The following is a 288358-nucleotide window of genomic DNA, read 5'->3' as shown; positions in this document are numbered from 1 at the left end:
TTCTCCGAACACGAAGCTTCGTGGCCAGATCGGCAGAACAAGCAACTTAGTTTTGCTGGTCTTCAGTTCGAGTCTCGAAACTGACAATTTTTTAAATATATTTTTCTTTTCTTTTTTCAAAAAATTTATTTTAGGTTTTTTTTCTATTATTCCCACACTTACTATCAACTATTCCAAATCTTATACTTCTAAAATAAAATTTAATGTCAAAATATTTCTATATTCAAGAGAAATTTTAGGAGTCAAATTCACGCACATGCGCAGAATTCATCCCTATTCAAAGCATTGTGCTTTTAAACCAGATAGACACCATGTTGAATCTTTTAGCGGATATTCATAATGAGAGTCTTACACCATTCAGACGCTCAACGAAAACGACGCTTCGTGGAAAGATCGGCAGAACAAGCAACTTAGTTTTGCTGGTCTTCAGTTCGAGTCTCAAAACTGAGAATTTTTTTAAAATATTTTTTCTTCTTTTTTTTGAAAATTATTTTAGGTATTTTTATCTATTATTCCCACACTTACTATCAACTATTCCAAATCTTATACTTCTAAAATAAAATTTAATGTCAAAATATTTCTATATTCAAGAGAAATATTAGGAGTCAAGTTCACGCACATGCGCAGAATTCATCCCTATTCAAAGCATTGACCTTTTGGACCAGATTGACACCATGTTAATTCTTTTAGCAGATATTCATAATGAGAGTCTTAGACCATTCAGACGATCGCCGAACACGAAGCTTCGTGGCCAGATCGGCAGAACAAGCAACTTAGTTTTGCTGGTCTTCAGTTCGAGTCTCGAAACTGACAATTTTTTTAAATATATTTTTCTTTTCTTTTTTCAAAAAATTTATTTTAGGTATTGATATCTATTATTCCCACACTTACTATCAACTATTCCAAATCTTATACTTCTAAAATAAAATTTAATGTCAAAACATTTCTATATTTATCAGAAATTTTAGGAGTCAAGTTCACGCACATGCGCAGAATTCATCCCTATTCAATGCATTGTCCTTTTGGACCAGATTGACACCATGTTAAATGTTTTAGCGGATATTCATAATGAGAGTCTTAGACCATTCAGACGTTCTCCGAACACGAAGCTTCGTGGCCAGATCGGCAGAACAAGCAACTTAGTTTTGCTGGTCTTCAGTTCGAGTCTCGAAACTGACAATTTTTTAAATATATTTTTCTTTTCTTTTTTTAAAAAATTTATTTTAGGTATTTTTATCTATTATTCCCACACTTACTATCAACTATTCCAAATCTTATACTTCTAAAATAAAATTTAATGTCAAAATATTTCTATATTCAAGAGAAATTTTAGGAGTCAAGTTCACGCACATGCGCAGAATTCATCCCTATTCAAAGCATTGTCCTTTTGGACCAGATTGACACCATGTTAAATGTTTTAGCGGATATTCATAATGAGAGTCTTAGACCATTCAGACGTTCTCCGAACACGAAGCTTCGTGGCCAGATCGGCAGAACAAGCAACTTAGTTTTGCTGGTCTTCAGTTCGAGTCTCGAAACTGACAATTTTTTAAATATATTTTTCTTTTCTTTTTTCAAAAAATTTATTTTAGGTTTTTTTTCTATTATTCCCACACTTACTATCAACTATTCCAAATCTTATACTTCTAAAATAAAATTTAATGTCAAAATATTTCTATATTCAAGAGAAATTTTAGGAGTCAAATTCACGCACATGCGCAGAATTCATCCCTATTCAAAGCATTGTGCTTTTAAACCAGATAGACACCATGTTGAATCTTTTAGCGGATATTCATAATGAGAGTCTTACACCATTCAGACGCTCAACGAAAACGACGCTTCGTGGCCAGATCGGCAGAACAAGCAACTTAGTTTTGCTGGTCTTCAGTTCGAGTCTCGAAACTGAGAATTTTTTAAAAAATATTTTTTCTTCTTTTTTTAAAATTATTTTAGGTATTTTTATCTATTATTCCCACACTTACTATCCACTATTCCAAATCTTATACTTCTAAAATAAAATTTAATGTCAAAATATTTCTATATTCAAGAGAAATTTTAGGAGTCAAGTTCACGCACATGCGCAGAATTCATCCCTATTCAAAGAATTGTTTTTTTAGACCAGATTGACACCATGTTAAATCTTTTAGCGGATATTCATAATGAGAGTCTTAGACCATTCAGACGCTCTCCGAAGACGAAGCTTCGTGGCCAGATCGGCAGAACAAGCAACTTAGTTTTGCTGGTCTTCAGTTCGAGTCTCGAAACTGACAATTTTTTAAATATATTTTTCTTTTCTTTTTTCAAAAAATTTATTTTAGGTATTGATATCTATTATTCCCACACTTACTATCAACTATTCCAAATCTTATACTTCTAAAATAAAATTTAATGTCAAAACATTTCTATATTTATCAGAAATTTTAGAAGTCAAGTTCACGCACATGCGCAGAATTCATCCCTATTCAAAGCATTGTGCTTTTAGACCAGATTGACACCATGTTAAATCTTTTAGCGGATATTCATAATGAGAGTCTTAGACCATTCAGACGCTCTCCGAGCACGAAGCTTCGTGGCCAGATCGGCAGAACAAGCAACTTAGTTTTGCTGGTCTTCAGTTCGAGTCTCGAAACTGACAATTTTTTAAATATATTTTTCTTTTCTTTTTTAAAAAAATTTATTTTAGGTATTTTTATCTATTATTCCCACACTTACTATCAACTATTCCAAATCTTATACTTCTAAAATAAAATTTAATGTCAAAATATTTCTATATTTATCAGAAATTTTAGGAGTCAAGTTCACGCACATGCGCAGAATTCATCCCTATTCAAAGCATTGTGCTTTTAGACCAGATAGACACCATGTTGAATCTTTTAGCGGATATTCATAATGAGAGTCTTACACCATTCAGACGCTCAACGAAAACGACGCTTCGTGGAAAGATCGGCAGAACAAGCAACTTAGTTTTGCTGGTCTTCAGTTCGAGTCTCAAAACTGAGAATTTTTTAAAAATATTTTTTCTTCTTTTTTTTGAAAATTATTTTAGGTATTTTTATCTATTATTCCCACACTTACTATCAACTATTCCAAATCTTATACTTCTAAAATAAAATTTAATGTCAAAATATTTCTATACTCAAGAGAAATTTTAGGAGTCAAGTTCACGCACATGCGCAGAATTCATCCCTATTCAAAGCATTGACCTTTTGGACCAGATTGACACCATGTTAAATCTTTTAGCGGATATTCATAATGACAGTCTTAGACCATTCAGACGTTCTCCCAACACGAAGCTTTCTGGCCAGATCGGCAGAACAAGCAACTTAGTTTTACTGGTCTTCAGTTCGAGTCTCGAAACTGACAATTTTTTAAATACATTTTTCTTTTCTTTTTTCAAAAAATTTATTTTAGGTATTTTTATCTATTATTCCCACACTTACTATCAACTATTCCAAATCTTATACCTCTAAAATAAAATTTAATGTCAAAATATTTCTATATTCAAGAGAAATTTTAGGAGTCAAGTTCACGCACATGCGCAGAATTCATCCCTATTCAAAGCATTGACCTTTTGGACCAGATTGACACCATGTTAAATCTTTTAGCGGATATTCATAATGAGAGTCTTAGACCATTCAGACGATCGCCGAACACGAAGCTTCGTGGCCAGATCGGCAGAACAAGCAACTTAGTTTTGCTGGTCTTCAGTTCGAGTCTCGAAACTGACAATTTTTTAAATATATTTTTCTTTTCTTTTTTCAAAAAATTTATTTTAGGTATTGATATCTATTATTCCCACACTTACTATCAACTATTCCAAATCTTATACTTCTAAAATAAAATTTAATGTCAAAACATTTCTATATTTATCAGAAATTTTAGAAGTCAAGTTCACGCACATGCGCAGAATTCATCCCTATTCAAAGCATTGTGCTTTTAGACCAGATTGACACCATGTTAAATCTTTTAGCGGATATTCATAATGAGAGTCTTAGACCATTCAGACGCGCTCCGAGCACGAAGCTTCGTGGCCAGATCGGCAGAACAAGCAACTTAGTTTTGCTGGTCTTCAGTTCGAGTCTCGAAACTGACAATTTTTTAAATATATTTTTCTTTTCTTTTTTAAAAAAATTTATTTTAGGTATTTTTATCTATTATTCCCACACTTACTATCAACTATTCCAAATCTTATACTTCTAAAATAAAATTTAATGTCAAAATATTTCTATATTCAAGAGAAATTTTAGGAGTCAAGTTCACGCACATGCGCAGAATTCATCCCTATTCAAAGCATTGTCCTTTTAGTCCAGATTGACACTATGTTAAATCTTTTAGCGGATATTCATAATGACAGTCTTAGACCATTCAGACGTTCTCCCAACACGAAGCTTTCTGGCCAGATCGGCAGAACAAGCAACTTAGTTTTACTGGTCTTCAGTTCGAGTCTCGAAACTGACAATTTTTTAAATACATTTTTCTTTTCTTTTTTCAAAAAATTTATTTTAGGTATTTTTATCTATTATTCCCACACTTACTATCAACTATTCCAAATCTTATACCTCTAAAATAAAATTTAATGTCAAAATATTTCTATATTCAAGAGAAATTTTAGGAGTCAAGTTCACGCACATGCGCAGAATTCATCCCTATTCAAAGCATTGACCTTTTGGACCAGATTGACACCATGTTAAATCTTTTAGCGGATATTCATAATGAGAGTCTTAGACCATTCAGACGATCGCCGAACACGAAGCTTCGTGGCCAGATCGGCAGAACAAGCAACTTAGTTTTGCTGGTCTTCAGTTCGAGTCTCGAAACTGACAATTTTTTAAATATATTTTTCTTTTCTTTTTTCAAAAAATTTATTTTAGGTATTGATATCTATTATTCCCACACTTACTATCAACTATTCCAAATCTTATACTTCTAAAATAAAATTTAATGTCAAAACATTTCTATATTTATCAGAAATTTTAGAAGTCAAGTTCACGCACATGCGCAGAATTCATCCCTATTCAAAGCATTGTGCTTTTAGACCAGATTGACACCATGTTAAATCTTTTAGCGGATATTCATAATGAGAGTCTTAGACCATTCAGACGCGCTCCGAGCACGAAGCTTCGTGGCCAGATCGGCAGAACAAGCAACTTAGTTTTGCTGGTCTTCAGTTCGAGTCTCGAAACTGACAATTTTTTAAATATATTTTTCTTTTCTTTTTTAAAAAAATTTATTTTAGGTATTTTTATCTATTATTCCCACACTTACTATCAACTATTCCAAATCTTATACTTCTAAAATAAAATTTAATGTCAAAATATTTCTATATTCAAGAGAAATTTTAGGAGTCAAGTTCACGCACATGCGCAGAATTCATCCCTATTCAAAGCATTGTCCTTTTGGACCAGATTGACACCATGTTAAATGTTTTAGCGGATATTCATAATGAGAGTCTTAGACCATTCAGACGTTCTCCGAACACGAAGCTTCGTGGCCAGATCGGCAGAACAAGCAACTTAATTTTGCTGGTCTTCAGTTCGAGTCTCGAAACTGACAATTTTTTAAATATATTTTTCTTTTCTTTTTTCAAAAAATTTATTTTAGGTTTTTTTTTTCTATTATTCCCACACTTACTATCAACTATTCCAAATCTTATACTTCTAAAATAAAATTTAATGTCAAAATATTTCTATATTTATCAGAACTTTTAGGAGTCAAATTCACGCACATGCGCAGAGTTCATCCCTATTCAAAGCATTGTGCTTTTAGACCAGATAGACACCATGTTGAATCTTTTAGCGGATATTCATAATGAGAGTCTTACACCATTCAGACGCTCAACGAAAACGACGCTTCGTGGAAAGATCGGCAGAACAAGCAACTTAGTTTTGCTGGTCTTCAGTTCGAGTCTCAAAACTGAGAATTTTTTTAAAATATTTTTTCTTCTTTTTTTTGAAAATTATTTTAGGTATTTTTATCTATTATTCCCACACTTACTATCAACTATTCCAAATCTTATACTTCTAAAATAAAATTTAATGTCAAAATATTTCTATATTCAAGAGAAATTTTAGGAGTCAAGTTCACGCACATGCGCAGAATTCATCCCTATTCAAAGCATTGACCTTTTGGACCAGATTGACACCATGTTAAATCTTTTAGCGGATATTCATAATGAGAGTCTTAGACCATTCAGACGATCGCCGAACACGAAGCTTCGTGGCCAGATCGGCAGAACAAGCAACTTAGTTTTGCTGGTCTTCAGTTCGAGTCTCGAAACTGACAATTTTTTAAATATATTTTTCTTTTCTTTTTTAAAAAAATTTATTTTAGGTATTTTTATCTATTATTCCCACACTTACTATCAACTATTCCAAATCTTATACTTCTAAAATAAAATTTAATGTCAAAACATTTCTATATTTATCAGAAATTTTAGAAGTCAAGTTCACGCACATGCGCAGAATTCATCCCTATTCAAAGCATTGTGCTTTTAGACCAGATTGACACCATGTTAAATCTTTTAGCGGATATTCATAATGAGAGTCTTAGACCATTCAGACGCGCTCCGAGCACGAAGCTTCGTGGCCAGATCGGCAGAACAAGCAACTTAGTTTTGCTGGTCTTCAGTTCGAGTCTCGAAACTGACAATTTTTTAAATATATTTTTCTTTTCTTTTTTAAAAAAATTTATTTTAGGTATTTTTATCTATTATTCCCACACTTACTATCAACTATTCCAAATCTTATACTTCTAAAATAAAATTTAATGTCAAAATATTTCTATATTCAAGAGAAATTTTAGGAGTCAAGTTCACGCACATGCGCAGAATTCATCCCTATTCAAAGCATTGTCCTTTTGGACCAGATTGACACCATGTTAAATGTTTTAGCGGATATTCATAATGAGAGTCTTAGACCATTCAGACGTTCTCCGAACACGAAGCTTCGTGGCCAGATCGGCAGAACAAGCAACTTAATTTTGCTGGTCTTCAGTTCGAGTCTCGAAACTGACAATTTTTTAAATATATTTTTCTTTTCTTTTTTCAAAAAATTTATTTTAGGTTTTTTTTTTCTATTATTCCCACACTTACTATCAACTATTCCAAATCTTATACTTCTAAAATAAAATTTAATGTCAAAATATTTCTATATTTATCAGAACTTTTAGGAGTCAAATTCACGCACATGCGCAGAATTCATCCCTATTCAAAGCATTGTGCTTTTAGACCAGATAGACACCATGTTGAATCTTTTAGCGGATATTCATAATGAGAGTCTTACACCATTCAGACGCTCAACGAAAACGACGCTTCGTGGAAAGATCGGCAGAACAAGCAACTTAGTTTTGCTGGTCTTCAGTTCGAGTCTCAAAACTGAGAATTTTTTTAAAATATTTTTTCTTCTTTTTTTTGAAAATTATTTTAGGTATTTTTATCTATTATTCCCACACTTACTATCAACTATTCCAAATCTTATACTTCTAAAATAAAATTTAATGTCAAAATATTTCTATATTCAAGAGAAATTTTAGGAGTCAAGTTCACGCACATGCGCAGAATTCATCCCTATTCAAAGCATTGACCTTTTGGACCAGATTGACACCATGTTAAATCTTTTAGCGGATATTCATAATGAGAGTCTTAGACCATTCAGACGATCGCCGAACACGAAGCTTCGTGGCCAGATCGGCAGAACAAGCAACTTAGTTTTGCTGGTCTTCAGTTCGAGTCTCGAAACTGACAATTTTTTAAATATATTTTTCTTTTCTTTTTTAAAAAAATTTATTTTAGGTATTTTTATCTATTATTCCCACACTTACTATCAACTATTCCAAATCTTATACTTCTAAAATAAAATTTAATGTCAAAATATTTCTATATTCAAGAGAAATTTTAGGAGTCAAGTTCACGCACATGCGCAGAATTCATCCCTATTCAAAGCATTGTCCTTTTGGACCAGATTGACACCATGTTAAATGTTTTAGCGGATATTCATAATGAGAGTCTTAGACCATTCAGACGTTCTCCGAACACGAAGCTTCGTGGCCAGATCGGCAGAACAAGCAACTTAGTTTTGCTGGTCTTCAGTTCGAGTCTCGAAACTGACAATTTTTTAAATATATTTTTCTTTTCTTTTTTCAAAAAATTTATTTTAGGTTTTTTTTCTATTATTCCCACACTTACTATCAACTATTCCAAATCTTATACTTCTAAAATAAAATTTAATGTCAAAATATTTCTATATTCAAGAGAAATTTTAGGAGTCAAATTCACGCACATGCGCAGAATTCATCCCTATTCAAAGCATTGTGCTTTTAAACCAGATAGACACCATGTTGAATCTTTTAGCGGATATTCATAATGAGAGTCTTACACCATTCAGACGCTCAACGAAAACGACGCTTCGTGGAAAGATCGGCAGAACAAGCAACTTAGTTTTGCTGGTCTTCAGTTCGAGTCTCAAAACTGAGAATTTTTTTAAAATATTTTTTCTTCTTTTTTTTGAAAATTATTTTAGGTATTTTTATCTATTATTCCCACACTTACTATCAACTATTCCAAATCTTATACTTCTAAAATAAAATTTAATGTCAAAATATTTCTATATTCAAGAGAAATTTTAGGAGTCAAGTTCACGCACATGCGCAGAATTCATCCCTATTCAAAGCATTGACCTTTTGGACCAGATTGACACCATGTTAATTCTTTTAGCAGATATTCATAATGAGAGTCTTAGACCATTCAGACGATCGCCGAACACGAAGCTTCGTGGCCAGATCGGCAGAACAAGCAACTTAGTTTTGCTGGTCTTCAGTTCGAGTCTCGAAACTGACAATTTTTTTAAATATATTTTTCTTTTCTTTTTTCAAAAAATTTATTTTAGGTATTGATATCTATTATTCCCACACTTACTATCAACTATTCCAAATCTTATACTTCTAAAATAAAATTTAATGTCAAAACATTTCTATATTTATCAGAAATTTTAGGAGTCAAGTTCACGCACATGCGCAGAATTCATCCCTATTCAAAGCATTGTCCTTTTGGACCAGATTGACACCATGTTAAATGTTTTAGCGGATATTCATAATGAGAGTCTTAGACCATTCAGACGTTCTCCGAACACGAAGCTTCGTGGCCAGATCGGCAGAACAAGCAACTTAGTTTTGCTGGTCTTCAGTTCGAGTCTCGAAACTGACAATTTTTTAAATATATTTTTCTTTTCTTTTTTCAAAAAATTTATTTTAGGTTTTTTTTTTCTATTATTCCCACACTTACTATCAACTATTCCAAATCTTATACTTCTAAAATAAAATTTAATGTCAAAACATTTCTATATTTATCAGAAATTTTAGAAGTCAAGTTCACGCACATGCGCAGAATTCATCCCTATTCAAAGCATTGTGCTTTTAGACCAGATTGACACCATGTTAAATCTTTTAGCGGATATTCATAATGAGAGTCTTAGACCATTCAGACGCTCTCCGAGCACGAAGCTTCGTGGCCAGATCGGCAGAACAAGCAACTTAGTTTTGCTGGTCTTCAGTTCGAGTCTCGAAACTGACAATTTTTTAAATATATTTTTCTTTTCTTTTTAAAAAAAAATTTATTTTAGGTATTTTTATCTATTATTCCCACACTTACTATCAACTATTCCAAATCTTATACTTCTAAAATAAAATTTAATGTCAAAATATTTCTATATTCAAGAGAAATTTTAGGAGTCAAGTTCACGCACATGCGCAGAATTCATCCCTGTTCAAAGCATTGTCCTTTTGGACCAGATTGACACCATGTTAAATGTTTTAGCGGATATTCATAATGAGAGTCTTAGACCATTCAGACGTTCTCCGAACACGAAGCTTCGTGGCCAGATCGGCAGAACAAGCAACTTAGTTTTGCTGGTCTTCAGTTCGAGTCTCGAAACTGACAATTTTTTAAATATATTTTTCTTTTCTTTTTTCAAAAAATTTATTTTAGGTTTTTTTTTTCTATTATTCCCACACTTACTATCAACTATTCCAAATCTTATACTTCTAAAATAAAATTTAATGTCAAAATATTTCTATATTTATCAGAAATTTTAGGAGTCAAGTTCACGCACATGCGCAGAATTCATCCCTATTCAAAGCATTGTCCTTTTGGACCAGATTGACACCATGTTAAATCTTTTAGCGGATATTCATAATGAGAGTTTTAGACCATTCAGACGTTCTCCGAACACGAAGCTTCGTGGCCAGATCGGCAGAACAAGCAACTTAGTTTTGCTGGTCTTCAGTTCGATTCTCGAAACTGACGATTTTTTAAATATATTTTTCTTTTCTTTTTTCAAAAAATTTATTTTAGGTTTTTTTTCTATTATTCCCACACTTACTATCAACTATTCCAAATCTTATACTTCTAAAATAAAATTTAATGTCAAAATATTTCTATATTCAAGAGAATTTTTAGGAGTCAAATTCACGCACATGCGCAGAATTCATCCCTATTCAAAGCATTGTGCTTTTAGACCAGATAGACACCATGTTGAATCTTTTAGCGGATATTCATAATGAGAGTCTTACACCATTCAGACGCTCAACGAAAACGACGCTTCGTGGAAAGATCGGCAGAACAAGCAACTTAGTTTTGCTGGTCTTCAGTTCGAGTCTCAAAACTGAGAATTTTTTTAAAATATTTTTTCTTCTTTTTTTTTGAAAATTATTTTAGGTATTTTTATCTATTATTCCCACACTTACTATCAACTATTCCAAATCTTATACTTCTAAAATAAAATTTAATGTCAAAATATTTCTATACTCAAGAGAAATTTTAGGAGTCAAGTTCACGCACATGCGCAGAATTCATCCCTATTCAAAGCATTGACCTTTTGGACCAGATTGACACCATGTTAAATCTTTTAGCGGATATTCATAATGAGAGTCTTAGACCATTCAGACGATCGCCGAACACGAAGCTTCGTGGCCAGATCGGCAGAACAAGCAACTTAGTTTTGCTGGTCTTCAGTTCGAGTCTCGAAACTGACAATTTTTTAAATATATTTTTCTTTTCTTTTTTCAAAAAATTTATTTTAGGTATTGATATCTATTATTCCCACACTTACTATCAACTATTCCAAATCTTATACTTCTAAAATAAAATTTAATGTCAAAACATTTCTATATTTATCAGAAATTTTAGGAGTCAAGTTCACGCACATGCGCAGAATTCATCCCTATTCAAAGCATTGTGCTTTTTGACCAGATTGACACAATGTTAAATCTTTTAGCGGATATTCATAATGAGAGTCTTAGACCATTCAGACGCTCTCCGAACACGAAGCTTCGTGGCCAGATCGGCAGAACAAGCAACTTAGTTTTGCTGGTCTTCAGTTCGAGTCTCGAAACTGACAATTTTTTAAATATATTTTTCTTTTCTTTTTTCAAAAATTTTATTTTAGGTATTGATATCTATTATTCCCACACTTACTATCAACTATTCCAAATCTTATACTTCTAAAATAAAATTTAATGTCAAAACATTTCTATATTTATCAGAAATTTTAGAAGTCAAGTTCACGCACATGCGCAGAATTCATCCCTATTCAAAGCATTGTCCTTTTGGACCAGATTGACACCATGTTAAATGTTTTAGCGGATATTCATAATGAGAGTCTTAGACCATTCAGACGTTCTCCGAACACGAAGCTTCGTGGCCAGATCGGCAGAACAAGCAACTTAGTTTTGCTGGTCTTCAGTTCGAGTCTCGAAACTGACAATTTTTTAAATATATTTTTCTTTTCTTTTTTCAAAAAATTTATTTTAGGTTTTTTTTTCTATTATTCCCACACTTACTATCAACTATTCCAAATCTTATACTTCTAAAATAAAATTTAATGTCAAAATATTTCTATATTCAAGAGAAATTTTAGGAGTCAAGTTCACGCACATGCGCAGAATTCATCCCTATTCAAAGCATTGTCCTTTTGGACCAGATTGACACCATGTTAAATCTTTTAGCGGATATTCCAAATGAGAGTTTTAGACCATTCAGACGTTCTCCGAACACGAAGCTTCGTGGCCAGATCGGCAGAACAAGCAACTTAGTTTTGCTGGTCTTCAGTTCGAGTCTCAAAACTGAGAATTTTTTAAAAATATTTTTTCTTCTTTTTTTTGAAATATATTTTAGGTATTTTTATCTATTATTCCCACACTTACTATCAACTATTCCAAATCTTATACTTCTAAAATAAAATTTAATGTCAAAATATTTCTATACTCAAGAGAAATTTTAGGAGTCAAGTTCACGCACATGCGCAGAATTCATCCCTATTCAAAGCATTGTCCTTTTAGTCCAGATTGACACTATGTTAAATCTTTTAGCGGATATTCATAATGACAGTCTTAGACCATTCAGACGTTCTCCCAACACGAAGCTTTCTGGCCAGATCGGCAGAACAAGCAACTTAGTTTTACTGGTCTTCAGTTCGAGTCTCGAAACTGACAATTTTTTAAATACATTTTTCTTTTTTTTTTCAAAAAATTTATTTTAGGTTTTTTTATCTATTATTCCCACACTTACTATCAACTATTCCAAATCTTATACTTCTAAAATAAAATTTAATGTCAAAATATTTCTATATTCAAGAGAAATTTTAGGAGTCAAGTTCACGCACATGCACAGAATTCATCCCTATTCAAAGCATTGTCCTTTTAGTCCAGATTGACACCATGTTAAATCTTTTAGCGGATATTCATAATGACAGTCTTAGGCCATTCAGACGTTCTCCCAACACGAAGCTTTCTGGCCAGATCGGCAGAACAAGCAACTTAGTTTTACTGGTCTTCAGTTCGAGTCTCGAAACTGACAATTTTTTAAATACATTTTTCTTTTCTTTTTTCAAAAAATTTATTTTAGTTATTTTTATCTATTATTCCCACACTTACTATCAACTATTCCAAATCTTATACTTCTAAAATAAAATTTAATGTCAAAATATTTCTATATTCAAGAGAAATTTTAGGAGTCAAGTTCACGCACATGCGCAGAATTCATCCCTATTCAAAGCATTGTCCTTTTAGTCCAGATTGACACCATGTTAAATGTTTTAGCGGATATTCATAATGAGAGTCTTAGACCATTCAGACGTTCTCCGAACACGAAGCTTCGTGGCCAGATCGGCAGAACAAGCAACTTAGTTTTGCTGGTCTTCAGTTCGATTCTCGAAACTGACAATTTTTTAAATACATTTTTCTTTTCTTTTTTTCAAAAAATTTATTTTAGTTATTTTTATCTATTATTCCCACACTTACTATCAACTATTCCATATCTTATACTTCTAAAATAAAATTTAATGTCAAAATATTTCTATATTCAAGAGAAATTTTAGGAGTCAAGTTCACGCACATGCGCAGAATTCATCCCTATTCAAAGCATTGTCCTTTTAGTCCAGATTGACACCATGTTAAATGTTTTAGCGGATATTCATAATGAGAGTCTTAGACCATTCAGACGTTCTCCGAGCACGAAGCTTCGTGGCCAGATCGGCAGAACAAGCAACTTAGTTTTACTGGTCTTCAGTTCGAGTCTCGAAACTGACAATTTTTTAAATATATTTTTCTTTTCTTTTTTCAAAAAATTTATTTTAGGTTTTTTTTCTATTATTCCCACACTTACTATCAACTATTCCAAATCTTATACTTCTAAAATAAAATTTAATGTCAAAATATTTCTATATTCAAGAGAAATTTTAGGAGTCAAGTTCACGCACATGCGCAGAATTCATCCCTATTCAAAGCATTGTCCTTTTAGTCCAGATTGACACCATGTTAAATGTTTTAGCGGATATTCATAATGAGAGTCTTAGACCATTCAGACGTTCTCCGAACACGAAGCTTCGTGGCCAGATCGGCAGAACAAGCAACTTAGTTTTGCTGGTCTTCAGTTCGATTCTCGAAACTGACAATTTTTTAAATACATTTTTCTTTTCTTTTTTTCAAAAAATTTATTTTAGTTATTTTTATCTATTATTCCCACACTTACTATCAACTATTCCATATCTTATACTTCTAAAATAAAATTTAATGTCAAAATATTTCTATATTCAAGAGAAATTTTAGGAGTCAAGTTCACGCACATGCGCAGAATTCATCCCTATTCAAAGCATTGTCCTTTTAGTCCAGATTGACACCATGTTAAATGTTTTAGCGGATATTCATAATGAGAGTCTTAGACCATTCAGACGTTCTCCGAGCACGAAGCTTCGTGGCCAGATCGGCAGAACAAGCAACTTAGTTTTACTGGTCTTCAGTTCGAGTCTCGAAACTGACAATTTTTTAAATACATTTTTCTTTTCTTTTTTCAAAAAATTTATTTTAGTTATTTTTATCTATTATTCCCACACTTACTATCAACTATTCCAAATCTTATACTTCTAAAATAAAATTTAATGTCAAAATATTTCTATATTCAAGAGAAATTTTAGGAGTCAAGTTCACGCACATGCGCAGAATTCATCCCTATTCAAAGCATTGTCCTTTTAGTCCAGATTGACACCATGTTAAATGTTTTAGCGGATATTCATAATGAGAGTCTTAGACCATTCAGACGTTCTCCGAACACGAAGCTTCGTGGCCAGATCGGCAGAACAAGCAACTTAGTTTTGCTGGTCTTCAGTTCGATTCTCGAAACTGACAATTTTTTAAATACATTTTTCTTTTCTTTTTTTCAAAAAATTTATTTTAGTTATTTTTATCTATTATTCCCACACTTACTATCAACTATTCCATATCTTATACTTCTAAAATAAAATTTAATGTCAAAATATTTCTATATTCAAGAGAAATTTTAGGAGTCAAGTTCACGCACATGCGCAGAATTCATCCCTATTCAAAGCATTGTCCTTTTAGTCCAGATTGACACCATGTTAAATGTTTTAGCGGATATTCATAATGAGAGTCTTAGACCATTCAGACGTTCTCCGAGCACGAAGCTTCGTGGCCAGATCGGCAGAACAAGCAACTTAGTTTTACTGGTCTTCAGTTCGAGTCTCGAAACTGACAATTTTTTAAATACATTTTTCTTTTCTTTTTTCAAAAAATTTATTTTAGTTATTTTTATCTATTATTCCCACACTTACTATCAACTATTCCATATCTTATACTTCTAAAATAAAATTTAATGTCAAAATATTTCTATATTCAAGAGAAATTTTAGGAGTTAAGTTCACGCACATGCGCAGAATTCATCCCTATTCAAAGCATTGTCCTTTTAGTCCAGATTGACACCATGTTAAATGTTTTAGCGGATATTCATAATGAGAGTCTTAGACCATTCAGACGTTCTCCGAACACGAAGCTTCGTGGCCAGATCGGCAGAACAAGCAACTTAGTTTTACTGGTCTTCAGTTCGAGTCTCGAAACTGACAATTTTTTAAATACATTTTTCTTTTCTTTTTTCAAAAAATTTATTTTAGTTATTTTTATCTATTATTCCCACACTTACTATCAACTATTCCATATCTTATACTTCTAAAATGAAATTTAATGTCAAAATATTTCTATATGCAAGAGAAATTTTAGGAGTCAAGTTCACGCACATGCGCAGAATTCATCCCTATTCAAAGCATTGTCCTTTTGGACCAGATTGACACCATGTTAAATGTTTTAGCGGATATTCATAATGAGAGTCTTAGACCATTCAGACGTTCTCCGAACACGAAGCTTCGTGGCCAGATCGGCAGAACAAGCAACTTAGTTTTGCTGGTCTTCAGTTCGAGTCTCGAAACTGACAATTTTTTAAATATATTTTTCTTTTCTTTTTTCAAAAAATTTATTTTAGGATTTTTTTCTATTATTCCCACACTTACTATCAACTATTCCAAATCTTATACTTCTAAAATAAAATTTAATGTCAAAATATTTCTATATTCAAGAGAAATTTTAGGAGTCAAGTTCACGCACATGCGCAGAATTCATCCCTATTCAAAGCATTGACCTTTTGGACCAGATTGACACCATGTTAAATCTTTTAGCGGATATTCATAATGAGAGTCTTAGACCATTCAGACGTTCTCCGAACACGAAGCTTCGTGGCCAGATCGGCAGAACAAGCAACTTAGTTTTGCTGGTCTTCAGTTCGAGTCTCGAAACTGAGAATTTTTAAAAAATATTTTTTCTTCTTTTTTTTTTTTTGAAAATTATTTTAGGTATTTTTATCTATTATTCCCACACTTACTACCAACTGTTCCAAATCTTATACTTCTAAAATAAAATTTAATGTCAAAATATTTCTATATTCAAGAGAAATTTTAGGAGTCAAGTTCACGCACATGCGCAGAATTCATCGCTATTCAAAGCATTGTCCTTTTGGACCAGATTGACACCATGTTAAATGTTTTAGCGGATATTCATAATGAGAGTTTTAGACCATTCAGACGTTCTCCGAACACGAATCTTCGTGGCCAGATCGGCAGAACAAGCAACTTAGTTTTGCTGGTCTTCAGTTCGAGTCTCGAAACTGACGATTTTTTAAATATATTTTTCTTTTCTTTTTTCAAAAAATTTATTTTAGGTTTTTTTTCTATTATTCCCACACTTACTATCAACTATTCCAAATCTTATACTTCTAAAATAAAATTTAATGTCAAAATATTTCTATATTCAAGAGAAATTTTAGGAGTCAAATTCACGCACATGCGCAGAATTCATCCCTATTCAAAGCATTGTCCTTTTAGTCCAGATTGACACCATGTTAAATATTTTAGCGGATATTCATAATGACAGTCTTAGACCATTCAGACGTTCTCCCAACACGAAGCTTTCTGGCCAGATCGGCAGAACAAGCAACTTAGTTTTACTGGTCTTCAGTTCGAGTCTCGAAACCGACAATTTTTTAAATACATTTTTCTTTTCTTTTTTCAAAAAATTTATTTTAGTTATTTTTATCTATTATTCCCACACTTACTATCAACTATTCCAAATCTTATACTTCTAAAATAAAATTTAATGTCAAAATATTTCTATATTCAAGAGAAATTTTAGGAGTCAAATTCACGCACATGCGCAGAATTCTCCCTATTCAAAGCATTGTGCTTTTAGACCAGATAGACACCATGTTAAATATTTTAGCGGATATTCATAATGACAGTCTTAGACCATTCAGACGTTCTCCCAACACGACGCATTCTGGTTAGATCGGCAGAACAAGCAACTTAGTTTTACTGGTCTTCAGTTCGAGTCTCGAAACTGACAATTTTTTAAATACATTTTTCTTTTCTTTTTTCAAAAAATTTATTTTAGTTTTTTTTATCTATTATTCCCACACTTACTATCAACTATTCCATATCTTATACTTCTAAAATGAAATTTAATGTCAAAATATTTCTATATGCAAGAGAAATTTTAGGAGTCAAGTTCACGCACATGCGCAGAATTCATCCCTATTCAAAGCATTGTCCTTTTGGACCAGATTGACACCATGTTAAATGTTTTAGCGGATATTCATAATGAGAGTCTTAGACCATTCAGACGTTCTCCGAACACGAAGCTTCGTGGCCAGATCGGCAGAACAAGCAACTTAGTTTTGCTGGTCTTCAGTTCGAGTCTCGAAACTGACAATTTTTTAAATATATTTTTCTTTTCTTTTTTCAAAAAATTTATTTTAGGATTTTTTTCTATTATTCCCACACTTACTATCAACTATTCCAAATCTTATACTTCTAAAATAAAATTTAATGTCAAAATATTTCTATATTCAAGAGAAATTTTAGGAGTCAAGTTCACGCACATGCGCAGAATTCATCCCTATTCAAAGCATTGACCTTTTGGACCAGATTGACACCATGTTAAATCTTTTAGCGGATATTCATAATGAGAGTCTTAGACCATTCAGACGTTCTCCGAACACGAAGCTTCGTGGCCAGATCGGCAGAACAAGCAACTTAGTTTTGCTGGTCTTCAGTTCGAGTCTCGAAACTGAGAATTTTTAAAAAATATTTTTTCTTCTTTTTTTTTTTTTGAAAATTATTTTAGGTATTTTTATCTATTATTCCCACACTTACTACCAACTGTTCCAAATCTTATACTTCTAAAATAAAATTTAATGTCAAAATATTTCTATATTCAAGAGAAATTTTAGGAGTCAAGTTCACGCACATGCGCAGAATTCATCGCTATTCAAAGCATTGTCCTTTTGGACCAGATTGACACCATGTTAAATGTTTTAGCGGATATTCATAATGAGAGTTTTAGACCATTCAGACGTTCTCCGAACACGAATCTTCGTGGCCAGATCGGCAGAACAAGCAACTTAGTTTTGCTGGTCTTCAGTTCGAGTCTCGAAACTGACGATTTTTTAAATATATTTTTCTTTTCTTTTTTCAAAAAATTTATTTTAGGTTTTTTTTCTATTATTCCCACACTTACTATCAACTATTCCAAATCTTATACTTCTAAAATAAAATTTAATGTCAAAATATTTCTATATTCAAGAGAAATTTTAGGAGTCAAATTCACGCACATGCGCAGAATTCATCCCTATTCAAAGCATTGTCCTTTTAGTCCAGATTGACACCATGTTAAATATTTTAGCGGATATTCATAATGACAGTCTTAGACCATTCAGACGTTCTCCCAACACGAAGCTTTCTGGCCAGATCGGCAGAACAAGCAACTTAGTTTTACTGGTCTTCAGTTCGAGTCTCGAAACCGACAATTTTTTAAATACATTTTTCTTTTCTTTTTTCAAAAAATTTATTTTAGTTATTTTTATCTATTATTCCCACACTTACTATCAACTATTCCAAATCTTATACTTCTAAAATAAAATTTAATGTCAAAATATTTCTATATTCAAGAGAAATTTTAGGAGTCAAATTCACGCACATGCGCAGAATTCTCCCTATTCAAAGCATTGTGCTTTTAGACCAGATAGACACCATGTTAAATATTTTAGCGGATATTCATAATGACAGTCTTAGACCATTCAGACGTTCTCCCAACACGACGCATTCTGGTTAGATCGGCAGAACAAGCAACTTAGTTTTACTGGTCTTCAGTTCGAGTCTCGAAACTGACAATTTTTTAAATACATTTTTCTTTTCTTTTTTCAAAAAATTTATTTTAGTTATTTTTATCTATTATTCCCACACTTACTATCAACTATTCCAAATCTTATACTTCTAAAATAAAATTTAATGTCAAAATATTTCTATATTCAAGAGAAATTTTAGGAGTCAAATTCACGCACATGCGCAGAATTCATCCCTATTCAAAGCATTGTCCTTTTAGTCCAGATTGACACCATGTTAAATATTTTAGCGGATATTCATAATGAGAGTTTTAGACCATTCAGACGTTCTCTGAACACGAAGCTTCGTGGCCAGATCGGCAGAACAAGCAACTTAGTTTTGCTGGTCTTCAGTTCGAGTCTCGAAACTGACGATTTTTTAAATACATTTTTCTTTTCTTTTTTCAAAAAATTTATTTTAGTTATTTTTATCTATTATTCCCACACTTACTATCAACTATTCCAAATCTTATACTTCTAAAATAAAATTTAATGTCAAAATATTTCTATATTCAAGAGAAATTTTAGGAGTCAAATTCACGCACATGCGCAGAATTCATCCCTATTCAAAGCATTGTCCTTTTAGTCCAGATTGACACCATGTTAAATGTTTTAGCGGATATTCATAATGAGAGTTTTAGACCATTCAGACGTTCTCCGAACACGAAGCTTCGTGGCCAGATCGGCAGAACAAGCAACTTAGTTTTGCTGGTCTTCAGTTCGAGTCTCGAAACTGACGATTTTTTAAATATATTTTTCTTTTCTTTTTTCAAAAAATTTATTTTAGGTTTTTTTTTCTATTATTCCCACACTTACTATCAACTATTCCAAATCTTATACTTCTAAAATAAAATTTAATGTCAAAATATTTCTATATTCAAGAGAAATTTTAGGAGTCAAATTCACGCACATGCGCAGAATTCATCCCTATTCAAAGCATTGTGCTTTTAGACCAGATAGACACCATGTTAAATATTTTAGCGGATATTCATAATGACAGTCTTAGACCATTCAGACGTTCTCCCAACACGACGCTTTCTGGTTAGATCGGCAGAACAAGCAACTTAGTTTTACTGGTCTTCAGTTCGAGTCTCGAAACTGACAATTTTTTAAATACATTTTTCTTTTCTTTTTTCAAAAAATTTATTTTAGTTATTTTTATCTATTATTCCCACACTTACTATCAACTATTCCAAATCTTATACTTCTAAAATAAAATTTAATGTCAAAATATTTCTATATTCAAGAGAAATTTTAGGAGTCAAATTCGCGCACATGCGCAGAATTCATCCCTATTCAAAGCATTGTCCTTTTAGTCCAGATTGACACCATGTTAAATATTTTAGCGGATATTCATAATGACAGTCTTAGACCATTCAGACGTTCTCCCAACACGAAGCTTTCTGGCCAGATCGGCAGAACAAGAAACTTAGTTTTACTGGTCTTCAGTTCGAGTCTCGAAACTGACAATTTTTTAAATACATTTTTCTTTTCTTTTTTCAAAAAATTTATTTTAGTTATTTTTATCTATTATTCCCACACTTACTATCAACTATTCCAAATCTTATACTTCTAAAATAAAATTTAATGTCAAAATATTTCTATATTCAAGAGAAATTTTAGGAGTCAAATTCACGCACATGCGCAGAATTCATCCCTATTCAAAGCATTGTGCTTTTAGACCAGATAGACACCATGTTAAATATTTTAGCGGATATTCATAATGACAGTCTTAGACCATTCAGACGTTCTCCCAACACGACGCTTTCTGGTTAGATCGGCAGAACAAGCAACTTAGTTTTACTGGTCTTCAGTTCGAGTCTCGAAACTGACAATTTTTTAAATACATTTTTCTTTTCTTTTTTCAAAAAATTTATTTTAGTTATTTTTATCTATTATTCCCACACTTACTATCAACTATTCCAAATCTTATACTTCTAAAATAAAATTTAATGTCAAAATATTTCTATATTCAAGAGAAATTTTAGGAGTCAAATTCGCGCACATGCGCAGAATTCATCCCTATTCAAAGCATTGTCCTTTTAGTCCAGATTGACACCATGTTAAATATTTTAGCGGATATTCATAATGACAGTCTTAGACCATTCAGACGTTCTCCCAACACGAAGCTTTCTGGCCAGATCGGCAGAACAAGAAACTTAGTTTTACTGGTCTTCAGTTCGAGTCTCGAAACTGACAATTTTTTAAATACATTTTTCTTTTCTTTTTTCAAAAAATTTATTTTAGTTATTTTTATCTATTATTCCCACACTTACTATCAACTATTCCAAATCTTATACTTCTAAAATAAAATTTAATGTCAAAATATTTCTATATTCAAGAGAAATTTTAGGAGTCAAATTCACGCACATGCGCAGAATTCATCCCTATTCAAAGCATTGTCCTTTTAGTCCAGATTGACACCATGTTAAATATTTTAGCGGATATTCATAATGACAGTCTTAGACCATTCAGACGTTCTCCGAACACGAAGCTTCGTGGCCAGATCGGCAGAACAAGCAACTTAGTTTTAGTGGTCTTCAGTTCGAGTCTCGAAACTGACTATTTTTTAAATACATTTTTCTTTTCTTTTTTCAAAAAATTTATTTTAGTTATTTTTATCTATTATTCCCACACTTACTATCAACTATTCCAAATCTTATACTTCTAAAATAAAATTTAATGTCAAAATATTTCTATATTCAAGAGAAATTTTAGGAGTCAAATTCACGCACATGCGCAGAATTCATCCCTATTCAAAGCATTGTCCTTTTAGTCCAGATTGACACCATGTTAAATATTTTAGCGGATATTCATAATGACAGTCTTAGACCATTCAGACGTTCTCCCAACACGAAGCTTTCTGGCCAGATCGGCAGAACAAGCAACTTAGTTTTACTGGTCTTCAGTTCGAGTCTCGAAACTGACAATTTTTTAAATACATTTTTCTTTTCTTTTTTCAAAAAATTTATTTTAGTTATTTTTATCTATTATTCCCACACTTACTATCAACTATTCCAAATCTTATACTTCTAAAATAAAATTTAATGTCAAAATATTTCTATATTCAAGAGAAATTTTAGGAGTCAAATTCACGCACATGCGCAGAATTCATCCCTATTCAAAGCATTGTCCTTTTAGTCCAGATTGACACCATGTTAAATATTTTCGCGGATATTCATAATGACAGTCTTAGACCATGCAGACGTTCTCCCAACACGAAGCTTTCTGGCCAGATCGGCAGAACAAGCAACTTAGTTTTACTGGTCTTCAGTTCGAGTCTCGAAACTGACAATTTTTTAAATACATTTTTCTTTTCTTTTTTCAAAAAATTTATTTTAGTTATTGTTATCTATTATTCCCACACTTACTATCAACTATTCCAAATCTTATACTTCTAAAATAAAATTTAATGTCAAAATATTTCTATATTCAAGAGAAATTTTAGGTGTCAAATTCACGCACATGCGCAGAATTCATCCCTATTCAAAGCATTGTGCTTTTAGACCAGATAGACACCATGTTAAATATTTTAGCGGATATTCATAATGACAGTCTTAGACCATTCAGACGTTCTCCCAACACGACGCTTTCTGGTTAGATCGGCAGAACAAGCAACTTAGTTTTACTGGTCTTCAGTTCGAGTCTCGAAACTGACAATTTTTTAAATACATTTTTCTTTTCTTTTTTCAAAAAATTTATTTTAGTTATTTTTATCTATTATTCCCACACTTACTATCAACTATTCCAAATCTTATACTTCTAAAATAAAATTTAATGTCAAAATATTTCTATATTCAAGAGAAATTTTAGGAGTCAAATTCACGCACATGCGCAGAATTCATCCCTATTCAAAGCATTGTCCTTTTAGTCCAGATTGACACCATGTTAAATATTTTAGCGGATATTCATAATGAGAGTTTTAGACCATTCAGACGTTCTCCGAACACGAAGCTTCGTGGCCAGATCGGCAGAACAAGCAACTTAGTTTTGCTGGTCTTCAGTTCGAGTCTCGAAACTGACGATTTTTTAAATACATTTTTCTTTTCTTTTTTCAAAAAATTTATTTTAGTTATTTTTATCTATTATTCCCACACTTACTATCAACTATTCCAAATCTTATACTTCTAAAATAAAATTTAATGTCAAAATATTTCTATATTCAAGAGAAATTTTAGGAGTCAAATTCACGCACATGCGCAGAATTCATCCCTATTCAAAGCATTGTCCTTTTAGTCCAGATTGACACCATGTTAAATGTTTTAGCGGATATTCATAATGAGAGTTTTAGACCATTCAGACGTTCTCCGAACACGAAGCTTCGTGGCCAGATCGGCAGAACAAGCAACTTAGTTTTGCTGGTCTTCAGTTCGAGTCTCGAAACTGACGATTTTTTAAATATATTTTTCTTTTCTTTTTTCAAAAAATTTATTTTAGGTTTTTTTTTTCTATTATTCCCACACTTACTATCAACTATTCCAAATCTTATACTTCTAAAATAAAATTTAATGTCAAAATATTTCTATATTCAAGAGAAATTTTAGGAGTCAAATTCACGCACATGCGCAGAATTCATCCCTATTCAAAGCATTGTGCTTTTAGACCAGATAGACACCATGTTAAATATTTTAGCGGATATTCATAATGACAGTCTTAGACCATTCAGACGTTCTCCCAACACGACGCTTTCTGGTTAGATCGGCAGAACAAGCAACTTAGTTTTGCTGGTCTTCAGTTCGAGTCTCGAAACTGACGATTTTTTAAATATATTTTTCTTTTCTTTTTTCAAAAAATTTATTTTAGGTTTTTTTTTCTATTATTCCCACACTTACTATCAACTATTCCAAATCTTATACTTCTAAAATAAAATTTAATGTCAAAATATTTCTATATTCAAGAGAAATTTTAGGAGTCAAATTCACGCACATGCGCAGAATTCATCCCTATTCAAAGCATTGTGCTTTTAGACCAGATAGACACCATGTTAAATATTTTAGCGGATATTCATAATGACAGTCTTAGACCATTCAGACGTTCTCCCAACACGACGCTTTCTGGTTAGATCGGCAGAACAAGCAACTTAGTTTTGCTGGTCTTCAGTTCGAGTCTCGAAACTGACGATTTTTTAAATATATTTTTCTTTTCTTTTTTCAAAAAATTTATTTTAGGTTTTTTTTTCTATTATTCCCACACTTACTATCAACTATTCCAAATCTTATACTTCTAAAATAAAATTTAATGCCAAATATTTCTATATTCAAGAGAAATTTTAGGAGTCAAATTCACGCACATGCGCAGAATTCATCCCTATTCAAAGCATTGTCCTTTTAGTCCAGATTGACACCATGTTAAATGTTTTAGCGGATATTCATAATGAGAGTTTTAGACCATTCAGACGTTCTCCGAACACGAAGCTTCGTGGCCAGATCGGCAGAACAAGCAACTTAGTTTTGCTGGTCTTCAGTTCGAGTCTCGAAACTGACGATTTTTTAAATATATTTTTCTTTTCTTTTTTCAAAAAATTTATTTTAGGTTTTTTTTTCTATTATTCCCACACTTACTATCAACTATTCCAAATCTTATACTTCTAAAATAAAATTTAATGCCAAATATTTCTATATTCAAGAGAAATTTTAGGAGTCAAATTCACGCACATGCGCAGAATTCATCCCTATTCAAAGCATTGTGCTTTTAGACCAGATAGACACCATGTTAAATATTTTAGCGGATATTCATAATGACAGTCTTAGACCATTCAGACGTTCTCCCAACACGACGCTTTCTGGTTAGATCGGCAGAACAAGCAACTTAGTTTTACTGGTCTTCAGTTCGAGTCTCGAAACTGACAATTTTTTAAATACATTTTTCTTTTCTTTTTTCAAAAAATTTATTTTAGTTATTTTTATCTATTATTCCCACACTTACTATCAACTATTCCAAATCTTATACTTCTAAAATAAAATTTAATGTCAAAATATTTCTATATTCAAGAAAAATTTTAGGAGTCAAATTCACGCACATGCGCAGAATTCATCCCTATTCAAAGCATTGTCCTTTTAGTCCAGATTGACACCATGTTAAATATTTTAGCGGATATTCATAATGACAGTCTTAGACCATTCAGACGTTCTCCCAACACGAAGCTTTCTGGCCAGATCGGCAGAACAAGCAACTTAGTTTTACTGGTCTTCAGTTCGAGTCTCGAAACTGACAATTTTTTAAATACATTTTTCTTTTCTTTTTTCAAAAAATTTATTTTAGTTATTTTTATCTATTATTCCCACACTTACTATCAACTATTCCAAATCTTATACTTCTAAAATAAAATTTAATGTCAAAATATTTCTATATTCAAGAGAAATTTTAGGAGTCAAGTTCACGCACATGCGCAGAATTCATCCCTATTCAAAGCATTGTCCTTTTAGTCCAGATTGACACCATGTTAAATATTTTAGCGGATATTCATAATGACAGTCTTAAACCATTCAGACGTTCTCCCAACACGAAGCTTTCTGGTTAGATCGGCAGAACAAGCAACTTAGTTTTACTGGTCTTCAGTTCGAGTCTCGAAACTGACAATTTTTTAAATACATTTTTCTTTTCTTTTTTCAAAAAATTTATTTTAGGTATTTTTATCTATTATTCCCACACTTACTATCAACTATTCCAAATCTTATACTTTTAAAATAAAATTTAATGTCAAAATATTTCTATATTCAAGAGAAATTTTAGGAGTCAAGTTCACGCACATGCGCAGAATTCATCCCTATTCAAAGCATTCTCCTTTTGGACCAGATTGACACCATGTTAAATGTTTTAGCGGATATTCATAATGAGAGTTTTAGACCATTCAGACGTTCTCCGAACACGAAGCTTCGTGGCCAGATCGGCAGAACAAGCAACTTAGTTTTGCTGGTCTTCAGTTCGAGTCTCGAAACTGACAATTTTTTAAATATATTTTTCTTTTCTTTTTTCAAAAAATTTATTTTAGGTTTTTTTTTTCTATTATTCCCACACTTACTATCAACTATTCCAAATCTTATACTTCTAAAATAAAATTTAATGTCAAAATATTTCTATATTCAAGAGAAATTTTAGGAGTCAAGTTCACGCACATGCGCAGAATTCATCCCTATTCAAAGCATTGTCCTTTTAGTCCAGATTGACACCATGTTAAATATTTTAGCGGATATTCATAATGACAGTCTTAGACCATTCAGACGTTCTCCCAACACGAAGCTTTCTGGCCAGATCGGCAGAACAAGCAACTTAGTTTTACTGGTCTTCAGTTCGAGTCTCGAAACTGACAATTTTTTAAATACATTTTTCTTTTCTTTTTTCAAAAAATTTATTTTAGTTATTTTTATCTATTATTCCCACACTTACTATCAACTATTCCAAATCTTATACTTCTAAAATAAAATTTAATGTCAAAATATTTCTATATTCAAGAGAAATTTTAGGAGTCAAGTTCACGCACATGCGCAGAATTCATCCCTATTCAAAGCATTGACCTTTTGGACCAGATTGACACCATGTTAAATCTTTTAGCGGATATTCATAATGAGAGTCTTAGACCATTCAGACGATCGCCGAACACGAAGCTTCGTGGCCAGATCGGCAGAACAAGCAACTTAGTTTTGCTGGTCTTCAGTTCGAGTCTCGAAACTGACAATTTTTTAAATATATTTTTCTTTTCTTTTTAAAAAAAATTTATTTTAGGTTTTTTTTTCTATTATTCCCACACTTACTATCAACTATTCCAAATCTTATACTTCTAAAATAAAATTTAATGTCAAAATATTTCTATATTCAAGAGAAATTTTAGGAGTCAAGTTCACGCACATGCGCAGAATTCATCCCTATTCAAAGCATTGTGCTTTTAGACCAGATAGACACCATGTTAAATATTTTAGCGGATATTCATAATGACAGTCTTAGACCATTCAGACGTTCTCCCAACACGACGCTTTCTGGTTAGATCGGCAGAACAAGCAACTTAGTTTTACTGGTCTTCAGTTCGAGTCTCGAAACTGACAATTTTTTAAATACATTTTTCTTTTCTTTTTTCAAAAAATTTATTTTAGTTATTTTTATCTATTATTCCCACACTTACTATCAACTATTCCAAATCTTATACTTCTAAAATAAAATTTAATGTCAAAATATTTCTATATTCAAGAGAAATTTTAGGAGTCAAATTCACGCACATGCGCAGAATTCATCCCTATTCAAAGCATTGTCCTTTTAGTCCAGATTGACACCATGTTAAATATTTTAGCGGATATTCATAATGACAGTCTTAGACCTTTCAGACGTTCTCCCAACACGAAGCTTTCTGGCCAGATCGGCAGAACAAGCAACTTAGTTTTACTGGTCTTCAGTTCGAGTCTCGAAACTGACAATTTTTTAAATACATTTTTCTTTTCTTTTTTCAAAAAATTTATTTTAGTTATTTTTATCTATTATTCCCACACTTACTATCAACTATTCCAAATCTTATACTTCTAAAATAAAATTTAATGTCAAAATATTTCTATATTCAAGAGAAATTTTAGGAGTCAAGTTCACGCACATGCGCAGAATTCATCCCTATTCAAAGCATTGTCCTTTTAGACCAGATTGACACCATGTTAAATATTTTAGCGGATATTCATAATGACAGTCTTAAACCATTCAGACGTTCTCCCAACACGAAGCTTTCTGGTTAGATCGGCAGAACAAGCAACTTAGTTTTACTGGTCTTCAGTTCGAGTCTCGAAACTGACAATTTTTTAAATACATTTTTCTTTTCTTTTTTCAAAAAATTTATTTTAGGTATTTTTATCTATTATTCCCACACTTACTATCAACTATTCCAAATCTTATACTTCTAAAATAAAATTTAATGTCAAAATATTTCTATATTCAAGAGAAATTTTAGGAGTCAAGTTCACGCACATGCGCAGAATTCATCCCTATTCAAAGCATTCTCCTTTTGGACCAGATTGACACCCTGTTAAATGTTTTAGCGGATATTCATAATGAGAGTTTTAGACCATTCAGACGTTCTCCGAACACGAAGCTTCGTGGCCAGATCGGCAGAACAAGCAACTTAGTTTTGCTGGTCTTCAGTTCGAGTCTCGAAACTGACAATTTTTTAAATATATTTTTCTTTTCTTTTTTCAAAAAATTTATTTTAGGTTTTTTTTTCTATTATTCCCACACTTACTATCAACTATTCCAAATCTTATACTTCTAAAATAAAATTTAATGTCAAAATATTTCTATATTCAAGAGAAATTTTAGGAGTCAAGTTCACGCACATGCGCAGAATTCATCCCTATTCAAAGCATTGTCCTTTTAGTCCAGATTGACACCATGTTAAATATTTTAGCGGATATTCATAATGACAGTCTTAGACCATTCAGACGTTCTCCCAACACGAAGCTTTCTGGCCAGATCGGCAGAACAAGCAACTTAGTTTTACTGGTCTTCAGTTCGAGTCTCGAAACTGACAATTTTTTAAATACATTTTTCTTTTCTTTTTTCAAAAAATTTATTTTAGTTATTTTTATCTATTATTCCCACACTTACTATCAACTATTCCAAATCCTATACTTCTAAAATAAAATTTAATGTCAAAATATTTCTATATTCAAGAGAAATTTTAGGAGTCAAGTTCACGCACATGCGCAGAATTCATCCCTATTCAAAGCATTGTCCTTTTAGACCAGATTGACACCATGTTAAATATTTTAGCGGATATTCATAATGACAGTCTTAAACCATTCAGACGTTCTCCCAACACGAAGCTTTCTGGTTAGATCGGCAGAACAAGCAACTTAGTTTTACTGGTCTTCAGTTCGAGTCTCGAAACTGACAATTTTTTAAATACATTTTTCTTTTCTTTTTTCAAAAAATTTATTTTAGGTATTTTTATCTATTATTCCCACACTTACTATCAACTATTCCAAATCTTATACTTCTAAAATAAAATTTAATGTCAAAATATTTCTATATTCAAGAGAAATTTTAGGAGTCAAGTTCACGCACATGCGCAGAATTCATCCCTATTCAAAGCATTCTCCTTTTGGACCAGATTGACACCCTGTTAAATGTTTTAGCGGATATTCATAATGAGAGTTTTAGACCATTCAGACGTTCTCCGAACACGAAGCTTCGTGGCCAGATCGGCAGAACAAGCAACTTAGTTTTGCTGGTCTTCAGTTCGAGTCTCGAAACTGACAATTTTTTAAATATATTTTTCTTTTCTTTTTTCAAAAAATTTATTTTAGGTTTTTTTTTCTATTATTCCCACACTTACTATCAACTATTCCAAATCTTATACTTCTAAAATAAAATTTAATGTCAAAATATTTCTATATTCAAGAGAAATTTTAGGAGTCAAGTTCACGCACATGCGCAGAATTCATCCCTATTCAAAGCATTGTCCTTTTAGTCCAGATTGACACCATGTTAAATATTTTAGCGGATATTCATAATGACAGTCTTAGACCATTCAGACGTTCTCCCAACACGAAGCTTTCTGGTTAGATCGGCAGAACAAGCAACTTAGTTTTACTGGTCTTCAGTTCGAGTCTCGAAACTGACAATTTTTTAAATACATTTTTCTTTTCTTTTTTCAAAAAATTTATTTTAGGTATTTTTATCTATTATTCCCACACTTACTATCAACTATTCCAAATCTTATACTTCTAAAATAAAATTTAATGTCAAAATATTTCTATATTCAAGAGAAATTTTAGGAGTCAAGTTCACGCACATGCGCAGAATTCATCCCTATTCAAAGCATTCTCCTTTTGGACCAGATTGACACCCTGTTAAATGTTTTAGCGGATATTCATAATGAGAGTTTTAGACCATTCAGACGTTCTCCGAACACGAAGCTTCGTGGCCAGATCGGCAGAACAAGCAACTTAGTTTTGCTGGTCTTCAGTTCGAGTCTCGAAACTGACAATTTTTTAAATATATTTTTCTTTTCTTTTTTCAAAAAATTTATTTTAGGTTTTTTTTTCTATTATTCCCACACTTACTATCAACTATTCCAAATCTTATACTTCTAAAATAAAATTTAATGTCAAAATATTTCTATATTCAAGAGAAATTTTAGGAGTCAAGTTCACGCACATGCGCAGAATTCATCCCTATTCAAAGCATTGTCCTTTTAGTCCAGATTGACACCATGTTAAATATTTTAGCGGATATTCATAATGACAGTCTTAGACCATTCAGACGTTCTCCCAACACGAAGCTTTCTGGCCAGATCGGCAGAACAAGCAACTTAGTTTTACTGGTCTTCAGTTCGAGTCTCGAAACTGACAATTTTTTAAATACATTTTTCTTTTCTTTTTTCAAAAAATTTATTTTAGTTATTTTTATCTATTATTCCCACACTTACTATCAACTATTCCAAATCTTATACTTCTAAAATAAAATTTAATGTCAAAATATTTCTATATTCAAGAGAAATTTTAGGAGTCAAGTTCACGCACATGCGCAGAATTCATCCCTATTCAAAGCATTGACCTTTTGGACCAGATTGACACCATGTTAAATCTTTTAGCGGATATTCATAATGAGAGTCTTAGACCATTCAGACGTTCTCCGAACACGAAGCTTCGTGGCCAGATCGGCAGAACAAGCAACTTAGTTTTGCTGGTCTTCAGTTCGAGTCTCGAAACTGACAATTTTTTAAATATATTTTTCTTTTCTTTTTTCAAAAAATTTATTTTAGGTTTTTTTTTCTATTATTCCCACACTTACTATCAACTATTCCAAATCTTATACTTCTAAAATAAAATTTAATGTCAAAATATTTCTATATTCAAGAGAAATTTTAGGAGTCAAGTTCACGCACATGCGCAGAATTCATCGCTATTCAAAGCATTGTACTTTTGGACCAGATTGACACCATGTTAAATGTTTTAGCGGATATTCATAATGAGAGTTTTAGACCATTCAGACGTTCTCCGAACACGAAGCTTCGTGGCCAGATCGGCAGAACAAGCAACTTAGTTTTGCTGGTCTTCAGTTCGAGTCTCGAAACTGACGATTTTTTAAATATATTTTTCTTTTCTTTTTTCAAAAAATTTATTTTAGGTTTTTTTTTCTATTATTCCCACACTTACTATCAACTATTCCAAATCTTATACTTCTAAAATAAAATTTAATGTCAAAATATTTCTATATTCAAGAGAAATTTTAGGAGTCCAGTTCACGCACATGCGCAGAATTCATCCCTATTCAAAGCATTGACCTTTTGGACCAGATTGACACCATGTTAAATCTTTTAGCGGATATTCATAATGAGAGTCTTAGACCATTCAGACGATCGCCGAACACGAAGCTTCGTGGCCAGATCGGCAGAACAAGCAATTTAGTTTTGCTGGTCTTCAGTTTGATTCTCGAAACTGAGAATTTTTTAAAAATATTTTTTCTTCTTTTTTTTTTTGAAAATTATTTTAGGTATTTTTATCTATTATTCCCACACTTACTACCAACTGTTCCAAATCTTATACTTCTAAAATAAAATTTAATGTCAAAATATTTCTATATTCAAGAGAAATTTTAGGAGTCAAGTTCACGCACATGCGCAGAATTCATCGCTATTCAAAGCATTGTCCTTTTGGACCAGATTGACACCATGTTAAATGTTTTAGCGGATATTCATAATGAGAGTTTTAGACCATTCAGACGTTCTCCGAACACGAAGCTTCGTGGCCAGATCGGCAGAACAAGCAACTTAGTTTTGCTGGTCTTCAGTTCGAGTCTCGAAACTGACGATTTTTTAAATATATTTTTCTTTTCTTTTTTCAAAAAATTTATTTTAGGTTTTTTTTTCTATTATTCCCACACTTACTATCAACTATTCCAAATCTTATACTTCTAAAATAAAATTTAATGTCAAAATATTTCTATATTCAAGAGAAATTTTAGGAGTCAAATTCACGCACATGCGCAGAATTCATCCCTATTCAAAGCATTGTGCTTTTAGACCAGATAGACACCATGTTAAATATTTTAGCGGATATTCATAATGACAGTTTTAGACCATTCAGACGTTCTCCCAACACGACGCTTTCTGGCCAGATCGGCAGAACAAGCAACTTAGTTTTACTGGTCTTCAGTTCGAGTCTCGAAACTGACAATTTTTTAAATACATTTTTCTTTTCTTTTTTCAAAAAATTTATTTTAGTTATTTTTATCTATTATTCCCACACTTACTATCAACTATTCCAAATCTTATACTTCTAAAATAAAATTTAATGTCAAAATATTTCTATATTCAAGAGAAATTTTAGGAGTCAAGTTCACGCACATGCGCAGAATTCATCCCTATTCAAAGCATTGTCCTTTTGGACCAGATTGACACCATGTTAAATGTTTTAGCGGATATTCATAATGAGAGTTTTAGACCATTCAGACGTTCTCCGAACACGAAGCTTCGTGGCCAGATCGGCAGAACAAGCAACTTAGTTTTGCTGGTCTTCAGTTCGAGTCTCGAAACTGACGATTTTTTAAATATATTTTTCTTTTCTTTTTTCAAAAAATTTATTTTAGGTTTTTTTTTCTATTATTCCCACACTTACTATCAACTATTCCAAATCTTATACTTCTAAAATAAAATTTAATGTCAAAATATTTCTATATTCAAGAGAAATTTTAGGAGTCCAGTTCACGCACATGCGCAGAATTCATCCCTATTCAAAGCATTGACCTTTTGGACCAGATTGACACCATGTTAAATCTTTTAGCGGATATTCATAATGAGAGTCTTAGACCATTCAGACGATCGCCGAACACGAAGCTTCGTGGCCAGATCGGCAGAACAAGCAACTTAGTTTTGCTGGTCTTCAGTTTGATTCTCGAAACTGAGAATTTTTTAAAAATATTTTTTCTTCTTTTTTTTTTTGAAAATTATTTTAGGTATTTTTATCTATTATTCCCACACTTACTACCAACTGTTCCAAATCTTATACTTCTAAAATAAAATTTAATGTCAAAATATTTCTATATTCAAGAGAAATTTTAGGAGTCAAGTTCACGCACATGCGCAGAATTCATCGCTATTCAAAGCATTGTCCTTTTGGACCAGATTGACACCATGTTAAATGTTTTAGCGGATATTCATAATGAGAGTTTTAGACCATTCAGACGTTCTCCGAACACGAAGCTTCGTGGCCAGATCGGCAGAACAAGCAACTTAGTTTTGCTGGTCTTCAGTTCGAGTCTCGAAACTGACGATTTTTTAAATATATTTTTCTTTTCTTTTTTCAAAAAATTTATTTTAGGTTTTTTTTTCTATTATTCCCACACTTACTATCAACTATTCCAAATCTTATACTTCTAAAATAAAATTTAATGTCAAAATATTTCTATATTCAAGAGAAATTTTAGGAGTCAAATTCACGCACATGCGCAGAATTCATCCCTATTCAAAGCATTGTGCTTTTAGACCAGATAGACACCATGTTAAATATTTTAGCGGATATTCATAATGACAGTTTTAGACCATTCAGACGTTCTCCCAACACGACGCTTTCTGGCCAGATCGGCAGAACAAGCAACTTAGTTTTACTGGTCTTCAGTTCGAGTCTCGAAACTGACAATTTTTTAAATACATTTTTCTTTTCTTTTTTCAAAAAATTTATTTTAGTTATTTTTATCTATTATTCCCACACTTACTATCAACTATTCCAAATCTTATACTTCTAAAATAAAATTTAATGTCAAAATATTTCTATATTCAAGAGAAATTTTAGGAGTCAAGTTCACGCACATGCGCAGAATTCATCCCTATTCAAAGCATTGTCCTTTTGGACCAGATTGACACCATGTTAAATGTTTTAGCGGATATTCATAATGAGAGTCTTAGACCATTCAGACGTTCTCCGAACACGAAGCTTCGTGGCCAGATCGGCAGAACAAGCAACTTAGTTTTGCTGGTTTTCAGTTCGAGTCTCGAAACTGACAATTTTTTAAATATATTTTTCTTTTCTTTTTTCAAAAAATTTATTTTAGGTTTTTTTTTCTATTATTCCCACACTTACTATCAACTATTCCAAATCTTATACTTCTAAAATAAAATTTAATGTCAAAATATTTCTATATTCAAGAAAAATTTTAGGAGTCAAGTTCACGCACATGCGCAGAATTCATCCCTATTCAAAGCATTGTCCTTTTAGTCCAGATTGACACCATGTTAAATATTTTAGCGGATATTCATAATGACAGTCTTAGACCATTCAGACGTTCTCCCAACACGAAGCTTTCTGGTTAGATCGGCAGAACAAGCAACTTAGTTTTACTGGTCTTCAGTTCGAGTCTCGAAACTGACAATTTTTTAAATACATTTTTCTTTTCTTTTTTCAAAAAATTTATTTTAGTTATTTTTATCTATTATTCCCACACTTACTATCAACTATTCCAAATCTTATACTTCTAAAATAAAATTTAATGTCAAAATATTTCTATATTCAAGAGAAATTTTAGGAGTCAAGTTCACGCACATGCGCAGAATTCATCCCTATTCAAAGCATTGACCTTTTGGACCAGATTGACACCATGTTAAATCTTTTAGCGGATATTCATAATGAGAGTCTTAGACCATTCAGACGATCGCCGAACACGAAGCTTCGTGGCCAGATCGGCAGAACAAGCAACTTAGTTTTGCTGGTCTTCAGTTCGAGTCTCGAAACTGAGAATTTTTTAAAAATATTTTTTCTTCTTTTTTTTTTTGAAAATTATTTTAGGTATTTTTATCTATTATTCCCACACTTACTACCAACTGTTCCAAATCTTATACTTCTAAAATAAAATTTAATGTCAAAATATTTCTATATTCAAGAGAAATTTTAGGAGTCAAGTTCACGCACATGCGCAGAATTCATCGCTATTCAAAGCATTGTCCTTTTGGACCAGATTGACACCATGTTAAATGTTTTAGCGGATATTCATAATGAGAGTTTTAGACCATTCAGACGTTCTCCGAACACGAAGCTTCGTGGCCAGATCGGCAGAACAAGCAACTTAGTTTTGCTGGTCTTCAGTTCGAGTCTCGAAACTGACGATTTTTTAAATATATTTTTCTTTTCTTTTTTCAAAAAATTTATTTTAGGTTTTTTTTTCTATTATTCCCACACTTACTATCAACTATTCCAAATCTTATACTTCTAAAATAAAATTTAATGTCAAAATATTTCTATATTCAAGAGAAATTTTAGGAGTCAAATTCACGCACATGCGCAGAATTCATCCCTATTCAAAGCATTGTGCTTTTAGACCAGATAGACACCATGTTAAATATTTTAGCGGATATTCATAATGACAGTCTTAGACCATTCAGACGTTCTCCCAACACGACGCTTTCTGGCCAGATCGGCAGAACAAGCAACTTAGTTTTACTGGTCTTCAGTTCGAGTCTCGAAACTGACAATTTTTTAAATACATTTTTCTTTTCTTTTTTCAAAAAATTTATTTTAGTTATTTTTATCTATTATTCCCACACTTACTATCAACTATTCCAAATCTTATACTTCTAAAATAATATTTAATGTCAAAATATTTCTATATTCAAGAGAAATTTTAGGAGTCAAGTTCACGCACATGCGCAGAATTCATCCCTATTCAAAGCATTGTCCTTTTGGACCAGATTGACACCATGTTAAATGTTTTAGCGGATATTCATAATGAGAGTCTTAGACCATTCAGACGTTCTCCGAACACGAAGCTTCGTGGCCAGATCGGCAGAACAAGCACCTTAGTTTTGCTGGTCTTCAGTTCGAGTCTCGAAACTGACAATTTTTTAAATATATTTTTCTTTTCTTTTTTCAAAAAATTTATTTTAGGTTTTTTTTTCTATTATTCCCACACTTACTATCAACTATTCCAAATCTTATACTTCTAAAATAAAATTTAATGTCAAAATATTTCTATATTCAAGAGAAATTTTAGGAGTCAAGTTCACGCACATGCGCAGAATTCATCCCTATTCAAAGCATTGTCCTTTTAGTCCAGATTGACACCATGTTAAATATTTTAGCGGATATTCATAATGACAGTCTTAGACCATTCAGACGTACTCCCAACACGAAGCTTTCTGGTTAGATCGGCAGAACAAGCAACTTAGTTTTACTGGTCTTCAGTTCGAGTCTCGAAACTGACAATTTTTTAAATATATTTTTCTTTTCTTTTTTCAAAAAATTTATTTTAGGTTTTTTTTTCTATTATTCCCACACTTACTATCAACTATTCCAAATCTTATACTTCTAAAATAAAATTTAATGTCAAAATATTTCTATATTCAAGAGAAATTTTAGGAGTCAAGTTCACGCACATGCGCAGAATTCATCCCTATTCAAAGCATTGACCTTTTGGACCAGATTGACACCATGTTAAATCTTTTAGCGGATATTCATAATGAGAGTCTTAGACCATTCAGACGATCGCCGAACACGAAGCTTCGTGGCCAGATCGGCAGAACAAGCAACTTAGTTTTGCTGGTCTTCAGTTCGAGTCTCGAAACTGAGAATTTTTTAAAAATATTTTTTCTTCTTTTTTTTTTTGAAAATTATTTTAGGTATTTTTATCTATTATTCCCACACTTACTACCAACTGTTCCAAATCTTATACTTCTAAAATAAAATTTAATGTCAAAATATTTCTATATTCAAGAGAAATTTTAGGAGTCAAGTTCACGCACATGCGCAGAATTCATCGCTATTCAAAGCATTGTCCTTTTGGACCAGATTGACACCATGTTAAATGTTTTAGCGGATATTCATAATGAGAGTTTTAGACCATTCAGACGTTCTCCGAACACGAAGCTTCGTGGCCAGATCGGCAGAACAAGCAACTTAGTTTTGCTGGTCTTCAGTTCGAGTCTCGAAACTGACGATTTTTTAAATATATTTTTCTTTTCTTTTTTCAAAAAATTTATTTTAGGTTTTTTTTTCTATTATTCCCACACTTACTATCAACTATTCCAAATCTTATACTTCTAAAATAAAATTTAATGTCAAAATATTTCTATATTCAAGAGAAATTTTAGGAGTCAAATTCACGCACATGCGCAGAATTCATCCCTATTCAAAGCATTGTGCTTTTAGACCAGATAGACACCATGTTAAATATTTTAGCGGATATTCATAATGACAGTCTTAGACCATTCAGACGTTCTCCCAACACGACGCTTTCTGGCCAGATCGGCAGAACAAGCAACTTAGTTTTACTGGTCTTCAGTTCGAGTCTCGAAACTGACAATTTTTTAAATACATTTTTCTTTTCTTTTTTCAAAAAATTTATTTTAGTTATTTTTATCTATTATTCCCACACTTACTATCAACTATTCCAAATCTTATACTTCTAAAATAATATTTAATGTCAAAATATTTCTATATTCAAGAGAAATTTTAGGAGTCAAGTTCACGCACATGCGCAGAATTCATCCCTATTCAAAGCATTGTCCTTTTGGACCAGATTGACACCATGTTAAATGTTTTAGCGGATATTCATAATGAGAGTCTTAGACCATTCAGACGTTCTCCGAACACGAAGCTTCGTGGCCAGATCGGCAGAACAAGCAACTTAGTTTTGCTGGTCTTCAGTTCGAGTCTCGAAACTGACAATTTTTTAAATATATTTTTCTTTTCTTTTTTCAAAAAATTTATTTTAGGTTTTTTTTTCTATTATTCCCACACTTACTATCAACTATTCCAAATCTTATACTTCTAAAATAAAATTTAATGTCAAAATATTTCTATATTCAAGAGAAATTTTAGGAGTCAAGTTCACGCACATGCGCAGAATTCATCCCTATTCAAAGCATTGTCCTTTTAGTCCAGATTGACACCATGTTAAATATTTTAGCGGATATTCATAATGACAGTCTTAGACCATTCAGACGTACTCCCAACACGAAGCTTTCTGGTTAGATCGGCAGAACAAGCAACTTAGTTTTACTGGTCTTCAGTTCGAGTCTCGAAACTGACAATTTTTTAAATACATTTTTCTTTTCTTTTTTCAAAAAATTTATTTTAGGTATTTTTATCTATTATTCCCACACTTACTATCAACTATTCCAAATCTTATACTTCTAAAATAAAATTTAATGTCAAAATATTTCTATATTCAAGAGAAATTTTAGGAGTCAAGTTCACGCACATGCGCAGAATTCATCCCTATTCAAAGCATTGTCCTTTTGGACCAGATTGACACCATGTTAAATGTTTTAGCGGATATTCATAATGAGAGTTTTAGACCATTCAGACATTCTCCGAACACGAAGCTTCGTGGCCAGATCGGCAGAACAAGCAACTTAGTTTTGCTGGTCTTCAGTTCGAGTCTCGAAACTGAGAATTTTTTAAAAATATTTTTTCTTCTTTTTTTGTTTGAAAATTTTTTTAGGTATTTTTATCTATTATTCCCACACTTACTACCAACTATTCCAAATCTTATACTTCTAAAATAAAATTTAATGTCAAAATATTTCTATATTCAAGAGAAATTTTAGGAGTCAATTTCACGAACATGCGCAGAATTCATACCTATTCAAAGCATTGTCCTTTTGGACCAGATTGACACCATGTTAGATCTTTTAGCGGATATTCATAATGAGAGTCTTAGACCATTCAGACGCTCTCCGAACACGAAGCTTCGTGGCGAGATCAGCAGAAAAAGCAACTTAGTTTTGCTGGTCTGCAGTTCTAGTCTAGAAACTGAGAATTTTTTAAGAATATTTTTCTTCTTTTTTTTGAAAATTATTTTAGGTATTTTTATCTATTATTCCCACACTTACTATCAACTATTCCAAATCTTATACTTCTAAAATAAAATTTAATGTCAAAATATTTTTATATTCAAGAGAAATTTTAGGAGTCAAGTTCACGCAAATGCTCAGAATTCATCCCTATTCAAAGCATTGTGCTTTTAGACCAAAATGACACCATGTTAAATCTTTCAGCGGTTATTCATAATAAGAGTCTTAGACCATTCAGACGCTCTCCGAACACGAAGCTGCGTGGCCAGATCGGCAGAACAACAACTTAGATTTCCTGGTCTTCAGTTCGAGTCTCGAAACTGACAATTTTTTAAATATATTTTTCTTTTCTTTTTTCAAAAAATTTATTTTAGGTATTTTTATCTATTATTCCCACACTTACTATCAACTATTCCAAATCTTATACTTCTAAAATAAAATTTAATGTCAAAATATTTCTATATTCAAGAGAAATTTTAGGAGTAAAGTTCACGCACATGCGCAGAATTCATCCCTATTCAAAGCATTGTGCTTTTAGACCAGATTGACACCATGTTAAATCTTTTAGCGGATATTCCTAATGAGAGTCTTAGACCATTTAGACGCTCTCCGAACACGAAGCTTCGTGGCCAGATCGGCAGAACAAGCAACTTAGTTTTGCTGGTCTTCAGTTCGAGTCTCGAAACTGAGAATTTTATAATATATTTTTCTTTTCTTTTTTCAAAAAATTTATGTTAGGAATTTTTATCTATTATTCCCACACTTACTATCAACTATTCCAAATCTTATACTTCTAAAATAAAATTTAATGTCAAAATATTTCTATATTCAAGAGAAATTTTAGGAGTCAAGTTCACGCACATCCGCAGAATTCATCCCTATTCAAAGCATTGTGCTTTGAGACCAGATTGACACAATGTTAAATCTTTTAGCGGATATTCATAATGAGAGTCTTAGACCATTCAGACGCTCTCCGAACACGAAGCTTCGTGGCCAGATCGGCAGAACAAGCAACTTAGTTTTGCTGGTCTTCAGTTCGAGTCTCGAAACTGAGAATTTTTTAAATATATTTTTCTTTTGATTTTTTTGAAAATTATTTTAGGTATTTTTATCTATTATTCCCACACTTACTTTCCACTATTCCAAATCTTATACTGCTAAAATAAAATTTCATGTCAAAATATTTCTATATTCAAGAGAAATTTTAGGAGTCAAGTTCACGCACATGCGCAGAATTCATCCCTATTCAAAGCATTGTCCTTTTGGACGAGATTGACACCATGTTAAATCTTTTAGCGGATATTCATAATGAGAGTCTTAGACCATTTAGACGCTCTCCGAACACGAAGCTTCGTGGCCAGATCGGCAGAACAAGCAACTTAGTTTTGCTGGTCTTCAGTTCGAGTCTCGAAACTGAGAATTTTATAATATATTTTTCTTTTCTTTTTTCAAAAAATTTATGTTAGGAATTTTTATCTATTATTCCCACACTTACTATCAATTATTCCAAATCTTATACTTCTAAAATAAAATTTAATGTCAAAATATTTCTATATTCAAGAGAAATTTTAGGAGTCAAGTTCACGCACATGCGCAGAATTCATCCCTATTCAAAGCATTGTGCTTTCAGACCAGATTGACACAATGTTAAATCTTTTAGCGGATATTCATAATGAGAGTCTTAGACCATTCAGACGCTCTCCGAACACGAAGCTTCGTGGCGAGATCGGCAGAAAAAGCAACTTAGTTTTGCTGGTCTGCAGTTCTAGTCTAGAAACTGAGAATTTTTTAAAAATATTTTTTCTTCTTTTTTTTGAAAATTATTTTAGGTATTTTTATCTATTATTCCCACACTTACTATCAACTATTCCAAATCTTATACTTCTAAAATAAAATTTAATGTCAAAATATTTTTATATTCAAGAGAAATTTTAGGAGTCAAGTTCACGCAAATGCTCAGAATTCATCCCTATTCAAAGCATTGTGCTTTTAGACCAAAATGACACCATGTTAAATCTTTTAGCGGTTATTCATAATAAGAGTCTTAGACCATTCAGACGCTCTCCGAACACGAAGCTGCGTGGCCAGATCGGCAGAACAAGCAACTTAGATTTGCTGGTCTTCAGTTCGAGTCTCGAAACTGACAATTTTTTAAATATATTTTTCTTTTCTTTTTTCAAAAAATTTATTTTAGGTATTTTTATCTATTATTCCCACACTTACTATCAACTATTCCAAATCTTATACTTCTAAAATAAAATTTAATGTCAAAATATTTTTATATTCAAGAGAAATTTTAGGAGTAAAGTTCACGCACATGCGCAGAATTCATACCTATTCAAAGCATTGTGCTTTTAGACCAGATTGACACGATGTTAAATCTTTTAGCGGATATTCATAATGAGAGTCTTAGACCATTCAGACGCTCTCCGAACACGAAGCTTCGTGGCCAGATCGGCAGAACAAGCAACTTAGTTTTGCTGGTCTTCAGTTCGAGTCTCGAAACTGAGAATTTTTTAAATATATTTTTCTTTTGATTTTTTTGAAAATTATTTTAGGTATTTTTATCTATTATTCCCACACTTACTTTCCACTATTCCAAATCTTATACTGCTAAAATAAAATTTCATGTCAAAATATTTCTATATTCAAGAGAAATTTTAGGAGTCAAGTTCACGCACATGCGCAGAATTCATCCCTATTCAAAGCATTGTCCTTTTGGACGAGATTGACACCATGTTAAATCTTTTAGCGGATATTCATAATGAGAGTCTTAGACCATTTAGACGCTCTCCGAACACGAAGCTTCGTGGCCAGATCGGCAGAACAAGCAACTTAGTTTTGCTGGTCTTCAGTTCGAGTCTCGAAACTGAGAATTTTATAATATATTTTTCTTTTCTTTTTTCAAAAAATTTATGTTAGGAATTTTTATCTATTATTCCCACACTTACTATCAACTATTCCAAATCTTATACTTCTAAAATAAAATTTAATGTCAAAATATTTCTATATTCAAGAGAAATTTTAGGAGTCAAGTTCACGCACATGCGCAGAATTCATCCCTATTCAAAGCATTGTGCTTTCAGACCAGATTGACACAATGTTAAATCTTTTAGCGGATATTCATAATGAGAGTCTTAGACCATTCAGACGCTCTCCGAACACGAAGCTTCGTGGCGAGATCGGCAGAAAAAGCAACTTAGTTTTGCTGGTCTGCAGTTCTAGTCTAGAAACTGAGAATTTTTTAAAAATATTTTTTCTTCTTTTTTTTGAAAATTATTTTAGGTATTTTTATCTATTATTCCCATACTTACTATCAACTATTCCAAATCTTATACTTCTAAAATAAAATTTAATGTCAAAATATTTTTATATTCAAGAGAAATTTTAGGAGTCAAGTTCACGCAAATGCTCAGAATTCATCCCTATTCAAAGCATTGTGCTTTTAGACCAAAATGACACCATGTTAAATCTTTTAGCGGTTATTCATAATAAGAGTCTTAGACCATTCAGACGCTCTCCGAACACGAAGCTGCGTGGCCAGATCGGCAGAACAAGCAACTTAGATTTGCTGGTCTTCAGTTCGAGTCTCGAAACTGACAATTTTTTAAATATATTTTTCTTTTCTTTTTTCAAAAAATTTATTTTAGGTATTTTTATCTATTATTCCCACACTTACTATCAACTATTCCAAATCTTATACTTCTAAAATAAAATTTAATGTCAAAATATTTTTATATTCAAGAGAAATTTTAGGAGTAAAGTTCACGCACATGCGCAGAATTCATCCCTATTCAAAGCATTGTGCTTTTAGACCAGATTGACACCATGTTAAATCTTTTAGCGGATATTCCTAATGAGAGTCTTAGACCATTTAGACGCTCTCCGAACACGAAGCTTCGTGGCCAGATTGGCAGAACAAGCAACTTAGTTTTGCTGGTCTTCAGTTCGAGTCTCGAAACTGAAAATTTTTAAAAAAATATTTTTTCTTCTTTTTTTTGAAAATTATTTTAGGTATTTTTATCTATTATTCCCACACTTACTTTCCACTATTCCAAATCTTATACTGCTAAAATAAAATTTCATGTCAAAATATTTCTATATTCAAGAGAAATTTTAGGAGTCAAATTCACGCACATGCGCAGAATTCATCCCTATTCAAAGCATTGTCCTTTTGGACGAGATTGACACCATGTTAAATCTTTTAGCGGATATTCATAATGAGAGTCTTAGACCATTTAGACGCTCTCCGAACACGAAGCTTCGTGGCCCGATCGGCAGAACCAGCCACTTAGTTTTGCTGGTCTTCAGTTCGAGTCTCGAAAATAAGAATTTTTTAAATATATTTTCTTTTCTTTTTGAAAATAAATTATTTTAGGTATTTTTATCTATTATTCCCACACTTACTATCAACTATTCCAAATCTTATACTTCTAAAATAAAATTTAATGTCAAAATATTTCTATATTCAAGAGAAATTTTAGGAGTCAAGTTCACGCACATGCGCAGAATTCATCCCTATTCAAAGCATTGTCCTTTTAGTCCAGATTGACTCCATGTTAAATGTTTTAGCGGACATTCATAATGAGAGTCTTAGACCATTCAGACGATCTCCGAACACGAAGCTTCGTGGCCAGATCGGCAGAACAAGCAACTTAGTTTTGCTGGTCTTCAGTTCGAGTCTCGAAACTGAGAATTTTTTAAAAATATTTTTTCTTCTTTTTTTTTTGAAAATTATTTTAGGCATTTTTATCTATTATTCCCACACTTACTACCAACTTTTCCAAATCTTATACTTCTAAAATAAAATTTAATGTCAAAATATTTCAATATTCAAGAGAAATTTTAGGAGTCAAGTTCACGCACATGCGCAGAATTCATCCCTATTCAAAGCATTGTCCTTTTGGACCAGATTGACACCATGTTAAATCTTTTAGCGGATATTCATAATGACAGTCTTAGACCATTCTGGCGTTCTCCCAACACGAAGTTTTCTGGCCAGATCGGCAAAACAAGCAACTTAGTTTTGCTGGTCTTCAGTTCTAGTCTCGAAACTGACAATTTTTTAAATACATTTTTCTTTTCTTTTTTCAAAAAATTTATTTTAGGTATTTTTATCTATTATTCCCACACTTACTATCAACTATTCCAAATCTTATACTTCTAAAATAAAATTTAATGTCAAAATATTTCTATATTCAAGAGAAATTTTAGGAGTCAAGTTCACGCACATGCGCAGAATTCATCCCTATTCAAAGCATTGTCCTTTTAGTCCAGATTGACTCCATGTTAAATCTTTTAGCGGATATTCATAATGACAGTCTTAGACCATTCAGACGTTCTCCCAACACGAAGCTTTCTGGCCAGATCGGCAGAACAAGCAACTTAGTTTTACTGGTCTTCAGTTCGAGTCTCGAAACTGAAAATTTTTTAAATACATTTTTCTTTTCTTTTTTCAAAAAATTTATTTTAGGTATTTTTATCTATTATTCCCACACTTACTATCAACTATTCCAAATCTTATACTTCTAAAATAAAATTTAATGTCAAAATATTTCTATATTCAAGAGAAATTTTAGGAGTCAAGTTCACGCACATGCGCAGAATTCATCCCTATTCAAAGCATTGTCATTTTGGACCAGATTGACACCATGTTAAATCTTTTAGCGGATATTCATAATGAGAGTCTTAGACCATTCAGACGATCTCCGAACACGAAGCTTCGTGGCCAGATCGGCAGAACAAGCAACTTAGTTTTGCTGGTCTTCAGTTCGAGTCTCGAAACTGAGAATTTTTTAAAAATATTTTTTCTTCTTTTTTTTTTGAAAATTATTTTAGGCATTTTTATCTATTATTCCCACACTTACTACCAACTTTTCCAAATCTTATACTTCTAAAATAAAATTTAATGTCAAAATATTTCAATATTCAAGAGAAATTTTAGGAGTCAAGTTCACGCACATGCGCAGAATTCATCCCTATTCAAAGCATTGTCCTTTTGGACCAGATTGACACCATGTTAAATCTTTTAGCGGATATTCATAATGACAGTCTTAGACCATTCTGGCGTTCTCCCAACACGAAGTTTTCTGGCCAGATCGGCAAAACAAGCAACTTAGTTTTGCTGGTCTTCAGTTCTAGTCTCGAAACTGACAATTTTTTAAATACATTTTTCTTTTCTTTTTTCAAAAAATTTATTTTAGGTATTTTTATCTATTATTCCCACACTTACTATCAACTATTCCAAATCTTATACTTCTAAAATAAAATTTAATGTCAAAATATTTCTATATTCAAGAGAAATTTTAGGAGTCAAGTTCACGCACATGCGCAGAATTCATCCCTATTCAAAGCATTGTCCTTTTAGTCCAGATTGACTCCATGTTAAATCTTTTAGCGGATATTCATAATGACAGTCTTAGACCATTCAGACGTTCTCCCAACACGAAGCTTTCTGGCCAGATCGGCAGAACAAGCAACTTAGTTTTACTGGTCTTCAGTTCGAGTCTCGAAACTGAAAATTTTTTAAATACATTTTTCTTTTCTTTTTTCAAAAAATTTATTTTAGGTATTTTTATCTATTATTCCCACACTTACTATCAACTATTCCAAATCTTATACTTCTAAAATAAAATTTAATGTCAAAATATTTCTATATTCAAGAGAAATTTTAGGAGTCAAGTTCACGCACATGCGCAGAATTCATCCCTATTCAAAGCATTGTCATTTTGGACCAGATTGACACCATGTTAAATCTTTTAGCGGATATTCATAATGAGAGTCTTAGACCATTCAGACGATCTCCGAACACGAAGCTTCGTGGCCAGATCGGCAGAACAAGCAACTTAGTTTTGCTGGTCTTCAGTTCGAGTCTCGAAACTGACAATTTTTTAAATATATTTTTCTTTTCTTTTTTCAAAAAATTTATTTTAGGTATTGATATCTATTATTCCCACACTTACTATCAACTATTCCAAATCTTATACTTCTAAAATAAAATTTAATGTCAAAACATTTCTATATTTATCAGAAATTTTAGGAGTCAAGTTCACGCACATGCGAAGAATTCATCCCTATTCAAAGCATTGTGCTTTTAGACCAGATTGACACCATGTTAAATCTTTTAGCGGATATTCATAATGAGAGTCTTAGACCATTCAGACGCTCTCCGAGCACGAAGCTTCGTGGCCAGATCGGCAGAACAAGCAACTTAGTTTTGCTGGTCTTCAGTTCGAGTCTCGAAACTGACAATTTTTTAAATATATTTTTCTTTTCTTTTTAAAAAAAATTTATTTTAGGTATTGATATCTATTATTCCCACACTTACTATCAACTATTCCAAATCTTATACTTCTAAAATAAAATTTAATGTCAAAACATTTCTATATTTATCAGAAATTTTAGGAGTCAAGTTCACGCACATGCGCAGAATTCATCCCTATTCAAAGCATTGTCCTTTTGGACCAGATTGACACCATGTTAAATGTTTTAGCGGACATTCATAATGAGAGTCTTAGACCATTCAGACGATCTCCGAACACGAAGCTTCGTGGCCAGATCGGCAGAACAAGCAACTTAGTTTTGCTGGTCTTCAGTTCGAGTCTCGAAACTGACAATTTTTTAAATATATTTTTCTTTTCTTTTTTCAAAAAATTTATTTTAGGTTTTTTTTTCTATTATTCCCACACTTACTATCAAATATTCCAAATCTTATACTTCTAAATAAAATTTAATGTCAAAACATTTCTATATTTATCAGAAATTTTAGGAGTCAAGTTCACGCACATGCGCAGAATTCATCCCTATTCAAAGCATTGTGCTTTTAGACCAGATTTACACCAAGTTAAATCTTTTAGCGGATATTCATAATGAGAGTCTTAGACCATTCAGACGCTCTCCGAGCACGAAGATTCGTGGCCTGATCGGCAGAACAAGCAACTTAGTTTTGCTGGTCTTCAGTTCGAGTCTCGAAACTGACAATTTTTTAAATATATTTTTCTTTTCTTTTTTCAAAAAATTTATTTTAGGTATTTTTATCTATTATTCCCACACTTACTATCAACTATTCCAAATCTTATACTTCTAAAATAAAATTTAATGTCAAAATATTTCTATATTCAAGAGAAATTTTAGGAGTCAAGTTCACGCACATGCGCAGAATTCATCCCTATTCAAAGCATTGTCCTTTTAGTCCAGATTGACACCATGTTAAATCTTTTAGCGGATATTCATAATGACAGTCTTAGACCATTCAGACGTTCTCCCAACACGAAGCTTTCTGGCCAGATCGGCAGAACAAGCAACTTAGTTTTACTGGTCTTCAGTGCGAGTCTCGAAACTGACAATTTTTTAAATACATTTTTCTTTTCTTTTTTCAAAAAATTTATTTTAGATATTTTTATCTATTATTCCCACACTTACTATCAACTATTCCAAATCTTATACTTCTAAAATAAAATTTAATGTCAAAATATTTCTATATTCAAGAGAAATTTTAGGAGTCAAGTTCACGCACATGCGCAGAATTCATCCCTATTCAAAGCATTGTCCTTTTGGACCAGATTGACACCATGTTAAATCTTTTAGCGGATATTCATAATGAGAGTCTTAGACCATTCAGACGATCTCCGAACACGAAGCTTCGTGGCCAGATCGGCAGAACAAGCTACTTAGTTTTGCTGGTCTTCAGTTCGAGTCTCGAAACTGACAATTTTTTAAATACATTTTTCTTTTCTTTTTTCAAAAAATTTATTTTAGGTATTTTTATCTATTATTCCCACACTTACTATCAACTATTCCAAATCTTATACTTCTAAAATAAAATTTAATGTCAAAATATTTCTATATTCAAGAGAAATTTTAGGAGTCAAGTTCACGCACATGCGCAGAATTCATCCCTATTCAAAGCATTGTCCTTTTGGACCAGATTGACACCATGTTAAATGTTTTAGCGGATATTCATAATGAGAGTCTTAGACCATTCAGACGTTCTCCGAACACGAAGCTTCGTGGCCAGATCGGCAGAACAAGCAACTTAGTTTTGCTGGTCTTCAGTTCGAGTCTCGAAACTGACAATTTTTTAAATATATTTTTCTTTTCTTTTTTCAAAAAATTTATTTTAGGTTTTTTTTTCTATTATTCCCACACTTACTATCAACTATTCCAAATCTTATACTTCTAAAATAAAATTTAATGTCAAAATATTTCTATATTCAAGAGAAATTTTAGGAGTCAAGTTCACGCACATGCGCAGAATTCATCCCTATTCAAAGCATTGTCCTTTTAGTCCAGATTGACACCATGTTAAATCTTTTAGCGGATATTCATAATGACAGTCTTAGACCATTCAGACGTTCTCCCAACACGAAGCTTTCTGGCCAGATCGGCAGAACAAGCAACTTAGTTTTACTGGTCTTCAGTTCGAGTCTCGAAACTGACAATTTTTTAAATACATTTTTCTTTTCTTTTTTCAAAAAATTTATTTTAGGTATTTTTATCTATTATTCCCACACTTACTATCAACTATTCCAATTCTTATACTTCTAAAATAAAATTTAATGTCAAAATATTTCTATATTCAAGAGAAATTTTAGGAGTCAAGTTCACGCACATGCGCAGAATTCATCCCTATTCAAAGCATTGTCCTTTTGGACCAGATTGACACCATGTTAAATCTTTTAGCGGATATTCATAATGAGAGTCTTAGACCATTCAGACGATCTCCGAACACGAAGCTTCGTGGCCAGATCGGCAGAACAAGCTACTTAGTTTTGCTGGTCTTCAGTTCGAGTCTCGAAACTGAGAATTTTTTAAAAATATTTTTTCTTCTTTTTTTTTTGAAAATTAATTTAGGTATTTTTATCTATTATTCCCACACTTACTACCAACTATTCCAAATCTTATACTTCTAAAATAAAATTTAATGTCAAAATATTTCTATATTCAAGAGAAATTTTAGGAGTCAAGTTCACGCACATGCGCAGAATTCATCCCTATTCAAAGCATTGTCCTTTTGGACCAGATTGACACCATGTTAAATCTTTTAGCGGATATTCATAATGAGAGTCTTAGATAATTCAGACGATCTCCGAACACGAAGCTTCGTGGCCAGATCGGCAGAACAAGCAACTTAGTTTTGCAGGTCTTCAGTTCGAGTCTCGAAACTGACAATTTTTTAAATACATTTTTCTTTTCTTTTTTCAAAAAATTTATTTTAGGTATTTTTATCTATTATTCCCACACTTACTATCAACTATTCCAAATCTTATACTTCTAAAATAAAATTTAATGTCAAAATATTTCTATATTCAAGAGAAATTTTAGGAGTCAAGTTCAGGCACATGCGCAGAATTCATCCCTATTCAAAGCATTGTCCTTTTGGACCAGATTGACACCATGTTAAATCTTTTAGCGGATATTCATAATGAGAGTCTTAGACCATTCAGACGATCTCCGAACACGAAGCTTCGTGGCCAGATCGGCAGAACAAGCAACTTAGTTTTGCAGGTCTTCAGTTCGAGTCTCGAAACTGACAATTTTTTAAATATATTTTTCTTTTCTTTTTTCAAAAAATTTATTTTAGGTATTGATATCTATTATTCCCACACTTACTATCAACTATTCCAAATCTTATACTTCTAAAATAAAATTTAATGTCAAAACATTTCTATATTTATCAGAAATTTTAGGAGTCAAGTTCACGCACATGCGAAGAATTCATCTCTATTCAAAGCATTGTGCTTTTAGACCAGATTGACACCATGTTAAATCTTTTAGCGGATATTCATAATGAGAGTCTTAGACCATTCAGACGCTCTCCGAGCACGAAGCTTCGTGGCCAGATCGGCAGAACAAGCAACTTAGTTTTGCTGGTCTTCAGTTCGAGTCTCGAAACTGACAATTTTTTAAATATATTTTTCTTTTCTTTTTAAAAAAAATTTATTTTAGGTATTGATATCTATTATTCCCACACTTACTATCAACTATTCCAAATCTTATACTTCTAAAATAAAATTTAATGTCAAAACATTTCTATATTTATCAGAAATTTTAGGAGTCAAGTTCACGCACATGCGAAGAATTCATCCCTATTCAAAGCATTGTGCTTTTAGACCAGATTGACACCATGTTAAATCTTTTAGCGGATATTCATAATGAGAGTCTTAGACCATTCAGACGCTCTCCGAGCACGAAGTTTCGTGGCCAGATCGGCAGAACAAGCAACTTAGTTTTGCTGGTCTTCAGTTCGAGTCTCGAAACTGAGAATTTTTTAAAAATATTTTTTCTTCTTTTTTTTTTGAAAATTATTTTAGGTATTTTTATCTATTATTCCCACACTTACTACCAACTATTCCGAATCTTATACTTCTAAAATAAAATTTAATGTCAAAATATTTCTATATTCAAGAGAAATTTTAGGAGTCAAGTTCACGCACATGCGCAGAATTCATCCCTATTCAAAGCATTGTCCTTTTGGACCAGATTGACACCATGTTAAATCTTTTAGCGGATATTCATAATGACAGTCTTAGACCATTCTGACGTTCTCCCAACACGAAGTTTTCTGGCCAGATCGGCAAAACAAGCAACTTAGTTTTGCTGGTCTTCAGTTCTAGTCTCGAAACTGACAATTTTTTAAATACATTTTTCTTTTCTTTTTTCAAAAAATTTATTTTAGGTATTTTTATCTATTATTCCCACACTTACTATCAACTATTCCAAATCTTATACTTCTAAAATAAAATTTAATGTCAAAATATTTCTATATTCAAGAGAAATTTTAGGAGTCAAGTTCAGGCACATGCGCAGAATTCATCCCTATTCAAAGCATTGTCCTTTTGGACCAGATTGACACCATGTTAAATCTTTTAGCGGATATTCATAATGAGAGTCTTAGACCATTCAGACGATCTCCGAACACGAAGCTTCGTGGCCAGATCGGCAGAACAAGCAACTTAGTTTTGCTGGTCTTCAGTTCGAGTCTCGAAACTGACAATTTTTTAAATATATTTTTCTTTTCTTTTTTCAAAAAATTTATTTTAGGTTTTTTTTTCTATTATTCCCACACTTACTATCAAATATTCCAAATCTTATACTTCTAAATAAAATTTAATGTCAAAACATTTCTATATTTATCAGAAATTTTAGGAGTCAAGTTCACGCACATGCGCAGAATTCATCCCTATTCAAAGCATTGTGCTTTTAGACCAGATTTACACCAAGTTAAATCTTTTAGCGGATATTCATAATGAGAGTCTTAGACCATTCAGACGCTCTCCGAGCACGAAGATTCGTGGCCTGATCGGCAGAACAAGCAACTTAGTTTTGCTGGTCTTCAGTTCGAGTCTCGAAACTGACAATTTTTTAAATATATTTTTCTTTTCTTTTTTCAAAAAATTTATTTTAGGTATTTTTATCTATTATTCCCACACTTACTATCAACTATTCCAAATCCTATACTTCTAAAATAAAATTTAATGTCAAAATATTTCTATATTCAAGAGAAATTTTAGGAGTCAAGTTCAGGCACATGCGCAGAATTCATCCCTATTCAAAGCATTGTCCTTTTGGACCAGATTGACACCATGTTAAATCTTTTAGCGGATATTCATAATGAGAGTCTTAGACCATTCAGACGATCTCCGAACACGAAGCTTCGTGGCCAGATCGGCAGAACAAGCAACTTAGTTTTGCTGGTCTTCAGTTCGAGTCTCGAAACTGACAATTTTTTAAATATATTTTTCTTTTCTTTTTTCAAAAAATTTATTTTAGGTTTTTTTTTCTATTATTCCCACACTTACTATCAAATATTCCAAATCTTATACTTCTAAATAAAATTTAATGTCAAAACATTTCTATATTTATCAGAAATTTTAGGAGTCAAGTTCACGCACATGCGCAGAATTCATCCCTATTCAAAGCATTGTGCTTTTAGACCAGATTTACACCAAGTTAAATCTTTTAGCGGATATTCATAATGAGAGTCTTAGACCATTCAGACGCTCTCCGAGCACGAAGATTCGTGGCCTGATCGGCAGAACAAGCAACTTAGTTTTGCTGGTCTTCAGTTCGAGTCTCGAAACTGACAATTTTTTAAATATATTTTTCTTTTCTTTTTAAAAAAAATTTATTTTAGGTATTGATATCTATTATTCCCACACTTACTATCAACTATTCCAAATCTTATACTTCTAAAATAAAATTTAATGTCAAAACATTTCTATATTTATCAGAAATTTTAGGAGTCAAGTTCACGCACATGCGAAGAATTCATCCCTATTCAAAGCATTGTGCTTTTAGACCAGATTGACACCATGTTAAATCTTTTAGCGGATATTCATAATGAGAGTCTTAGACCATTCAGACGCTCTCCGAGCACGAAGCTTCGTGGCCAGATCGGCAGAACAAGCAACTTAGTTTTGCTGGTCTTCAGTTCGAGTCTCGAAACTGAGAATTTTTTAAAAATATTTTTTCTTCTTTTTTTTTTGAAAATTATTTTAGGTATTTTTATCTATTATTCCCACACTTACTACCAACTATTCCGAATCTTATACTTCTAAAATAAAATTTAATGTCAAAATATTTCTATATTCAAGAGAAATTTTAGGAGTCAAGTTCACGCACATGCGCAGAATTCATCCCTATTCAAAGCATTGTCCTTTTGGACCAGATTGACACCATGTTAAATGTTTTAGCGGACATTCATAATGAGAGTCTTAGACCATTCAGACGATCTCCGAACACGAAGCTTCGTGGCCAGATCGGCAGAACAAGCAACTTAGTTTTGCTGGTCTTCAGTTCGAGTCTCGAAACTGACAATTTTTTAAATATATTTTTCTTTTCTTTTTTCAAAAAATTTATTTTAGGTTTTTTTTTCTATTATTCCCACACTTACTATCAAATATTCCAAATCTTATACTTCTAAATAAAATTTAATGTCAAAACATTTCTATATTTATCAGAAATTTTAGGAGTCAAGTTCACGCACATGCGCAGAATTCATCCCTATTCAAAGCATTGTGCTTTTAGACCAGATTTACACCAAGTTAAATCTTTTAGCGGATATTCATAATGAGAGTCTTAGACCATTCAGACGCTCTCCGAGCACGAAGATTCGTGGCCTGATCGGCAGAACAAGCAACTTAGTTTTGCTGGTCTTCAGTTCGAGTCTCGAAACTGACAATTTTTTAAATATATTTTTCTTTTCTTTTTTCAAAAAATTTATTTTAGGTATTTTTATCTATTATTCCCACACTTACTATCAACTATTCCAAATCTTATACTTCTAAAATAAAATTTAATGTCAAAATATTTCTATATTCAAGAGAAATTTTAGGAGTCAAGTTCACGCACATGCGCAGAATTCATCCCTATTCAAAGCATTGTCCTTTTAGTCCAGATTGACACCATGTTAAATCTTTTAGCGGATATTCATAATGACAGTCTTAGACCATTCAGACGTTCTCCCAACACGAAGCTTTCTGGCCAGATCGGCAGAACAAGCAACTTAGTTTTACTGGTCTTCAGTGCGAGTCTCGAAACTGACAATTTTTTAAATACATTTTTCTTTTCTTTTTTCAAAAAATTTATTTTAGATATTTTTATCTATTATTCCCACACTTACTATCAACTATTCCAAATCTTATACTTCTAAAATAAAATTTAATGTCAAAATATTTCTATATTCAAGAGAAATTTTAGGAGTCAAGTTCACGCACATGCGCAGAATTCATCCCTATTCAAAGCATTGTCCTTTTGGACCAGATTGACACCATGTTAAATCTTTTAGCGGATATTCATAATGAGAGTCTTAGACCATTCAGACGATCTCCGAACACGAAGCTTCGTGGCCAGATCGGCAGAACAAGCTACTTAGTTTTGCTGGTCTTCAGTTCGAGTCTCGAAACTGACAATTTTTTAAATACATTTTTCTTTTCTTTTTTCAAAAAATTTATTTTAGGTATTTTTATCTATTATTCCCACACTTACTATCAACTATTCCAAATCTTATACTTCTAAAATAAAATTTAATGTCAAAATATTTCTATATTCAAGAGAAATTTTAGGAGTCAAGTTCACGCACATGCGCAGAATTCATCCCTATTCAAAGCATTGTCCTTTTGGACCAGATTGACACCATGTTAAATGTTTTAGCGGATATTCATAATGAGAGTCTTAGACCATTCAGACGTTCTCCGAACACGAAGCTTCGTGGCCAGATCGGCAGAACAAGCAACTTAGTTTTGCTGGTCTTCAGTTCGAGTCTCGAAACTGACAATTTTTTAAATATATTTTTCTTTTCTTTTTTCAAAAAATTTATTTTAGGTTTTTTTTTCTATTATTCCCACACTTACTATCAACTATTCCAAATCTTATACTTCTAAAATAAAATTTAATGTCAAAATATTTCTATATTCAAGAGAAATTTTAGGAGTCAAGTTCACGCACATGCGCAGAATTCATCCCTATTCAAAGCATTGTCCTTTTAGTCCAGATTGACACCATGTTAAATCTTTTAGCGGATATTCATAATGACAGTCTTAGACCATTCAGACGTTCTCCCAACACGAAGCTTTCTGGCCAGATCGGCAGAACAAGCAACTTAGTTTTACTGGTCTTCAGTTCGAGTCTCGAAACTGACAATTTTTTAAATACATTTTTCTTTTCTTTTTTCAAAAAATTTATTTTAGGTATTTTTATCTATTATTCCCACACTTACTATCAACTATTCCAATTCTTATACTTCTAAAATAAAATTTAATGTCAAAATATTTCTATATTCAAGAGAAATTTTAGGAGTCAAGTTCACGCACATGCGCAGAATTCATCCCTATTCAAAGCATTGTCCTTTTGGACCAGATTGACACCATGTTAAATCTTTTAGCGGATATTCATAATGAGAGTCTTAGACCATTCAGACGATCTCCGAACACGAAGCTTCGTGGCCAGATCGGCAGAACAAGCTACTTAGTTTTGCTGGTCTTCAGTTCGAGTCTCGAAACTGAGAATTTTTTAAAAATATTTTTTCTTCTTTTTTTTTTGAAAATTAATTTAGGTATTTTTATCTATTATTCCCACACTTACTACCAACTATTCCAAATCTTATACTTCTAAAATAAAATTTAATGTCAAAATATTTCTATATTCAAGAGAAATTTTAGGAGTCAAGTTCACGCACATGCGCAGAATTCATCCCTATTCAAAGCATTGTCCTTTTGGACCAGATTGACACCATGTTAAATCTTTTAGCGGATATTCATAATGAGAGTCTTAGATAATTCAGACGATCTCCGAACACGAAGCTTCGTGGCCAGATCGGCAGAACAAGCAACTTAGTTTTGCAGGTCTTCAGTTCGAGTCTCGAAACTGACAATTTTTTAAATACATTTTTCTTTTCTTTTTTCAAAAAATTTATTTTAGGTATTTTTATCTATTATTCCCACACTTACTATCAACTATTCCAAATCTTATACTTCTAAAATAAAATTTAATGTCAAAATATTTCTATATTCAAGAGAAATTTTAGGAGTCAAGTTCAGGCACATGCGCAGAATTCATCCCTATTCAAAGCATTGTCCTTTTGGACCAGATTGACACCATGTTAAATCTTTTAGCGGATATTCATAATGAGAGTCTTAGACCATTCAGACGATCTCCGAACACGAAGCTTCGTGGCCAGATCGGCAGAACAAGCAACTTAGTTTTGCAGGTCTTCAGTTCGAGTCTCGAAACTGACAATTTTTTAAATATATTTTTCTTTTCTTTTTTCAAAAAATTTATTTTAGGTATTGATATCTATTATTCCCACACTTACTATCAACTATTCCAAATCTTATACTTCTAAAATAAAATTTAATGTCAAAACATTTCTATATTTATCAGAAATTTTAGGAGTCAAGTTCACGCACATGCGAAGAATTCATCTCTATTCAAAGCATTGTGCTTTTAGACCAGATTGACACCATGTTAAATCTTTTAGCGGATATTCATAATGAGAGTCTTAGACCATTCAGACGCTCTCCGAGCACGAAGCTTCGTGGCCAGATCGGCAGAACAAGCAACTTAGTTTTGCTGGTCTTCAGTTCGAGTCTCGAAACTGACAATTTTTTAAATATATTTTTCTTTTCTTTTTAAAAAAAATTTATTTTAGGTATTGATATCTATTATTCCCACACTTACTATCAACTATTCCAAATCTTATACTTCTAAAATAAAATTTAATGTCAAAACATTTCTATATTTATCAGAAATTTTAGGAGTCAAGTTCACGCACATGCGAAGAATTCATCCCTATTCAAAGCATTGTGCTTTTAGACCAGATTGACACCATGTTAAATCTTTTAGCGGATATTCATAATGAGAGTCTTAGACCATTCAGACGCTCTCCGAGCACGAAGTTTCGTGGCCAGATCGGCAGAACAAGCAACTTAGTTTTGCTGGTCTTCAGTTCGAGTCTCGAAACTGAGAATTTTTTAAAAATATTTTTTCTTCTTTTTTTTTTGAAAATTATTTTAGGTATTTTTATCTATTATTCCCACACTTACTACCAACTATTCCGAATCTTATACTTCTAAAATAAAATTTAATGTCAAAATATTTCTATATTCAAGAGAAATTTTAGGAGTCAAGTTCACGCACATGCGCAGAATTCATCCCTATTCAAAGCATTGTCCTTTTGGACCAGATTGACACCATGTTAAATCTTTTAGCGGATATTCATAATGACAGTCTTAGACCATTCTGACGTTCTCCCAACACGAAGTTTTCTGGCCAGATCGGCAAAACAAGCAACTTAGTTTTGCTGGTCTTCAGTTCTAGTCTCGAAACTGACAATTTTTTAAATACATTTTTCTTTTCTTTTTTCAAAAAATTTATTTTAGGTATTTTTATCTATTATTCCCACACTTACTATCAACTATTCCAAATCTTATACTTCTAAAATAAAATTTAATGTCAAAATATTTCTATATTCAAGAGAAATTTTAGGAGTCAAGTTCAGGCACATGCGCAGAATTCATCCCTATTCAAAGCATTGTCCTTTTGGACCAGATTGACACCATGTTAAATCTTTTAGCGGATATTCATAATGAGAGTCTTAGACCATTCAGACGATCTCCGAACACGAAGCTTCGTGGCCAGATCGGCAGAACAAGCAACTTAGTTTTGCTGGTCTTCAGTTCGAGTCTCGAAACTGACAATTTTTTAAATATATTTTTCTTTTCTTTTTTCAAAAAATTTATTTTAGGTTTTTTTTTCTATTATTCCCACACTTACTATCAAATATTCCAAATCTTATACTTCTAAATAAAATTTAATGTCAAAACATTTCTATATTTATCAGAAATTTTAGGAGTCAAGTTCACGCACATGCGCAGAATTCATCCCTATTCAAAGCATTGTGCTTTTAGACCAGATTTACACCAAGTTAAATCTTTTAGCGGATATTCATAATGAGAGTCTTAGACCATTCAGACGCTCTCCGAGCACGAAGATTCGTGGCCTGATCGGCAGAACAAGCAACTTAGTTTTGCTGGTCTTCAGTTCGAGTCTCGAAACTGACAATTTTTTAAATATATTTTTCTTTTCTTTTTTCAAAAAATTTATTTTAGGTATTTTTATCTATTATTCCCACACTTACTATCAACTATTCCAAATCCTATACTTCTAAAATAAAATTTAATGTCAAAATATTTCTATATTCAAGAGAAATTTTAGGAGTCAAGTTCAGGCACATGCGCAGAATTCATCCCTATTCAAAGCATTGTCCTTTTGGACCAGATTGACACCATGTTAAATCTTTTAGCGGATATTCATAATGAGAGTCTTAGACCATTCAGACGATCTCCGAACACGAAGCTTCGTGGCCAGATCGGCAGAACAAGCAACTTAGTTTTGCTGGTCTTCAGTTCGAGTCTCGAAACTGACAATTTTTTAAATATATTTTTCTTTTCTTTTTTCAAAAAATTTATTTTAGGTTTTTTTTTCTATTATTCCCACACTTACTATCAAATATTCCAAATCTTATACTTCTAAATAAAATTTAATGTCAAAACATTTCTATATTTATCAGAAATTTTAGGAGTCAAGTTCACGCACATGCGCAGAATTCATCCCTATTCAAAGCATTGTGCTTTTAGACCAGATTTACACCAAGTTAAATCTTTTAGCGGATATTCATAATGAGAGTCTTAGACCATTCAGACGCTCTCCGAGCACGAAGATTCGTGGCCTGATCGGCAGAACAAGCAACTTAGTTTTGCTGGTCTTCAGTTCGAGTCTCGAAACTGACAATTTTTTAAATATATTTTTCTTTTCTTTTTAAAAAAAATTTATTTTAGGTATTGATATCTATTATTCCCACACTTACTATCAACTATTCCAAATCTTATACTTCTAAAATAAAATTTAATGTCAAAACATTTCTATATTTATCAGAAATTTTAGGAGTCAAGTTCACGCACATGCGAAGAATTCATCCCTATTCAAAGCATTGTGCTTTTAGACCAGATTGACACCATGTTAAATCTTTTAGCGGATATTCATAATGAGAGTCTTAGACCATTCAGACGCTCTCCGAGCACGAAGCTTCGTGGCCAGATCGGCAGAACAAGCAACTTAGTTTTGCTGGTCTTCAGTTCGAGTCTCGAAACTGAGAATTTTTTAAAAATATTTTTTCTTCTTTTTTTTTTGAAAATTATTTTAGGTATTTTTATCTATTATTCCCACACTTACTACCAACTATTCCGAATCTTATACTTCTAAAATAAAATTTAATGTCAAAATATTTCTATATTCAAGAGAAATTTTAGGAGTCAAGTTCACGCACATGCGCAGAATTCATCCCTATTCAAAGCATTGTCCTTTTGGACCAGATTGACACCATGTTAAATCTTTTAGCGGATATTCATAATGACAGTCTTAGACCATTCTGACGTTCTCCCAACACGAAGTTTTCTGGCCAGATCGGCAAAACAAGCAACTTAGTTTTGCTGGTCTTCAGTTCTAGTCTCGAAACTGACAATTTTTTAAATACATTTTTCTTTTCTTTTTTCAAAAAATTTATTTTAGGTATTTTTATCTATTATTCCCACACTTACTATCAACTATTCCAAATCTTATACTTCTAAAATAAAATTTAATGTCAAAATATTTCTATATTCAAGAGAAATTTTAGGAGTCAAGTTCAGGCACATGCGCAGAATTCATCCCTATTCAAAGCATTGTCCTTTTGGACCAGATTGACACCATGTTAAATCTTTTAGCGGATATTCATAATGAGAGTCTTAGACCATTCAGACGATCTCCGAACACGAAGCTTCGTGGCCAGATCGGCAGAACAAGCAACTTAGTTTTGCTGGTCTTCAGTTCGAGTCTCGAAACTGACAATTTTTTAAATATATTTTTCTTTTCTTTTTTCAAAAAATTTATTTTAGGTTTTTTTTTCTATTATTCCCACACTTACTATCAAATATTCCAAATCTTATACTTCTAAATAAAATTTAATGTCAAAACATTTCTATATTTATCAGAAATTTTAGGAGTCAAGTTCACGCACATGCGCAGAATTCATCCCTATTCAAAGCATTGTGCTTTTAGATCAGATTTACACCAAGTTAAATCTTTTAGCGGATATTCATAATGAGAGTCTTAGACCATTCAGACGCTCTCCGAGCACGAAGATTCGTGGCCTGATCGGCAGAACAAGCAACTTAGTTTTGCTGGTCTTCAGTTCGAGTCTCGAAACTGACAATTTTTTAAATATATTTTTCTTTTCTTTTTTCAAAAAATTTATTTTAGGTATTTTTATCTATTATTCCCACACTTACTATCAACTATTCCAAATCCTATACTTCTAAAATAAAATTTAATGTCAAAATATTTCTATATTCAAGAGAATTTTAGGAGTCAAGTTCACGCATATGCGCAGAATTCATCCCTATTCAAAGCATTGTCCTTTTGGACCAGATTGACACCATGTTAAATGTTTTAGCGGATATTCATAATGAGAGTCTTAGACCATTCAGACGTTCTCCGAACACGAAGCTTCGTGGCCAGATCGGCAGAACAAGCAACTTATTTTGCTGGTCTTCAGTTCGAGTCTCGAAACTGACAATTTTTTAAATATATTTTTCTTTTCTTTTTTCAAAAAATTTATTTTAGGTTTTTTTTTCTATTATTCCCACACTTACTATCAACTATTCCAAATCTTATACTTCTAAAATAAAATTTAATGTCAAAATATTTCTATATTCAAGAGAAATTTTAGGAGTCAAGTTCACGCACATGCGCAAAATTCATCCCTATTCAAAGCATTGTCCTTTTGGACCAGATTGACACCATGTTAAATCTTTTAGCGGATATTCATAATGAGAGTCTTAGACCATTCAGACGATCTCCGAACACGAAGCTTCGTGGCCAGATCGGCAGAACAAGCAACTTAGTTTTGCAGGTCTTCAGTTCGAGTCTCGAAACTGACAATTTTTTAAATACATTTTTCTTTTCTTTTTTCAAAAAATTTATTTTAGGTATTTTTATCTATTATTCCCACACTTACTATCAACTATTCCAAATCTTATACTTCTAAAATAAAATTTAATGTCAAAATATTTCTATATTCAAGAGAAATTTTAGGAGTCAAGTTCAGGCACATGCGCAGAATTCATCCCTATTCAAAGCATTGTCCTTTTGGACCAGATTGACACCATGTTAAATCTTTTAGCGGATATTCATAATGAGAGTCTTAGACCATTCAGACGATCTCCGAACACGAAGCTTCGTGGCCAGATCGGCAGAACAAGCAACTTAGTTTTGCTGGTCTTCAGTTCGAGTCTCGAAACTGACAATTTTTTAAATATATTTTTCTTTTCTTTTTTCAAAAAATTTATTTTAGGTTTTTTTTTCTATTATTCCCACACTTACTATCAACTATTCCAAATCTTATACTTCTAAAATAAAATTTAATGTCAAAATATTTCTATATTCAAGAGAAATTTTAGGAGTCAAGTTCACGCACATGCGCAGAATTCATCCCTATTCAAAGCATTGTCCTTTTGGACCAGATTGACACCATGTTAAATCTTTTAGCGGATATTCATAATGACAGTCTTAGACCATTCAGACGTTCTCCCAACACGAAGTTTTCTGGCCAGATCGGCAAAACAAGCAACTTAGTTTTGCTGGTCTTCAGTTCGAGTATCGAAACTGACAATTTTTTAAATACATTTTTCTTTTCTTTTTTCAAAAAATTTATTTTAGGTATTTTTATCTATTATTCCCACACTTACTATCAACTATTCCAAATCTTATACTTCTAAAATAAAATTTAATGTCAAAACATTTCTATATTTATCAGAAATTTTAGGAGTCAAGTTCACGCACATGCGCAGAATTCATACCTATTCAAAGCATTGTGCTTTTAGACCAGTTTGACACAATGTTAAATCTTTTAGCGGATATTCATAATGAGAGTCTTAGACCATTCAGACGCTCTCCGAGCACGAAGCTTCGTGGCCAGATCGGCAGAACAAGCAACTTAGTTTTGCTGGTCTTCAGTTCGAGTCTCGAAACTGACAATTTTTTAAATATATTTTTCTTTTCTTTTTTCAAAAAATTTATTTTAGGTATTTTTATCTATTGTTCCCACACTTACTATCAACTATTCCAAATCTTATACTTCTAAAATAAAATTTAATGTCAAAAGATTTCTATATTCAAGATAAATTTTAGGAGTCAAGTTCACGAACATGCGCAGAATTCATACCAACTCAAAGCATTGTTTTTTTAGACCAGATTGACACCATGTTAAATCTTTTAGCGGATATTCATAATGAGAGTCTTAGACCATTCAGACGCTCTCCGAACACGAAGCTTCGTGGCCAGATCGGCAGAACAAGCAACTTAGCTTTGCTGGTCTTCAGTTCAAATCTCGAAACTGACAATTTTTTAAATATATTTTTCTTTTCTTTTTTCAAAAAATTTATTTTAGGTATTTTTTTCTATTATTCCCACACTTACTATCAACTATTCCAAATCTTATACTTCTAAAATAAAATTTAATGTCAAAATATTTCTATATTCAAGAGAAATTTTAGGAGTCAAGTTCACGCACATGCGCAGAAATCATCCCTATTCAAAGCATCGTCCTTTTGGACCAGATTGACACCATGTTAAATCTTTTAGCGGATATTCATAATGAGAGTCTTAGACCATTCAGACGTTCTCCGAACACGAAGCTTCGTGGCCAGATCGGCAGAACAAGCAACTTAGTTTTGCTGGTCTTCAGTTCGAGTCTCGAAACTGACAATTTTTTAAATATATTTTCTTTTCTTTTTGAAAATGTATTATTTTAGGTATTTTTATCTATTAATTCACACACTTACTATCAACTATTCCAAATCTTATACTTCTAAAATAAAATTTAATGTCAAAACATTTCTATATTTATCAGAAATTTTAGGAGTCAAGTTCACGCACATGCGCAGAATTCATCCCTATTCAAAGCATTGTTTTTTTAGACCAGATTGACACCATGTTAAATCTTTTAGCGGATATTCATAATGAGAGTCTTAGACCATTCAGACGTTCTCCGAACACGAAGCTTTCTGGCCAGATCGGCAAAACAATCAACTTAGTTTTGCTGGTCTTCAGTTCGAGTCTCCAACCTGACAATTTTTTAAATATATTTTTCTTTTCTTTTTTCAAAAAATTTATTTTAGGTATTTTTATCTATTATTCCCACACTTACTATCAACTATTCCAAATCTTATACTTCTAAAATAAAATTTAATGTCAAAATATTTCTATATTCAAGAGAAATTTTAGGAGTCAAGTTCACGCACATGCGCAGAATTCATCCCTATTCAAAGCATTGTCCTTTTGGACCAGATTGACACCATGTTAAATCTTTTAGCGGATATTCATAATGAGAGTCTTAGACCATTCAGACGTTCTCCGAACACGAAGCTTCGTGGCCAGATCGGCAGAACAAGCAACTTAGTTTTGCTGGTCTTCAGTTCGAGTCTCGAAACTGACAATTTTTTAAATATATTTTCTTTTCTTTTTGAAAATAAATTATTTTAGGTATTTTTATCTATTAATTCACACACTTACTATCAACTATTCCAAATCTTATACTTCTAAAATAAAATTTAATGTCAAAACATTTCTATATTTATCAGAAATTTTAGAAGTCAAGTTCACGCACATGCGCAGAATTCATCCCTATTCAAAGCATTGTTTTTTTAGACCAGATTGACACCATGTTAAATCTTTTAGCGGATATTCATAATGAGAGTCTTAGACCATTCAGACGCTCTCCGAAGACAAAGCTTCGTGGCCAGATCGGCAGAACAAGCAACTTAGTTTTGCTGGTCTTCAGTTCTAGTCTCGAAACTGACAATTTTTTAAATATATTTTTCTTTTCTTTTTTCAAAAAATTTATTTTAGGTATTTTTATCTATTATTCCCACACTTACTATCAACTATTCCAAATCTTATACTTCTAAAATAAAATTTAATGTCAAAATATTTCTATATTCAAGAGAAATTTTAGGAGTCAAGTTCACGCACATGCGCAAAATTCATCCCTATTCAAAGCATTGTTTTTTTAGACCAGATTGACACCATGTTAAATCTTTTAGCGGATATTCATAATGAGAGTCTTAGACCATTCAGACGTTCTACGAACACGAAGCTTTCTGGCCAGATCGGCAAAACAAGCAACTTAGTTTTGCTGGTCTTCAGTTCGAGTCTCCAACCTGACAATTTTTTAAATATATTTTTCTTTTCTTTTTTCAAAAAATTTATTTTAGGTATTTTTATCTTTTATTCCCACACTTACTATTAATTATTACAAAATTTACACTACTAAAATAAAATTTATTGTCAAAACCTTTCATTATTTATAAGAAATTTTAGGAGTCAAGTTCACTCACATGCCCAGAATTCATCCGTATTAAAACACTCTGCTTTTAGACCAGATTGACACCTTGTTAAATCTTTTAGTGAATATTCATAATGAGAGTCTTAAACCATTCAGACGCTTTCCGAACACGAAGCTTTGTTTCCAGATCGGCAGAACAAGCCACTTATTTTTGCTGGTCTTCAGTTCGAGTCTCGAAAATGATAATTTTTTAAATATATTTTTCTTTTCTTTTTTTAAAAAAAATTATTTTAGGTATTTTTACCTATGATTCCCACACTTACTATTAATTATTCCAAATCTTATACTTCTAAAATAAAATTTAATGTCAAAATATTTCTATATTAAAGAGAAATTTTAGGAGTCAAGTTCACGCAAATGCACAGAATTCATCCCTATTCAAAGCATTGTGCTTTTAGACCAGATTGACACCATGTTAAATCTTTTAGCGGATATTCATAATGAGAGTCTTAGACCATTCAGACGCTTTCCGAACACGAAGCTTTGTTTCCAGATCGGCAGAACAAGCCACTTAGTTTTGCTGGTCTTCAGTTCGAGTCTCGAAACTTACAATTTTTTAAATATATTTTTCTTTTCTTTTTTCAAAAAATTTATTTTAGGTATTTATACCAATGATTCCCACACTTACTATTAATTATTCCAAATCTTATACTTCTAAAATAAAATTTATTGTCAAAATATTTATATATTCAAGAGAAATTTTAGGAGTCTAGTTCACGCACATGCACAGAATTCATCCCTATTCAAAGCATTGTGCTTTTAGACCAGATTGACACCGTGATAAATTTTTCAAAGAATATTCATAATGAGAGTCTTAGACCATTCAGACTCTCTCCGAACACGAAGCTTCGTTTCCAGTTCGGCAGAACAAGCCATTTTGTTTTGTTGGTCTTCAGTTCGATTCTCGAAAATGATAATTTTTTAAATATATTTTTCTTTTCTTTTTTCAAAAAATTTATTTTAGGTATTTTTATCTATTATTCCCACACTTACTATCAACTATTCCAAATCTTATACTTCTAAAATAAAATTTAATGTCAAAATATTTCTATATTTATAAGAAATTTTAGGAGTCAAGTTTACGCACAAGCGCAGAATTCATCTGTATTAAAACACTCTGCTTTTAGACCAGATTGACACCGTGTTAAATCTTTTAGTGAATATTCATAATGAGAGTGTTAGACCATTCAGACGCTCTCCGAACACGAAGCTTCGTTTCCAGATCGGCTGATCAAGCCACTTAGTTTTGCTGGTCTTCATTTCGAGTCTCGAAACTGAGAATTTCTGAAATATATTTTTCTTTTCTTTTTTCAAAAAATTTATTTTAGGTATTTTTATCTATTATTCCCACACTTACTATCAACTATTCCAAATCTTATACTTATAAAATAAAATTTAATGTCAAAATATTTCTATATTTATAAGAAATTTTAGGAGTCAAGTTCAGGCACATGCGCAGAATTCATCCCTATTCAAAGCATTGTCCTTTTGGACCAGATTGACACCATGTTAAATCTTTTAGCGGATATTCATAATGAGAGTCTTAGACCATTCAGACGATCTCCGAACACGAAGCTTCGTGGCCAGATCGGCAGAACAAGCAACTTAGTTTTGCAGGTCTTCAGTTCGAGTCTCGAAACTGACAATTTTTTAAATATATTTTTCTTTTCTTTTTTCAAAAAATTTATTTTAGGTTTTTTTTTCTATTATTCCCACACTTACTATCAACTATTCCAAATCTTATACTTCTAAAATAAAATTTAATGTCAAAATATTTCTATATTCAAGAGAAATTTTAGGAGTCAAGTTCACGCACATGCGCAGAATTCATCCCTATTCAAAGCATTGTCCTTTTGGACCAGATTGACACCATGTTAAATCTTTTAGCGGATATTCATAATGACAGTCTTAGACCATTCAGACGTTCTCCCAACACGAAGTTTTCTGGCCAGATCGGCAAAACAAGCAACTTAGTTTTGCTGGTCTTCAGTTCGAGTATCGAAACTGACAATTTTTTAAATACATTTTTCTTTTCTTTTTTCAAAAAATTTATTTTAGGTATTTTTATCTATTATTCCCACACTTACTATCAACTAATCCAAATCTTATACTTCTAAAATAAAATTTAATGTCAAAACATTTCTATATTTATCAGAAATTTTAGGAGTCAAGTTCACGCACATGCGCAGAATTCATACCTATTCAAAGCATTGTGCTTTTAGACCAGATTGACACAATGTTAAATCTTTTAGCGGATATTCATAATGAGAGTCTTAGACCATTCAGACGCTCTCAGAGCACGAAGCTTCGTGGCCAGATCGGCAGAACAAGCAACTTAGTTTTGCTGGTCTTCAGTTCGAGTCTCGAAACTGACAATTTTTTAAATATATTTTTCTTTTCTTTTTTCAAAAAATTTATTTTAGGTATTTTTATCTATTGTTCCCACACTTACTATCAACTATTCCAAATCTTATACTTCTAAAATAAAATTTAATGTCAAAAGATTGCTATATTCAAGATAAATTTTAGGAGTCAAGTTCACGAACATGCGCAGAATTCATACCAACTCAAAGCATTGTTTTTTTAGACCAGATTGACACCATGTTAAATCTTTTAGCGGATATTCATAATGAGAGTCTTAGACCATTCAGACGCTCTCCGAACACGAAGCTTCGTGGCCAGATCGGCAGAACAAGCAACTTAGCTTTGCTGGTCTTCAGTTCAAATCTCGAAACTGCCATTTTTTTAAAAATATTTTTCTTTTCTTTTTTCAAAAAATTTATTTTAGGTATTTTTTTCTATTATTCCCACACTTACTATCAACTATTCCAAATCTTATACTTCTAAAATAAAATTTAATGTCAAAATATTTCTATATTCAAGAGAAATTTTAGGAGTCAAGTTCACGCACATGCGCAGAATTCATCCCTATTCAAAGCATCGTCCTTTTGGACCAGATTGACACCATGTTAAATCTTTTAGCGGATATTCATAATGAGAGTCTTAGACCATTCAGACGTTCTCCGAACACGAAGCTTCGTGGCCAGATCGGCAGAACAAGCAACTTAGTTTTGCTGGTCTTCAGTTCGAGTCTCGAAACTGACAATTTTTTAAATATATTTTCTTTTCTTTTTGAAAATGTATTATTTTAGGTATTTTTATCTATTAATTCACACACTTACTATCAACTATTCCAAATCTTATACTTCTAAAATAAAATTTAATGTCAAAACATTTCTATATTTATCAGAAATTTTAGGAGTCAAGTTCACGCACATGCGCAGAATTCATCCCTATTCAAAGCATTGTTTTTTTAGACCAGATTGACACCATGTTAAATCTTTTAGCGGATATTCATAATGAGAGTCTTAGACCATTCAGACGCTCTCCGAAGACGAAGCTTCGTGGCCAGGTCGGCAGAACAAGCAACTTAGTTTTGCTGGTCTTCAGTTCTAGTCTCGAAACTGACAATTTTTTAAATATATTTTTCTTTTCTTTTTTCAAAAAATTTATTTTAGGTATTTTTATCTATTATTCCCACACTTACTATCAACTATTCCAAATCTTATACTTCTAAAATAAAATTTAATGTCAAAATATTTCTATATTCAAGAGAAATTTTAGGAGTCAAGTTCACGCACATGCGCAGAATTCATCCCTATTCAAAGCATTGTCCTTTTGGACCAGATTGACACCATGTTAAATCTTTTAGCGGATATTCATAATGAGAGTCTTAGACCATTCAGACGTTCTCCGAACACGAAGCTTCGTGGCCAGATCGGCAGAACAAGCAACTTAGTTTTGCTGGTCTTCAGTTCGAGTCTCGAAACTGACAATTTTTTAAATATATTTTCTTTTCTTTTTTCAAAAAATTTATTTTAGGTATTTTTATCTTTTATTCCCACACTTACTATTAATTATTACAAAATTTACACTACTAAAATAAAATTTAATGTCAAAACCTTTCATTATTTATAAGAAATTTTAGGAGTCAAGTTCACTCACATGCCCAGAATTCATCCGTATTAAAACACTCTGCTTTTAGACCAGATTGACACCTTGTTAAATCTTTTAGTGAATATTCATAATGAGAGTCTTAGACCATTCAGACGCTTTCCGAACACGAAGCTTTGTTTCCAGATCGGCAGAACAAGCCACTTATTTTTGCTGGTCTTCAGTTCGAGTCTCGAAAATGATAATTTTTTAAATATATTTTTCTTTTCTTTTTTTAAAAAAAATTATTTTAGGTATTTTTACCTATGATTCCCACACTTACTATTAATTATTCCAAATCTTATACTTCTAAAATAAAATTTAATGTCAAAATATTTCTATATTAAAGAGAAATTTTAGGAGTCAAGTTCACGCAAATGCACAGAATTCATCCCTATTCAAAGCATTGTGCTTTTAGACCAGATTGACACCATGTTAAATCTTTTAGCGGATATTCATAATGAGAGTCTTAGACCATTCAGACGCTTTCCGAACACGAAGCTTTGTTTCCAGATCGGCAGAACAAGCCACTTAGTTTTGCTGGTCTTCAGTTCGAGTCTCGAAACTTACAATTTTTTAAATATATTTTTCTTTTCTTTTTTCAAAAAATTTATTTTAGGTATTTATACCAATGATTCCCACACTTACTATTAATTATTCCAAATCTTATACTTCTAAAATAAAATTTATTGTCAAAATATTTATATATTCAAGAGAAATTTTAGGAGTCTAGTTCACGCACATGCACAGAATTCATCCCTATTCAAAGCATTGTGCTTTTAGACCAGATTGACACCGTGATAAATTTTTCAAAGAATATTCATAATGAGAGTCTTAGACCATTCAGACTCTCTCCGAACACGAAGCTTCGTTTCCAGTTCGGCAGAACAAGCCATTTTGTTTTGTTGGTCTTCAGTTCGATTCTCGAAAATGATAATTTTTTAAATATATTTTTCTTTTCTTTTTTCAAAAAATTTATTTTAGGTATTTTTATCTATTATTCCCACACTTACTATCAACTATTCCAAATCTTATACTTCTAAAATAAAATTTAATGTCAAAATATTTCTATATTCAAGAGAAATTTTAGGAGTCAAGTTCACGCACATGCGCAGAATTCATCCCTATTCAAAGCATTGTCCTTTTGGACCAGATTGACACCATGTTAAATCTTTTAGCGGATATTCATAATGAGAGTCTTAGACCATTCAGACGTTCTCCGAACACGAAACTTCGTGGCCAGATCGGCAGAACAAGCAACTTAGTTTTGCTGGTCTTCAGTTCGAGTCTCGAAACTGACAATTTTTTAAATATATTTTCTTTTCTTTTTTCAAAAAATTTATTTTAGGTATTTTTATCTATTATTCCCACACTTACTATCAACTATTCCAAATCTTATACTTCTAAAATAAAATTTAATGTCAAAATATTTCTATATTCAAGAGAAATTTTAGGAGTCAAGTTCACGCACATGCGCAAAATTCATCCCTATTCAAAGCATTGTTTTTTTAGACCAGATTGACACCATGTTAAATCTTTTAGCGGATATTCATAATGAGAGTCTTAGACCATTCAGACGTTCTACGAACACGAAGCTTTCTGGCCAGATCGGCAAAACAAGCAACTTAGTTTTGCTGGTCTTCAGTTCGAGTATCGAAACTGACAATTTTTTAAATACATTTTTCTTTTCTTTTTTCAAAAAATTTATTTTAGGTATTTTTATCTATTATTCCCACACTTACTATCAACTATTCCAAATCTTATACTTCTAAAATAAAATTTAATGTCAAAACATTTCTATATTTATCAGAAATTTTAGGAGTCAAGTTCACGCACATGCGCAGAATTCATACCTATTCAAAGCATTGTGCTTTTAGACCAGATTGACACAATGTTAAATCTTTTAGCGGATATTCATAATGAGAGTCTTAGACCATTCAGACGCTCTCCGAGCACGAAGCTTCGTGGCCAGATCGGCAGAACAAGCAACTTAGTTTTGCTGGTCTTCAGTTCGAGTCTCGAAACTGACAATTTTTTAAATATATTTTTCTTTTCTTTTTTCAAAAAATTTATTTTAGGTATTTTTATCTATTGTTCCCACACTTACTATCAACTATTCCAAATCTTATACTTCTAAAATAAAATTTAATGTCAAAAGATTTCTATATTCAAGATAAATTTTAGGAGTCAAGTTCACGAACATGCGCAGAATTCATACCAACTCAAAGCATTGTTTTTTTAGACCAGATTGACACCATGTTAAATCTTTTAGCGGATATTCATAATGAGAGTCTTAGACCATTCAGACGCTCTCCGAACACGAAGCTTCGTGGCCAGATCGGCAGAACAAGCAACTTAGCTTTGCTGGTCTTCAGTTCAAATCTCGAAACTGACAATTTTTTAAATATATTTTTCTTTTCTTTTTTCAAAAAATTTATTTTAGGTATTTTTTTCTATTATTCCCACACTTACTATCAACTATTCCAAATCTTATACTTCTAAAAATAAAATTTAATGTCAAAATATTTCTATATTCAAGAGAAATTTTAGGAGTCAAGTTCACGCACATGCGCAGAAATCATCCCTATTCAAAGCATCGTCCTTTTGGACCAGATTGACACCATGTTATAGCTTTTAGCGGATATTCATAATGAGAGTCTTAGACCATTCAGACGTTCTCCGAACACGAAGCTTCGTGGCCAGATCGGCAGAACAAGCAACTTAGTTTTGCTGGTCTTCAGTTCGAGTCTCGAAACTGACAATTTTTTAAATATATTTTCTTTTCTTTTTGAAAATGTATTATTTTAGGTATTTTTATCTATTAATTCACACACTTACTATCAACTATTCCAAATCTTATACTTCTAAAATAAAATTTAATGTCAAAACATTTCTATATTTATCAGAAATTTTAGGAGTCAAGTTCACGCACATGCGCAGAATTCATCCCTATTCAAAGCATTGTTTTTTTAGACCAGATTGACACCATGTTAAATCTTTTAGCGGATATTCATAATGAGAGTCTTAGACCATTCAGACGCTCTCCGAAGACGAAGCTTCGTGGCCAGGTCGGCAGAACAAGCAACTTAGTTTTGCTGGTCTTCAGTTCTAGTCTCGAAACTGACAATTTTTTAAATATATTTTTCTTTTCTTTTTTCAAAAAATTTATTTTAGGTATTTTTATCTATTATTCCCACACTTACTATCAACTATTCCAAATCTTATACTTCTAAAATAAAATTTAATGTCAAAATATTTCTATATTCAAGAGAAATTTTAGGAGTCAAGTTCACGCACATGCGCAGAATTCATCCCTATTCAAAGCATTGTTTTTTTAGACCAGATTGACACCATGTTAAATCTTTTAGCGGATATTCATAATGAGAGTCTTAGACCATTCAGACGTTCTCCGAACACGAAGCTTTCTGGCCAGATCGGCAAAACAATCAACTTAGTTTTGCTGGTCTTCAGTTCGAGTCTCCAACCTGACAATTTTTTAAATATATTTTTCTTTTCTTTTTTCAAAAAATTTATTTTAGGTATTTTTATCTATTATTCCCACACTTACTATCAACTATTCCAAATCTTATACTTCTAAAATAAAATTTAATGTCAAAATATTTCTATATTCAAGAGAAATTTTAGGAGTCAAGTTCACGCACATGCGCAGAATTCATCCCTATTCAAAGCATTGTCCTTTTGGACCAGATTGACACCATGTTAAATCTTTTAGCGGATATTCATAATGAGAGTCTTAGACCATTCAGACGTTCTCCGAACACGAAGCTTCGTGGCCAGATCGGCAGAACAAGCAACTTAGTTTTGCTGGTCTTCAGTTCGAGTCTCGAAACTGACAATTTTTTAAATATATTTTCTTTTCTTTTTGAAAATAAATTATTTTAGGTATTTTTATCTATTAATTCACACACTTACTATCAACTATTCCAAATCTTATACTTCTAAAATAAAATTTAATGTCAAAACATTTCTATATTTATCAGAAATTTTAGAAGTCAAGTTCACGCACATGCGCAAAATTCATCCCTATTCAAAGCATTGTTTTTTTAGACCAGATTGACACCATGTTAAATCTTTTAGCGGATATTCATAATGAGAGTCTTAGACCATTCAGACGTTCTACGAACACGAAGCTTTCTGGCCAGATCGGCAAAACAAGCAACTTAGTTTTGCTGGTCTTCAGTTCGAGTCTCCAACCTGACAATTTTTTAAATATATTTTTCTTTTCTTTTTTCAAAAAATTTATTTTAGGTATTTTTATCTTTTATTCCCACACTTACTATTAATTATTACAAAATTTACACTACTAAAATTAAATTTAATGTCAAAACCTTTCATTATTTATAAGAAATTTTAGGAGTCAAGTTCACTCACATGCCCAGAATTCATCCGTATTAAAACACTCTGCTTTTAGACCAGATTGACACCTTGTTAAATCTTTTAGTGAATATTCATAATGAGAGTCTTAGACCATTCAGACGCTTTCCGAACACGAAGCTTTGTTTCCAGATCGGCAGAACAAGCCACTTATTTTTGCTGGTCTTCAGTTCGAGTCTCGAAAATGATAATTTTTTAAATATATTTTTCTTTTCTTTTTTTTTAAAAAATTATTTTAGGTATTTTTACCTATGATTCCCACACTTACTATTAATTATTCCAAATCTTATACTTCTAAAATAAAATTTAATGTCAAAATATTTCTATATTAAAGAGAAATTTTAGGAGTCAAGTTCACGCAAATGCACAGAATTCATCCCTATTCAAAGCATTGTGCTTTTAGACCAGATTGACACCATGTTAAATCTTTTAGCGGATATTCATAATGAGAGTCTTAGACCATTCAGACGCTTTCCGAACACGAAGCTTTGTTTCCAGATCGGCAGAACAAGCCACTTAGTTTTGCTGGTCTTCAGTTCGAGTCTCGAAACTTACAATTTTTTAAATATATTTTTCTTTTCTTTTTTCAAAAAATTTATTTTAGGTATTTATACCAATGATTCCCACACTTACTATTAATTATTCCAAATCTTATACTTCTAAAATAAAATTTATTGTCAAAATATTTATATATTCAAGAGAAATTTTAGGAGTCTAGTTCACGCACATGCACACAATTCATCCCTATTCAAAGCATTGTGCTTTTAGACCAGATTGACACCGTGATAAATTTTTCAAAGAATATTCATAATGAGAGTCTTAGACCATTCAGACTCTCTCCGAACACGAAGCTTCGTTTCCAGTTCGGCAGAACAAGCCATTTTGTTTTGTTGGTCTTCAGTTCGATTCTCGAAAATGATAATTTTTTAAATATATTTTTCTTTTCTTTTTTCAAAAAATTTATTTTAGGTATTTTTATCTATTATTCCCACACTTACTATCAACTATTCCAAATCTTATACTTCTAAAATAAAATTTAATGTCAAAATATTTCTATATTTATAAGAAATTTTAGGAGTCAAGTTTACGCACAAGCGCAGAATTCATCTGTATTAAAACACTCTGCTTTTAGACCAGATTGACACCGTGTTAAATCTTTTAGTGAATATTCATAATGAGAGTGTTAGACCATTCAGACGCTCTCCGAACACGAAGCTTCGTTTCCAGATCGGCTGATCAAGCCACTTAGTTTTGCTGGTCTTCATTTCGAGTCTCGAAACTGAGAATTTCTGAAATATATTTTTCTTTTCTTTTTTCAAAAAATTTATTTTAGGTTTTTTTTTCTATTATTCCCACACTTACTATCAACTATTCCAAATCTTATACTTCTAAAATAAAATTTAATGTCAAAATATTTCTATATTCAAGAGAAATTTTAGGAGTCAAGTTCACGCACATGCGCAGAATTCATCCCTATTCAAAGCATTGTCCTTTTGGACCAGATTGACACCATGTTAAATCTTTTAGCGGATATTCATAATGACAGTCTTAGACCATTCAGACGTTCTCCCAACACGAAGTTTTCTGGCCAGATCGGCAAAACAAGCAACTTAGTTTTGCTGGTCTTCAGTTTGAGTATCGAAACTGACAATTTTTTAAATACATTTTTCTTTTCTTTTTTCAAAAAATTTATTTTAGGTATTTTTATCTATTATTCCCACACTTACTATCAACTATTCCAAATCTTATACTTCTAAAATAAAATTTAATGTCAAAACATTTCTATATTTATCAGAAATTTTAGGAGTCAAGTTCACGCACATGCGCAGAATTCATACCTATTCAAAGCATTGTGCTTTTAGACCAGATTGACACAATGTTAAATCTTTTAGCGGATATTCATAATGAGAGTCTTAGACCATTCAGACGCTCTCCGAGCACGAAGCTTCGTGGCCAGATCGGCAGAACAAGCAACTTAGTTTTGCTGGTCTTCAGTTCGAGTCTCGAAACTGACAATTTTTTAAATATATTTTTCTTTTCTTTTTTCAAAAAATTTATTTTAGGTATTTTTATCTATTGTTCCCACACTTACTATCAACTATTCCAAATCTTATACTTCTAAAATAAAATTTAATGTCAAAAGATTTCTATATTCAAGATAAATTTTAGGAGTCAAGTTCACGAACATGCGCAGAATTCATACCAACTCAAAGCATTGTTTTTTTAGACCAGATTGACACCATGTTAAATCTTTTAGCGGATATTCATAATGAGAGTCTTAGACCATTCAGACGCTCTCTGAACACGAAGCTTCGTGGCCAGATCGGCAGAACAAGCGACTTAGTTTTGCTGGTCTTCAGTTCTAGTCTCGAAACTGACAATTTTTTAAATATATTTTTCTTTTCTTTTTTCAAAAAATTTATTTTAGGTATTTTTATCTATTATTCCCACACTTACTATCAACTATTCCAAATCTTATACTTCTAAAATAAAATTTAATGTCAAAATATTTCTATATTCAAGAGAAATTTTAGGAGTCAAGTTCACGCACATGCGCAGAATTCATCCCTATTCAAAGCATTGTCCTTTTGGACCAGATTGACACCATGTTAAATCTTTTAGCGGATATTCATAATGAGAGTCTTAGACCATTCAGACGTTCTCCGAACACGAAGCTTCGTGGCCAGATCGGCAGAACAAGCAACTTAGTTTTGCTGGTCTTCAGTTCGAGTCTCGAAACTGACAATTTTTTAAATATATTTTCTTTTCTTTTTTCAAAAAATTTATTTTAGGTATTTTTATCTATTATTCCCACACTTACTATCAACTATTCCAAATCTTATACTTCTAAAAAAAAATTTAATGTCAAAATATTTCTATATTCAAGAGAAATTTTAGGAGTCAAGTTCACGCACATGCGCAAAATTCATCCCTATTCAAAGCATTGTTTTTTTAGACCAGATTGACACCATGTTAAATCTTTTAGCGGATATTCATAATGAGAGTCTTAGACCATTCAGACGTTCTACGAACACGAAGCTTTCTGGCCAGATCGGCAAAACAAGCAACTTAGTTTTGCTGGTCTTCAGTTCGAGTCTCCAACCTGACAATTTTTTAAATATATTTTTCTTTTCTTTTTTCAAAAAATTTATTTTAGGTATTTTTATCTTTTATTCCCACACTTACTATTAATTATTACAAAATTTACACTACTAAAATAAAATTTAATGTCAAAACCTTTCATTATTTATAAGAAATTTTAGGAGTCAAGTTCACTCACATGCCCAGAATTCATCCGTATTAAAACACTCTGCTTTTAGACCAGATTGACACCTTGTTAACTCTTTTAGTGAATATTCATAATGAGAGTCTTAGACCATTCAGACGCTTTCCGAACACGAAGCTTTGTTTCCAGATCGGCAGAACAAGCCACTTATTTTTGCTGGTCTTCAGTTCGAGTCTCGAAAATGATAATTTTTTAAATATATTTTTCTTTTCTTTTTTTTAAAAAAATTATTTTAGGTATTTTTACCTATGATTCCCACACTTACTATTAATTATTCCAAATCTTATACTTCTAAAATAAAATTTAATGTCAAAATATTTCTATATTAAAGAGAAATTTTAGGAGTCAAGTTCACGCAAATGCACAGAATTCATCCCTATTCAAAGCATTGTGCTTTTAGACCAGATTGACACCATGTTAAATCTTTTAGCGGATATTCATAATGAGAGTCTTAGACCATTCAGACGCTTTCCGAACACGAAGCTTTGTTTCCAGATCGGCAGAACAAGCCACTTAGTTTTGCTGGTCTTCAGTTCGAGTCTCGAAACTTACAATTTTTTAAATATATTTTTCTTTTCTTTTTTCAAAAAATTTATTTTAGGTATTTATACCAATGATTCCCACACTTACTATTAATTATTCCAAATCTTATACTTCTAAAATAAAATTTATTGTCAAAATATTTATATATTCAAGAGAAATTTTAGGAGTCTAGTTCACGCACATGCACAGAATTCATCCCTATTCAAAGCATTGTGCTTTTAGACCAGATTGACACCGTGATAAATTTTTCAAAGAATATTCATAATGAGAGTCTTAGACCATTCAGACTCTCTCCGAACACGAAGCTTCGTTTCCAGTTCGGCAGAACAAGCCATTTTGTTTTGTTGGTCTTCAGTTCGATTCTCGAAAATGATAATTTTTTAAATATATTTTTCTTTTCTTTTTTCAAAAAATTTATTTTAGGTATTTTTATCTATTATTCCCACACTTACTATCAACTATTCCAAATCTTATACTTCTAAAATAAAATTTAATGTCAAAATATTTCTATATTCAAGAGAAATTTTAGGAGTCAAGTTCACGCACATGCGCAGAATTCATCCCTATTCAAAGCATTGTCCTTTTGGACCAGATTGACACCATGTTAAATCTTTTAGCGGATATTCATAATGAGAGTCTTAGACCATTCAGACGTTCTCCGAACACGAAACTTCGTGGCCAGATCGGCAGAACAAGCAACTTAGTTTTGCTGGTCTTCAGTTCGAGTCTCGAAACTGACAATTTTTTAAATATATTTTCTTTTCTTTTTTCAAAAAATTTATTTTAGGTATTTTTATCTATTATTCCCACACTTACTATCAACTATTCCAAATCTTATACTTCTAAAATAAAATTTAATGTCAAAATATTTCTATATTCAAGTGAAATTTTAGGAGTTAAGTTCACGCACATGCGCAAAATTCATCCCTATTCAAAGCATTGTTTTTTTAGACCAGATTGACACCATGTTAAATCTTTTAGCGGATATTCATAATGAGAGTCTTAGACCATTCAGACGTTCTACGAACACGAAGCTTTCTGGCCAGATCGGCAAAACAAGCAACTTAGTTTTGCTGGTCTTCAGTTCGAGTCTCCAACCTGACAATTTTTTAAATATATTTTTCTTTTCTTTTTTCAAAAAATTTATTTTAGGTATTTTTATCTTTTATTCCCACACTTACTATTAATTATTACAAAATTTACACTACTAAAATAAAATTTAATGTCAAAACCTTTCATTATTTATAAGAAATTTTAGGAGTCAAGTTCACTCACATGCCCAGAATTCATCCGTATTAAAACACTCTGCTTTTAGACCAGATTGACACCTTGTTAAATCTTTTAGTGAATATTCATAATGAGAGTCTTAGACCATTCAGACGCTTTCCGAACACGAAGCTTTGTTTCCAGATCGGCAGAACAAGCCACTTATTTTTGCTGGTCTTCAGTTCGAGTCTCGAAAATGATAATTTTTTTAATATATTTTTCTTTTCTTTTTTAAAAAAAAATTATTTTAGGTATTTTTACCTATGATTCCCACACTTACTATTAATTATTCCAAATCTTATACTTCTAAAATAAAATTTAATGTCAAAATATTTCTATATTAAAGAGAAATTTTAGGAGTCAAGTTCACGCAAATGCACAGAATTCATCCCTATTCAAAGCATTGTGCTTTTAGACCAGATTGACACCATGTTAAATCTTTTAGCGGATATTCATAATGAGAGTCTTAGACCATTCAGACGCTTTCCGAACACGAAGCTTTGTTTCCAGATCGGCAGAACAAGCCACTTAGTTTTGCTGGTCTTCAGTTCGAGTCTCGAAACTTACAATTTTTTAAATATATTTTTCTTTTCTTTTTTCAAAAAATTTATTTTAGGTATTTATACCAATGATTCCCACACTTACTATTAATTATTCCAAATCTTATACTTCTAAAATAAAATTTATTGTCAAAATATTTATATATTCAAGAGAAATTTTAGGAGTCTAGTTCACGCACATGCACAGAATTCATCCCTATTCAAAGCATTGTGCTTTTAGACCAGATTGACACCGTGATAAATTTTTCAAAGAATATTCATAATGAGAGTCTTAGACCATTCAGACTCTCTCCGAACACGAAGCTTCGTTTCCAGTTCGGCAGAACAAGCCATTTTGTTTTGTTGGTCTTCAGTTCGATTCTCGAAAATGATAATTTTTTAAATATATTTTTCTTTTCTTTTTTCAAAAAATTTATTTTAGGTATTTTTATCTATTATTCCCACACTTACTATCAACTATTCCAAATCTTATACTTCTAAAATAAAATTTAATGTCAAAATATTTCTATATTTATAAGAAATTTTAGGAGTCAAGTTTACGCACATGCGCAGAATTCATCTGTATTAAAACACTCTGCTTTTAGACCAGATTGACACCGTGTTAAATCTTTTAGTGAATATTCATAATGAGAGTGTTAGACCATTCAGACGCTCTCCGAACACGAAGCTTCGTTTCCAGATCGGCTGATCAAGCCACTTAGTTTTGCTGGTCTTCATTTCGAGTCTCGAAACTGAGAATTTCTGAAATATATTTTTCTTTTCTTTTTTCAAAAAATTTATTTTAGGTATTTTTATCTATTATTCCCACACTTACTATCAACTATTCCAAATCTTATACTTATAAAATAAAATTTAATGTCAAAATATTTCTATATTTATAAGAAATTTTAGGAGTCAAGTTCACGAACATGCGCAGAATTCATCCCTATTCAAAGCATTGTGCTTTTAGACCAGATTGACACCGTGTTAAATCTTTTAGTGGATATTCATAATGAGAGTCTTAGACCATTCAGACGTTCTCCGAACACGAAGCTTCGTGGCCATATCGGCAGAACAAACAACTTAGTTTTGCTGGTCTTCATTTCGAGTCTCGAAACTGAGAATTTTTTGAAAATATTTTTTTTTTTTTTTTTTGAAAATTATTTTAGGTATCTTTATCTATTATTACCACACTTACTATTAATTATTTCAAAACTTACACTACTAAAATAAAATTTAATGTCAAAACATTTCTATATTTATAAGAAATTTTAGGAGTCAAGTTCACGCACATGCGCAGAATTCATCCGTATTAAAACACTCTGCTTTTAGACCAGATTGACACCGTGTTAAATCTTTTAGTGAATATTCATAATGAGAGTCTTAGACCATTCAGACGCTCTCCGAACACGAAGCTTCGTTTCCAGATCGGCAGAACAACCAACTTAGTTTTGTTGTCTTCAGCTCGAGTCTCGAAACTGAGAATTTTTTAAATATATATTTTTTTTTTCAAATTATTTTAGGTATTTTTACCTATGATTCCCACACTTACTATTAATTATTCCAAATCTTATACTTCTAAAATAAAATTTAATGTCAAAATATTAGGGTTCGTAGCCGTGTAACATAAACACTAGACTTAAGTGTACACTCCTTTCCGGAGGTTGTTATCTGGCTTATGAAATTACCACCATACATTCATGTGCTCAGCTTGTATCTGAGAAGTTGTTTCTATGATCATGCTGTTATGACATTGGGGAAATATTTTTAATTATTACAAAATAGATATTATTCATTAATTGAAAATTCCTGATACAACCCAACGGGAATAGTCTCCCCAAAACTTTCTCGCATACTCTCTAACAAAGATATAAATTTGTATTTAGACACATTTTTCCCCCAATCGATATTGAATCTAAAATTTGACACAGTACAACAAATACTGTCACAAAATCGCATTCCAAATTTGATAGATATATTTAAGTCATTGCGTTTTTGAATTATTGAGTTTAAATGCTTCTGAAAATATAGACAGACAGACGTTTAATCCCTTGTTGGATTTGGTTCAAAATTTGTTAGCTGTTAATATAGATGTTAAATCTGTGTACTGAATTTTATCCATCTAGCTCTCTTTGTTTTGTAGTTATTGTGATAACATATTAGAACAGCTGGACAGACAGACTTTCTCTAAATAAGTTTTGCTCAGAATTTAATACAAATCTAGAAATTTGGTGTGAAAAACCATACACCAGATTTCATTTGTTTAACTCCAAACTTTTTTTCAGCCATCCCTGTCACAGATAGACAGACAGACATTTTCAGAAATGTATTTTTCCAGCTGTGGGAGGTCTAAAACGTAAAGATTTGTTGAAATCTCGACTTCGAATTTTTGTGGTGATAACAACACGTATACAAGAAAGTTAAAAAAAGCAATATATTTTCGACTTCTACATTGTTTCCTGATTTCTTCCTTTTTATTTTTGCAGTTGTTGTTATTTCTGTTCAAAAATGTTTGCAAACGGATACAAATTTGCGGATGCTTGGGAAGTGGGGATTCCAATGACAATGAAATATGAAGCCGGATCAATATGTTGTTCCTTTGTGGAAACTGTATTTAGAACGTAATTATTTGATATTGAAATTTCTTTCATCTTTGACTTATGTCATGGTAAGTCGGAATTTATTTTAAAATTTTATTAATTGTAATTTTTATTTATACATATGTTTCTAGCAAATTAATCAAATAGTTCTAAAATGTCCTTTCTCTATAAATCATCTTCTAATGATAAAATTTTAAGAATGTCCTAAGTAGGATGCGAAATGTTGCCAACTGATTTGAAGAAAAACAAAAATAAATTATAAAATAATGTAGAATTGCAAGAAAAGAAAACATTTAAATACTTTCAGCAATATTATTTGTTGTAAAAAAATTTAACTTCATTAATTCTTACAGGTTATAATCGTCTGCTGATTTTAAATAGTCTAAATTTGAATTTGCTACATTGTGAGAAAAGATCACATATAAATGTAAATATTTATATTTAATTACCTTTATTAAAGAATATTTTAAATATTCCATTGAAAACTGTCTAAATAACAAAACTATGAAGTGAATTTTTTTCCTAATTTCATTATTTCATTCCGTAACTCCAGAACTAATATTTTTTTTATAAATGGCACAATATTTTCCCATTTTTCCAATCAATTTCAAAACAGTGGATAGTGATTAGGATTCAAGTATCTTTCTACTTCTTACTTTGCAATACATGAAAAAATTTAAATTTTTTCATTTAGTTAACGCAGAAAATATTCTAAATAGTTATTCTTTATAATAATTTTGAATATACAAGAAAGGAATAAATGCATTATTTTGGTGTTATTGAACTATCTAATAACTTTTTATTTAAGTAATTTTAAATTCTTAATTTCTTATTTATAAAATATTATTTTTGTTAATCGATTTTTTAAAGATTATTAGAAGCGGGTTTTGCATATTATTAAATTATTGTAAACTATTATCTATATTTCAGAATTAATTTTAAATCAGTATAAAAAAATGAAAAATATAACATTTGTATGGTATAAATTTAATTTCTTAAAAAAAACCCTACATTATTCTAACGTTAGTAAAAATCACGAAAAATTTTTTATAACAAATTCATCGAACTTAAATTGAGTGTATGTCTCTAAACATCATTTGCAAAGCTTTCGAAAAAAGTCAATTTTATGTTATATTTTCTATAAAAGATGGAGGTTGCAATTATAAAAGGAAACATATCCAAAGATCTGTTTGTTAGCGAACTAAGTAAAAGAATACATCCAAAAGAACGAGCAACACATGTTAAATGGAATATAAAATTATAATTTCACAGCAATTGCACTGATAACATTGTATAAACTGTATACAGTTTTGGACGGCAAGAAGAAATATTTGCTTGAAATATTAAGAAATATTTGCTCTTTTCACTGCGTCCTGTTTGTTTTCGCATTTTGATCTAACTTGCTGAAAACAACCTATCACTCTTCATAGAATTCTATTGTTTCAAGTGTATTTTTATTGTTCAATTCAATTGTGGTTTTCGAAAACTAGTTTTCCTTTAAATAAATGTTGTACATTTTATTTGCTGTATCCTTTTCTTTCAATTCATTTTCTAGAATACACTGTTGTAACTGTGACTTTCTGTATTTGGGATCCAAAGTTGACTGGGCCCGCCTCGTTTTTATATACCTATCTCCACTGAAATTTATAACCTACCTTTTGAACATCTTGGTTTGGCTATCAATTCGTGACTGATGAAAAATATTTTACTCCAACTTTTTTATTATAAAACTAGTATTCTAATGATTTTTTTTTATTTCAGTCAATAAATCAAAAACAAAATGAGTTTTAATAAAATTTCAAAGAAAAACGAAAGCTAACTCATTACATAAAATCCATAGTTATATTCAATAGATCATTTCTAAAACTATTATGGTGATAATATTTTTAGAAACACTCCAATTTTCAGTATTTATGAAGGATAGAGAATCTTCTTTTTTTATCATGTTTAATCCTATTAAACATTTTTAGGTTACCACGAAATAGAGAATCAGGAAGAACTGATACAAAATGTGCTTTAAAGCTTTTTAAAAAATTAAGCACTAATATAAACCCAAAAAGTGCTTTTTTCTGCATAGAAATTTTACAAATTTGCAGAAAATCTGGGCCATTTTAGTGAGAAATTAGAATAGAGATTCCACAAGAATATCGAAATAATGGAACAAAGATATTCAGGCAAGCGAAAATATATCTGATGTTGAATTATTGCTGTAACCTTTGACGCTGATGTGTCATTCCATATAAAAAAAAATCATATAAAAAAGTGCTTTCCCATGAATTAATTGAATCCATTTATTTAATTTTGATTTTATTTATCCAATTACATTAACTATTTTTAACATACCATTATTATTTTAGCATTCATTATTATTAACCTTTCGTGATTTATTTAATTTTTTTTATTTCATTCTTTAAAAATGTTTTAAATTTTATACTTTAACTTATATTGAGAACATATTCCACATGACTCCTGCAATGATTTATTTTCTCATTTGCATATTCTGATTCGTATTTAGGATTAAATTAGTTTATTACATGGATTTAATTTTATCAATGATTTCCTTTTGAAATAGTTTCAATGCAATTTATGTGTTGTGTACATATTACTATTGATATTTAATTTTTGATTTATCTCTAAAATTATAGCTAATCTTATAAAGGTAATGCCAGATTTCGGAATCAGCACCACGAAATTACTCTAAAAACACAGAAATATCATTGGTAAAAAATATTTAACCAGCAGTTTTATTATTTAAGGTTATGCTTTTTAACATTAATATTTTTAAATATTTTTTAAATAAAAGTATTTTTTAAGAAGAGTCAATTATTGGTGCAGTAATTTGTTTTAACTTTTTTCCTACTTTAAAAATTGTCTTTCATCGCTAATCCGATTCAGAACAATGTCTTTTCGTTGAATTCTGGAATACTGCATATTCTAGAATTCATATATTGCATATTCCTGGTATGAAGTCAATATAGCATATTTTTTGTAGCATGGAGTCAATACAGTATATTTTTGTTTGATTTTTTTAAAATAATTTAATAATGATAACTAAAAATAGTCGAAAAGGCCATTTAAAAACAAACCGTTAATGTATACATTAAGAATGAAAAAAATTAATGGAAATCTAAACTATAAAGAATTTAATTACTTATAAACTTACATTTTTTTTAAATTTCATTTCAGAACCCCTTTTGTCTTCTTTCCACACAAGTTCAAGAAATAAAAGTTAACAAAAAATAATAATCTTAATTACTAATTCGTTCATTTCACTTATAAACAGTATTAGGAATACACTTTTCAGAAAGTATTTAGTCTTCAAAGATTAAATATCTCAATATCTTCTTAGAATGCTATGCAGAATTTTTAAAAAAATAACGGAAATGTTATGTAATATCTTTTGTCATTATCATTTACTTTTATGGAAATATTTTTCTTTCAGGAATCCTGATGCCATTTTAAAATGTCATGAAGAAATCAAAAGAAAACAAGGCCTTTAAGAAATTGAGCATGTGCTGAAAATCCACTTATCTTGTAAATTAAAGCCTACTTAGCGATGAGAATAATTATTAATGTTTTGACGCTCCTTAAAACAGTAGTTATTTTCGTATTAATAAATGAACCAAATCAAATATCTGCAGCTTCCCTCAACAGGGACAATGATTCAAATCCTGATGTGTACATTGAAGACCATGTAATCAATAAGCATGAATCCCTCAAGACTTGCTTGAGTTTTGAACTGGAACCGCACGAATATGAGTTATACCCAAACAAGACTGCTGTTGTTTCAAAATATAATCAAACCTACGAAGAACCATTTTATGTGTTGAACGGTGATTATCTTAGAATTTGTGTACCAATCGGAGAGGAATATTCAGAAGAAACTCTCCTGGCACAGAATTTAGGTTTTCCACCCATCTTGGAAAAGTTTACCCTCTTTGGGACAGTCATATCCATACTATTTTTGTTTATCCACATCACTGTATTTTGCATGGTACCAGATTTACGCAATTTGCCAGGATGTAATTTGGCATCACTGTGTTTATCATTGCTTCTGACTTATTTGTTGATGCTGATATTGGAGATTCAACAAGTGGCTCATAATGATATTGCATGCACTGCTGGAGCTTTCTTGATACAATTTTTCTTTTTGGGATCATTTCTTTGGATGTTTGTCATATCCTTCGATATCTTCTTGTCCATTCGTACTGCCACAAGAAATCTCAGGACTTCAAGTAAGCCATTTGATCTGAAAAAATATATGCGTAACAGCCTTATTTGCTGGGGTATACCTCTGGTGTTCACATCTGTAACTTTAATTGCTGAGTACGTGAATGGGATACATGAATCCTACAAGCCAAAGTTCGTCGTTGATTGTTGGTTTCGATCGGAACTTTCCTTTGTGTCGTTCTTTGCTGGTCCTGTGTTCACCATCATCTGCGTAAACTTCATCCTATTTGGAATAAGTGCTTATAATATGAGTACAAATAGAATAAGACTTGAAAACAGCGGTAATGGTACTTTTTTGAAGAAAAATTATTTGACCTATCTTCGATTGGCTGTTATCATGGGTGTGACTTGGGTCATTGGAATATTAGCTTCACTTCTTCACGCTCCTGTTTGGTGGTACTTATTTTCCATATTCAATGCCTTCCAAGGATTATTTATATTCTTGTGTTTTACTTGCAATGGCAAAGTAAAGAAATTTTTGAGAGAAAAGGCAGGTTCTTGTAACACCGGTGTTTCAGCTCCAGTGGGCTAATGCAAACACAACCTAAAAGAACTTGAGAAAATGTGTAAATATTTTTATGTTTCACTTGCAACAGCAAAGTAAAGAAATTTGTGAGAGAAAAGAAAACAGATTCTGGTAACATCGATGCTTCTATTCAATTGCATTAATTTAAAAACCACCTAAAAAAGCTCAAGAAAATATGTAGAAAAATAAAACAAATTTGGTCCAACAAATAACTATAGTTATGTAAATATATATGCAGATTTGTAGTGAGCTTATATAGGGGCATAATATTAATATTTTACAATATTTATGATTTTATTTGAATAATTGGCTTAAATTCTTCAATATATTATAACTTTTTTTTTCATTTAGAACTACCATTATATTTTTATATTATTTTTAGTTAAGCATTATAACTAAAATATACATAATATTTAAACACAACCTAAAACAATCTGAGAAAATATGTTAATAGTCTTCGGTTTTATCTGCAATACTAAAGTAAAAAATGATGTTGAGAAAAAAAGCAGGTTCTTACAACATTGATGTTTCTGTCCAATTGCATTCGTTCAAACATAACCTAAAATAACTTAGAAAATGTAGAAAAATGAAAAAAAAAATTGATCCTATAATAATTAATTATAGTCATACAAATTTTAGCACATACAGATTTGTATCGCGAACACACTGACACACTATTGATATTTTGTATCATTTATGACTGAATTTGAAAAATTGGCTTAAATTTTTCAATATATTACAACTTGTTGATTTTCATTATTCTTTTTTAAAACTATCATTTAATTTTTTAATACTTTCAGCTAGGCATTATAGCTAAAATCTACATTTATATTTTATCATGAAATTTCGTTTGTTTTATCCATTGCTATGAATCTGAATTCATCATTTCGGCTGATCAAATAAAATTTTATTTTTCAACGTCTCGATTTTCTTCTATTTTTGACAATTCTTATTATTTTGGGGAGAAATTTCAGAATTTTACTTTTAATCAAATAAATTTCTCTGCTATCGTACTGAATTTTAATCAACATCGCTGAATGAAAATAAATAAAAATTTAGTCTTTGAATATCATAAAATTGTTTGAGGTTCATTTATTTTTGAAACTTTATTTAATTTTGGTACTCTATATCACTAGATATATTTTCCATGAGATTTTATTTAGAAAGGGAATACTGAATTTGATAAATTCCAAAGAAACAGATAACTATCATATAATATATTTATAAATATTAAATGATACTAGCTGCCTTTGGCGACTAGCTTGTTCCAGACTTTTTAGGCTGTTAAATATTAATGTGAAATATTCCATTTTTTTTTAAATGTTTCATAGTTATCTGATAAGACTAAAAAAACAGAACGAATAAAAACAAATTATAACGCGTGCAAATAAAAAAAAAATGTATATACTACGAAATAAAAGGAAAATGAAAATCTTACTTCAGAATAAATGTCTAAAAAAAAGCAATTTTTTTAAATTTTAATTTTAATATCGGCAAAATAACGTGATTTAATACTTTGTTGGTTGAGTTTGAATTTTATCAGCATAAAATTAAAGAAAAGTTGTTACAAATTATATATTGCATTAAAAAATTAATAAAATGAAAGAAAATATTACATAGAAATGAAATTTATGTCATTGAAGAGGTTTTCTGTTTTTTCTTTCTTTCTTTTAACTTTTAAGATAATGAAAAAATCATTTTTAATAGATCCATAGTTAGATCACAGCACAGTTATTTTTAAAAATAGTTATTTTTTTAACTCCACATAAAATTTTTATATTAAGTTAATATTATACAAACTCTCAAAATGTCTTTTTAAATTTCATCAGTAAATAGCTTTTAATAAATTTATATTCTCTCTAATTTAACAATGTTTTTCCCAAGTCTCAAATAACCCTCCTTTAATTTAATTATCCATCAAGCAGCATTCAAAATAATACCAACTTAAATTGAAATATTCAAAACAATGTCAAATAATTTTATTGAATAAACATAACAATTAACAAACAATGAAAATTAATAAAATGTCTAACACATAATGAGAATTCTGTAAAGCAAAATTATTTGTGAAGCCCATGCGTTTAGTTAAAACATTTTGCTATATATACATAAAATTTTATATATTAAAGGTTCTTGACTTGTAGCAGATACATGCAAATTCAAGGTCTGATTCAGCATCTAAAAAAAAAGTTTTTAATGAGATTAAATTATTCAACATTAGGTTTTTTTTTTTTTTTTTTTGTATACAAACATTATTCAAAATTCTTATATTTAACTATTATGAATAATTTAGTCATTTGAATTATTACCAAGCAGTGGTTAATAATTAAGATAAGAAATGGTTGAGAAGAAATTCAATGATGAACAATTTACCTTCCTATTTTAAAGTTTGCATTAATAAAAGAAGCTTAAATTAATTTATTATTTGTTTGTTTGTTTCTTATGGCACTTGCCACTGACAAGCCCGCTGTTACGAAGACAGCGATTTAAGCCCGAGGGGGACGTCTCTTATTTTTTATAGCAGCGCCAACTAGGGCCAAGAGTACGACTTTGCTACTCACGCATCACTCATTCGCTTGCACAACCCCTTTTTACAGGAGGGCACATTCACACATCTCACAGATAGAACAACGGAAGAACAACCATGCCCAAACCGGGACTCGAACCCGGGACGCCCAGATCACGGGGAAGACGCGCTACCCCTATGCCAGGACGCCGGCAATTTATTATTTGGTTTCTGTTAATGAGTTTCCTATTATGAAAAATGAATTTACATATTATTTAAAAATTTAATAGAGTCTGCAGTAATTAAAATTTAGATTCCATGTATTCAAATATGTATCTAAATATAAAAAAAGTGAAAAATAAAATGTCATTAAAAAAATAAAATATCAGTAGCCAATAAACTATCACTAGCTTGGATAGCTAATGTGGAAGGTTTTTAAATAGATTTTGAGAAACAGAAATAAAGAAACAAAAAAATTTAAACAAGTATTGTGAATTTCCCTATTTGGACTACAAATTTCACATTGAATTTTTTGAGATCTATCACTTTAACTGTGTCGTTTAATTAATTTTCCACCCAGAGAAATTTTCTAAAACAGAGCAAATTATAATAAATATAGAAATAAATATCTGTAAAAATGTTTCAAATAATATTTAGAAAACATATGAAGAATGACTATTTTATTTTTGAATATTTTTTAAAATCTATTTTTATGTTTGAAAGACTGAAATTTAAAATAAATTTTAATTAAGAGTCTTTAAATTTTGCACTTTCGTAAATTAATAATGACAATACTCTATTTTAATATCGGCAGAATTAAATTAAAATTAATTAACTAACTTTGACCCTTAAAAACCAAATCAACTGACAAATGATTCAAAAAATTGATTTTTCAGATTAATGAACTATAAATTAAAAACTAAATGCATTTATAGAAACTTAAAACTGAGCACGAAACTTATAAAAACAAAATGCATATTTTATTGAAGATAACCAGTTCTGACATGTCGAAAAAGGATAATTCATAGTATGGAAGTTTTTAATTTCCGTGTCATATTGTTAGAATAAAAATATTCGAATTTAAGCAAACCAATGCAAATATCAGTGTTAGAAATATTCCTCCATATCAGGGAAATTTTTAAAAATTACTAAAAAAAAAAGTATTCATAATTAGCGCCATAAAATGCCATAACAATTGAAAACCGGAAGCGAAAGTTATACTAGCTTTATTCTAAAACGAAACACATATTCTAATATTAATTCATTCGAAATTTTTTTGCTCAAAATATAAATGAATAAAAATTTAATTTTTAAAACATTCTCGCTTGTATCTGAAGATAGACTGAATGATACTTACCCAAAATCTTCACAAATAGAACATTTTGAAATAAACTTTCGTAACGGCCTTCTCATATTTCTTATATTTTTGGCACAAGCATTCAAGCCACTGTTTCTGAAAAAAAAAAAAAAAAAAGTGCACACAGAAAAAGAACAAAAATAAAATAACAAATCTAAGCAGAAAATAATAAACAAAGATAAAATAACTGATATCAAAATGACAAATATTTAACAAAATTTATAGTATTAAGCTTACTATATCTCGTCTCCACTGCTTAGAGCCATATCTAACAAGAATAATATGGCGGAAATGATTTCGATCTGTAGTTCTGGGCGCTGCGAATGTTTTTCAGCCAGTTCACTGAATGTTCACCAGAAGTTCACCAGAATGTTCACTCAGCCAGTTATAAGATTCCAGTAAGTGAAGCATGCGCAGAAGAAAGATTGCGCATGGGCTGAAAGAACGAATAATAGCAAGTTCTTGTCTCGACGGGACAATTGCTATTGTACAGATTCTGCGCATGCGTGGTCTTACTGAATGGATTGTAGCTGGCTGAATATAAACCCTACTTAATATATAATATTTGAATTGTAATGAATGTGGAAGTAGGGTAAGCTACTATATGATAATGATTCAAATAAGAAGACATGTGAGTATTTTAAGATAATGCAGTACAATGTAGACCGAGACGAGACGAGAGATGCGGTGTACACAGCGCTGCATAGCAGCACAAACATCCAATAGGCTGTAATCAAAAAGCTGGAAAACATAGGTTTTGCAAAAGTGAGATGTTATTATGTATGATAAACTCGAGAATGAGTGAAAATTCATCCGATCATAACTGAAGCATAGAAGAACGAGAAGAGGGCTCCAATCAGGAATGGGATACTGGAAGAAAGTGGAGTTGCCAGTGAAAAAGCAGGATTTTGTGTGCAGTTTCCTTTTGGACTTTAATCAGCCATGGCGATTTTTAGTCTTCTAGAGAATAAAATAAAATTAAAATTTTTTTTGCTTGTTTTTTTTTTTTTTTTTTTTTGCTTTTTTTTTTTAATTCTTTGATTGCTTCTAGTAGATTTGGAAATTCTCTTAGCTGATCTTGGATTATTTTTAAGGATGTTAATTGCTCTTTTAATTCGAGGATTTCTTGCAGGTTTAGACTAAGGGTTCTCATTCTTCTGAATGTCTTTTGTTCTATTTTCTATTGTGAAAATATTTGAATTCGAGACATGTCTAATCTTTGCTGTAGCAGAAACTAGGGCGTAAATTCTTCTGGGGTATTTTTGAAATGGTTTTATCTTCTAATGCATCATGTCCAATATGTGATATGTCTTGGCTGATTGCAATTTCTGCAAGTAATGTTGGAGATAATATCCTTTAATTGGCAATCTCCAGTTGCGTGATCTGGTTGCATTTGACGCATTAGACCTTGAGATGGCAATCTTTAGCTGAGTGATGAAAACCAGAGCAGTTGTAATAGTGTTCGTTTTGTAACAGAATAGCAGTTGAAATAAAATTGTTGCAGCGTTTCTTTATTTCTTTACAGACTTTTATGTAGTAGAGATTTGCTTAAGTTGAAGATGTTCTTTTAGCTTTCCATTTACTTTACGTCTATCAAGGACATAGGTAGGAGAGTCTTTTGCTTATAATTATTCATTTGAAAAATGTGGATAATTTTATATTTTTGGTTTCCTATCCCGTCTTTGATGTAATTAATTTCAGTGTCTGTTGAAATACTACTTTCAGAGATATGTTGATTCATTAAGAGCATATTCAGAATTAATAAAGATTACTTGCTTCAGAAAATTAGAATAGTATAGATACAATCGATTGTTTCAGTCGATGAAGCTGTGTGCTCGTGCAAGCGAATTAAGCATGCGAAATCATCTTGATGAAAACAGGATCACCACATTACTTTATCATGAAATTATCGATAGTGTTTCGATGCTTCAGAAAAACCAGACAAAATAAAATTAAATTTGTATAATGTTGCAGATCCATACGATCACCATTCATATACATTATAAGCAGTTTTGCACATGTTTAGATCGAATTAAATAAATGCCATTAATTATTATTTTGCATTCCCGATGTGAGTTCATTTATCTGGAAGCAAATTTTATTCTTTCCACTGTTTTGGGGGGGGGGGGAATTGCGTTCAAAATTTTAAATTAGCAATTTTTTGGTATCTAGACTTGTATCAAACTCTAACATCTCAATCACATAATGAACATAATTTCGCATGTTAGCCAACATGTACCTAACATTGTCCTTTTTTGTGCTATAGCGTCACGTCCTTTAACCTCTTGCAAGGTACGCAATGCATTAAAAAGCCAATGACATGAATTCTTTGGCATGTATCACATGATTATTGATTCGCATACTGATTTCAACGTACGAAATGCTATTTCCTCTTCATCATCTAGTCTGAAAGTCTGTTACAAACTGCATTGTTTTAAAGGAACTTCCGGATGTGTTAATTCCGGAGGGAAATGAAAGTTTTTGTACGCATTATTTGACTCTTCAAATCAGATTAATTTACATGTGTACTTACTTTTTTTAACGTTCGCGTTTCGAGAAGAGGATTCAACTTCACAATATTTCTGAGTTAAAATAATTTGTGCAGAGGGTTTTGTTGAAAACAACGTATTGTTCTGTAAGTATTAAAAAATAAAATTTGTTTCGATAGTCTAAAAGTAATTTTTTTTATATATATATAAGTGCAAAGAGATCGATATTTTTTATTTTTTTTTCGTTTTGAATTACGAAATAAAGAAAATAATTTTTAATATTTTACGCTTTAAACATTTTAAATAAATATTGATAATTTATATTTAAAAGTCACTGTAATACTGCGATCGTATGTATGATATGAAATTAAATTATAGATAAGCTAAATACATCATAGCCTTAAAACTTTTTTCAATATTTCATATTATTATACATTTATCGAAACGATGTTAATTTTTTAAAAATTTCCATGCTTTATTTTGTAAGAGCAGAAATAATGTTTTTTCGAAAAAATGAAGCAATATTACAAAGAAATTAAGATACAATGTATCATAATGAAATTCTTGAATATTCATTGAAATTAAAATACCTTATAAATGTGATCAAAGATCGATTTACTTAAATTATTTCTATCAGAGCCTCATGCATTTAACCTTTTGCAGTAACATTCACATTTTGATTAAAAAAATTACCTAAATTAAGAAACTGTGATTATTAATTAAATAAGATTTTAATATTTAATTTCAGAATAGAAATATTATTAATGCAAAGTAGAACATTTACTATCCTAGTAAAATATTAAACATATAGATTAATTATAAATGCGAATGTTTATTATTAGAAATTTATACAGAATATTAATAAAACATAACATAATTTAAGATGAAACGGAGAATAGAGTATGTTAGAAGAAATAAAATTTAGTCTTCATCATTGTTTTCAGAAGTACATTTATTGATTAATATATACATATTATTTACCGTATTTAAATCCTTTTGAAAGTAAAACTGAAATTTGAATTATATGAAGAATCAGAAAAAATTTTATTGAATATTTCTTTGCATAAATTATAAAAAAATATTCTGTGGTACACATAACTGTAATGCTAATGAAGCATTATATAACTGTAGTGCTGTCGATTTTCTGTAGTCAAATTTTTGAAAAACATGTTTGGTTTCAGCAAAAAATCTTTTGTACTGATTAAAGCTTTACCACTTGTGCTTTAATTTAAAGTTTAAGCTTTATAGGAGCTGAAGGAAAATTATAGAGATACGTAGGATAATAAATAGAACGGCGAAAGAAGGCTTCTACAAAAATATTAGTAATCAAACTGAATTGAAATATAAAAAAAAAATATTTTGCTGAAGAAACGGATAAGAAGCCAAGTTACATAAAATATTTAATTAAACATTTTAGTGTGCATTAAACGTGAGGAACCAGCTAGTCGCCAGTGGTGGCTAGCTTTAAAATAACTGTAATTTTCTTTTCAGTGGGACAAAGATTTGTTTTATCTTTAGATGGAAATCCCTACACTAGTAACAATATTGTTGATACACTTGATATGCTTATTTTACTATTGTTATCGATAGTGGAAAATAATGATTTTCAGATATACAAGGTAAACTTTCAAACTGAAGGAAAATTTATGGCATATCCTGCAATAACGCCAACAGAATATTGCGTATTGATTCCGTATAAATATTTCCACAATATTGCGTGCTTTAGATTATGTTTGATGTAATTAATTTTAAAATATTTTTCATATAATTTCGACAATAAAATTCTATAATAAATAATTTATTTTGCTCATTTAGAAATAACAAAGAGCCATAAAAAGCTAATATCTAAAGAATTTTGTTTACTGTTATTCCTGCAATAGTTGATTTTCCTTTGTACATTACATTAATACTTGAAAATAACTTTCCGAGTACAAATAAGAATTGTTACGAATTTGTAATATTGCTTCCCAGCATAGAAATTCTTCTGGTAAGTAAGATTGTTTTACAGATATAATAACGATTGCCGAAACAATTACCTCCATGTTTGATGACACAAATGAGGAACCCAGAATATTCGAGACTTTTGACGATAGCTCTATTGGGACATAAGTTTTGGCATTTGTTCGAAAACATTCTTGGATGCCCTGTTTTGTGATCTTTAAACGCGGAGGCACATAAATAGTAGTCAGTGTTGTCGTCCAGACACAAACTACTTCAGACCAAACCACTTAGATCAGCATCCAAAGTTAAGGCGATCGGGGATGGCGCCCTTCGGGCGTTGTCGTCCCAAGTCTTTTTCCTTGTGTATTGTAGTCAGTAGTAGCAAAGAGAGTTTGCGCTTTTGCTTAATTCTAACGCTAGTGCTATTCGTTACTTATGTGCTTTTTGTTGCTGAGAGTACTATTTTTGTGTATGCTTTTGACTGTTTTGCTACGATATATTCGCATTTTTGTGTAGAATAAAGTTTCGATATTCTTTAACGAGCCTGTTGGACTTTTTTTTTTTTACCCAATGCCCACTAGACAGAAGTATTTTTCCATATTAGTATGTATATGTAATAAGGATTTGAAAAGAAAAAAAATGATGAAAAATAACTTTGTTCAAAATACGCCACTACACATTTTGGCTGGCATCTCTTTTAAATTTACTAGAGCAAAAATCTAATTTCTGATATTACATATATGTATAACAAAGAAAATGTGTTTTCTTGAACAAGTATACTTATTTTGAAGCATTGGAAGACCAATTTTTTTTATTCTATTTTCATCTTATACATAAAGGGTAGATTCGCAATCAAAATGGTGCAAACAAAAGCAAGATCCATTGGATTCCAATTTTAAAAAATTAAAATGAAATTCGATTACCACATTTGAAATTATTTCTGTGTTTAGGAATACTTTTAGTTGAAGGCAATAACTTGTGCTTATTAAAGAAATTAATGCCTCTTCAAAGAGCTTTAGAATTGTAAAAATATACCACAAAGCAGTTTTGAAAATAATCTATAGTAAAATAGACAGCATCATTTGAACATCATCAATCTGAAATTTTTCATATTTATTTATTTATTTGTTTATTTTTTATAGAAAACTGAAGGGGAAATAAGAGACAACACTAGAAACCATCTTCCTAAAAACTATTAGAAATATGTGTGCTGTTTCTTTTATTTGCTGTATACTGATTAGTGGATGGATATTAAGTTGTGATGGGATTCTTGTAGAGTCCAAAGACTTAAATTTTGACAACACAGATAGCCACGATGAAGAAACTAGCCAAGCTTCCGAAAGCTGTGAATATTTGGACACAACAGATGTAATATTTCTTGAAGATGGTGTCATCTTAATTATTGCTTACAATACAACGATGCTGCCAACACAATCACATATAATAGTACAAAACCACAGAATATGTTTTAAACGCAGCGAGGAACTTAAGAGAGAAATTTTCCATCAATGTTTTAAGATGCTATTCGATGCTGATGAATTTGAAATTTTACCAAATAGTTCAGTTCTTTTGTTTGTACCACAGCCAGAAGTACTCGAACCTGGAACTTATAAATTTTATGATGATTCCCTCCTGACATGTGACAATGATGAACTTTACACAGATAATGAAATTCTTAGTAAATCAATAACACCTGCAGTTTATGATGATAAATCTTCACATTTTTTGACTGATGAAATGAAAACTGTAAATAATGCTGAAAATTCAGTTACTGCAATAACATCCAGTGCTCACTTGATGATAATCTGCATTATATCATCTTTAAGAAACCTATCAGGATATAATTTTGCCTTTTTAAATTGAGCTTTGATGACTACATATGCTTGCATTTTCATTAGGAGCATTTCAAAGAATTTTAGATAATTTCTGATTTTAAGCAAGAGAACTGCTTTTGAGTGTTATGGTCTGTAATGAGTAAAGAAATTCTTTCTGAGAAAATTTTTTCAGAAAAAATTTTTGCCTCAAAATTAAGAATCAATTCTGAGAACAAGGAAAATATTCATAGGTACCATTTATACACAACTCTGAAAACTATACTCATGTCTTTTGTTCTTGATAATGCAAAAGTCTTGCAAAGACTTTTCTTTTAAAAACAAAAGACTTTCTTTTGTACTTGATAATGCAAAAGCAAAGATAAGGAAAGATGAAATGATAATCTTTTGGGTGATTAGTAATCATTCCCATTCCAATTGTAACCCAATAGCTATTTTCAAACCTTTTAGAAATAGGTACTTAATTCTAGGTAAAAAATTCATTACTTGATGAATATAATTATATTTTATGTTGTATGAATCAATAAATGTACTAGTAAAAAAGTATGAGCCTGTCCATTTTTCTAAAAAGAAATAGAAACGTGCTCAAAAGAAAAAGACTTGTTTGCACAGAGAATTGCATTTAACAAAGATGCACAACATAAAAGTAGATCAACTTGCATGCAGAAACAGGGCAAGAAGTTGATGCATATTTTATTGTCACTATTAAAACTAATGAGAAACGAGTATGCAGATATTTCAAAAGTTTAAACATACGGATATTGTAAGGGGGAAAAAACATAATCTCATGAGCAAAACAAAGTTATGTTTGATTCAAAACTAATACAATTCTAATTAATAAGTATTTTCATAGATTCATTATTGTCACATTTTCAAATTGTAAATTTTAAAAATTTTCAAGTAGAATATATGGAAAGTACCCAATACACCCTATTTCCTTCCTTTCACAGTCCAATACATCACGATCAATATATCCAGCTCTTGAAAGAAATTCTGAATTCATCCAATATTTAAATTTCTCCCTCTTTATATATATACATAAATATATTCAGTTCTTTGTAAAAATATATGAAAATCTTTTTCACAAGAATTTCACCTACATTCTGATTTTTAATTAAGGAGCAAAGCTATTTTAAAAATTTAATTCTCTTATTTTGTGATTAAAAAAAAACAACCCTTGATTGTTGTAATGCTTTTTTATACATTTATTTTTGAAAAAGCACTGGTTCATTATTATTCATTCAATTCATTCATTCAATTATTTTTAAATCTGAACTTGATCAATTTTTTTTTTTTTTTTTTTTTTTTGAGATTTAAATATGTATCAGAATCTAAGTGGTATATTTGAATATCAACATGCTGTAGAACTTGCCACTATTGTTGCATATTCATAAGTTGTTCATGAGAAATATAAAATTGCATTAAGTTTAAGCAAATGCAAATATTCTTCAATATATTTTACAGAAGCTGAAGTGAAGTACATATATAATAATTTCAAATCGGCTAAATTCTAAAAATAATTTTCTAATCACTCCAGCTTCACTATAACTTCTAAGTTGCATGAGTTATTCATTTTCTCACAAATCAAAACAGTAAATCAACACATGTCTTTCTAAAATTATACTAGCACAGAAAAATTTATCACAAATTAATTTTTCTTACTGCTTCTTACTCGGTTTCCTACACTGCTCTTGCCATGGCTTGGAAAAAGATATCTTGATAATAAAGTGGATTATTCATTTGAAAATAGGAAGAATAAAAAAGAATTCCCTGGCTTGTTTCTTCAAATTTTGTTTTGCATATTGTAGAAGTTATACGAATCATGCACTGCTTTTGAAGATGTGTATATAGTATATATATATAGTTTAAAAATATGTACATATGTATGTATTTTAAACGTACATACAAACACACACAATTTAAAAATAAAAAATTATATAGTGCAGGATTGATATCAAGTCATTTTTTAAAAATTAAAATGTTGAATATATTTAATTTCATTAATATACATTATAAAAAGAAATTACTGTTTTAGAAAAAGTAGGGTTCTATGGCTATGCATAGTAACTTTTAAAATTAATGCAATAAAAAAATCTAATATAAAATATTGTCTTTATTCTGTAACACATACCATTTGAAAATAGAACTTACACTGCTATTTATTAAATAAAATAATTTTTATAAATAATTTATTATGCAAGTGATATCCTAATGTGAAATTGACTTGATATCAGCTGATTTAATATTCACATTTCCAGTAATGTGTCCAATGAAAGCTAGAAGATGTCCTAAGCCTTCATATGTATGAGAACTGACAGCAAACGGTTGAGAAAAGCAATATACTGTTGACTTCCTTATATTTTTTAGGTGAAGGACATTCTTTAGAAGAATGCCATCAGAGATTTTGTCAATTTTTGTCATAACAATCTAAAATAAGAAACAAGAAAGAATATTATTTTATACAAGATATTTATTTTGATATGAAACAAAATTTGTCAACTAGACATCATTTTCTAAATAATACTTACCACGTGGGGCACTTTATAATTTTCTAACACATCCAATGCAATTTGATCAATGTCTTCAAAGCCAACTTTTCCATCTATTAATAAGAATGTACGAATACAACTGAAAACAAAATTATAAAGAATTAATACAAAAATATCTTTAACCAACTGCTATCATATTTAATGAATCATAATTAACTAATAACATAATTTTTTAATCATAATTATATAAACATTAATTATCATGACATAAACACCAAGCTAATATCAGAAAAAATTATAAGGAATATTATTTTAAGCAAAATATACATTTTGGTCAATATGCAAAATTACGAATCAAAACAAAATAAGAAAACTTAAAAGGACAAAACCTTGTGTAAAAATTGGAATTGCAATTTTTAAACCTTGTGTAAAAATTGGAACATGATAATGTTTATGCTTGATCAATATTTGCAAAAATGACATACACATGAAAAATGAATTTAGAATTTTTGAAATAAAATAACACAATTACCAAAAAAATAAGAAATACTGTTGTAAAATATATTAAAATATATTTTAAGCATATATAAAATATATTTTAAAATATATTAAAAGCATATATTTTAACAAATTCATTAAAAATAATGAATATTAGTATGAAAATAAAATAGATATCATTGAAATGCTTTTTTTTACTGAATTTTAAATTGGTGTACAGTTTCATTTTGTGCAATAATACTTTACGAAATTAGCATGAGAAAATATTAAAATTTTGAAAACCATTTCTTAATGAGCATTTGTTGTACAGGAAGTAACTACAACAAATTTAGTAGTACCAGATCCAACGATTTGCATTGTAAACAATGTTCATGATTTTTAGTTAATCTATCTAAGATAACATACCAACCAACAAACATTTTCACGCTGAAAATTTAGATGGAAGAACTATCAATGAACTACTGTACTCTGACTTGAATGTTTTCCTTTCATTTAAAGATGCTTACTGTTGAAATCCTAAGATCTTCACAGCATTTTATCTACATAAGTGGTCTTCAGTGATTGACCAATATGGCTGTGGTTATTGGAAAATGCAAAAGAGAAGTAGTACTGTATTACAATAAAAGTAAATTTCCTATTACATAAATAGGAATCTGAAAAATTCTTGATAGACAGCTAGATAATTAAAAATATCCTTTAATACTCATCAGAATAGTTGGCTCATGAGCCTTTACAATTCTTTGAGAAAATAATTGAAATAAAATTTTAAATAAAAATGATTTTATTTAAAAATTTTAATAAAAGGTAATATTCTCATCAAGGCGATTTCATTTATTTATAAGAAAATAATGGTATTTTAAACAAACATTATTCAAGCAATCATAAAATATATTTAAAAAAAAAACAGTTTTCAAAAAAATTATCTTTATAAATACAACCAAAAAGTATTTATTTTTATTTCAATCATTTTCTTTAAAATCTATTATTCATATTACATCATTATAATTATAGTAAATTCTTAAATATATATATTTGGAATTCCCAATCATGTGCCACAACTTGTATGGAATAAAAATTAAATTAAAATAATAAATTAAATTTTAAAATATTAAAAATTGTGTATTACTACTGATAAAATGAGACTGCACAAAATTTCAAAGCTCTAGCATATCTCAATGTGAATGAAAAAATAATTAGAAAATTCCATTTTACAATCATGAAATTAATCTAATTAAATTGGTGAGTAAATAGAACGAATCTTATATTCTAAACTTTAAATCTTATATTCTAAAGTGTTTTTTTTTTTTTCCCATTAAAAATCCTCTTATTTTTATTGTGAAGGAATAATAAATTTCTTCATTTAATGGTGAACTAATAAATTTTGAGTATAATCAGAGAAAAAAGATTTTAGATTTATGTATTCAGCTGATATGCTGAACTAGAAAAAGAAAAATTGTGGCACAATTATTTGAAGATTTGGAAATATCAGGCTCATGCTTGGAAGAGGGAAATTCTTTCAACACTTTGAGCCTGTTACAAGGGCCTATTTAAAATATTTTCTTTAACTTATAATAATATACTCATTTAGTCAAAATTTATTTTAAATATTTTTTAATGTAACAGCATTATATCACAAGAGTGATGTAATACTGTATACTTCATTTGCATTTTAGAAAATATACAATTAACCATTGATATATAATTATCCATTTAAAAATATATTTATCTCATCTCAAAACAATATAGCAGTAGTCATAAAAATAATCTCATGATTGAATTTGATATCCTCACAAATTATAGTACAAGAAGATGGTTATGATAGTAATTAATTTTGTTTCACTAGATTACAAGAACAAACTGATAATCACAAAATCTTCATTTTTTTCTTTTTTGTGTCTTCATAAGTTATAGAATATGAAGCAGTTTTCTTTTGTAGAGCATCAAGAAATGAGATTCTTTCAAAATTGCTAACAATTTGTAATTATTCAAAAAAAAAAAAAATGTTAATTGACAAAATTGTGAATTCCCCTCCCCCCAATTTTGGAAGAAATAATAATATATAAAGGGGGGGGGCACACACACACACATACAGAAAGTAATGATTTTAAAAATTTATAAAGAAGCTAGCCGAAATATTATTTGTATTCAATTGAGAGCAATATTATAGGATATTATTTTGGAAAAAGAAAATTTCAAAAGACAGTGACATGTCAGGAGTATATACTCTCAGTGAAGTATTACAATAGATATAAATATTCATTTTTGACTTTTTGTTTTTTTTATATAACATACCAGTGCAAAATGCAAACAATGTGTCAAGGCTTGAGTAATCATAAAATGAACATCTAAATCAAAAAAATATAGAAAAGGGCATTTATGTGAAAATTTTTGGTATTATTCATAAGATACCACACATATGCTTTCAAGAAAAAGAAGAAAAACCAATAAAAAGTCTTTAAGAATCTGATGATTTTCACTCACACTTATCAACTGCCTTCAAATGAGGATGTTAATTTAATGATTTAACAATGAAACATGCAATTTATCATTGTGTTTAGACAAGTATTTATCAGATAATTAAAAAATATAGCAAACAGAAAATTCTTAATTTTTTGCTATTTGCATTAATAAAATGACAGCATAGATGTATAATAAATGCAGAAAACAATTGAAATGTATATTTACTTTTTTCTTTTAAAATATTCATGTACAAGGCTTTCAAACCATTCTGGTTGACGGAAACCATAACCAGGCATATCAACAAGGCATAATTTTGAGCCAACTTGATAAAACTTAGCAGTTTTAGTGGATCCCTTTAAGAAAATAATAAGAAAAGAAAAAAATCTATCAACAATGATAAAATCTTACATAATAATTGTTGCTTATGCATTAATATTGTATATAATTTATTTTTTACTCAGTACACAAAACATAAAGTCATCAGAAATGCTATAGCATACACACAAAAAAATTCTAAAAGGAAAAGAATAGTGTTTCAAGGAATAGTCTCCTAAAATAATTCTGCATTAATTGAAATCTTTATTATTTCAGGAGTCTTCCTAAAAAAACATAATTAAAATCTTTTTTTTTTTTCAAGTATAGAGTGTGAATGGTTGCATAACTTTTATATTTTTATGACTTTGTATATATATATCTAAAATGATGTGAGAGTACTGTTTATGTCAAAAGCCATTTTTATTACTTCCTGGGAAATTTTTCAGAAAAATGAAACAAATTGGACTAGAATAGCATTTTTTATTTAGGAAGAATTTTCATATGTTTTAAGGAATAGACGTCTGCACTTATAATACAGTAATTTTCTGCATAAAAGAACTGTCTTTGAATGCCAAATTTAAATCTGTTTTCACTCTTGCACATTATTACATTTTTATTATAAAGTCATTATTCTATACATTAGTGTTTTGAAGCAAATACTTAAAAAATTATCTAATTTTGCTTTAATCTAATAATTATAATAAGAAAAAAAAAGTGATTCTGACCTTAGAAATTTCTAAGAAAAATAGTATCAAAGAATCAAGGCAGCTACTACTGTCTGTTTTCAGAAACGGAAACAGTAATTTCGCTCTTGTTCTAATTGATTTTGATCTCAGAAAAATATGATGGGAAGGCTCATTTTTCACTGTGGACTACATAAGAATATTTTATTTTCATTGAATATTTGTGCAAATTTTAATATTTCCAGAACATTATAATGCGTTTTCCCATGAATAAAGAATAATGTTTATGCAATTAAAAAGTGCTATTCTAGTTCAATTTTTATCATTTTTCTGAAAATTTCCCAAGAAGTGATAAAAATGGCTTTTGACATAAATAGTACTCACATCATTTTAGATATATATATATATATACAAAGTCATAAAAATATAAATATCATGCAACCATTCACAATCTATACTTGAAAAAAAAGAAGATTTAATTATGTTCTTTAGGAAGACTCCTGAAATAATAAAGATTTCAATTAATATAGAATTATTTTAGAAGACTAACTGATGTAACAAAAGGTATTTTTTTTAAAAAAAATAAGCATGGTAGAAACACACACACACACACAGTATTTTCAAAAAATTTAAAAACAAACAAACAAACAACAACAATATCATCAAAATTTTACCATAAAATTTACTAGAAATAGTTTGATTTCATTCAGATACTAACTGGTCGTTTTGAGGTTTCAATACGCAGACTTGGGACATTTTGAAAAATAGCTTTCAACAGTGACGATTTGCCAGCGTTACTTTTGCCCATAAACACCACCTGCAAAAGCGAAAATTATGAAAAAGCATATGAATTTACAATAATTTAATACAAAACATAAATAAGAGTTACAAATTGTATTTTAGAAATTTTTAAATATTTTGAATTCACAAAAGAATTTATTAATGCAATTTTTTTATTATTGTAAAAATACACTATGGAAAACTTTGTGATAGGAAAACAATAAAATACCATTTTAATTTTTTGGGAAAATTATTCAAATTGACATTTTTGATACCATGTAGTTGTTTAACACTTTGAAAACTAAGTTTCTAAATAACTGTATTCTAAGTATAAACAAGGAGGGGGGGGGGGGAGGAAAAAAAGATCAGTTTTAGAGCTAATAGAAAATACTAAACAGAAATAAAATGTTGAGAGCTGATCAATTTCATAGAAACTTATCAGAAATATATTTTATTGTAAGAGAACGAAAGCAAATTTTAAAATTTTAATTAATCACACTCCAAAGCAACATAGGAAAATAACCCAGGACCAATTACTGGTTGCCCGTTAAAAAGTGTAATCAAAGGAAAATATAAGATGTAAAAACCCCAGTTTGCATTTGTCTTGCACAAAAGCAGGCTTTCACTTCAAGGAAAGATCTCTCATGAACTGAAATTCAACATTGAACCTGATATTGGAATTTTCAAGTACTTCAAAGAAATGCTCATCCTGCTCATACAGTATACTTTTAATTAGTTCAGCTAGTTAAAAAAAAATAATAATAATTAAGGACTAATTTTTGTAAAAATTAAATATGCATTTCACATTAATAATTTTTATAAGTGGAATTATTCATATAGAACACATATATGTGCTTTTATGTTTCATGCAGTTTAATTACACATTATAAAAAATTTTAGATTTCTTTTTTTCGTAACAAATTTTGAAAATTTACAAAACAATTTAAAACAAATATTTACAAAGTACAAGCCAATATTAACTGATCAGAAAATATGAATAAGAGAGGATTTTGATAATATGGGCAAGATAGGAATTATAAAATTTTGGTTTATTTTACTATCTAGTCTTGCTTTAGCTCACATTTTTTTAAAAGATAATTTTAATTATGTTTAAATTACTGAGATTAAACACCTGAGAAGTAAAATTTTATGTCTATTTTTTTTTTTTTTTTTGGCTTAATGGTATAAAATTATTTATTTCATTAAATGTTTTAAAGATGCATATTAAAATTTTTAAAATACACTGCAACGTACCCCACATATCAGGAACTAATGTTGAAACTTAACTTGAAAATAAATTAAAGGAGGAGGGGGGGGGAGTTACAAAATGACAGCAATTTAAGTTCTAAACATGGTAATGACAATTAAAACTTGGCAAAAATTTGAATATATACATTAACAAAGAAACACACTAAAACATAATTGGTTTAACCACAGAAACAATTCCCTAAAAAAAGATATTGGGTGTTAATGAGTCAAACTGCATGAAGAAAATGTAATCCAAAGGCCATAAAATTCAGTTTCTCAGGTATTACAAATGTAAGTGATATTATGATAAAAAAAGATTAGAAAAAAACTTGAATATTAACAACCTGGTTGCTCTGTAAGCAGAATGTATATGTGAAGTTTCAGAAATGCATAATAATTCTGAAAAATAACTTATGAAGTAAATATCTATAGATTGGCAATCATATCCCAAGGAATTGAAGAAATTTATTAAAAAAAAGTTTTACACATTGCTTAGTGTAGAAAAGAAAAACCTACCAATAAATAAAACTCTTTTTTAAAAAAAAATTAATGGACAACAATAATAATTAGTCGCATAAAAAAATCATAGATTTGAAAAAGGATGAAGTTCCTGAAATATTCAAGAATTCTGATATGCAATATGTTTTCCACTTTCATTGTTACAGCATAGAAAATTCAGTATTTAATAATTAGGTAAAACATAGAATGAAAAGAATAATTAAGCTGATAATTCAATTTATAAAGAAAGAATACTTGAAAAGAAATTAAGCTTCTAAATTGTATAACAATGAATAACACAAAATAAATATTTCCGAAAACAGGAATAGATAAACTATGATCACCACAATTTTATAGGCCAATTGCAATATTATCTGCTATTAGAATGCAATAACTTACAGATTAAATGATCATAAGACAATTAATTATATGTTCCAAATAATTGCTTCTGAAAGTAAAACTTAAAAATTCAATTCACTTAAACAATATACAAATAATGCCAATAGTATATATATATATATTTTAGAATTTCAAAAATAATTTTTTTTTATCCTATAGAAAAAATTACTAAGGATCTTAAAGTTCATGGCAATTATTCACTAAGAATGAAGTATAATCACTCAAAAATGAATTTGAAATAAAATAAGTAATCAAAATTAGTCTTAAAACAATAAAATTAATCCCAATTAAATACAATATTTATTTATTAAAATAACTGATTTCAGCAAAAATTTATAGCTAAAATATTCTCTTAAAACTATCAGCTACAAATAGATTTGTTTTTGTCTAGTACAGAAGAAATATTTTAAATATGTCCGCTATACACAAAGTTAATTATACAAATGCATTATTCATGTAATATTTATGATGTATTCATTGTATCAACACATTAAATAATTGAAATCAATCACTATATTAACATGAAATTGTACTTAATTTATCAAAAGTGAAAGGGTAATGCATTGATTGACATAAGCTGAAAGTTGCACAGTTCCTGATTTTTTTTCCCTTTTACACACTATATTTCTAGCTGTAAAATGTAATACAAATATCCCTTCTAAAATTAAAACAAATAACAGAAAAAGATATTTTTTTCATTCTTTTGTAAAAATTAATCAGAATTATTAATTAAAATAATAATAATAATATTCTGATTAATAAAAATTAATCATCAGATACTGATTAAGTCACTCATGTAATAGAGGATATCAATCTTGTAAGCTAAATGGAAGACATTTACCAATTATTATCAACATTTGGAAGTTAATGCACTGCTAGTAATGATGTGAATGATTAATGGGAGTAATATTCAATCAGTTGATATAGAAGAGTGAGCAAATCTATTAAAGAAGTCAAATTTCAAATGAAGTAAAAAAACAAATCCAGATTGGAAACCTGATAGACGATCCCTACTCTTTAGCTAAGAAAATTCAAATTTCGGAGACAATAACTCCTATAAGAAACATATTCAACCTTCTAGATAAGAAATAAAATATATATTTATATCAGTTTAGTATGAAATATAACATATGCTACCGAAATTTATCGCACATATATATATATATAGATAGATACTGTCTTCCTACAATGAAATTTAAGAAAACTGTTGCAACATAAATCATAAATATTTTATTGAAAAGTAGCTAACGATTATTTTAATAATTATAAATTTTATTTTGTAAATAGTTGTGAAATTCAGATTGGCAACAGTGATATTTTTGGAACGTTTAATTTGTTGTTTAAAAACGATGCTAGAATTTTGAATGAAAATAAGTTGATGTAAATTTGATAATATTATCTATAATGTAATAAGATTTAGTTTTATAGTAAGTTTGTCTGCATTTTATTTTTGTTGACGCACGAGCACAACAAAACAAACCAAGGAAAGCAAAATGCAGCTAAATTTTACAGTGATTTTCAAAGATACTATGATGTCTACGACTCTAGAATAACTCCATTTTGCATAGTACTTTCAGATTAATATGTACTTATTTGCAAAGTTCGATCTCGACATATGAGTTTTTTTTTTTTTTTTTTTGTCAGTTTTAACCGGCCGCGTTTCTGGATAATATAGTTTATAATATTAAAATATTATTGGTACAGAATAAAATAAACAAAATTTTTATAATCGTTTACCTCTGGTAGATCATGATTAGGAAATTTTTCTGGTCCGATTCCAGAAGTAATGAAACCTATGCGGTGTAATGGATTTGGCACAAAAAGTTCATGAGCTGCAACCAATGATTCAATGTCTGGTGAAAAGAATTGGTCATCCAATAACGGAACTTCAAGATATTGTTTTAATTTCTCGTATGGATTTTCGAAGATTAATTTACTCTGCACACATGTTAAGCTCGAACATTTTGCGTATGCTGACAAAAGAGAATTTCTCAACATTTTTCTTTAAACAACATTTAAAAATTCCCTATTTAGCACGTTTTTCAAATAGTTTTATATTTTATGGAACTTGATTCAATAATATGTTTGTTCAAATATACGAATAGGCCATAAGATTTTTTGAAGTCTTTTTACTGGCTTACGTTATGTAATAATGGATGTTTTGCCAGCGATTCTTTAAAATAAAATTTATTTCATTCAGAAGGAAGGAAGGAATGAGGTTTGTTTTCCGGAACGGTTTCTTAGCTTGTGCCGGGTTAACAAAAATCAAAACTCAAATATCACAAAATTTGATTCAGAAATCAGTTATGCTCAATATTTGTAAACAAAACAAAATTTTCGCGGTTAAAGTTTCAAAAACTTTTTATATATTTATCGGCGTATGACTCTGCGTTTTAATGTGCAGATTGTAAACGCTCGATACATAAAATAAACATTTCTTATTTTAGGATATTACGACCAACGATTTAAAGTATTTTAAAGAAATTAAAATAAAAACACAAACTACGTCAAATCCAAGCAACGGCGAGCATCTCACTCGTTCTATTTATTATTACAATATCAATCTCGTTGCCAGATGCAACAGCAGAAAAATAGTTTCATTTAACACAAAAATAATATATAAAATATTTTTGATGCAATTACTTCAAAAACAAACATGAACAATTATAACAATTAAACAAATACAAAACATTAATAATTATTTATAATATTTAGTTACGTGTGAACCACAATAACTTGCGATGATGAGTTGCGTTACTCACAATCTGTTCCTACATCACTCCCTTGCCAGTAACGAAGTTACGTTAATTAGAAAAAAATTGAAAATGACATTTAAATTTAATATGAATAGAATGCACTAGAACAACATTTTATGCATCGTCTGTAAAACGCACAGGTCGTTTTATTTTCCTTCCACAACGTGTTTGTGTGGTTAAAGCAGGCAGTTTCTCGTCCTTTATTGAATCACTTAATGCATTCTTATGTTGCATCCTTTCAGTTGAGCCACTTCTTTTGGGTTCACAAGATGCAGGACTGTTAACAGTTGATGGCAATGGAGCATCAGAAGTGTCAAAATGTGTTAACTTATAGGCTGGTTTAATTCGATCAATAGAAATATTTACATGTTCACCTTTGATTAATAACGTGAAAAATTTTTGCGTTCGTTGTAATACTAAAAATGGTCCTTCATATGGCGGTTCTAAGGGTTTTTTTACGCGATCAATCCTAAGAAATACGTGAGTAGCTGTATTTAAATCTTGTGGAACAAAAATGTGTTGTTTGCATTTTTGCTTGGGTATTCTTGGTTTTACTAACTGCATCTGTTTTCGCAGATTATCAACAAAAGAATCTGTAATGGACACAGTTTTCGAATCTTCAAAAAACTCACCAGGTAATTTGATAGATTTACCAAATACCATTTCGGCTATTGTAAAACGACAATCGTCTCGAAGAGAAGCTCGTAAACCCATGAGAACCGTAGGCAACGACTCAGTCCATCGAATACAGTTGTGGCATCTAATGGCTGCTTTTAGCGTGCGATGTAGGCGTTCTATCTTTCCATTGCTTTGGGGATGATAAGACGTCGTATGCCGTAATTTTACACCACAAATGATTGCTAATTTTTTGAATAATTCTGAAGTAAACTGAGTTCCTCGATCCGTAACCACGAGAGAAGGTACTCCAAATCGTGTTATCCAGCATTCGTAAAAAGCTTGTGCAACAACTTCAGCAGTGATCTGTCGTAAAGGAACCACTTCCATCCAAGATGTGTGTCTATCGATGCATGTCAAACAATAGATGTATCCATCCGATGGAGAATACGGCCCAATCAAATCAATATGAATTACACTAAAACGATCATCAGGCGGTTTAAAAGTTCCAAATTCGGATTTTGTATGCCGCGAAATTTTATTTTTTTGGCAATGGAGACATGCTTGTGTCCAGTTACGAACTTCCTGTTTCAGTGAAGACCAAATGAATCGTGATGACATTTCTTTAACTGTTGTACGAATTCCGGGGTGAGCTAAACAATGGATTTGTTGAAACATCCGCATACGGAAAGGCTTTGGAATAAAAGGTCTAACCTTTGATGTAGATGTGTCGCACCATAAAGATTTTCCGGATGGAAGTTGACACTGCTTAAATTTCAAGGATTTACTGTAAAGTCGCAGTTGTTTCAGTTCGTCATCATCAGTTTGGGCGTCAGCAATTTGATCATAGTCTATAGTTGGCAGGTTAACATTAGCAATTCTCGATAATGTATCTGCGACAATATTTTCCTGACCCTTTACATGACATATATTTGTGGTAAATTGAGAAATATACTGTAAATGTCTCAACTGTCTTGGCGACGCTTTGTCGTTCTTTTGCTTAAAAGCAAAAACCAAAGGTTTATGATCAGTGAAGATTTGGAAATCTCTACCTTCCAAATAATGCTTAAAATGTTTTACGGACAAATAAATAGCCAAAAGTTCACGATCGTACGTCGAATAATTGGTTTGTGCCTCATTTAACTTTTTTGAAAAAAATGCGATAGGTTTCAACCCATCAGGTTCGTGTTGTTGCAAAACTGCTCCTATAGCCAAATCCGATGCGTCTGTGTGAAGAGACAGAGGATAATCGGAATTTGGATATGTCAACATTGCAACTTCTGCTATATCCATTTTGCATTTTTCAAATAATTTTACAGTTGCCTCACTCCAAGGCACTTTTCTCTGATCTTTCTTTTTGGCACCTTTTAAAAATTCATGAAGAGGGGCTTGAGTTGCCGCAGCATTTTTTATGTATGGACGATAGAAGTTTAGCATACCTAAAAATGTACGCAATTTTTGAAGGGTGTTTGGCAATGGATACTCTAATATGGCCTTTACTTTTTCAGGCAGAGGCCTTGATCCTTTAGCCGAAATTTTATAGCCCAAAAATTCTAGTGAATCAACTCCGAAAACTGATTTGCTGACATTTATGCGAAGCCCGTAATCATTTAAGCGTTGAAAAACTATTTTGAGATGTGAACGATGTTCTTCTGGACTAGAAGAGGCAATCAATACATCATCTAAATAAGGAAACACAAAGTCTAAATTTCGAAATACTTCGTGAATAAATCTTTGGAATGTTGCCGGAGCATTCCGCAAACCAAAACTCATTCTGTTAAATTCGTAAAGTCCAAACGGAGTAATAATAGCTGTTTTTTTCTTGTCCTCCTCTGCAACAGGAATATGAAAATAGGCCTTAAAAAGATCAATTTTAGAAAATATGACTTTGTTTGGCAAAATGTGCTGAAAATCTTCGAGTCTAGGAATTGGATATCTATCTGGGAGTGTTTGGTCATTCAACCTTCTGTAGTCTCCGCATGGTCGGAAAGATCCATCTTTCTTCGAGACCATATGCAGTGGACTGGCCCACTCTGATTTAGATGGACGAATAATATTATTGTCCAGCATAAACTTAAATTCCTGTTTGGCAGTTTCTAATTTCTTCGGATCTAATCGCCTTGCTTTAGAGTACACTGGTGGTCCCCTAGTTTCTATGTGGTGTTTTACAGTATGCTTTACATCAGAAATAAAAAAATTAGGTTTTGTAATAGATGGGTACAAATACAATAAATCTGAATATTTACAGGCACTGTACATTGTATTTACACTGACGTTTAAGGCAGGTGCAACTTTACCTTCAGTAGAGAGGTTAGTTATTCCATCAATTAATGTTTTATTCTTAACGTCAACTAACAAATGGAAACGATTTAGGAAATCTGCTCCTAAAATTGGCTGTTTGATATTTGCTATGACAAAAGGCCATTGGAATTCACGACGTAATCCCAAATCAAGGGTTAATACTTTCGTTCCATATGTTTCAATTTCAGTTCCATTTGCAGCATATAATTTATAATCACTAGTTGAAATTTGTTTTGCGGTATTGGGAATAATGCTAACATCAGCTCCACTGTCCACAAGAAAACGCAAACCCGTTGTTTTGTCAAAGACAAATAGACGGTATTTACGGCAATCTTGATTTACTTCCGCAGCAGAACTCGCCGTTAAGTCTGCTGCTGATGCTAGTTTTCCGAATTTGCATTTTCCACTCGCAAGGTTTCTTGCATTTATCGGGATGACACTTTGCTCCAAATTTATAATGATAAAAACAGTACTTACCAGCAGGATTAAATCGTTTACGAGACGCGCTGCGCCCCCGATTGTTTTGATTAGCAGCTCTGCTCCTTGAACGACTGCGTTCAAGTTGTAAGCGGTTGATTTTACGCTCTAAAGAAACAATTTGTGAACGTAAACTATTTATTTCACTATCCTGCTGTATATCACCTCTAGATGTAGCATATATTTTCCGATTCGGATGCATTTCTACAATACGGTCAGCCATTTCGGCAAGTTTTCGGATATCTTCATTGCTGACGATTAGGATATTTCGGATGGAATCCGGCATTTTTTGAAGAAATAGAGTTTTCAACACATTATCCGAAATCCCATCTGTCGCCAAACTACGCATTTTTTGAAGTAGTTGAGTTGGCCGTAAATCGCCTAACTCCATTTCTGACACGAGACGCTGAATACGTCTATTTTCGCTTTCTTTAAAGGTATTCAGCAATCTCTCCTTCTCAGCGGTATATTTATTTTCATTAGCATCAGTGACTATATCCCATAAATTTTCAACAAATCTTGGTTCCATCTGCGCAATTAAATAATGAAATTTTGTTTCCTCCGATTTAATACCACTAATGGAAAATTGCGCCTCCACTTGGTAAAACCAAATTTCTGGCTTTTCTGTCCAAAATGGAGGTATTTTTATACTAACCTTGGCTACTTCACCATTAGCTGCAGTTTCCGTTGCACTTAGTTTCGGTTCGTGTTTTTCGCTGGTCGCCATTGCAGTTCTGTTTCCGGGTCACCACTTTATCGGCGTATGACTCTGCGTTTTAATGTGCAGATTGTAAACGCTCGATACATAAAATAAACATTTCTTATTTTAGGATATTACGACCAACGATTTAAAGTATTTTAAAGAAATTAAAATAAAAACACAAACTACGTCAAATCCAAGCAACGGCGAGCATCTCACTCGTTCTATTTATTATTACAATATCAATCTCGTTGCCAGATGCAACAGCAGAAAAATAGTTTCATTTAACACAAAAATAATATATAAAATATTTTTGATGCAATTACTTCAAAAACAAACATGAACAATTATAACAATTAAACAAATACAAAACATTAATAATTATTTATAATATTTAGTTACGTGTGAACCACAATAACTTGCGATGATGAGTTGCGTTACTCACAATCTGTTCCTACATATTCTTGGTGCTGCTGAGACTGACATTTCAATAATTTTATTTCTTTTTGTTTATTTAATACTTTCATGAAATTTAAGAATTGAAAGAACTATTTTTTATTAATTTTATTCTAATAAAATATATTTTAACAATTTTTATTAGTTTATCTCATTGCCTTGTCTTTGTGCATATCAATTTATAAACAGAGATAAGAGTGGTTACTATTGTGCACTGGCCTCTAGCTGGAGTTTTCAACCACACTTCTTTGAGATAAAAGCTTTTGGTAGTTAAAGAAAAAACACGAAGTAAAACAAGTACAAAATTAGAATGGAAAGGAAGAAAGATAGTAGAAATATACTAGAGAGACAGATGAATTTAGATTGAGTACCAGAAGCAAAACAGTGGCAGGATCTAATTTGAAGAGGGATGGTGGGTAAGACTTCTTCTGCCAAATCGGGAGTCAGGACGCAGCAAAGAAGGAGAAATCAAGGCTTGCGAGCCATAATTGATGAACATAAATTTCTTTCCATCTTTCGATTTTGTAGGTCTTTTACTTTGACTTCTATCTGGGAATTCTTTAAGAAGTGATTCTCTCATAGAGATTCGAGAATTTCTTAAATTTGGGCGGGTTACATAATTACCTATTATACCTAATAAAATGTTATCATCTTTGTCATAGTTTGATGATTGACAGAAAACGCATTTTTTCAATGAAGAAAAGTGATTACGAAATAGTTTATGTAGTTAGAAAACTACGTTTTTGGACATAGTTTCAATGCTCTTTCTAACGGGTGACGTAGACGTCTGATGCAAATTGCACGCCTTGGTAATTAAATTTTGTAAATATTTTTAAATTCTTAATAATAATGATAATTAAAAACAATTCCTGTAGAAAATTCACACCTTTTTTTGTGGGAAAAAAAGTATTAAGGAATTAAAAAATTGATGGGACAGCTTTTATATTTTTATAGTTTTGATTAAATATATTTCTTATTTTTTACCAATGATTATTGTAATGAAAAGAAGTGTCAATGTCTTTTTTATTTTCATTTGTTTATTCAATATGTAAATGTATATTTAGAATATGTACTTTGATTAGTTTTTTCAAACTTTAGTCTTTATTTACATGAATTCATCTTTTCTACTTAACATCTGTCCTCTGAACACACATATGGACACAATATTTTCAGCGAGTTTTAATATTTTTGTCGGAGAACAATTTTGATTGGCAAAGCATAGAACGAATACCACATACTGTTGACGAATCTTGGAATTTGTGCATTTGATGACTTTTTTTTTACAAAGGATAGATTTACAATTTTAATTTCTTTATACTAATTTCTTAGTTGTGTTGCTCGAAACAATGAAAATAACTCCGAATGAAGTCTTTAACTCTTTAATATCGACGCAAGTTCTAAGTCACCCTCCCTTTAACACCGGGCGTTTACAGATAATACCGCCGGCGTCCTGGCATAGAGGTAGCGCGTCTTCCCCGTGATCTGGGCGTTCTGGGTTCGAGTTGCGGTTCGGGCACGGCTGTTCTTCATTTGTCCTATCTGTGAGATATGTGAATTTACTCCCCTGCAAAAAGGGGTTGTGCAAACGAATGTGATGCGTGAGTAGCTAAGACGCACTCTTGGCCTTAGTTGGCGCTACTAAAAAACAAGAGACGCACCCTCGGCTTAAAATTCTTTGACTTTATCAGCGAGTTTGTCCATGGCGCCATTAGAAAAAAACAACAGATAATAAATACCATTGTCGGCGGTAAGTTAAATTTTGCTATTTAATGTACTAAATATGTCAAGGCAATGTTTCAAGTATTTGCCTTGCAGTTTTCCAAAGCAGTTTGCATTTTACTTTTAATCTGACAATATTGTTTCGGTTATTATCATTATTATTATTTTGTTTAAGAATGACGTTTTTAGCTCACTGCTATTTAAAAAAGGAATTTTCTTATGAAATATTCATTTGAAATTTTCTATTGTATTACTAATATGCCGAATACTAATAAGAATGTTCCATAATTTTTTCCAGATTATTTAAAACGTCAAAAAATATAAATAAAATCTATTCTGTAATTTAAATTCGGGAAACTATAAACCATTGAATAATAACATATTTCTACGAATTTGAATTTACTATATTTATATATTTTTTTTTAGTCTAAAGAATTTGGCACATTGGATTTTAGGATGATTTTCATATTTAAGATAAAGTTTGACGGAACATATATATATATATATATATATATATATATATATATATATATATATATATATATATAACAGAAAATCCTGCATTTTATTTGCAAAAATTTAAACTCACTGTTCTAATATTTTTCCAAATTTTTGAAAAAAAAAATTAATATTGACTATAGAACCGGTTAAATATTGTGTATCGAATTTTACCTTTCAAACTCTATTCGTTTTGTAGTTATCATGTTAACTTGTATTCAAACAGACGGACAGACAGACTTCCTCTGAACTGATTTTGCTAAATATTTAATAGAAATCTATAAATTTGATGTAACGATTACGTATCAAATTTCATCTCTCTAGCGCAAAGCGTTTTTTAATTATCTTTATCACAGACAGACGGACATTTTTCTAATTCAGAAAGGTCTTATACATGGAGATTCGTCAAAATCACGAGTTCGAATTTTCTTTCTCTATACAACATATAAGAAATGGCAAAGAGAGGAAAACACATTTTTTCCCCCCAAAACATTTTGTTGAAGAATGTTATTACAACGGAAAAGTAGTTCAAATACTTTATGAAACTGGCTATTTTCTTTTCAATATAAACTTTGTAGAAATGTTTAATATAAAATGAAAATGTAAATAATTATAGATGTTGCTAAAAAAATTGTTGATCGATAAAGCTAATCTATTTTAATATTTCTTTTTTTTTTCCATCAACAGTGGTGTAATGTGTATTAATTGAAATTGTATGAGTAACAAGCTGGATCGATGTGCGAAATGAAAAACACACACAAATATATCTAAACAAACCCTATTGGCTGAACTTATTTCATTAAAAAATTGTTGAATAATTATTTTAAATTTAATTTCTGATAATAGATTGTTGATAAATGACATTCTTTGACTTTAGAGATATGAAGATTTTCAACTCATTAAAGGGGGGGGGAGTGTGATTAAAAATTATGAAGATGAATGACAACCTTGCTTCCAAATCACTTTTATTTTCATTTTATGATTGTAATTGAGCAACTTGTTTATGACATTGAATTTTATCAATATTTTGTTGTTACTGCTTTCTTAGTTACAGTAAAGACCGGAAAACGCTTATTGGCTTACCAAAACAAAACCACTAATTACTTCCTATTTCTGGTAAAGCTAAAAAATGACTGACGCCACTGTTGAAAAGTTGATTACAATGAATAGCAGAAATACTTCACCTCGCAACAAATGCGAAAATAAAGCGGCACCTTTGAAGTTAAATTGAGTGCGGTTTCGAAATTCCAGAGTCTATGGTTATTATAAAGTAGGTAAGAAAACTTGTATATACGTATTTTGCTTTTCATTATGCAATTAATTCAGTTCTATCAAAAGAAATAACAATTTTTTAACTCATATAAATGGAATTGCAATAAATCTTTTGATTTATTGTAATTGGTCAATGAACATTTTTATATCAAAACTTTCGAATTTCCAGTCAAAAACATATCACATAAATCATTTAATTAATAAATTACTTTAAATTAAATTTAAGAGAGTATATGTTATATATAATTTATCCCATTGTAGTAACGAGTTAATTACTATTTCTTAAAAATATAAATTCAATTTTTGTAGCAAATTATGTCTATTTATTAAAAAATCGGCGAAATTCAGTAGCATTTAATGATTCAAATTTCAGAATTGTTTTTAATACCTTTTTACCATTCATTATATATATATTTTTTTAGGAAAATTACTGATAATCATATATTTAAGCTGCAATTTTAAACAAATTCATGAAAAGATAATTGATTTCCATTGAATTGATATATAAATGTATTGTGTATACAATATGTTTTTATGAGCCACATGATATATATATATATATATATATATATATATATATATAATATATATATTCTAATAAATGCAATTATGTATTATTAACTGCTCGCCATTAGCGAACAGTAATTACCAAAAAGCCTATTAGAATGCCATCTTTGGCGTTTTTCAATTTTCGCAATTTAATGCTGAAATATGGTTAATACTCAAGCACTAGAACACTGAAAATTTGACATAAAATTACAATTGCTATTATAATATCACATACCAAGCATCAAAAGCCGTTGCTTTAAAGCATTGCGTTTTTAAGTTAATTGAATTTGCATGTTTGTGAAAGTACAGACAGTCAACTTCTGAATAAATTTAGTTCCAAATGTGACGGATATCAACGTTTTAGATATTAAATATCTGTGCCAAATCTTATTCATTTAGCTCTCTTCGTATTTTAATTAATTTTCAGACATCTGGACAGACAGACTTCATCCGAATGGAATTCATTCAAAATGTGATGAAAATCTACAAATATGGGATAAAGAATATATGTGAAATTTCAAACTTCTAGACCAAAGCGTTTCTGAATTATTGTGTTCCCAGACAGACAGACAGACGCAAGTCCAAATATGAGTTTTTCGGATTCAGGAAAGTTTGAAATGGGATATTTGTCAGAATCTCGATTTCGAACTTTTGTTCGATTACAATCATTCTCTTGGTGTATTTCGTACATGCAAAAATGCAAGAATTTCTTAAATTCTTCTAATCGTCAGACAATTTCGATTTAAAATATTTCTATTGTAACCTGTTTTTAAGAGAAATATACTATTTTGCACTGAATATTTATTTGTAAATCTAGCCAATATAGTAAGTTGTCAATACATTTACATACGTCCCCCCCCCCTCCAAAAAAAAAAACGGAACTAACTTTTATTTCTCTAAATATTGTACATAAATATACAATTCCTATTACATATTTTTTAAAAAAAATAAGTTTGGCAATTACATGAAAACACTTTGGATTCGATGGAGGCTGATAATAAGTTTAAACAAATTAAACTTTCAATATTAGAATTAATTATAAAGCAATGATTAATAAAATGTTTCTCTTACATTTATCTATAAACAAACAAAATTGTATGCTTTTATATCCTAAATTTAAAAAGATTTATGTATTTATAAATTTAAAAGGGCTTATTGCTAGTTAAGATTGAAATATTTATTATTAGAAATACAAATTTATGTAATGCAGAAAAGCTATCATGTAGAAATATTTCTCTAGTAGAGCATCGCTGAATCATCCTGAGTTGAAAGAAATTTGCTAATCAAATATTATGTTATTCATTTTGAATAATAGAGCATTTCATCTTTAACTTAATTAAGAAAGAAGAAATTTGAGAAATAGAGCCTTTAAAATATATCGGAAAAATAGAGCAATTCCGACAAAGAAAATAAATTTCTTTGCTGGCAACTGTATGCGTGATATTGAGCTATTCTAAAAAGATGATGTATTTCAGAAACAAGAAAATGTTGAAATGTAATCATAGCATAAATTTGAGATTTATGCTGCATGTAATCCTATACAGCTGCACGTTTTGGCAAATACAGTTAGAGGAATGCAAATTTGTATAGGTGTATTTTGAACAAATTTAGTTACCAGTTCAATTATTGGATCATTTTTTAAAATTTAATAAAGGTTATATAAATGCATTATTATTTTTTAATAAAGACTTTTTAATAATTTACTATAATATGCTCATTATCTCTGAAGTGTACAATGAAAGGCTGGTTTGAAAACCAGCAGAAAAAATAGTTTAAATCATTAAATTTGACTTTTAATATCTCTGAAAATTTTGCAGATAGAGACGTGAAATTGTGAATGTGTATAGATAAATGTATGAAAAACATTTGTCTAAGTAATATTTTGAATATATAAATCACAACTATTTAATTTCCATCTTGTCGAGTTAAGTAAACTTCCCGTCCTTAAAATTTAGAAACAGGTGATGGTGACCGTTGATAGCTATCAATAAATGTGAGGAAATGAGAATAAAAATTGCAGTATAGTTAAAGAAATAAAATATTTCCAGTAAAATAATTTTATGGAGTGGACTGTATCATCTCTAATAATAAGGATGAAGGCTTGCGTGTTTGTTTGTGTGCGCGCGTTGGGGCTAAACAGGTAATTTCATCATCTATAAGTACCAGAATTATCTTGGAGAGTACAAATATGCAGCTAAAAGCTAGTTAAAAAAATTAAAAATTTGATTTAAAGATTAAGTTGAATTTTAGATTTTTTCAGCAATATTTTCCAAAAATATTACTGAACCAAAATGAATTTTGAATAGTTCCAAATTTGTTTTTACACCGTTTCAATTATTATTTGTTTAATGATAACAATTTAATAACTGTGCAACGTTTTTCTGGATTTTGGCAATTTTTTTAAAATTTTTTTTTGATTGATATTTAACATTAGGGTAACAATCAGTGCTATTTAGAAATATACCAGGGCAACAATATTATATTGTTGTCCTGAAATTCAAATCGTTTTCATTATTTCTTCAAATATTTGATTGTTTTTTTTTCTCTTATTGCTAAAAGCTAAAGAAGGGTTTTGTTTAATATTTGTATAATTTACACGGCAAATAAAGAAAACGAAGTTATAATATCGCGAAATTTATCAAATAAATCAGCCGAATATTTATTTTTAATATTGCTAAGATGCCGTGATAATGGCCTCTATTAGAAAAGCGCATAAACACAACAGACAGGACTTAAATAAAACAATTAGAATAACAAAATCTTTAATATCGACAGTTTGATGAAATCATTGCTATAGAGAAATAAGATTTAATTTCAATCAAATGACAAATACCCGGCGAATCAGCTGGTCGCCAACGACGACTAATGAAAAATATGTAGCAAGATCAAATGAAGAAACAATGCTAAAGGGAGATTCCTTTCAACATAAAAAGAATCGTTGCTCTACTTATAGTGCAGTCAACTGTACTTGAACAGGGAAATAAGTATGTAACATATTTATTGGTTTGAGTTGTTGGTCCCCCTCCCCCTTCAAACAAACAAAGCACCCGGATATGTTACTAACGTTTGGGAAGATAACCGGACATTTTACTAATTGGTGCATAACGTACTGGGGCCAAATGTTTATGCACTAGATATTAACTTAAATGATATTTCGAAAAATATTTATTAAAATGTGATCTGTTTAAAAGAAATTTACTACTGATGTAATTAAATTATAAAGTGTGACTGCTCATTTTATAGGACTTTTTAATATCTAAAGTTAACTTTTTAATTCAAACTTTTCCTCAATTTAAAGCTTTTTATTTAAACCCGAAAAAAACGTTTCAACTTCTACCTTCTCCAGCCTCTTATCTAGTACTATATCTGGATGAAAACTCAGACATATTTTCAATAAAGAACTCAACAATTTAAACCAGTAAAATATTTTGTCTGGATTTTTTTTCTTCACATTTTCACTTTTTTCGTGACAATTCGACTATACTAGCGGGCCATAGTGACTTGTTAGGTGTCTGGGCTTCGGAGCCGGAATATTTCAGGTTCGAGACTCTTGTCCGCCGAAGAACCGTCGTGTAAGCGGGTTTGGTGCATGCTAACTTCATCGGGATGAAGTGTTCACCCGCTGGTGTGGTGTGAAAGTTTGGTGAGGGTATTGTGTGCCAGTTCAGGTGTCGTCTTCGTCATCTGACCGTGGTTTAAAATTACCCACTAGGTCCGTCCCAAAATAGCCCTAGTATTGCTTTAAAATGGGACATTGATATAACTAAACGTAATTATACTAGTCTATCAGTATAGCATCATGCTTTCTCTCCATTCGGGTTTTAGTAGGTCCAGCCAGATGCAGTTACAGTGTGTTCATAAAAGAATATCCCAAATGTGAAGGGCTTTAAAAGAAAGTAAAATAAAGTACAACTTTGTCGTTCTTCGGAAATTGAAAATAGCAGCTGAAAGTTTGAATTCAACATAGTTATAAGTGTTCCATGTGAACTCCTCCAGAAACACAAAGGATATTGAGGCGGTTCGATAATTTGTTCTACACTTTTTTTCAGCACGTCTGGTGTGACGCTTTGGAAAGCATCAGATATGTGTGTCATCAATTCATCGACGTCAGTTAATAACGGGGTACAAGCACCTATTGTTTCATATAGCCTCAGAAAAAAATTTGAAAATATTTTCAAAAAATTTCACTACAAATATGTAGAAAAAAGTGTGGGATGGTTTATCGTACCGCCTCTATATCCTTCGTGTTTATGGAGGAGTTCACATTGAACACTTATAACTGTGTTGAATTTAAACTTTCAACTATTATTTTCGATTTCTGAACAATGAGATGGAGCATGTTTTATTTTTTTTAGCTGCTCTATAATGTTGGGATATTCATTTGTAGTCGATCATTCTGTATAACCCTAATTTGGAGGCCCGAAGCTTGGCACGTTGTCAACAAAGTACTTAACAATAGGAAAGATAATCTTGATCCTCTTTTTGTTGTTCAGCAATACTTAAATACTGGTTCCATATTAAAAATAGAAATTTTTATATTTTTGATATAGTTATAAATGAAATGAATACTTTTGTCTACTCGGCAGTGTATTAAAATTGTTTGATACTCTGAGCCAACTTTTAATGAAGCAGTTATTTGATCTCAGGAATTTTGTCAATTATTTTGTGAGCATACCTGTGTAGTAAGTCTTTCTACACAGGTATCTGTGATTATTTTGCCTGAATATGTTTGAACTCACATTTCACCCGAGTGAATACAATGATTGAAAAAAGTCGTGGTGGCCTGGCGGTAAGGTCTCGGCTTTGGAATCGGGAGGTTTCAAGCTCGAGACCCGATTCCACCGAAGAACCGTCGTGTCAGCGGGTCTGGTGCACGTTAAATCCGTCGGGGTCAAACGTCCTCCTGCTGGTGTGATATGGAGAGGGAGTGCCAGCTCAGATGTCGTCCTCGTCATGTGACCAAGGTTCAAAATGACGAGGACCATCCCAAAATAGCCCTGTTGCTTTTAAACTGGACGTTAATATAACTAAACTAAACAGTGATTGAAAGAATGAAGTTTCGACTAAACCATAGCTATGAGGGTCTTAATGAATTAAAACGGATATCTTCGATTCGACGAGGGTTTGGGAAATAAGAAAAATTATCAACTACCTGTTATTGCTCGAAATTAAAATACTTTCATATATAATATTTTCTACGTAAAAATTAATGTTATATAAATTATGATCATACACGCACTCCATTTAATACATCGCATCACTTGATTGGTCCTTGGGCTCTTGTATTTGCCTCAAGATGAAGGGTTTGGAATGTTATTGCTTTCATGCATCGTTAAATACCCATTTTTAAACAAAAAAAAATTTTTTTTTAAATATATGAAGTTGAAGCAAAAAAAAAAAAAAAAAAGGTTGAGTAAACTAGTTATTGTTATAGTAAATAATGGTTATTAAAGTAAATAATGGTTGAGTAAATTAGTCATTGTTACCGTAAATAATAGTTGATTAAATTAGTCATTGTTACAGTAAATAATGGTTGATTAAATTAGTCATTGTTACAGTAAATAATGGTTGATTGAATTAGTCATTGTTACCGTAAATAATGGTTGATTAAATTAGTCATTGTTACCGTAAATAATGGTTGATTAAATTAGTCATTGTTACTGTAAATAATGGATGAGTAAATTAGTCATTGTTACAGTAAATAATGGTTGATTGAATTAGTCATTGTTACTGTAAATAATGGTTGATTGAATTAGTCATTGTTACAGTAAATAATGGATGAGTAAATTAGTCATTGTTACCGTAAATAATGATTGAGTGAATTAGGGTCACTATTACCCTATTTCAGACTGATTCTCTTAGATCCTTGGTATTTAATTCAGTACTTTTGAAAAATGCATGTCAAATTAAAAGTTATCATTTACTTATATCAAGACTTGCTTATAGGTACAATTTACTTATACTAGACATCTGGAAAGGAATGTTTAAATTGTTTTCAGAAAGATTGTGGAAATAAGGATTCTCACCTTTCTCTGAGCTTATGAAAGCACCTAATTAGTTGAAATGTCGCATTCCAGAATTTAAGAGCAAATATCGCGAAAGATGCATAAGATCTGGCATTTATTTATGTGTGGAAAATAATTGATTTACGAATTTCGTGATAAATGACATTTTTTTAATATTGCAAACATTTATGAATTGCAAATGCATGGCAATTTTATTAGGGTGCAGTTTTGAAGTTGCAGTTGAATAGCATTTAATTAACTCAAAGGTTTTAAAATATATATCTTTTTCTTTTTGAATGAGGGTATTTATTTAAAATATTACCAATCTATCGATTTTTAATCGGATTTAACGAGATTACATTTTAAAGGAATTAATAATAATTGAAGAAAAAAAATTGCTCAAAAACGAAATTGGTATCTGAAAAAATAAAATTTTGAGTCTTAATATGGTATTGTAATATTTTCTATAAAATAATTTTCTCTATGGTTTCTTTAGGAAAGCGGCAAAATTTTGGTTAATTTCAAATTTATCGAATATCTAATTACATTTTGAAATGCCGGCGTCCTGGCATAGGGGTAGCGCGTCTTCCCCGTGATCTGGGCGTCCCGGGTTCGAGTCCCGGTTTGGGCATGGTTGTTCTTCTGTTGTTCTATCTGTGAGATGTGTGAATGTGCCCTCCTGTAAAAAGGGGTTGTGCAAGCGAAAGAATGATGCGTGAGTGGCAAAGTCGTACTCTTGGCCCTAGTTGGCGCTGCTATAAAAAATAAGAGACGTTCCCCTCAGGCTTAAATCGCTGTCTTCGTAACAGCGGGCTTGTCAGTGGCAAGTGCCATAAGAAACAAACAACAAAACAAACATTTTGAAATAGTGACTGTAGTCTTTATCTTATCATAAAGAATAAGAGTGCAAAGCTAGGTTGAAATCAGTTTGATCCTTCAGGAGGAGATCTTGTTGCCTATCCCCTTTGGATCGAACTTCAATTCAAACCAAGTCCAACGGATCGGGGAAAGAGGGGTGCAGTAGCTTCTGAGGGTAAGGATCCATGAGCACCCGAGGGCAGAAGTCTGACTTCTAGCTCACTCACAAACCCCTTTTTACAAGGGGGTTCTTTCACACACCTCATAGATAGAATACAGGGTAAAGAACAACCATGCTCGAAGAAGGATTCGAAACCGGGACGCCCAGATCACGGGGAGAACGCGCTACCCCTAGGCCAGGATGCTGGCGGAGGAGATGTGCATTCAAACATCAATATATTCATATTAATATTATTAGTAACTCTAATAAAATGCCTTTTGTTTGGCCTCTAAAATGCCTTTTGTTCGAGCCTTTTAAACAGGGAGAAATCAGAAGTGTTTGTTGATCCATACACGAAATCTATATAAGTCACAAGAAAATATTTGTAACTAACATATATTGTTCCATTTGTATCTCTTTTTCAGATTTGAAACGATATCAGTGAAAAAAAACTCAAGCTTCAGAAATGCGGACTAGTTTGCTATTTTTCCTGGTTGCAGTTCTTTTTCTGCTCATCATCCAATTTATAGAAGCATCGCCCGTTTTGAAAAGGTCTGAAAGGAAAGTTCACTCCTTTACTCTACTTGCTGGTTTCGGCCCTCATTCTAGGCCACAGACTGGAAATACGAGATCCAAAAAAGCTGCAAAGAACAGGAAAAGCTCCAGTAAATGCCCGGAGGGTTATAAATGGGATCCCTATTTCAAAAAATGCCGAAAGCTTGGATGTGCTTTGCCAGGCTATGTGATACGTAACGGGAGATGTGTCAGAGGTTGATTTTGTATTTCTTTGGCAATAAAATAATTTCTGTTCAAATTGACTGTAAAAGTAATAAAGTTTTTTTAATTCATTTTTTTTTATAAATGTTTATGCACTGGTAAGCAATAAACAAACTGTATAAGTGCTTGATGTGTGACTAATGTATTATAAACAAATGAAGGATCAGTGGCTAAAAACACACCGTTCTTTTAAAAAAAGTACTTATTAGAAGAAGTATTAGTACTTGCTTGTTATTTGTTATAAACTTTCGGTAGGAATTTGCTTTGTTTACCGGCATTCAACAAGCATTTAAAAAAGTAATTAATGATCAATTGCAATTAACCGAAATTAAGACACACATTGTCAAATAGAATGATCCTAATATAGATCCAGATTTAACCATTAAACATTTAAACAAACTTAACCATCTATAAAAATATTCTCCAAATACCATGATCTGTTATAAAGTATGCGCCTTACCGCAGGCATTATTTTGCATTTGGATTTTAGCTTCATCTCTTTCAGGATCCAGTTATCATTTTTCCTATTTTCTAACTCTTCATCTGTTCTGTCATTAAGAACTCCGTATGTATCTTCAATGTCACTTGAAATTGCAATAGGCTTTTACGATCTAAACAATTTAGATTTCATATATATAAAGTGCCTCCCCCCCCCAAAAAAAATAAATGGAACAAACCTTTATTTCTTTAAATAATGACCTAAACATATATACTTACAATGACAAAGTTTAATTAAATATGGTGAAAAATAACATGAAAACACTTCTGATTCTCTAGAGGTTAATAATAAAAATGTAAAATATTTAATTTTTTTATGTAAAGGTATCTATCTATTAGTAAAATGTTTTTCATTTATTTATCTACTTATAACAATGTTTCTCTCTTTTGTCTACAGAGTTTGTATATGTATGTTTATTTCCAAATTGATAAAGGTTATTACAAGTTTGAATGGATATGTTCGTTTTAGAAATACAGATAAATGTAGTGAGTAAAACAATCACGTGGAAATATTTGTTTAGTATTACATCATCCAATCATCGTAATTTAAAAGAAATTTGCTAAGCATGCATGTTATTTAATTTAATTGGTAGACTGTTGCAACTTTAAATTAATTGACTAGTTAACTGTTTCGATCTCTTCGGAAAATGCATCTAATTTGTGTAATATCTAAATTGTGTCGTAAAATTTGAGCGATGACGAGTGTACTTGTCAAGCACAGAGTATGTGTAATATGAAATTATGTTGTAATGAAACGACTTTTACTTTTTTATTTCAAAAATCACATTTATTTATTTACTTTAACATTTTTTTTGCATATAAACGAAAAGAAACATAAAAAAAATATTATTTTAATTTGCTGTAAGAGAATGGTATTGAGCAAAGCATGGTACAATGCATAATAATCTTTTATTTTTTTTCCTTTGATTTCGGCTTGACCTCAAAATATTTTAAACATCTTGAAATCCATAAATATGTTTGAATTACAATTTTAGTAAAAACACAAATTACAAATTGTCACTATTTATTACTCCTGACGAATAAACTCGTCATAACGCAAAATGGTGTACTTTATGCCATGACGAGTATACTCGTCAGAAACAGTTAACTGGCTATGAAAGAAAGAGAAACTTGAAAAATTAAGAATTTAAGGTGCAATTTCGGACAGTGCAATTTCGAACGGTAAATCGATTTATTTCGCCTCAATTATGTGTGTGATATTTAGCTCTCCTGAAAAATAACCTTTTTCAGTAATGAGGTATTTTTTGAAGTGATGATAATGTATGCTGTACGTAATCTTCATGTAGTTGCAGATTCATAAAGGTATTATTAGAAAAGTACAAATTTATATAGGTATCGAAGCAGTTATGTTAATTTTTCAATCAAAATATTATTTGCTCACTTTTTAAATTTCTAAAAGTTAATATCTGAATAATTATTCTTTTATTCAGCTTCTTTAATGACCTGTTTCGATATGTATATTATCCCTGAATTGTACAACGTATGGACTCCCTGAATCCCTGAATTGTACAACGTTCATACAAAGACTCCTTCAAAAGACTAATATGAGAAAAGGCAAAATGCTCCAAGTCAATAAATTTGCCACCTAATACAACTGCAAATTTTTTGATATAAAAGAAAATTTTGTACAGATGAAAATGCTTTCATGAATATATGAGAAAACATTTTACTAATTGACACTATTATATTATGGGCTATATAAAAATTTAATTTTTACTTTCTATTATTAGTCATTGCAGACGTCAAAGTGTTTCCATACAAAAAGTCCACCTTACTTAAAACTCTGCTGGAACTCTGGAAATGTTCCTCTAGGTATAATGTTTAAGGAAATAAACGAAATATGAGGATTATAAAAAAATACTATCTAAATAAGTACAAACTACAAGGAAAATGTCGACCCTCGCTGAGCTCGCAGTGTCCGTCGGAAGAGACGGACACTTCATTCGATCCGAAATATGGTTATATCCTGTGTGAAACACACAAAAAATGCTGTTTTAAACAGAAATAGAACATTGTTAGAAGTCTAATATTTGCAACTAATAGAAATCTTTGGATTTGAAGGAAATTAATATCCCTGAAATCTTGTGAACTAATTATTTCTTTTTTATATAGCATCATAAAACTATTACTTATTTACGATATTTATTATAAATTTGTTATTTTACCAGAAGATAGCAAATGCTTAAAGATGTTCAAAGAAAATTTTCTTTTAAATTCATATAAATAAAAAATTATTTCTTTATAAAAATTTGAAAGATTTATGTGAAAATACCTTTTTCTTGCAACCTCTTGAGTGTAAGGATTTTCTACATTGCTTAAATTGTGGGAAATGCATCGATTAAACCAACACTTAAAAATATTTGGAGTAAAAGGGTATGTAAAAATATTTGAAAGAGTATTTGCAAAATGGTATACAGAGAGTTGGTCGGTTTGAGGTTTTATGGCACTTATGATTTACGTAGAGAGAAGACTAACCTGTATTAAAAGCAAGAATATCAACACTTCGGATTATATAGATGGAATTTTCTTTTGATCTAATAGGAATTAAAATGTTTTGCTAACAATTCTTTAAAATGGAGATGAAATGATGCTTTCCGGAGATGAACTCAGTATTAATAATTTTTTATATTGTCGAAATAATGTAAAAATGCATTGTTTCAACCTGAAATTTGAAACAATAAATTTTTTTTATCTAAGAATTGTTGTGTATTATTATAGAAAATCAGCATAGTCATATAATGCAAGAACAATAAAGTAATGAAATTAAATTTGGAACAATAATAATCTGCAAGTAACAAAGCTAGTTTCAATACTAGCACTCTGTTATATTCAACAATATTTTTTATTGTTTAGGCTATTTTTTTTGCTTAATCCTTAAATGGCAGTTGGCTGATGAGAATCATTTAGTAAAATCGAAGCAATTTGGTAAGTAATTAGAAAAAAAAAGTCAAGTATACGGATGAGACTTTGCTGAAAATGTAATAGATTCCAGCATATTGATAGAGTTAAAGAAAATAAATAAAATGCAATTTGGAAAGAGAATAGTAATGTGCCGAACTACCTCAGTTTTGATGGGGGTGGGGGTAACTCCTTTCACACTAGTTGGGTCTTAAAGAAAAATATTCCTTAGAACTCTATCCTCATTTCCCAAGTTAGTGATGATACTTCTGTCATTCAGATACCCTTTGGTTGCTGTGGCATACATAGGTTAGTTCAATTTTGGCAACTGAGACTTTATTTCAAAGATGACTAAGACGATATTCAAGCCAAGAAACCACTTCTTTAAACGTCCAATTCATGCATCGCAGGTGTTTTTATTTAGCAGTGCTTGAGTGTTTTCCATTTTGTGTCCAAGTATGTTGTTTGCAAAAACTCGATTAAATACTTATTTTAGAGGATCATGTCTTAAAATATATTTTCTTTAAAACGTCAGTTTTAAGGATAAAGAATTCGGTTTTCGCATCTTAATTACATAGCATTGATGAGTTTAATAAATGGATTAATATGACTGATTACAGAAGAATCACTATAATAAAACAGAATATATAATGACTCTAGGGAGTGAAAAATAAGCAAATATAGGGTACGCAATGTCTTTAGTTAAAAACACACAACTCTTTGGATGCAAGACAACAATTACCTCATACTGATGTCGACTTTCAATATTAAATTGAATATTTTGACGAGCCATTTTGTAAGATTATTTTTAATTGTATATTTATCGCAGATATTTGAAAGTGATTAAATTTACTTACGAGCTAAACATGTAAATTAGAGCTAATTATTTTGAAAATGAAAGAATGAAAGAAGAAAAATATCTAAAAATTTCATTTAAAGAAGTATGCTTTAACTCTCTCCCTGCTACTAATAAACAAGAATATGTGTCACTGCATATTGGCATTCTATATGTCATAAAAAAGTGATATATAGAAATACACGATGTAATCACATATGCGTTTACCAATTAGCGAACTGTTTCCTTGCGAATAAAGCGGATTCATAATAAAACAGCGGTAGTGGTCTCCCGAAAACGTTCTTGCATACTCTCAAATAAAAGTGCCTCCCTAGAGAATGCCCTGCATGGCATTGGCGGCTTTCAATAATTACGAAATATTAACTTTTGACCTGAATTTAGCATTTTTACTGAATCTATCGTGCCATCCTTGACGAGATTTGCGGAAGTTAATCCTTGGCATGCGTTATTAGTATCCGAAAATCAAATTTATGCTTTAGACGCGTTTTTCTCAATCGATAGAAATAAAGTTTTGACACAAAACTGTACTTAGTCACAAAATCCCATATCTAATTTGATATATTTAAGTCACTGCGTTTTTGAATTATCGGATTCATGTTTCTGACAGTACAGATTGACAGACAGTCAACCCTTTGTTGGTTTTGTCTCAAACTTTGACGGGTGTCTACACTATAGATGTTAAATCAGCATATCAGACTTTATCTATAGATCTCTCCATTTTGTAATTATTTTGTTAACTTATATTCGAATAGACGGACTTTCTCTGAACAAATTTTACACAAAATTTGTTAAAAAACTGCATATTTGGTTTAAAGACCGTATACTACATTTCAACCGCCGAGCTCAAAGCATTTTTGAGTTCTTTGTCATATACAGAAAGATACGAACATTTTTTTAAAATATGTTTTTTGAAATCGAGGAGATCTAAAATATAGTCATTCGTCAAAATCTCGGTTCGAAATTTTTTTAAGATTTCCATATTTTCTCTAGATTACGTAAACAAGAAAGTAATATGGTTAAAAAAAATTTTGATGGGCTTTGGATTGAACTGTTGATGCAGCTCATGTGTAATGAATTTGTTACAAAAACACGAGAAAATATATATTTATCTAAATGGCATCATGCTAAATATTTATTTCAAAACAACATCAATTGTGAAAATGCTGATTCAAGTTTTTTTCCCCGATCCACGTTAAATTTTGCAACAAGAAAATGTAGTAGGTTTTTTTAATAGAAAAAGGCTGCTTTGGTAACCTAATATCAGCATATCTTGGAATCAGAAGTCTACTGATTCCAAGAGAATTAAGCGTTTTTAAAAATTGTGATCGAATGATTCTTTTTTAACTAACATATCAGAATACTATTACTTATAATGCATATTCATTATAAATCTGTCTCTCTACCAGATGACTGCAGATGTTGAAAGATGCTCAAAGAAATTTTTCTTTTAAATTGTTGAGATTGTTTCTTTAAAACGAGAGGTTAATATAATTGAACAAACTTATTGAGAATTGAAAATTACTTCCTTATATAAATTTTCAAGACAGAGTGAAAATACTCTTTCCTAGTATCTCTTGACAGTGAGAATTTTACACATTTCTGAGATAGAGGAAAAGGCTTTGGTTAAAACATTATGTAAAATATTTGAAAAAGCATATACACGACATTTTATTGAAAGAGGACCAACTAGTATTTAATCCCACATAAACCAAAACTTCGGCGGGATTTTTCCTTGAACTCATCAGAACTAATAAAATGTTCAGCCAGCAACTCTTCAAGATGGTGGAGAAATGATGCTTTCCGCAGATGAATCTCGGTAATAATTATTTTTGATACTGTTGAAATAATATGAAATGCTTTGTTATAAACTGAAACTTAGAATAATAAGGATCCTTGAGTAACAATGCTATATATTGTTACAGAAAATCAGCATGTTCTAATAATGTAAATATAAGAAACCGAATTAAATTTGGGACAATAATATTCGATAGGTAACAATGCTGCATTCTATTCTACTCTACTGTTATAATTCAATACCATTTTTCATTGTTTAAGTTATTTTATCGCGTATTCCTGAAATCTCGGTTGATTTTAGATCTTAATTCAACAAAACTGAATTATTTAATTTGTAAATTATTTATTAATCTGCAATTATAATTTGTGAATTTGTTATACAGTTACATATTTATTATACGACAATTTAATTATATATTTTTAAATTTGTAATTTAATTTTTTTTGTGTTTATAATTTTTAAATTATATATGTAATTGGAAAAAAAAATGTTTACAAAATCATGCAGCATTGGAATAAAAAATAAAATTGATGATTAATGCTAGTCGTAAGAAAAAAAATTTTAAAAAAATGTGTAGTATATAGAGGAAATGTAGCAGGATAACCAAGCGGATTTTCCTTCTCATGGAAATCATAATTTATAAAGATCATATTTAACAACAGATTTGCAGCAATTAAAAGGAGAGTGACTGAGTCTAAATAAGAATTAGAATTAAAAATGCAAATTTGTAAAAATTCATGAAGTAGAAGAATTTTAAAACCTCTAAAAATTTCGTTTGAAGAAGTGTTCTTTAATCCCCCCCCCCCTTATTAATAACAAACATGTATATATATATACAGTGATGGCCAAAATTATGGACACTTTTGGAAGTCGCTATGTTATCTAACTTTGTATGCTAATGGAAAATGTTATATTTCACAAAATGCAAACTCTTGCATATCATTTTAAAGAGAATTTAATGCTGAATTCTATATCAAAAGCAAAATTCAAATATTTGTAATACAAAAAAAAATATTCTTGCTTTAGTCTGAATAACAAACACAGTGATGAAGTGGATTGTAATTTAAAATTTTCTGACAAATCGCTGTTCGTGTTCTGGGAACCAATCAAATGTTAATAACTGCTAGCAGAAGCTGACATCATATTTAAAATTGGAATAAGTCGTTATTGTGCTTTTCTCTGTAGAAGGAAAACTTTTTTTTATGTAATTAAACTGCAAGTTAGAAGTTTCGTTAAAATTTTTAATATACAGTTGGAATTTTTGTAAATATTCTTAATATTTAGTCAAGAAGTAATGACATGGAATAAAAGAATATATTGGGCAATTAGAAAGAGAAATTGTGCTACATGAATGTGGCCGTTCCTATGCGGAAATTGCAAGACAGGTGGCTGGTTCAGTGACTACACCTGGAGACTGAAAAGTTTGTTTGCGATATCAGGAGGCAAATTCAATAAAAAACAAAGCAGGAAATGGCTGAAAAAGGTGTACCACATCTGTTCATGACAAAATAATAAAAAGACTGTCTCCAAGATAGAAGAATGTCATCAGCGACCATCAGAAGTCAATTGAAAGATGCTGATGTTTCTGTCACTTCCAGAACAATCAGGAGAAGATTATTAGATGTTGGAATAAGAGTCAGAATTCCTCGAAATAAACCTTACCTTAATATAAAAAAAGATTATAATGGGCAAAGGAATATATTAATTGGACAAATGATCAACGGTCACAAGTTATACGGAGTGAGGAAACAAAGATATTGTTATTCGGTAGTGATGGTGAAAATAGGTAAGACATAGAATAGGCGAAGAACTACATCCTGACTACATCCAGATAACTATGAATAACTCAGTTAGTGTTATTATTGGTCATGCATGTCAGCAGACGGCATTGGTCTCCTTCATGTTATCGATGGGACATTAAATGTAAGAAAATACATTGATACTATTCTAGAGCCAAAACTTGCACCTTCCATCAGTGATCTCTTTCCCAACAACGCATCATTTATTTTTCAACAGGATTCAGTTCATTGCCACGCAGCAAAAATATCGAAAGAGTAGTTTAGTACAAAGAGCACTGAATTGTTATCATGGCCAGGAAATAGTCCTGACCTCAAAATTATTGAGAACTTACGACACCGTTTGAAAACCTTTATATATGAAGCGTTCGTCAAATAAAAGAGAACTAATTGAGTCTATAATTGTTTCTTGGCATCATTCAATAACGAAGGAAGAGCTTAAAACTCCCGTCAGCTCAATGAAACATCAAATTGAAGCTGTAATAAAAGCCAAAAGCCACCCTACTAAGTACTGATAACTCACTGCAGTCATCAGCATCTAATGTATCTCGATAATTATTGCCGCTCCAACTTTTTTGTATTACAAATATTCGAATTTTGCTTTTTGAATTAAAATTAGAATTAAATTTTCTTTAGAATGATATGTAATTGTTTGAATTTGGTGAGACGTTACATTTTCTAAAAGCATACAAAGTTAGAAAACATAAAAATTTGCAAAAGTGTCCACAATTTTGGCCACCACTGTATATGTCTCTGTGTATTGGCTTTCTAAAGAAAAAAACCATTGATTTTTTATTTTCTCGTATACATAGTATAGAGAAATTAAAGTAATCATCAAAAAATTGTAACGGGATATTTTGACGAATCTTCACATTTTAGACCTTCCTGAGTGTGAAAAGCACATTTATGAAAAATAACCACCTGTCTGCCTTTGACAAAGATATCTCAAAAAACGCTTTGAGTTAAACGGTTGGAATTTGATATATGGTCTTTATGATAAATTTTAATCAAATTTCTATGACATTTTGAGTAAAATCTGTTCAGAGGAAATCCATCTGCCCGGCTATTCGAATATGAGTTAACACGATAATTACAAACCTAAGGGAGGTAGACAGATAAAATTCAGTACATAGATTTAACATCTATAGTGTATACACCTGCCAAATTTTGAGAATTCCAACTACGGGTACTACGGTCTGTACTTTCAAAATGCAATAATTAAAAAATGTAAGGACTTAAATATATATAATTTAGTATGAGATTTTGTGACTACAAGTGTAGTTTTATGTCAAGTCGATTCAATCGATTGAGAAAAATGTGTCTAAAATACAAATTCGATTTTTGGATACCAGTAACTACTGGCCAGGAGTTAATCGCCAAATAACTCACCAAGAATGACAGGATATATTCAGTAAAATTGCGAATTCACGCCAAGTTAATATTTTGTACTATTATAAGCCAAGGCCACGCAAGGCGTTCTCTGGCATGAGAAGTTTATTAGAGAGTATACGGGAAAGTTTTGGGAGACCACCACTCTAGTTTATTTAAAAAAAGGCTTCAATAAAATTTAACAAAGAGACCTGCAAGATGCATAATCTCTTAATTGTTTGACATTTATAGTTCAAAATCAACAGTAAGTAAAAATCAACAGTAGTCAATTCAATTATAATCTTTTTTACTCTTAAGATGTTTCTTGGTACTAAATCATTGGTCGAATTTTTTTTTACTACATTTTGCTGAATGATATCAGTAACTAATCTTTATATTCTATAATTAAGTTTGAAATGAGAAGAGAAGTTACTATCTTATCTGAAGTTAAATGCTACTCATTTAAGATTAAAGCTTAAATTTTAGAAACATGTCTTAAAAAAAGGATTTTGAATATGTGAAGCGTAAATGTTAGAACCATTTTATTTCTTCTAAAATAATATGATTTAAAGTCTATTAAAATGTGAATAATAAATATTCCATGTTTAGTAGAGCATTTTTTTCAAAAACAAAATTGAATTAGAAAATCATTTTCGGGTGATTTTTCACACCATCCACAAATGCAGTACCTTTAATAAGCAAATTTCCCCATGAAGTAAAACAATGCACTTGAAATATGAATAGGATGCTAAACATTTTAATTAATTTTAAATTTAATGTTAAAATGTCATGTGAAGTTAAATAATAAAGAAAAGTCTTAGAACAGTTCGCTTATTTTACTGATATCTAATCTGTATCGAAGCATCAAGACTCAAGTTCAATAAAGAAGCATGAAATGAAAACAAATTTCTTATTCATCATTATTGATAAGAACAGAAATTTTCACATAATAAAAAAATGTAGTAGCAAATTAATCATCGAATATTAGTAGTTCTGTGTAAAGAATGTTCTATCAATTTTTTATTAAAATTTAATTACATGTAAAAAAATTCATCACTAACCTTTAAGGAAAATATTGCAAGCTCTTGGTCTTGCAAGATTTTCTAGAGAACGAAACAGAAATTCCTTGAAAAATTCTGCTTACAGCTCTTCAAGCTGGCGGTGAAATGACACTATCCGAAGATGAATCTATGTTATAACAATTTTCTGCATTGTTTAGAATGCTTTGTTGCAAAAGCTACATTGTTGGAAACTTGGAATAATAATAATCCTTAAGCACAAAAGTTGTATATTATTACAGAAAACATTATTATACTATTATATAACAGTATAAACATTATTATACTGTTCAAATAATGTAAAAAGCAATCTTAAAAATGAAACTAAATTATATGTATTTTGAATAATTATATTCGATAGCAACGTTACGTTCTGTTATACCAAATTTTTATGTTTAATGATTTTCATTGTTTACGCTACTTCATTTATTCCTAAAATTAATAGTATTGCTAAATTTAATTAAGTAAAACAATATGCTCAGTAATAAATATCATTAAAAATCGAAAACTTAAAAAATTATGGAATATGTAGATGAGAAAAGGCTGTAGTATGGATCAGCAGGCGGGCTACTATTTCTTTCAGGGCAATATTATAAGATCACGTAGCAAAAACAAGAATGGCTTGACAAGAATCAATCTTGAATATCCCAGAACAAATTCAATCAAACTATTTTCAAGGAACATAATACATTTCAGGATAAAATTATCTCGATTCTGAGGGCGGGACATATGTCCTTTTGTATAGGATTTAATATATTTAATTTGTTACATTTAAATCATTGCATCTTTGCGATATCACGTTTACAAGTTCCTGAAAGTACAGACGGATAGACGGTCAATTCCTTGTTGCATTTCACTCAAAATTTGAAGGGTATCTAGTATATAGATGTTAATTTTGTGTGTTGAAATTTATTGATTCGGCTCTCTTCGTTTTGTAGGTATCGAACAAACTAATAATAAAAAAGACGGACAGAGAGATACTACAATACTTTCTACACTCTATATTACTTTCTGTATACTATTTAGACGAGAAAGTAAGAATGAAAAAGCAAAAGGCAATGCAAGACACTGAAGTACCTAAAGGCCACCAAATAAGACAACTTCCACCAGACCAATTTCAACTAGAAACGATAAAAATGGAGGCTAAGGGGCATCACCCAGTAATTCCAGCAAATGAAGATGGAGAATCATCAGAAGAATCATTTGCTTCTACATGATTTTTACAATTCTCATACTCGGTTAAAATATGGCGGACAGTAAAATTTACATCACATTTGGAACAAATTGGAGCTGGCAGAGTTAAATAAATGCTAATGGATAAAATACGCATGTCCAATCCGCAATCTTACTAATTTTATGTTAATGCTTCTGTAAAAATGACATGGTTTGAAACAACCGATGGAGGGTTCAATAAAATGTAACTTGTTGCTTATCTGTTCGTTTGAGATTTCTTGCCAATTTGCTAAGAATTTTGGATTTCAAAATACTACCAACATTTGGGAAGCGGAACATATGGCCCTATAACTCTACTGCCTTCCTTCGCAACTTTTCTCATTTCCAATAATTCTGATGAATCCAAGAATCCAGCAATGTGCAATATTATAACTTTGGTGCAAGAATTTTAAATACGTTATAAATTGTATACACAAGTGGATTGCTTTCTTTCTTAGTTTCTTTTTTTCTTTTTTTTTTAAATTTTCAAAAATGCCTCTAAACAAATATATGAATCTATATAGGCTATCATTTATTTTTATTATAGGAGCTGATCTTGCTTAAAATTATAAAAAACTTTTGAAATTCCCGAAGTAAAAGCGCTGTAGTAACTGTGTAATTTTTCAAATTTTGTTAGATTATTAAAAACGTCAGCAGAACCAACACGATCCGCTGTCTTTGAACCGTATGTAAAAGTAGTACTAGAATCCTTGCAACAGTGTTTGGTGATAATAAAATAAGTGCAGATAAATAAAAAGGGAGAGTTTCTTTGTTTCTGTAAATTTCGTCTCTATGAATTGATGATATTCATTATAAATGTTACATTACCAGAAGGCAGCGAATGTTTAAAGATGTTCAAAGATATATGTGAAAACATTTTTTACTAGCATCATTTTGAGAAGAAGGATTTTCGATTATTTCTAAAATTGATGAAAAAGCGTTGCCTAAAACTGAACAGAAAAATATTTAGAGCAGTATATACAAATATAGATATGAGATGGTAGACAGTATCTCATGTATTGACTTATGACTTGACAGTATGACTTGTATTGAAAACCAGATTGCCAACATTTCAGACAGAAATTTCCTTTTGAGCTAATAAGAGCTAATAAAAAGTTCTGCTGAGAACTCTTGAAGGAGGAGGTGAAATGACGCTTTTCCGTAGGCATATCTTGGTAATAATGATGTTTGATATTACTGAAATAATGTAAAGAAAAGCATTGTTCGAAACAGAAATTTAGAATAATAAGTGCCCTTCTAATAACACGTATTGTTATAGGAAATCTGCTGTTCATAAGATGTAAAATTTATTATTAAAAAACAGACAAATTAAATTTGGAACAATAATAATAGACAGATAACAATGCTGTGTTCTATTCTAACGTACTGTTACATTAACAGTATTTCTCAGTGTTTAATTTTTCATTGTTTAAACAATTTTTTCGCTTACTTTTAAATTAATAGTTGATTACCTTGATTATTTTAGAAAAACTGAAGCAATTTGATAAATTATATGTATAATTAAAATGAAAGAATTCAAAAGTTATAGATGAGAAGCCTCTGGAAAATTAAGAGAATCTCGCTTCTCCTGTAACCTATAACATACATTTGGTGCAGAATGAACAAGAACAGCCTTTGTTACAACTCACTCAAAGAAAATAAATCAAATGAAATCAAATATTGGAATTGGAAGGTCACAGTAATTGGTTGAGTTACCTCAATTTAGATGAAGAATGCAATTCTTTTTGCATTGGCTAGGTCTCAAAAAATACTCCTTACAACTGTACCCTCAATTCCCCGGCTAAGGCTTAACACACGCCTGTCATTCAGATCTCTTTTTGATTGCCCTGACGTGGCTCGGTTAATTCAATTTTGACGACTGAAGATTCATTTCAAAGACGACAGCTAAGCCAACAATCCACTTCTCAATTATTTTGTTTCTGATTTTAACATGATGTATTGCAAAATCAGGTGTTTCGATTCGGCAGTGCTTACGTCGTCCATTTTATATCTAAATATGTTGTTGACAAAAAACCAACCCGACTTCTTATTTGAAAGAATCATGTCTAAAAATTCTTTTCGTTCTTTATAATTCTAACATTATACCTAAATTTTGTTCTTGCATATTAACTGCATGGTAGTGGTGGACATAATAGACTAATACAATGGATCACAGAAAAATCACTATAATTAAAAGAACAAATAACGACACTTGGAAAAGAAATATCAAAGCATGCAGGCCACGTTGTGTCCTTAGGAAATGTTGTATCCTTAGGACAATTATTACCATGACCCAATGTTGTCTTTACAAGAAGCACAAAAACATTTCAGTATTCAATTTATTATTTTTTACTCTTGAACCGTTTAGTAAAATTATTTTTAATTGCAGATTTGTAACAGATTCTTCAAAGTGATTGAACCTAATTATTAGGTTACATAAAAATTGTAAATCGGTGTTATTTTTTTTAAATGGTAGAATTCAAAAATGTCTAAAAACTTCATTAAAAGAAGTTTATTTTTAGAACCCTCTAGAAGTTAGAAGTGTATAACCCTCTATTACGAATAAACAAGAATCTGGGCATTAGCTTTCTGTAAGACACACCATTCGACTTTTCTAAAGCAATGTTAAAACAAATTTTTTTTTTCTTACAAATCTCTTATTTTTACGATATTTATATTCAACATCCATAGTAAGCAAAGATGAAAAATTTTTTATTACCAATCTATTTCTAATTTCTTTTTTACTATTAATATATTTACACGTACTAAAACATATCATTGATCAGAACTTGTACTTGCTTAAAAGTTTTCTTGTCACACAAAACACTGCGATTTTAAATGATATAAACAATTTTTTTTTATTTTACGAGCATGTTTGGAATAAGTAGATAAGTTACTGTTTCAGTAAAAGTGTATTTTTTGTTCGTTTAAAATTAAAATTTAAATCTTTTGTAAGCGTGACGTAAAAAGAGGATAAGAAATATGCAAAGCTTCATTAGCAGAGCCGTTGCAATTATTTTTTTTAAAATTGCATTATAATTCAAAATCATAAAAAAATTTGTAATAAATAATTTTTGTTTGTGTAGCCAGATTTTTTAAAAAAGTAATTTAAATTAGAAAATTATTTTAGATGATTTTTTACACCGTTAAAAAATGTATCATTAATAAATTAATTTTTCCAAATGATGAAAGGCAGTGAGCTTGAAATAAAAATAAGATATTAAATCTTTCCATTTATTTAATTTGAAACTAAATATAAAAAAAACTATGTAAATTGAAATAATTAAGAAATCCCTAGAACTATTCATTTATTTTTCTGGTTTCTAATCTCTAACGGAGCATCAAGAATCAAATTGAATAAACAAGCATAAAATGAAAAATTTCTTATTCGACATTTTTATAAAACAGAAGTTTCCAGAACATCGATATTTTAAATTAATCATCTGAGATCAATAGTTCTCTGTGAAGTATTTCTATCAAATATGATAAAAATTTAGTTACAAATAAAATTGCTCATTACTAACTTTTATTGAAAATATTGCAAACTATTGGTCTTGTTTCGACAAGAACTTCGTTAATTTGTGAACGAAATAGAGATAAATGCTTTCAACTCTTCAATATGATGGTAAAGAGACTATAATCTGAAGATGAATTTTGGTTATGAGTTTTAACATTGTTTGTATATAATGAAATGTATTGTTGGACACTGAAATATAGAATAATAATGATTTTTAAGCAACACTGTCATAAATTGCCACAGAAAATCGATATTTGTTTAAATAATGGAAAAATCATTGTTAAAAAATTGAAACTAAATAACATCTGACCCAATAATATTCGACACGTAACAATGCTACTTTCTGTTATACTAAATTTTTACTTTCAACAATATTTTCTATTTTGCATAAGAATTTCTTTTTTTATTTGTGAAATTAACCCTATTGTAGAATTTAACTAAACAGAAGTAATTTTTTCCAATAATGAATGTCATTAGAAACCTAAAAGTTACAAAAATATGAAATGCGGAGATGAGAAACCACGGTACTTTTCCGTTAGCCGGGCGCAAGCGGAAAATCGCCAAATAATGGTGATTTCCGACAATTTTCTTACACCAAATTAGCGTTTGGTTCACAATTGGCGACATTTGCTCCCCGCTAACGGAAAAGTACCGAAATGACTAGATTAGCTACTGGGATACCATATCGTTTGGTACAATATATATCGTTAGAATACAAATAAACATGATTTAATATTAAATAATAATATTAAAATAAAAATGATTTTAACCTTGAAAATTCCAAGTTTGGTTTAATTTAGCTTAGTTATATTAACGTCCTGTTTTAGAGCAACATTAGTGCTATTTTGGAATGGACCTCGTAATTTTAAACTGCGGTCAGATGACGAGGATGGCATCTGAGCTGGCACACCCCTCTCCAAACTTCCACACCGCACCGACGGGAGGACGTTTGGCCCCGCCGGAATTAAAGTGCACAAGACCCACTTACACGACGGCTCTTCTGTGGAATCGGATCTCGAACCACAAACCCACCGGTTCGAAGCCGAGACCTTACCACCAGACCACCGCGGCCCCTTTGAAATCTCCAAGAAAAAATAAATTTAATCAAATTTTCTTCTAGGTATATAAAAATTTTCAAGAATGAGTTAACTCTATTCTGAGTGTGGGATGTACCTTTATTTGTATAGATTGCGCCTAAGCACATGATCGTCCTTTGTATTCCATGTTCATTATCTTTCTTAATATTGTTACACCTATAATTTCATTCTCCTCTGTTTACCCCAGCAAAGTGGGAATGGCTCAATCGTGGTCCTGAGGCTCCTTTCTGAAAATTGTCAAGGACAACAAGCCTCTTAACAAACATGGTTTTATTTCTTTCTTTTTATAAAAATGCATCTCAAATTCATATGCTGCGATTTAGCAGTGCTTACGTGTATAGTTTTATTTTTTAATTTGTCGTTTGTAAAAACACGATTTTCTGTTAAGATAAACTATAAAATGTTTTTAAAACTCATAATCATTTTTTTAATAATTTTAAGATATAATGGAGTTTCTATATAACTGCTTTTTACTTTCTCGTATACGTTGTATAGAGAAAGTGTGGTAATTACAAAAAATTCGAACTCGAGATTTTGGCAAATTTCTACAATTAAAAATTCTCAGACTTCGAAAAAACACATTTTTAGAAAATGTCTGTAATGAAGATAACACAAGAACACTCTGATCTAGACTTTTGAAACTTGGTATATGGTCTTTATATAGCAGTACAATCTATTATCACTTATGCTTTTACTCATTTGTTAGTTGTTTTCTCGTAACTAAATGTGATAAATTTGATGCACTGTGGATTCAACCAATTATTAATGGAATTTAAATAAAATGAAATTAAGAAATTACGAGGGAAATACATTTAACGACATCCTGCAAATAGTCATTTCAAAATAATGTTGTATAGAGATATTACTGGTAAATAATTGAGATAAAGAAACCGATATGATAAATCTGAGATAAAGAAACTGATTGGAGCATTAATTTCTAAAATCATTAACAAACCAAACGAACCATAACGATAAAGCGATAATCCAAGTTTAATTTTCCAATCGAGTTAAAATTTTTTAGTAAGAAAACATAGCAAATTTATTTAAAGTATTAAGGAAAGCGTTGGAGATCTAATATTTGCAATTAACAAAAGTCTTCGGATTTCATGGAATTTGTGATTTTTCAAAATCTCGAGAGAATTATTTCATTTCAATATATATGGATTTATTAAAACTTACATTATAACTTATTATTTGTCGGAAGACTATTGCTTATAGAAGATATTCATTATTAACCTGCAGTGTACAAAAAGATTGCAGACATTAAAAAATATTCAAAAAAAATATTCTTTTAAATTCTTTAGAAACTGAATAATTTTTTTATAATAATTTGTGAGATAGCAATAAAAAAATACTCCTTTTTATATATACTTTGACTATAAGGATTTTCGACGTAGCTTAAATTATGGAGAAGTTTTAAAACAATATGTAAAAGTATTTGGAACAGTAGATACAATAAGTATCACAAATTGAGAATTAATTTGCATTAAAAAGAATATTATAAACATTTAAGTTTACTTTGATGAGATTTTCCCCTAAACTAAAATAGTTAATTTCAAAAAAAGTTCTTCTTAAAACAGTTCTTAGCTTAGGAAATCTAAGATTCCTTAATTTAGTGTCTTAGATTCTATAAAAGATTTTTAGATTATATTTAATATTTATCTCTTGCAGATATGTCTTGATATCTGCGTGATACGCGTCTGTCAAAATGACTTCAGACCTTGTTTGATATTTGCCCTATTCCCTTGAAATTTCCAACAAACTCTATCAAAATTTCAGAGAAAATTTAAAACTTGAATTCATAAATTGAAAATTTCACTGATTTTAGGAAATCAATTCTCTTTAACTGAATTTAAACGAAACGAAATTACTTGTAAAAAAGTGACAAAAATAAGCTTATATAATTTTCATCGTATAATAATTTAATTCCAAAATAATGTCAATTTGGAACAAAAAAACTAATCCAAGCTTTATTTTCAGGTGCTTCAAACATTTTTAGTAAAAGAAATGTTGCAAATATTCTTGATAAGGGGAAATAAATATTGAAAATCGCATACTTGCTGCTCATAGAATTTTTCAGATTCCTGAGATTTTAAGAACTTTTAATAAATACGATTGAATGATTTTTTTGAAACTTGTAAATAAGAAGACTAACGCTTCTAGAGGTTATTTGTTACTATCTTATTTTGAATAAGAAAATGCAAAAGTTAAATTATACTAAAGGAAAAATTTCTTTTAAATAAGACTTTTTCCTAACATATATCTTGATAATAAGGAATTTAGAGATTGCTGAGATTAGGTAAAAGACGTTGTTTAAAATGGTAAATAAAAATATTTGGAGCAATATATACGAGGTATATTAAAAACAGATGATTAACCTGTATTGAAAAAATGATTACAAACATTTCGGCTCATCTGGAGGGGATTTCCTTGGGTTTTTTTGTTTGTTTGTTTGTTTGTTCTGCTCACAGTTCTTCAAGATGGCGGTGAAATGACATTTTCTGAAGAAGAATCTCGATAACAATGATACTTGATATTGTTATGATATTATAAAAAAATATTGTTAGAAACTGAAATTTGGAATAATAAGGATCCTCAAGAAGCATTGTTACAGGTAATTGGCATGCATTCAAATAATGCAAAAAAATCATTATTAAAATTGAAAATAAATTAACAGATGAATTAGAAGAACAAGTAATAATGCCATGGTTTTGTTTAGAGAATTGTTAAATTTAACAATGTTTTTAATTGTTTAAGCTTTTTTTTTTTTGCTTCTTTGTATAAAGGTGGTTGATGATAGAGCTTAATTTAATTCATTTGAAACGTTTTAATAAATCATGTAATAAATTATTAGAAACAACAAAACGTTTATGGATCCTTTCAAAATACTACGAAAATAAATGGTGTAATTACTGAAAATTTAATATTAGTTCAGAATAATGTTGATGAGCTGACCTCTGAAAGTGAAAGCCCTTTTATGTGCCTCGAGTCTCATATGCAGGTGTTCCACTGTCTTGAAAACAAACTCTTAAATATTTAGGTTTAATTTTTTTCCGAAACAAACCAAAATGGGATTTACTTAAAGAATCTCTGGACTAACACCTTAGAAAAATCAGTGTCTTAAATCTATCGCCTTCACCATACACGAATCCAGAACAAAGGATCTTATCAAAAGTGCAATAATAGTACCTGTAGTTGACTTTTTTACGGTTGTGCAATTAATTAATAATAAATTTTTGAAAATTCAGTTCATATCTTTAATACCAATTAAACAATGGACATCAGAGTTGTTCTTGATCGTAAATTGATTCCAAACGTTGGCCAAAATTGCTAGCATAGAAATTTTTTAGAATAAAATAAAAAGATTGACTTTACAGTTCTTTATGAAACAATTCGCAAATGGTTTCAATCACCTATCTAAGATCAAAAGTCCCACATTGGCATCCCATTGATTAAAAAAGATGAAACATTTCTTGCTGCCAAATCATAATCTGTTCCTATTCTCCCATTTTTTAAAAAATAAAATTTGCAAAATATCCCTCTTGAAACTCTATTTCCAAAATAAGGCACATCTTGTTTCTATCACCATTTTTATGTTTCAAGAAACTCTCAACAAAGAAATATCCAAGATTATTCTGACATCGAAATGGATGCATCTAAATTGCAAACACAATCCTTTATTTATCGAATTCATCTTATTAATACCATTTTTATAGCCAAAATTTCAACAATGTGTTAAACTTTAAAAGTTATTCACAGGAAAGCTAAAAATTCTAACTAATCTCAACCAGAAAATCGTATTGATATAGACTCCGGAGAGTTCAAATATTACTTAGAATGGAAAGGTGTATTATTTCGCAAAAACGGTTTAAGGAGTCGAACCCATACTTTGAATAGATTGCTATTGAAGCTATAATCTCTTATTACAATTTCAAATAGCGTTAAACATGAAATATTTTAAACGATAGTGTAAGTAATTTTACTATTTTAAAAATATAGGGTGGCTAAGCAATTTTAATAATTGATTAGTTAAGACATTTAAAGTAAAAGAAATTAAAAATGTTAAAACATTTCGCTTTTCTCATAATTACCAATACGTTATTTGTTAATAAGAAAGTTATAAAATCTATTTTAATGAGCTTTTTAAATCTTTTTAATACACGTTTTTTATTTATGAAATGATTTATTTCAATGTTAAGAAAGTAACCCAACAAAATTTTTTTAATCTACAATTAAAATATTTTTTACACATTTAATTATCAAATAATGCCCATCAAGAGTTAATGAATTTGAATAGAAAGAAAAAATATTATTGCAAAGAATTTCTTATACTGATATTAAAGACCTTGAGGAGCATGAAATCTTTAACAACAAACTATAATTCTATGTTGCTTGTAACCAATTCCAAAATTAGATGAAAAAATATAAAAATAAGGAAAATAAGTAGAACTAAACATAAAAAGTTTCATCACTTTTCCGGACTTCGAATGCATAAGAAATATTGAATAATTCTGCAAAGTGTTTCTACTAAAATTCATTTTATATAGAAGGTATTCATGGTAAAAGTGAAGTATAGTTGCCCCTTGCTACATCAATTAAAAATTGCAAAGGAATACATATTTTCTGTTCGTATTCACATTAAAAATAAAATTATCATGTCCTATTAGTTGTGAAAAAACTTTTATTTATAATAAAGAACAAACTTAAAATCTTTAATCGATATTATTTTTAATTTAACATTTTTCATAAAAAAGATGCAGTTCATGTACAACTTGACCATTAAAAAGCAGTAAACAAAACGACATTAGGGTTGCTAGAAGAGTGTTCCGTTTGGTTGCCATATTGGCGACAAACTCGGGGGGCACACTAATCTTCACTTTAACCAGTATTCATTAAAAATCTGAAGAGGATTTATGAGAATCAACCAGAATTTGCAAATGTTTTAGCTTAACCAATTTGAGGTCGCGAAAAAATTTCCGAAGTGGATTCCTAACAATACTGATTTCAATCCTTGTTCCATTTATGTAAAAAGCATTGTTAGGAATTGATTTTAAATAAAACGCGAAACAACACATGAACAAAAGGTAATAATGCTACGTTTTGTTGTAATCAAGTTCCATTTTTAAAAATGCTTTCACTGTTGAAGACAAGTTTCGTTTATATTTGAATCCGTAGCTATTTCTATAGCTCAAAGGTAAGTTTACATTCAGCCAGTCATAAGATTCCAGTAATATCTCGCATGCGCAGATAGAAGAGAAGCGTATACTATTGTCCACTGAAAGAGCGGAGAATAACAAGTGCTCGTCTCGACGGGGCAAATACTTGCTGCAGTATAGTTTTTGCGCATGTGTGATCTCACTGAGTTGATTGGAGTCGGCAAAATGTCAGCCTATTTTATTTAGTGAAACTAAAAAGTGTGGCGCACATTTTTTTTATAACTCTGGGCCAAAACATGCCAAACAGTAAAAAGAAATTCCAAATGTCAACTAAAGTTACAGTAACCACATTTGGCGATTCTTCGCCATTAAAGAATTACAATTTGAGGCTGTACCGTATTCTGTAATCAGGCTGTTAATCTAAAGAAACTAAAATAATCAATTCATAGAAATGAACTTTTAATTTAGAATAAGTTACTTGTACAAATAGCAATAATAGAAAAAAATATCAGAGCTTAGAAGTTATACCCGTTCGCCAAAGTTGAATTTCTTGAGGACAATTTTTCACCAAATTAATCCTGACATTTTCTTATTGAAATCAATATTTCAACGGACTTCAATAATCAATATTCAACGGACTTTCGTCGAGTTTTTAGAAAGTTGGCGTTCGTGCTTGGCGAGAAATCGAACACTAACCATATCGAAATCTGATTTTGCAGAACAAAAATTTATTTAATTTAAGCAATATTTGGATTTCTGTTTTTACAAACGAATATAATTTGTATGCAAATTGAACTCATTTAAACAAAGAAGATTAAATGTATTTCTCATAGCGAATGCTTAGAATATTAAACCATAAAGTCATACTTCATATCAACTTCCCATCCAACATGTGCTTTATAGCTACTTGTCATTTGTCCATATGAGTTTTTAGTAGTTATTTTTCTTGTGTGTGGTATCTGAAAAGGTAATTAAAATTATTTGAAGTTAAAAGATTTAATAAATTGTGCATATACTATGGTGGAATAACCCCAGTTTTGACGGGCCATTACCTTGATATAACAATATAGGGGTGAACCGGAGTTTAACCCCCTTCTTCGTCAAGTTGAGATAATGAGCCAAAGCTGGCAACCTCCATTTTCTATAGACTAGCAAACCTATTGTCTTTCGCCTTTATTATGCGCTATGATTGGACATCTGCTCCCTGCTTTTGAACATTTCGCAAAACACGGAGCAAGACCATTTTTGGCGATTTTTGAAAATTGCAACTCGCCAACAACGGTCTTGCGCCGTGTTTTGCGAAATGTTTAAAGGAATCTTGACAAATGAATGATATAAAATGTTACGATATAAAAATATAAATGAATATTAGTAGAATACTAACATAGAAAGATTCCGCTTTTTGTGCAAAAGAAAGAAATTAGAAGGAAAGAGTAAAGTACAATATTTTTTGTAATAACGAACATATTTTCCTAGTTGACGCATTGATAATACAGTGACAATTTTCCCCATTTGCTTGCTACTGTACAACGTCTATTAGGATCTTCCTACCAGTTAATTTACTGTACCTGGAGGTATTACCCCGTACAGCGTCAATTCTTCGATTTCTGCTATATCTTCGATTTCAGACATTTCAATTTCTTTGTGAGTACTGCTAGTACTGTCATAGCTTCCGGATTAAACAAAAGATCAGTTTACTGACTGTACTGAAAAGGAAGATTTTTGAATTTGCTCTGAAGAACAGTTTAAAACTTATGAAAGTTATCAGAAAAAAAGTTTTTAAATTTTATATCAATGTCTTATTATTGTCTTGAATATTAGACCGATTTTTAGATTTTTTTCCCCTTTACTGTTGTAAAATCAATAAGATCCTGAGAATCGCCTGAGGACAAGACCTAGGATATTTTTCATTCAGACCTTTATATAACATGTTTTATTTTCAGGTACAAAAAACAAAACTTTCACGGAAATTAATGACTTTAAAGTATATTTATTGTCAACTAACACTAATAAAAAAAATGTGAAAAATGTATAATTTATCATATTTTTTATCAAAACGAAATACGCCATTTTAAAAAAATATTACAGGTATATTCATCGCTATTGTCAAGTTTAATCTTAACACTAAAACTTAATAATTACTCTTTAAAGGGCCTTTACCAAACTTTAAATACACTTTTAACAATAAATCATATTTTCTGTCTGATGAGTCTCCTTTTTGTGCTAATCACTACACTAGTTACGTGCATTTTTATACTTCCAGATGTACAAAAAAAGTTCTTAAAAGGATAAATAGAATTAAAATTGTCCTTTTTTCACAGAATATATAAGCTTCTTGCCAAGACTTAAACACAAACATTTCAATGACAAGATGGTTGAAGATCTGTAAGCAAACAAAATAAAGAATTAATTATTAAAAACTCAAATGAAATTCATATTAAATAAATCTCAATATGCCTGGAATGAAAGGCACGAAATACATATTAACTTGCTATATAAATATAAAATATCGATTTTACCCCTTTATTTCGATTATTTCCTTCATTAAAAATTTGTTTGAACTTTAAGTAATTTCTTAATTGATTCGTGGATATATCGAGTTGCATTTTATAAAAACTTTTAGTTCATAACTCGATACATGAAAATTACACACACACACACACACACACACACACACACACACACACACACACACACACACACACACACACACACGAACGAACGAACGAACAAGATTCCCAAGTGAAAAAAAATAGTCCCGTCTCACTATATAATTTCCTGCTTAAATTTCATTTTAAAGCGTAATTAAAATATGACAGATTTCAAACAGTACGTTAAGACACACAATAAGGCCGTTCTATCAAAATATATTAGTTTTCATTTAATTCAAGTGATCGAAAGTCAAGAAGTATACAGGATGAATACTAGTGCAATTCCAAAGTAGAATACAGTCGTTGCAAATTTTAATAAAACTTTTGTCATTACTTCACCATCTTAAAGTATTTTAATCACCAAATAGAGGGCGAAGGTAGTTTAAAAAATAATTTTTGTATCAAAAGTGAAACGAAACAAAATGGCTTCGATGAGAGAAAAATTGGAATGCATTTTTGTGGTTATGCTAAAGCAAATTAGGCAGCATTTCTGTTCAAAAGGAATTTAGATGCTCTAATGGTAGCAATCATCTCCTGTGAAGACAAAAATGACTCTTTAGAAAGATAAGTCGTTTCTTTGTATTTGATAAAAAGTTTTCCTGCCAAATGGATTGTGAGATATAGATCATACAATAGATTCTGCTACTAATATTTGGTAAAATTGTGCTTTAGTGTCCCCCTTGCTATGCCAAGTCGCCAGTAAAGGTGGTGGACCAAATAAACAATTCTGTAAAACAGTTACGGTTATCAATTTCTGCATTAAAATTATGATCTTTACTGATATTTTATCTGAGAAGACTTCTTTTTGAACCTTAAGGGTCACTATCACTGCTTATATTTACTTTGAAATAAAGAACTTTTACAAGCAGGTTGCACCGGTTGTTGTGTTGAAAAAAAAAATTTAGAGCATGCAATGCCTTTGGCATCTAAAAAAGGCATCTGGTAGAGTTTTTTTACTTATAAAAAACATACTACGGCTTCTCTGACAGCCGAGAGACGGATCCTAGCAGCTTCGCTAGCACATTGAACATAAGGACTGCGTGGATAATAGGAACAGTAAGCAATCGAAAGAAAAGAACGAAGGAAGAAACAATCGGATCATTCTCCATATAAAATTTCAATCAAGCAACTTTTTCCAGATTTCATCAACTCGTGAAGAAATAGTTTATGTACAACTCAACCACTGTAAAAAGTAGTAAACAAAACAGTATTAGGTTTGCAAGAGGATCGTTTCGTTGAGTTATCATATTGGCGACAAACTTGGGAGGCACACTAAAGTATAATTCAACCTAATATTTTTTTTCGTCAATGTTAGACGTAGTGAGGACTAGAATAGTATCTTGACTTTCATCAAGCAATAAACGGACAGCATTTAATCATTAAAAAAATAACTTGAAATAAAAACAACAAAAATAAACATGAGAAAATATAATAGTTTTTGCGTAATGAATTTTGTAATGAGGAGATGTTTTTGTGCTCATAAGTCTATACACAGGCGCAAGTTGATAGAAATTTGATTTTGCATCGTTCCGAAAAGCAAAATTTAACAGTTAAAGAATAAAATAAAGTTTACTACTTTTATATGACAAAATACCATATTACTTTTAATAATCAAACGAATTATTGAAAATGGTACTAACTTGCATTAAGTTACATATTCTTCATTCGTCTGATTTCTCGGCACGTATTGGCAGCTATTTCTTTTCGTGTTTTTCGGAAGTTTTCCCATTCAGTCGTTAAACAAATACGAGGAAAATATTCACTTATATAGCTGATGGCACGTCGTCTCAAGTCTCCAAGCATGTGTTCACAAGCAGTGGCTAAAATGTCATAAACGTTTTCGAAATCTAAAATCGTACTCAAATATACAGAGCACTTCTCTGTGAGATATCTTATTTGATATCTATGGCTGGCAACTAATAATTCCAAAGCTTGGGTGTATTTTAAGTCATTGATTTTATCAGAATACAGGAAGTAGATCATTTGTTCTAATGTATCGCCATCTAGATCTTCGATATCAAGGACAACACAGCCTTCAGATGTTTGGCCCGCTTTATCCAGCAAATTACTAATTACTGGAGATCTCGCACACAGGATGGCCTTATGACAATTGACTTCTCTACCTCCGGCCCGGATTTTTAAGTCACAAAAGTCACCTTTCAAGTACATATTTAAAAAATCTTCGGACAGTTCGTTTTTATTATATTTTACCTGTTCTTCATCATTAGGCGATGCACGGATTGTCTGTGTGATCTTGCATGTTGTCTTGCCTGTGTCCATATTCAGAATGCATCTTAATCTCAAAGTGTCATCACTCAGATAGGAATGTTGTATTTCTTCTCGATATAAAAGATACCAACAAAACACATCAAATCCATGTTTGAAATGATGGTGAGTGATTCGGGTAAGTATTTCACAGCCTTTTGCATCCAAAATAGAAATACTGCAAGTTAAGAAGGTTTCTGATTCTGGATGCAATTTTCTTAGTTCCACAATTAAGTTATTGGCGAAATCATCACTTTTGAGAATGGATATTCGAAAGAGAGCTGCACATTCTTCATTAAAGTGTGCATCTTTGTAAACCCGACTGTAGGCATCAATTTTGCTCCAATTCTTAATATCCCACGTAAATTCCAAATTTTCTATATCCATTATTGATTCAGCTATATATTCTTTGATGTAATTGACTTCCTGAGGAGCTCTCTCAAGATGACAATGTATTGTAAAAACATCATCAGGCAACAAAATTGACTTCATGTCTCCCAATAAGATACTTCGCTTAATATATGGGTTGAATCCCCAAGCAAGATTTCTTGTAAAAAACGATCTAGGGCTTATTCTGCATTCTAGGCGTGTTGAATCTGCTGCTTCCAATTCGAAGGTAAATATAATAGGGATATTATCACCGCCGTAGTCATAAATAGCTCTTGAAAGATATATGTCCACATATTCTTCATCTTCTTTCCCATTCGGGTAAACTAAAATGTACCATTTGGTTTCATCTAGAATATCGACAACAAATGGAGGACTCTCGATAGCTTCACCGGTCTTGCAATTAGCGAATGAGAAATTTTTAATCTGCCATCGGAAATGAAATTCTTCTTTGTAATCTGCTTCTGAATTTTCGAACATTTTCAATGCAAACGACAATGCCTTTTTATTATAAAAAGTCTTTTCAGCATAAAGAAATTCCCTATTCTATGTCGTTTATTCTTCCCAAGGTACAGATTAGTTGTGCAGCTGGTCAAATATCTTAAAGTCAAAATTAAAATACATCTGATATAGAAATAAATTGGTAGATTAAGTGACTTTCACACGAGGCCAACTATTGTGCACAACAGAAGACCACGCCTACGTCAGGAAGATCATGTGACCGCAATGGGACAATGGCAAAGAGTTGTCTGGAGGAGACAACCAATTGCCATTGTTCCAATAGGATCACGTGGTGTTCTTGGGGTAAGCGTGACCTCCTATTGCACGCAATAGTGGCCTCGTATGAACGCTGGTTTAGCTTTGTAGGCAAGCAGCCACACAGACGATCGACAACCGCATTCTATTTAGCAGGACTTGAGAGATTTTGAAGCTTCGTCGGTATGTGGATTTTAAGGCAGTGCTGAAAATTCGAGCAAGAAACTTATTGAAAAAGTAACAAGAAAATAATTGAAATACTTGGAGTTATAGTAAATTTATCTCTTTTAACAGAGTTTTCTATATTATAGAATTTTAAATAGAATAAAATATAATTCATTTTTTAATGATTTCTTTTATTCATCAAAGAGACAAGGAAAGGACAGGAAGACAGATTCAAGTTTTACGCGAAGATTGTCTCAAAGATTTTCTGTATTAGCAACGACTGTATTTCAATCTGGAAATAGATTAATTAAAATGGCATGCTCTTTATTTCTTCTCATATGGTTAAGAATTTGAACAATAGTTTCCCATTTCAAAATTTTTTATTCCGTTTACGAATATTCATGAAAATGATTGAATCTCAAAACGATGTCTATAGTTAGCTACATGTTTCAACCCTTATTCCAGTGACTGTTCATAAATTCAAGATGGAAAGTGGAAAAGATAGAACCTTTTATGCGGGGGAAGAAGGCATGGACATTTAGCCGCCTCCCCCCTTTTTTTATGTAAAATGTAGTAAATATCAACCTGGAAAACGATGCAGTAGTTCCAACTCATTCTAAAGTGGTTGAAAACGTCTGTTGATATCTCCAGTGATCCTGGAATTTGATCACTGAAGGAAATCCCATATCAATACATATTTGGATAAATGCAAGTGAAAAAATAACAACTGACAAAATTTTTGATTCATTTCAGGTGTAGTTTAATCAATTAAGTAATACTAAAAATAGCTTTGTTGAAAATGTATAGATGGCGACACGGTAAGTCTGACTTAGCAAGACTACACCGAGCCGTTGCTGCATGCAATTTAATAAATTTTAATAAATATACTACAAAGCATTTTAAATGCTAAAATCTTTTAACAACTGTTCAAAACGCAATTTCCTTTATATTCAAGATATCCAAAATGAATTTTTACAAGCTTTGAGTGGCAAATTAAAGAGTTGACTATGCATTTGGATTAATCATGTTTCATTTTTAAAGGGGCAGTGGACTCTTTAGGCTCTTTTTCGAATCATTCCCTTAGGGCTATGAAATTTTCTATGCATATGTAATAAAATATAAATAGGTCATATATCATTAAAAGAATTCTTTAAAACGAAATAGATTATTCTTAAAAAATAAAAAGAATGCATAATTTTTAAAAATTTCAAAATACTCTGGGTGACTTGCTTTTTAATTTTTTTTCTTTATCATCATAGATAAATTTATTTAGAATAAAACTGGGTATAATTTAGAAATTCCAATAAAAAAATTAAATTTTTAGAAATGTTTTTATTCACACGCGCTAAATTTACGTAAGAATTTATATTTTATGCTTTTCTGAATTAAAATTGACTTCTAACGATTTAAAGGATTTCGATACATAAAATGCATATCTGTTGTTGTTTATAATGGCACTTGCCATGGACAAGCTCGCTGACGAAGTCAGCGATTTTAAGCCAACGGAGCGTCTCTTGTTTTAGTAACGCCAACTAGGGCGAAAAGTACGTCTTAGCTACTCACGCATCACATTCGCTTGTACAACCCCTTTTTACAGGGGGACACATTCACGCATCTCACAGATCGAACAGATGAAGAACAACCATTCCCGAACCGGGACTCGAACCCAGGACGCCCAGATCACGGGGAAGACACGCTACCCCTAAGCCAGGACGCCGCCTAATTTCTTTAAAGTTTTACTGAAATCTTCGTTATGAATTCTATTTAATCTCCTCAAAAGGTAACATACCTAGGACATTTCAAATATATATTAATCTAATTGGAGCATTGTTTTGAGAAAAGTTATAGTAATGCAATTTTTTTTTCTTCTAGTCCCTTTATTTTATTGAAGAATACATTTTATAATGTTATTTTGGTTGAACACAAACATATATTTTGGCGAAGAAACAATGCAAAGAAAATTTCATATTTTAATCCATTTTTGTTTATATTCAAGTCTATTGTTATCTTAAAAGCATGCATTCTTTCTTAATACGTGGTAGGAGGTTCTTCTTTAATACCTTCTATACTACTAATTACAGTACTGTGCAAATTAATTGGACAAACAGATTTTTTTAAGAAAATTGTTCCTTTCTCGGGGATTTTCTGCCTCAAACCGTTTTCAACTGCATTTTCTTAGAACGCGTTACTGCCCTTGACTAGTCTAAACCGGTTTGACCACGTGATCAAGACATGTCGAAAATTTTTCCCTTCAGTTGCTGTAAAAAGTTTTTAATACACGTCAGAAGGAGACCTTCTGACATGTATGAAAAAAATGGATATCACTCCCAGGAAAAGGACTAGAATTGTTAGCCTTAGTCAGCATACTTCTATGACTGTGAGGGATATTGCTACAGTAATTGAAGTTGGAAAATCCAGTGTTTCTAGGATTATTAATCAGCAAAAGAATTTTATGACCGTGTCTCCAAAATGAGAGTAAATGTGGACGCAAACGCAAGACCACACTTCGAACAGACAAATTTCTTGTACGAAATAGTACAATGCATCCTTACAAAACAAGTAGAGATCTTCAGACAGAATTATTAGCTACTGGTGTGAACGTGGATTCATCGACAGTTCGACGAACGCTTAGTGAAGCTGGGAGATTTGCAAGAAAACAATCGAAAAACAGTTATTAACACCTGCAATGAAGAAAAAACATTTGGATTGGGACAGGAAATAACAATCCTGGACTGCACAAGATTGGAAGAAGGTTGTATTCAGCGACGAAACGCATTTTCTTGTGCAACGGTTTCGACCAAGATTTGTCAGGCGAAGTGGTGGAGAACCGATCAGGGAATAACATCTTTTTAAAACAGTTAAGTACCCTCAGAAACAGTTGTTTTGCTGTTATTTTACTTCTGAAGGACGACTGGCAGCTTAGTACCAGTTGAAGGGATGATGAACTCTAAACAATACATTTTTATGATAGAAAGTAAAATTGTACCTATGATGATAACGTTCGCTGGTAGTGTTGGTATCTTTCAACAAGATCTTGCTCCATGCCATACTTCTAAGCTAAGAAATAATTTTTTTTTCTAAAACAGGAAATAAGGGTTTTGGATTGGCCTGGTAATTCTCCTGATGTAAATCTCATCGAAAATTCGTGGAGCATTTTTGTAGTGTAGAGAAGGGCATATTTTGTATTAGATTGCTGCTATACCGTGCATGTAAGTTAACCTATACTAATTAAACAACATTTGTGAACATTTTTGTGTTTGTCCCAATTAATTTGCACAGTACTGTACTATTAGTTATATAATTACTGTTAGTATACTAACTAATAAAGGTATTATACCTTATTCTCGTATAATTACTCAGATTTTTTTATCAATCAATAAAAACCAATATTAGGCACAGACCTATAATTTTAGCCACAAAATCAAATACCAAATTCCATTTATTTAATCGATGCGTTTTTATATGCGTGAAAATGTCCAGACCGGCTTACAATAAAGTTATAATGAGATTTAGTTCAAAATATGATATGAACCAACACTTTAGATACCAAAATTGTGTGCCAAATTTTATCTATCTAGATCTTTACATTTAGTAGTTATAGCGTTCACTTGTACTATAAATCTGGTATAATGTCCAAGTTCAGATTTTATCCGTCTAGCTCAAAATGATTTTCAGTTATTGTGTTCATAGACATATAGACATGATTCCAAAAATGTGTTGTTCAGTCTCAAGGAGATATGAGAAGATTCACAAAAATCGAATTATTTGATTATTACAATATTTTCCATTTATTTAATACCCGCATTTAAAATTGCGGATATCTACTTTACAAAAATGCAAACTAAAGAATTAAATGATAATATTTTTAAAAGCATAATTTTATTAGAGTATTTATATGCAGAACTTTCTTTTATTTTTATATTTCATAATTTCAAAGTCTCAAGATATTGACTTTTTTCACAAATTCAATAACATATAATACCACTAATATGGAATCGGAATTTAATCAATGGAATAAAGTTATAAATAAGGTGTTAAATTAATTCTGAAAGTATTAAAAATGTGTACTATCATTGGGAATATACGTTTGCAAATTTTCAAAACTTTAGCGCACTAATAAGTGAGTGAAAAATCAATTATAATATTAATAAATAGTACCTGTCAGACCGAACTTCGCTCGACAGTGTAAAATCGTGTTTTATTGGAGAAAGTATTTAGATACGAATGTCATACTGGTTACGTATGAATATTTTTCTTACCTACATATGAACTATCATTTAAATAAAAAAAATCGCCATCGCCAAAAAAATAACGCCATCTCACAAAATTTTAAGGTACTACTAGATTATCATCCTATGGCAACAATACAAGTACCACAAAAATTTACTAGATGGCGCTATATGACATTGTCAGTATGAGAGCAGATAGAAAAAGGCTGTAACAGTTAGTTAAAAAAAAAAAAAAATTCTTTGTGTGTGTGTGTAAAATCGTGTTTTTTCAGGAAAGATATCTAGATAGATAAAATTAAAAAACAAAATCTTATCTAAATAAAAAAAATTGCTCCAAATCTTTACAACCGTTCCCGAGATACAAGAAATAAATTTACATGTATACAAGAATTGCTCTGTTGTAAGATGAAACAATTAAGTAAAATATAGATGTTTATGAAAGCTAAACAATAACAAACATTACAGCTCGATTTAAGGGAGCGAATACTGTTGTTGTGGTAAACATAAAGACATCTCTGTTAAACATACTATTTATTAACCATACAATCTATTTTGGGAGTGCTTATCCTTAACTTTTCAGCATACTTCCTGCAAAAGATGTAATCCTCCCTCCCCCCTAAAAAAAATTTGCACATTGACCTTCCACCACGAATGGCAATCTATATCAAATTTTTGGACTAATCAATAATAAGATGGACTTTCCCTACGCGTGTTTATTCTTCGATTTCTTTACGATGTTATGAAAATATTTTTTAAAAAAAATGTAGGGTTTACAATGTATTCTTTTTTTTTTTAAAACAGAAGCCTTGTCACTGACATGTAATGACGATTTTTAGAACAATTTTAATAATTCCTTTCATGAAAATAGGGACTCGGGTTGAATGAAATGAAATTTATTTTTAATTAATGTATACATTATTTCAGTGTTGCCACTCTCGTCCAAGAAAAAAAAAGTATCAAGCAACGTTATGACATGAGTATTATTAAACAGTCATGCGAAAAAATACGAATCTGAAATCTGTTTTACTTTTACAGAATCTGAGACACAAATGTCTCACTACTTTTGAGCTGTGCCTCTCACCGCTTTGGAGAAATGATTGATGGGCCATTAATGCTAGGCCGAATTAAATCTTCTAGAAGTTCCATAGAAAGATGAAGTTTCAAGTTCCCTTTTCTTTCTTCTCCAACTTCCAAAAGCAAATTTTTTTTAATTGATTTTAATTTAATCACTATATAAGTAGTGAATTTTAGCAAACATAAATAACGAAATATTAAATTGCGGATCAATTTCAAAAAAGTTGGTTTTAGTTTTTTATCTATAAAAAATGAAGAATTAAAATTTTGAACCTGTTTTTATAGAAAATAGTAAAACAATATTAAAAGACTTTAACACAATCTAAATGCTATTTAAATATAGGGTCGTGCATTCTTTTAAAATTATAAAATAACATTTTTTAAAGAAATATAAAACAATGTAATATGAAATTTACAAAAAGCAATTAATTAGGAATATTATTAGAATCATGTTTAAAAATATAAACGATAGTTTATTTAAATTTGAATCAGTTCAAGCACAAGGCCTATGTAAATATAATGAAAATACAAAATAAAAATACTCTGGAAATAACAGAAACAAAATCGAAGCTCATGCACCCCGTACTGAAACTGAGAGGCATCGGACATCTTAGCAGTTGCCAGTATTGCCTATTAAATAATCTGGACCCTCATTAATGGAACAGGTTGCTAAAAACAGTAACCTCTAGAGGATGTTTTTTTAAGATTTAATATCTTTTATACAAGTTCTTCTTCTCCATGCTCCGTTGTATATCTGCAGGTAAATAGTCCACTTTGAAGATGTATTAGTGATAACGAAGTGAAGTGTGAGATGCCTTAAAGACAACGGATAATTATATAGAGCGAAAAGAACAGAGCACGACATTAGATTTCCGAAACTGGAAGCGACTCAGCAGCAGGATTTTCATCCTGAACTCACTGCTTCCCTATTATAGAGATTTTTACTAGATCCAGCGAAACTCTGTGTTGTTAAACTGTGGTTTTTAATATGTTATCTACATATGACAATCCAAGTAATTGACATTATATGAAACTTCTATTTGCATACTGCAAATAAACCATTTTGTACTTTCTCGTGTATGAAGTATAGAGGAAAAATTGTAATCGCCAAAGAATTTGAAATTGAGATTTTGACGAATTACTAGAACTCTCCGAGTCCGAAAAACATGTTTTTGATATTATGTTTGTCTGTCTGTAAACACGATAATTCAAAAATGCTTTGATCTAGACAGTTGAAATTTAGTATATGGAATGACGGCCAGTTTTTAAAAATTTTCTTTCAAAATTCGAAAGGCAATCTGGAATATATCTGGCTGATTGTTTTAGAAAAAGTAAACTTGATGATTACAAAATGCAAAGCATCAAGGAGATAAAATTTGGTACAATCCTTTAGCATCTAAAATATAGATGTTTCGCAAAATCAGAACCAAATTTATTCAATTGTTGACCGTCTGCCGGTCTATATTTTTGCCTGCATGTAAACACAATAAATCCTTAATGCAAAGATTTAAATAAATGAAATCCGGTATATAATCTTGTGACTACATCTGCAGTTCCGTGTCAACTTTTAGTGCTAATTGACCGATAAATAAAAATACTTATATAATAGATATTTTCACGATAAATTCAGTAAAATTGCGTTATTAACTCCAAAAATCTATATATTTGTGGTGGATATTGGCTGAAATCTCTATTGGAAAGTACGCAAGAGAGTTTCGGGGAGACCATTCGAATTGGTTTTAGATTTACTAGCTGCTCATATTTACGAAAATGAAATTTTGGTTTCAGTACATCACAATCTGCTGTTATTGCGTTTCTTCATATGCAATGCTCTTCCTCATGTAAATGTATTGTTTGGTGATTAAATTCATATATTTCGGGGAACTTATGAACAAAAATAATCATTAAGGAAAACAGAACTGGTTGGCAATCAAATTGATATCATGGATGAAATCAGTTTTTAAACTGAAGTTGTATAAAAATGTTTTTATGATTTAATAAATTTCAAAGTTATTTACTTCATGTTTACGAAAGCAAAAAAAAATCAAAATTCACAAATCATTGGCATAAAATACAATTTTTAATGCTTTTAAAGAATTATCTGATTATTTATAGCAAGATAGCTAGGACATAATAATCAGATATTTCACGGATTAACTAGAGACGTACTAATAGAAAACCTCATGCACAATGGCAGAATACTTAAGAAAAACATGAAGCATATTTAAATGTACCTATACATTAAAATTAAAAGTAAAAAAAGAAATAAAGGGTCAAAACTCTGTGAACTAAAAAAAACTTCTCGAACTCTCAAATCAAAATTATTAAGAGCGGACTGAAACAAATAGTGATTTACTAACATAAAAAAATGCAAATACAAAATTTTAGCAAATAAAAATGCTAAAAGGAGAAATCAGGAATGACTCTAGCTGCTCCACGAGAGTAGAATATAATGAATCAGCATAAATTAGAAATAATAAAAATTGCAGATCTCCACTCATTGACTTCGTTACAACCCAGCATAAAATAACGTAAATGAAGCCTGAAGTTCATGATTTTATAACTATATTTTTACTCAGGCTTAGCTTTATTCACGCAACAAGAATCCAAGTCACTTCAAACATAAATAAAAAAAATAATAATAACTGTCTGAGTTGATTGACAACAAAATAGAAATTTCCAAATCGGATAATGACTCAGTAAAAAGGGGCGTTGTATTTTTTAATTCTTATCAGGGTCATAGATGGCGCTGGATAATTATATTGTAGGTAATAATTTCCATTTTTTTTATTTATTGTGATTATACACAAGATAACTGTGACGATATTAAATATGATCTTTATAGGTAAGCTACTCTTATCATAATTAAGAGTAATTTAAAAAAATAATATAAAGGAATTGAGCTACATTATCATGATAAGTGAAATAAAATAATCATGCTATGATATTTAGAATTGCCTTTGTTTATATCAGAATTTTTATATTTTTATTTTTAAAGATTAAATTGTGTTATTTCACTAACTCTAGATGCCAAGTTAATGAATCAAAACAACACTTTGCCTTGCACTGCATAAGGGAAATTGCTCCAACGAGTTTTCCCATTCATATTTTCAGTATAGGTTCAGGTTACAGTTACAATTGCTACGACAATTAATAAAATCGAGGTCAAATAATGAAATCCGGTTTTCGTTTTGTTATGGAAGAGAAAAATGTTATCAATCGAATATGATTATATGTAGTTTTATCGCGATCAGATACAACGATCTGAATTAGAGTTTCAATGCCAAATGGAAGCAAAAGTGCAAACAAAATATTGCATTGGCTGAAGAACTTCATTGGATGGAGAGAATCATTAAGTAGGAACTGAAACGAAAAGAATAGATTTTCTAGAAGATATCCTAAGAAGCATTTCAATGAAACTGAATGACATAAATATAAAACATATAATACCATAAATGAATTTCTAGTTGATATTCCAACTAATTTTTACTTTCTCGTATACGTAGTTAACAAAAAGTGTAGTAGTAATCAAAAAACTGGAACTCGAGATTTCGACGATTCTCCATGTTTTAAACCTTCCCGAATTTGATTTTTTTTTTTTAAATGTCTGTCTATTTGTGACAAAGATAACTCAAGTATCTTTTGAGCTAGATGGTTGAAATTTGGTATACGGAATTTACACCAAATTTGTAGATTTCTATCAAATTTTGAATAAATTATGTTCAGAGGAAGTCCGTCTCTCCGTCTGTTCAAATATAAGTCGGCTCAATAATTATGAAATGAAGAGGGCAAAATAGATAAAATTCGGTATATAGATTTAACATCTAAAAAATCATAGATTCATTGTCCCGCCGAATGTCTTCTTACGGAAGATATAATTTTTCCCACGAACAATCTACTTGAATAGGTTAGTAGAAGACAATACTTGTAGCTTATGTTACAGCCTCCCTCTCAATCACTCCTATCTGAATTTGCCACCAATTATCGCAGGGCTTGTCTGCTGCGAGTGTTATGCTTTGTTCGTGAAACTGAGTGTCACGGTAGAGTGAGATTCACCTAAGGCGTGTGAAACGAGAGAATGGAAAGTCTTTTCAAACATCCAATCCATAATTAACATTTAGTCTTCTGGATGTAGTTTCGCAAAAAGGTATTAAATGAAGTTAAGCCTGCTTTCATTTGACAGTCCAACAATATAAAAGTTTCTCACTACAATTTTCTAACGTAGAATAAGACGAAAAGAAAATAAGTAGTAGAAAATAATCATAAAAACATTTTTGAAGTCCTTTTATACATTTATTTGCTTCTGTATTAGTAGAAATTGATTTCAGATAGAATTATGAAGAATGAACGAGAAATTTCTAGAAATCAACCCGATAAAAATATGTTTACTGAAATTGGCTTAGTGTATTACAACCGGATTTCAATTGGTGAGGACTATTCATTAATTTTTCCGATGGCTTGTGTATATTTCATGTTCATCCTTAAAAGAAATTGACAAATTTGCTGCCCGTTTAGATATTTTTCATATACTTTTGAGGAAAGAGGACAAACAGAGTTTCAGCTTTAAAGACGCCGAAAATCCGGAACCACAATTCCGATGTCTCAGTTGATGAAATCAAAATTCATATTTCATTGAAGCAATAATTTTTAAATTGGACTGCCAAAAAAAAATGAATTAATTACGGAAGCCACGTAGTTACTCAGATTAGATACATTTTCCATTTTGTTATTCAAAATAATAGTAATTATTTTTAATATCAATTCGGAACATACTTAATCCAAATTAATGTTAATTTAATCCTATGAGCTCCGGTGACACCACGTCGGTTCATGCGAAAACTATCGGGCAAATGCCGATAACAACCCATCGGTGTCACGTGAATTTTTATTTCATTAACTTTTAGTTCAATTATTTATTGTTAATTATCATTTGTATTGTGATAATTATAATTATCTTAACTAATCCTTTATTTATTTTTTGAAAATGGCAATTACGATCTCTCGAAAACGTGACAATTTGAAACGACAGAAATTCTACCGCTGTAAGTAAAAGTTCCCGGTTCTACCGAAGTTCTAACGTTCTACCGAAATAAAAGAATTCTGATCAGACGTCTCAATGGAGTTCTTTTGTGCTGCATAGTATTAATGATTCATTCGATAATAAATTAATTTGATAATGTTAATGCATAGTTTTAATTTTGTCAATTATATAATGAAAGCGTTTAAATAAATATTTTATTAATGAACTTTTAAAAATGTTTTAATAACTGAAATATAACACATCTTTTCTTTTAAATCATAGAGATAGGAAAGGTGGATATATTATATATGTTAAGAACACAAAATGTAAATTAGGTGAATAGTCCCCCAAAAATTTCTCGCATACTCTCTAATAAAGTGTCACCCCAGAGAATGCCTTGCATATGGCACTGGCGAACAATAATTACGAAGTATTAATTTATGGTATAAATTTACTATTTTTACTCAATCTATCATCATTATTGATGAATTTTTTGACTAGTTATCCCTGGCATGTGATTAATAGTATCCAAAAATCGAATTTTGGTTTTAGATACGTTTTTTCCAATTGAACAAAAATTTGACACAAAACTACACTTGTAGTCACAAAATTCCATAACAAATTTGATATATTTAAGACATTGCATATTTAAGTTTCGCGTTTTTATGTGTCTGAAAGTACAGACAGATAGACAGAGAACTCGATGTTGGATTTGGCTCAAAATCTCAAGTACGGATTTTTTGGCAATTACTATACTTTCTCTATGCTATGTTCAAGAGAAAGTAAAAAGGTTTTAAAATAAACTGCAGTTGGACAAAGTCAACAAAATTTACTATTAAAATATCTACTGATATCAAGACAGAGTAAATAAAATGCATAAAGAGTATTAAATAATCAAATATTGTCTATTTCACACCATCATCGAGATATATCTCATCTCGGATGCATCTGTCATTAAATTTGAATGGTTCCCGATTAGGACAAACTCTGAAGAGCCCAATTACGAATTATAAACTAATGTCTCTGCCTACTATGTTTCACTTTTTATGACTCATTTTTAATCACGCGTAAATTTCTTGCTGGTTATGCCAGTGTCTTCCTTTGGCGGAAGTTGAATTTCAAGCGGAAGTTCAAAGATTAAAAGGTGTGAAGTTTCAAATTCTCAGTAGCAGTTAACTGTTTTTGCCGGAGAAGTCGCTTAATTTCATATGCGTTGCAACAGCAAATGGGCTGACACTGTGGTAAGTGGATGGCATAGCTTCATTTCATTAAGTGCTTTGATTTCTGAGAATTATTGTTTTTCGAAACTTTCCCCAAATTACTGCATGTGAAGGAATCTATTATTAAACTTGTTGCTCGATAAATTAGGATGAATCAAAAAATTATTTCGAAAACGGATGGTCATGTTTTGCTATATGATATTAAAATATATTTTGTCGATTAAACATTAACATTTGTCGATTAATTAAACTTAGAGTGATAAGTTAGATTTTATATCGAAAGAACTTTTGTGAAACATTTATCATACAAAATAGCTGATTTCATTTGAAATACTAAGTAAAATTATAGACTTTATGAATCTAGAATTTTTTTTTCTTCTTCAAGACAATACAATTATAAAAAAAATGATCAGCGTACGAAAAATAAAATTTGTATTATAATTACAATGTTACTAAGTCCTTTTTTGTGGTTATACGATTTAAAAAAAATTGTACTGATGACTTCTTATTCAATATTATCATAGTGACATAAGTTGGATTAATAATTAAAAAGAGTTGGGAAATTAAATAGCATAAATTTAGAATTTAATGATATATCTGAAGGAAATAAATATGAATGTTTTATATCCGAGTATGTTTCAAAATATAAATCAGCGAGTGTAGTTTCCCCAAAATTTTATCGCATACTTTTTAATAGAGTTATTCAAAAAAAAAAAAAATACCTTGCATAGCTTTGGCGTACAATAATTACGAAAAATTAATTTTTGGCATGGATTTAGCCTTTTCACTGAATTTATTGTGTGATTCCTGGCGAAATTTTTGGCAATTAATCCATGGCCTACGGATAATAGTATCCGAAAATCGAATTTGTGTTTTAGACACGTTCTTCCCAATCCATTGAAATCTAATTTTCACACAAAACTACACTTGTAATCACAAAATCTCAAACTAAATTTAATATATTTAAATCATTGTGTTTTTCAGTAATTGTATTTACATAGTTCTGAATGTGCAGACCGACAGATGATCAATCCCTTGTTGGATTTCGCTCAAGATTTAATTAGCGTCTATATTGAAGATATTAAATCTGTGTACCGAATTTAATCTGTATAGTTCCCTTCGTTTCGTAATTATCACATTAAAGTATATTTGAACACCGAGATTTCCTCTGAACAAACTTTATTCAAAATTTGATAGAAATCTGCAAATTTGGTGTAAAGACCGCATACCAAATTTCAACAGTCTAGCTGTTAGCATTTTTGAGTTATCCTTGTCACAGACAGACATTTTTCAAAAATATATATTTCGACTTCAGGAACGTCTAAAACGTAAAGATTCTTTAAAATTTCGAGTTCGAATTTTTTGACAATTATTATGTTTTCTTTATACTTCGTAAATGGAAAGGTAAAAAAGAAATGTTTCATTAATGATTTTTTGCTTTATGAAGAAACGATTTTTATCTATGCAATTATTATAAACGAAGCAATTACGATATTTTTTTAAAAAATATCTGGACAAAGACATATTGACGTTTCATCAAAAACACAGATTAATTTTTTTATTGCATATCAGACTCTAGGTCTCAGTCTTTCATTTCTCATGTGTTACTTGAAGAGTCATTTTAATTTTGAGTGCTTTGTCATAACCCTCCCTCTCCCAAACGATCCTCCGTGAAAATAAGCCTTTTTTCAGATACATTAGATTATAGGCTTAGATTATTTTGAAATGAGCACTTAAATAGCAACATTAGAATTTATTTTTAATTTAACATTTTTTCCCATTTTTTTAAAAATATAAAATGAAGCTTTTCAGTGGAAATTTTGTTCCATATTCGAAGAAATGTAACAGTAAATTAAATAATTTTGCATTAACTAAAATTATTAAATATCAGAAAACAATTAAAACTAAAAATAAATTTTACGAAACTAACCAAATAATAAATTAATTGCGGAGGAAAATTATCTTGGTAATCAATTACTAAAATGGAAGACGGTTTTTTCCATTTAAGTTTATTTCAAAAGCTGAATTTAATTAAATGAGATCATATCAAGACAAATATAGTTTCGGAGTAGGAACTGCATTAAGCTTATTGTGACATTTTTTATTAATAGACTAATTAATTTTTATTAAATAATTATTAAAAGACGAAAATGTTTTTTTAAAACAAGTTTTGTTTATTGGAAGTTTTTTAATATTTAATTACTTTAATGCTGCAATCTTGGCAATATTTTTTCACTGCTTTTGGAATTGCATAAAAGTGGATACTTGTATCACAACTTGGGAATCGGATATAAATGTTAAATTGAATGCATAATTCTGAAGTTCGAATCAACTTCTCAACATGTGTTTTGAAGTAGAATGGTTTTCGTATGATTTTTTTAAAAAAAAAAATATTATGTTGGCTTTTTCAATTGTAATGTTAGTTATTTTCGATTAAATGGACAGACAGACTTCCTTTGAATTGAGTTTGTAGATTTTTCATCAAATTTAGAGCAAATTTGACGTGTACCAAATTTCATCCGTCTCGCTCAAAGCGTTTCTGAATCTTTGTCACAGACAGATAGACATTTTCCAAAAATGTGTTTTTCGAATTCAGGGAGATCTAAAATGTCTAAACTATCGGTTGTATAACAAATGAAATTCAATTTTATATTTTAAAGAGGCAGGGTTTTTAATAATTTTATGGTTGATATCCAAATCATTGTGATTAGTTTTCAATTATGTAGTTACATTCATTTGTTTATCAGTCTCTCTCAATAAAATCTTTTAATAAATTCAGTTTTGACTAATATTATTATTTCGTAGGATTAAAATTATACATGCTTCCGTGCCAAGGAAGGATATTCTGCCTTGTCATCTCCTTCATCGCAAACATTACAATGTTTGCGACGAGGGAGAATTTCGTAACTGCGGGATTAAATAACATAAAAAAAAAGAAAGCCTTCATAACGCTGGCGTCATTTTTATGCCTTCAAAAAAATGTGCTTGTTTCCAGTGGAACGTCAAACGGTATTAAATAAAACAAGAAAAATGTGTTGTTCATTTATATAAAAAATCATATTCTGTCAGCTTACAAGGATTACTCTCAGTTTTACTGTCCTAAATTTTTTTTTATAAATGTACTTTTTTTTTTTTTTTTTTTTCGTCGTGTGACTATTTTAAGCCAAATTATTGCGCAGTAGCTTCTGAGGGTTAAGACCCCTGAGCCCCCGAAGGCAGAAATCTGACTTCTAACTCAAATGAAGATAGCACACGCACACTCGCTTGCACAGCCCCTTTTTACATGGGGGGGGGGCTCATTCACGCACCTCACAGAGAGAACACAAGGAAGAGAATAACCATGTCCGAACCAGGACTCGAACCCGGAACGCCCAGATCACGGGGAAGACGCGCTACCCCTAGGCCAAGACGCCGGCATAAATGTACTTAAAAGTGTTAAATCAGTAGATATCAGATTTTCTCAAATAATTTAATTTACAAATTCAAAACTAATATTTTCTGTCTAAACAATCGGTGTACAGAAAGTATTACAAGAATGAATTCTTTTCGCTGAAATTCATGCAAAATAATATTTTTAAAAAACGTACTTAAAAATGCTAAATCAAAAGACATGAGATTTTTTTTCAGATAATTTAATGCACAAATTTGAAGCTAATACTTTCTGTTTAAATGATCGGAGTATAGAACGTATTGCAGAAATAATTTTGATTCTTTTCATTAAAATATATGCAAAATGGTATTTTCTAAAAAATATAATCTTAATTAATTGATTTTAATTAATCGTTTTTTAATTTTTATTCTTTCTAAATATTATTTTTTATTTTTATTTTCTGGGGTTTGAAATACACAAAGAGAAAGCATCATAATTATCAAAAATCTGGAATTCGAAATTTTGACATTTCAGACCTTTCTTAAAACAGAAAACACATTTTTAGAATTATATCTGTCTGTGTTTATGATAACTCAAACTCGCTTCCAGCTGCACAGATGAAGTTTGGTATATGGTCTTTATACAAAGTTCGTAGATTTATATCAAATCTTGCAAGAACTTTATTCAGAGGAAGTTTATCTTGTTGCTTGAATACAACCGAAAACGGTAATTACAAAACGAAAAGAAACTGATAAAATTTGGTACACATATTTATCGTCTTAAGTATAGATCCATATCCAATTTTTAACTAAATACGAGATGGTGGTTGACAGTCTATCGGTTTACACTTTTTAAAGTATGATAAAAATTAAGTATAAATCTTGTATAAATTTAATAAATACATGCTTGCATCCAAAACCACTGTTAGATATTAAATTATTTCATACCCAATTTTTCTTATTGTTTTCAGTATTTGGTAGGAATATTTGTTAAATTTCCTTGTATTTTATATTGAAATTGGAAAGGTACTTCATTTTTATTACTTCCATTTAAACCTATAATATAGGCATCAATCTGTATTTTGAGAAAATATTCCATTTAATAGAAAGAAAAAAAAAAAAACAGCTTATCGCCCATAGTGATAAAGCTTTTAATAAAAATTACATTAAATTATAAGAAATTTTAAGAATAAATCTGTATTTCAGCCTTCAACACTGATAGTGAAAAAGTCACATTCTTCTTTTCAAATGATCATGATTATTTTTTTTAAATATTCACAGATTTTTTAAAAACCTTTTTATTATGTGACACCATGGTGTTGTTTTGGTTTGGGATTTTTGAAGCCTCAAAATGCACGGGCAGAAAATTGGCGATATATTGCTTTTGAGGCATCAATATTTCGCTTTTAGGGTTATTAGAAGATGATAAAGAAAATTGTCACATTTGGCGATTTATCGCCAACAAAAAGTTACAACTTGGCATAAAGGTCCACCATGTACCCGATTCTCCTGTCTGGCCAATAAAGGGCAAATGTTGAGAAGTTAAGAATTTATCGTCCGAAGAAGCACAAAGAAGAAACGGGAATTAACTTTCATTTCCAATTTTTCTAGTTGGCAAAAAAAATTTGGAGCTTGAATGATGTTAAGATATTTAAACAAAAAACATCTAAAAATTAACGAATGAGCAATACAATAGTCACGTAATCACTTCAAACCAGTTTAAACCCGGTTTTCTCAAAAAAAGAAAAACAAAATATGGTCTAGAGAATTCAATCAATTTTGATATTTTTTTTAAAAAAAAAAAAAAACATTGCTTTTTTAAATGTCACCATATGCGTAATCTGACAGTCACGTGATTGTTTCAAATCGGTTTAAACTGGTTAATGACTTAAATGAATTAAGAAAAGCAATGACAATGACAATAATAATGTCCTCACGTTGTAATTTGAAATTTACGATTTCAATTTTTTAATTTTTAATTAATTTATTTATTTTGTAGAGGGAAAGATAAAAAAACACCAAATCAAGCATGTTTTTTTTCTGAGTATTCAGGGTTTCTAAATAAGGGACTTCATTGCCATATTTATTTGTGTTTATTTAAAGAAGTGTAAACACTATCCTATAAACACTTTCTGAACTTTTTTGGCTGATATGTTTTTCAGTTCTTGTTCCAGATGTCTAAAATGTTTAAAATTTTACAAGTTTTTATACAAAATTTTTATATATTTTTATACGAATGTAATTTATATTTATTTTATCTGGATAAGACATGAAAGAGAAGTATTTAAATACAAACTTAAATAATATTCATAACGGAAAAAATACTCTATATAAAAACATAAAATCTAAAATATTCTAACTAACTCATTATATAAAATCTGCTGTCTGCTTTAAACTTTGTAAAAAAGTACCATAAGAATTTTGAAATAGAAACTCATCGACACCCTTTTTCTTTAAATATCATTCATGCAACGGGAACAATTTTAGGGCTACTACGTCATTCGAGTTCTCGTCACTGATGACATCACTCTAATAATCCAACTCTGAATGACGTCGGTAAACAATAGACGATACATTTTTGACAATTCCGCAAATTTTGCAACAAACTAGAGGTCATAAGAAATGTGACATTGTAAAGGCTGGTATGAAAAAGCTTTGAACTAAAGTTTTGTAAAAGTTGGAAAATTTTCTGAACATGTTAAGTGTTGAATAGAGTGAACAAATAACACCAGATATTATATGAAACACACACACATTGAAATAATTCAAAAAAATTGGTTACTAATACTAAATCACATTATTGATCAGACTCCTTATGTCATACGAAGTAGCTAAATATCTTGAACTTCTATCTGATCCATTTTAGAACTCACATATACAATTCGAAAATTTGTCTACGGTTTGTAAATATTCAATAAAATGAAATTGAAAATTCAAATGCTTTGAAATACATAATCAAGATATTAAAAAAATTATAGAAATAGCAGAACTAATGTACCATAATATAATGTTTTTAGGCTTATGTATCATCATTGGTTTCATTTGTATCATCTCATTCATGATAGGTGAAGTTAAGCTTCAAAAGAATTCATTTTGACTTTGAAACGTTAAATCTAATCATTGTTTTCTCAAAATATGAGCTAATATCTAACAAAAAATACAAAGTATTTAATCCTAAGTCAAAAAAAAAAATTATATATGAAATAATAAGCCAGAACTCAAAATCGAGTCGTTTGATCTAAGAAGTCTGGACATTACAGACATGCTTTGAAAGTGGGGAAGATAAAATTACTTTTATTTAACTTTTAAAGATAAATTACTTTATACTTAACTTTTATTTTTTTTTACATAAATATTTTTAATCTTTAATTAATAAGAGCTATTTAACAACAGATGAAATTCGAAGCAATATGGCTAATTTAATTTAAATCCGAGTCTTTTAAAACAAAGGAGATCTCGAGGCAATAATTGGAATTCTGGGAAATTTGGTTATCGTATTTTGGTACTAAATATCACCCTTATAAGTAAATATTATACGAAAAGCAAAACGTATTTTCAAATTAATTGTTTAAAATTATAAACCAAGAAGTTATGAGTGTCACACACTAAGAATACGTAATGCATGTATGTTTGTATGCTGTATAATTGTTTAATGCATGTAAAGATGTATGTTCAGATATCTAGGGCCTGATTTCCAGACAAACAGACATCTAGCTGCCTAATGCCCCTAGACTAAGAGAAAGTTGCAAACAGGTCGAATATAAAACTTTATTTTTCAATATGTCAAATAAATCAGCTTCTAAAAAGCGAAAATTCTATGAATGATAAACTATTAGAACGATATTAACACTTTTACCAAGTATAATTGATGAAGTTCCAATCAAAACATTAATTCAGTTGTAAGAATATTTGCACAAACCGAAAAACTGCATTACAAGGATGTAAAAAACAGACAGCGAGTCTAGAGTCATGATGACAAATCAAAACAAATGCATATTCACAATATTAATAAAACAAAAACTGTTCACTTACAACAAATCATTAATATGTTAAAATGAGCTGAAATGAGAAACTAAATAGACCATCTGATTAAAAGAGCAACCTCATATTTTGTAATGTCTAGGGCCGCAAAATATCTAAATCCGCCGCTATAAATCGTTAATATGTTAAAATGAGCTGAAATGATGAACTAAATGGCTAATCGTATTAAAAGAAAAGCCTCATACTTTACAATGTCTACGGCTGCAAAATGTCGAAATACGCCTCTATAATTTCATTAATGTGTTAAAATGAACTAAAATGAGAAACTAAATTGATTATCTTATTAAAAGAGGAACATTATTCTTTGCAATGTGCACGGCCTCAAATTTCCTAAAACTGTGATAAGAAAATAAATTTATTATATTATTAAAAGAGTAGCCTCATACTTTACAAAGTCTAGGGCCGCAAAATGCGAAAATCCGCCTCTATAAATCATCCAATATATAAAAAAGAATTTTTGTTTGTTCGTAACATATGCCCTGCCGTACCGTTCAACAATTTCGATGAAACATGGTCAACTTATTGCTTACACTTGCGCGAAGGTTATATTTTGAAAATGACAATTGACAAAAGACAAATAGTAAACGGCCAACGACACATATCATTCGGATTGAATCGAACATATATCAAGCAAAATAAAATTATTATGATCGATGCCAATCAATGTGAGTGAAATGAAATCGAAAATATTTAGTGAAAGCTCTAATTTTTTCTTCTCGTGAATGAGTAATCATTTACACAGGATGCTGTCATTCAGCGTATACAATATTTTGTCTGCTTAAAATCGCATATATTATTCAGAGTCAATATTATCTCATACATACAAAATAGAATTATTATTATCGATACCGATCAAGGTAAGTTATATGTAATGGAAATTTTCCAGTGCAAACAGTAATTTTTCTGTTCCTGCAATGAATCGACAAACGCTATTTCGGTTATACAAGCGCATATCGTATTGATTGCTTCGAACAAAAAATATGCCTTCCTTACGTTTGTCACTTAATAGATCTACCAGCGCAGCACGTAGAAATAAGCCAATTCGAGCTTCTCAAACAACGAGAAACGACAAGAGAGCAACGAAGCAGATCGTTTACGAATTGCAAATTCACTTGCTTCAGAATTTCAAGCTCAACATGCGGCAAGAATCGAAAGACAACATTTATATGCTACCTGAACACGCGCATCAGAATCAAAAGATCAACGTGCGGCAAGAATCGAGGCAACTATTCTTAACGGAAATTCGATTGGAGAAGATGTGCTCATTCCACACATTCCCTTTATTCCCACCGACATTCCTTTTGATTTCAAACGACTGCAGTTCTCTATTCGACTGACATACTCGACAACCATCAACAAGGCGCAAGGTCAATCATTTCACGTGTGAGTATTGAACCTAGAAAATCCATGTTTTTCACATGACGAGTTGTATGCTGGTCGCTTACGAGTCGGACAGCCAAGAAATTTATTTATTTTTGTTAAAGGCATAAAAACAAAAACAAAATATTGTTTACCCTAAAGAACTTGAATAATAAAGTAAAAAAAATAGATTAAATATGATTTGTACTTCTCCTTTATATATCATTCGATTTCAATGAATGTATTCATTGCCGATAAGAACATAAATATCATTCTTTCTATCATTTCTAATAAGACAAGACAGCGATTTTAAATTTCAAACGATATTTCCAAAATTATTTCTTCTGCGGCAGCAACGTGCCGGATACCAGGTGGTTAATGTATAAAAATGAGCTGAACTACATATTCAATTGACCATCGTATTAAAAAAGGAGCCTCATGCTTTGCAATGTCTAAGGCCGCAGAATGTCGAAGTCCGCCATTGCTGATATCTACCAGATTATTGAAAGAGTTTACTCTAAGTTCTGCTTAGGTTCAAACAAAGAAAGCGATAGACAGTTAATAAGGGAAGGGGATATAATTTTATTTCATTTTTTCTTCGTCGCTTCTCTATTACTTTACGAAGGCTTTACAACAGATTTTATTGATTAGCTTTGAAATGTTCTAAATATTTTCTTTAATTCGGAACTCCAAAGCGAAAGAAGTTTTAAAAATGCAGTTCGAACATGGACGAATGTCCAATTAGGCAGGAAAATGGCTCGGTAGGATATTGTAATAGCAGATTTGAAACTGATTCCATTTTGAAATATTTATTAATTATATTTATTTTTGAGTTAATTGAAGGTAAAATCAGTAGAAAAAACATTTTTCGAAGAAAATAGCATTTTTCTAAATGTTATTTCAATTTTAAAAAAAATTAAAAGCCACAAAAAAAAATTAAAAGCCACATTCTGAAAGATCTTTCTTTGAATTTAGCAAATATTATACAGGGTATTTAAAAATGAATACAGCAATTACAAACGACTATAACTATTTAATGAAAAAGAATTTATCAATAAGATTAACACATAATATAGACGTACTCAATTGTATATATACTTCTGAATTATGTACATACGTCATAATGTTCTATGTGACTTCCCTTGGTCACACGGACAATATCTAGGCGGTAGTCCATTTCACGCCATACATTCTGAAGCAGGTCTGCAGTCACCGACGCAAGCGCATTACAAATGCGTACTTTGAGTTCTTCTATTGTTTGGGGAAGGAGAAATTTTGAAGTTCTGTCTACGTTATGTGTTAATATTATCGATAAATTCTTTTTCATTAAATAATTATTGCCGTTTGTAATCGCTATATTCGGTTTGAATTACCCTGTATTACAATTATAATTTGTAACAAAATTGCAATACTCAAAATATAAGTTTTCTGTATTGAAATTATTGAATATTAAAAAATTTTATAGATAACTGAACAATTTTTTTCTTTATTAAATTGGAAATGATCTAATAATGATCTGAAATGAGATGTCACATTTTAAAAATAATCTACTTTATCTTTTTTATTTTAAATATTGATACAAAATCAAAATATAAAGCTGTTTCTTCATGGCATTTAATGTTTTCTCAAAAATGTGTTATTATATAAATGTAATTATTTTCCTTTCAGAATTGCATCCTACGTACATCAAAACAGCAAGAAATCTCAAGTAATCAGCACTGAAGACATATGAAACTCAAAAGCAAGTGTCTATAATGGAACCCTTTGTTTAATTCATCATAAATTAATCACCAAAGAATATAAACAGCCATGTTTGAAAACACTTCTTACATGATACTTCTTATAACAATAGTTATTGCTGGATGCGTCAATGTCTCAACTCAAACATTTATCAATAGTGAACTTCAAATTGATGAACCATCTAACATTATGATAAGTGATGAAGAGCTACCAAACAAACACGAATCGCTGAAATCGTGTTCCACATTTATTTTAGATCCAGATGAATATGTAATGTTCCCAAATAAAACTGCTCATGTCCCAGTATACAACAAAACTTATGAGGAAGAACACTACATACTCATTGGGGACATGATTAGAATCTGTGCACCACCCCAAGTGTTTAATGAACCACCATCTCAACTGGCAACAGTGACCTTGAATTATGTTACCATCACAGGCCTAGCTATATCTATGCTGTTTTTGCTGATACATCTAGTTGTTTTTGCTGTTGTTCCAGATCTGCGCAATTTACCAGGATGCAATTTGGCATCGATGTGTTTGTCGCTGTTCCTCACCTACTTGTTGATGCTATTTGTTGCAATTGATAGTGTGGTCCGGAAAAGTCTTGCTTGTACTGTTGTAGCTGTTTTAATACAATTCTTTTTTCTTGGATCATTTCTATGGATGCTTGTGATGGCGTTTGATGTTTTCCGATCAATAATCAAAGCCACAGAAAATTTGAGATTGTCCGTGAAAGGATTCAAGCTGAAAAAATACATCTATAACAGCCTTATTTGTTGGGGAATTGCCTCAGTGTTTGCAGCAGCAGCCCTAATCGCTGACAATATAGAAGGTATAGATGAATCCTATAGGCCAAAATTCGGCGAATTTTGTTGGTTCAGATCAAAAACGTCCCTGCTGTCGTTCTTTGGCGGTCCTGTGCTTACTATAATTTGTTTGAACTTTATTCTGTTTGCAGTCACTGCTTACATCTTATTTGCGAATAGAATGAAAACTGGAGACAGCAGCAAAAGGGCATACATCAAGAAAAATTATTTGACATATCTGCGACTGGCAGTTATCATGGGTGTTACGTGGATAACTGGCTTACTGGCACCTTTGGTTAACCTTCTCTGGTTATGGTATTTGTTTGCAATTCTCAATTCACTTCAGGGGCTCTTCATATTTATTGCTTTCACTTGCACCAACAAAGTCAAGAAATATTTCAAGTCAAAGCTGTTAAATATTCGAAGATCATCAGAACATATTCTCACTAAGCCAACTTTTCAATCTTATTGCTTTCAAGGAAATTCCATCGAAAAATATGAAAGTGTTGGAAACAAAGAAAATGTTAATCGTATTGATACCAGAGTTATAGATATGTAAATACCTCTTAGTAATTCAGTTTGCTGATTTTTAAAACTGGTTCTTGTATGTATATATAATTCCTTGAAATAACGGAATTTGTTTTTCACTTTTAATATTTGCCTTTTATTAATGAAATAATCTGATTCTTTCATTTATTAAGTGAAATAATTTATTTTTATGCATATCTATGAGTTCATTATTTATTCATTGAAATAATCTTATTCATTTGCGCATTAAATGAAATAATCAAATCACTTTTTTCAATTTACCATTCTGCCACTTCAGCATTATATGCATTTTACTTGCAAAATACATTTTGTGTATTTTATGTATAACATGTTCTTCTTACAAAATTCTATCTGACTCTTTGAAGCCTTTAAATTTGAGTGTTCAAATTTTATATTTTAAAATTACTGCAATATTTTTGCCATTATTGTAAATATCCCAAATAAATTTTAAAGGAAATAAACATGGGCATTTATTACCCTTATCAAGCAAAATAAAACATTTTTCTACGTAAAAATGCCTATTTTGAGTACATGAGGATTCATATTGAATGAAACAAAAAATTAGCAAAATGTGAAAGTTGTAATTAATTTATTTTTATAAATCAAATTTACCGTATAACTACAGTGATCCAAGGTTCTATAGCTGATCAATGTGTGTCCTTCCGAGGCACTGCAAAAGTCTATGTAATATTCTAATTCCTTTCATAATTGTGATAGAATATGCTCTGTTAATGCGTCCATCACGTCAGTTATTGTTTCTACTTCTCACGATCTGCATGCGAAGAAAGCAAGGGCATATTATTTGACCAAGCACGCCAAATCCAATGACGTGGTAGAACATTTTTAGTATAAACCAAATGAAAACTTTAAATGAATTTTTCGAAAAACTTGGATTTTGTAAAAAGTTTTATACATAAAACATGATATCTTAAAAACTTATTAATAAATATATTAAATTGAAATTTTGCATATATGTTACCTTTTGTGTGCCAAAGGTAATGAACCAGGGATATCGCTTTGAACTGAGTAGTTTTTCTTTTAGAGGTGCCTAATGTCATTTTCAACAACGAATTTTGTGAAATTTTCAATTCAGAAATACTCGATTAGCTATATTTTTTTGAAAATGGACACATTTTTTAGATTCTAGTTCATTCCCTTCACCGTAGTTGTAAAAATGTTCTGTATAAAAATAATTGGAATATGTGCAATAAAATGTTTTGTAGAGTGTTTTGCTCTTTGTTGCAGTTTTCACTATTTTTTTTTATCTAAATTAACCTATTTTAGAGAATCTGAACTGGTACAAAATTTCATGAGCAATATTTTTCTATGTTATGAATCACACTCATCCTGAGAATAAACTAAAATAGCTCATAAAGGGATTTTCAAAAATTTGTCTCCATAGGTAGACAGTGTAACATTCCCCGTTTCATAGTACTGATAAGACATTTACAACCAGCTGTGTCGTCGCTGTTACTTACTAAACTCCTCGAGATAGCCAGATGGTGGATCTTTTCACCTGGGGGGGGGGTCTCGCATCTGTTCATTAGCGACTACAAATGGAATATCACATATAGAATTCCCCGTCCCAGAGGTATTGATAGCACCTACAAAGAGAAAGGGGTGTCCAAACATCTGGATGCTAGATGGGTTCTATGTCACTTGCGCTCGATAAATTTCCCCCTTTCCGCTCAAGTGTCAAAAAAGACTACCACATTATAAACTTTATCTTTGCATGTAAGATTTGGCGATTTTACAATGTACGCCAAATGGTAATCAACTCACTATGAATGAGAAAGATACTCCTTGTCTCTGATAACGAAACGAAACTTCCTTGAGAAAAATGCTGATGACCCTTACCACGTTTCAAACGAGTGTTGAATATAATAAATATAAAGTGTGAGAAATTTGCTTTAAAAATGTATTTATTAAAAGGAATACGTTTATAATTTTCCCACACGGAAGACATGTATAAAAATTATAACTCTGATGTGCATAATACAAATTTAATCTAATAAAATAAATTATAATTTTTAGCTTTATGAGGATTTAATCTTTATATCTCTTACGTTTTAACTTTATTTAACAAAATGAAAAAAAAAAATACATAGAAAGGGCTTTAAATTCAAATTTAAATGAATATCAATAATGTTTAATTCTTTCTATATGCATGTATGCTTTTATGTATATACATTCCACGAACTGATACTTGAAATGGGCTAATGTATTTTTTACGTTAAAGCTGGTCAAATAAGGTTTTTTTTTATAAGCCAACTCTTTGAGTTGGATATTTTAGATTTTCTCTGCTTGCACAGAAAATCATACTGAGGCCCGCGTGAATGTTAGAAGGGCTCTTAGAACATAGAACTCATCACTGATTAATTATTGAAGCACTTCGATTTTGGGACATTTACTTGCTCTCTATAATTCTGTTAATTAACATTACCGAATTCTGTAATTTAGAAGGAGTAATTCAATGTTTATAGTATTTCGTTTGACACGATTTTATTTTTATCAATAATTGCTTTTATTAATTTTTCAATCCAGGAGAATCGGCCAACATTTATGTGCCTATGAAATTGTAAGACCTCGGATTCATCCCAAAAGAATGGCTCAATCCTTTCTCTCAATAGTTTTAGTACTAACAGCGAATTTTAATAAAATGTCCCTAATTTTTTTTCGAATTTTATAAGTAAATTATTTATTCAAAAAATATTAAATAGGTTTAATTGAGAAAGAAACGAACAAAATTAAATTGAATTTTTGTATATTTCGTTATTTCGTATTAAAGTTCTGGAATATTTCAGACTGAATATTCATCTAGGAATTGTTATAATTTTTACTTATACATAAAACAATAATATAAAAATAATAAAAAGGTGAATTTAAAAAAATGAATATAATTTCTAAATAATTCTTTTTTTAATATGCATTCACAAAATATGCATAATATGGTCACTTACATTTAACAAAAATAAATAAAGAAATAAAAAAATAAACTAACTGCAAACATTTATCTCTCTGACATTCAGCATAGTCAAGACTGTTCCGCATTTCTGAAAGCTTAACAGCATTTTTTGTTCATTTCTATGTAATTAAAATTTAAAAAAAAAGTTTTGAGAGATTCATTGAATAACTTGGTAGTAATGTTGCTTATTTCAAAATAGAAATTATGATTGCAAAATATATTGTTACACAAATGCTAATACACATTAAAAAGCCTTTTTTTAAAAGTTTTTATGGAAGCAATGGCCAACTTAGTTTTATAATTCAGATTTATGGTTGCTAAAGTTTACTTAACTTGTCATTGATCGCTTTCTCACAAGAGCATATTTAACTTCAAATTCTATTGGACATGTAACATTTACTATTGTTCTTAAAACCGTATACTATTCCGCTTTTTGCGCAATGCATCTTTTTTAATTTTCAGTAATCTCAACAAAAAATGGGAACTTGAAAAACGAAAGTGTTTAAATTTCAACTAATACGAAAACTTTCTCAATCAGCATTGTTTATGAGCATTACAGATAATATACTTATCTAATATTAATTCATTTCACTGACATTGACCCTTATACATACAATAATTTGTTACATTAAGGAGCAACAAGATTTAAAAATGGATATACTTTCTAAAAATTACAACGCTATAACTTCCGAAAATATTAAAACACAAAATTGATTTTTGCATCAAGATAAAGCTAAAAAAATTATCTTTTTAATGATACCAATACTTTAATCTACAAATTAAGTTTCGATTTTTAACGTGTTTTTAAAGAAACATTTTAACCTTATTTTTCAACAATGTACTTCGCACAAAATAAAAATAAAATTTAATCTGCATGAGCACGTCAATGGGAAAAAATTAGCTGTTATCCACCTGTTGCCATCACATTGAAAGAAGTTCAAATTAAAAACATAAATAAAATATTATTGTAAATTAAATATATAAAAATGTAAATTTCAGCTAGTGTCTGTATGAAGCGAACAAATTTGAAATATATTTTCTAAAAAGTAAATGGAGGAAAAGATTTCTATGAACTTTTACAATATCTATATTATTAATTAAATCAAACAATTAAATTTAAGGTAAACAGGGTTTATATATCTATTGGATAGTCACTGTAATCAGCGCCCATCAGTCAATTTTAATCAGGGGCACGCATCTACTAACAAAATGGTCTAAATGAACTAAACAATTACAATTTATGTTACTGGAGTCAATAAAAGCTCCAATGAATTAAGAATTTTAAATTTTTTCATAGGTCCCTTCAATTACCCTTTGTAATCCGTTTACATGTTTATCCTTTTACATTAACCTTTGAATCTTATTTAACAAATTGTTTTGATACATGAATATATTTACACTTAGCACTTAGATCTCTCCTCTCAGGAACCATTCAAGGCAGTGCATCATTTTGGCGTTTTATTTACTTATTTTATTAAATTTTGAGTGATAAAAATATGTAGATTAATTTTCTGGGAAAATTCATATATAATAATTTTTCGGAGCAATAAACAAGGCTCTTATTAATAATTTTTACAAAAATTATCGCCATTCCATTATCACCAATAAGCCCGACCGGAAATGCAGCTATGGAAAACTAAAAACCGTCACCCGCGCCAAGTTTTCTTGCCAAAGGTCCAAATCCCAGTAAACCTATGACAGCAACAGGGGTTGGTAATGATTTACCGAGCACAAATGTTCCGATACCGCTAGATGTGTCTCTTTGTGAAAGGACCTTCCCACTACCCATTAGCTCCGCTGAGAGAGCATATGGCTGAACCCCGATTGGCCGAAGGAGAGCTCAAATGACCAATGTAAATTAAGAGGCGGAGAATGTCGCCGAAATAAAGCGCGGGTTTTTTTTTTTTTTTAAAGAGAGAAGAAACGAATTGCAGAGGACGGTTGGACTACGCCCACGAGTTCGGAGTCTGAGAAACTACCCCTGGAGTGGTCGTGTTGACATGATAAGGGTATTGAGTTCCAAGAAAAACCTTCGACTTTGACTGTTGTATCTCCTACTACAGGTGTAAATAACTATTTATTTAACCAAGATTAAAACAAGTTGTTCTTTGTATATATAGGGCTGTAAAATAAAGAATTGTCTAGAAATTCTGTTTCGTTATTTGATCAGTATAGATCAAGACATTACAACAGATACCTTAAGTACGAGTACTTCGTTTTAAAGCTTCTTTCCAAATTCATGACTCATTTCACAAATGAGAAAAGAGCACTAGATCGAGTCTTTAGATAATTACGTTTCCCTCTTAAAGCGATTTTCTTCGTTTTAACTTATTAAAACTTTATATTCTTATCATTTATCAGAAGAAATATATTTTGTTCATTACTTAGAAAAAAATGTTTTACCTGATAGCAGATAAGTGGCATTGAGTTTGAGATATACATAAATTGAAAAGCTGAATTATTTCGGTTTGAAATGTGATTGTTATCAACATAATTTCACCAAAAAAGTTATAAAAATATAAAAATTTAATTTCCAAATAATTAATTTTCCAGTGATCTTTAATTTGTGTAGTTTTGAGAATTTTATTTCTTAGATAAATTTAATAAAATTTCAAAGCAAAAAATAATTTAGTTTACCAAAACAAAATTTTTATTCGAGATTATAATTTATTTCAGTTTAATAATAAATTCAACGAATTCACTTTATTCATTAAAATTTAATATAGCGATAACATTAAGCTTCTAGCTTGGGATAAAGTTTATATTTATTGCATATATTCATAAAAACAGATAGTAAATGAAAATTCCATTTACTATTAGTTGAAAATTACTAAGAAAAAGAGACTAATTTGAAGATTACAAAGAGAAAGCAGTTACACACGAGTTTAAAATAACATCACTATGTCCAAAGGATGTAAGATATAGTATACTGTACAGCAATATCTATCCCATTATATAAAGTGAAAAATAAGTGAATGACGCAAATACATAGTGAAAATATAAAGCAGATCTAGAATGACAAACTCATAAAAAACGCATTACTAGAAGATAAATCAAAATTATGAGCAGAAAAGTACAAAGTTTTCAATAACTATAATCCTGCACAAAAACAACAACTACAAACTGTGCCAGAATAATGACGTAAATAAAGTATCAATTAAAACAAGACTGCAAACAACACAAGACATAAATCCATCATCCTAGCCTCTTCAGAATTTCCTCACAAATATCTCTCGAAACTTCACAAAATTTCCCCATTATCCTTAGTGAAGACTCGTTCCTGAGTACGCTAAGAAACCAATGATGTTTGGATTCGCTAGAGGTGCGGATGAGGTGATAAGAACTAGTGAGCATACATTCAAAAGCGAAGTGGTCGAAGTTCCCCAGACTACCGCAGATGCAGAATGGGCTGTTTATTATATGAAATTTATGAAACTAAAAAAGAGAAGAACAATGCCCAGAAACAAAAAAATAATTATTATTTATTATGTATTAACAGATTAAAATCAACTCTGGGAACATACCCTCTGACTCTTACTGGAAATCTCTTTATGAAGAATATCATTTTTTTCTCAAGAACAATATTTTTGAATAGGTTAGTAATGTACAATACTTATAGCCTGTATCACTAAATCTCTCCTATCTAAGTTCGCCATCAATTATCATAGAATGAAAAGGCTTGTCTGTTGCGTGACTCGTGCTTTGTTGGTGAAATTCAGCGTCACGGTAGAGTGATATTCACCTAAGGCGTGTGAGACGAGAGAATAGAAAGTCATTTCAGACAATTCACAATTAGCATTTACTCTTCTTCAAGATGCTATTCTACGAAAAGTTTTGAATACAGTGACACCTGCTTCCATTTGACGCTTCCAACAATAGGAAATGTTTCCCACAATTTTGCTTCATAATACTGAAGGAAAAGGATAATTAAGTAAAATTAAGAAATTAAGGTTTTATTAAGGTAGTAATTTTCTTAAGATAATTAAGAAAAGAGAAAACAAAGTAAAATCGCACTTATATACTTAAAAAAATGTGCCTTTTTATCCTTAAGTTTATCCCATGGGGGGGGAGGCTCGTAATTAAGGAGGAGAAACTTCCGGCATGGGGGTTGGTTCTCGCCACCCTTGTGGGTATACGAAAAGGTGAGGGGTCCGGCTCCCCCCATCGATGACGGGACGTAATTCCTTAAGGAAGAGTTGTACCGTGGCCGATGCTGGCCCTTGGGACTCAACCGCAGTTCCCGCCAGTGTTGCTGTTGCAACGGTCCAGTTATTCACGCTTTTCCGTGTGCCTTCCGGCGGGTTAGAGTAGTCAGTTTGTGATTGTGATATCCTTAAGTCTGTTGCAATTCTGTGTAAGTACCTGAATAGCGGCTGCTAACAGAATTATAGAAATGAGAAGAGGAAAAATTTCTAGAAATCAGCATGATAAAAATGTTTACTGAAATCATCATAGTTTGGTATACCTAGATCTCAACTTTTGAGGCCTGCTTTTAATCTTTCGTTCGGCACAGACGATATTCAAAATGACTTGGGTATATTTTAAGCCCACACTTAAAATCAATTGGCAAAGGTTTGGAATTCTTTTAAATGCCTTCATATATATTGATAAATGAGGACTAATAGCTTTAAAGTACGAATTTTTTGAAAAGCGCTCAAAAATAATTAATTTTTGAATTTTTAAGTAAAAAAGATTGGAAAAACATTTAAGAAATGAAAATATACCAGTTAAATTGCAAATTTAAAAACAATTGGGAAAAAAGGCATTATTTGCTAAAAAAAGGTATAAATCAAAAAATATGTAGTTAAAAAATTTATCAATTGATTTGCTTAAAATTTTGCAGATACCTTACAAAATGTATTATCTAGTTTTTGAACTTAAAAATAAGCTGTATTTCTATCCATTCTTTAAATATTTGTGTTCGACTGGAATAACATGAAATTTTCAATTTTTTTTTTAACATTCTGAAGCGCTAAAACATTTATAAAATACTTATAAATGTTTAAATAATACTTATTCTTTAGTTTAGAAACTTCAGAACATATTGAGAAATTATTATACAGAATTTAAACGAAGAATCCGCATTAAATTTTAATTTGAGGTTTTTCATAAGAAAATTCTTTCAAAGATTATAATTTGAGAAAATAGCATTAAACTCATTTAAATGCAAATATAAAAGTCAGTGTAACTTCCGAAAAACATATTAGGAACAAAATACAAATGATTTTATAAAGAACCCTGTTCTAAAGTTAAATTTAAAAAGTTTTAATAATTTTAGAAAAAAAAATCGACTTTTCTGTCTTCAGAATGTGAATCCCTGGAATCACAAACTCCGATCTCTCAGATTACTGCATAGAAATTCATATTTTTCCTCTTCATTTATTATTTACATAAAATATTTAAATAAATAAATAAAAAGAGAAAAATAAGATTTTAAGATGATAATTAAAACGAGGAAAAGTAAAAAGATGAGCAAAGAGGAAAAATATTTGCCTACACAATAGTAGGCAAATATTTTTCTATCTATTGAATATCTCTATTCTATATCTATATCTCTATCTATAATATATATCTATTGTGTATGATTGGTTAATATAAAATGACCTTTAGTGCTCTTTAGTGCTAAATGAATTCTCTTTAGATATGCTAGTATCATGATATTCTCTAAACCGTATAGGTTTTATGATAAGAAGCATTTGCAAGAAACCCGAGATATGCTTTAACAACATCGAGCAAATAGTTTATATAGAAATAAATTATTAATCTTTATAGCCCACAATAAAAATCAATATGATTTGGGTCATTTTATTTGAAGCCTTGAAATCATTTCAAGTTGTTAAAACTAAATAAATCATGATAGCATCTAAATCGGATACCTTTTATAATGAAAATTATTTGCAAGAAATTTGCAATCATGATAGCCTCTAAACTGTGTAGGTTTTATGATGAGAAGGAGTTGCAAGAAATATGAGAGATGCTTTAACAACATCGAGTAAATAGTTTATATAGAAATAAATTATTAATCTTTATAGCCCACAATAAAAATCAAAATGATTTGGGTCATTTTATTTGAAGCCTTGAAATCATTTCAAGTTGGTAAAACTAAATAAATCATGATAGCATCTAAATCAGATACGTTTTATAATGAAAAGGATTTGCAAGAAATTTGCAATCATGATAGCCTCTAAACTGTATAGGTTTTATGATGAGAAGGAGTTGCAAGAAATATGAGAGATGCTTTAACAACATCGAGCAAATAGTTTATATAGAAATAAATTATTAATTTTTATAACCTACAATAAAAATCAATATGATTTGTGCCATTTTATTTGAAGCCTTGAAATCGATTCAAGTTGGTAAAATTAAATAAAATCGAAAATCATGTCATTTTATCACTTTATCATTGGTCAACTAAAATAAGACGATACACATCATTGATTAGACACTTAAATAGTCAATGCAGCACACAACACATTCTTGACTTTTGAGAAAAAAAAATGCAATGGCAAAATAGGAAATGGGTACAGTAAATTCTTCAAAACTTTAATAAAGTTCTTACATTTCATTCATGAAAATAAAACACTTGTACAGAATTTTTATACCGCATTAAAAATTCATACTAGGTCTGCAGATATGCCTGGCATGGTAGAATAGATATAAGGTTGAAGTTTTCGGCTAGAAATTTCCAGTTCAAATCCCAATTCACTAATAATCCATCGTGTATGCTGGTTAAATTAGAAGTCATGAGCCAAACGTCTTTCCGTTACTGTAATACGGAAGTAGGGAGAGGGGGTGCCAGCTCAGATGTTATTTTCTTCGTTCAAAATTACGAGGTCCTACCCAAAACAGCGTCTGTTACTTCTAAATGGAACTTTTATATAACTTAACTAAACTAAATAGCAAATAAACTAATAATTTTAAATTTTACTATTGAATGTAAATTTTTAATATTTCAATTTCTCTAGACATTACAAAAAAGAAAGGAAAAACATGATCAACTCAAGAAGATAAAACAGCTTTTGAAACATATTTTTTCTTTGCAGTTTACATATTGCAACTAAAAAGAAATAAATCTTCACTGATCACTTTCATTGGATTTGATGTATTTGCTCATGACATGTTTTAAATTGTTTTAGAAGTTTGATTTTTCAATTAAGTTTGAAGCGCGCATCTAAATCATCAATAATTATTGTCATCCAAAATATTTTATTGAAGCAATAATTTTTTAGCTGTGGTGATAATAATAATTTCCTTATAAACGGAAGTAACGTAGTTCCTCAGATCAGGTAGAGTTTTCATTAGAATAGTTTTAAATCTTAGTTTCGAACTTTAGATATCTAAATCAACTTTAATTTGATCCATATCATACAGATAATTCGTAAATATATGTTTTTAAAAATTCATTAATGAATTTTGTATAAATAGTTCTATAATTGAAGCATGAATTATTTATGTGTGTATTATTTCCTTTTTATTCTAGCTCATGAGATAGGAAAACTGGATATATGATATCTAACAGAATATAGGATGCAAAAAAAAAGCTTTAACATCAGCTGCAATTCGACAAATACAACAAAAATTAGCATTAAAATATCTATCGACATCAATGCAACGCAAATGATATGGCAAACAGAAGCTAAAACAAAGCCAGTCTTGCCTAACTGTGTGAATCATCCAGTAGATCTTCATATATTATTTCCATGCTTTCAGATGTATCTGTAATTAAACCTGAATCTCTACTGATCTGTAATTAAACTTGAATTTCTTCTGATCTGTAATTTCTTCTGACCTAATCTCTACTGATCTAAACCTGAATCTCTACTGATCTAAACCTGAATCTCTACTGATCTAAACCTGTATCTTTACTGATCTAAACCTGCATCTTTACTGATCCGTAATTAAACCTGAATCTCTACTGATCTAAACCTGAATCTCTATTGATCTGTAATTAAACCTAAATCTCTACTGATCTAAAACTGAATCTCTGCTGATCTGTAATTAAACCTGATTCTCTACAGATTAGCACTGAAGAGCTCCATTAATAGAATTTATCAATAAAGTATTACACGAGTAGGCACGCTCAAGCTTCCATTTTTAAATATCAGTTTAATCAATTTTCCTATTTACTGATTTTTATTTTTCGCTATATAGGGCATATGTATTGGAATTATGGTTATCGTCTTAAAATTTGATAGATGCCATTGTTTCTGAACACTGTCGAATCCAAAAGATATATATATCAAAATAGGACTGAGTAATATTTGTGTTCAGCTAGAATATTAGCAATTATTTTATGACTATCCTATATATATAAATGATTGCAAAAGACTGATGAGTGATAAATGTTAATATCCTCCGGTAAAAGGTAGCATTCTCAAGTCTTTGGGATGTGTCCGAAATATTTGTCAAATATTATTCTTTCTCACTTAAACCAACAAACATCGACATTTCAATCAGCACTAATGGTAAATGTTGAATAAAAATATTTTTATTGTTGAGATAAACTGTAATTTTTTTTAATCATACCTTATTATTAAAATGTATTAGAATATGTATCAAAATAAGATGAAGCTTAAGTAAAAGAAAATGTAAATAAACTGATAAACCTAAAACGAATAAAGCATTTATATAAAGTTTGCTTATCATTCTTAATGATCACAAGTTTATAATTTATTTTAAATCCTATAATTCACATGAGAACTTTATTGGTATGCAATATATTCAATCAAAAATATAATTCAAATTTCGTATATACATATTTTTTTTAATTGAGCATTTTAGAGAACAATTATACTGTTTATCTTGAAGTTTTAGTGTGCAATTTTTGGTTCCGAATTGTTCTATACAATTTCTTTAATGACATTTTTAACTTACTTTTTGAGATTATTTTTTAAATTATTTAAAAAAAATTAATTTCTCTATAATTATAGACAAATTTTATAGAGCAATTCGATTCGAATTGGTCTATAAAATTTTTTTAATAACATTAAATTTATTTATTGAGACTATTTTTTATTGAGCATTGCTTTATGTGTTAAATTTAGTTATTTATTATTTATTCTTTTTTGTCGTTACTGAATGTTAAAAAAAATCTGTACCACTATTTAATTAAAATTTTGTCTTCTACTTATGTGATACTTTCTTTAAATTTGGATAACTTAAAAATTTTGGGTGAAAGATTAAAAAGAAAACATAGTCTTGCAAGATTCGAATTAGACAATTTCCAACCATGCCCCCCCCCCTCCAAATACTCTCGCTTTACAGATTGATAATAATTCACTACTCAAAGGTTAATCACTTTGAGGAGCATCGTCCACTGACATCGTAACCCGGAGCTACCTACCATCACTTCAGTCATTAGCCCATTGTAAATCACTTGTAGCCTTTAAAAAAATAACGGATTGAGTATCTCTAGCCCCAGGGTCCGTGGGAAAACCCACCGATGCGTGTACGCAATGGGGCCCCCAATGACTTAACAATCGCCCTCAACGAGTTAATTGTCCATTTTTCACACGTACGGAAACACTGCTGACCTTCAAGTTGTCCACAACCTGTGTATTTGGCGAAGATCTGCCTCAAAGCTGATAACAACCGGTTTGCTGGACGATCCTCGAATAAAAAGAAAGAACAGCAGTTTAAAAAAGTTTTTAACTTACTGTTATTTCATTATAACTCATTTTTAGACGCGCTTAGGTCTAACTACGGTTACGGATGTGCCTTCCTTTGACGGATACGAGATTGCAAGCGAAGATAGATCGGAAGTTCCAAGACTTCAAGGTAAGAGCTTGATATATTTTTGTATCATTTTCTATCAGTGGGTGGCAGTTAACTAATTCTGTAAGACGAGCCACTTGGTTTAATGTGATGCTACAGCAAATGTGTTGTGGTAAGTGGATGACATAACATCATTTCACTTGATTAAGTGTTTCGATTTCAGTGATTTATTATTTTTAAGATTTTTATCCAAACTTCGGGGATTTCCGCCTGAGGGGGGAAGTTTATTATTAAATTCGTTGCTCGGTAACTTAGGATGAATCAGAAAATTTCTTAGAAAACGAATGGTCATGTTTTGATATGTGATAGTAAATTGAATTTTGTCGATTGTATAATGAAACTGTAAGTTAGATTTTATATTCAAAGAAATGTAATGAAAAACTAATCATACAATATAACTGAATTCATTTGAGAATCTAAGTTGATACATTTAGATTATTCGATTATTAGTCTAGAAATTTTCTTTTCAAGGCTGAAAGGCAATTATAAAAATATGACACAGAGTACGAGGAATAGAATCTGTATCTTAATAAGATTGTTATTAAGTCATTTTTAGCAGCTAAAATGCTGAAAAATGTTCGTAACGTTGACCTGTTATTCTTTATAATTACAGTTCCTTAAGTGGTTTATTAATGAAAAAAAGATCCGTGCGATTAAATATAATATAAATCTAGTAATCAAAGTTATATCTGAAATAACTATGTATTTTTTATTACTTGAAATATTTTAATATCTAAAACATAACGAGCTACTTTTATTGATGACTTCTTGCTCTACACACTAATGAGTTTTATTTATGTAACATTTATGAACGTAAAAATCACGTTGTTTTTCAAAAAATATCAGCATGGACATATCGCGATGTTGCATTCTAAACAATTTTTAATTAATCCATTACATAGCGGTTTAATTTAGTAGTTCCCAACCGTTCAAATAAGAGAAGATTTCAATTCCATTTGGTTTTGTTATATGAATCCCAGTTTAATAAATTTAGATTCATTGGAAGATAAATATAAACACAAGTCCGGCGGAACTACGTATTATTTTATCATTAATATATGCCTAGGACAAAAATGTTCTTAGCAGAAATTTCGTTTCATAAAAGTCATTAAATATTTTATTGTTTTAATACTAAATTTTTGGTACTCGTCTTCCACCGTTACCCAGCAGGCTTTTGCAGTTGCATACCGTAATTAATATAACACATTGCCTGCATTCATTCATTCATACTTGATGAAACAAATTCTTTCTATATATTTTCATTTTAATCCCTTATGTTCTGTTTTTTGCCGTTACCGATATTGTTTTTACTGACCCTCATGTGCCGTGTAAGCCCAGGGCTACACGTCCTTCAATTTGGGAATTTATGTTGTGATTATAAAATTAAAAGCAGTTTTGCAATTGAAACAACTACTCAACATTTTAAAATATAATGATTTTCATAAAATTTCAGAAAAAAAGAAAAGTAATGTTTTTTTGTGTTTTTTTCTGTGTTACTGTTTGTGTGTGTGTGTGTGTGTTTGTGATTTCACGATTTTCATTTGCACAATATTATTTTAACAGAACCTCCGTGCTCATGAATACTGTAATTAAGTAAATAAAATTAAATACACAGTAATTCGCTGCATAATTGCACTTGAAAAAATATAAATATTATGCTATTATCTGATAAATTATGGAATTCGTATTTCTTGCAAACTGATTTATTTGACAAAAAGTAAATAATATTCTTTTTATCACTTCCCCATATTCCCTTTTCAGTCCAGTGACTATATGTAATTGCTTATCCTGAAAAGTAGAGCCATTGGAGCTCTGACAGAGAATAGAAATGAGGAAATCTGCTTTTCTTGAGTTTATGTAATGAACGCATTTATGTATCCAAACCTACATCCGAATGCATAATTTTTATATCCTAAATTTGGATTGCTTAAAAACTTCAAAAGAACATTTATTAAACTTTTCTTTATTTTATTTTAAAATTGGAAAATTACTTTCTTTTCCCCCCAGTTAATCTTATGATACTACAAAGAGTGAATCTTCAAGAAAATGTTCCATTCAATAACAGCAACAACACACACACAAAAAAAAATCTCCACAATTCGTCATACAAAAAGATACAACGTTTCTTTTTGATACAACATTTAATTAAAATAACTTTAAGTTATTAAAAACTGCAAGATTGAATCTGAAAATAAAAAAAATTATAACAATTTTCATTATTAACCCTTCTTTGCATGATGATGGAAATTTGCATCATAACATATGATGAACAAAAAATTGTACTCAAAAGAGGTGTGCTGGAAATTGGTTGTTGCTGGCAACTTTTTTCACGAATATTGCGTAATAAGGAACGTAACTATAAAAAAAAATCAAATGTTACATTCAGTTGTCTGTTTTGGTTGGATGAAACGATCGATTTATTGAATATTTTTTTTTATTTTATTGATTTTTTTTTTTACAATTCATCTGAGATTTTTTTGCTAATAAAAGAGATAATGATTGGCTAGATTTAGAAGAGACGAACACTGAAGATTTTGCACTGACCTTAACATGTAAATTTACATGATGCTGGATATTTCTATATATACTATATAATATATAAATATACTATATATTTATATAAATATACTATAAATTTATAAATATACTATATATTTATATTGTTTTATATCATTTATTATATTGTTTTATATCATTTATTAAATTGTTTTATATTATATATTTAATTGTTTTATATTATATTATTAAACCAGGATTTGTTTAAACATTTTTCCTTTAATCTAGAGCATAAATTATATCACCGATTTATTTCACAAAAAAAAAAAAAAAAAAAAAAAAGAATAAAATCATGCAAAGATAGGTTAGTTGAGAAAATGTCTTTGATTATAAATGATCGTAATTACCTTTTCAAAAATATTTATTTTTTAAATAAGATTTATTTTTTTTATTGTGCCGGGGAAAAGCATCAAAAGGTTTTAAAGCAAAACATTTAAAAAATGTTGTACAGTTTCTGGAGCATTTAATGTATAATACAAATAAATGTATAATAAATTTAATGTATAATGTATGTACAAATAAATGTATAATAAATTTATTATATTTATTTGTGCTTTATACAAAAGTATAAACGCAATTGTTTCTTTGGTTTATATGCTTTTACTTTGGATGTTGCGTTTTCAAGTCTTCTTTATGACGTATGAAGTGTCTAAAATTTCATAAAATTTATATATAATAATTTTTATATGTTTTAATGCATTACGTGATTTATTATTATAAGTCGGTTTTATTTTTTTTCTGCGATTTTGGAATAAAATTAATTATGAAATTGCAGTAACCCAACTTAAATTCGAAGTTAAATAATATTCTAAAAGAAAGGAATGGCCTAGATAATTGAAATCTTAACCATTCCAACTAATGCATAACATACACAAAACACGTCCTCACGTCCTCCAAAATACGTCCTAACATATACAAAACACGTTAAAAAAATAATAAAACTGCCTGAAGGTTTTTGAAATCATGAGTAGCTCAACGACACCATTTTTCTCTTTTTCCAACTTTCGCACCTGATTAATGCAGCGGGAATAATTTTAGGACTACTGCGTCATTCGAGTTTTCGTCACTCATGACGTCACTCCAATAATCCAGATCTGAATGACGTTGGCAATAGTAGCCGTTACGTTTTTGGCATTTCCACAAGTTATACGCCAAACGAGAGGTCATAAGAATTGTGATGTTACTGTCTGGTTAGGAAAAAATTAATATTCATTTAAGATTTTCGAAAAATTTGAAAAAATTTCTGAATGTGTGGGTTGTTGGAAAAAAAAAAGAATAAATACGACAAAAAAAATTATATGAAACATACACTGAATCAATGAAAATTAATTAGTTCTTAATATTAAAATTTGAATAGATTTAATACTTTGAATAAAATGGCCTTCCAGACAGCTTTAAAATTCACGAATACTATTTGGAGCATTTTCTAAAGCAGAAAATATTGGATAAAGTAAAATAATAATAATTACTTTCTAAAAGGAAAAAAAGGAAGCATTTAAAAGCAGGAATAATAAATTTTGCTAAATCTTCTGCTATTTTTCGTTCAAACTTCTGCATCTTAATGAGTCCTTTTGGGTGAATATATTCGATATTTAATGGAATCTATCTTTTAGACAATCTTCCATACTCATTTTGAAAAATTAAATCTTATAACTCCTTTCTCAAAATATGAGTTTGTAATTTACAAGGAAAAAATTGGTACGAACCCGGATACTTAATGCTTAGTAGTCAAAAACGTTTCCTGTTTCTCGATATCGAGAAAACCGACTACTCTGAGACTAGTGTTAATCAAAGATTAAATGTCAAAAGTAAGAAAGAAAAATTTGCTTTTATTTTATTTAAATTAAACTTAACTTTCATTGACTTTTTAAAATTAAATGCCACTAATCTTTTATTAGTATGAACTATTAACTAACAGGTAAAATTAGCAGCAATCCGGGATATTTAGTTTAAATATAAAGCACCTTTCAATTCGGAAAATTCTGGATGTTTGGTCAATGCATTTTCATGCTAAATGTTACCCCTATATGTAAATTTTGAATATAAGGTATGCGAAAGTTATTTTGATATTAATTATTTAAAATTGTAATATTCATAGCTGAAATAGGAAGTTAAAGGTTTCATGCATTAAGAGGATATAATGTGTTTAGATATGCATTACGTATGTTTTCTATGAGTAAATAAATGTCGGAGGATTTATAATTTTAAAGTACATGAAGCAAATAATCACGTAATAAATAAATCCGTCTCTAAATATATAAGACGCAAAAAAAAAAAAAAAATGTATCTTAGCTCAATCATAAACTGTTTTTTTTAAACTCTCCAATTAAAAGAATGAAGCAATCAAAGACTACGCAAGTCCATTTTCCAAGTTTAATCTATTCAGTCGTGTATAAATTACAAAATTTAACGGTTCTGTTCATTTTTATATTTAAAATTAATCATTTTAGTTATAAAATAGGGAATGCAAAAAATAACATATGTAGAGGGAATTGAGTGCCAGTCACTGGTGACCCCCCCCATGGCATTCAATGTGTTAAATAGCAAGAATTAAAAAAAAAAAAACGCTACTGTCTGCTCGAACTTAACTCAGTTTTTTCAGCGATATTTGCAATCTTAAATCTTAAAGAAGAATTTAAGATTTCGAATTAATTGCAAAGCTCTTAATGCGGCACTTCAGAAATTCGGTTTCTCTAGAAGTCCTGCTTTCTGGAAGTACGAGTGGAAAGTACGAAAAGAAACAAGACATAGCATGGCGATATCAGTAACTTTCGGTCAACCAAAACATGAGACCACAGCCAATATTTTTAATCGTAGTTATTCTAACCAGTTTTTAAGCATAATTTTATAATGTTTTGTTCTATATGATTTTGTTACTGAAACGATTTTAGAAAACTGAATAGCCACTTTCAGTGTTTTTGCTAATTCTGGAATTTCTACCTAAGAAAACAGTGCAAGGCCGCCTAACTGGGGCCATTAGACTGAGAGAGGACCGCAAGCAAATAGATTAGAAAATCTTATTTTCTTTTCTGCCCAAAACAAAGCTTGTAAAAAATAAAAATTCAATGAATGGTGAAATATTGAAAGAATATTAATAGTTCATCAAGCATAACTGATGAAGTTCCTGTCTCTTTCAATACGTTCACTTAGTTATAAGAATACTTATAAAGTCCAACATCTGCATTTTAGTATGGTTTAAAAGTTAGAGGTTAGACTGTTTCAAGTCCTAATAGACAAATCGAAATAAAAAAAACCTATTCACAAAGTTAAAAAAAAAATTATTATAATAATAAATCATCAATATGTTGAAATAAGTTGAAAGATGATACTAAATTGAACATCTGATAAAATGAGGAGTTTCATAAGTAGCAGCGCTTCAAGAAAAAAAAAGAGAATGTAACTATTTCCAATTTTGATACTTTGACCCCCTATTACCTTTACGAATGTTTCACATCAGACGGCACTTGAAAAGCTTTTAATATTTCCTCAAAATGTGTTTATTATATTAATGTAATCCTTTTTCTTCCAGGATTACACCCTGCATGCATCAAAGCACCAGAAGGCCTAAACGCTCAGCACTGAAAAGGTGTGAAACACAAAGGGAAAGTGAAAGAAAGTCTTTTTAAAACAATCTCTGCTTAAAAAAATCATTTCAAATTAGTTACCAAAGAATACAGACAATTATGTTTCATAACATTTCTTACATGTTATTTATTGGAACAGCAATTATTGCCAAATGCTTTAGCGCTTCAACTCAAACATCCGTCACCTACGATGACGAATCATTTCATACTACGATAATTGACGAGGAACTACCAAACAAACACGAATCACTGAAATCGTGTTTCACTTTTGATTTGGAACCAGATGAATATGTAATGTTCCCAAATAAAACTGCCCATGTCCCAGTATACAACAAAACTTATGAGGAAGAACACTACATACTCATTGGGGACATGATTAGAATCTGTGCACCATCTGAAGTATTTAATGAACAGCCATCCCAACTGGCAACAGCGACTTTGAATTATGTTACCATCACAGGCCTAGCTGTATCTATGCTGTTTTTGCTGATACATCTAGTTGTTTTTGTTCTTGTTCCAGATCTGCATAACTTACCAGGATGCAATTTAGCATCGATGTGTTTGTCGCTGTTCCTCACCTACGTTTTGTTGATGTTTGTGGCAAATGATAGTGTGGCTGAGAACAGTCTTGCTTGTACTGTTGTAGCTGTCCTGACTCAATTCTTCTTTCTTGGGTCATTTCTATGGATGTTCGTGATGGCTTTTGAAGTTTTCCGATCCATCCTAAACGCCACAGAAAATTTGAGATCATCCGTGAAAGGATTCAGGCTGAAAAAATACATCTACAACAGCCTTATTTGTTGGGGAACAGCTTCAGTTTTTGCAGCAGCAGCTCTAATCGCTGACAATATAGAAGGTATAGATGAATCCTATAGGCCAAAATTCGATGAATCTTGCTGGTTCAGATCAAAAACGTCCCTCCTGTCGTTCTTTGCCGGTCCTGTGTTTACTATAATTTGTTTGAACTTTATTCTGTTTGCAGTCACTGCTTACAGCATATTTGTGAATCGAATGAAAGCTGGAGACAGCAGCAAAAGGGCATACATCAAGAAAAATTATTTGACATATCTGCGACTGGCAGTTATCATGGGTGTCACGTGGATAACTGGCTTACTGGCACCTTTGGTTAATCTTCTATGGTTATGGTATTTGTTTGCAATCCTCAATTCACTTCAGGGGCTCTTCATATTTATAGCTTTCACTTGCACCGGCAAAGTGAAGAAATATTTCAAGTCAAATCTGTTGAATATTCGGAGATCTTCTACCCAAACTCTCACTACGCCGACTTTTCAATCCTACTGTTTTTATGCAAACTCCATAGAAAAAGATTTGGATAAAATTGTTGAAAACAAAGATAAATCTAATCCTATTGATACCATAGTTATACATCTGTAAGTAACTCTTAACTTATCCAGATTGTCCATCTTTAAAATTGATTCACATGAATATACATCATTTTTTTACTCAATGAAATTGTCTGTTTTTTTACTCATTGAATGAAGTAATTGATTCATTTCAATTTAGAGTTCTACCATTTCAGTATTCCATGCATTTAATTGCGCACAATGCATTTTGTAATTGTATATTTTATGTATAATATATTCTTTTAAAAATGTTATCTCATTCTGTTTGAAAAACATTGTATATATACTAGCATTTGAATGTTTATATTCCCATGTTTTATTTTATAAACTTAATTTTTTTTTTTTGTCATTGTTGTAAATATTTCAAAAAGTATTAGTAGACATTAAATGTAAATATTTGCTGTTATTTATCTAATAAAATGAATTATTTTTCTTTGGTAAAATTTGGTAATTTCGGTGGAAAAATTTATAATTCAAGGTATTGACAAAGGCGACTGTAGTGATTGGATTTTGAAGCGTTAGGAAATAAATGTTCATAGATGGCGCTAGACAACTAGCGCGAGTGTAATTAAAAGAGTGAGGGGATTCGAATGTTTGCTCTTGGAGAAGAAGGAGATACTGAGCAGAGTAACTCGAACGAATCTGCAATAAATTTGTTGTTAAGTTTTCTATTTGCCTATTTATTCAAAGCACTCACGAACCAGTCACGACAGCGACATTTTATGATGTTCCCTTCCATTCTTAAAAAATACTATACTTCATGGAAAAATATCAAATTTTAGGGCATAGTGCACAATTATATTGATCAGGTGATTGTGACATCATATACAATGACTTAAAAGATTTGAACTTCATATCCATCTCATTTATACATATTAATAAACTCAGGGCAGGGATTTATTTTTTCTGATAATAAATCCCCTAGGGGGCACCTCGAAATGAGTATGAGATGCTTCGATATGGTGGTTGGATCTCGCCACCCTGGTGGGTACATAAATAGGTGAAATAGGCAAGGGATCTGGCTCTTCCCATCGATGACGGGACGTACTTCCTTCGGGAAGGATCGCACCGTTGCCTGTGGTGGCCCTTAGGACTCAATCACAGTTCCCGCCAATGTTGCTATTGCAACGGTCCGGTCATTCAGTATTCTTTATCCGTGTGCATTCAGAGAGTCAGTGATATGACTTATCTGATAATAAACATTAGGAACTTATTTTGGATATTGATAAACTGAATGGTTTCAATATGATATATGTTTGTTATATGATTGTAGGAACATAATCATATTATTATAAGAATTATTATATGATTTTAAGAATTATTTTCTGAAAAATTGTTTTATGTTTATAAAAATATTGAAGAAAAAAAAAATTTACTTAAAATACCAAATTTGGTATTTTTTAGATACTTTTAATATGATTTCAAAGAGATAAATAACTATAAATTATGAAAAATAATTTATTTGATTTATTTATAAATTTACAATATCTTTCTTAGCAATATATTCATCGATTTCTCTTAATAAATACCCACTAAAATTCAAGACAACAGTAAACTTTTAGCTTAGGATACATTTTCTATTAATTACACGTTCTGATAAAAATAGAAATCTCATGAAAATTTCGTTGACCAATTGATGATTTATGATAATATAAAATATATATTTTTTATTCACTTGTCCAAAGACTTCCGACTTTTAAAATAAATATATTTACTGTGTGAATACTATTTTTTGCTAGTACTTGTATATCTAAACTGCAGAAAAGATTCAACAATAAAAATTGCTGCTTGCTCTTTAATGAAGAAGTTTGAAGATGAATCTATTTTAGTTATTTTTTAAATAATCTTCGGATCAATTTTTTTCATAATTTACGTAATATTATGATTTGCAAAATAGTCATATGTGGTAAATATTAGTCAGGAATGCTTTAAATGTTTAATATTCTGCCAAGTATTAAATACTGAACATTTTTTAATCACTTGGCAAAATATTAAAAGAGACAACTACAGTTGTTATTTATTTTACAAGCTTTTAATTAATTAGACTTATTTAATGTTTGTGAAGATGTAGTTTTTTTATTCATTTTCTGATTTGCTAAAAAAATTTCATATTTTACACATCAATAATATATATATCATATTACGATAGCAACTGTATTTCACTATTTTTTAGAAATTAATAATTGATCAATAGTAAAATGTTAGTTTTACAAACAGCCACCATCTGGTATAATTTTTTTTTAAAAGTCGATTTCCAAATTCCTTAGTATTTCTTAAAATGAATTATGAAATTAAAGATTTAAAAGAAGAAAAGGATCAAAATGAAAGAATTCTACATTTTAATTTATTATTAAAACTGTTTTGTTCAGAATAACTATTGATGAAATAATAATACTTATGATCTAAAAGTCATCGATGATAACCAACGTAACATAATCTGATTACCGGACAATATTACATTTTTATTTTGAAGATTCTATCACATTTTAATATTGAAATAATGAATAAATTAATTAATTATAATGTTGTTAATTCTTTTTAATGTCGTAATCAGTACTGAAATAGTTTTCATTCTTACTTTTGGCCACAGTAACTAGTTAGAAGGATTTCTTTTTCATAATTAAATCAACTTTCAACTACTTCATTTAGCTAGATTATAAAATTCAAAATTTAATTTGATTGATTTCAATGATTCTTAAAAACTATTTGCTTCTTCAAAATTCTCCAAATCCTGAGCAAAAATATTTACTCTTGTTAGAACTTGGAATTACGAACTACAATCGCTATGAAATAAGAAGAAACAAAAAAGTTTCTTACAATAAACTTCAATTATTTTCTTGTTCTAATTTATTTCATACTTTTTATCTATTTATTATTCGAGTATATTTCTTTTTTACACCAAATCGCACTAAGCTGCAAATAATATAACAATATTTTTTACTCTTAATTATTTTCCGATTCTTTTATGTAAGGTATCATTATTTTGAAAATATTGTCCTTTGTATAGCATGAAAAATGTAAGTTAAGGAAGGAAGATCATAGACTTTTAAACCAGGCTCTAAAAAATGTTCCATAAATGGTCAAGAAAAGTATCCAAAATCTGGAATGCCTACTCTCCTTCTGTGTGTCCATCCGAAGAACACTTCCCGTCAGATGTCTATGTTTACGGCTCTCGTTAAAGAAACGGGCTACTGTAAGAAGAGTTCTTTTCGCATAGGTAGAAATTCATTTAAGTTTCTTACATTGGCGCGTTTAGTGCCAATTTGGCTATATTTGGTATTATTACATTCCATTTTTGAAAAGAAATTTAATAAATAATTCACTATGCTCAAAATCATTTGAATACTCGGTATCTTGAAAATATCTGATAGTCCTGCCACATGCATACAAAGAACAATGTGATTCAAATGGAGAAACTGAATAATTATTTGTATGTCTAATAATTGCAAAAAAAGAAAAAAAAATCAATTTTGAAATGTAAAATAAAATTATGCATGAGAAAAAAATTAATCGTCTTCATTTCGTTTGTTTAAAATTTATGTAAGTAATTAATATCCAATTCTCTGGAGCAAACACGAGGTAATCTCTCTAATTTAACATAAAAATAATATTATGTAAACAAGTTGTTTATATGCTAATATAAAGCAAAATATTCATTATTATATACGCTTGAAACCTTTTCATAATTTATATATATATATTTTATCTGAAGTACGTACTATTTTCCGAAACACAAAATTAACAACAATTATACTATCAATTTCTAGATTTTTAAAAATCGAAATTTGATTTGTAAATTATTTTCAATGTGCACAAATTAATGCACAGTAAGAAGAGATTTTATCAAATTTTCGATAAAGAAAATGAAAAAAATTAATGGCATATTGAATGCAATGAAAATTGTTACCTTTATTGCTTATGAAATGCTGATCTGTTCGAAATTAGTCATGTAAGGGTAACGGATGTAGATCTTTAGAATTTCCGCTTGTTTGCGATAATCTTGTATTTCCTCTCTACAATCGAGCGCGAGTTATTTTATTTACTTATTTTTTTCCCCTCAAAGGATGATGCTCCATCAATATCATACTTGCTTAAATCTACAATTAATGCATAATCTAGGTAATAGTTTTTCAGTGGGTATTTCTCTTAATTTATCAAATTTGATGACCAATTAGGGGATGCTAATGCCTCCCTCAATTTCTTATTATACTCGATACTCTGTCACCTCTTTTAGTACCACCGATATTGCTTATAAACTTCAATACGTTTCATTGCCATTTTGCCGTAAATTAGTTGACTTACTCATTTGAAAAGTCTCAGCAAAATAATTTTTTGGCGACGTTTAACATTTGGCATTTGAAAAGTACTCGAAATTCGGTATCTCCTCTCCCCCCCCCCCCTGACAAGAAATGGCCGCAGTCGCCTGGTGTCAAGGTTTCGGCTAAACCTTTACGAGAAATTTTCATTTCTACGCATTCGAAACTTTGCTCCCTAGGTGGTCGGTTCTGAAGCTTTCAAAGAGAATGGCTTCCATACATCATTGTATTTTAAAACAATGTTAGGTTTCAATGCCTATTGTGGAGTAATCTGTCTATTACAAATACAGATACACATTCTTCCGAGGCATTTGAAGACAATTGGCCCAATAACGAAATTTTTGACTAACATTATGAAACTAATTATGACTGAACTATTTATGACTATGAAATTATTAATGACTAAATAAGCAAGTAGACGGCGACACGAATTGCAGAAGAGTCTCAAGGAAACTCAAGTCATTTGAGAAGCAGTGGGATATATTATGTGTCATCCACCTTGAATGAAGTCTAAAGGCATGAAAAATTATATAGATACGCCATATTTTTAGTGTTAGGAGCTAGAATTTTTACCATGTGTTGATGTATTGAGCTGAAAAGTGTTTTATTTATATAATATTCCTAAAAGAATTAAGTGCATCAATCAATGTGGCATCAGTGTTATGCCGCGCTGAAATAAGAATTTTAATATTCAATTAATTTGTGAAGAAAACAATTCACAATCATGAAGAATATTCCCTCATTGAATTTAATTCCTTTAACTCAGCACCATTCATCTGTGAGAATTTTAGGTCAGGCTGAACCATTCGTTTTATTTGATCGCATATCTTTCTTTCAAGCCGAGTCAATTAATGTTTCAATCGAGTTTCATCCTTCATTGTTGCCTTCCAGTATATTTTTAGTTCAGATCCTTTTTGTCGTTTTAAGAATGGCGATATACAGTTAAAAAAATATCATCAATCGAATATTGTGAGTTAAACAGAAAAGACAACAAAAGAAATTTAATTCTTAACTCTTTCTCCAATGATGGTTTTAAATAATTGTCGTATTAAGTAGCAACAGCATATTATATATAATGATATCTTTTAATCTAATTCAAATCTTAATTAATTTCAAAATTTCATCTTAATTTAACACATATTAACTTCATTCTAAAATGTTCTCTTATTTCCTGATCCGTTTCTACTTTTTTATTTAATTAATTCGACACACCTACCCTATAAGATTGCTGATTTCAATATTTTCTCACGCTCCAAGTGAAGGGATAAAAATCTCTAATGCTTACAACATTCTTTTAAAGATACCTAAGATTCTTTAAAGATCCCTTTCCTAAGACTACATGTGTCAAAGAAATCCTTATCAAAATCTCATAATAAAATCACTGAAGGGAAAAATTTCGTTGTCTTTTGCTCTTGTGTCGCGACGTACACTGGCACATCTCATGCCGCATTTTTTTTCTGAGCAAATTTTGACTCCCATGGTCTAATAAATCGGATTAAGATATATTATATATATATATATATAAGCGAAATTAATAACAAAAGAACGTGCGTTAAGGGGCAATTAAATGCTGGAAAAATATGAAAATTATGACCTCCAGTGCATTTCTTAATCCATTGGCCTACGAATTCACATAAATTCCTAATTAGATGGTACATCCTATTTGGGATTATTATTTTAATTCTTGAGTTAAAATAAAGGGTATTAAAATATTGAAACATTTCTAAATGATTTTTGTATTCTAAATTACCTAATATTCTAATTTAATTGCATATTTAAAATTTAAAATTCAGTCATTTGATGCATGTTATTTCTGCCTAGCCAAAAAAAAAACGAATAGGCGTGCATTCTGGCTTTGTATTAAGCTATTAAAATTAATTCCAAATGGACTCCGGGACTAAAGGGTTGTGCATTTGAGACACGTTTCTACCAAAATATCCATCGCAGTATGTGACTTTCGCAAGTCGCCTGTCTTTGCAAAAGTCAGCCTCGTCATCAGAACACGACTCAAAATTTGTTCTATTCCAAAATAACTATCGTGTAGTTTCAAAGCTTAGAATGAATCAAACTAAATTAAACCTAAATTTGCCTTCCCATGATGCTAATCTGTTTCTCCTCTAATCACCTTGCTAATAGTTTTTCATCCTTCTTTCTGTTGTGTTACCCAGAGTATAATGGATAAATTTAGAGTTAATGTGCAAACGCCAAAAATAGGCGATTCCACAAGAAGTTGAAATAGCTACATATTTTACATTTCTAGTAAAGCAAATATCTGTTTCCTTATCGAATTCTCAATTAAAAGGGTATTTTGAGATTTCATTACTCCGTGATTCAAAGATTAAGGAATAGCGTAAATGCAAATTGCTCATGTTAGTTCAATGAGACAAATTTCTTTCAGAAATAGTGCAAGAAACAAATTGTGGAAAGCTGTATACATTTTCTGTATTCTTTGCATTTTTGGTATTTAATAAAGTTGCTTTTAATAAAAAGACACGGAATGCCGCATTCACATAAATAAGAATATCTTATTTACTTGAAAAAAAATAATGATTATGGGAACGGAAATCCTGCGACAAATTCCTAAGCAAGGAAATAAGAAAAAAATATCAACTACCTTCAGCAATCTAGGTCGTCTGGTTAATATAGGTCATTGAAGAACAAAATTTTAACTCTAAATTCTCCGTACTTAAAATGTTTGTTTTGAACCAAGAAAGTACCTCTCTGTTTGCCAGCTTCAATTAAGCCAGTTTACTTTGCTCTTCCTTATTTTTTTTTTAAAAAAGTATTATGATTGTTGTGAGTTGAAAGATGCTCTAACAAACTCATCTCTTCTTTACTTAAGCAGCTAAACGCACATTCTTTTCTTTCCATTACTTCAGTGCTAAAGAAGCTAGCACAGTGCGTGCTCCAGTTCATGTACGTATTTTCGCTATTATATTTGAATTAAAAAAATTATTAAGCATTGTTTTATAAGAAATAATAATGAAATGTGGTTAGTAAATTCACAAAATTTTATTTTTCAGTCAAAAAACTATTGTACTGATCAGGTTTGAACAAAATGCTAGGTATTTTATTTATTTATTTATTTTTATAGTATTATATATAGATCAGAATTCGTAAAAATATTTTCATCCCAAATTCGTATTAAATAGAATGACTAAAATTTTATAATATGAGACTTTAAAAGATGATAAATGGAAAGAGGATCATTAATATAGGCTAAATAACTATGCTTAACACGTTAATAGGCAGTACGCCCTCAGGCGTCAAACTCATGAAAATGATATGACAAAACGCCTTACGATGTAAACGTTTTAATCCGTTCTGTCATATCACATAATTTTATAATTATGCTTTGTGACGTTACGCCTATAGGCAATCTATGAAATTTAGTAGTGTCTCAGCAGGCATTGCCATCAAGATTGTACTGTCCATCAACGTGTGAAAGAATTATTTTTAATAAAGGTAATTTCCAAACTACTTTTTCTTAGAAATGTTTAAGAACTTGAAAGATAGAAAGAAAGAAAGAAAGAAAAATGCCTAAACTCTTCTATACAAATATTTTAATATATTACATTTTTAATGTAATTTAAATACTATAAAATAAATCAAAATTTAAGAAAACTACTCAATTTGCTATTAATATTATCTATAGGTACTATCTGCCTGATTAAGCAATTATAACGATTAATCGCAGATGCGATTAATAATTGTAGTATTTGGTATAAGGTTATTACACAAAATTTGCCGATTTCTATTGGATTTTTGAGTAAAATCTTTTCAGAGAAAGTCCGTCTGCTCGGCAATTCGAATTAAGTTAACAAGATAGTTACAAAACGAAAAGAGCTAGATAGATTAAATTCGGTACACAGATTTCAAATCTATATTGTAGAACACTTGTCAAATTATGAGTCAAATTCAACCAGGGGTTGAACATCTGTCGGTCTGTATTTTCAGCAATATGTAAACGCGATAATTCAACAACACAATGGCTTAAATGTATCAAATTTGGTATTGAATTTTGTGATTACAAATACAGTTTTATGTCAATATTTTGACACAAAACTATACACAAACCAATCGTTTGATTAAAACGTATCTAAAACACAAATTTAGTGATAGGATACTATTAACGTGTGCCAGGGATTCATCGTCAAATAATTCGCCAGAGATGATACAATAAAAATGCTAAATTCACACCAAAAGTTAATATTTCGTATCCATTGTACGCCAATGCCATATAAGACGTTCTCTGTCGTGACAAATTTATTAGAGAATATGCGAGAAAATTCCTGGGAGACAACTCCCGCTGTTTAATGATTTGAATTAGTATATCTTAAAAGTTTTTTCGGCAACTAGGTAGGATTTTTTTTAAATCGTCGTAAAATTAAAATTTAAACTCTTTTCAATGTTATGTATGGGCAAAAAAGTTCATTTTTTGACAACTTAGATCATTTTAAGATGTCATTCATAAAAGCTAATATGAAAAAAATGCAAATGAATTTAAAGGTATATTTTCAAAATCGAAATAAAATAAAGAATTAAATTGACTTAGAATTGCCAATTCTATCTATCTATCCACCTAATAAAAAGACTGATGCAATAGTCTGGATTTCTCCAATTGCGAAATGTCAGCACGGATATTGCACAAGAAAAACAAGAGACGGAATTCGTCGTAACGTTATAGCGGGAAATTTTCAAGGTTAAAAGAGTAGAAATTCAGTTGTTATTTTGTATTCAGCGGGAAAAGCTAATTTTGGAATGCAGCCAATAAGACGAATCGTTAAAGGTAGTTTTGGTAAAACTCGATTGTCATGAATGAAATTGTTGTTTGTTATTTTAAATACTAATATTTTTTTTTCTTTACTGAGATGAAATAATCCAAGATGAAGTTTGTGTGTATTAAGATGCTTATGATTTTTTTATTGTTTTCTTTCAAATGCACCACTGAAAGCTTGTTTCTAGAGGCGATTTTCTTTCCTTCATTTTCTTTCTTGCATTGTTAAAAGGGCAGGAAGAAGGATTCAGTTAAATAACTATCATGTAACACCATGTACTAAAACGATATATAGCATAGCTTAATAAAGAGGAAAAATGTTCTTGAAATTCGATGAAATAACACGTAAAACAGAATTATTCGAAATATGCTTTCTTTATTGTATCATTCTTGATGTTTTACTTAAGATGTTTACTTAAGTAAACATCTCGATGTTTTACTTAAGAGAAATTATCCAGGAGGATATTTATGATGTTCAAAACAAATCTGTGCAGTTATTAGAATGAATCTGTATATTTTAGCTTAATCTGTCGAACAAAATACAATTTTAAACTAGCTGGAGTGGCCTTCTCTAAAGTTTCCAGCATAACCCAGAGAACACTTAACATGGCAAGCACAGTAAGGACCGGCCATGGTTCTCTCACTCCACAGGGGGATATTCTGCCAAATTTTGCATCCCGGGTTCCAAGGTCGCCCTCAGAGAGCATTAACCGGAGGGAAAAGAGAGAGACGGGGTGTAAAGAAGCTAGGAGAGACAGGAGAGGACGCCATATCCAGTTGGCTTGTGTTTGTTGATGGTTATGAAAATATTTCTTAAATTACCAAAGCTGCACATTTCACAACAATTAACCCATGTACATAATGTAAATTTATGTAATTAAAACTATTACCTAGAATCTGGCGATTGGCTTTTATTTATACCGACAGGCAGTTGGTCACATCTACATGAAATGACAAATTAACAGAACGGTCAACCTGGGCAGTCGGAAAACGCGGGAACTCGTCACAGCTGGACGGGAAAAACTTGACTAGCACATACAGTTGTTACAAATTATTAACCTTTGGCTAGAATTTAGCATTTTTACAGAATCTATTGCATGATCCTTGGAGAGTTTTTGGATTAATATCCAAGAGGAGTTTAATCATATCTAGATATGAAATTCTGGTTGTAGATGCGTTTTTCAGCAACTGATTGAAACAAAAATGTGACACGGAACTGCAATTGTAGTCACAAAATCTCATATTAAATTCAATGCATTTAAATCATTGCGCTTTTAAGTTATCGCATTTATATAATTCTGATAGATCAGACCGTCAGGTGACCCATCTTTTGATGGATTTAGAAATTTAATGAGTGGTAACACTAGACACTGTGTACCGAATTTCACCCATCAAGTTCCCTTCTGTTTGTAGTTGCATTTAAACAGCCGGGCGAAAGACGTTCTCTGAATGGATTTTGCTCAAAATATGACAGAACTCTACACATTTAATGTAAAAACTGTATACCAAGTTTTTGAGATATTTTTTTTACAAACAGGCGGACAGGCAGAACATATTGCCAAAAAATGCGTTTACCGAACAAAAAATCTCGAGTTCGAATATTTTGACGATGACAATATTTTCATATAAAAATATATACACGAATAAGAAATAACAAGAATGTAATATATATATATATATATATATATACATACAAGAATAAATAAAACTTCTTACACAAGAATGTAAAAAACATAGCTTAAATTTTTTTATTGGTTTAATCATGGAAAATTAAATTGCGCATAAGGGATTTAACTGAAAATAAACAATCAGTATTCCCGGAGAATCAAGAAAGGAAATCCGCCTGTTCGTTCTAATAAAAGTTAACATAGAGAGTTAGATAGATAAGATTCTATACAGAGATTTAACATCTATAGTATAGACACCTGTCAAAGTTTGAGGCAAAACCAACAACGGGTTGACTTGTCTGTTGATCTGTACATGTTCAAAAAACATGTGAAAGCGGTAGCTCAAAATTGTAATGACAAATGTATGAAATTTGTTATGGGATTTTTTGATTACAGGTACAATTTTGTGTCAAATCTTTACTTCATTCGTTTGAGAAAAACGTGACTAAAGCATAAATTTGACTTTTGGATACTATCAGCCTCATGCGAGGGATTAATCGTCACATAAACTCTAAACATTCATCAAAAATGCTAAATATTTACCATCGGTTGATATTTCGTACTTATTGTACGAAATATTATGCAAGACGTTCTCTGGCATGAGCAATTTATTAGAGAGGATGCGAGAAAGTTTTGGGGAGACCATTCCAGATGTTTTTTTTCTTCCTCACTTTAGATATTCGTCTTTGAAAAGCAGAATTTTTTTTTTTTTTTTTTTTTTCCTAAAATGAATCATCTTTCAGTGGATTCTAGCAGTTTCTATTTTAATCATGTCGATAGTCCATTGTTCTCTTTTTTAGCATCAAAATACCCTCATTGATCATTTTGTCATAACTTGTTATAAAATTGATGGGGTAACTGAATTCCGTAATTATCGGAATGCACTTTCGAAAAGAACGTGGTAATTATAACAGCATTTCTACTGCATTCTTTGAGAATAAGAGGATGCAGGAAATCTTGTGAAACACTGATTCCATTAATGTATTTATCTATAACTTTACATTGAATAAGAATTCAAATATAGCAATTTGAATGATGAAAATGTACATAGAATGTTCTTAGATTTAAGGAACTAGAATTTAAATATAAATTGTAATTTCTGTGTAAATTTATAAATAAGATTTTATTTACATATAGAGAATTTTAAATTCTCTAAATTTTTATCATTGCGTCCTATACATTCAATACTGGATGTATGAATGCAGCTTTACTGGATGTTTTCATATTAGTGTTTGATTTGATGCAATGATAGCGATAAAGAGAAGAAACAAGCATCCAAAATTCGTGTTTGAAGTAAATAGGTATATACTTTCTTTAATTGTGTAAAAGCCCTATTTTGACTTTTAAAGGTTCTATCACCAATAATGAGATTTATCTTTTTCTAAATTTCGACACATGAGACGTTTGAAATGTGATCAGATGTGGTTCAGAGAATAAGTATTCCGGAAATATGAATATCTAATTAATCAGCAGTTTTCTGATATTTTCAGTTTCATTCATTTAATAAGAAAACAAATAATAGTAAAATCGAAATATTTTACGTTTTTGCTGAAATTTTTTTAAGTAAGTCTTTTTGGACCCATTCTATAGAATTAGAAATTCTGAATTCTGATATGAAAGAAGACGTGAGATTTAGATCTCTAAAATGAGTTATGCTTCTTGCAAAAATGATAAAAGTTAAAACAGAATATTTTTTTTCTTTATAATTCAAATTTTAATTAAAAATAAAATTCATCTTTAAAATAAAAATTAAATTCACCTTTAAGAGATTTGTTGTAAGAAACGTAGTTGTGAAGTTATGATAATTTGTTCAGGACAATTAAGGAAATGTTTTAAAACTATTAAAAAAGAATAAAATAATTCCTCTCGGCAAGCTGGAAGATAAAGATTCCTTTACATCTAAGTTACTATCTGGCAATATAAATTGTTGATATTAGTAACAGTCAAAATTAGAGATTGAAAATCACTTTTCAGACCCTAACTTCTAAGATTTTGCAGTTGTCGAAACAGTTTAAATATAGAAGTTGTTCGTCCTAAAGAGGCACTAATTCAGTTTATTGGATTTATTTTTTATATCTTCAATATTAAGAAAGTTATAATAAAATGAAAATTTCAACCCCAACCCCCAACATTTCCACTCCCTTTGAGCTAGATGGGCCATTTACGAACTCGTCCGAGATTTTTACATTTCTAACAACATATTCCAAGCCAGTTAAAATCCAAACAAAATTACTCTAGTTATCCTGTTTACAAGATAACAGGATGAAAGCATTGTATGCATATATATTGTTACAAATTTTGTTTCTACAAATACAGCCAATCAATCGTAATAACGCAGCGCATTTAATCGCTAGTGCAGCAGCTTGCTTGCTGTCTAATCCTCTCAAAATCCTGTTACTTGTCAGCTACTCCGACTGTCTCTGGGTGTATCTCGGTTCAAACTGGATGGATCGTGAAACTTCTCGAACTTTCCAGTATGATCCAGTTAGTCGCCAAACACACCAAATTCGTCGCCAAATGGTCGCCAAGCTCTGAGGTCATTGACGCGGCACCCGCTCAGTACGCACAGGGCAGATCTTACAACGGTTTTTCCCACGATGACTCTATTCGTGCCGGGTAGCAAAATTACAGATTTGTAACAATATATATATATATATATATATATATATATATATATATATATATATATATATATATATATATATATATATATATACACACACACACACATAAACTTTTGAACAAACGGTGGTTTTACATTCTAGAACCATGTTCGGTGAAGAAATTTTCCAGAAGTTTTGAGAACCATTGCAATAGGTAGTCTTCCTATAAGAATCTGCCTACAAGTAGAGTATTTGAGTAGTAAAATAAGCCCTAGATCTGAAATGAGAAATTTAGAAATAGCTAAATGGCGAATCGCCTATCGTTTACTTTCTTCGATACGGAGTGTATTAAGAGAAAATATTGTAATCGTCAAAAATTTGAACTCTAGTTTTTGACAAATCTTCTTTTTAAATCTTCATAATTAGCGTGCATATTTGACAATATCTTACGACACTATTTATTCAATATTCGCTTTCATGCATTATGTATAAAAATCAATGAATACCCGATTGTAAGAGTTTTGTCATCTCTACTCGCCGATTTTCGTTTCAAATGTAACATTTATTTTTTAATGAAAAGAAATATTCAAATTCTTAATACTAGATTTACTAAGGGGTCATTTTGACCCCCCCCCTCAGAAAAGTTTTCGTTAATTTTCTTCAAGAAAATTATAGCCGTATTTTATGAGATTTTAATTAATTTTTACTTGCATTTATAAGATATATAAACGCGAATATTACCTTCTACATTTTCTTTTTTTAAATTTTTCTTTTTTTAATTTCGGAGGAATGTATACAGACTACTTATTTTTACCGAAGGGGTCATTTTGACCATTCGAATAAATTTTGTTGAGTATACATACATTTATTTTTAAATATGTAACGGCTTGATACGGACACATATAGATATAGGTATAAATCTATTCTTATATAAAGCTCAATGTGTGTGTGTGTGTGTTGGCGCTCTACAGGCCAGACCATTTGACCTACAGCTACCAAATTTGGTACATGTATACCTTGGAAGTCGGAAATGTGCACCTGGGGTGCACATTTCCTGGGGTTTTTAATTAGAATTTCAATTATTAATTAAAAACTAACTTTCCCGCCAAAAAATCTTCATTTTCCCCACCGCTAAATGAGTAAGGTTTCAGTTTTTTTTTCTCCCCACTCTAAAGAGGCTAGGGTTAAGATTTTTCGGCCGATTATTTCAAACGATTCTGTTTATTTTCTTAATGTTTGATACATTTAAAATTAAACATTGTTAATGAATCGATCTTTCAGATTCATCCTGAAGTACTTTTGTATTAAAATAACACAGAATAAAGGAAATTAAAAATGTCTAATCTACATAGCGTTACCCCAAATGGCGTAGAAAAATTCGCGCATTTGCGTTATCGTAACTGGCGTTGAAAATTCACGCATGCTCATTGTGTTCTGATTGTTATGACTGATTGTGGACTTGATTTAAATTATTTTTAGGTTAGTTGCATGCTTTTGTAATTAAATTGTATTTATGTTAGTTATATATTTTTTGTATATGCTTATAGTTTTAAGTACATCGTTTTTTAAGTAGTTTTTTTTTATCCTGTTTTCAACCGATTATTTTAAACGATTCGTTATATTTTCTTAGTGTTTGATGCATTTAAAATTAAACATTGTTAATTAATAGATCTGGTCATGATGAATCTGAGAAAATTTTGTTGACAAATTCTTGAAATATTACATAAATTAAAAAAGATATTCTTTAGTGCCTATAAAGTTTAAACGCTCAGTGACGGTTTTCAGTAATCATATTACAAAAAAATGCTTTGTTTCAGTAAAAAATATTATTATATTAATTGCAGATTAATCCTTTCCACTTTAATTTAATGTGTAAATTCTACGGGAGCAAACAAAAAATTAGAGGGATACATATTATGTTATGACTGAAGGCTTTTATAATATTATGAGTAAATTATATGACTATCAAAATTTGAAAATATTTTGATAAAGAAGCTATTAAAGTAGGAATTGCATAAAATATTTAATTATTAAAATTTTAACGAACATTAAGATTGGCAAACCGGCTGGTCGCCAAAGGCGGCTAGATATAGAAATAAGTATGTGTTAGTAAATTGTGCGTATATAAGAAGCAAGAAGACGAAGCCGAAAATCAATTAAATAGAAGCTATTATAAGTAGTAAGAAGACGTGTGAGTCAATGTTTTTGTAGATGTTGGCAGAAGAATAGATGGCCTTGAAGACTCCGTATTCGAAAATAAACACAGAGGAACTCCCTTTTCATTGCACCACATCTCAACAAATATATTGAAAATAAAATTTTTTTTCCCTACTTTAACTTTATAATAGATAGATCAATTCATATTTTTTCTGATTACATACCGAAAGAGGTCATTTTGACCCCTTTGGTAGAAACAGGATATGCCAACTCATAGTAAACCTAATGTTAAGAGAGGCATAAGCAATGTTTTCTTTTTATCTGTTTTATATCAGCACACAAAAAAAAAAAAAAACCTATTTATACGATATATATATCCCATTTTCAAAATTTTTGATCTAATAAATATGAACATTAAACTATCATTTAACACAAATCAATTTATTATTAAATATTTCAAAATTTAATTATTAAATATTTCGGAAATAATTTTTCTGCTAATAACGTATCGAACTCTCATAATATCATAAGTTACGTCGGCGTTTTTTTCCCAAAACTATTACAACAAAAGAATAAACACACATTTTTATTTTTTTAATAGCACGATTGTTACGATTCCTTTTTGAGAAAACCTATTTCCTCTGTCAAATTCGACATTGTTTTTTTCGTCACCCATGCTGTTTGAATTTCAATGGGAAAAACCACAACTTTTTAGTGATGTGAAAGAAAGAGAGAGAGAGAGAGGGGGAGAGAAAAGGGGGGTATTGTTTTTTAATCACCGGAATCATTTGCAGAGGCATTAAATACGTAGTTAGTTTTACAATAAGTAAAAATGAATGTTCTAATTTTTAAAAAAAAAAAAAAATTGAAAAATGAAATGGCATTGTCTTCAAGTATGCCATTGCCATTTGACGAAAAAATATCCTATATTTTCCTCATAATAAATTCATTTATAGTATTATTATCGATTGGTATTTAAATATAAAACTAATACTAAAATTATTTTGTAATGTAGCAGTCACGCTGTCTGTTGTAAATCATGAGGCTTTCTTTGTTTTGTTTGTTTAAGAGCATTCGAGCTTCCTGTTAGGACCAGTTCCTCCTATGACGTAATGAATGCTTTGTCAAGAAAAATATTAAAAGTTTTCAGAATTCGCTTCGTAGACTATAATGAATATGTAACTTAATTTTTTGATTTTTTTGATAAATTTTTCAAAATGTTAATTTCTATGTAAATTTTTTTATTTATCATGGTAGCTTCGTTTCCTTACTCAAATGCGAACATCCTTTTACAGAAATCTGATATAATTGCTATAGATCGCTGTCTGTTAGGCTTAGCTAAAATTATTAATTGCATTTATTTATGTTTTTCAATCCAAATTTAATTGAAAACTCACATGGATATTCATTAAATAAATAAAGAAATTGGCAGAGAAAAAAATGGGATAAGGACATGGACAACGAATAAGATGTTTGTATAAGTCAAAACTAACTTAAACTCGAAGATCCAAAGAGTAGTTACATGATATTTTGCAAGAGATTATAGCAAATTTGATGTTGAATTACAAGTATTTAAGCTATTTACAAACAAATTTCAAGGCTTTTTCATTAAGAGTAGCTTGAAATAAAGAATGTAATATGCAATATATAAAAATGCAAAATATAAAATTTCTGTTTTTTTTTTAAATATTTTTTATATTATTTTAGATCGTATTTTCGAGAGAAAGCAATTTATGTAAAAATTATGTTGGAAAATAAAGGCGTTTATTCAAAATCGTAGACCTGGTAAAATCCCAAATTCTTTTTATCCCAGTTTACAGTGTTTAACTCGATGAAAGATACTAAAGGATTTTATGAAGGTATTTTAGATATTTCCAAGTCACGAACGATTCAGAAATGTTTCGTGCTGAATAGCTCAGTTTCCAGCCAATTGTCCAATAGTAGCAGTAGAAAGAGTGCTTAAAATAAGTTATTTCTAAGAACTCGATTTATAAATTCATAACATAAAAGAATTTAATTTTTTTATTCGAAAATAGAAACGAAAATTTACTGATGACTAGGCGCCTTTGATGACCAATTCGTCCGCTGCTGTTATTGATAACAAAAAAATTCAAATAAACTTTTTATATGTATCTTGGTCTTAACAATTTTAGCAGCAAAATATTTAAACTTCAAATTTTTATAGACAGTCATTTCCTAGACGTTTTATACAATTCTATTCATTATGCCATGCCTCTCCTAGATTCTTTGTAACTCCAGCTAATATTTCAAACAAAGAATGATTAAACAACAATTAATCAAACAACTTGTAAACTGAATCAAAATCAGTTTAAGAAATTTAAGAATCACAAGTAGAATTATTCAACATTTAAATTTTGTTAAAGGCACTACTAAATATATTTGCTAAATATGCAAGAAAAAAAATCAATAGAATTTTTATATCTTGGTTATATTTTTTTTTTTTTTTTTTACTAAATAAGAAAAAGCTAGAATCAAATATTAATAGCAACAGTGAAAACGATATGAATTTCATTAAAATAATGAAAGAAATGGCGAAAATAAACTAAAATTTAAAAAAATTTAAACTATTTTAAACAAAAGAAGGATTAAGCAACAATTTATCAAATAACTTGTAAGCTGAATTGAAATAAGTGCTTAAGAAATCGAAAGGTAACAAGTAGAATTATTATCTTTTCCATGTCCAAAATTATGATATTATTTTTTTTTCATTCATTACACTATATTAAGAAAGAATAGATACTAATATTTTGTTTTCTTTTCAAATGTTTCATCTATTTAAGAAATAAATAACTTTTTAAGTTTTAAATATTTCATAATTAGTTATACTGAATCTTTAAAAGTAAAGTTAAGAGAAAAATATTGTACTCATATTTAAAACTTACACACCAAATATTATCAAAATCAGTTAAAAAAAAAAAAAAAAATCCAGGCTCAGTTTTTTATAGCTGAAATTTGAATCAAGTATGTTATTCAAATATACGCTAAAATTTTCTATTTTCATTATAGAATTTTATCATATGATTAAAGTTTTATTTATAGCATCTACTGAAATGTAATTTAATCACATATTAATGAAATGATTTTCATATTAATTATTTTAAGTATTAATAATATTCCCTAATAACACCCATTGAAAAAATATTGCATGATATTAAACGATATTTACAATATTGTATAATTTTGAATAAAATAATATGGCATCATGCAAGAATTTGCAATATGCTGCCCTACCTGCATTAAAGAGGCTATCTAGTTTGAAATGATCCGATTTTGTTCTAAAATTATTTTTCACATGAGTTTTCATCACTAGATGGCGACTCAATCGCATATAAAACATTTGAACGAAAGAAATGGATGAACGAATAAACTCTAATTAACTATTTAGGTATAGGGGGGAAAAATTAAAAGTAGTTTAGTACAAAAAAATATATGACTCCTACAATATTTTCTGATGTATGATGTTTCTGAAGATTTAATGTACTCACTCAAATGTACATGAATGAATTATCAAAATCTTTAGAGAAATGAATAATAATGATAAATTGGGATTTTACTTTTTTGATTCACTCATTTTTAACAATATGGTTTTGTGTTGCCCTTAGCATTTTTTTTTTATTGCTGGAGGGGGGGGGGATATTTTTACATAAAGTTTTAGCGAAAGTGCCGCGATTACGCTTACTCAATATATTTTGGTATATTTTGAAAGTTTGGAGAATTGGTACTTTGTCTCAGGTAACATCAACGTCATGTGACTATGGATTAAATGTAAGAAGACTAACTATCATGTAGCCCCAAAACAGGATGCCTTTACGGGTGGTGCAAAAAGCAATTAAATCAGTGATCTAAAATGACAAATTTTGTAGAAATCTCGAAGTTAAATTTTTAGATAATTACAATAATCTTTCTATGGGGAAAGTGATGGGAAATGCGAAGTACGACAATGAAATACAGTCCTGTAGATTAAAATTAAAAAATAAAAAGTGAAAAAGTATGAAAAAAATCAAAAAGGTAATAATATTCTTAGGTTTATGTACTTCAGTTTGCATTTGAATTAAATTAATTAAATTTCTTTACTCTAGACTTAAAAAAAAATTTATTCCTCAGCTGAGGGGTTGAGTAGAATTACTGAATTTATATAATATACATGTTAAAATGAGTGTGAATATGGATGTTAAAAAAATACTTTAAAATAATTCTTTATGCAAACATTGAACTATTTCTTGAACAAATTTTTCTGATATAACATTAGAGGTAAAATCAATTTCTGAAAATTTTTCCTCCTTTGAAAAAAAGACATTAATTAATAAATTTACTAAATGCGGCTTTTTGCACTGATTTATGATTTAATATTAGCGAAAAAACCTTTAGATCCTTGATTTCCTCGAATTTGGAATCTTCATAAAAAGGAGTAATATTAGCAATTTAAAAACGCAGTTACGATCTATAACACTACGAATAGGTCCTTACTCTATTAAATGAACATTTATTAACATATGTGCTTTATTTACATGTATAAAAAAATTGAGTTGTTTTAAATCTTCATTTTGAAAAATATCTAGACCTGGATTTAAAAAAAAATCCCCGATGTTACAAAATGAAAAATAATTTCTAATGGTTATTGTTTGAAAAATAAATTTATATATTTATGTTATTTTTCATCAACAATTTCCTGCTATTTCAACTTTCAAATTACTATTTAATTTTCCATAAAGAAAATATTTGGGAATATAATTTTATGTCATTTATGCACCATTATCGTAGGTTATATAGGAGGGCACCTCACAGTCCAATACAAAGAAAGGTTTATGTGCCGCTTAACAAAATGTGCTAGCATATTCACATTCAAAGTCCTATAATATCTTGATCAAAGCCGATTAAATAAGTGAGTAGTGTAACAAAATAATTTTTTTATTTACAGCCCTATGTATTTACAAAGAACAACCTGTTCTCATCTAGATTAATATTATTTACAAAAATCAAATGACAAAACAAACGAAATAGTTCCTCGATCAAATCTGAGAATAAGTCACCAAAAAATCGCTACCAGGCTGTTAGCTCTAAACGGCTACTCCAGGGCAATTCCAAATATCCACCGATCTTTATCGGGTGGACCCTATCACAGAAGCCTGAATCACACGAAGCTCTCAATCTTCCGCATTCCGTAGTCTCGCTCAGAACTCAACTTTCAAGTCCCTTCTTCTCTTTTCTCTTAAACAACCCCCCCCCCAAAAAAAAACACCCCTCATTTTATTTTTATCAGATCTCCGCCTTCGGTTTCCCATCGGTGAACTGGAGTTCCTTATCATCCAATAGCTACTTAGCAACGCTTCCTCATTGATTAAAAACCCGACCGAGGGAGTGTCTGTTAAGGAACCAGTTTTGTGGCCGACCGCCTCTGATATTTAATGACAATTCTTTTTGACCCGGTTTAAGATTTAATGATAATGGTTGCTGGTGATTGATCGGTTCTTGAGGAGTCTTTTCATAAAGGAAAGAAAAGGGGTTAGCATCTGGGTGTCTCGACGTCATGATGGATCTATTTGGAACAACGGGATCCACATCTGGTTTCCTACACCTGGATATAGTAACAATTGACCAGACATAATGATTCTCCTAGTGTAAAGGTTCCACATCTGGAAATCCGGATGCATTTGTCTATGTAAGGGAAAACGGGAGAAGTTACAGCCCAATATAGGCACTTTAAAATGTAACAAAAATTTGATTTAAAAAATTAACGACGCATTTAAATCGTGGAAAAAGAAAACAAATTTCAACTATATTTCTTAATTTGCATTTTAAGCATTAATAATTTTTTGATATATTTAGCAATGAATTTATTGTTAGGTAAGAAAATGTAATATTTATTAAGATGGGCGGAAGACCGACCAAAAAATGTCAATTTCGTTCGTCTTACTGTTGTCGTATCTCTATGCGATTTTCTTATAGTCACCTAATGGTCAAATCGGACTAACGACACTACCTCATCTTCTATATTTGTAAAAATGTAAGGGAATTATAAGGAAGTATTTTTAAAAAACCAAGTGAAATAAAAAAAAATCAAAAGTAAGTATAAAAAAAATGCATGCTTTTTCGAGTTTAAATTCGGTAAATTTAGTTATAAAAGATCCTGCTTTGGTAATAATACTATGGCTGTTTTGAAGCTAACTTTAAAATTACGAACCGTGGTCAGATATAGAGTACGACATTGGAGCTGAGACTCCACTATCCAAGCTTCTGCACTACACAAACCGTAACGTCAGGCTCCCGACGTCAGATTTTGTCTATACCATCTCCACATACACAAAGAATATTTACTGGATTTGGGTTTAGAATCTGAAGCCCTCTAGCCCTAAAACCGAGACCTTATTAATAAACACCCACGGTCCTTTACATTTCTTAGAACTGTTGGCAAAGAAAGAAAGATTTCATAACTTTCAGAAATTGCTAAAAAATCAGACAACACCGATGAATATGTTTCTTTTCACCAGAAAATCTTTTAAAGCGTTATATAAAAACAAAGCGATTCTTGAGTACCTACTTAACTTGAGTGTAAGGGGAAGGTAAAATATTGTTCAAACGATTGTGATGTGTTTACGTCTATCTGGACGACAGGTATAAAGCATACATGAAAAGTCGTCTTCGCATAATCAGTTCCTGATTTAGAATAATGGATGCACGTCATTGTAGTCATCGTAAACTTCATTTTGCAACTTTCGAAGGAGGCTCAGATGCCATTTCTGCAAAGTTATGTGCATGCCTTATTTTAAAAAGACTTTCTATTTTGTTTAATGTTAGGAGTGCTGCCACAGTATAAATGATACTGTATGACGTCTTGCATTAATTTGACGTCACGTCTTCATGCTTCACGAATTTTCTTTAGGATAGGGGCTATCTAAAAATTTTCAATGATGTTTTTTTGGGTAAATCTCAGTGAAATTTCATATAAGATTTTTTAACAAGTATGAAGAATTTGTGATTGTGAAAATTAAGAGAAGGTAAATTTAATAAGTTTATTAACAATATTAATTGTGTTTTAATAAAATAATTCTTTTATTTCAAGTATTTTTTTTATTTTAGAATTAATATCATAATTATTATGGAATCTAGACACTTTTTTTCCCCTGAAATTTTTTCTTAAGTACTTTTATTAAAAGAATGGGACACAGTAATAAAATATAATTGATATAGAAATCACAACTTGTTTCACATATCAATAAATTCTGCAGATATTGAAGTAATGTATTTTCATCGACAATATACAATTAAAACGAATTTTAAAATAAAGACAACTAGGGAAAATGTCGAATAGAATATTCCATCTTTACAAACATATAAAAAGTTAAATAAAAGACGATAAAAATAATAAAAAGTAACATTTTAAAAATATTTGCAAAAATATGGTAGTTAAAATTTGTAAGCAATCCAAGCTTTCATCTGAAAAAAAAATAATAAAGACAGAAAGCTATATATATTGTAAACGATTTTATAATTTATTTTCAGCCGTTTTTCGTGATCAGCTGATTTGTCTTGAATATTACTTGTGCTTAATTTAAATTAATCTCTTATGCATAATCCAATGTTCATATTTTTCTCAACAAAGCCTTTTTAAGTATCAGAAAGCGACAGACATTAAAACCATTAATATTTTAATAGCGTTATATCTGTTCTGTTTATTGCAAATACGATCCTTCCTAATGGAATCGAATCCCATGATATCATATTGCTATCAAATTCTTATGAGTGTGGATAAAATACTTTAAATCGCATATTACCTTTTATGCTAATGTAATTTCATTCGCTAATTCGTAATAAAGTCATAACTAAATAACGTTAGAACGGTATCAATAGCAATAACATCACCAACGGTAAATAAACTAAGAAAAGAAGAGAAAACAACTGTGGCGTGCCTAACAGAGACATAAAGTTCAACATATTCCGTTCGGCATAGCACGCACGTGCTTTGGTTCTAGGTACCATCTGTCGGATTGCTAATATCTCATCGCAGTTGAAGCAGGTCAATTAGAAAATATGTTAAACACAATAAAATGCCTTTTTTTTTTAAATGTTTTTTTTTTTGTTTTGTCTCTGCTGTAATTAGATGTTTTCTACTTTTTTTCTTTATCTGTCTAGCGCTGGTGATTTTCATGTTACAGGTACCATCCAATCGCTTTTTTTTTTTTTGCTATGGAGAACAACATTTCAGCAAAAAAAAAAGTTGGTGTCGTCATTTTTTCCACTGTAACCGTAACTGATAAAACTTAAATGTTGTTTTTCATATGCTTCTTAAGCGCCTACCTCAAAATGCTTTGAACCAAAAATTTTTCCCGTTCCTGTGAACAGTATGATAGTTACGATCTCATATCAGGATAGTTCTTTTTAATAATCGTCCGATATTTGATGAGAAAATGAAAACGATTTGAATTTTTTTTCTCTTAACTTATGAGACGTCATGGCAGTTGGATACATATAACCAACCATTGCTTTCTGTATTTACTTCTACCAGAATGAATAATGGATTCAAAAATTGAATTGATGAAGGCTGCAAAAAATATTTCATATGAGTTAATTCTAGTAGTATTAATAGAAGCTCTGTGGTGGTATGTAGATTATTATAATACATTCAGGAAGCAACAGGACGAATGTTTTTTAGGAACATTTCTTTTAATAATCACATTCACACACTAAACAAACACAAAGAAAAGACATTCACGCGCGCGGCTTCACAGTTCAGCATCCCATCTCATTCTAATTACAATCGCAATGCACTATGGGATGACATATGGGATGGCCTAATCAGGTATCGCCATCTAGTATCCAAAAGAGAAGATAAGACTAATGCAACTGCTACAGCTCTGAAAAAAAATTAAAGGAGTGGAAAGGTGAAGCCATGATATGGATTACTAAAGATCAATTTAAATAAAAGTTTTTAAAAATATTTCTCGCCGAATTTAGGTATTACCAGGCGAAACTTCCTCGCATACTCTCCAATAAAATTCTAAGTTCACTTCTTCCTCAGAAAATGCTGGACCTTGGGTAAAGCTGCGAATTCCTTATTTAGCTTTGATGGTTAAGAAATAGAAATCTTTGGCTTAAAAATGGCATTTTTACTGGATCTATTGTGCGAATACGTATTTGGAGCCTTTTGTCTGCCGATTGACACCAAACTTTGACCCACGATTTGAAGATATTTGTAGTTACAAGATAACATATCGAATTTCATTGGTTTAAGTCAATGCGTTTACGAGTTATTGCATTCACATGCAGGCGAAAGCACAAACGACCAATCGTTTCATGAATTTGTTTAAAAAAATTTGTTAAATATCTATATTTTAGATGCTAAACCTTTGCACTAAATTTCATTCATCTAGCTCTTTTCATTTTGTAGTTATCGAGTTCATTTGGGCTCGAATGCCCAGAGAGACAGCATATGAATGTATTCGTTCGGAATTTCATAAAAATCTGCAAATTTGTTCATAATTCCATGTACCACATTTCAGACATCTAGCTCATAGAGTTTTTGAGTTATCGTGTTCACAGTCAAACACATATAATGCCAAAAATGTGTTTTTCAGACTCATTTGGGGTTGAAATGTGGAGAGTCGTTAAAATCTCGACTTCGAATTTTTTTGATGATTACAATATTTCCTCTATACTTCGTATATGAGAAATTAAAAATACACATTTTACTATCATTTTTTGCTTTCTCGTATATATAGGAAGTATATTAATTGTCAAAAAAATTCGAACTCGAGAAATTGATGAATCTTCATGTTTTAGACCACTCTGAGTTAAAAAATACAAATTTTTGAAAAATGTCCTTCTGTCTGTGACAACGAAAACTCAAGAACGCTGTGAGCTAGACGCATGAAACTTGGTACAAGATCTGAAAATAAAATTTTAAGCAAAATGCGCTCAAAGGATATCTGTCTGTCCGACTGTCTGAATACTATTTAACAGGATAACTCCAAAACGATGAGAGTTAGACAGATAAAATTTAATACATAGATTTAACATCTATAGTGTAGATCCTCTATCCATTTTGAGCCAAATCCAACAAAGGGTTGAACGTCTGTCAGTATATACTTTCAGGAACTTAATAACACGATAACTCAAAAACGGAATGATTTAAATATATGAATTTTGTAAGTGATTTTGTGGCTACACATGTAGCTTTGCATAAAATTTTTATTTCAATTGGTAGGGAACAATTTATCTAAAATACAAATTCGATTTTCGGGCACTATTTATTGCATGACAGGAAGTAATCGCCAAAAACCTCGCCAAGGATCACATGATCGACTCTGTAAAAATGCTAAATTAACGCCAAAAATTAGTATTTCATAATTATTGTACTCTAGTGCCATGCAAGTTGTTCTCTGGGAGAGAGTATGCGAGAAAGTTTTAGGGAGACCGTTCCCTCTGGTTTATGAGCTGTAATACAAATGTATTACTTTTCACTTAGTTGATATTAATTTCAAATCAGCATTTTTTCAAGGTTTATTTTTTATTTTTTAACACAAGCTAATATTTTTTTATTGACTTTGAATTTTATAAGTAACTGTCTTAAAAATGAAAAGTTGATTTGAAAAGCATTGCAAGTCCAAAACTGCTTTGAGAATGTAGAGACAGATAGAACATATTTTTGTAATGAGAAACAGAATTTGCCTTAAATAAATATATAAGAAAGATAATCGGGGCCAAGGAGATATGTAATTCACAAAAGTTAATCCAGAGGCATTTGATACTGCCATCATGGCTTGGATAAAAGAAGCTGAAATCAATCGCATGTGTGGTTTTTTCCATATTTAGATCATCATCATGAAACAAATATTCACTTAATTAACAAGATACTTTGCGGTTTCAAGAAAATGCTGATATATTCAACCGAACAAGCTAGCCAGTAATTCTTCTCGTACCATATTGCGGTTAGTACTGCAGGTAGACGTATTTAAAAGAATATTTACTTATTTTTCCTTATTAAATGCTTTCTTCTGCATGAGATTTGCTACGATTACATTTTTTAGATACTTTGCTGGAGTTAATATCTTTCAATATCGATTTAGTGAAAAATAAAGAACAGCCCGAATGCAAGAAATATTGTTGTAGAATACCTTTTTTTTAGATGTCAAATGGACATGTTTGACACCGCGTAGAAGTAAAAACAAAAACATGAGAAATGACACTTAAATGACTTGCATCTGTTGTTTTAACTGCCAATTATGAAGATATATGAATAGAAATGTATGAAATGATATATGGAAGCTGTATGATATATGAAATAGAAAATTTTACACGTATATGATTCAAATGTGAATTGCATTTTGCTTTATCATTAGCTTTTTATATTCCGAAGATACATTATTTTGAAACTATAAGTTCAACAGTTTGTTACAATTAGAACTAGATCAAAGTCAAATATAAAGAGGTAATCGTCATTGGAATCATTAATCAATAATGGAGAATATTGTCCGATTTATATTAATATCATAAATCTGCAATAAAAATTTGATATAAATTAAATAATATTTTTATTGTGTTTTTGGATGCTAGTTACAGGGAAAAAACCCCGCTGCGCAAGTATATATCACAAATCACGGTTCTAACTGGTATTATTTTTGCCTACTTAAGAGCGACGTAATGCAACGTTTAACATATATTCATATTTTAAAATAATTATTGTCTTCAATAAACTCTATCCGATAAAATTCATTTATTTAGATTTTCCACCCGATTGATAAACTATTGGCTAAACAAAATAGAAGAAAAAAAATCGAATTAAAAATAGATCACTAATATATTGACGCATGCTTGTTTGGTCACACCTCAACATCATTAATCTTCTTGTTATTTTCCTTACTTCTCCTTCAAGTCGTGCTGTACATATGTATACTACAGTTACACAACAGTTCCAATCTTTCCGCAGAGGTATTTACACCTGTATAAAACAATTCCATTCAGTTCGTAGGAGTATTTTTACCTGCACAATACAGTCCCATTTATTTCGTAGGAGTATTTACACGTCTATACTACAATTCCAATCTTTTCGTAGGAGTATTTACAAGTGTATACTACAGTTCCAATCTTTTCGTAGAAGTATTTACACGTCTATACTACAATTCCAATTTTTTCGTAGAAGTATTTACACGTGTATACTACAGTTCCAATCTTTCCACAGAAGCATTTACACGTGTATACTACAATTCAAATCTTTCCGTAGAAGTATTTACACGTGTATACTACAGTTCCAATCTTTCCACAGAAGTATTTACACGTGCATACTACAGTTACAAATTTTTCCACAGAAGCATTGACTGTTAATCAATGAAACTAGACTAGAATCTGTTACGAATCTGTAATGCTGCTTCCCAGCATAGTTGGTTCCACCATCGGAAAGAATGTTTTACAGTCATCTATATTGGACGGAGTCCGTATGTCGCGTCGGAGGTTCCGGAGCTTGGCGACAATTTGGCGACTTGGCGACGAATTTGGCAACTTTGGCGTCAAAATAGATTATACCCGAAACATCGAACATTTTCCCCATCCGTCCAGTAGGAACCGAGATACGCCTTGAACGTATCTGATTGGTTGAGAGGCTTCTAGCCCCGCCCCCTGAGACCTATAAAAGGAGGCGGCCGCGGCTGCCAGGGTCGTCGTAGTCGGGATCGTCGATAAAGAACTGGCCTTCCAGTGATAAGCGGAGAAGCGACGGAGTGAAGCAAGTGCTGAACTAAGCTGTGCACTACTGTCTACAGTAGGGACTTGTTGTATGCTGCACGTCTCGGCTGAAGATAATCGTATGTTGTGCTGTATATAGTTGTCGTCTTTGTGCTGTCCTGTGTGTCTTCGTGTAAATAAAAGTCGTTGTTTTATTTTCTACTGCCGCCTGCTGATTGAGCGTTCTCCACACCATATAACTCCCACTATCCAAACGAACCCGGAAATTTCGTAACAATATTGACTATTAATACAATCGTATGAGTAGTTTCATCAAAACTTTCTCATATATTTTCTATAGTCTGTGCATTTTTTGTAGGCGGTTGAAGGTCACATTTCCTACCGCGTTACTGGCACCAGACAACGAATAACGAAGTAGAAAATGTGACCTTGAACCGCCTACAGAAAATACACAGACTATAATAACTTCCTTCCTTGCTTAAAATTGAAGAGCCGTGAATGCCATGAGTGTTCAGATTTTAATTTTCTGAGTTCCACGCATGAGGATTCTGTGTTTGATAGTATTGTAAAGAAAACTGGTACTAGTGTATTAATTACAAAACAATGGCGAATATAGCATGCGATTTTCTGCTTGCTATTTTTAGATTAATCTATTAGTAGCATGCGCTTAGTTCATAAATACCAGAAAATCAAATATTTTGAATGGTTGGTTTTTCAGCCGATTGAAACCTGAATTTGAAACAGAAAGTGAATACTGTAGTCATAAAAATCACAAAACAAATTTCATTTATTTAAGCCATTGTTTTTTTTAGCTATCGCATTTACATATTATGCGAAAATTCCCACCGACAGACAGTCAGCCCCAACATTTTTTTTCTTTTTCAAATTTGCTACAGATCTCCACTTTAGATGTTAAACCTGTATATGAAATTTTATTTATTTCTTTACATATTATAGATATCTTTACTAATACGCAGACAGAAAAACATACAGACTTTCTCTGGATTTATTTTAAAATTTGATGTAAGTCTGTAAATTCGATGTTAAATCCACATGCCAAATTTCATTTGTCGAGTTCAAAAGCCTTTTCAAGCTATCGTATTAACAAACGAACCAACATAATATAATTTCTAAAAATCTGTTTTTCTGACTTAAGGAGGTTTGAAACGTAAAGATTTAACCAAATCTTAATTTTTTTTTGTTGACAATTACAATATTTAATCTTTGTATATTTTCTATAGGGAAAAGTAAAAAGGTTCTTGTTTCTGCCTCTTTATTTAAACTATAGTATTTACCAAAATTAAGAGCATATTTCAACTACCATACAGAAAAATCGGGTACATGGTAGTCAATAGCGTTTGTATGATGATAAGTCGCCAAATGTGTCAACCATTTTTTTTTTTTAATTCTGATTTTATTAAATAGTTTGGCGAGTTAAGATAGATTTGGCTAGAATTTTTTTCTGCCTTTGCGAGAATGTGATATCCGATCCTCCTGTTTTACCGAAACTATAGAGGATCAAAAGATTCCTTCCATAGAGTAATTAAACGACTCAACAAAATTTATGATAAATGAACAATTTATCTGCAAGAACAATATTTGCAAGAACTGAGATCACTTATTCGGGTTTACAAATGTAAATGAACTAGGAGAACAGGTTTTCCCTTTCTGTTTTGTTTGAAAAATGAATGGTGGGAGGGGGTTGAGCGGAAGGATGCAAAAGCAAGCGGATGTAGAAAACAGACAGCGTTCGAGCGTCGAAAGGAGAAAGGGCGTCAGAGAAAATATATTTGAAGCATTAAAAAAACTTTAAAAATAACCTAGAGGAACTATATTTGGAGAAAGTATTCTCTACATCATCAGTACAAATGGTAAACTATTTTCAATGTTTTAATTTTTTAATGTTTTTAAAAATATTTATTCATATTTCAATGAAAATAGCTATTTAGCAAAATGTTGAACAGAATGTTTTATGCGTGCGTAGTATTTAATGGATGTGTTTTTTCATATATTTAAATATTTAAGGTATCCGATTAGATTCTGAAATAGAGAAAAAAAAATTCTCTCTATATATGTTAGTTAATTTTCTAATTTTTATTTGAAATTAGCCAATATAAACTTAATTTTAAAATGTTCTCTTCTTTCCTGATCCAGTGCCCATTTTTTTATTTAATTAATTCAACACGCACTCTACAAAACTGCTAGTCTCAGCATTCAGCATTTTCTCACGCTCCGAATGAAGGGATAAAATTCCTTAATGTTTACAACATTCTTTTAAAGATACCTAAATTTCCCTTGCTTAAATCTACATGTGTCAAAGAGAACCCTATCAAGATCTCATTTTATAACCACCGAAGGGAAAAATTTCCGTGTCTTTTGCTCCTGTATCGCGATGCAGAATGACGTATCTCATCACTTCTTCCTTTCACATAATATGAAAATAATCTAAATTTTAAAATGTCAAAAGTTTCTTCGGCCACGCAATTGCTAAAATATGTTTATATATAAAATATGATAATTTACTGTGCGTAATAGTTGAAAGAGCATTAAAAGTTCAGACTTAAAAGAAAAATATGTATGAACTATCATTACGTTTCGAAAAAAAAAACACCCAAGTTAAGGAAATTTTAATTAAAATTTTCAAAGTTAAAAAAAACACAGCATAAAAAAAAAACTATAGAAATATCTAATTTTCATATTGTATACATATTTCCCAAATTATCAAAAATGTAATAAAACACAAGATAAAAATATTTAAATTATTAAATCTTTATGAACATATGAAGTTGACATTAATGCTGTCTCAACAAATTTCGCTAAGTTTTGAATTGAAAGGGATTGTGAAATATTTATATATGAATCTGTTTTAAAATCTGCGGTCTATTAAGTTCTCAAAAACTTCTGATATATACATACTGAATTTAATTGAATTGTTTTTCAGATATCACGTTTTCCATGAACCAATCACAGCGAAATATTAATTTTTCTGAAAAATCATTAAAAATACATTTGCACATTACTTCATGCATTAGTAACAAGTCCTGTTTTTAAACGTTTTAAAAAATTGTCTAACATTGGCCAATCATATCACGTTTGATTATATAAACCAAGAGTTAATATAAACTAATTCAAATCTTAATTTTGAGAATTTTACATCCAAAAATAGAATAAATCATTCACTTCGGATTTTAAATATCACAATTTCCGGTTTCATTTTTATCGTATGAAATAGCTGTATCTATAGTTCTATCTAATATAGATAAAAAACAAAGATTATTTTGGAATCTAATTGGGTTTTATTTTTAAAAATTGGGTTTTATTTTTAGATCACAAAACAAAAATCGAATTTTTCTGGTAAAAGATACTTTCATAACGTAGTCGGATTACTCAAACCGTCTATACAAAAATAATTTTATAAAAAAGTTAGATTGACAAATTATAATCGAAATTGATTTTTACTTGGCAAAAATCACTTGATTGTTTGCAACACCAAAAAAAGATTAAGATTTTTAGAGGAAAATTTACATTTTAATGCATATCCATTTTATATGTATTAAGTTTGTATTGGATATGTATTGAGCATATATGTACTTGGAAAAATGCTCAAATGAGAAAAACACTTACCAATTAGCTTTTTTTCAATGAAATAATTTCTTCCCATCAAACTTCTTTACACTAGTTTAGTGTGGAATTTTAAAAGGTAATACCAAGAATCGTTCTCGTCATCTGACCAGTACCAAAATAGTTCTTTTGCAATTTCAGTGCCAATAAAAACTCAATTCCTCTTCCAGATGTTGAAAATTTTCCAGTCAATAATTAGTGAATTATGAGTTTTTATCAGACAGATTAACATCTCGTTTCTAAATTATATGATAGTCTATTTGCAATATACCTCCATTGTCAGACGATGAGGAAGGCACTTAAGTCAACTTCTTCCTCTCCAAGCTCTCATACTAAAGCAGAGGAAAGGCGGTCAATCATGCGTAACAATGAACGCCAGTTTCAACAAAATATTTCATATAAAATATTGGATGAAGTCAAAGTACAATTGAAATCATAATTTTCAATTATTTTGATTTTACTCGTAAGAAGCATAAAGTTAAAAGTGTTATAATCATTAGAGCTTCGATTTTGGGAGTTTGATGATTTCAAACATCGATTGTTGAAAAAAATCGAATTATATGTGTCTGTGTGTTTACGTAAAACGTTAATTCTTATCTCAGTAAGCTATATAGAAGAAATATTTCACGTTGTTTTTATATTTAAACTGCAATTTTTGCCGAGTTTAAAGCAGAACTATTTCTGACCAGGCTTTGTACATGACTTTATTGAGATATCAGTGTATATAATTGTCCACCACCGCCTGTAACGCTTGGTGGAGTTTAAAAATATCCCTGCCTCTTTTATTTGCGTCATTATAGAATACTTAAATCTTCTGTTTTGGCTTTAAGAAATACTAGACAGTTTTTTTTTAATGTTTAAAGTGACTGATTTATCAGTATGCGAATAAACATAAACATGAATAAATAATATTTGCGTCGACTCAATATATTGAAGATTACTACTAAGAATTTCTTTCAGTATTTTTTTTTTTTTTTTCAAATTTGGTACCCGGCATTGCATTTTCTTCTATTAGTGGATTACTATTTGTTTCAATCCGATTTTAGGGATTAGTTTTAATTAGAGTATTCGTGAACTTTATGGAGAGAGAATATCCCATTGCAAGGAAACAGAACATTTAATATTACTATATATTTGCATATAAAATGTACTTTGGATTTTTTTTCTTTCTTTCTAAGTACTCTGCCATTGTGCAGGAAATTTTCTACAACTTTTGCTAGTTAATCCGTGACAAACAAATTCGAGTTACAATCGGGCACATCTTCTAACAAAAATAGTTGTAAGGAGAATTCTCCAAATTTTTTTAGGGAAAGGGTTTTTCTTTTTTTAATTTCCGTTAAAAATTAAATTATTTTCTTCTTTCTCCTAAAGAAAACGCGAAATGTTTATTTAACCAGTTATAGATAAATATCCGATAATTTAAATAATTTCTATTGCTCCCTCTGGATTTCGATAACAGATTCATCTGAGTGTGACACTACGAAAATCTAAAAACAAACTCATCAATTACATAGACAAGTCAGCTATTACTTAATTGGCTTGTCTATTACCGTGATAGATGAGAAACATCTGAACTTGCATCACAGAAAGTTCATCTTAAACTTTTCTTTTCTCTATGATGTATTGTAGAAGCACGAAAAACCTATATTTCAATGAGCAAAAGACGAAATCAGCGAAAATGTATGTTTTAAGCGTTTGAATAATAGCTTAAAGTTTCCTATTACGTTTTGAAAATTCTTTGCACCAATTATATTAATTTTTACGTTGTAGTTTTAAAATTTAATTCTTTTAAAGACGTCCTTTTTCATTTGATAGCTTTTAATACAATTTAAAAGCTATTTCGAATTTTATATATAAGTTGTTCATAAATTCCTTACTATGTTTGGCTTCAATCTGGTCTTTAAAATAAAATATAGCTTCAAAACCTGTAAAGTACCCTTTATTAAATTTAAAACTAATGAATCCATAATTATGGAATTAGAATTTTCCTTAATAAGTTTTTTTATTTGATAAAGCAATATTCTGTCGGCAAGAGACAATGCATATGATGCATCTCTCTTATTGTATTTCATACCTACTAAATAATTGAAATATTTATTTTCCCATTATTTAGTAAGTATCACTTTCCACCTGAAACGATCCACGATTTACATTTTTTTATAGATTAAATTTTAACCATTTCTTTAATTATGATACAATACTTTTCATTCATGACTGATAACTAATGATTTTGATAATTAGCAGTTTTATTTATATTACAGCTATAGGTAAATAACAAATCCATGCTATCCTTTCATGGATTTTATAGACATGTGGTAAACTTCACCGAGCGTGCTGTATAATTCCATAGTTAGGCCTTTTGACAGAGTCTTTTGATCTTAATTACGTCTTTTTTTTTTGAGAACTTAATAATCATTTCAGCAAGCTCTAAAATTGATAAATATCCAAATAACCCTGGTGTGAATTTGAAATATGAGATTAATATAGCTACACTACAGCAAATAGAAATTACGGAATGAATTCTAAAATGAAATTTTCAAGACGGAATTAAATGTTTCATATGAGCAAGAATAGGTCTCTTTAACATTAAAACTGTATTCGTCGCTGCTGATAAATTTGCATTTACACATTGGAAAAACAATTTTCCACTCTTCGAAGTTGCTTTATCATTCAGCTAAAGAAATTGTTAATTCTAAAACAATAGTAATCCGTTACGACACAATTTTTTAAAAAAATAATTTAACTTTAATGTCATCTTTTTTTAGAGACACTTATGTTACTGTAGAATTTACACTGGCAATTGTGAACGACCTTTTAAATTCATTAAATTAAAACGGTAAAAAAAAAGTTATAGCAAGCTGTCTTTTAGCAGTTTATGGATCTGCACATATAAAGACTTGTAATAAGCAGAAAGTCGATTAAGAAAACGAAACAAAAGCTTTTTTTCAGTAAAAAAGAGTAAAACAGATGCAAATGTTTACGAATTTTATTTGTGATAACGGCAGATATCTAGTAAAACAATAAAAAAAGTCACGCACAATAGAAATACTTCTAACTGTAAAAAACATACAACAAAGTCTCCAACTTTTGCGGTCACTCGAATTATCAATAGAATTAGCTACATCTATTTCAAACACTCAGTTAAATTTGGAACAGTTTACATTTTACAAAATTCATTTAAAAAGTGTCAAGAGTTTACAGATTTTATATAAATAATGTATCATTTCTCAAGCAAAACTTTTAGGCTCCGTTGGAAACTTTGTTTTAGTTTCAAATTTGGGGAAGCAAAAACTAACGAAAGTCTCCAAATAAAATTATCTCTGAATTATTGCTAAGCATTCGGTTATTTTAATTGAATTTGCTATTATTTGTAAACAATAATATAGTTAGTAGTGCATAGTTAATAAACGTAAAATACACCCAAATGCTCACCGATTTATATGAATGACAAATGGCGAGCATTCATACATTAAGTTTCTCCTAAAACCATCGCAGATTACTACAAAAGAAGACGACCAAAAGGATGCTGCAGAAATGGCCGGCATAGCAGCGAATATATATTTCAGAAAAGTGAAGAAAATAAAGATTCAAATGACGCCGAAGAAAGACAATCTTAACTAACATTACTGCTAAATAGTAAAGGGTGATTATAACAAAAACAATCCTGATATATGAAACCTAATTATCATATGATTCACAGAAACGGAATGACATTTTGGTTCAAGATATTTTGAGGTATGCGCTCAAGAATCATTTGAAAAACAACAATTAATCCCTAACAGTTACAGTTATAGTGACAACATTTCAAATTTTTTCAAATGGCAACACCAATTTATTTTTATTGGAATGTCTTCCCCATAGCAAAAAAACAAATAACGTTGGAACGGTATCTGTAGCACGAAAATCACCAGCCCTAGACAGACTAAGAAGATAAGAGAAAACAGCAGTGGTGTGCTGAACAGAGATGTGAAGTTCAACAGATATGTTCCGGCATGGTACGTGCTTTGGTTCTTGGTTTCACCATCAAAGTGTCATCGTGGTTGGAGCAGGTCAAGTAGAAAATTTGTGAAACACAATAAAATGTTTTGCTTCTTGTCGTTTCTCTGCTGTTATTGATTATTTTCTCTTTTCATCTTGATCCGCCAAGCGCTGGTGATTTTCGTGCTTCAAATACCGTTCTAAAGTTATTTATTATTTTTTGCTATGAATAACACATTTCGATGAAAAGAAAGTTGGTGTTCCCATTTGAAAATATTGGAATTTTGTCACTAACTGTTAGAGCTTAAGTGTTTTTTTTATACGATTCATACCTCAAAATACAATGAACCAAAATTTTATTCCGTTCTTGTGAAGTAAGTTTTTTTTTTATAATTCATAAATTTATTTAGTTACTAAATTCATGCACTGTAAAATACTACCCATAATTTTTTTTTCTGATTTAAACTACTCGGTCACTGGCTTTTGCCCAAAATGCTACGATAAAGTTTTCTACCCTTCAACCCAGTGGAAAAAAACACCAGGGATTGCAAAATATCTGCAGTATATTTTTTAAATACAATTTATAAAGGGATAAATAATAAACGCGGTTAAAAAATCTCTGTAAGGAAAAGTCGCATTTTTTTCAAATAGTTATTTGTTTTTAAAAAAGTTAATGAATTAAAAAAAGACATTTTTTTATATTATAAGCAAATATGGTAGGGTAAGTTAAGGGTGGGTCGTATTTGTGTGTATTTTTATACTATGTCGAAAATCAAGCAACATGGTTTATGAGAAATTGAATGTCTCGACTAAAATTTCACTAAATGATTACATCATACTATTGAATGTAGGAAGTGTGATTATTAATAGTTAAGCTGAAATATGTTTATACGGTAGTAACCACATTTGTTTAATAATTCAAAGTGTCGAAATATGTGGGCGTATCCGGAACACAACCCACACGTTGTTTTGTTTTTGTATCTTTTCTTGTTAAAGCTTTTCTGGTGCTGGAAAACACCATTGCTTCAAAAGAATACAACATTTAAACTGCAATAATCGTGTAAGTGCGTTGAAAAAATTCATAAAAAATTAAAGAAAAAAATAATAGTTTAAAACAGAATTAATATTAAATACGAATCAAAATAGGAAATGTTTAAGAATATCTTGAAACCAATTTCTTAACAATCCCTTCAGTAAAGTTAACATGTGATAGGTTTGTTATATTTTATTCTATATTCAAATCATGATTAACCCTATTATCGGGATTAGTTCCCCTTCTTAACCCCAGATGGCAGCGCATTCCTGTTGTCTTGAAAGTTATGCAGAAAAGATTTCTTGTTTGCTTGTCAATCAAGAAAAGTGGACGTTCACGTGGAGTGTGAGCGACCAGTAGCTTGCGAGGGAAAGCAGAGCAAATTTATTTTAATGATCAAGCGGAAATCCAGCTAGTTTCTTCGAGTGAAATTAGTAATATATGAAGAAAATAATTTTTATTGTCTTGAAGAAATATTCGTAACCGTGATATGGAATTGCTTATCGGAAATTGTATAAAATTAAGGTTTTGCACGATGAGAATAAATGGATGACTAGTCAAGAAAATTGTTCACCGATTTTTCTTGCGTAGAATCCTCCATTTTTTTGCAAAAAGGAGCACAGAGTAGTGCACGAACAGTGCAGAAATACTATTTAGGGAAATGTCCCCTATATTCGACACCTAAAATGCATGATTTTTTATACTTTACAAAAAAAATGTGTGTTTTGAATAGCAGCATATAATTTAAGAAAATTATTTAAAAAAAGTTTAAATATTTTTTAAAGAAATTTTAAAAAATTAAAATATACCAAATGGTTATATTATAAATTAAACAATATCCCAGCGACACAAATCACGTTATAACAACTCTACAGTAAAAATTAAAGTTCCATTTTATCAATATATTTTTTACGAAGCAAAAAAATTATCGTATTTTTAATTGAACTATTCATATAGCAGCCTTACTGGATATTTTTCCAAGTTTCAAGTTTAAATCCAATTCTAGTACCGCTATTAAGATATATCGTTCTATTCTACAAATGTTTATCAAAAAGCATTTAAAAAAAGGATTTCCAAACATTCATTGGTGCCCTTTAGAACAGTCATGTGAAGCTTATAAATGGAAATAAAAACATGCAGACAAATGGCTACAAGATGCACTGAAGGATTAAAAGCATATTCTGAAAATATGTTATATAATTGACTCCAGATACAGCAGACAAGTAATTTATTACTTTTTTAAATATTGCTTCCGGTATTCATGTAATTATACTGCAAATGCTCCAAGAAATGGATTTGTTTTGCATGGAAAAATTATTTTATATTGTTGAACCGCTACATATTTTGAAGCATTTAATGATGTCAGTTGTTTCTTAAGGCACTTGCCACGGACAAGCCCGCTGTTACGAAGACATCGATTTGAGCCGGAGGAGGAGCGTCTCTTGTTTTTTTAGTAGCGCCAACTAGGGCCAAGAGTACGACTTTGCTACTCACGCATCACTCATTCGCTTGCACAATCCCTTTTTACACGTCTCACAGATAGAACAACGGAAGAACAACCATGCCCAAACCGGGACTCGAACCTGGGACGCCCAGATCACGGGGAAGACGCGCAACCCCTATGCCAGGACGCCGGCATCATGTCAGTCAATAAGAGAATAGAAAACTACGGATATTCCAACAAGACAATATCTTTCAATTACATATTGCATAGTTTTTCAGATGCGTAGGAGAAAAGAAGACAAATTGGAAATTTATAAACAATTTATTTTCCAAGGGAGGGCATGGTTTGCGTAATGGACCGAAGGCGGAACAAATTTTTCACATCAGAACTCAAGAGTGAAAGAGAGAGAAATTTTTTCTCTTAATATATTTAATAAGAGATCATTATAGGGATTTCTTTGACATGTATCAATATAGGAAAGGGAATTTTAGGTATCTGGAAGAAATACCGAAGACGTTAGGGATTTTTAATCCTCCATCGTTAGAAGAGTGTGAATTACAATGGTCATCAATTTTTTAGAACGCGTGTTAGCAATAATTAGATAAAAATATAAAAAAGTGTGATTTGAATCAAGAAACAAGAGGAAATTTTAGAATAATATAATATGAACTGACTTAAGATTAAAAAATAAGAAATTTATTGAGATTGCTCCAATTTAAGTAATACCTTTGCATTATATATGTAAACATATTTCATCAGTTGCGTGGCCAAGCAGAACTAACTTTTGAAATTTTAAAACTTCGAATTATTTCATCATGGGTGGCATAATCTACGTACAAAGAATAAGAGGTAAGAAATATGTCAATCCACATCACTACACAGAAGCAGAAGAGATCAAAACTTTTCCTTTCAGTGATTTTACTATGAGATTTTGATAGGGATTACTTTGACACGTATAGTCTTAGGAAAAGTAAGTATCTTTAAAAGAATGTTGCAAACGTAAAGGATTTTTTATCCCTTTATTCGGAGTGTGGGAAAATACTGAAGTGAGCAGTTTTATAGAGCGTGTGTAGAATTAATAAAATGAAAAAGTGGGAATTGGAGCAGGAAATAAGATACCATTTTGGAATGAAGTCAATATGGGCTAAATTATGATGACAGTTTGGAAATCAATTAAGATTTAAATTAGATTAAGATTATATTATATAACCATAATTTTTGAAGCAGAATCGTAGCCGAAGACAAGGAAGACACTTTGAATTTTTAACTTCGTTTATATTTTCCTCCCGGGAGGCATTATTTACAAGCAGTACGAACAAAACACGTCCGTCTACAGTGCAGCACAAGAGCAGAAGAAACATAAAAAAGGACAAATAATTTATTTCTTCTTATATACCATTAGATTCTGATAGGGTCTTCCTTACACATGTCGAATTAGACATATATGGGGAATCATTAGGATCTTTTAAAAGAATTCGCTTGGATGACAGATTTTTATCCCTTCACTCGGAGTGTGGGGACCGCTGACTAAAGCATTTTTACAGAGATTTCTGTTGAATTAATTAAATAGTAAAAGTAGAATGGGATGAGGATATAAGAGAATATTTTAGAATGAAGTTAATATTGGCTAAATTAAGCTAAAAAATTAGAAAATTAATTACGTTTAAAAGAAATTTTAAAATATTATTTTATATTATCATTCAAAGATTAAACTGTTTACTTCAAGAGAGGGAATAAACAAATTTACGTGTTTTTCATGTTTGTTCCATTACGTTTATGGAAGAACTCGACAAAAACCCATATTTTATCTTGGTCATTATTGTTATTTGTCAAGGTCAACAAAATGCATTCATACAAAAGTCTCTCCATTTAACTTCCTAAAATGGTTTTAGTATTTGTTTGGACAGCTTTAAATCATCTGCGAGTATCTTATTGTCTTTTGGAAAATTATTTGAACATCTTGTGACCTCGCGATTGAAAAATATTTCTGTCGACATTGAAATGGAAACTTCCACCGTATTTTGAATGAAATTTCTCAATTTACTCTAAGTTTTTATCTCATTTTACGGGAGGGAATTTTCGCTCCAACTTTGAAGGAAAATAATATGCTTCATCTTTGAAAAGCTATTTTCTGTTTAGCTTTGATCAAATGCTGTAAAGCAATCGGAATCATTTTCAAAAACGGAAAAAAAAATTATAAAAATATTTATTATATTAATTAATATTTTTTAATTAAAAATTATAAAACTATTAATTATAATAATTAATACTTTAATTATCAATTATAAAATATTGATTATATTAATTAATATTTTAATTAAAAATGATAAAACATATTAATTATATTAATATTTTTAATAAAAATTATTAATTAATAATATAATTGAAAATATTTTAGAACTAAATACTATGGAAAACCTTTCTAATCGCAAAAAAATTAAAAAAAACAACAACGGTGTTTTATTATTTTAACTCCATTTCTGCATTAAGACCAGTATAGGTAATCATCCACCGCTGTCTGTAACGCTGGGTGGAGTTAAAAAACTCCCCTCACTTTTGGTCTATTTTCACTTATCGGGTGCGAAATTTAAATTTCTATTAAACCTTTCACCAACTGAGGCAAGTTTTTTTATGATTAAAATGACCGATTTCTTGGTGTACGATACTGATTCCTTACATTCTCTCTTCACACACCACTTTGAAAGCTGTTGCTAATATTTTCTTTCAGCACTTTTTTTTTCTCCAATTTTATAACATTTGTTACATTTTTTTCTGGGTCAGTAGATCATTATTTTGATCTGATTTTTGAGATTAGTTTTGATTTGAGTGTTCTTCAACGTTATGGATAGAAAAGATTCAACAGTAAGAAAACGATACTTCTAAAGTTATTCTACATTTACAGCTAAATGCGCTATGAATATATTTTTTTTTATTTCTCAAATAATGTGCCAATGTGCAAGCGATTTGATGCAACAACTTTCATAAATTTACTTATGACAATCAGATCTCAAGGTATTGAGATCTGATCAAGAGGTGCGCATCTTCGAGTTGTTAAAGAAAAACTAATTATATATTTCCCGAAAAGAATTTTTCTGATAATATGTCTTATGCAGTCGAACGCACATGAATGGCGATCCTAAAATTCCTGGGAATATTTTTAAAACCATATTATCTACTAATGATTTTTTCATTTCTAAATTTTAGTTTCCTTCAATGACTTCAAAAATATTATTTGAAGTAAATTTTATTATATCGTCTGAATTATTACAAATATTATTTCTTTAATAATGTCAAATTTATAGCAGCATATTCTCCTCATTTTTTTCCTCTAGCATTATTTTTAGTAGTGATTATTATAATTTTTAAGTTCACATATTTATATTATATTTTCGGTTGATAATAATTATCTTTATGGCAATCATAAAAGTCGTTTTTTAGTATGTAAAACATTCAGAATAAATTCTTTGGAACGTCTAATCAGTTACACATACTCTTTAATTTTTGATTCAAATAGATTAAAACACAAACAGCTTTATACCAGTTAAAAGCCAAAAGTGTTTCGAAAATCGGAAGAAATAGAGTTTTCTTGGCTAAGAAGAAGTATATAACAAAACTTTCGAGTTCATATGTTTATTAAATGATTTATTCAAAATCTTGCAAATCATTTAAAAAAATATATAATTCTTGATTAAGGATTAAGCTGCATTTCTAATCGATTCGATTGATAAATAACACGAGATTTTTAACTATTTTTTCCATTGCAAGGCATTAAAATAACTAAAATCTTTTTAAACGAATGAATTGTTTATTCTGTAGTCCAGGAACTGCAGAACATATTGATAAGTTATTACACAAATTTTGACAAAAAAAAAATAATGTGAATTATTTTAATTTTTCAGAGTTTTTTTTGGGGGGGGGGAATTTTTTCTCAAAATTTAGAATTTGAGAAAACTGCTATTAAAAATGTAAAATAATATTAAAACGTAAGTTAAGCAATTATAAAAATCAATGTAAATGCCTAATGAGTGAACACAATAACAAAAATTTCAAGAGTTTTATAATAAAAACTGCTCAGAAATTAAGAAAATTGAATAAAAAATTATTCGATAAATTGACCAGTCCAAACTCAACTTTTCACGTATTCACCTAACTTAATAACTATGATACACAAACATTGACCAGAAGAAAAAAAAACTATGACTATCTCTTTATTTTCTCATCAAATATTGAAAACAATTTTGTTAATGACAATTAGTAGAAGTACTGGTCACCTACTTATTATATTAAAAGAAACCCACGATCACATCACGAAATATTTAGATTATAATTAATGACAAGGACCAAAGGCTATCATTAAAAATGACCAAAATGAGCTCCGTCGTATCTTTTTCCCCAAAATAACCATAAGAGGCCTTCCACTTCATTTCTCTTGAGTCCATTGATAATCTTATCGTCACTTCCGCCGTAGCAACCTGCGTTACTTTCTAAACATCCCCTCGGAGCTACAGTGATAAAAACATCTTGCCTGTTCGTTACTCGTATGAATCATCAAAATACAACGGCGAAATAAAGGGAGGTATAACTCCGAACAATAGCGCAGTCCGGATGTTCTGTTGTCTCGGCGGTGCCGGCATCTTCCAGCTCTGGAAAGTCCCGCGCTTCCCTATCGAATAGAGCGAAAACGACTTGTACCTGTGGTTGGTATCGTTAAAAGGTCATTTGTACTTGGTGTTCTAATCACAACAGGTGTGCATAGAAAGATTTCCTCTCTAATCATGACAGGAAAAGAATGATGTAAGTAACAAGTTTGCTGTATTATGATTGGTATTATGTATTATGATGACCGATACATAAATAGTTTGATGAAAGTGCACAATTTCTTAAGTTTCGAATATTAGGGTAGAAAAATTATTTCATAAAGAACTACTTTTTGAGTTATGTTTATTAAAATATTATTTACAGAAAAAAGCACGAGAGCAACTTGAATAATGAAATACACTTTTTCGACATTTTACCCATATGCTTTTTTTTTTTCTTTTGGCATACTATTAAAATGTATTTTTGTTTCGCTCAAAAGTATTTTAATAAATTCCACGACATTTTCATTATCTATTCTAATTGTTAAAATGGTTACGATTATAAAATTAAAAAAAAAAAGCGATTTTAGTCATTCTTAAATATAAGTTGTTTTTTTAAATATATTTATAATCTTTTGAAATTTTAAATGAGAGTTTCAATAACAACTTAAAAAAAATTTAAGAATCTATAGTTTCTATTACCATCCTGTTTGCGAATTTCTGGAGAAAGTTTCCCACAATTCGGTGAAAATGATATTACATTTTGGCGATAAATTAATTTCAATTTAGGAATAAAATCGGCAATTCCTTTCTATATTTAAGTAGATTTATGCTCGAAAAACGTTTCGCTCCAGAAATATGACGATCCGGAAATGGATAACAGTTTGAATAATTAAGTGTTTTACTGAACAAAATTAACAAGATCACAATTTTGCATTAAATGAAGAGCATAAGACTCGATATCCGCTGATTGCTGATAAAATAGAAAATTTTTAATAAGTAGTCTCCAAACAATCACATTTAAACAAATCTAAAAAAGTTTATCAATAATTTTATAGTTTTCTTCATTCGTTATATGTCATCTAATTAGAAGATTACGTCTAATTAGATGGCATCTTCTTTGGAAATGTGTTGTTGGACTGACCTATGGATTAATTTAATACTTGTTATATTTATAATTCGACACAGAAATAAATACGAATTATTTACGATTCGTAAATGATTCGTACGAAATAGTAAATGATATTTCTATGAAAAATTAATGGTTAAAAATTATTAAAAGTAGTATTTAACTAAACATTTTGCCATAAAGTTTAGAAGTCTTATAAAAAAATTTGAAAAGCTGAAAATTAAGGAGTAACTTGAAAGTCTTTTCTACAAAATAATTTTATATTGCTGAATGTAGTCTTCTCCGGCAATTACAAAATTCTTCAACTTACTGTAGCAGAACCAGATAACAAATTTTTAGTTATGTCGCTATAATAATAGCCATTAAATAAAGATCATAATACTTATTTTACAGGGCAAACTTCCATTTCATCAATTATTAATATTCCTGTCGCCGTTAAAGTTAATTTTAAATTGCTTTGGAAAAATGTTGTACCCATAATTTAGAAATAATAATAATAATAATGATTTGTAGTAAGTTTATCGATTGCAGACTAAAAATATGTATGAAAAAATAATTTATAAATGCCAAAATGTAATTCATATTAAAATTCTAAAATAAAAAAATAATTAATGGTGTAAGAAAAAATAATTTATAAATGATAAAATGTCATTGGTATTAAAATTCTAAAATTACAGTAATATACAACTCCATAGAACTTGTACATGAAATATTACATCTATAAAATTCTATCTATCAATTTTGTAATTTTTGTTTCTCTTCTTTACTTATCTAAGATAAACATTTATTACGATACATTATACGATGAACTACTTTTGCTGTTTAATCTACTTTAGTCTAGTTATATTTGTATCTCATTTTGAAACAATACTAAGACTATTTTGGAATGAACTTTGTAAACAGCTTCGCTATAACTATGGGAGAATATTCCAGAAGGTTTTAGCGTGCGATAGCTTACTTGCTCTGCGGTACTACGGCGAAATTGAGTTTCGAACTTAAACCTTGGACTTCAGAAGCCGTGACCTTATCACTAAACTACCCTAGTTTCATTAGCGTGACATTTGCTAAAGTACATAATATTAGCATTATTATGTTAATTATTAATTATAATTCTTAGATTTGTATTTTGAATGAATTTTACGATGATTACGAATTCAAAAGTTTCTTGAAATGCGAATTCAAAAGTTTCTTGAAAAACATAATGTCATACATAAAGCGTAATATCACAATCTGTGGTCAGAGAATAAGTGAGATATTTTAAGAGAGTTCATTCAAGTTTAAGAATTTCACGTGAAATCCACCAAATCTGTTTGATTTTGAAATCCGTTGTGCATATAGAGGACAGAGTAACCGGAACAAAAAAATGTTTTATAAAAAAATATTCATTAGTGTACTAAAAATTAATCTTTATTGCAAATATTTTTCATTTGCAATTCATTATCATAAATATAATGAAGTCTTGAAACTACTTTTTTTAAAAGTTTACTATCAGGTGACGATATTCACTTGGAATCAAAGCAAATAAAATGCATGATTAATGGACATTAATAAAATTAATTTCCATTAAAATTTAACTGGTAATTAATTAAAAAAATTCAGTTATTCGTCTAGAATTACATTTTTCATGCCCTTTTGTAGTGTCAAATTGATTAAATTCTGTTTGATATGCTCGGATATTGATACGAATTTCGGTCTGTATTTAGATAGATTCTTTTTCTTGCCTAACAAAATTCATTCACATTGATGGATCTCCAATTTTTTATTTGCTTGCACTCAGAGAAATAATTTTCGAACCGATCAATGAAAAGTTAATTTTCAAAACAGGAAATGATTGCTCGGTCTTTTAAGGATATAATAAAAATGGAATAAAAAAGAGACAAAAATTTAAGGGGTGAAAAGGAGATAAAAATTTATTCTGGGCATCGATCTGGGGATATCAAATTTTCGTTATCTTGTAAAAGCCGCACTAGATTTCTAGTTTTCATTTTGGAAGTTTTATTTTTCAACATATTGCACGCATGGAATTGGATTGATCTTCTTAAGGATCGAAGGGCTTGTAGAATTCCGTGGGTTGCTGATGGGTTTTCCTCCTAGTTCTCTTCATCGTCATTGTCTTCATGCTGCCATCTCTTTCAATCATCCTTACATGGCATATTGCTCCTTCCATTAATTTTTTTAGTTGTCTTCCAAATTACGTTAACGTTTATTCAGGCTTTATAGTCTTCTTCCTAATGTCTGCTGACTTTTCAATGAATCAGGATCATCCTCTAGATTAGTCCTATTAAAATTCCCATACTGAAACACTTGACATCGGGATTGATCACTAGAACAGGCAGATTTTATATGTATTTAGATAAAGGAGAAACCGTTTCTCACTATTTTGATAAGCAGAATCAATTTTTCATTATATCCGCGATCACTAAATGTTGCGGCTCTTGTCTTAGAAAACTGATATATAAGACTCTGCGCTATTTAATTCGTTAAATTTGTGTTTCCCCCAATTTTTTATTTATTTATTTATTTATTGCTCATTTGTCGCAGGTCATAATCTATCAATTTCAAAAGTTAGTAAGAGCTTGCAAATTTTTGAAACTTTTGTTTAGATCTAACAATTACGAATTTTCAATTTATTTTTTAAGACAATTAGTATAGATTTTATAGTTTTTAAATGTTTTGAGATTTCGAAACGATAAAATTTCTTGTGTTGCATAATATTTCTTTTTCCATCAGAGAAACCATAAAAAGTCAACCACAAAATTAGGATTAAATTTTAACCGCAATATTATGAATAAGTTGCAACCACAATATCATGATCAAATTTCATAGAATTTTATTAATGTGATAAATATTCATTCATATTCTACAAAGAAATAAATAGATACAGGTACACTATTTGGAAAACTTTGGCGATAGAAGCAATGAATGTAATGTCCACAGACCTAAAGGATATTATATATATATCTAATGATATTTTAAACTCTTAATTTAAACCAAATTAATTTCCAAAGCTTTATCTTAATTTAGCCCATAGTAACTTCATTCTCTTATTTCCTGATCCAATTCCACTTTCTGTTTAATTAATTCAACTGGAACTTTAAAAATGATGCGCCATCAGTTCCACGTGTCGAGTGAAAATGATCCTTCCCTTGTCCTTCTCAAGGTCAACACGTGTATTTGAATTGACACGTGGCCGGAAATCCCATGTTATATAAGATTAGTGATCATTTATTTCATTCCTTCTATACTTCTGCTTTTGTTCCGCACTGTTGTGGACGTGTTCTGACCACGCCTGTTTGTAAATAAATTGCCTTCCCAGAATGGATTAAAATAAATTTAAAAATGTGAAATGTCTCTTCTATGTCTTCGAACCTGCCTTCTGCTTCACATAAAATAATGTTTACATATATATATCAGATCATGAAAAATCGATTGATGCATAAAAATTATTTTAAACGGAGGCCGGTAGGTGAAAATGAAGCGCTGAAATTGGTTAAGAGAATGTAAGGTAAACGAACCAATAAAGAATAAAATACCAGGTGTCCATAATTAACTAAATTATTACTTTTTTTTTGCACAAAAACTGTCAATCTTAATCAATCTTTTAGTTACAATCCAAACGTAAGAAATGGCACACAAAAGTTTCGCAGGTGGTTTTAAATATGCGCATCTTGCTTCAGACCAACAAGTGAAACAGTGTGACATCATGATGTAACAATTTGAGAATGTTTAGAAACTGTTAACCTCTTTTTGTTACGATGACCCTTTATCCAACATTTTATGCATATTTAGTTCTCAAATACTGCAAATATTCAAAATTTCAATTAGTTTGCATGCCTTGTATATAAAGAAATTTATTAATAAATTTAATTATCGTATGAACCTCATATTCAGTTTTTTATTGGCTGTACTTTGTTACATTTTACTTAACTTAAATTAATTGCAGCGCCTCATTTTCACTTACCTGCCTTTGTTTGGGCACATCCCCCCCTCAGTCTCATGTAATATAATGGCCTGATATAATATATTTGTCAAATATGATGACATTATCTTATCTCTAGCAAAACCCTCTCAATTAGAAATACTTTAATTTGAATCGTCTTGTATTTAATTATAGCAACTAATGTTTTAATAATTTCAGAATTGAAATAAATTTTTTTGTTCATCTTAAAAACCAGAACAAGACATTATGCATGAACATGAACATATTTTTGAGTGCGTTAAATTTTTCTAAATGGATCTTTGGGAACCAACGAAAACGGAGAAATAAGAAAAATATATATATTGTTCTAATTTGTATAAAACATAGAAACACATTATAAATGCAATAATAATCAGTTTGTGTAGGAGTTTTATACACAAAATAGCTTTTAAAATAATTAATAACGATTTAATTAATTCAGGTCGATACTGGATTGCACATTTCGGCCTTTTTGCTTCCTTGTACACGTGGTATAGAAAAAGTAAAGTAATTGTGAAAAAATTCGAACTAGAAATTTTGATGAGTCTCCACGTTTTAGATCTCCCAGAATTAGAAAGGCACATTTGTGGAAAATGTCCGTCAATCTGCCTGTGACAAAGATAACTAAAAAACGCTTTGAACTAGACGGTTGAAAATTGGTATACTGTCCTTACACAAAATTCGCATATTTATTCCAAATTTTGAACAGAAGCTTTTCAGACAAAGTCCGTCAGTTCGGCTGTTTGAATATAAGTTAACACGATAAATGCAAAATGAAGAGAGCTTGATAATAAGATTCGATGCACAGACAAACAGGTATCTACCCATCTATAGGGTCAAAGTTTGAGCCAAATACAATTACGTGTTGATCGTTTGTTGGTCTTTTCTTTCAAAAAGATGCAAAAGCAATAATCTGTGGTGAAGCGCTTATAAGCCAGTTAACAGCTACGAAAGACGGGCAATTGCTTTTATATTGTGGTCTTATTACTGGGCTGCGAACCACAAGGTCCTAGTATCCTCGCTCAATTCAAATCCACTAAAAATTAAAACACACGATGATTTCTAAATATCAAATTTGATATGTAATTTTTAAATTTAACAAGTGCAGTTTTGTGTCAAATATTTGTTTCAGCGGTTGAGAAAAACATCTAAAACACAGCATTGTTTTTTTGATACTATGAACGCATGCAAAGGATGAATCGCCAAATAACTCACGAAAGATAACACGATAGATTTAGGAAAAATTGCTAAATTCACGCCAAAAGTTAACTATTGACGAGTAGATTAATTCTGGCAATACAAGATTATTAGAGATTTGGCGAAAAAGTTGAAGGGAGATCACTCTCGCTGGTTCATAAAGAGATTGTACACATGAATTCTATACATGATATATGTATTTTTCTTTTTTGCGTCCACAGTAAGTAAGTTTTAAATATGAAATATGCTCAACACAAGTCTTGAGATCTGATCAGTAATGTAAGCAGAATCTCCTCCAATTTTCCCTGTCTTTGGATACAAGAATAATGTGATTGACAAGTAAAATGCCAACAATAAGATGTCTACGAAAGTACATAGTCTTATTGTTGGTTAAATCGGATATTCTAATACTGTGAAATTCAATTCCAATATAGACTGAACTATTGTTCTGAAAGAATAAAATAAGTTGGAAATAAGCAATAGTCACGTTAATTTCTTAATTCTTGAAAATATATTCAAAAGGATGATATTTTTGTAAAAATGAGCTATTCAAACATAAAAATTGTGCTGGTACTAACTGATAGACATTATCCAAGATTTTTTTTTGATAATTTTTTTTCATCTATCATTCGTGTATAAAACAATAGTATAGTTTTCATGCAGGAAGTGACAGGACATCTAATGCCATATCTTATTCCACTCCGAAATCTGAATACTGAATCGAAGGAAATGTGAAAATAAATACAGAGTTTTGCAGCAATTTTTTTCTATAAACAAACGTGTTTAATTCTCATGTATAAATGTCTTTAAATTTTGAATTATCTTCAAATATGAAATACGATGTCCAAATATTGTTGTTGTTGTATATAATGGCATTTGTCATGGACAAGCTCACTGACGAAGTTAGCGATTTTAAGCCAAGGGAGAGTCTCCTGTTTTAATAGCGCCAACTAAGGCAAAGAGAACGTCTTAGCTACTCACGCATCACATTCGCTTGCACAACCCCTTTTTACAAAGGGGGCACATTTACACATCTCGCAGATAGAACAGGTGAAGAACAACCACACCCGAACCGGGACTCGAACCAAGGACGCCCAGATCACGGGGAAGACGCGCTACCTCTATGCAGGACGCCGCCTATGTCCAAATATAAACCTGATTAATTGGCGTGCATATCTTAGAGGAATAAACACCTTATTTCACTTTTTAATGGACGATAGGTTTGCTAATATTTATTTATTAGAACATATCAATATCAGGGGGATCAATGAAGTCTTTCCAAGATCTTTAAATTCAGCCACAAAATTAAAGTGTACAACTAACGCAGTGATTATATTGAATTTACTGCGACAGGTTATAGCAGCCTTAGCGTAAAAATAAAGATGCTCGAAAATAACTCAAAAAATAAAGGAGATCGGGCCAAAAAGTCCAGTTAGAAAAATGTACATACTAAAGGAATGTAAAAAATGTATATCATAATAAAAACACTTGAAAAAATTTCATTCAGTTATCTGTACAATGGGCGGAGATATTTGCGATTGAAATTATGAATTTTCCATCACTTAAAAAAGAGTGTCTAAAATTAAAAGATGATCCTCAAATCCCTCCCCCCCTCGTCATCAATGCATTTTCAGATTTTTTTTTAAATAATTATTTTTGTTTACTTACCTCATTACTTAAATTTCACTTCATCGTTGCTTGTTTCGGAAAGGCTGTATGACAAACAGGAGAAAACATTTTTTCAATTTAGAACGAATCCTTTTTCAAGTCACAGAAACTTCATAAATTTAATCGTAAATATTTCCTCCAACTTTTCAGATAACTCCACGAAATTTTTTCCTGTGTTTTGATCACGGTTTAGAGAATTTTTTTAATTGGACTTTTTCGACGATTTTCGTTATTTTTTTAGTTATTTATTGTAACTTCCTTATTCCGCTGCTAGGGGATTTATAACTTATTTTCAGCATAGCCACTTTGCTAATGGCATACGTTATTTTCTGGCTATACGACACACCCTTCAGAATTTATAGGATTTTAAATGATTTTATTGATCAGGTTTTATAAAAAGAAACTTTAACGCCACGAACAACATAAACTTATATCGTAAAGCCTTAAAACCAAAGATTGAACCAGAAGTATTTATTTAATTCGATAGAGAAATGTTAAATACACATATTTCCCAGCTATTTCATACCTAGCTTGAAGATCTCTTGAAAATTCACTCCATACTACTACGACGTTGTTTTTAAATCAGAGATTGTTTTGTTAAAAGGTGCATATAGAATTTGTATATTCCTGTTTCATCTTAATAAAGTATCACTCAAGTTTTTTTTTTTTTTCAAATATAAAATTAAACAAATCTAGCATCTTAGAACATTCAAATGAACTTGTTGGAATAATAAATTTCGTTCTTTCTGCTCTTCAAGTTTTCATAAATAACCATTCATATGACTGACATTAATAATAACTATCTTAAACAACCATCAAAGGACTATATTTATTTCTTGTAATAATATTGACAAATATGTATATATTTTTAATTGTTCTGTAAACAATTTTCTTCTCTTCCCTCCATTATACAATATGGGTAGTCGGGAATTGTTTTAAATGATTCAAACTGACAATTGTCTTTACTAGATACATCACTAAAAGTAGCAAAATGTAAAACTACTGCATAGGATCACAAGTTCTGTGTTTTAACTGATTCACCTAAAGACTGAAATATATGATTGATTTTTAATAAAATTATATCAAATTAATACTGAAAGCACAGCTCTGCTATTTCTGCAATGAATGCAATATATATACGCATGATGAATACAAATAGAGAATTGCATATCATTTCATTTCTTATCTTCATAAGTATGTTACAGCGTGCAGTTAGCAATAACATTAAACAGATTTTTTTCAGGAGGCGTATTTTCTTTTTCTTTTGTAAATTCAAAATTTAAATTTTGATTGTACATTCAACTTGAATAATTTCATGATTTACTGCGACTACTGTGTAGTGTTTTTATTCTTATCTTTCTGCAAGAACATCGCATAAAATTCTGCAGTGAATTCTTTCATTTACATACTACGAAAAAAATGGGAAATCACATTTTCTTGTGTTTTTTAAGATTTATATTCTCACAATTTACTGTCTCATTTTTTGTTAGCTCCAGCAGTGATCATGATTTTACGTCACTTTCGTGGTTTGTTGAAATTTCTTTATGAATTGTTTATAGGGTCCATTCTTTGAAATATCAAAGTTCACTTCTTTTTCTAGACATCTGAGGTTTTTTTCCTTATCGAATTTTTTTTTCTCAACATGTACCCTTGTCACTAATAAAACTGTTTAGCTTTATTTTATTTTATTTAGCTAAATCATCTCAAATATGATTTGCTGCCAAATTTACTGAATGTTACCCATAAAAATCCTTGAAAAAAAATTCAAAATCAGATGCTTTATTGGCTTATTTCGTATTTGGTGATTATCACTGGTCCTAATGATATTATTAATACATTCATAATTATATTCACGGAATCAGTTTCCTGGCGCAATTGTTGGTATTATTTTGTTAATCTGTTTATATTTATATACACGAGATCAATTTTCTTGAGCAAATGTTGTCATCACATTGTTAATCTGTTCAGATTTATATTCAAGGAATCAGTTTTCTCTAGCAATTGTTGGCATTATATCATCCATTTATGCAAGTATGATACATTACATATTTTAACCGATTGTTTGATGTGATCGCAAATATTTCAATGCACATGCAGAAAGCAGTTTTCAAACGAATTACCCGAGATTTCAAATTTTACTCGACTAAAAAAATAATTTTATAATCTTTACGCTTATTATAATCTATATTAAAATTCTTTGAATCAATATAAGTTTAATTTTTTTAGTTACCATTTATTTTTGATACTAAAAATAAGTTCGTTCTCAATGTAATCAAGACTGTATATTTTTTATTGAGAAATATATTACAAGGAATCAATAAAAAAGAAATCTATTCTTTGTTCCGGAACTAATTAGTACTTATTGATACTTCGAATACTATTGATACTACTTATTGATACTTCGAATACTATTGATACTAATGCCATAAAGGCTGTTAATAGTGCTTTCTGGTAACGAAGAAGTCCCTGAGTATGTTCCAAGGCAAATTTAATTTACATCAAATTACTGGAATGTTACTTGTAATTGCCAGAAATAAATTCATCCCATACAGGTATATAAATACATAAAAAATTCTATGACTAAATACTCCCTGGACACATGTCTGGTTAGTCTTTGCTATGATTAATCTGTTATCTTGACATCCAGTGACAGTTATGGTAAAGAGTCGTCAAAAACCTCCCCAGAATTACTAATAAAATATCCAGTTCTTCGCCACTCTATCTATATATCTAAAACACATTCTTAATTCGCTTGCGAAAGTAATTAACATACATTTCTCACCTATAGAAATGCGCTAACGAATATTTTGCGCTATGTTCTTATTTCTCTAAATGTTGTAACTTTTATACTCTTCCATATCTATAATACCCTTTCTAAATGTTTGTAACTTTTATACTCTTTTATACCTATAATACCCTTTCTAAATGTTTGCTTTATACTCTTTTATACCTATAATATCCTTTCTAAATGTTTAACTTTTATCTATGCAATTTATTTTATATTAATATAAACTTAAATAAAACTTATTATAAACAGTGCTAACTCAATTATTTTAAATGGTACTATACGAATTCCAGAATATATCTATGTTTACGTACTTATTTCTATACTTTTAGAATAATACCTTCTTCTAAGTGTATGCAACTTTTATTTAGGCAACGTTAACTTTAATATTATTACTAACTGAAATAAAATTTAATGTAATAACTAACATTAAAAAATTTTTTAAAAGGCTACTACATGAATTCCAGAACATATCTATATTCTTCAATTAAGTGAGCTCAGATGCTTGTAAAATTTGGTCATTTTAAACAAGCCTTTCGTGAGTTATAAGAAATAGATTTGGAAATTTTTGTTTTGCGGTATATTTTCATATAAAATTAGTCGGTAATGATAATTATTGTCCATATGGCCTCATTAAGCAAAAGCAGCATTATTTGAAAACTAAAGTAACAATTTATGATTCGTAATGATTATTAAATAAATGTTAAGACATGAAATGAACATCATAAAAGAATGATCATTCAGGAATGGTAATCTTGAATGCTCATCATCATAACCTTGACGCAACAACTGAAATAAACTTTACCTTGATCCATTGCGCAACAATTGCATGCAATTTCAGCTACTTCCGTTTGGTTTGAAAGACATTCTACCGGATACCACCACCGTCACGACATTCCAATAAAATTATCCGATTTAAAAATACGGCGGAAATTAAAAAGAAAGTAAAATGATTTTGGATTAGATTAGTGACTCTTCATTAATAAGATAATAATTGTTTTCAAAAAATGTTTAAAGAAAAAAAAAACAATGAAAAATTGATACAGCAAGCAAATTTATTTAAACAATATTCAATGCAAATTATTTTCATGCAGTGGAGTTTATAATTAATAATGCGAGTTTGCTGTAGTTGCAGACTGTTATGCGAAATTCGCAAATCATTGAACAAATTATTTAATTTTGTGAATATTCTTTGAACAAATAATGATAGAATATTACCTATAAAATCATAATCTAATAAAAATATGAAAAAAATAAAATAATAAATTAAAGAATGAGTGAAATTGTAATAATAGATTTTCCCCACAGGTTATTTCTGAATGAAATAGAAATGTAAATAAATCCTTCTTTCATGTCTTTTTTGTAGCTAAAAACAATTAAATTTTAATGGAATTGGCAAAAATGGCAAAATATAAATTGACAAATATATAAATATGGCATGGCAAAAATTTAATAAATTATTTTAATTTTCATTTCATGGAAACTTTAACATGAAAATTAACACAATTTCTACATCTCTATTTCATTAATAAAATTTATCAAAACAATCTCTCCTCTATTATTTTTCAGCTCCTTCAAAAAAATTCTTAGTTTTTTTAAAAAAATTAATATTGACTACATTACTTTTACTGGATATTTGATCTGTTAGTTTATCTACAACATGGTTTAATAAAAGTTAAATCAATTTTTGTAAATTTGGTTTTACATACTATATAGTAACAGAAAAAGTCATAGAATTTAGTTATAGGCATAATGGATAACTTCAAAAAAATTTTCTAATACTCTATTCTAAAATTCAGATACGAAAGTTAAAAAAAATTAATTTCTTATGATCAGAAAATAATGCACAGTGTGGAATGTGGAACACTGCCTTAATGGGCTGCTAACAATATTATTAACCATCTCTTTCTATTTATAGTAGCAATAAAGCAAATGAATTTCTTAAACCGAAAGACGAATAAAATTATTTTATGGTATTTGAGAGACAAAGGTTATATAAACAAAAAGTGGATTACAAAAGTTGTTATAAGTAATAGCGTAATACTCGTATTATATTTTCAATTAATAAATCTTACATTTAATAATTTTCCACAGAACTTCATGCTTCTCTAGAAACAATAAAACAAATTATTTGATTTCGGATTTAAGTTCAAACGTACTTTAATATTCTTAAGAATATGCAAAATGAATTAAACTCTCTTTGTAAATTAATATTATTAACTATTATTATAGTAAAACAATAATAGTAATACCGGGTTTACACTCGGCTAGTTATAAGCCGACGCATGCATAGAAAGGGACTTTATGTTAGCCACATTTTCATAAGTTAGATTCAGGTATACCATGCTTGGCTATAAATTGCCGTTTTGGTGTCTCTGGATTTTTCTTTTCACAGATATTATCTATATAAGTTGCTTAAAATGATGGATATTTACACAAAGAAACATGGCAAAATAAAAAGGTCAATATACCTGATTTCAGAAAACTACAGGAAAAAATCACAAATAAAAAAAACACACAACCTCGCATCACAAAGGACAAAGAAAAAAAAAATGTCGAAATTAATCTATGATAAGAAATCAATTTTTTCACGCCAAAAAAAACCGCCAAATTCTACAAACGCATGAGCAGTAAGAAAAAAATACAATTCAGAGACATGTCCCGTCTGGATAATCACTTGCCATCGATTGAACAGCATTTTTAACTTTTCTATGCATGCGCTGCCTACTGGTCGTCTTATAACTGGCCGAATGTAAACCTGGCATAATAGCGTTGACAGTTATCCATTTTCCCCTTTATTATTTATAAGAATGAAAACACTGATTTAATTATTTGTATATTTCCTATTATTTTATATCAAATTGCCCAAAATTTCATATTTGGGGAGCACTTTGAGTATAAAACTAAAACTGAAATCTGGGAGTTGCTATTCTAAAATTTTCAAAGATTATACAATTAAATATGGGTCATCAAATTGGCATTTCAATTTTTATAAATTAAGAGTAATAATTTGTATTGGGATATTAGCAATACATGTTTGGTTAGTTCTCTTATTGATATAATTTTTAGAATATTGTAGAATCAATGCTATATATTGTTACTTTTTCGTTTTATTAGAAATTAGAAAAATAATTTTACTGTATAAATGAAAAATTTCAAATATTTAATAAAAAATGTTTACAATCTAACGCTTGGTTTTTTTTACAGGTTCATAAAAATTGCAGACGACAAGATGGTTTCAACAGATAATTATAGTAAAGAGCTTACATTCAAACTTTTTTAGAAGTGTTGAAAATATGCATGTAGCTTCTTTGACTCACTGTTTGTTACTGACTGCATGGCTGTTGAGCTGTAATGGGCTTCCGTTAGAGCCCAAAAACCTAGCAGATTTCAAGGACACAGCAATAAGCCATGATGAAGAAAAAAGACAATATTCTTCGAACTGTGAATATTTGGATTTAAAAGACGTGGAATTTCTTGAAGAAGGCAATGTCTTGATTATTGCTTATAATACCACAATGTCACCTACAAGATCGTATATCACGATTGATAATGTAAGGATATGCTTCAATCGCAGCCTGGAACTAAAAAGGCAAATTTTAAGACATTGCACAAGGTGGGTGTACGATTTAGATGAATTCAAAGTTCTAGGAAATGGTTCAGTTATATTGCTTTCAAATTACCCGCAGATATTAGAACCTGGGACCTACGAATTTTACAAGGGAAAACTTCTGAGGTGCACTAGTGATGACGATTATGATGAGAATTCTACTTTTATCGATTTAAACCCTATACACGTTACGAGTGACGACGAATCTGTATCAGTAACTATAAGCAAAGTTGGAAGTTCTATTTCCATTGTAGCGCTTACGGCTCACTTGATCACATTTTGCCTTGTCCCTTCGTTAAGAAACTTACCAGGATGTAATTTGGCTTCTTTAAGTTTAGCGTTTTGGATTGCATATTCGTGTGTCATAATTGGCCAGATTCCTGAAGTTCTTGGCTTATTTTGCATAATTATAGGCATTATTCAACAGAATTGTTTTTTGGTAGCATTCTTTTGCATGAACGTTATGGCTTTTGATGTGTGGAGGACGTTGAGGATGGCTACTTCAAAACTGACAGTCAGCTCTGAGAACAAGAAAAAAACATTGTTCCTCATATATACCATCTATTCTTGGGGTGTGCCTCTGATCATCACAATCACAGCCGTTATTCTGGATAACGTAAAAGGCGTGCCTTCATGGATAAAACCAGGAATTGGCGAAAAGAAGACTTGTTGGATGACTAACAATAAAGCCAAAATCATATTTTTTTCGATACCCGCTTTTACTTTATTCATGGTTAATGCTATTTTCTTTGTGTTAAGTGCTTTTATCATTAAGAACAATACCATGAAGAATGTAAGTGATCAACAAAATCAGACTGCCAGATTAAATTTCATATTGTACGTGAGGCTAGGACTCATGATGGGAGTAACGTGGCTTTTTGGTGTACTGGCCAGTATAACGAACAGTACTGTATTGTGGTATATTTCCGATTTTCTTAACCCTCTGCAAGGACTTTTTATATTCTTACTTTTTACATGTTCGCGTAAAGTCTTCAAATACGTTAAACAAAGAATCAGTCTTCGATCTCCCAAGACTTCAACTGCAGAAAAACACACATGTTCGTCATCTGATAAACATACGACAAACTCATCAATTGCAACGACTAAAGAAACGACATTCTCATCCCAGATTTCGTGAGAGATCAGTGTATCATTTCATATAAATATAGATTCATTTGAACTCTACAATTATAATTTTTGTAAAGAGTTTTTATAAACAGGATTTTCTGAAGACGAATACATCTGTTCGTGGCAAAGAATGATTTAAGTTAAATAGTCAATTGCCCGGCATCCTGGTCTAGGGGCAGTGCGTCTTCCCCGTGATTTGTGCGTCCCGGGTTCGAGTCCTGGTGCGGGCATGGTTGTTTTTTCCCTGTCTTCTATCTGTGAGATATGCGAAAGAGCCCCCTTGTAAAAAGGGGTCGTGCAAGCGGGTGTGTGAGTATCATTTTCATATGAGCTAGAAGTCAGACTTCTACAATCGGATTCTCAGGGGCCTTTATCCTCAGAAGCTATTGCACAAGAAGCTCAGCTTAAATCACTGACTTCGTCAGGGCGCTTGTCTATGACAAGTGCCATAAGTAACAACAACAACCAGTTAACTGTTTCGAACTCTTCGGAAAGTGCGTATCTAAATTGTGTCTCAAAGATTTAGCGATGACGAGTCTACTCGTCAAACACAGAGTACGTGTAACATGAAATTATGCTGTTATTAAATGGCTTATTATTTTTATTTCAATAAACACATTTATTTATTTACTTAAACTAACATACAATTTTTTCATGTGAACGAAAAGAAACAAAACAATTGGATGACTAATACAATACAGCGATACATTTAAGAAAAACAGTTCAGATTATATGCAGTTTTTTTTGTTTATAATAAATATCAATAATCTTTTATTTGCTTCTTTGATTTCGACTTGGCCTCAAAATATTTTAAACATCTGAAATTTACGAATATGTTTTTTTACTAAAATTGTAATTCAAACGGCAAATTGTCACTACTTATTACTCCTGACGAATAAACTCGTCATAACACAAAATGTTGTACTTTTTCCCATGACGAGTATACTCGTCAAAAACAGTTAACTGGTTAAAGAACTACTCTTCCATCTTGAAAGACATTATTTGGTACGAAACAAGTAAGAAGTGCAGTTCATGAAAAACTCCATTATGAGACATTCTGCATAAAAGCGAATACAAAGCAACATTTTTGATGAAGAATCTATGAAATATTGATATGATGAAATAATATTTTGCAAAATGTAATATATTTTTAAATAACATAGAAAATAAATACAGGAAATGTTGCATTGTGACAAATTTAAATATTTAACTACATTTAAGATCCTGGTAAAAATCTTATAAAGACCATAAATATTCTATCTTACAGAAATATTAGATGAAACCAGCAAAATAATATTTTCTCATGCTGCATATCAAGAAGTTTTGCGTTGACATTTTTATATATAAAGTAAATTTGCTCTTGTATTTTGGCAAAGGACAATGTCATCGAATGAGAATAATATGTCACTGAGTTTGTTACAAACTGACAGAAATTTCTAACAGCTATTGGATGAAAATGTCCCATCAATGAATTTCGATAAAAATCTTGGATCATATTCACTAGCAAAATGTTCGCTATCGCCTTATTCTGTACTATTAACTGCTGACGTCAACTTCCTCTGATTGAAAGTATAATACAAATAGTGAATATTAATGAATAAAGGAATAATTTAGTAAAAAAATAGCTATGTTTATGTCTGGTTGTTATAATCAAATAGTATTTCATTATATTCAAGCATTTTTGGTAGAATTTAGACAAAAATCAAAATAATAATGGAAAATATTTTGTATAAAATAACATCTCCTACATTTATTAAATGGTCATTTCCTTAAATGCAATGTTGTTTTGCAATAAAAAAAGCAGTTTTATAAAATTTAACGGAAATACCTTTGAGATTCTTATCAATAGAACAAAATCTCATAATGAAGTATTTTACCGCAAATTTAATATGTTTTCAAAACTTCAAATGACAGTGTTTAATAGCTTAAATTATACTTATTTATATCAATAAACTTACATTACTTAAATAATATATAATTATTAATAAATGCATACTGTAAATTCGGACAAAAATTATTTTGAAACAAAAATCATATTTTCAAACAGAGGCAGTAATTATATATATAGTATTATTATAATAGTTGTTAATAACCTTCATCGCAAATGTCTGCATTTGTGGTATTTTGAATACTTTCGATGTACATAATTATAAAGGCTATGTATATAGATTCATTTTATTCGTTTTTTCAAAAATGACGTTTCAAAGATTTTTCATGTGCATTGAAGATATTACGTATGAATTTTTAATACCTTTAAATCTACAGTCTTAGAGCAAATAATAATTAAATATGAATTTCCATACGCTTGCTTATAAGCTAACTACATTTCTCTTGGACATTTAATAGTAAGTTATTAATATGTAGTCTTTTTGTATTAAATATTTAAGTCTTAAATATTGAAATAAGTTAAAATCTTAAATATCTAAGCATATCTTCTACATTCAAATTATAGGCTTGTAAGTTTTAATTGCAGAGGTGTTGCCATTAAAAATTGGAAAAGTAACTTGACATTTATTTGAAAGTAAAATTTAGAAAATGGCTAAATAAAAAAAAAGTAAAACTGGATATTGTTTACAATTTCAATTAATAAAATTTATTTGAAAAATAAAATGCCCATTACTTGTTTTTACACTCTACTATATTTCGTATACGAAGAAAAGCTACTTAATTGTCAAAAAATTCGACCTCCAGATTTTAATTAACTTTCAAGCTTTATAAATTCACGAGATTGAAAAACGCATCATTGGGATTATATCTGTTTGACTGGGAACAACTGTACTCAAAAATGCTGTACACTATGCGGATAAAATTTGGTACATGGCTTTTACACCACTTTTCTAGACTTCTATTAAATTTTGAGTGAAATACATTCAAATGAAATATGTTAATACGACAATTATAAAAAGAAGAAAATTATATGGATAAAATTCGGAACAGAGATCTAGTATCTAAAGTAACGATACCTATCAAATTTAGAACTAAATCTGTCAAGGGGTCAATCATTTGTCGAACTTTATATTACAGCATGTAATCTCCTTATGTCAAAAACGGAATGACATAAACATATGAAATTTGTGGTGTGATACTGAGACTTGGTCAATTGGTCGGGAGAATAACGTCAAAAATGCACTCTCGGTGCTCTGATGCTCGTGTGTTATCCACATCCCCGTGATTAATCGCGAAAGATCGCTCGCTATTAAATTATTTAGTAACTATTATTCGATTATGGCATGCGATTAATAATGTATCAATAAATACATTTGAGAGTATGCGAGAAAATTTGTAGGAGACAACTCCCGCAGGCTTTCAATAAAAAGGATTGCTTGATTGTTTTATTAATATTCATGAATTAAATGAAAGTTTTTTTTTCAATGAAGTCATTACATACTTAATCTCCTAACTTACGTCGTTAAAAATAATACTGTCTTATTAGAACTTTTCACTGTCTTCAAATCTCATAAAATATTCTTAACTGTTTTTATACAACACAGGAACTTTGCATGAGAATGCTGATGGTATTCAAAATATGAGAAAAATTAAAGATAATACACTGAAAACATTACAGTTCTTTAGCATACTGTTTTTATTTATATAATTCGGTAATATCGTAACGCTATGTTTGTCTCGCATTGTGTTTGTTTTGAAGGATTTTTTAAATTTAAATATTAACAATATTCTTTTACATTAAAATATTAATACAATTTCAAATAGAGTAAATTTAGTGAAATATTAATAAGTTACAAATAAAAGAGTTAACGATGAGACATTTTGACGACAGGCTTTAAAAAATGCATAGTTTTCAGTCTTGTCCAGGATGTTCACGATTAATTATCTCGTAAACATTTTATTAACCATTTTCATGGATTTAGATTAGATTTATAGAAAATAATAGTTATTTTAGGAAACAGGATCTTAACAATAGAAATAAAAGTCAAGTCTGGCTTAAATAAACAGAAAATGTATTACTATATTGTATAGAAATATAAATTATTAAATTAAAATAAATTATTCAGACTTTTTAGAATAAATTTTAAGTTTTTGTGAGTCTACCTATATGATAATCAAAGTTAAGAATAATGTAATATAATTAAAACAAATTGTCTTCTAAAAACCTAAATCTAGAAATTTGTCTTGGTAGATAACGATTTTTTTTTATTATGAAAAAAAGAAATACAACTTTTGAATTAATAACAAAATGAAACTTCGTATTTGAGTTCTTGCAAAAGATTGTTTCTAGTTTTAAATAATTCTGGTGAATTTTTTAAAAATTTTTCCAGTTTTATTAAATGGGAAACATGGAAGATTTAAATATATAAGAAATTTTATAATTATAATTTTCAACTAGCAAACTTTTTAATGAACATATTCAGCTTTCTTATTTAACTTTATTTCACTACTACTATCTCTCACTATGAATGTTTCTTATGCTTTGAACCTCAAGCTTCATTAACTTTTCTAGTCAAGTTTCCAATTTAAAAAAAAATTCGTTTTTTAGGTATTGTGAAATCATGTAAATTTGAATTATGCAATTTTTAAAACAAAATATTAAAAAAAAACATTTCTTTCTTAATCTCTCTTATAAAATGAAATGGCGTTATATAATAGGACATAAAACTATTTTATTTTGAAATAAATAATTGTAGATTTAAAATTTAATCATGTAAAGCAAGTACTACCTAGCCTAATCAAGAAATATATTAATGTCATCATCAACAGGAAAATTTTTCAAAGCTCTAATAAAAATTCAAGCATTCCAAATTCATTTCTTCTATTCTATATATGATGCATATGTATTATTCATTGCTATATACTTTATCCATGCTATATATTCTATGCACCCTATTCATGTAAAAAAAAAAAATCGGAGGAAATACGTCCAGTAATTGGCATTTTCCTTAGACGTAAAATTTTCTTCTAGCACAAGCGTACAGTTAGGTAAATAAATGAATGCTTGATTTATAATTAGTACAAAAAGTTACCAAATAGTACAAAATGTCTTTTTTCTTTATTTCTGCACAAGTAACTGAAAAGCACATATACATTTAACCCTATTTGTATCTCTGTAATGATAGCTATCTTTATAATGTTTCTACTTTGTAAATGTATGTTTATATTTATGTATTTGTAACTGTATAAGCTATATTACTATCAAAATATTGCATAAAATAACTGAGTGATTAATATTTTACTCTTATTCAATAAAATTTTGCTTAATGTATTCCAGAAGGGTTTGTATTTTATTCATCGCTTATTTCTTACACATCTACTAAACTGATATTTTTAATACCATAGAAAAATATTGCGAATTATATTTTACAAACAAATGAAAGGAATATACTTAATAAATATAGCCAAACACAGCAGTAACAAATTATTTCTTTCCTCCACAGCGTTTTAATTATATATTTTTGAGAAGATATTTTTATATATATTTTTGAGAAGAAGTTCTAAATTGATTTTATATGTTACTAATCCATTCAAATAAATTATTAATTTTAGTTTACGTTAAGTTTCATTAATTTTTTTTCATCAAAGATTTGAGCATCACAAATAAAGTTTTAAAAAAGTAATTTTTAATGCAATAGATGAATAAAAAAACAAAAAACAAAGATCATTGAATGTCTTGCGATAGCAGGATTCTTTAAACTAAAATTAAAAATGTTACTGAAGTTTTCTTGAGATTTAAATATTCAATCGATAGGAGTAAGATATATAGTTTGTTAACAAATATATAATTGAAAAAACAATATAGATTGAGAAATAATCAAACTAAATCCAAAATAACTTAATACTACTAACTAAAATAATAAATAATTTCATTACAAAAATAAATCTTATTTCAATTACGATTATAGTAAACGATTTTAAAAATCAAAGTCATTTTAGCGTAATATCAATTTGAAATTACTTTTCCTGGTTGAAACAAGAAAACGCACCCTTGTAACAAATTTTACTTAAAAAAATTTTGATGTAACAGATTTATATATAATGTTAGGGTGTCCCATAAGTTTCTTTCAAATTTCTAACATGAAAAGAATACACAATATTTACTGTTTAAGATATTATTTATTTTATTATATAAGAACCCTTTTGCTCTATTACCATCTTCTTTTTCCCAGGAAGCCTCATTATGCCTTCTTTCCAAGAAATAATCCTCGAGGTGCGCTTTTATTGCGCTGATGGATTTAAAGCGGTATATCGCAAAGATAATTTTTGAAAGACAGAAAGAAGTAATAATCAGATGGAGTGATCTGGAGAGTATGTAGGATTCGGTAAAACATCTCAATCAAACTGTAAGAGTTTCTCTCTTGCAACTAGTGCAATATGTTGTCTCTCGTTGTCATGATGACAAACAACGCCTCGGCGATTCATTAATTCTGGCCATTTTTTTTCTCTATGGCAGTTTTCAATTGATCCAGTTGATGACATTATTTCGTAGAATTTATTGCTTCACCTTGAGGAAGAAGCTCGTAGAAAATGACGCCTTTCCAATCTCACTAAATGGACAAAAGAACTTTATTGGGGTGTAGTCCCTGCTTTGAGACAGTTGGAGACCTATTGTCCTTACACTCAATGACATAGACGGCTAATAGATAAGCCGGCATGTTTGCACAAGCAAAACCAGATAAGGCCATTCATAGCGCTATGAGAAGGAAACTTTTGGGGCACTTTAATATAACGGTTATTAAATCTTCTCGATTTTATTAAGTAGACTTTATTTCTTAAGAAGCCATAAAATAAAAAATAAAAAAAAAGCTTCAAAAAAGAGAAAAAGTAAGGAAATTACAACAAAGAAGCATCCAAGGTTTGCTTATCCAAGAGATAACTACCTGGCAGTATGAAGTTCAATGCTTAATGATTATTAGATTTCATGATAAGTTAATCATTGAGCTTAATTTAATTTTTTATATGCTATAAGATCCAGGTACTATACTATTCAGTATCGTTGTGATAAATGGAAATTTTATTAAATACATGATCTAAATTCATATTTTATTTATTTGAGTTTTCTTTGTTCTATAATCATCCGGGAACACTGGCCAGTGAATATTCAATAATTCCTGGATGGTTATGTAAAATAGATCATTATGCCAATGAATATTTATATATATTTTTTCTTGCGCTTAGATATTTTTAAGGAAAGGCGCCGGATTTTCAGACTTTGCGACCCACAGTTATATCCATAACATTTCAAAAATCGTGTACCTCTTCACTCCTTTATGGTCCTAACAATTTATTCAAAGATTGTATTCATTGAAAAACACCTTTAAAAAGCAGAGCCTATACGGTTATGTAAAGTGAGTCTTCGTGCCAATTAATATTCTTTCTTAAGCTTAAATATTTTTTAGGAAAGACGTTGGAATTTCAGATTTTGCAATTTACACTCGCATCCATAAAATATCAAGAACTGCGCACTTTCTCACTCTTTTATGGTCATAATAATCTATTCAAAAATCATATTCATTCCAAAACACTTTTACAACCACACTTTGTGTGGCATAAACTCCACAGGATAGTTAAATTTATCAGTGAAAATAGATCTTTCCTTACCTCTCTAGCTTTCAACATCAAGTGTCCTACTCACAATAACTAAAAGAGAAAGAAAACACCACAGTTTTTTCACATACATTTGCATTAATAAATATCTTTCAAACAGATATTTTCATAGAGCTATTTTTGTTTTTCCTACTTTAAAATTTTGGTATTTAATAAAATTCCCATAACATACTCACCAAACCGTTCACTGACCAGAATGGTTACGGATACGGGGGTATGAGACGGCGGACTTTTCTGTATAAGTGAAAACTTGTAAACAATTTATGAATTTAAATAAATCCCATTTCCAAACGTTTTTCATTCTTAAAATGAGCTTAATTGTAAGTTATGTTTCGGGAAGGGAATCTGCATGAGGTATTTCCAAAAGAAAAGTTCGAAAAAGAATGGAAAAGGGTTTTTTTTTTCATTGTGATACGAACCAAAAATGCACATCCTTCCTGATTGAGGATGGTTCCGCATGACGAAGTGGAGATATTGATACATTCAAGCGAACTGTGTCTTCTCTGACGAAACATACATTCTTCTCCAGCTGTTGTCATTTTCATTTGTGCTTTTTTTTAGTCATATATTTCATTGTGGGCAACTTCGCATTTCATATAAATTGTTGAAATAAAAAACAGATAGTAAGAAAAATAGTTTTCACAATCGCATCAGATACCAATTGCCCACAAAAATTGAAGATAGGTTCAATTTGTAAAAGGATATTTTATGCAACGACACTTGCTGATTAGAAATGGAAACGCTGAGATGTTTTATGGAATATTTTGAATCGTAGTGCATTAACCAGTTCTCCAAAAGATTCCGACTTCAAAATGTGTATTAAGTAAGTTATTTCATTTTTAAAAACTTTTCTAAATAAATCAAATGCGTATTTCGGAGATTTTTTTGTTACTATCATTTAATAATAATATATTAAAATGTAACAGAAATATCTGTAAAAATAAAACTGTTTTCTGCCGCAGACTTTTCAAAGAGTACGACTCATAATCAATTCAAAAAATGTTTAATGGAGTCCAAAATTGTTCATAAAATTATTTGTTTGTATTCCTCAAAATTATAAAGTCCATAGAATAATATATTTAACTAAATAATGATTGTATATTGCTAAAAAGTAATTTTTAGGACATTTTTTTATAAAAAGAATAAGATAATTATGATGCCTCAAATACTAATTTTTTTTTCAATATTAAGAGCAAAAATACTTTTTTCGATATCTTTATAACATATAAGATACATCTTTATTGAAAAAATGCGATTTCATAGGTACTTTGAAAAATAATTAAATACTGTCAATAGCACATTCTAAATCTTATCACAGCATTTACACGCAGCATTTTAATTTGTTGATTTTTCATATAACATGAGAATAAGTGAATTCTGTTGTTTCTGGCAATAATGCATTTGTATATAAAATCTGCTTTGCATATTTAATTCATCATAAAAATGTTTAAAATATTACGTAAACATTTATATTTGTTATAAAAATAGCATTTTATGATAAGAAAAAGTAAGATAAAAAAAGAACGTACGAAAATTTTAATATATAAAAATTTATATAAAATTCTGAATGCTTGAATATTTTGAAATATATACGATTCTATTTTTTTATTTGGAAACTTTTGAGGAAAACTTTGATAAGAAAATATTTTTTTGCAAGAAACGTTTTTAAACATTCAGGCTTGACACTTAGATTTCGAAATTCTTATTTTAAAAACTCGAATTTTATGATTACTTTCTTTAAATGCTGTGCAAATTGAAACCTGGAATTTGAAATACATAACGAACTTTGAGATTACATGCAGTAAAACCACATAAAATAGTGATATACGTTTTGTTAAAACCAAAGAAATTTTTTGCAGAAATCATATTAAGTACAATGTATTTATATTGTGGCGATCCTGCTTCCATCAAAATGACTGTATTCGAAAAACTATTTTCCTAACTGCGCACCGGAAGTACGAAGCAGTTATCTACGATCAAGCGCGCAAGCTGTGCGAATTAAAAAGATCAATTTCCGGTCTTTCAAAAAAAATCTGTTGTCTGTCGATGTGTTAGCGTTAAAAATTAAAAGATGTTTATTTTTATATAAAAAAAGTCGTCGCTCATTCTTTATGTGTGGATGTAACTTAACTATCCCAATTTGCAACCTTCTCCACTAAAACATCCCACATTTGGTGACTCGAAAAGTGAAAGGATAACTTTCCCAGTTTTCTTTATGCATTAAATGGCGCCATAGCGCATTTCTTCCTAATGGCGGTAAGCGTATCGTTGAATATTGTTTCTATTTTCACAGCCTAAATAATTTCCATCGGAACTTCTGTTATATAATTTGGATTAGCATTTTCATATTATTTACTCTGATTATCAGTATATTATTTGTATTTTCGTATTTCAAAGCAGTTTTGTGAAATTATATTTATAACGTGCCTTTGATTTCTTGAATAAAACATGCCAGGAGATACTCCAAATTCCGCCAACAACGACGCAACAGTTTCTCGTGTTGGCGTCAAACTTCCGCCTTTCTGGAAAGCTAACCCTGCATTATGGTTTGTTCAACTTGAGGCGCAATTCGCCTTGGCGGGAATTACTGCTGACGATACAAAATTTAATCATGTTATTTCTGCAGTTGATTCTGATATTTTGAATTGTGTAAGCGATATAATATTGAAACCTCCTGATACTGATAAATATCCAACATTAAAAAAAACGTTTAATTGAGTTGCATTCTGAAAGTGAAGCTTCGAAAATACGTACGCTGCTACAAGGCCTAGAACTTGGCGACCAACGACCATCTCAGTTATTAGCTCGTATGAAAACATTGGCGGGCGATACTGTTGGCGAGCCACTCTTAAAATCTCTTTGGCTCGGAAGACTGCCAAACAGCACACAAACTATTTTAACTGCTTTGAATGAAGATTTAGCTGGTTAAGCATCAGTTGCAGATAAAATAAATGATTTGGCTGGCCATTCAAACATTAATTCCGTTACTCCTCAATCTTCGAATAATCAAATAGCCCAACTTGAAAAACAAGTCGCCCATTTGACGACTTTAGTTGGCGAGCATACTACAACAATGCGCCAATCACGCTCTCAAAGCAGAAATAGAAATCGACCTTTTAAAAACAGTCGTAGTTGCTCTCGTGATCGCTTAAAAAAATATAAAGAACCTGCTGATGGCATTTGCTTTTATCATACAAATTTTGGCACAAAAGCAAAAAAATGTAGTTTGCCTTGCTCTTTCAAGAATTCGGGAAACTAAATCGGCGGTCGTCCACTGGCCTTGGCCACGATCGCAAAATTAATAGAATTATGCTGGCCGATAAAGTTAGTAAATGGAAATTTTTAGTGGATACAGGCGCAGACGTATCTGTTTTACCAAACAATTATGCTCCTAAAGCTGATTCCTCTAATGAATTACTCCTCTTAGCTGCTAATGGCACAAAAATAGCTACTTTTGGTAAAAAACGCCTTACGCTAGACTTAAATTTACGGCGAAATTTTACTTGGTCTTTCATAATTGCAAATGTGAACCAACCAATTATAGGTGTTGATTTTTTAAAACACTATAATCTTTTGGTTGATGTTAAAAGTGGTTGTTTGATTGATGGCATAACTAAATTAACCACTCAAGGCAAATATACAAACACAGATTCATTAACTTCTGGTATATCCATTTTGCTTGGTGATTCAGAATTCTATGACATTTTATCGCAATTCCAAGACCTCACTAATCCATCTCAACCAACAAAAAGCAAAGTATCAACTAAAATACATCACTTTATTGAAACAACTGGTCAACCAGTATTTTCGAGACCTCGTCGCTTATCTCCCGAGTTGCTAAAAATTGCACGTCAGGAATTTGAATTTTTAATGTCTCAAGGTATTATCCGTCCTTCTAGTAGCCCATGGGCAAGTCCTCTACACATGGTGAAAAAGTCTAATGGAGAATGGAGACCGTGTGGCGACTACCGTCGTTTAAATTCAATTACCGTTCCTGATAGATACCCAGTTCCTCATATTCAAGATTGCACTCAAATGTTTTTCAATAAAACCATTTTCTCCACCCTGGATTTGATCCGAGCTTATCATCAAATTCCTATTAACCCAGCGGACATTCCAAAAACAGCAATCACAACCCCATTTGGTCTTTTTGAATATGTTTATATGCCCTTTGGTTTAAGAAACGCGGGACAAACCTTTCAACGTTATATACATCAAGTTTTGTCAAATTTAGATTTCTGCATTCCTTATTTTGATGACATACTGATTGCATCAAATAATGTAGAACAGCACAAACAACATTTAAAAACAGTATTTGAACGATTATCTCAGCACGGATTGAAACTAAACCCTTCAAAATGCGTCCTTGGGAAGCAATCGGTAAAGTTTCTAGGTTGTCTAATTACATCTGAAGGCGTGAAACCTTTACCGGAAAAAGTTCAAGCCATTTCTGATTTTCCCAAACCTCAAAATATATCTGAGCTAAAGCGTTTCTTGGCCATGCTCAATTTTTACCGTCGATTTTTGCCTCATGCCGCTCAGACTCAAGCTAGCCTACACGAACTTTTAAAAAACTCTAAAAAGAATGATAAGCGACTTGTTCCTTGGACTGACCTCACTACAGAAGCTTTCAAAAGATGCAAATCTGATATTGCAAATGCAGCTACTTTGAACTTCCATTCACCTAACCAGCAATTATCTATCATGGTTGATGCTTCAGACTCAGCCATCGGATCTGTCCTCCATACAACTACGTCTAATGGTCAACAACCTCTAGCATTTTATTCCCGAAAACTTACGCCCTCAGAACGTAAATACAGTACGTATGATAGGGAACTTTTGGCGATATATGCAACTATCAAACATTTTCGACACTTGTTGGAAGGTCAAAATTTCATAATATTTACAGATCATCGACCTCTTACTTTTGCTTTCACCAAAAAATCTGACTCTTCTTCTCCAAGACAACTAAGATACCTTGATTTCATTGCACAATTCAGCACCGACATCAGGCACGTATCGGGCTCAAAAAACGTTGTAGCTGATACCTTATCTCGTATTAATGAAATACAGTTACCAAAAATAGACTTTTCTGCCATGGCGGAAGCACAAGCATCTGATGAAGAACTTCAGACTATTTTGGCAAAGAATGAAATGTCACTTTGTTTAAAACCTCTCTCAACCGACCCCAATTCATCTAAACTTTACTGTGATGTCAAGCAAAACAAAATTAGACCTTACGTCCCAGAAATTTTCCGAAAGAAAGTTTTTTTTATCTTTGCACAATATTTCCCACCCAGGTATCCGTGCCACTAAACATTTGATTTCAGAGAGATTCTTTTGGCCGTCCATGCAAAAGGACATTTCAAATTTCACCCGTTCATGTCTAGATTGCCAAAAATCTAAAATAGCTAGACACACCAATAGTCCTCTTAAATCTTTTCAATTACCTGCAGCCAGATTCGATCATGTTCATCTAGATCTCGTAGGACCTCTTCCACCTTCAAACAATTGCGGATACCTACTTACCTGCATAGATCGTTTCACACGATGGCCTGAGGCAATTCCCATTCCTGATATTTCTGCTGAAACTGTTGCGCGTGCATTCATAACTCATTGGATCTCACGCTTCGGTTTGCCTTCAATAATCACGACAGATCAAGGACGACAATTCCAAAGCAACTTGTTTTCTTTGCTCAGCAAACTCTTGGGTGTCCAAAAGATCCGAACGACCCCATACCACCCAAAAAGCAATGGAATAGTCGAGCGATTCCATCGATCTCTTAAACAAAGCCTCCGATGTCATGCATCTACGAAATGGACCGAATCAATTCCTTTGGTTTTGCTCGGACTCCGAACCGCATTAAAAGAAGATCTACAGTGCACATCGGCCGAACTAGTTTATGGCTCAACCCTTAAACTACCATCAGAATTTTTTGAATCCCCTTCAATTAACGTCGAGCCTCATGAGTTCCTAATAAATTTACGGACCTTGATGGATCAACTTAAACCTGTTGCTACTGCATTTCATGACACCAAGAAAGTATTCGTTCATCCAGCTCTGGACACTTGCTCACATGTGTTCGTGCGCCACGATGCTGTTAAAAAACCTTTACAAGCGCCATACGATGGACCATACCTCGTACTCAAACGAACTGATAAAATGTTCACAATTGAAAAGAACGGCAAACAGTCCACGATCAACATTGATCGCTTAAAGCCTGCGTTCTTCGAGAACTCTCACCAGTCCTCTGCACCAGCAATATCACCACCAGTTGCAGTTCCGACTTCACCAAAACCAGTACCTGAACTGTCTCCATCGAGTCCTGTGTCACCTACAAATTCTACTCCAGTACCTTATGTGACCAGATCTGGCCGACGAGTTCGCTTCAACACTCGTTGCCTCTAACTTCAGTGCCTGCTGCACTACTAGAGGGGGGAGTACTGTGGCGATCCTGCTTCCATCAAAATGACTGTATTCGAAAAACTATTTTCCTAACTGCGCACCGGAAGTACGAAGCAGTTATCTACGATCAAGCGCGCAAGCTGTGCGAATTAAAAAGATCAATTTCCGGTCTTTCAAAAAAAATCTGTTGTCTGTCGATGTGTTAGCGTTAAAAATTAAAAGATGTTTATTTTTATATAAAAAAAGTCGTCGCTCATTCTTTATGTGTGGATGTAACTTAACTATCCCAATTTGTAACCTTCTCCACTAAAACATCCCACAATATGTTTTACTACTCTTAAATTTAAAAAAACCGCGTTTCTATATTCTGCAGCGAAATCCGACCGAGTTATGAAACTTTTTAAATAATTATTTTAGGCTCTCCAAGAATCCATAATTTTAGACTAATCAGCCTTGGAGAAATTTCGAGTCCAAATTGGGATATCTCCTTTGATAAGGTCAATGGAATAGTCTTAAATTGCGTGTTTATACAAGACAATAAAATAAAGAATTTCATAATTCACTCAATTTTAGCAGCAATAACGTGGACCTCTCTTTCTGTTTAAAATGTTAATGTCTCAAGAATGTTTTACAAAATACGACTTTCAGAACCGAAGTTCTGTATAAAAGTAAAAAAAAATAAGTTATTTATCAACTCAGTATTTATTGACTCAAACTGCATAAAATAGCAATTTTTTTTTTTAATATCATTTAGGACATTATTTTCTGTAAGTTGCGTATGCCTAATACTAATTGCTCAGAAATTAGGTATTTGGAACCAACTACAGCAGACATCATGTTTGCCTTAAATAATACAAAATTAACGAATTAATGACAACATTTTAAACATTCATAGAAATAATTTCCATTCAGTTATCTTTCTAGAAAATATCAGGTTTTATATTTATTTCATTTTTTACAAGATAAAATTATGCTTTACTAGGCCTAGCTTGTAATAAGATTTAACTTGATCTTTTAAGCCTTTGTCAACTTGATGGCAACACGTAAACAAAAGTTAATTTTTCCCATGCACGTATAACATTCTCATGCAGGATAAATTCTATTTTTACTTTGTATGAAATAAATTGGTAACAAAATAAGCTTAAAAAGTTTAATTTATTGGAAATAGATATTTAATTTATATGTTATCATTAAAAAGATAGTTTTTTTATTTTAAAATAATGTAAAAATCATATTTGTACAGCACTATTTCTCAAAAATTTCGGGTAATTTTTTCATTAATTAAAAATACCAAATCCTAAATTTTTCTCCTAAACGTATACATGCCAGGTTGGCTCTATGTCAAATATTCTAATTTGTAAAACGCGCGCGCAGGCATGCACGTGCATAAAGCCAAAAATTATGAAGGAGAGTTGTAGTTTCTAACCATGAAATTTGCGTGATATATTAGAATTGCATTCTATGATGTTTCATTTACTAACAGAATACAAGCGTTTCGAACACGTGCAATGACAATGTAAAAACATTGGGAAGTGAGTCAATGGTGTTTGGCGCTCTTTCTGTGGTTTTCCTTTCTTTTTTAATGCCAAGTCATTCGGATATTAGTTACAGCTATATTCCTATCAGTCACATACTGTGTATTCTACAGCCAAATCTTGAGTTAGGAAACTGATTTGTTCTTAAGAGTCGCCACAAAACAGATTTTATTTCTAAATAATACTAAAAAAAAATTATTCCCTTCCTGGGCACAAACGACTGCTTTTTAAAGTGTTATTTAAGTATTTATTTTGCACTCAAGTTCGAAATTATGATGACCATGATCAAATCAACATTGAAAAATTGTATAACAATAAATATAAACAAAAATTCGTATCCGACTGAAAGTCATCTAGTAGAGTAAATATAATATAAGTGAAATGCAACTGTTCTACTTACTATAAGGATATTTGCACCTGAAAGGAGATGTACATCATAATGAATAGGAAAGAATCGGCTTTGTTTATTTTTGAAGAAAGAAGTACTATTTATTATAGCGGTAAGTCATTTTCATATTCTTAATGGTGTTGATTTTTTCGTAGCTTAATGAGTATTCGATATTTCAACCAAAATGTTTTCTGTTAAAAAAATTAGATAATATGCATTTAAAAAATTAGATAATATGGCATCGATTCATAATAATTACATCGGTTCATTCATTAATTACATCGAAATTTTCTCATTCTTATTTCAGAATAAGACGATAAACATGTAATTAAGAAATGCTTTTTTATCCAATAGACGACAAGTGAAAACAGTACAAAATATTTAAAAATATATATATTATACGGTATATTTATATGAATATTCAATCGTTTAAAAAGAAACAATTATTTAAGTTTCATGTTCTATCTTAAAATAATGTACTACAAAGAAAATTCAAATTCAAAACAGCTTGCTTGAAATGCGATATATAAATGGGTTCTGTTTATAAACTTTTAAAATAAGCTGCTTTTGACAGCATTACAAGCTGAAAATAATTTTGGCTTCAAATTAAGTTGCAAATTTCAAGAAATTAATATTTTTCAATGTTTTTGATCAAAATGGTGTAGAAACTTTCTGTTTTGTTCTATATAAAAATTAAGATATTGCAATAAAAACTTGGAAAATGCAATAGTTAAACTAATAAAATGAACTTGTTCATTATTCATGTGAAATCATAATTAAAAGCAAGAAGTTATGAGTGAAATGAGAAGATAAATTGAAGAAAGTTATGAAGTGAATAACAACAATGCATTTATTTTCCTCACAAAAAATTTCTCCAAAAATATGATTGTTAGTGTCTATTAAGATTCAGAGTATTGACTGTAACTATATATAGAAGTTTATAACTGAGAAACAAAAACACACACACACACAAAAAAGATTTTTGAGAAATTATATATTTTGCTTATTATTTTTTCATATATGAAGTATACAAGTAGAAAGAATTACAACCAACAAAAATTTAAAGTCGAGATATTGACGAATTTTCACATTTTAGGTTTTCCTTAGTCTTAAAAAACTCATTTTTGGAATTATGTTTGTAATTCTGTAAACACGTGAACTAAAAACACTTTGAGATAGACAGATAAAATTGGCTAACACAACTTTCTTAACAACCTAACTGTCTGAGTTCTATGAAATTTTGACTGAAATCCATGTAAAGTAAATCTGTCTATCCGACTATTCGATTTCTAGTGAACAGGATAATTACAAAATATAGAGATAGATAAATAAAATTTAACACACATGTTTAGCATTTAACATGTAAATTCTAATCAAACTTAGAAACAAATCTGTGGAAAGATGATTGTCTGATGGTCGGTACTTTTTCAAGCATGTAAAGACGATAACGCATCGACTTAATTAAAATTTTTATCTGTAGTACAATGCAAACAATAGTAATTCCATGCTAAATTTTTGTTTCAAATGGTGAAAAAATGCGGCTATATTACAAATTCGATTTTCTCGCATTTGTGCACAAACCCCAAGGCAAGAATTACCAAGAAAAAATTGCCATGGTAGATTTAGCAGAAATACTAGATTTGCGTCAGAAATCTGTGTTTCAAAAGCATTGCTTGTCAATACTTGTACGACAATTTTCGCGGTTATTACCCAATGTCCACGATTTTATTCGGGATTATATAGGGAGTGTAATACCTTTATTAGAAAACACGTGAGAAAGTGTTACGGAAATCTCTTCCGCTGACTTTGAATAAGATCGGAGAGATAAGGAGAAAATGTAGTTAATGGTTTAGGTTGAAATATTAAGAAAATGTTTAGTTGGAAAGAAGGGATTTTTACGAGTTCTCATAAGTGTGGCGTTACTCAAAATATTGGAGAATGTTGCATAAAGCACACCTGTTACACCTCATCTCTTATTCAAAAAAAAAGTTTTACTTGGTTCGTTGCTGTGCATTGGTAACATTCTTGCATAGGCATTAGTCATTCATCCAATCCAACTTAAATGGAAATATAGTACCTGGGAGATAAAGCTTCGTTAGTTTTTTTTTCTTTGGAGAAAGTATTTAGATAGGGTAATGTCACTTGTACGACAAGCCGATTGGTTAACACAATAACTGCATTGCTGCTATTGGATGTGAACCAACATATTCGGATAATGTCATATAGCGCCATCTCACCAAATTTTGAGGTACCAGTAGGTTATCGTCTTATGGAAACAATGCAAGTACCGGAAAAATTTACTAGAGGGCGCTATATGACATTATCAGCATGAGAGCATATAAAAAAAAGGCTCTATTAATTAGTTATAAAAAATTTGGTTGTAAAATCGTGTTTTTTCCGAAAAGACACCTATATTGATAAACTTCAAAAAGCAAAACCTTATCTAAATATAAAATTTGATCCAAATCGTTAGAGACATTTCCGAGATACATAAAATAAATTTTTTATACATATACAAGAATAGCTCGTGAAAAGTTATAAGATTAAACAGCTACTCAAAATGAATAAAACAACATACACCAAAGTTGTCTCGTAACTTTTGTGATCGGGGCAGTCAAGATATAGAAGTAATTGAAAGAATAACTCGGAAGCGTCCTCTTATACATTTTTACAATATTTACCAGAATAAATTTGAAGAACTTCAAAGGAAGGTACAGACTATAATTGTTAGTTTTTCATTATTTTTTAAGTCTGAAATATATAAATTTTAGTCGATGTTTAGATAATATATTTGATGGCTAAAGTGTGCTATGAAACCTGTTTCGAAAAAAACATACGCTGACAAATATAAATTATTTTAGGAAATTTTGTAATTAAATCACTAACAATAACATAACATGCTTTGTGAACAACAAATTATCATATAATGCATGGATGAAGCTTTTTTTTCTTATATGAAAGGACCTGTCAGACTTTTAGAAATGAAAACCCGAGAAAGATATTAACATTGATAGCACTGGGGATTTCTTTCTCGACTAAAATTATTAAACATATTAATGTACTATAGTGGATCTTAAATAATTCTAATTATTCATTTGGGGAAACTTTTTCACCACATCAAAATTTACTGGTACAATTTTTAACTTTGTCAAACTTCAAGAGATTTCCTCCGGTTTATTTTCGAAAATTTGACCAAGTGTCTAAAGTCCTTAATTAGTTTTATCTCTTAAAAACCACGTACTTGTTTAGTTTTTCTTTAAATGAATGTATATTTGCAAGATTTTGGAAATTTTAGTATTATTTGTGTTTGTTAAATTGAAATAAAGCCAAACAAACACACAAAAAATTATTTTCCTAATGTTAAAAATGTTTATTTGGTTAAAACGAGTCTTTCATGAGTTTGAAATTTTATGCAATATTGCAAAGTAAAACAAATTTAAATCCTTTTATTTCACTGGTTTTGAATTCTGCTTAGTGTAAAGAATAATTACAATTTTTTTAAATCCGACTTTATTTAACAAATTTGATGAAAAGTAGTTTAAACAATCTATAGAAGATTTTATATATTTTAATGCTCTTTACAGTATTACAATATAACAAAGACTGTACTACACAAAATTAGGATTTTCCCTAATATAAAACTGAAAGAGAATTAAATAATCATTTAAAAATTTAAATATTTAAAAATCAAATTATATTTAAGGTCAGAATATCTGCTATCATAGTTAACACATAATAAGTATTTATGTGTTCGTTAACGTGTATTTAATTAATAATAAAGCATAGAGAATTAATTTTAGATGACTATCCAGTTATGTGTGTCGTAAATAACTAGATTTGAAGAATGTGAAACAAAAGTTTGATAAAACGCTCTTGGATTTCTATTCAAAGATTGGGCTCTTGGATTTCTATTCAAAGATTGGGCTCTTGGATTTCTATTCAAAGCGCGTTTCTGAAAGCTATTTTCATGTTAAAGTCAGTATCATCATCTTGGACGTGGAAATTATAATTAAAATTACTTTTTGACAATTTTCTAATAACACGTTAATGAACTTTTTCCCAGAAGTATCGAACCTTCATTTAGCTAAATATATTTCATTCTTTTCAAATTTAATACGTGACAAAGCACAAAGATTTATTTCTTTGTGATTTCTATGAAACCTTAGGACTGCTATTCACTTTCAGTTAATATGGAATGAAACCTTAGGACTGCTATTCACTTTCAGTTAATATGGAATGAAACCTTAGGACTGCTATTCACTTTCAGTTAATATGGAATGAAACCTTAGGACTGCTATTCACTTTCAGTTAATATGGAATGAAACCTTAGGACTGCTATTCACTTTCAGTTAATATGGAATGAAACCTTAGGACTGCTATTCACTTTCAGTTAATATGGAATGAAACCTTAGGACTGCTATTCACTTTCAGTTAATATGGAATGAAACCTTAGGACTGCTATTCACTTTCAGTTAATATGGAATGAAACCTTAGGACTGCTATTCACTTTCAGTTAATATGGAATGAAACCTTAGGTCTGCTATTCACTTTCAGTTAATATGGAATGAAACCTTAGGTCTGCTATTCACTTTCAGTTAATATGGAATGAAACCTTAGGACAGTTATTCACTTCCCAATATCTATGAAACCTTAGGACAGTTATTCACTTCCCAATATCTATGAAACCTTAGGACAGTTATTCACTTCCCAATATCTATGAAACCTTAGGACAGTTATTCACTTCCCAATATCTATGAAACCTTAGGACAGTTATTCACTTCCCAATATCTATGAAACCTTAGGACAGTTATTCACTTCCCAATATCTATGAAACCTTAGGACAGTTATTCACTTCCCAATATCTATGAAACCTTAGGACAGTTATTCACTTCCCAATATCTATGAAACCTTAGGACAGTTATTCACTTCCCAATATCTATGAAACCTTAGGACAGTTATTCACTTCCCAATATCTATGAAACCTTAGGACAGTTATTCACTTCCCAATATCTATGAAACCTTAGGACAGTTATTCACTTCCCAATATCTATGAAACCTTAGGACAGTTATTCACTTCCCAATATCTATGAAACCTTAGGACAGTTATTCACTTCCCAATATCTATGAAACCTTAGGACAGTTATTCACTTCCCAATATCTATGAAACCTTAGGACAGTTATTCACTTCCCAATATCTATGAAACCTTAGGACAGTTATTCACTTCCCAATATCTATGAAACCTTAGGACAGTTATTCACTTCCCAATATCTATGAAACCTTAGGACAGTTTTTCACTTCCCAATATCTATGAAACCTTAGGACAGTTTTTCACTTCCCAATATCTATGAAACCTTAGGACAGTTTTTCACTTCCCAATATCTATGAAACCTTAGGACAGTTTTTCACTTCCCAATATCTATGAAACCTTAGGACAGTTTTTCACTTTCCAATATCTATGAAACCTTAGGACAGTTTTTCACTTTCCAATATCTATGAAACCTTAGGACAGTTTTTCACTTTCCAATATCTATGAAACCTTAGGACAGTTATTCCTTTCCAATATCTATGAAACCTTAGGACTGCTATTCAATTAACATGGAATAAGGACGAAAGACTTTTGGTCATTTCACAGCTTCTCAATAAACATCAACGTTATTAACAGTGATATACCCAGGAATAAAATAATTATTCATAGTGGTTTACAATTCATGTATAATCTGTGATCATTTAAATTTTTTGAATATTTTACATTATTCACTATATATTTGATGATAACTTAAACTCAACTGAAAATGTTCGTTCTTTTGTACTTTCTCTTATTTATGAGATATTTAACGAAAACATTTTTATAGATTTCTTACCCTGACAATTTATCGTCCCCCCCCCCAATGGCCTTCAAGCGGCGTTATATTTTTTACCGCCTTAAGCTGAACCTTGTTTTTACCAGACAAAAAGTATGGTCCATCTTTGTATTTCATACATTTAATTATGAATTACTTTAAAATACAATCGATTCATTTTTGCGCAACCAAAACATTGGTTTCATGTATTAAAGTTAATTTCATTTCTAAAGAATTATAACATTATTATCTAGATATGTGTAAAATACAATCAACCTATTTCCATATTACACTGATATACCAAACAATTTTTTTTAAACCTTATCGTTATCTCATTTATATTACCATGTGAGATTGATTGTTGATTTATTTATTTTACCATCTGAGTTAAATTAAGAATCTTAAAATACTAATAAAAATCATTGAATTCTAATATCTAATATTTTATTTACAGGGTCATAAAAATATGTGAACATAAGATGCTGTAAAGACAAATAGAAGCAAGCTTTATATCTTTCTTTTTTTCTTTTGTAAACTATGCATGCAGCTTCTTTGACATGCTGTTTGCTGCTTAGTGCATGGATGCTGAGTTGCGATGGGCTCCCTATCGAAACCAAGAAACACTTTATAATTCTGAAAGACGTTGCAGCTAGCCACAGCGAAGAAACGAGAGAAAAATACTCGGGATGTGAGTATTTGGATTTAAAAGATGTGAAATTTCTCGAAAATGGTAATATGTTAATCCTGTCCTACAATATCACAATGACCCCGACACGGACATATATCATTGTGGACAATGTAAGAATATGTTTCAACCGCAGCGAAGAATTAAAGAGAGAAATTTTACAAACATGCGAAATGTGGTTGTACGAAAAAGATGAATTTAAAATACTCGAAAATGGTTCAGTTGTACTGCTTTCAACAATACCTCTGATACTTGAATCCGGAACTTACGAAATTGAGGAGAATGGACTCCATACATGTGTTAGTGATGATGTTAGCGATGAAAATTCTACTTTTAATGATGATGATTCTATGACTTACCGCTCGGCGTCTGCCATATTAGGCAGAGTCGGAAGTTCCATCTCTGTTGTAGCAATTACAGTTCATTTAATCATATTTTGCTCAGTACCTCCTCTGAGAAACTTGCCTGGATATAATCTGGCTTCTTTAAGTATAGCCTTTTTGATTGCATATTCCAGTGTTATCATTGGCCAGATTCCAAGTGTTCTTGGTTTAGCTTGCATCATTTCTGGTGTTTTACAGTTGAACTGCTTCTTAGTGGCATTCTTTTGCATGAATGTTATGGCTTTCGATGTATGGAGGACGTTGAGACTGGCTACCTCAAAACTGGCAGTCACTTCAGAGAACAAGAAAAAGATTCAATTCATTATATACACTTGTTATTCTTGGGGTGTGCCTTTCATAATTACAGTCATAGTTGTCATTCTTGATAATTTGGGAGGAATACCTTCATGGATAAAGCCAAGAATTGGCGATAAAATGATTTGTTGGATTACCAACAACAAAGTCAAGATCATATTTTTTTCAGTACCTGCATTCATATTATTCATGGCAAATGGTGTTTTCTTTGTATTAAGCGCGACTATCATTAAGAATAATACTATGCAGAATGTCAATGATCAACATAACCAGACAGTCAGATTGAATTTCGTACTATATGTCAGGTTAGGACTCATGATGGGAGTAACTTGGTTGTTTAGTGTGTTAGCCACCTTGACCAACAGCTCCATCTTGTGGCTTATCTCCGATTTTCTCAATCCTCTGCAAGGACTCTTTATTTTCATACTATTCACATGCTCGCCTAAAGTTCTCAAATACGTTAAACAAAGAGTCAGAGCTAAAAGAACTCCCAAAACTTCAACTACTGAAAAGAAATCATGCTCATCTTCTGATAAAAATACAACAAACTCATCGACTGCTACGACTCAAGAAACGACGTTCTCATTTCCTGGACATCAAGTGATGACGCCAAAAAATGAATGTGGTATATAAATGCAGTTATGAACTTTTGAAATAAAATATTCAATGATATACAATCTTATAATTTTCAGTCAATGAAAATAAACAGTTGGAAACCAGTCAGTTTACAAAGGAATCTTCTACGCGTCTTACAGACTTTTGCATGGTGACAAATAATTCATATTACTTTTCTAAATTTATTTTGGGATAAAAAGACAGTATACCCCACCCTTCAAAATGAACAAAGTAAAAGCTTTATTCCATATAGCTTCCGTTATATTCATTATGTCTTAATACCATAAAATTTCTAACCCTTTACCATAAAATTTAAAACACAAACTATTAAATTTAAAACCATAAATTAAATTATAATTTTATTAACTGAATATTAAATTTTTAATGATAAATAATGGTGTACCATTTTTAATGATATAAAATGGAATATCATTTTAAAAATTGTAATGATATATAATGGAATACTATTTAAAAAAATTAAATATTAGATATATGTGCATAGTGAAAACCACATAAATAGGGAAAAATTCTCAATTTTCTTAAGGTCTTATTTAAGTTCCCTACTTAAGGTCTTAAGAATGTTTAATGATTACCATTATATAGGTGCATATTCCATTTCATTTCAAACATTGGATAAAATGGATAAATGAAATATTTATTTTTTCCCCTTGTCAAATATCATTTTTATGAGCCCTTTTTACAAATAAAAATCTATTTGTTCTTTTAATTTTTTAAAGGAAAATGACGTTTATTAGGACAAAGGAACATTAATTTGATTAGTAATGACAGTGATTGATGATATTTATTCGGTAATTAAATATACTGTGAAAATATGTAAAAGAATTTCATTTAAATTTTTAGATTGTGCATTTCATATAAAAGGTGATTATTTTCTCTTGCACTCTGGATAATATTAGTTTAAATGTGATGTGATAGTTAGTAATATTCTTTTAAATAAAACTTTGGAAAGTGAAATTTATAAACTCAAAATTTGAAAGCATTCTCCAATATATGTAATTATTTTGAAAGTTGTATATATAGTTTTTTTACATGTTTTTCAAAAATGATTAAAGTATTTTCATGTTGACTAATATGCAATGCCAATTTCATGTTAAAAATTGTGGATAATGCTAAAAGTGGTGAAAAAAATTCTAATTTAATAATTAGTTTTTGAATATATACTATGTGTTTTTGGAGTACGTTGCTCGTTAATGTTGCAGTTTGTCACGAAGTAATTTTCCAAAATTAATATTATATCTAATATTGTAAGGCATATATTTAGTCACATTTTAATCATGTTTTTTCTTCTTCTGAATACTGTATTTTAAATGGTTCGATTGTTCTTATTATACATTACTAATAACATATTGTTATAATAATAATTTTAATATAAAGGACATTTTATGTTTGTTTGCTTGTTTCATTTTAAAAAATGATCTGTAAATATATAATAGAATACTGTATTTTTATATCTTAATCTGTAATGTATCATAATGGAATCATTTTAGAATATGAAAAAAAAAAATCAGAGTACTCATAGTTCAATATTTAATAGAAGAAACAATTTTTACTACCAGAAATACACATTATTCATCGAATATAATGTATTGTATATTAAAATGATATTTACACTTTTTTCATGTTTGTCCACTGAAATGTTTTTGAAAAGCGATGATATGAAAAAGATTTATTTTTTATTTTCTTACCCTTGTTTCAACAAATCAGCAACATTCCTACTTCTAAAATATAATTGAATTTCCGAATGAAAATTTAATATAAAATAATTTGAACATAATTGCAAAATAATTTTAATATGTATTCTTAGTAAAATAAGTAAATTATATTATGAATTTTAAGGAACAAAAACAACAACAAAAAAAAAAAAACCAGATGAAAAAAAATGATTAAAAATGTTTTTTTTTACTATATAAGACACAGTTTTTATTTTGTTTAATAAAAAAATGCATAATATAACAAATTAAATATAAATACAAATATATATCTAAAATAAGCACTAATAGCTTTTATTGTAATTTCAGTAATATATTTTGGTTCTGAAAAAAAATGCAATGCTTAAAAATTAATCTCATTTTACATTATATTTTTCTCTGATGAAAAGAAAATATGTATTGAAAATGCTTTAAATTTTGAGAAATTCATCTGCAAATTTAGATGAAAAGATATTCATAAATTTATTCCAAAATATATTTATACTAAAAGATTTATTTAAATATAAAATTCTAAATGTTCAATGACTATCGCCAAAAACTAGTATAAATCTTTTATGACGTAAGATATAAATTCAAGAAAATGAAAAATATAATTTTAAATAAGAATTAATGCTTAGCCTAGATCATTGTATAATATCGAAGTTGACATATCATAAACAATAATCATTATAATTTTTTTATATTCTGATAATTAATATAAACAAATTTCAATGTAAAGTTAAAAATGGGAATATCCAGTTTGAACTTTCACGTCTGAAAAAGACACGTAATTTCTTATTCCCTATTCAGGTTCCCAGGCTTCATGAACTGGCATTTCTGTCTTACCATAATGGCTGATATCAAAATGTCGGATATCAAATTTGACAAAGCATCTTATTGATACAAAGTACTTCAATGGCTACAGCTACTTTCAAAATGTCATATGCGATTATTACACTTTGTCACGAGATGCCATAAGCCGCTTATGGCATTATAACTTTATACCAAGATGTTTTGCCGTCTATGGATTTCGAAATACATTATAATATAAAATCTGCTATATGATTCATTTTCTTAAAGCACTATTATACGCTGTCTACGTTCAGTTTTAATTCTTAATAAGAATATATATAAAATGGTAGCAATATCTCACATACATTATAGAAATCTTTTTTCTCCTCACTTTTGCACAAATAATTAAAGATTTCACGAACATTTATTTATGCATGTTTGACATTTATTTATAAATATATTATATGGCATTCATTATTTCTTGCTATTCGGCCTGCATTAAATTAGAGTTTGTTGCATTAAATAATTGAATGCTTACAATTTCTGTTTTTAAATAAAAAGATGATCCATTTATATTCAAAAAGTGTGTATTTTATGTATTATTTAATGCATATGCCAATATTAATCTGAATTCTTATTAACATGTAAAAGTAAACAAAAAAAATGAATTAAACAAATGCATGAACTCCATTTAAATGAATGAATTCCATTTAAAACAAATTATTTTTAATTTTTAACATTAAAAATATAATTTCGATTATATTTAAGATCTAACATGTTTCTGTATCTTTCAATTTCATGCTTTAAAATTAATTCACTTAACCATCAGCCTTCTTAATTTAATAATATTTAGATATTAAATAAATAAGGCGCATTAATATCTTAAAGAATTATTTAAGATATTAATATAAGAATTATTTAAGATATTAATAAAAAGAATCATTTAAGAATCCAGAATCTAAAGAAAAATATTAAAAATTATTTAAAAATCCAAATATTTTAAAGGTTTGAAATTTTTTTTATTATTTATAAATAATTATTTTTAAATCCAATAACGTGTATGTCAGATAACTGTAGAACATTTAATATCTTCCTTTGCAATCCATTTCTTCTAACACTAAATTACACAATATGTTAATCTTCAATTTCAGCATCTAAATTCTGAAACCTTGCGATAATGAAAAACAGAAAAAAATATATCCCAATACTAGTAAAAAAACCTAACTTTGACTTGGCCAGCATCTACATGTTCCTTTGAGATAAAGTAAACATTATCTCATCCACCCTAGAGAAAACATTCGTGCTTCAGAAATATAGTAACTCCACAGTCGATATAAAACGGCCTTTGAGATAAAGTTCACATTACTACCCCATTATTCTTATTTACCCTGGAGACAACATTCGTGCTCCAAAATGTACTCCACAATCGGCATAAAAGGACTTTTGAGGTAAAGTTCACATTACTGCCGAACTCTTTTTCATCCACCCTATAGAAATAACATTCGTGCTCCAGAAATAATGTACTCTACAGTCGATATAAAAGGATCTGCTCAACGATCAACATGGGTCATATTAAGAGTTATCTAAACGATGTGTATGCTACGCTTATATGTAATAATTAAATTTGAAAGATTGGCAAGATCAATTATTCAATCCCATTTCGAAATATGCATTCTAGTATAATAGTGATTTGAATTCTTAAAAATACAACAGTTTTTAGTTTGAGGCAAAAATTTATCCTTAATTGCAGATGACATCTAAGATTTCAAAAGAGGGGGGGGGGGAGGACACATAAAATTACAGCATTTCAATTATAAATTCACTCACATTCATAACTAAAGAACTAAAAAATTTATTTCAATGAAAGGATTAAAAACAATTTTCAAACTTCTATTTTACCAGTGAATATCAAATTTGCCATGAGTAGCTATTACTTAAAAAGAGAAAAGTTCACTGAATTAAATTTTGTTATCATGTAAGATTTCATTTTCATTTTCAAGGGAAATAATATTCAAAAGGAAATTATTTCGACTATTTAACAGGAAATTATTCCAAATATATGTTGGGAAATTATTGCAATCTGAAAACTTCGACCTCGAAATTTTACCAAATCTCAACATTTTAAGATCTTTCCCCGTCAGGAAAGCATTTTCGGAATTATTTTTGTCTGTCTCCGCACAAAAAACAACTCAAAATTATTTTCAGTCAGTCGAATGAAATTTAGTTGTTGTCACATACTTTTATCAAATTTTAAACGAAATCTACTTGCATGTCTGTCCGAGTTTAAGAGAATACTATTACTATAAAACCATATAAAAATTTAGAATACAGCTTTAGCACGTAAAATGCAAAGCCTAATCCAATTTTGAATTAAATCCAGCAAGGGACTGACCCTCTGTTGGTTTGTGTACACGCAAACTAATAACTGAAAGAAATCACGACTTAAAAAGTCATTTGGTAGGGGAGACTGTATTAGTTGTAACAATTCTCGAATAAAAATATTGTTTATATTTTTAAAAATATTTATGATTCCTTGATTATAACTACTTTTTTTATAGACCAACTCTTCATTCATAATACGCATAAAAAGATTACACAATTTTGTAAATTTTAACACTAGAAATAATTTTTCAACACTTGTCAGCTGTGACAAGCGCCTGATAGGTGCCAGTTGCAGAACAAGGGTAATTTATAACAATAAAAACAAAAATAGTTAAAATTATTTTTTCTTTCCACTCTTTAATGGATTGGAGCATTTGGTAATTGGTATTATAATCATTTAACATAATAGTATTACATGATAATAAGTGGTTTGCAGGAAATGTGAAGCTAAAATTATTTCATCAATAAAGATATATAGAAGTCGATTTGCACCAGAATTCCTGTTAACTCAAGCAAATTAGAAACTGCTTCTTAGCGGAAAAATTTTGCACACACATTTTTCAAATTAAGCATGAAACGATTTTTCTTACATCAGGATTGCGGTTGTGAAGATCTATTTATATTGTCGTGACTTCGGAGCTGGAGTGTTCCTAGTTTGAAACCCGATTTCGTCAAAGAACGGCCTTAAAAGCGGATTTGATAATAATCCCTTTGGGTGAATGTCCCTTCTCCTCCTGGAGTAGAGCGGAAGGGAACGAGACAATGCTGGTGCAGGAGCTATCCTCGTCATCTGATAGCTATCCAAAATACCTTTCTTTGTTGCGCCATAAAGAGTTATTAATATGATATACTATAAAAAATACTTCGCAAGAGTTGCAGTATGTATCTTCGCAAATGAGAGAAAAGCCATTTTTCTTTTTTTCAGAATTTGTATGCTGGTTCAAAATTTTCTTTTTTAACCTTTTTCAATTTTCCATTTTCTTTCTTTCTATCTCTTTCTTAAACCTTTTCATTTCTCTTATACTTTTTTCTTGTTGTATTTCTTATTGATTAATCATTTCTTTTTCCATTGCTTCTTAATCTTTTGGGTATATTAAGATTTTTTTTTTTATTTAAATAGTTTTTCAGACTTTTTCAGATTTAAATTTGTAGAAAAAAAATCCAATCTTAACCGGGTGCAGGATAATATTTAAAGCAGAAAGTTCTGACAATATGAATCAAATACGAATGAAGATAAATAACACAAGCTGTGATAGTTCACAATTTACCCCAAGCTTTTGTTACTACTTATTTATAGATTTTAGTTATGCTATTAAAAGTTATCGTTAACAGCTTTTGTTACAGTTTGCCTCAACGCATATTTTAGGTCATTTTTGTTGATTTATAGCAGTGGTTCTTAACCTTTTTAAGCCGCGACCCAAATTTGAGAAATATTTGAGAAAAAGTCAATTTTTTCATTGCTTTATTTTAGATTGTATTTTTAAAAAATCTTCAATCCTACGATGATTTTTTTTAACTTACAAATTTTTTATTTATTTTTTTAATAATAAAGATAAACAAAAGTACTTTTCGATCCAAGGAAAATTTAATTAATAATCAAGTGTTTTTAATAATTTTTATTGGCCAAATTAAAATATATTTAACTTTTTGAAAATAATTGACATTTTGATTAGCACATAGATGCTAATGAGTGTTTCTTTTCTCTCAAAAATAATTCGACTTCTGTCCGTAATGATAATACTCTTTGAACAACTTTGCCCCGGGACAGCCATCTAACTTCAGAATAATATAATAAATGTTCGTATTCTGCACCAAATTCGAAACACAGTTCGCGGAAAATTCTACAGTTAAGAGCTCTTGATTTGATAAAATTGACTACCGCAACAATTTCATCCAAAACGATACATAATTCGGGTGATAATTTTTTTGAAGCAAGATTTTGTCTATGTAACAATGAATCGATATAATTTGTGGATTCATTTGTTTTGCTCTTGTCGAAAATCCCTTTTTAGATGCTGTCATGGCAGCTGCACCGTCGGTGCAAATACTGAAACACTGATTCCAATTTAATCCTTCTTTAAAAAACGAATCGACCATAAGAAAAATATCTCCACCTCTAGTTGTTGTTGACATTGGTTTGCAAAATAAAATGTCCTCCTGTATATCTGTTAAACCTGGGTACCGCACGTAAACCATGAGTTGAGCATCTTTACTTACATCTGTCGCGACCCAAGAAATATGCTTCGCGACCCAATTTTGGGTCGTGACCCATAGGTTAAGAACCGCTGATTTATAGCAAAATATTGCGATTAGTAATAAAAATTGAAGTAGCGGGTTTTCTGAAGCACATAATCAAAGTAAATAGGTAAAGACATTTTTAAAAAGATCAATTAACATATCTTAAATCAAAACTTAAAACAAAAAAAAAAACCTTCCTTAAGTAGTTAAAAGCACAACTACTCACTAACAATTTCAACTAGACACTGACTATGCCGATTTAACAGGGCCCGCCATGAGAATCATTTTCGGCGAAAGCTGATGACACATTTTAAAAATCATTGCGTGACGTGAGTTGTACAATTTACCTCTGTAACAACTAGTCACTGGCTCTTCTATATGATCATTTTACAAAAGTAATAATTCTCTGCCAAATTTCTATTTAGAAAAAGGATAGGAATGGATTTTCAAATCCCTTTTCAAATTTCTTCACAATACTATGAAACATAAATAGATCATGGGCAGGATGATGAAAATAAAATACTGACCAACACGTGCACGGCCTTGTCCAAAATCTACAACTTTTTGTGGTCGGGAAAAGAATGATAACATTTTTATTAAACAGCACGCGTGAACGTTTCTTAGAAGATGTCCCCCCTCTGGTAGTCTGTGTGTCTGAAATCTGGTAGTAATTTTATTAGTGTTGGATTCAGCAAATAAATAAGGCAAAATATTAACCAGCAAAAATCTCATTTTAAGCAAATTATAATTTTTAAAGTAATCCTCACCTTAAGTTATATATTCAAATAAATTTAATGTATTAAAATTCAAATTACTTTCTGCAAAAAATTATGTACATATATATTAAATCAAGAGATGTCATTACATCTTAATTTCCTGTTTTTCAAATCTTAAATTAGATTATGTTATTTTATTCTAGAATTTTCTCTTATTATTTCCTATTCCAAATCCCGCTTTTTATATTTAATTATTTCTAACACGTTCTAAAAAGTTAGTGACCATTGCAATTTTCACGCTGCAAGCTAAGGGATAATAATCCCTAATGCGTATAGCATATCTTCCAAAGATACCTAAGATTCTCTTTGCTCAATGGGTACGTGTCAAAGAAATCCTTAAAAGAATCTCATAATAAAAACACTAAGGGAAATACTTTTTATACTTTCTCTCTTGTGCTCTAGTGTGAACAGACGAGTTTCAATCCTCCACCCTGAGTATAAACTATGTATTCCCATGAAAAAATCAATTGAAATTAATTCCAAATGTGTTTTCTTTTTAGCCACGCTTCTGCAAAATTATGCATGCCGATACATGACATGTTACATGGATGCTGATATGTTTTTACAGAAATATTTTCATACATTGGACTTTTAAAATAACTGAATTATTTGCGAATAAATGATAATACATTAGTATCCATAGTTTATTTAAATAACCATTTTTATTTAATGAGCATATTTCCTCATTTAAATATGCGCAGCCTTTTGATTATTTATTTAATCCCTACTGGATTCACCTACCTACTTAAAACTGTGAACGGCGCATGGGTAAAATTTTGCTCAAAAGAGTCTAAACTTTTGTCTTATGAGTGCAAAATGAGTCAAATGAACCAAAAATTAAATGGTTGTTTCAAAATCACGAAGTTTTTGTGTAATATAAAAGAATGTAAGAATTGCAATGTAAAGATTAAGCTAAATCTAGAAAATTTAGAACCACTTTCAGGAATTTATAATCTTAAAAATATCTGGAAAGAGACACTGGGGAAGAATTCAGAAATATAATTTTGCTTTACAGAATGAAATATTTGCACTTACGCAGACTTCCTTTTATCTGCGGAAGCAAAACCCTCGTCCGGTATCCATAAAAAAATTGGTTGTTGCATCGACAGGTAGATGCAATTTCAGTTCATAAAACATTAAGGCAGGTATGGGAGATTTTTTTAAAACAGATTTTAAAAGTAAGTGAATCTTTCTTCTTGACATATCTGACTTTATTTCACTCTTTTAAAATATGTTATTATTAATTATACTCATAATGATCTGCAGGGAATAAAAAAATTTTAATTTACTTTTCAAAATTTTTTCATTTTGATTGAAACAAAATTGAGCGAATGTGTAAATTAAATGAAAATGCCTGTAATTATACATCAGAATTCAGAACATAATATCATAATTAAAGCAAATGAAAATTAGAGTAATCTATATGTATTTAAAAAAAATGGGAAAGAAGAGAATCAGTCCCTCAAATACAGCGACAACACCGACATTTTTATTTCATATGAGAGCATTCGATCCCTAGATATGTCATTAATTGTCGCCTACCTTTTGTTCAAGTATCTCAAGTGCTCAAGTTTGCTAAAGTATCAAGAGATATCATAATGAAATAATAGAATACCCAGTTCTATTTCATCAATTATATTCGCCACTCTTCATCTACTTAGCATATATAAAATGGCGAATAAGATTAACATTTTAACGGCTGCTCACACAACATGTGTGACAGCCAAAACAACATTTTTCACTCACTGATACTATTGTCAAAGATTATTGGAAGGTTATTATACATATTCTCTTCAAAATGATTGTTGAAAGTAAAAAGATGTGATTATTGGTATTGGCTTTGTATTTCATTGATATGTCATTGATTTTAGACAGTTGCTTTATTACCTGTTTTAAAATTATCACATGAAGGAAAAAATATTAAAATTTATTGTATCAAATGTATTATTATTGTAGTTGTTTTTACGTGTACGTTCGCACGTGTTGAATTTTTTTCGTGAATTTATATAAAGTTTTTTGAAATTAATTCTTCAAATTCTAAATAATTAATTCAAATTGTGAAATTTATTCTTCGCCGGCTGTTGGCGATATTTGACTGCATGGATGCGTGGCCATTTAAGAGTTAATGAAATGATATCAAAAGACAAGTCCCCCAATTTCAGCCTTTGGGTAGATTTCTCTAATGATTGCTTCAAAAACTCGCTGCTTCTAGATTTACTATCAATGATCTCTTGCCTTCCTTCACGCTGTACTTCCAAAACATACTTAAATGTACATTCTCTAAGGAGAGTGTGAGAAAGCTACTCATTCATATGAAAAACTCAAGATACATAGATACATCTTTAATAGCTCCCTGCCCTCCATATTATATAGATATTGCAAAACGATAAGTACAACGCCTATCCTCAATAACTGTACCATCTTCGCCAATTAATTTCATCATCTTGCATTGACAACGAACCAATCAGAATAGTCTATTGTGTAAATATAATGTTAAATACTAATTTCATTCGTATGATAAGATGCACTTCAACAGAATTGATGGATACTACTAATGAATGCTATTAACACTTTAATGGCCGCGCTTCTACGCAGTCAAACGTTGCCAAGGGTCAGCAATATACTTTCTCGCCTACTGTCTAACAAAGATAAATCTATAATTTAGATGCGTATTACTCAACCAAGAACGCCTTTGTTGTATAATAGTTGTGAAATATTAATATTTGGCGTGAATTTAGCATCTCTACTGAGTCCATTATGTCATAATTGGAGAGTTTTATTGCAATTAATTACTGGCATACGGTTAATAGTGTCCGAAATTTCGTTCGAAATTCCGATTGAAACAAAAATTCTATACGGAACTACAACTGTAGTCAAAAAATCACTTACCAAATTTGGAATATTTAAATCATTGCGTTATCACATTTATATGTTTCTGAAAGTTCATATCGCCAAGCGACCAAACCATCATTGGATTTGGCTCAAACTTTGAGGGTGTTTAGTTCTATAGATGTTACATCTATGTACCGAATTTTATCCGTATAGCTCTGTTTTGTAATTATTGTGTTCACTTGTATTCGGACAGACGGACTTTACACAAAATTTGATAGAAATCTGCAAATGTGATATAAAGACTATATCCTAAATTTCATCTGTATGACTTACAGCCTTTTTGAATTATCTTTATCACAGGCGGACAAACTTACATTTTCAAATATATATATATTATTTCCTAGACTAAGAAAGGTCTGAAATGTAGAGATTTGTCAAAATCTCGAGTTTAGAGGGTTAACAATTAAAATACTGTCTCTATACATAGTATATGAAAAAGTAAAAACATCGTGATCGATTTTCAGCAAATCATCAGAAATCAATCAATCATCGCGATCAATTTTCAGCAAATCATCAGAAATCAATCAATCATCATGATCAATTTTCAGCAAATCATCAGAAATTAATCATCATGATCAATTTTCAGCAAATC

At 30.3% G+C, this 288358-nt stretch overlaps 9 protein-coding genes and 1 long non-coding RNA gene across 17 annotated transcripts in view; 8 read left to right on the top strand and 2 right to left on the bottom strand.

The window, feature by feature from the left end:
* Positions 1–80333: 80333 nt before the first annotated feature.
* LOC129976204 (G-protein coupled receptor Mth2-like) lies at positions 80334–85378 on the top strand. The gene is made up of 2 exons (XM_056089655.1): positions 80334–80434; positions 83809–85378. Exon 2 carries the CDS (start codon positions 83923–83925, stop codon positions 85126–85128), a length of 1206 nt encoding a protein of 401 aa, XP_055945630.1. The 5' UTR covers positions 80334–80434; positions 83809–83922; the 3' UTR covers positions 85129–85378.
* A 5122-nt stretch (positions 85379–90500) lies between these two features.
* On the top strand, positions 90501–95718 carry LOC129976665 (uncharacterized). 2 transcript variants are annotated; one of them, XM_056090360.1, is made up of 2 exons: positions 90501–90590; positions 94558–95718. In XM_056090360.1, the coding sequence occupies exon 2, from the start codon at positions 94619–94621 to the stop codon at positions 95276–95278; it is 660 nt and encodes a 219-aa protein (XP_055946335.1). In that variant the 5' UTR covers positions 90501–90590; positions 94558–94618; the 3' UTR covers positions 95279–95718. The 2 variants fall into 2 exon arrangements, with proteins under 2 accessions (XP_055946335.1, XP_055946334.1); XM_056090359.1 differs by lacking the exon at positions 90501–90590 and adding an exon at positions 91424–91620.
* A 1624-nt stretch (positions 95719–97342) lies between these two features.
* Positions 97343–261156, bottom strand: LOC129976663 (GTP-binding protein 8-like). Of its 2 annotated transcripts, XM_056090358.1 has the most exons (6): positions 260986–261156; positions 260804–260842; positions 102411–102509; positions 100920–101047; positions 97776–97875; positions 97343–97674 (listed from the first exon to the last, which is right to left on the bottom strand). In XM_056090358.1, the coding sequence occupies exons 2-6, from the start codon at positions 260819–260821 to the stop codon at positions 97456–97458; spliced, it is 564 nt and encodes a 187-aa protein (XP_055946333.1). In that variant the 5' UTR covers positions 260822–260842; positions 260986–261156; the 3' UTR covers positions 97343–97455. The 2 variants fall into 2 exon arrangements, with proteins under 2 accessions (XP_055946333.1, XP_055946332.1); XM_056090357.1 differs by lacking the exons at positions 260804–260842; positions 260986–261156 and adding an exon at positions 106355–107086.
* On the top strand, positions 115207–123797 carry LOC129976664 (uncharacterized). Its single transcript, XR_008785161.1, has 2 exons — positions 115207–115413; positions 123409–123797. It is a non-coding gene; the product is annotated as an uncharacterized LOC129976664 (long non-coding RNA).
* On the bottom strand, positions 147103–151076 carry LOC129976654 (TD and POZ domain-containing protein 4-like). The gene is made up of 2 exons (XM_056090340.1): positions 149323–151076; positions 147103–147414 (listed from the first exon to the last, which is right to left on the bottom strand). The coding sequence occupies exon 1, from the start codon at positions 150812–150814 to the stop codon at positions 149333–149335; it is 1482 nt and encodes a 493-aa protein (XP_055946315.1). The 5' UTR covers positions 150815–151076; the 3' UTR covers positions 147103–147414; positions 149323–149332.
* Positions 162750–175860, top strand: LOC129976661 (G-protein coupled receptor Mth2-like). Of its 2 annotated transcripts, none has more exons than XM_056090352.1 (2): positions 162750–162819; positions 173236–175860. In XM_056090352.1, the coding sequence occupies exon 2, from the start codon at positions 173377–173379 to the stop codon at positions 174673–174675; it is 1299 nt and encodes a 432-aa protein (XP_055946327.1). In that variant the 5' UTR covers positions 162750–162819; positions 173236–173376; the 3' UTR covers positions 174676–175860. The 2 variants fall into 2 exon arrangements, with proteins under 2 accessions (XP_055946327.1, XP_055946328.1); XM_056090353.1 differs by lacking the exon at positions 162750–162819 and adding an exon at positions 169867–169920.
* On the top strand, positions 187220–195124 carry LOC129976662 (G-protein coupled receptor Mth2-like). Of its 2 annotated transcripts, none has more exons than XM_056090354.1 (2): positions 187220–187407; positions 193490–195124. In XM_056090354.1, exon 2 carries the CDS (start codon positions 193644–193646, stop codon positions 194937–194939), a length of 1296 nt encoding a protein of 431 aa, XP_055946329.1. In that variant the 5' UTR covers positions 187220–187407; positions 193490–193643; the 3' UTR covers positions 194940–195124. The 2 variants fall into 2 exon arrangements, with proteins under 2 accessions (XP_055946329.1, XP_055946331.1); XM_056090356.1 differs by lacking the exon at positions 187220–187407 and adding an exon at positions 187449–187516.
* LOC129976655 (G-protein coupled receptor Mth2-like) lies at positions 201919–277296 on the top strand. Of its 3 annotated transcripts, none has more exons than XM_056090343.1 (2): positions 201919–202140; positions 275434–277296. In XM_056090343.1, exon 2 carries the CDS (start codon positions 275517–275519, stop codon positions 276993–276995), a length of 1479 nt encoding a protein of 492 aa, XP_055946318.1. In that variant the 5' UTR covers positions 201919–202140; positions 275434–275516; the 3' UTR covers positions 276996–277296. The 3 variants fall into 3 exon arrangements, with proteins under 3 accessions (XP_055946318.1, XP_055946317.1, XP_055946316.1); XM_056090342.1 differs by lacking the exon at positions 201919–202140 and adding an exon at positions 261383–261632; XM_056090341.1 differs by lacking the exon at positions 201919–202140 and adding an exon at positions 269048–269250.
* On the top strand, positions 224864–254985 carry LOC129976657 (G-protein coupled receptor Mth2-like). 2 transcript variants are annotated; one of them, XM_056090345.1, is made up of 2 exons: positions 224864–224995; positions 251722–254985. In XM_056090345.1, the coding sequence occupies exon 2, from the start codon at positions 251811–251813 to the stop codon at positions 253260–253262; it is 1452 nt and encodes a 483-aa protein (XP_055946320.1). In that variant the 5' UTR covers positions 224864–224995; positions 251722–251810; the 3' UTR covers positions 253263–254985. The 2 variants fall into 2 exon arrangements, with proteins under 2 accessions (XP_055946320.1, XP_055946319.1); XM_056090344.1 differs by lacking the exon at positions 224864–224995 and adding an exon at positions 237817–237994.
* An 8708-nt stretch (positions 277297–286004) lies between the features above and the next one.
* LOC129976659 (G-protein coupled receptor Mth2-like) overlaps positions 286005–288358 on the top strand; it is a 7667-nt gene continuing 5313 nt past the window's right edge. Inside the window, exon 1 of the mRNA XM_056090349.1 lies at positions 286005–286052. The gene's annotated coding sequence lies outside the window, so the exon portion shown is untranslated. The remainder of the gene's footprint in view (positions 286053–288358) is intronic.

Source organism: Argiope bruennichi, chromosome 7 (genome assembly GCF_947563725.1).
Source record: "Argiope bruennichi chromosome 7, qqArgBrue1.1, whole genome shotgun sequence".
Classification (NCBI taxonomy): Eukaryota; Metazoa; Arthropoda; class Arachnida; order Araneae; family Araneidae; genus Argiope; species Argiope bruennichi.
This window is presented reverse-complemented; position numbering and strand designations above follow the sequence as displayed.

Excerpts from the sequence above, each read along its gene's own strand:
- LOC129976204 (XM_056089655.1), top strand. The coding sequence starts at position 83,923 with ATGAGAATAATTATTAATGTTTTGACGCTCCTTAAAACAGTAGTTATT.
- LOC129976665 (XM_056090360.1), top strand. The coding sequence starts at position 94,619 with ATGTGTGCTGTTTCTTTTATTTGCTGTATACTGATTAGTGGATGGATA.
- LOC129976663 (XM_056090357.1), bottom strand. The coding sequence starts at position 106,615 with ATGTTGAGAAATTCTCTTTTGTCAGCATACGCAAAATGTTCGAGCTTA. Across the intron at positions 102,510-106,354 it reads CTAATCATGATCTACCAGAG|GTGGTGTTTATGGGCAAAAG; the intron begins GTAAACGATTAT and ends TCGCTTTTGCAG. Across the intron at positions 97,876-100,919 it reads GAATATTTTAAAAGAAAAAA|TTGTATTCGTACATTCTTAT; the intron begins GTAAATATACAT and ends TTTTGTTTTCAG.
- LOC129976654 (XM_056090340.1), bottom strand. The coding sequence starts at position 150,814 with ATGTTCGAAAATTCAGAAGCAGATTACAAAGAAGAATTTCATTTCCGA.
- LOC129976661 (XM_056090352.1), top strand. The coding sequence starts at position 173,377 with ATGTTTGAAAACACTTCTTACATGATACTTCTTATAACAATAGTTATT.
- LOC129976662 (XM_056090354.1), top strand. The coding sequence starts at position 193,644 with ATGTTTCATAACATTTCTTACATGTTATTTATTGGAACAGCAATTATT.
- LOC129976657 (XM_056090345.1), top strand. The coding sequence starts at position 251,811 with ATGCATGTAGCTTCTTTGACTCACTGTTTGTTACTGACTGCATGGCTG.
- LOC129976655 (XM_056090343.1), top strand. The coding sequence starts at position 275,517 with ATGCATGCAGCTTCTTTGACATGCTGTTTGCTGCTTAGTGCATGGATG.